Source organism: Diplotaxodon limnothrissa, linkage group LG12 (genome assembly GCF_057381915.1).
Source record: "Diplotaxodon limnothrissa isolate DT_005_m linkage group LG12, D_limnothrissa_male_GT1.1, whole genome shotgun sequence".
Taxonomy (NCBI): Eukaryota; Metazoa; Chordata; class Actinopteri; order Cichliformes; family Cichlidae; genus Diplotaxodon; species Diplotaxodon limnothrissa.
Genome location: NC_140607.1, coordinates 25,988,498 through 26,276,241, shown reverse-complemented (window position 1 = coordinate 26,276,241; position 287,744 = coordinate 25,988,498). Strand labels below are relative to the sequence as shown.

Genomic DNA, 287,744 nt, shown 5'->3' with positions numbered 1-287,744 from the left:
CCCGGGTGCTCAAATAGGGACACAATATTTTGGATGCCGATGAGTCATTGGAATTTTACATGTGACTCTTACATGTGTTTGTCCTCTTTGGAGTTTTATATTTATGTTAAAAAAAATCCCATTTCATTCACAAATCTCCACTGTTTGAAACAACGTTGAGTTGATTGAGTTTCCAGAAAGGAAGTGGACAACGCTATGGAGTAAAAGGGAGTCATGTGACTCCAGAGGTGTTGGGGTTTTTTCTCATAAGTTGTTCATGAAGCAAAGTATTAGTGCAACTTCCACAGCCCAGATACAAATACAGGTTCCCTTTAAGTAAGATCTAGTGAGCTTTGTCTAGACACTTTATGCACTTCTATAAGTTGCTTTAAATTATACTCCAGGCCAGTGAAAAGAAATCAATGGCATTATGGTACATCTCATAAACTTGCAATGCAGTTCAATCACTATTTACGTAATTATTAGTTGAAAACCTTTTTTTCCAAGGCTGGGCATGCTCAGCATGCTCTCTTTTTTTGCAGCACAGTGGTGTGGTGGTTAGCATTACTGCCTCCTGGGTTTGAATCCACAGGTCAGGTAGGGCCTTTTGCATGTTTCATGTGTCTGCATAGGTTTTTGTTTTTTTTTTCCAGGTTTTCAACCTGGTTTTCTCCCAAAGTCACGCAAAGACGCGCACCTTTACTTTAACTGGCGATTCTTACTCTATCCCCCCCGACCCCCAACCAACCATGAATTGGATAAGCTGAAGAAGATGGATGGATGGATGGAAAATATTTCTTACCACAGTTAACTTTTTTCTTTTTTTCTGACCTAGATCTGGAACAGTTTGATAGGTTTTTATTTTTGCCCCACATTCTATTTTTAGGCCTAGTGAAAGATTGAACACGATCAACCGAACAAAGAAACCAACCCAGCAAGTTCTTCACGAGATAATCATATATTTCCCAATCCTGTGATGTAGCATATAAATGGTAATAGTTATGATGCAGATAAAAAGCTACAAATTGCAGCTGGAAAAGAAACAAACATGAAAACGTTATGGCTTTGATTTACTTGGTTCGGTAGGTTTTGGGCACAAAAATAATAATATTTAAGGAAAGATCATCTTATTGTCACAGTTACAATAATAAACTGTGGATAAATGCATATTACAAGGTGCAATCAAACGTTTGTTCAATTCTGCCTATAAAAGTGAACAATATATCTGATTTAAATCTCCCCTTCAAGACTGTCTCCTTGTCAACCTTTGGGCTGCTTACAATCTTTTGAGCGCTTCATGGAAGCAACACTCACATACGCGTTGGATGTTCAATCTGGTAAGAAGGTGTCAGGTGATGAAAAATCGTCACAGGGTGTTCAAAAACATATTGGTTGCTTTTACAATGTGTTAAATTAGTGGCATGATGGGACGAGCCACAGCTTTGACATAAGCATTAGTTTAATCAGGAGAGAAAATTTCATTATTAAGAGTGGCTGCTCCCTTCACCGAATGCAACACCTTCATGGTTGGACTCTCTAAAATCTACAACATTTTAATACTAAATTTGACAATTGCATTCTCTGGAAGGTTGAAGTCTATGGTGAGAACATCAACTTCCAGGATTTTGAGCTCAGAAACAGCAACTTTATCAGGAACAATGTGATAACAGAGCTGATGAACACTGGAACTGTAATTTAGAGTTTGAATGTTTCTATAAAGATAATATTTTTTGTGCTGGTGAACACTGCTTTTTATGAGTGCAGGCATACATTCAACACTCAGACATTAATCATTTAGATTATGTAGATCAAGTAGCAGATAAAATATAAAACATTATTTCAGGATGACTACGGTCATAGTTATCATTAAAAACACAAGCAGTTGCTCATTCTATGAACAGCTGATTTTTTTCCACACATGTTGCAGATGCATTTTTCCCTCCCTTTACACAGTTTTATTTCCACGTCAGAGGATGTCATGAATCTTTTATGGTGTAGCTGCCAATTTCAAATCTTTAGAATTCACGCTGAGCTTATGGATTATTATTGTTACAGCAGAGCAACAGGCCAAAAGGCAAACAACACGTGTGCATCTAAACCCAGTGCATGCAATGCTCTCTCTGTGCTTCTCCCTCTCTTTCTTCCATCTGATATGAGAATAGACACACCAGGGAAGTTGTTACGTGCAACAATGGAACAGCGTTGGCCAGTGCAGATGCCATGTGACAGTTCAGATTTCCTTGCTGTGCTCTTATAAGAGAGCAAGCACAGGCAGGGATTATATGCAGTGTGATGTATCCCCGTGCTTTCACAAAGTTATACAACCCTGAGCATCAGGGAATCAGAACTAGTGCAATTAGTTGATGTCTTTCGCTATTTAAGGTATAAATCTCCACATGACTATTAGCTAGAATCCAACATGGCTTTGCTGTAATGCACATATATCAGGGTTTGCATTGTTCCCATGTGACAATCGAGACCCTGGTATTCTTATGTAAGGGTTAACCTGCTCTTATATATTGTGGAAGGTTTGGTTCAATGACCTTTAGATAAAGTGCCCTGAAAGGTGCACAGCTGTCACACTTGCTCCAGAGCTGTCTTGAGAGTTCATTTCTTCACTGTTGTGCAACCACAGCACTGTGGCTAGGAAAAGTTCTTGGGGTTTCAACTTTTTGAAACATCAAACTTAACCAGACAGCCTTTGAAAGAAGAAAAAAGTACCTTTCCTGGATATTTTCAACTCTACACTTTATCAGTGCAGCATGCCCTATTTAATATTATTTAATAAACCACGCTACATAAAGTGCATACACCACCAACGAGCACTAGGACAAACTGGAAGCAAGAATGTCTCCAGCCTTTTGTCATTTAGGTCACCTAATGATGTTTTTAAAGTTGAATTAATTAGAAATTCAGCAAGCTATTACTCTTTGAATACCTAAGGTGAAAAACTGTTTCACTGATGCATACAGTTGCCTCTTATCGATACTACTGGGATGCACTTTCAGCACTCTCTAAATATATAAAGTGGTGTGACTGATGTGACAGGTAGTAAAACGTTTGCCATTATGCATATGTTTACACTTTATGTCATCCGCAGGAGGGCTGATAAACAGTGAGTCACACAGAAAACACATTCCATTATGATGACTTTGTTTCACATTTGAGTAATCCTGTCATACTCAAAAGAATTTCCCTACAGATGATTATGATCTCCGTGTGCTCATTTCCATTCTGTACACAAGGCGATGTGTGTAAACCATGTTTCAGCAATATAAATGCTGCAGACGCTATCCTGGAGACAAGCATTTGTTTTCCCCTTGGAGATATGCAAACCTTAGATAAAGAGCATAGTATCCTATTCAGACGTGAAAGTATGACATCATCTTCTGCTGGCAGTATCTATAATCTTCCTAACAAACACGTTAAGAGGAGATACAGAGTGTACAGGTCTTGCTGAGGAGATAGGTAGTACAGTACAGCAGTCACATCTGACATCTGACTTCTACTTGCATAAACCCTCACAGCTTGTCATGTCCTCATATGAATCAGCCATTATCTCACAACCACCACAGTATTCTTAGACAAGAGCCTATTCACCATGCATCTTAGAGCTGCCTTGTTGTTAAGAAAAGGCCAGGCACCCACAGTCTGTACGCACTCTCAGCCTGTCTTGTACAGGAGAGGAGATTAAGTTGTCTATGTGTATTGTGCTCATATCAGATGAAAATTGCTGGTGTGCATATATCAGCAGGGCAGCTCACCTTGACCATAGCATTTATATGCCATATATTTTGCGTGGGTGCTTTATGTCTCAGCAGTTCAATGTAAAAACAAGACTTCTGAGTAACTGGGGGTAAAGATATGAAATTAAATGCATTAAAGATAGGATAATGTAGGCATTGCTCTATGGTCATTTTTTTTTTTAAGTGGCATATATCTTTCTCTCTGCAACGTATGTTGTTGAGTTCAGAGAGCTAAGACAATGCTCCTCCTGTCTCTGGCAGTCAAACTGCCCTTTACTCACTGGTAGGGCTCAGGAGGAGGTTAATGATTCCTGTGTTTTGCTCTGCATCCATCACCAACTGTACAAAAACCACCAGAAACCAGATCCTTTTTCAGGCAGCTGTCGCGTGCAGCTGGTAACCCGAGACTGAGTTATCCAAGAGGCTTTTTATTCCACACATGTGGCACTACCTGTCCATTTGGAGATGGATTTGAAGATTTTATGTGTATGGGGCAGCTGCTGTGGCTTGAAAGCCTGATAAGAAGGAAAAAGGAGCAGGCAGAAACTGTAAAAGTATCCCCGCTTAGATCTCAAACTCATATCTCCATTCATATAGTATATCTATTTATCCTTCTGGTGATTTGCCGCATGTGTCTGGACATGTCAGGAAAAGAAAGAATGCCTTAAGTGTAAATCTGTCACCCCATATGTGTCTGTGTTTATGAAACTTTACCACTGACTGCTGCTCCTGCTCCACAGTAGGCCCTCAAGAGACACTACACATCGGGCTGAGTGAGCTGACGGATGGTCGGAGAGGGGGGTCAATTAAGATAGCTGCACGGTGTTCAAAATTAGCAGGAATTGGTTAGTTTGACTACTTGATTATGTGGAATTATAATGCCATATAAAAACTTCATGTTTATGTGACTCACGTAAGGCCTTCTGCTCCTTCACCTCTCTGAGGTGCCAGACTCGCTGCAGAGGTATTTTTTGCACATGTATGATTCAGAAGCGTCTCTCAGGTTTCCTGGAAAGAGCTTCTCATCTCAGCAAGACAGAAGATTCTGTGTTGAACGCCGTGGATTCTGTTATAGAAGCTTGTTACATGTCGCTAACATGAAGCATCTTTCCTCTATTAGAGAGCAGCATCTACAGAAAAATAACTTGGAAGAATTTCATTTGACAGCAACACGTTGTGTGTTTTGTTAATTCGCCAGAAGAGCAAGACGCAAAGTACTCAGAAAGTAAGAGCCACTTCTTAGAGAGAATGTAACCATATCCTCTGTGAGCCAGTGCTGGGCAGCCAGTTTGTTTCAGTTTACAGGAACGAACGCTGCTGCTTTAGGGGGTTTTGCTGTTGCTTTCTTTTTCCTGGAGGAACTTTAACATTGCATTTACCATCTCTATTTACTCAAAGTAAATGTCCAGTGTGGGAGAGCATGCTCATTAGGTTAGATAACCCGCATTAGCTGAGGGGAGTATAAACACATATAAGGCAATATGATTGGCTGCAGGACAGCTGTGTGAATTTGTGAATTTACGCAATAACAATGTGGTTTTGACTTCCCTTCTCTTTTTCTCTGTCAAATACTCAATCTGCAGCTGGTTGTATGTATCTTTATGTACTCAGCTGGACTTGGCTTCCTTTCTTCCTCAGTCCATTTTACAGGCTGGGTCTCCAGCAGCCACTTCAAACAAGCAGCATACCAGTGAGGAGGGAAATCCATGGGACTGAGAAAAAAAAAAACAACTTTTGTGATTACAAAAGTGAGATTTTGTATATTTATCTGTTAAATCATTTTTGCCACCCAGTCGGTCACTTGCCTGTCTCATTAGTTAAATCACTCTTAGACTATTTTTTTACTCATTCAACTAATTTAACCCCCCTTAAACCTGAGCGTTTGCTTAGGATGCAACAGAATGAAGAATTAAATCTAATATGTAGAAAAGCCAAAAGTAATGTTGCCATAAGGGGAAGCATCACATCAGAGACAATATTTGAGTCATTCATGAATCGGTTTGCCCATTTGTGGATAATAAGTGTGGCTTTTGGACCAATTTACACACTTTAGACAAACTTCTTTTTTGATCCTTCTTTTAAGAAGGATCAAAAAACTGCTGGAAATACTGCACCCCAACAGATGCACATTGACGCTCAGTCAACCCATTTATTCTGTGTTTGGCTGTTGCAAGCACATTTGCCGTCTTTTCACAAAGCTGCCCAGTGAAGGAGCGCTGGATGTAGGTAAGTTCTGCTCTGCTGAGAAAGGGGATGTCTGGCTCACATTAGATGGTGCTTGGGTTCACATCAAAGTGGCGTTGCATTAGCCAGAGTAATAAAAATCCCACTTCAGTGAGTTGTCTGGTTTTAATGTGTTTGTATTAGGAAGTTATGTTTTTTGGCTAAAACTGAGGGAAGTTTAAAAATAACAGCTAATATGCTGCGTCTTAAAGTCTTTCCTGTTCAAAGGAGGACCTTAATGTATGATGATGTTCTATCAACAGTGACCAAAGGTGTTTAGGGTGTTATAGCTGCACTTTTGGTGTGATTAATGTATCATTTGATAAATGATAACTTTTAGTCTTTTGTTGTCTTTACGTTCAGTGAAGACCAAAAGCATGCACTAATCTGATGCAATAGCGATTCAATGACAACGTTCAGACAAAAACCTTGTATGCTACCCGTGTGGACATGACACCAGATCACTAAAGTTATTTCAACTCACTCATCTCTGCAACAAAAGCTAAAACTCGCTGACACATGATCAAAGAACTTGTTCTTCTTAGGAGCCTTTTTTGTCTTCCAGACTTCAAAGCCCTCGAACATCTTACACTTTTCTGCTTTACAAAGAAAAAAATACAGAAAGAAGAAGAAAAAAGCACTTGCTGTGTGACTCCTCCCTAGAACAGACACAAGGGTGAAACCTGGCAAACAGAACAGTTGCTAATAATACCTCAGACTATGCACTTAAAACAGCTTTCTTTCTTTCTTTCTTTCTTTTTTTCTTTCTTTCATTCCCTCTCTCCTGTGCATTTTGAGCAGGTGAAAGTTTAGTGAGTCAGCTTGGACTTTCCAGCCTCTCCTCTGAACTCTCTAGAAGTCACCTCACGGTGCCTTTCCTGTTATCTTCTAAAAAAAACCACTCACATGCACAATCTACAAGGGAACCGCTATTTCACATCTCACCTTCTCCTTTCTCATCACTGCTCAATTTTTACCCTGAAAACCCATCTAAAGGTTAAAAGAAAACTGGAATACCCCCTTGGCTGAGGATTAGGGTGCCTCTCGGGCAGCTTCATGTCTCAGAGGAGTGCGAGGCTGATCTTTCACCTTTTCTCTTCACTCTCCCAGTTTTGGCTGTGGGGCTAAGGAGTTAGGGTGGACAAGTTAAGTGTACTGTTACTTGGGTGTGACAGTGTGCCAATGTGGAATCTAGTTTCACAGCCTAACCTGAACCCTATCTGAGAAATACTGAGTCTTTCTTAGATATGGCAGAGTAAACAAAACACTCTGTGCCCGGTCATTCCATCTCTTGGGGTTAAGTGCATGGAGGTCAGTTCTTGGAACTTTTGTGTACCTTTGGACACACAGAGAACCAAAGCAGATTCAAGAAGCATTACACTACACACCTGCTCAATGGTTATCAAAAATTTAAAGCAAATATATTTGACAATGTTTAGCATTTTGGTCAGATGTAAACTTATGCTCTTGCACTTCATACTGTGGCTGCAGGGTGTGGTCTCTGGGCTCAGTCGCAGGATGGAGAGGTGAAGCGGTGTTTTTTTTAGAGAGGAGTGCCGGATGAGGGAAGGTGGCACTCCTGTCAGACATGACTAATTAACTAATTAACCTCTCCAGTAGGTGTGAGGTCAAACACAAGTGGAACAAGAAGCCCAGCAGTGAGCTTAGCACAGAGCTCTCCACAGCTGGACATAAAGAAGTGGAGCACAAGAGTGGCACTTGCTGTGTGACTCCTCTCTGTGGCAAATAAAAATAGGAGGACTCACAGTGGCAGAGGCAACTGCTACCAATACAAATACATTTTGTTGTATATATTCCTAATTCTAATTGTGCAGAACTGTTAACCAAAATGTAACCGTTGCTTTTTACATTCAAGTGACTGCTGTGGTTTATCACCAAGTTTGTGTCCAAGTGCTTGGCAAAGCAAAATGCCTTTTTGTATGTTTTGCAAATTCTTCTTAGATTATATTCCTGCTACATTTCTTAAGACTAATGTTGACTCAAGGCACTGTTAAATGTACTGACTCATGAACTTTGTGGTCATGCATCAGTGTTTTCTTGTTTGACTGAACCACAGCACTCTATGAAGTTTGCCTACTCCATCTCATTTTCTGATGCCAACTACAACTTAATGCTATCCGAAAAGAGGTAAGACTTTGAGGATTCAGTGTGATTTAGGGATTTTGCCCACAAACAAAACGTGAAGACATGCAATAACAAGCGAACATAAGGAACACAGATTTTAATAGACATTTCTAAATACTTTGATCTATACATATTAACAAATCACGTCTGTTTATTTCTTTAGAGTCACATAATCAAGTAGTCTTTAAGTGCTTAGAACAAGCATTGCTCAAACATACATCATGTGATGGGTTTTTATGTATATAACCAAGTAAATATGAGCTCATAGCATTTTGGAAAGTGGCTTTCCTGTGACTCATGAAAAACACGGATGTTAGACGGCTTAATCACCCCGATTTTATCCAACTGTCAGCCTAAACTATGGGCGCAATAATGGAAGTCGGAAGGCTCTAAAGACAAGTTGTCGCTCCAAGTGTGGATACTCATTCTCTTGGTGCAAATATATATAGGCCCCTAATTAAGTTGTTAGGTTAAAAAATGGTTTTAGGAGGTGCAGACAGATAGTCTGAAGACTGGTCGACAGCAAACAACAGGACTCGACAGGTAGATACAGGTACAATGTCAGATAGCAAGCCAGACAGATTGTTATCAGCCATGCAGTAGTGTGCATTGTTGCAAGTGCAAACAGATGAGAGAGAAGAGCAACACAACACGCATGCATCCATTCTGCATCCAGATGTGTCTGCATAGACAACAGCAGGAGTGTGCAGTTTATTTGTTGTGAACAAGTGAGTGCATGTGTGTGTATTTCTGCAGTACTTTTCCAGTCTAGTTTTCAGACTTTTTGGGGGGTAAAGGTGCATCACTGATGGCCTCAGCAGATGGTGTAGTGTAAAGTATAAGATAGCAAAAGCTTGTCATTGCTTAAACTCTAAGCAATGACAAGTTTATGAGCAAGCGTATGCACCATTAGGTTATGCTCCAATATATATATATATCTATATATTTAGTTTTGTTTAAAAAAAAAAAAAGGGGGTAAAAAGAAAAATCACATTTTAATACATGCATGGAAACATCAACAAATGTAAACCAACAATGTGGTCAGCACCCAGCTACTTATTTAATCTTTTTTTTTTTTTTAGCACTGATGAGGATTTCTTTGAGTTTTAAAATGATCTTGAACAAGTTCTTCAGACTTTCTGAACATCTTTCAAAGTTTTTCTTTGAACATTGGCTGCCTTTTCACTCATTTTCAGTCCAGTCCTTGTACCTGACCATTTCAGGTGTGTGAGCGTTTTTTGTCTCTTAAGTAACTTAACACCGACCTTTGAATCATTCAAGCATAAAAAAGGCATGTAAGTCATTGATGAACCAGTAATTTATGTCTACAGAAAAAAAATTAAAATGTACCTGCAGGCATTTTGTTACTAGTAGCCCCATTTCTTTGCACGAAACTATGGAAAATGCCAAAGATAACACAATTTGACAGGCAAACAAAAGCCCCCCAAGAGCTACTAGCTGAAAACTTGGGATATCTTGACATGTTGTGCAGATGAACAGTATCTGAAATTGAAATCCTTAATATATAGGTGGAAAATGCAGCTCACACAAGACTTGAGAAATGTTCAGAGAACAGGCTTCTAGTATGCCGAAGCCTCATCAGAGATGGTCTCAGAGCAAGGGTTTCATAAGAAGCCATTCTTAAGGAAGAAAAGACTGAGGTACACCAAATTGCACAAGAACTGGACTGAAAATCAGTGGACACAGGGTCATATGATAAATCTATATATGAAACTTTTGATTTAAATTGTTGTCAGTATGTATGAAGGTGGTCAGGAGACAGCTCCAGCAAGCCATCTGTAAAACATGGCAGAGGCTCTGTCATGGTTTGGAGATGCATGTGAGCCAGTGGTGTTTGGGATCTTGCCAAAACTGTATTATTACTAAATTATGAACACAGAAAAGTACCGCCAGATTTTGAGCCATATATCATCCAATACCATCTGATAAGCATCTGATTGGCAATGCATTAATTTTTAAGAATGACACGGATCCCAAACCCACTACCAATGGAGTAAAAGAATACTTGAAAAAACACACAGGTGAACACCATCAATCAGAAGATTCAATAACCAGGTCCTCTGAAGCTCAGACATCAAAGTTACTGAAGTAGTGTGGGATCATCTTGACAGAGAACAGAACATGTCCTTCAAGAAGTCTGGAGAACGAGTCCCGAAGACTGTAAAATTACAATTTCCTTTGGGGTCAACCTTCAGGATCAATAAAGTTTTTTTGAATTTAATTTAATTTAATTTAATTTAATTTAATTTAATTTAATTTAATTTAATTTAATTTAATTTAATTTAATTTAATAAAACATGCACCCTTGAGTTCAGGTTGTGTTAAAGATGGTGTTCACACCATATATATTGAGTTCCAAGCTCTATAGATAATTGTACAAACTCTGCTTTGCACCAATGTCCCATTATCTTGCAATATCAAAGAAGGTTTCTTGGACTTTTACACAACACTATAGCTCTAGTTCTGTGAAGTTGCTATATTTAATTTGTCTTTTTTAAAATATTGGACTTCCTTGCTTCAGCTAAGTGCATCAAGCTGCTAACTTTAATACATGCTGTGTCCTGTTTACTTAGTAATTACTTACTGAATAGGTTCTGATAATATCTGCCAAATATGCAGAAGGTCCCATGAAGCTTCCTAAAAGCAGAGGATGAGATTAATCTCTGCTTGCTAATGTGCTTTCTGAGAATTACCAGCATCAGATACAACCAGTAACAAAATAATGGGTCATTGCAAATTTTGCTTTCCGCAAGATCTGAACTTTTTCAAAGTGCAATCCATGGTACAGTGCATCTGTTGTCAAACAGTTTTCAATGAGGTCTTCTTAAGACTGCAGCGTAGCACAAAGTATGCGTATTACATGACATGGTGGTAACAACGTGTATTTGTCATTCAGTTCTGGTGTCTATCAAGCTAATATCAGTTAAACTGTACCTCTCACTACAACTGCAGTCTGACCTATGACCTCAGTGATATCTTACTCTAACTTCCTTTTAGTTATTTCCTTGTTGTTTTCTACACCCCTGACAAGAAAACACCTTCAAAGAACACATTCAGTGCTATTCTTTAAATTAGATTCTCAAGCCAGCATTGCCCTGATCTCTTTACACACAGCCATGTGGGGTCAAACATTTTGAAATTTCATAAAAAGACACATTGTCGTATGTTTGCCTTTCTTGTCAAAATTACGCTTTGAGACAAACGACTTTTTCACTGCAGCGAATAACAATGTGCGTAATAAACAAAGACCAGACAAAGGCTTCGTAATTGAATCAACCGTCACTCTCTTTTCTGGAGCATCCCTCGGCCTAATTAAGGATTGCTCACTGGTTGTCATGGGAGACAATGACAACCTGAATAGAGCTGTCACTCTGGATCAGACTGGCATGTTGCCTTGGCAACGAGGGTCAGAGGGTTTGCAGTTCATGTGGAGGATGTAAGATCGGAGGAGGAGGAGGAGAGGAGGAGCAGGAGGAGGACAGAAGTGTAGAGGCTGTAAAGAGAATCTATAGCCAAGAATCTGCTGGGGGTCAGTCTTGCATTAGTATTTCACAAAAGCAGTTTTAAAAAGCACTGAAACAGACTCTCTGAAGGTCAGTGTTGCATTAGGGATGTTTCAAAATGCTATTTGCTAAGTGTTATATACTATGTGTCTGATGGGACTTCATGTCATTTAACCTTTATCTGTGATTTATCTCCATTACAGGGATTTTGCAAACATATGACTCAATGCTCTTTAAGGCTTTTAACCATCTGATCTGTGTACTTTTCACAATGTCTCATGCTTAAGACTGGATCACGCCAGAATGATTTGCATGTGTCTCCATAAGCCGAGTTACTGTGTAAATATCATGTTGTTGTGAAGCTCTGAATGACTCCTCTGTGTCAACAAACTGTGGCTCTGTCCTGGAGATGCCATTGTGTTTTAATAAATCAACATGGATGAAAACATGTCTATAAATGGCTCTTTAGGGGGTGAAAGTCTGTCTCCCTCCCCTCCTTCGTATCAGTCCACTCAGAATGCTCTTTTTATTTGCTGAGACATTCGGGTGAAGCGTGCCACTCTTTATGTCTTGGCAAGAATCCACACCCATCAATTTCAAAAGCTCTTTATTTTTCCTACCACACACACACACACACACACACACACACACACACACACACACACACACACACACACACACACACACACACACACACGACAGAAAAGTGGCCCCTCCATTCTTCATAGCAGCCCTGTATTTTTGAAAAGGCCTGGCTCAGATATCCTATAGGCATGAGTAACAGCTGTCCCCATAGCTGGCCCCCACTCAGCACCAAGTGGGGACCCAAAACGCTCTGTGTCTTTCAGTGTCTCCATCCCACTGTCTAGCCCTTCGCCTGGCTGACACTGGCTACTTTCACTGTCTCTCTTTTAGATCCTGTTCATCTCTCTCTGTTTACTTTTCTCTCTCTTTCTGCTCCATCTTTCCCTCTAATTATATTGCATTCTAATTTTTCATTTAGGAAAAAAAAAGTGCTTCCTTTTGCTTTTGGAGGGAGACGCCACGAAAAAGAAAATGATACAGGAGATGGGACAAAGAAGAGGGCTGGCCCATTCATTGAATGTAAGGCCGCAGACTGGACCACACGTCCCCTTGACACACTCATGCACACAAACACACACTTCACCCCACCCCAGTCAGCCTCTAATCTGCCCTGTTCCACCCTGAGGGCCCGAGGCTGGGGCAGCTGCTACTGATGGAGCCAGAGAGCCAGCTGTCCTCACACACACACACACTTCTCCAACTCATTCATTTGGGACAAAGGAGCCAGGATAGGGGTGAGTGTGTATGTGTGTGGGGGGCTCATGATATTGGAGTGTGCCATGGTCATGAGGAGGGGGGCCCTTCACAGTCAGTAAAGTGGTTTTTATGTTCACTTTGTGTCTCAGCAACAGTTGGCAGCACGTGTGTCAATGACACGCCTCTCTCCTTTATTGTCCATGAAGTCAGAGGGTTTGGGGTGACCTGGGCCAAACACAGTGGCACACTTATACAGAGATCTATGTGCTCAAATAGAGGACAGTAAGGAAGTCAGGTAACCTTTCAAAAACACAACCAGTCAAGAGCAGAAAAAACAAAAACAGATATACTGTTTGCACTGCCTATTTCTGGAATTTCATCATCTTGCAACATCTGCAGGAGACTTTTTTCTTCTATATAATTGGATTTGCACGTGTTTTAATAGAGAGTTAGCACTGCTGAGAAGGGGCATTAAGTTCTTGTATGTTTTGGTTATAAAGGAAAAGTTCTTAGCAGAAATTCAAAAACATCACATCAATGGATTCAACCTTTAGGCTCTGATTGGTTTATCTCTATCTCCAACTGCTTCACTTTCTGGCTCCTGCTGGTATTGGTTATCCTCACTCTTTGTTCCTGATTGGCTCAGCTGCAGACTGCACTCAGGCTAAGCTACATGATTGGTGGAGTATCAGCCAAGCAATTGCTGTGATTTGCCCTTGGTTATGTGTTCACCAGTGTTTTCTAGATTCTGCAGCTGCTTTGGAGACACGGTGAAAGCCAGCGTGTTTGTTCGAGTGGGTGCATGAGGTGGGTTAGGTGTGTAGTTAGTCACTAAGGGCCATATGGCCGATGACACATATATACACGCGCTTGCTCTTGTGCACACACACCTGACGGCTGCCTCACACCTGCTGCACTGTCTAAGGTTGAGTAAGACCTGGATCAAAGGAAACAAGCCCTTGGGGGCTTTATGCGTGCGTGCATTTATGTGTGTTTGCATGCGTCTGTTTGAAGAGACATTCACTGCTTCTGAATCCATGCCAACAAAGAGGACTCTATTTGAATGAGAGACTCATGTCTGGCTTTGCAAAGAAAGAGAGATTGAAGACAAAAAAACCCACACTTGGCATATGGAGTTTGACAGGAACAAGAGAAAGATGAGGGATGAGGTAGAAGGAGAGAGTGAAATTTCCCTATAAGAAAATTCATTGTAGGATGCGTGGGTGTATCGATTGTTATCATCTTAAATCCAGCAATGAAATTTATTGTTACGCCTTTATTAACAAGGCTGGGGATACCCTTTCCTTTGGTCTTGGAAATAAAGTTCCATTGCTCTCATATATACACCCACCTACACACAAACGCACACTTACGCAGTCAAAGGGGGATGCTGAAAGGCTAGGTTCTTTCGGTTCACCCACAAAGGCAACAAAGTCCGTCTTTGTCAGTTTCCGAGTCAGACGTCAGTAAGCTGCCTTGCGCTGAGGCTGTGGATAAATATGCCTACACGTAGTCCCCTCGTCTACAAGTGCGACAGTAGCTACCCGCACCCACACTGCAGACAGTACTAGATACTGTACAAGATAATGTTTCTGATATATACCGACATCATATGCAGGACTTCCTAATTCCACCTCCTTGCATGTATGCAGGCATGCATGCATGCAAAGGGGCTTTGATACATAATATCTACAATGACAGCAACAAGATCCTCTTTTGGCTCCAAAGCTAAGCGAGATCTTTTCACTGTGGCCTTGAGTCTGTGTGTCTGTGAGCACACATGCATGTCTGTGTTTGTTTGCGACAGAAACACACCGGCTAAGTATCAGAATGTAATAGTTGCTGGGTAGAGTTGAGGAGTCTGCTGAGGTTGCTGTGGTTGGCTATCCACTTTCTTTGTTTCATAAACTGTGTCTGGCACTCCACTGTTAGACCAGGACAAAGCAGCTATTTTAAATGTATACTGTACTCAAGAAAGCATCCACTGTAACTCCAAGCAGAAATATGCCTACAATTTTATGCTTTTTTGATTTGTATTTCAAGGTTTTATTCCTCTGTTTTTTACACTTTCTCCGCGTTCAGTCCATTCTCATTATTTGGTTTGTTACATCAATTTTTTTTCAGAAAATTTAGTGTGATTTATATTAAATGCAGAGTGTTATTTGGATCCCTTTTTAAACAGATTAAGTTAACATACTTAAATCTCCTTTTATTGGGATTTTGCTGTAAATCCGCCGTTTTCATTGTGAAGTAATTCACGCTTCAAAAATAGCCTTATGCAAGACACTGAAGCCCCAGAAGGCTGATCTCAAACTTATTTCACCTCCCAGCGGGGGGATGAATCAAGCATTACTTTGGTCTGTCCATATTGCAGCTTTAGATGAACCGTCACTCACTTACTACATCCCTGTTTTGCAGTGATTAGGCAAACATGATTGCACTTGCATGCTTTGCGGGTGGTTGGTGCAAAGAAAAAAGAAACAGTAGGTTACTGATTAGATTACCTTCCTTATGCCTTAAGGTTACATCCAGGGTACACATAAGGAAAAGAGGATAGACAGAAATGACAAAGAAGCTCTGTTTTAAGGAACACACTGTGAAGAAGCTATTGTTCACTTGCTGCAGCTGCATCCTGTGTGGTAGGTAACACATGGGTTACTCTGTAACAGTTCTCACTCTCACACACATGCACCAGAATTACTCTTTGTTTTCCCTACACCTTTGCAAATACATGAAAATATCCACAGATAAAGGGTAGTCCCTTCTACAGCTAAACAAATTAAGATCTAAATAACAAAATGCATTTTACATATAAATACACACCCGAATCAATCACAAATATTAAAGCTTTTCCCCACTATTGTTTATTGTGTGCACTGCTTGGATGCTCGCTTTAGTCCTTCTGCAGACTAGACCACTGGAACATTGTTATTTACACAGCTATTCTTAGTTTGCGCCCATCTTACTTAAAGACCTACATCTGTCAAAAAATGTGGGCTGTTATTTTATTTTGCTCCCAAGACATATTCCTCCTATGTTTTCCTAAAGCCTGAAATGAACTGGGGGAAAAGGGGAATTTAATTATGCCACTCTCTCCCCTCGGAATCAGCAGCAAAATCAGCTACATCTTGGCGAGCTCATCTCACTTAATGAATTTAGAGTAATTTTGACTGAAGGTAATAAGATCTACTACCATTGTTACCCCGGAAGTGACAGTGATACTGGTTTATTTTCACGTTGCAGGGTTTTATTTCTTTTCCATTTTTTTTCTCCGATTCGCATTTTACAGCATGCATTTGTGTATATTTGCACTCATATTCAGGTAACTTTATTAATCCCAAAAAGTTCATTTTGTTTGCAGCTTACCCAAACAAGCTAATCACACGGTCAAACTCACTCAACCTACAGTCTTTGAACATCAGTCACGATGTGTGCATGTTTTTATGCAACCGCAAGAGAATAAGCTGTAAGAGATGTTAAATATTAAAAGGGATTGGAGTTTTTATCAAAGTGCACATGGCACGAGTTTATGTTTACATACTAGTGTGTGAGTTAATCATATTTTATAACACAGTAGATAGCAAAGCTTCTGTTATTGTGTGTTATTATGGTCCACACTGATAAACTCAGTGCGAACAGGAAGACCGAAACATCCTTATGGTAAAGGACCCTAAACAGGTGCCAGCACAAGCAATTAATCACTCATAACAATAACAGCTGTATAAAATACACATGACCACACGTGCATGTACACATGTCCACAAACAGGGAAAAAAACATGTACTGGGCATGCCACAGTGGCTGTGACAGCTGCTCATTCACAAATATATTCAGCAAGAAATGAAAGTGCAGAAAACTTTGCCTCATACACAAATAGTCTTACGGATACACGGGCAGATACACACACTCCTCATAATTCTCCACTTGCAAATTAAACTGTTGATCTTTAATTGGATTAGTCGCGTGTCTGCTTGAGCCTGGCATTATTGCCCTGTGTTTATTCTTTCTTGAAAGACCTGATTAAAAAAAATCTTCCCCTGTCAACACGTTGCCTGATTGATAGCGCTGTTTGATTAATTCACACACACACACACACACACACACACACACACACACACACACACACACACACACACACACACACACACACACACACACACACACACAAGTCATAATCCCTCCCCTCCTATTGGCTGCTGTTGGATCTCTGTTTCCAAAGCAACACTGGAATACTGCTTGTGTGTGTGAGTGTGGCGCCACCCCTTTCAGGAAGGAAGCGCATGTAAACAAAGGTGACATGTGCAGCGCTCTGAGCTCGTCCTCACTCTGTTGTAAACAGCGTGTGACTGTGTGCACACAGTGCAGCTGACCTCTGGGATTACATGTTATTTTCTTGACTTTGAGCACTTTAAGTATTTGAAGGCTCGTACATGGTGTCACGATGCCGGGTTATGAAAATTCACAAAACACGCTGAAAAACAAGTTATGAGAGTTTGGATTAAATTATTTGTCCATATGTATGAGGTCTGGTCCATGTAAACAACTGTCTTACGTCAGTGTGGCAAAGCAGGTGCAGGTGCATCATGCACTAGGACACCATTTCAAATTCCATTATGCTGATGTTGAATATTTCAGGACTTACAGTGTCATGTGTGACATTCTCATGCATGGAGATTGTTTAAGTCGAGTGCACGGGAAGACATAGTCCACTGAGCATTAATTGTTTAGTTATATCACAGTTCTGTGGAAGCATTAAAAAAAGGAAAATGAAATGACAGACATGCTGCTATTTTGAGTGTGTTCATGTTGTTTTAGTGCAGGCATACTGGGGAATGGGTTAAAGCACAGAGCACAGAGTAAACAGTGTGACAGACTGCCCCTCTACCCTCCACAACCTGGTGTCACATGTTCCCCTCCCCTTGTGGTGTTTTACGGGATGTCCAGCCTTGCTGTGTGTGTTTACTTCTGCAGTCTAGATAGCATAAAAATGTGTGTCTCTGTGTGTGTGTGTCTGTTTTTTTCTTCAGGCCTGCAAGTAAAGGTAGCCAAAGTTCATCAGATTAGCCCTGATACGTAACACGTCAGATGAAAAAACTCCTCCTTGGTAAGTGAAAACAGAAGGGGGAATAATAACAAGGTTATTTAAGAGCATAACAGCAGATAAACACATTCATAACAGTGATCAAAATACCCCAACACTGAAACACCTATCCCATTGTGCAAGAGCCCTCAACAGCCAATCAGATTTCTGTTACCAACAGCAACAACTCATGTTTATGCCTACCTCCAGCTAATCCTGCTCTCCTATTGGCTTCTTCTTGGGCCCGGGAGCACATCCCCTTCCCCCTTCCCCTTTTCTCCTGTTCTCCCTCTGCCTGCCCATACATCCCCACAGATTAAGTGACACCGGCAAAAACAAAAAGCTTATTTTTGTTTTTCATCAGTAACAGTGCACCCACATAAACACCGGACTTGTTTAGATCTAAAAGTATAGTTTTGACAACTGCTGAAAATAATGTACAGTAGACAGGAGGGTATGGGTGAGGAGGAGGGATAAATTGAACCACTGTTGCCATGCGCCCTCACTGTGTTACCAGGTTAAGTATGATATGTTGCTATGAAAAAAAGCCCTAGTGTAAGGAAGAGGGGCAATTGCATCACTCCCTTGAAAAGTCCTTGAAAAACACATCTTTCTCCTTTTGTGCTCTGTGCAAAATTCTAATTGGACTTTCAAGTCATCCTCTGGGAGGAATTCCAAATTGAAATGCAGCACATGAAGCTACAGCATGCAAACTTTTAAATGCTCTTCATGCATGAAGGAGACTCCAACTTTAACTTCTCTGAGTGCTTTTGCTCATTGGTGTTTAAAAAAAAAAAAAGCACTGGTCATTTCTCTTTTTTCCACTTATTTGTTGAGACAAAGCGCATGAACATCCAAGCAGCTACTGTTTATTTTAATCTGGCAGTGAGTGTTCTGAGGCTGTTGGTAAAGCATTTGATAAGATATGTTGCCAAGAACATTGTCGGTCAGGGCAGATCTAATGCTATTATGCAATAGCTCAGTGGTTCAAGGAGCATTTTTTTAACTCCTAAAACAACATCGGAGCCCCACATGCATGTAGGAAATCTGAAAACATGTTGTGGTCAAATTTAATGTTTAACCGTGTGCTTTTCTTGTTATGCATTCCTATGTGTGTACTTCGTTGAAAGAGAGACACTCTTTCAAAGAAAGTCTACTTGTTTGTGCACAAGGAGGAAGGTATCGCGATAGTGAGCGGCTGCATCATCACTCTCCTAATAACCCTGAACCGTAATCGAGTGACGGCACAGCCAAAGCAAACAAGGCTGCCATTAGGGATTCTCCTTTGCCCTTTCCTTTGCTTCTTGGTCTTCTGTCTGTGTCCTCTGTCTTCTGCCATCTTTTCTATTCTTCCCCTTGCAGTCTTGTTCTCTCTGTGTCAGGGCAGGCAGTGTGGCTGGCTCGGCCTCTCTTTTAAGTCCTTTAATTAGCACGTGTGCTAAAAGTAGAGGGGCAGTCTGTCACACTGTTTACTCTGTGCTCTGTGCTTTAACCCATTCCCCAGTATGCCTGCACTAAAACAACATGAACACACTCAAAATAGCAGCATGTCTGTCATTTCATTTTCCTTTTTTTAATGCTTCCACAGAACTGTGATATAACTAAACAATTAATGCTCAGTGGACTATGTCTTCCCGTGCACTCGACTTAAACAATCTCCATGCATGAGAATGTCACACATGACACTGTAAGTCCTGAAATATTCAACATCAGCATAATGGAATTTGAAATCTGTCTATGCTATGTATCCATCTAATTGTTTTTATGCACATTTTTTTATTTATCCTTGAGTCAACCTGATCACCCTGTCTGCCCTTTCTGCATGCCAGGACGGAGCAGAAATTCTATCATGGGATGAGCAAATAGCTTGCAACTTCCCCACATTTTATTTGTGTGTCTGAATGTCTGCCTGTATTTTTGCAGACAGCAGTGTTAGCCCATTTCTCCTCCTCCTGGCTGCACTTCTATGGCCGTGCCTTCCGGCCCGCTGCTCTACTTGAGGATTGTGGGCTCTGAGAGGGGATTCCTGGCATGGCTCGGAGTACATGTGTTACTGGAACGATAAGCTCAGCAATGTCAGTAATGTGTCAGCCCCGGTGAGGTTACAGTCTTCTCCCCATATTTAGAAAATTACTTAGCATTGCCCCACCTTAGCCAGACTGGCAGCTAGAGTAAACCAGAAAATATGAAAGGAATTTAGAGGCAGAGCAGGGATAAGAGGAAAAAGTTTGAGTGATAAAGAAGATACATTCTTGCATTCATTAAATTCTATTTTCTTGAATGAATAATTAACCTAGAGTCCTTGTTTAATGGCATTTTGTGCTATATTTGTCTCCTTTTGCTTGCTTTCATTTTCTATTCTTCTCTTTTCCTCTTATGTCCCCTGCTTTGTCTGATGAAACCAGATGAGACTATAAGACCGTAAGCTGTTTCAGTTGTCCTGAGATTGCCTTTGTCACTTGTACTTATTGTAGTTTATATAAAGAGGCAAGCCAAAACCCGCAGTCTCATCTGATCAATGGATTTGGCATCATAACGCTTGTTGTATGTTTGGATCTCCTGTATTTGTGTATTTGGAGCTTACATACACTCACCTTAAAGTATTTTCACAAATGTCAAATATTAGTTGTGGAAAAAAAAATCACTTCAGGCACGATCACATTAGAAATTTGGCACTTGGATCATGTGATCTAAATTTAATTGCATGAGGTCACTGGTGTCATGAGTTATATAATATATTTTTTAGGAACCCTGGGAAAACAGCAAAACAAGCAATGAGAGCTAATGTTATAGATATTTCACTCAGAAGTTACAGATTTCATCCAGTCAATCCATTCAGTTGCTACTGAACAAACACCCTGATGCAATCCCAAGGCAATTGCAGACATACCAATTTGAAAACAAACATCCAAACGACTGCATCCTGTGCAAATGGTGGGTAGTGGATGGATTCACTTCTAAATTAAAAAAATAATTATCTCTGCTCAGCTGATATATTAAAAAAGAGAGAGAAAGGTCTCCTTGGCTTTCACCAGAGACTTAAGTGTGGTATTTGATATTAACAGTAGTTAAGTTCGTATCATGAGCTCATCTGCAATGACCTGCTGTATGTGTGTGTGTGTCACTCTACCCCCCAAAGGGACACAGTGGATCTTTAAAGTGTAGGGCAGGTGTGTGTTTGTGTGGGTGTGCTTCTAACCTGGTCACCCTCCCCTTTGCTTACACACAGCTGTTTTGCCCAGTGTGATTATAGGCTCTGCTGAAAGATAAGTGCGATCATTACCGCTCAACTGAGAGGTTTATGTCATGTGATCTCATCCCTGTCGCTGTGGTGCGGTCATCCCACCGGCTCAGGTGTGAGCATGTGAGCGCTTCGACATTTACAGCTACCCCAGCCTGACTGAAACCTCAAAACCACCAGAGTGATATCATACTAACAGACTGATAGTGACTCTTCACAAACAGGAGCCAAAGTGTGTTTACATATTGTTGTTATGGAATCACCTTGGCCACCACAGCAATGTGAAATTCCCTGCGCTGTCAATCTAAGGCCTTCTGAAAGTTGCATGTTGTGCCGGTTCATCACATAACTTCTGTGGAATGAGCTCATGGTGAGAAACAGTGAACTGCAGAAGTAGATAGGGTGCAGCTCATCTCTCCAGTGAGTGACACACACACCCCGTACTTAGATTAGAGACACCCAACACCAGCAGTCAGCCTAGCTATCTCTCTCCGCAGCCTGCCAGGGCCAGCTGGGCCGTGATCTCATGGTACCATATCTGGCCAAGCGCGAGCAAGAGAGCTGGAGATGGGTAGGGTGGGGTGAGAGGGGATGCTGCCTGCCGGCTCGCTGCGTAATCTCATCTTGCTGCGGTTACTGTAAGTGGACTGAAGCAGGAATATGAGAGTTAGCCGTTAAAGTAATGACTCTGAGAAGGGCAGAATATTTACAGTTGAACCATAAGCCTGCAAATGTTTGGGGTATCCCAGGATGGCAAAACATTTCCCCAGGCAAAAAAGCAGCATTTAGATATTTTGACATCACAGCACAACACACTGTTCTTCTTTTAGCCAGGTGAAAGCAAGGCCCTGTTAGCATCATCACATTTTCACATTTTCAGCTGAACAGTCATGCAGTGGTTATAACTGTTGCTTTAAAACTAAAAGGTTCTGGGGTCAAATCCACCAGCCAGCTTGGGGCCTTTCCGTGTGGAGTTACTTTCTGGGTAATTCAACCTCCCCCAGCCAAAAAACTTGCACATTAAATTAACTGTTGATTCTGAATTAGCCTCAGTTGTGAGTGTGAATGGTATTTTGTCTCTATGTGTGATAGATTGGTGACCTGACCGGGATTTACCCAGCCTCTGGCCCCGTGGCAGCTGGGATAGGCTCCAGCCCCACTGTGACCCTGAATTGGATAAGCAGAAGAAAATGGATGGATGAACAAAAGGTTATCACGTTACCAACTGCCAGTCTTGTTCAAGTGGGTCAGTGTCAAATAAAGGAGATTCATCAGCAGTGTTGGTCAAGTTACTTGAAAATAAGTAATCAGTAAAGTAACGGGATTACTTCCCCCCAAAAGTAATCCCATTACTTTACTGATTACTTATTTTCAAAAGTAATTAATTACTTAGTTACTTAGTTACTTTTTAAAAACACGATTTACAACCTGAATAGGTGATAAAGTGATAGATCTTTCAGCCCAATTCTACTTTTTCTGTATAATCCATCATACAAAATGTAATCAAATGGAAAAGTCCCTTTTTAAAACTTGTTTTATTAGTTTGAATCTTTTAACGTTATGCATCAAGCAAAAATTTAATTATATGCAACATTCTCTGATTGGAAGAAATTTGTTTAATATTTAAAGCTATTTTCTGCACATTCCAGCACATAAAATATTTTTTTGTGTGTGTTTACACTCACTTTTTCAAATAGATGCAAGTAAAACACAGCAGAAAATAAATAAAGTCAAAGACTCAGCGGTCCTTTTGCTCTCTTTTCACCTGTAAAGCAGGAGTAGGGTAGGCGGAGGTTTACCCTGGTGCAGGTGTGCCGCAGCGGTCAGTGGAAGAATCCGCGAGTTTCTCTGTGAATTTCCCATTATGTCATAGTGCACTCGGTGCTTGCTCGGAAGTTTAGGGGTTTTTTTCACTGTAAAAATAAGTTTTCTTCCCACGCACAACGGACACTAATGTTTTTGTCACTTTTTACGGAATCAAACTCAAAGTAAGGTCAGTACTTCCACGCTTTAATAAACGCTGCATGCTCATACTCTCTCCCGCACTCGATATATTATCCATTGTTGATCTGCACACAGCTGTTTTCACAAACGTCGCACTTGCTTACGTCACTGTCATGAGACATTCTCGCAAAAAAAATCACGGCTTTAGTAACGCAGTAACGCGGCGTTCCTACGGGAAAGTAACGGTAGTCTAATTACCGTTTTTGCAATAGTAATCCCTTACTTTACTCGTTACTTGAAAAAAGTAATCGGATTACAGTAACGTGTTACAAGTAACGCGTTACTGCCCATCTCTGTTCATCAGTTTAGGAATTGTTTCTAAATTGGAAAGATTATCTCGAAATAATTCTGCTTTCAAATACAGCTCACATTCAAAAACAGTAGCTTTCCATTTTAGCTAGTGCACTGTTTTGCTGAGAGCTGGTTATAAAATCATAGAACTGTTTTATACCTCAATTCAATCTGAAGCTTTACGCTTCATAAAATGCATCTAGAGTTTTGCCATTGTGGGGAATGACCCAGAAAAAGTCCTGTGCATAGCTTTTTGGACAGATTAAACACACATGTGACATTTTTATTCTACTTACAGTGCAAGGTGGAATTTGTAACATTTGGAAAAAGCATTAAAAGTTTCAGGTAGAGAAAATGTCTTTCCTGGCTAAGTGTTGTGCCCTCGTGTAGAATAAGTCCAGTGAATAGTCTCACTGGAGTTAAAATAATTTAAAAAGCAAACTACTACTCAAACTACTCTGTTTACCATTTTCTGTGTCACAGCTGAAAACACTAATATTCCCGAGTTAGACTACATCTGTCTGGTCTCATTGCCTCACTTTCAGTCTATCGTGGCTCTAGATCTCTGGCTCAGACTCTGTGCAGACAGTCGGCTGCCTCAGCAGTCTGGACTGTTGCTCCAGGCTTTTGGCACCCCAGCCAACACAGGGAGAAGATGTTTGTTACTATCGTGCAAATAGCAGCAGGAGAGACAAGAAGTCCTTTCCAGCAGCTAGTTTTTTTGTTCTCTTGTAGCACATATTATACCTGTACCCAAAAGGAATGCAGAATAAATACAAGCATGTCGCTGTTTTCTAGTCTTGCATAGTGCTTGTATGAGTTGAAGGAATTAGGCCTATATTATGCATAATATAGGCATGTTTATTGCTGTATATAGGCCTGAGATAGGCATACTTGCATGTTTTAGAGAGCACAAAGAAAAATCAGATCTATACCAACTTCTATCTAAACTAGGTCAAGGATTTAGTCAACAATGCTCCAAGTGCTTAATTGTGACTGCTATACGAACACAACACTTTGTTTACTCAGGCCAACATTTATATTCTTGATAAAATAGGTCTTATCTGGGGCATTAAATATTGCTTTTTGCAAAAACAGGTCAAGATTAGACACAACTGTGTCTGCTGTTGCTACGGCTTTTTTTTTTTTTTTTCATTGCAGAAAACAAAGAGGGCTCCACAAAGAACACTGACCTGTTTGGACAAAAAGCCTCAAATCTTTTGGAGGCTTTTGGAAAGGTGTGCAAAATAAAGAAAAAAATGGAATTATTTTTTCAGGGCTCTGTCATTATTTTCTAAATGTTTTACATGTTTCCTCGTCTGACCTGTGACTTGGCTGGGACTTTTATAGGTAGGGACAATCATTTCTCACTCAGATATGATTAGGTTTCATGTTTAATCACAGAATCCAATGCACACCAACCACAGACAACAAGTGATCACCAACCACATTAGTCTTCATATTGTTGTCCCACAAGCCTGTTAAGTCCCAATCTACAGTTTTGACAGCACATGCAATAAAATGACTAGTTTTTATCATTTAGCATTTATGGTAATTTCTCCCATGTCTCCCATATGCCTACTAGTGCAGATATTAAAGCCCATGGAAAGTCCCCCAGATACAAGCCTGCATTCTTTTTTCTTCTTTAATTCTGACTGAGTGAACCTTCCTCTGTTCTGAGAACACTGAGCAATCACCTGACATCTGTCTAACACAGCATCCTTTGGTTGTGTGTGCATGTGTGCTATGCATGATCTTGAGCACAACTTTGTGCAAGATTGTGCACATGCAGTAGCCTGTTTTGCTTCATGCTTTGTGTGCACCTGTGTGCTCATGCGAGTACACATGCAGAGAATGACCAGCGGTTGGCTGGCGACTGAGTTGCTGCCAAGAAAATCGAAATGAGTTCCTCTGAAGTCTGGTTTCTCTTTGATGTGGGCTACCTTTTACTGTCAGCTTGAGCTCTGAGCTGACCGCAGCACTCACACACTTCCCCATACCTGCCGTTGCTGATCTGCTGACCCTCATTCAGCTGCAGCTCTCATCTCGGTATAATTTTCAATGTGCACGTGGCTGTGTGTGCACGTGGCTGCAGGAATAGGAAGACCTTCCCTAGATTTGTTACCGTGTATTATGCATAAGTTCTACGTTGTTGAAAATTGACTTTTTTAAAATCAAAATCAAGCATGAGAAGAGTGATGTTAAATTAATTCGTAACAAATTTGTTTGAATGTACAAAACTACAACTAACTCCACTGTCTACTGACCTATTAGTTAGCCACACACGCACACACAGGCTTCAGTTCCAGCCTAAGTAATTGTGCACTGTGCTATAAGGCAGCTAGTGTATCAGCAGTAAAAGGTCAGTGCCTGCAAAAAACCCACATCTCAATCATCATTACATTATAACTTTTAGCTTCCCTTTTCTTCATTTACTCTCTCCCTCTCAGCCACCTAATCATTTGATCTTTACTTTCCTTCCACCCACATTGTGCGATTAGCTTCTTGTGAAGCAGAGTTGTAACCAGTAGCACCACACTTTCCTGATACCTCTGCATCACTGCAGTCTGCCATGACGCCCCACATTATGTGGCACCCTAGGTGTTAGTTAATGTCTGTGTAGCTAAATGTAAAGGAGAAAATGAGATTTCTGAGAAGATGAGTTTGATTCCAAATGTTTATTCACAAAGCATTTCAAGTCAGTACAACACAAATCAATACTGCATTGCTCTGTCTGCATATGTGAAAGAAAACTGAATAGTCCATTAAAAAAGTGTCAGCTTTACATCAGGATTTGCAAGCAGTTTCTGCTTATTCCAAGAACTTCCTGACAGCTGCACTCATAAAGAAAAGTCCTTTGTTTAGACACTTTCAGACACCTTCTTCTGAATCTGCACCTGACTTGTTCCCCTCTGACGAGTCCAGTCCACTTTCTTAAGTCCATCTCTTGCACAGTATCGCTCTCTGTGACCTTCTCTGCTTAGTCCCGCCAGTCTGTTAAAAGGCAGTCACTGGGTTACCATTTGCCATCTTTAAGGTACTATGCAGTACAGTCCAGCTCCATTCTCAGTGTCCATCAGGCGTTCTGTCCACTCCACATACACCTGAACAAGTTCACACATGAGGTCTGAACCCTTGCACAGGGTAATCCAGAACCAACGGGCTCACCCAGGATGCACTGGAAGAGTGTGCTCTTGCAGAAGGGGGGAGTTACAGCCACAGCCTCTTAATCCAGACATGTGAGGCAGAAAGGCATGAGGCCCCCAGCTGAAGCTCAGCTCCTTGACTTTCTTTTCATCATCATCATAATCATGTGAAGCAACTTCAGGGGGGTGTCACTTCAGCGCTCTGGGAGTGTGATAGTGGGCACCCAGTCATACACACTGCGCCTTTCCTCACAGAATACACTCAGCTTGTCCAGAGCAGGGTCTTTCCATGGGTTTGCACTAGGGCTCTGTAATTGTAAAAGAGGGAGATATTTAGAGTCACAAAAGTGGCAACACCTACAAGACATGCAAAGAAAGTCAGACACGGTAGTGATGCATGTATGATTCACTGGCTACCAGCTCCTAACTGAGTGGGAACGTACCGTGACAAGAATGCAGTGTGCGTCTTTGGGCTCGCCGGTTTCATCGGCACCCACGAGGTCGGCCAGGCGGTCGATATCATTGACACGCACCACGTTGATGTCGTTGTCAAAGCAGAAAGCCTGGATGAGAGTGAAGTGGATCTGAAGAGCAATGTCACACTCGTATTCCTCATCGGTGGCGAGAATGCAGAACGCCACGCTGTCTGGGTCACTGTAGGAAAGACAAGAAAGGTGATTAGCGCATATCCTGCTGTGCGTGTGCTCGACTTTTTTTTTTCTTTTCTGTTTTTTAAAGGGCAAATGTAACTGAAAGTGGCACGAAATGCAATACTTACACATTCATGACTTTGGCAGATTCGTAAACTCCAACTGTCAGGTAGTCCTGCTTCTTAGCAGCGATCAGCAGCTCCTCCAGGGCTGCGCCTGCACTTTGCACCCTTAACAAAGAAAAATACATCATCAGCACACTGATCACATTACCCTCCCCAAAAATAACAGCTACAACGCTTTAATCCAGGAGCTTAAATAGCGTTGTATCGATGAGTAAAATATTCACCTATCAGCGTTTTCCATTGTGTTCTCTTGTCCGTGAATCTCTTCCAGAGTCATAGTTATAATCCAAGCGCGATCGGGATGTTGCAGTGTTAAGAAAAGGCTGTGTAGTTGTCTGTGTAGTCTCTTGCGTTATTCTGAGCTCGGAACAGTCTGTGGGTGGCTTTATACCGCACTTGGCGTCGTTTCTCGGCAAGGGGCGGTCTTTCCGATCCTGTCTCCTACCATTGGCTCAGAGAAGCTTTGGTGAGGAAAGCAAAAAAAAAGTCCCCGAGCAGTCGAACTGAGCTTGTTGACAACCCCACGTGGGGCAAGATTACAACCTTTCAAGAAATCCCCCCCACCCACTCCCGATTTCTCCTTTTCTTGTCAACATCCAGCATCACCACTAAGGGCAAAAACTACAAGTGATGTTTACGATGAACTTTCACAGTCATTGCAAACAACATTGTTTTGTTTTGAACCACTGTGGCTTCAGTTTGCCCCTGGACACGATGACATGTTTATGATGTTTAGAAAACATATAAGTCACACATACACAGTCAGACATTCTAAGAGATTCTCTTTTATTTATTATTATTATCATAGTTTGCAGAGGCGTTATTTACCATTTCGTAGCAACATCCCCGGTTTTTGGAATTATGTAACTATTACGCCTCGTGTTTTTCCACAGTGGGCATAGAAGAATTCAGACTATCCTACAGGTGACAACAGAACTGAGTGTGCGGATTAGCCGAGGGAAAATTGGCAGATCTTTTTTCTGTGGGTGAGCCGCATTAAAACTGTAGCGACGATTAATTTGATGTGTGATAAACTCTGGAACAATCCTTTATCGGAGTAGCGGATTTCCCCAGTCTGGAGAGTCACTGGGGAAATATTTATATATATCATCTATCCGAACTTTCCTTGTGCAGCTTTCCATTGCTCTTAATAAACAGCCGGTTCCTGGTGCACCTGCTTGGCGCGTCATACCCTACTAACCTGTTACTCAACGTGCTCATGTGTTTACAGTCTGCCCAGCAGTTACCGAAATGTCCCCGGAAGGAAAATCTGCAAGCCTGTCCTGACCCGAATAGGACCAGAATTCTTGGTGGCGATGTGTTTTGTGGGACTGACCAACCAGCTTATGGCCACACGCCAGTTTTTGTTCGCCTATTGAAAAAGCAAAGGCTTAAACAGTTTGTCTGGGGCGCGTGGCATTTCTGCACAGAGGTAAAGTGCAGCTCCGCCACACAACATCACTACATCCCTCCACCTGTCTCCGGACTTTCCATGGCGCTGGGGGATGTGGATCAGTATGTGTGTGCGTCCTGCGTGTTTTATTACCCAGATCTATTCAGTGCCCTGCGCCAGATGCCCGACAGATGCGCACGGGCCCTTCCCAAAAAAAGCGCCACGCGTCGCAGCCGCGCCTTTTCTGGTCAGTTTATCTTATCGGTGGGATAAGCACGTGTTTACATTCATCATCAGTCCCTTTTTTCCGACAGATGTTGCGACCACAGCGAGGCCGTGCATGTAACTGGGTTGTTGTCTGAACTTGTCCACGTGTGAGCAGTTAATGAGCACTGAATGTGAATGAATTACCAAAAACCTCACAACTTCACAACTTCTCCTATCTATCTATGAGGTCTAATATCTTCTTAACAAGTGAGACGTGCCCACAAATGGGCCTAATTACAGGAATAACGCGCTCTGTTAAAGGTTGTTTTCATGATCTGTTTCATGTTAAATGGTGAGTCAAATAATAAGCCAAGCTGACAAAAAAAAATGCCTACATGATAACGGAATGACCTTTAACCTAATCTAGCCTACACAGTCAACTGATGAAAACAAACTTGGCCCGCAGCAAACAGAGGGCTTTGTGTCACAAATCTGGATTTACACCTCCACCTGCTGGCGTGTCCTTTAAACAACTTGTCTCAACATGTTGAATAAGCCACATGACTCATGATTCCAGCCTTACAATGGTGAGTCACCAACCAGTCTCTGTGCTGTTACCCTCCACACAGCTGAGGTCAGACAAATACTGTTTTCCAGTCATGGAGCAGGAATAGCAAGGGGATACAAAAACAAGAGATTTGCAAGTGGAAAAAAAAAGAAGTAATTAATAAAAGGTACATTTACATAATATAAAGTTAGAACAGGATTACCCATGCATAAATTCACATTTTACTCACATATAAATCAATAAAGTGGTCTGTTAAGACAAACAATAAACAGGTCAGACGATTTGGATAAGGTTATACAATAGGGGGAATTCCAGAGTGCCTGTGAAAACCCCACTGGAGAATACATTAGAAATATCTCTCATGTGATCTCGAGGAAAACACCTGACTATGTTAAAAGGTGTGGCAAACAATTCCAGTGAGAGTTTATAACTGTGAGATTGTAAGTCCTCATTTCTCTGCCAATGTGGCTGCAAAATTGCACAGCACACCTGCAGAAAAGTTGGATAGAGTGAGTGGAGAATATTAAATAAATCCATCTCCTGTAAGTGGGTTGACTAGAATTGGTAGCAGGCTTTTTTTCACAACCCTTGTTTACGTCTTAGTCTTACTATCAGGACGTTAAAAAAATAGTCTGGTGCTTACCAGTTTCTAAAAATATTTAAATCCTTCCTCAGACGAACAACACGTCTTATTACGCTGTTTAACTGTGTGTGTGTGTGTGTGTGTGTGTGTGTGTGTGTGTGTGTCCAAAATCTACATACACCGTATGATTCAGTATTTTTAGTTGCAATGACTTTACATAACTGTTTTCTGTATCAGCCTCTGACATCAATGTGGTCGAATTTAAGCCCAATCTTCTTCACAAACATTGCTTCAGTTTGTTGAGATTTGCAGGCATTTTTTGCGCTTTAGGTTCCCACCACGTCATTGTAGTTGGATCTGGACTGCAACACCTTTATCCTTTTTTCTTTTTCAGCCATTCTTTTGTAGATTTGCTGTTGTGCTTGGGACCATTATTCCTTTGCATGACCCAGTTTCATCCAAGCTATAGCTGTCAGTCAGGTGGCCTCAGATTTGTCTCTAGAGTACTTCAGTATACAAAAGAGTTCACGGCCAACTCAGTGACTTAAAGGTGACTGGTTCTGTGGTTATATCCAAATCATTACCCCTGGCTGTCCTGCCATGTTGTTTCTTATGGCCTGGTAAATGGCCTGTATTTATATAGCGCTTTACTAGTCCCTAAGGACCCCAAAGCGCTTTACATATCCAGTCATCCACCCATTCACGCACACATTCACACACTGGTGATGGCAAGCTACATTGTAGCCACAGCCACCCTGGGGCGCACTGACAGAGGCGAGGCTGCCGGACACTGGCGCCACCAGGCCCTCTGACCACCATCAGTAGGCAACGGGTGAAGTGTCTTGCCCAAGGACACAACGACCGAGACTATCCAAGCCGGGGCTCGAACCGGCAACCTTCCGATTACAAGGCGAACTCCCAACTCTTGAGCCACGATCACCCCGATCGTTTCTTAGAGAAGAGGCTTTCAGCAGAGGCAGCAGAAGTTGCTCTTTTAAGATCATTGCTTTTGGTTTTCTTCTTTGATATTGTGTTAAAACACACCTGGATGACCTCAAGTGGTCAAACTTGCTCGTGATCAGTCAATCAACTGCATGCAATTAGCAGCACTTGGCTGCTACCTACCCTCTTATTTCCCATGATTACCTTTCCATCCATTTTCTGCATTTTTGATGTCCCGAGACATAAATCCTTAGACTTCAGAAAGTATACTTTCTTTTTCACATCTGCATCTCTGCATCAACGACATGGATGATGATTTACTCTGACATATAAAAAGTTTATTATAGTTGTTCAGACATGTCTTATACATAAAGTGTTGAAATGTACATAAAGAGCTACAATCACTTTTTTTAATATTTACATGTCATTCTTGGACTACACCAAATGCCAGTGCTTTTTGTTCAAAGTGATTAACATTTAAAATCTCATTGCCTGTCAAGTATAACAAAAAGTAGCCTCGATACCATTTACAATACCAACAGTAACAAAGAAAAAATACACAAAAATAAAAAATGCATCACTGATAAAACAGGTCATAACATTTTGGAGCAATATTTACTGCAAGTTTACTGAGCAAATAAGTCAAACCCCTCATTCTGCTCATCGTGTGCTAAGATATTCCAGACAAGTTTACGAAGGTAAGAATTGTGCAGCGAAGTTATAAAAGAGAAGATCGCAGGGGCAGAGTTGGTTAGCCAACAACGGTTAAGTCCAGGATTCAGGTTCTTTTATCACATTTTGCGCCGCTTTACTGTACAACATAAAAACAAAGCATTCACAAATTAAAAGGAGAATGGATACCCTTGTTACAAGGGAGATAATGACAAACTTTACAAGTCTTTAAAATGGCCAAATGTCCTGCAATGGCTTAAGCATTACTGTGGTCAAACAACCACGGTGATCAAGCTTTATGAGAATCAAGCACTCTATCTTCTACTACTTCATAAACGTTGCTGACTAGTTTGCAGCACAAACGACTAGACTACTTTTCATAATAATTTACTATGGCTATGATAAGTATGATTTTTGGGAAGTCACTGATAAGCAGCATTTGTTAGCACTGAGATCTGCTGGACATTTTCAGATAAACTCACTCAAGATTTAGTGACAGTCGGGCCATCAATTCATGTCTGTCTTTAAGTAATCTACTGCCCATTCACTTCAATTATTCCTGTGCTGGTGAATAAATGCACAAATTTAGGCAAAGCTCAACATGTTGTACGATAATTTGACAGCTCTCAGTGCTAACTCAGTAGCATGTGCCCTCTAGTAATGCAGGCATTTGTTTAATCTCTGCAATGTCCTTTTGAAATATGAAAATATCTCCCCAGTTTCTTTTGACCGCTGGAGAAGGGAAACAAGAACAAAGTGCAAATAAAGTAACTAGTAGAAGACTTTCAGAAGGGAAAAGCATGGACGAAAAGATGGATCTTATATCTGGAAGAATAACTGCATTATTCCCTTCTCCCTTTTTTTAATATTAATGTTCCCTCTGGCACCCAAATCATTAGGAATACAGCTCCCTCTGCTGGTTATACTGAACAACATGTCCTTACTACATCTCATCAGAGCGGTGCTGCTGTAATATGACAGACGGAGGATTCCGGTCTATCCAGGCGTCCTTGGAAGCTTTTGCATTATATGCGACAGCAGACGCCACTACACCATTGATGGATCCTTCCTGTAATGCCCCGGCTGGCCCCTGCTTCATCTCTGCTGCCTGAGCAGGACTCGGGAAGTCTGCCGAAGAGTTGCTGTTGACGCCTGTTTCTGAATCAGGTTGTTCCACCCTCTCGTAGTCAGGAGTGTGATTCTTCTGACCGCCCGCAAAGATGGCTTTAACATTATCCACCTCTACTTGGTGAACTAACAAACCTTCTTTGGCCTCAGAGGAGGATACGGCATCTGTGCTTTCAGCTGGCAGTGATCGCAGGCTCCTGGAGACGACTGTTAGTCATGATTGAAAAGATCGTTTACAAAGGTTAGGCGACACTGCCGGAAATTTCATTTATGAAATCAGCTATCTTATTAACTAAAGCATGCATATCTTAAGGTACAGCAAGGATAGCTGAAATATAATAAAAGACAGACTTGATATTTATATACAACTCACTTGAGGAGGGCGTGTAGAGCTCCTTTGTTTGGGTGTTTCCACCAAACGGATTGACTGATGGGAAGATGATCAGACAGAAGGAGAGCAGGAAAACCTGAAAGTCCAATGAAAAAGTGAGAAAAATAGCAGAGCATGACAAAGACCTTCACACTGAGAAAAAAAAAAAAAGCCAATTTACCATAACACAAGTGCTGGTTGTGCTGGCCTTCATGGTTGACATCTTCACTATAGCCTGAAGTTTTCTCAGTTGTTCAATCAACGACCTGTTTATTTACAAAAACCAAACAAAAACAAGAGGACGTGTTCAATGTAACTGATTCAGAAGCTTGACCCGACTATGTAAAAACCCAGAAGCAAAGAAATGGCTTCTTACATGTTCTGTTTCTGAAGCATTTGGACTTTCTTCTGTAGTTCCAGGTTGTGTGCAGTGCAGATGGCCACCCTGTGACAGAAATCAATTCATCATTTAGCATTTATCAAGAATCAGACACACAAGTGTTTGCTCTATATTAAAAATCTTTTCTTCTCTTCTAATTTGATTTTAGTCAATTAGAGAATTTATTGACCATGATTTTATCTGGCCAAGAACAACAACAACACAAACAAGTCCTTGTCTACCATTATCAATAATACCATCCTGTCCTGCCATAAACGAATCAATATATTGATAAAAATCTTGAAGTTTAAAACAAGAGAGCTTAAAATGAAATACAGTGGAACCTCCACTTACGAAATGAATTTGTTCCCGAGGGTTTTTCGTAAGTCGAAGTACCCATCGCGCCTTTTGAGTGAACAATAGGCTATAGGCTAATTGCTAACTGCAACAACAATACGTCGTTCAAGTGGAACAGCGAAGCACAAGTACGAAAGCCGAGGGATTGTCACATGATTCGGAAGGCATTCTGGGCATTCTGGGCTCAGCCAATCAGAGCCAGCAGATTTTGTTACGTGGGCATTTTGCCGTAACACGGGCAGAAATATTGCCGTTAAGTGCCTTCGTAACTGGGGTATTCGTAAGTCGGGGTTCCACTGTAGTCAGTCAAAATATTTAGATAATTAAGATATTCTGAAACTGATTACAAAACAATGTAGCCACATCCTTGGAGTCAGTGACTATATAATAATAATAATAATATATATTAAAGATTATATTAAAGATTTTGATTTATCATTTGTATCTCACCTGTTTTCCAGTCCATCAACATACACCTTCTTCTTCTTGCGGCTCTCCTGAGCAGACTGCTTGTTGCGGATCTTCCTTCTGATCCTCTTCAAAGTCCTCTCCTCAGCCTGTTACGCAGAGCAGAGCAGGCTTTCAATCACCACGCTCACAAGACAGATGACGATGTGTATAAAACAGCTTTGAGCAGCTGTGCCACAGAAAGACCAATTTAATATGCACCCAACAAAGTAAGTATGTAACTAAAGAGATATCAAAAACACCTGAAGTGAAAATTACCTTAGTGAGGGGCATGTGTTGGGGAATGGTTACTCCTTCTTTTGCCAAAAGCCGCTTCTCCTCCTCAGTGAGCACAATCTCTTTAAACTGGAACTAAAGAAGGGAAATACAAAGTTTTTCTTTTAGAAATTTTCTGTGTTCTTATCTCGTTAACAACATGTGTCAAACATCACTGAAAACATCAAATACAGTCTCTTTGGTCTTCTGGTCTGGCATAAGAATAGCAAAAGAAACTGACCTGGTCTTCTTTGATGGACTCTGTTGTATCTTGTACCGAGTCCTCTATGGCCAAAGTGCAAGGCAGCTCACTGCTGACATCCTCCTCCATCGCCTCAGTCACAAGGTCATCTGTGAGAGGAAGACTAGTCATTTAAATCTTCCATCCCCCACAAATTCCACACAGACCACATCTCATGTTCCTTTTAAGAGATTTGAAATTCTAAGATAAAATAAAATGTTAAAGTTTCAGTAGTTCTTCAATAAATGATAAATACCCAGATCAATGAAGACATCTGTATCTGGCTTCTCTGCCCTCACACTCTGCAGCACGTCCATATCCCTCCCTCCGCTCTGCAGCAGAGAGTAGCTGTGATCTGCTTGGACTGTTAAGGCCTCAAAGCTTTCTGTTTGTGCCTCTGAATAAGTCACGGCAAGGTCGGAGTGCACCGGGCTCGGTTGGGAGTAGCTGGGACTGGGCACAACATCACTATCACTGCTATGAGGACTGGGGCATCCAACATGGTTGTTATTTCCAGCCCCGGAGCTGCTGTCGTCTGAAATGCCACTGTCGCTGCCCAGTGGAGAATGGGAGGGAGAGATGGTCTCCGTGTTGTCCTCTCCATCTAACAAGCTGGATAGAAAATCTTCAGTATCCATGTCTGGCAGCATCTGGGAGACAAAGGTGTGTTAAATTCTAAAGCAAACACACACACATACATATAAGACTGTTAGGCTTTAAGAAGCTGTATTACCATGTAGTACATCTGGTATTAAGACTCAAAGATGTTTATATTACTGCTTCCAAAGCATGACTCATTTTAGCACCTAGTTACTTCAGATAATGCATTAAACCGCCATCTAACCAATTTCACTAACAACATTAACTTCCTCTTACATCTTGTTCAGACAGCCATGACTCAATGAGCCCATTCCCATCAGGAAAGAAGGGCTCAGTGGATCCATTCTCTCCATCATGGAACAGCAGTCCAAACAGGTCTGCTCCATCCATGTCCGGAAGATCTTCTGCTATTGACATCTGCAGATAAACAACAAAATACAGAGGATAGCATATTTAATATCTGGTAATAATAACATTTTAATGTATATAGAAGTTATGCTGCTAAAACAGAAGTATAACATCACTGTCTGGAATATTGAGAACAGCAAAGTTCATAGTGTATTACAGTTCAGTTGTGCGATCACCTAGTTAGGAGTTTGGGTTAGGTTAACTGGTTCTAAATAGGCCACAGGTGTGAATGGTTATGTGTTAGCCCTGTGGCAGATTGGCAGCCTGTCAAGTGTGTACCCTGACCTCACCACTGAACTGGATAAGCAGAAGAAGGGAGTATGGATGGTTGGCTTTAATAGGATAAAATTCTATAGGATTTTATAAGTCTACTGGAATTTCTTTTATGATCCTAAAATGATTTTAAATTGAGGCTCAATTAATTCTACAATTGAATCATTATGTTTTCTAATGGATCAAACCGTTTTTAAATGACCCATGAATCTCTCTGTTATTGGGGGTTTGTAGCCACGTGACTTAGCTTGCTTATTAAAGTTCATGTCATTACTTCCCTTCCCTGATTGCTGTGTAAAAGTGCTGATACCCAACAAAATACTACGATTTTTATAACAGGTCAAAGTGCGCCTGATACATCAGCGTTGGTACATTGCACCGTGACGGTCCAGTAACCATCCACTGGATGCTGCTCTGTACTTTGCCTTAGCCTCCACGCGGAGACTGCAGGTGCATAGCTGTATTGAATGCATGTCAGCCGTGTAAGTATATGAAAAGCAGATGTAGTTCCCTGACAAGGGGCCGGTAACACGTATAGTAGCCTCTTATTGCATCAGCGCCACGGTTTTATCATGACCTCATCCTATAGTAAGCCCCGCCCCCCATGCCTTTGTCACGGGGTCTGAATGCAATATCAAGTGTCAAAATAAATAAGCTGCATAATTTTTAGTTTATCCAATATCGTGAAACGACTGTTTGAACGCTGCAGTTTGCCGAGGTTTTGAAAATGGCTGTGCGCCGAATGCAGGGTGCTGGTATTCAATAATATAAATAATACTACTAATAATTTTTTGATATTTATATTAGCCATTTTATACATGAACGAAATGACTTAGTTAAGCTAGAAGTTTGCGTAGGTGATTTTTTTTTTTGCTTATGAATTTAAGAAGCTCAAAAGTGTAATCATCGTCAAAAGGCAGGAAACGTCTTCTTAGGCCAACATCGAGGAATCAGCAGCATTCCGGTCTAGCATTAACATTAGCCTTATAATACTGTTATAATCTTTTTCTGCTGAGGGCGTGGTCCCCTGTATCATTAAAAACACAGGGAAACATCAACAACTGGTAAGATTGGCATTAATTTCCTTACCGTTTGATGGCAAGAGACGAAATACCATTCGAGTGAGTGCGTCCGAGTGTCTTTTGGTTACTCTACTCGTGTTTTTTCAGCTGCCGCTGTATACCGTCAGACCGCTTCCTACTGAAACCACCTTCCAACGAGGCAAAAATTGCGTCATCACGTAAAGGCGGAAATGAGTACGTGGTCTTCTTTGGTGTTTCTGGGAAATAGAGTTAGTTTTGTATCTCCGGTACGTGATAATTGCACTGCTTTCTTTAAGCTAATGTATGGATCATGTTATAAATAGACCAGGAATTATTATATAGAAAAATAAATAAATCTGGTAAATGTAAAATTCGGTGTTAAAAATAAATACAAATACATAACAAATAAATAACAATAAATAATAAATAGGTGCCAAAAGGTAAAAATATATAATTATAAATTAAATAAAAATTAATTAGCCAACAATGCATGTTAGCAACTTATTTTATAATGATATGAATTCACTGCGTATAATGTCTGTTTGGATTTACAGCTATAAAACACACACACACACACACACACTAAATAATTTTAACATCAAGAAGACGAAGCAGCATTTTTAGTTTTAAATTTATTTCATTCAGCACATTTGCATGGACACGGAATCATAAAAAGACAAATAGATTCAAACTCTTACCAGAATCGTTTCATTCAAAACTGAAATTTTATTTTGCCATGTGAACTACTAACTGTTAGTTGGTCTTCATAGCTTAATGTCATCTAGTGGATTTTTTCAGGCCACAGGGAAAATACCGAGGTCAGCCAGTCTAAGAACAGGGACATCTCATAGAGACGTATTATATAAGATGTAAAATCTCTACTTACTATCTCATCACAAGCATTAAGGAGTACAATGAAACCAGGCTGTCTGATTTCATAAACAGATGAAAAAAAAAAACTAAGGCATCGAGGAGAAGTGCAATTAAACATTTAAGACATAAACACATTTTGTGTAGATACTGCATGTTTCGCCACTTTTTCAACAAAATATTGTGGATTTATGTCTCTTCATAAAAAATAAGCTACAGTGATTCTCATAGGGCTTGTTGTTACAACACAACTAAGCGTAGGCCAAGTGTGAATTAGAAATATATGGCCTGCATGACCCAAATAATAAGTTCTGCATGCCATCTAATCATTGCTATGCTGACTTGGATAAATGAGATTTCAGAACATTTCAAATTTCTTGAGATTTCCTGTCCCTGCAAGAAAAAAAACAGACGAGGACAGCAGCAACATAGCTACAGAGACATAAGAAAAGACCAATTTTAGGACTTGAGTGGGGTTATATACCATAATTTCAATTTATACTACTGGACTGAAAATATTCTTGTTTTAATTTTTTATTTGTAATAAATCCATGCATCCAAGTCCATAACTTAATTAAATTTCCAGAGCAAAGAATTTTGTCACAGAATTGCACAGAGTTTAGATGTCTGCCGTAAACTGCGGTACACTTTTAGCCGTTCTTTTTTACTTGTTGCTGTGGGTCTGACTGCCTGTTTTACCACAGGAATGCTTTCGACAACCCGTCTCTTGTGAAAACGGTGTAGCAGAATCCGATAGACACCAGTGATGGAGCTCCTGCAGTCTTTGCCCTGGTTGTTCAGGATGTGCTCCGAGGTGATTCCCAGTGCCTCCAGCGAAGACTTTATCTCCATCTCTTCCTCAGTGAGATCTGATGGATCGCTCTCTGCGAGGTAGGATGGATCCAGTTTAAAGGGTTCCATGGCGTGCGGGAGGTCCACGGGGAGCAACCACTCGCAGCCCATCATCTGCTCCACTGTACAGCGGTCAGTTGGTATGGGTTGGAGGATTCCCCTGGTTAGCTTCTGGCATGCATCTGGCACCCAAGAGGGAATGATGTAGGCCCCATCCATGATGCATCGCTTTAGTTTGGCCACAGTGTCCGCCCTGAATGGCATTGTGCCTGTCACCATAAAAAACAACATCACCCCTAGGGCCCAGATGTCTACATAGATGCCAACATAATGCTCATCCCTAAAGAGTTCAGGTGCAGCGTATGGCGGAGAGCCACAGAATGTGTTGAGTGTCTCATCGCGGCGGCTCAGTGTGCTGAATCCGAAGTCCCCCACCTTCACGCAAGAGCCGTTGGTGTAGAAGACATTTTCTGCCTTCAGGTCACGGTGAATGATGTTATTTTCATGCTGTGGGAGAACAAAAAGAAGATCATATTATATGAGAATCAAAAATCTAACTATAGAGGAAGGACTGAGTGTTTGTCGTTATCTGTACTTCTACTTAAGTAAAGAAAGTCTGTACTTTTGCCACCTCTGTTCATGTAACCTGACACAGTGAAAACAGCAGCAGAAGCATCGCGTCTATCTCGAATTAAAAAAACATGTTTTGCTCCTTGTTACTTCTTGGATATTTCATCCTGATATCAAGAACAGATCTTTATTAATTATTTTGTCTAGTAGGAATTAGTTATGGCAGCTGCAACTATAGTTCCGTCGATCTGTGTCAGCATGTGAACTGCTCTTCCACATATTAAATATTCTAGTGAAATATTACAATGCAATATTTTTTTCTCATCTATTTTTATTCTTTGACAACCTGCAGATGGAGAGAGAATGAATGACTAAAATCTAAATGCGGTGCACATGAAAAGAGTGAAAGTGCTGGTTACAAGTAATGAATCATTACACAGCTATTGTGCAAACATTCAGCCCTGACAGAAATTGTCATATGAGATTTAATAGGTTAGAGGATTAGATGAACACACTGGCTTATTCAGGTCACCGTAGCAGCAGAGAACAGGCAGCACTATAGATGTCAAAGTTATACGACTATCAAGATTTTATATTATCAGACAATTTTAATATAAACGTAAATTCACTGACCATGTGTTTAACAGCAGAAAGAATCTGAGCAAAGACAAACTTGCTGTCAGTGTCAGAAAGCTTTCCTTCTGTAGTAATCTTGGTGTAGAGCTCCCCTCCGCCTGCGTACTCCATCACTAGGTGCAAACGTGACAAAGTCTCCACCACCTAAACACATACAGTGCAACTACATATGTTAGAATACATAAGCAGAAAAGTACTTGATGTCGGATAGATTTAATGATCAAAAAAAGCACAATGGCATTAGAAAGACACTTGAAAGTCCAAAATACCTCATAGAGGCGTATGATGTTGGGATGGTGTAGTTTTTCCATGCTAGAGATCTCCCTGGACAGCAGCCGCTGGGTCTTCTGATCCATCTTGGTCTTATCTAAGATCTTTATGGCCACTTTGTCTAGTGATGCAAAAGGAGACATTTGGTCACTGATTGCTGTACACATAATACATCTCGACACAGGGGGAAAAAAAAAAAAAAAGGTTGAGTTTTTAATCACTTTTCTAATAAATTTTAAATTAGTTGTTACATAAATCTTTTGTAGACTGATGATAGACACTGTAAGCCTGGTTCCACTTAGCAGTTCAAACAACACTCTGGTCTGGATAACTGAGATGAAAGTTTTGCTGATCCTGAACTAAATTTTCATGATTATATTCTTCCAGGGGGTCATATGATTTATTTTCTTAGACAGTCATAAATTACTCCAAGTCTCAGTAGATATGTAGGCTCACACCGAGGATGGCAAAGGGTTAAAAAAAATAAAAAATAAAAAAAGACTGGAATAGAGTGCTACATTAGCTGCGCTGTTAAAAATCAAAATTCAAATTTAAAAATGAATAAATAAATGCAGTTTTACAATGATCAAATGCACTCTGAATTTTGAAAAACTGATATCTTGGCTGTGTTCCGTTAAATGATTCATAGAGATGCATAAAGTAGACCTCAGGTAACTGAATACAGAAAAGTTCTTAAGTGGCAAAATGGTGTTGAGATATCTAATTGTTCTACAGTATGCATTATTAAGGCTGGCATTAGACTCTCTTTCAGCTGTGACATAGCTTTCAATAGGAGCATTTAAAATGCACTGCAGCTCATTTTGTGTTTTGACTAAATGACACCACTGACCTAAACATTGCGCACACACACAGAGAACCAGAGCCAGCCACAGAGTAAAAACGCACAAACCTTAAATGGTAAAAAAAAAAAAAAAAAAAATCCATGCATGAACACGCACACAAACACACACACGCAGACAGACAAACAAAGCTACACTAATTTTCCTCTGTCGTTGTAGCCTTTGATGAGGCATGCAGCAATTTTACCCGTCGCTAAGGAAACTGGAGATCTCTAATCAATCCATCTGTTCAAGGGCAGCAGACAGTCTGTCTCTTTGTGGCTGAATCAGCCCCCTGGCCAGGCACAAATCGCCATGTTAGTAAATTGCTATAAGCACACATTTGGTAGTGTTGCAGCCCATTAATGGAAACAGGTTATCACCCAACTTATTAAGTCTAATAAGAAGCCACCGTAATAAAAGGAAGCTTGTGCGTCGTGTTTTTTTTTTTTTATTCCAATGTGTTTAGGCGATGTTTTTATGCGACGCTGTGCAAATGTCTGTAAATATTGCCATTCGTTTCACAGTGGGGTTTACCTTTGGTGAGAGCATGAATTCCCAGCTTAACATGGGAGAAATTTCCACACCCGAGCTCTCCATGAATTTTGTAGAAGCCGATTCTTCTGCCCACTGTTAGCTCACGGACCAACCTGCCAGCAGTTTAGATAATAAAGCATTTAACACCAATTTTCACAATTTGGCAAGTAAAAAAAAGAAAAAGAAAAAAAAACCCACAATGAAAAATATAACAAGTAACTTACAATCACCATACCTTTCATCCTGGCACATATCCAGGTTCAGCCTTTCCAGGGGAGTGAGGCGGCGGACGGTGGCTCCTTCATCATCTGTGTTTATGTCAGAGCTGTCCTGCCGGCTCCAGCGGGCGTTCCTTTGGCTGCTACTAGTAGAGGCCACCGTGCTTCCAATGGAACCTCGGATCGAGTCTCCATGAGAATCCGCGCTCTTGACCCCAGTTACTGAGCTGGTCCCAGTGGTTCCTCCTGCTCCTGACCCCTTAGAGCCTGCTGTCTGAGTCCCAGCTTCAGCTCCGTCCGGGCTACTCTCAGAGGGGTAGACTGCAGTCATCCTGCAGGTGACACACAAGGCAGTCTGGGCTTAGTTCATAGCAGGAATTGATACAAGACTGGATACAGAATATGAAAGGAAAAAAAAAGTCGTTTTTAAAAAATAAATTTTTCTCAATACATTTTGAATACCCCGTTTTTCTTAACAGAATCACCTTCAAAGTAATTTTTTAAATGCCGATTAAACTCTTATGATAACTATAATGTTTGTGTCTCCAGTCCTAAAACTGTAAAATACATGTAATATATCATAAATGTGATGCCCACTTCAATATGTGCTCTATTTTTATTAGCAGATTAACAATAAATTTTAACTTTGCTGTGAGACTGTTTTGTTCCACACTTTTACAATATGTTCACAACAGCAATAATATTATTGCAGACATAATCTGCGTGACGTGAAATGAGAACGCGAAACGTATGCACGATAGTATCAATTTTGAATTTATGCTTATAGCCTACTATCCTGGTTCTGCTGTACTATGATGGATTCGATATGAAAACCGATAAAGCAAATTTGCATGCGACAGAAGCCTTGACTTACCTTTGAATGTGTGATCCTTTTCCATTTAGAAAGTAAGTCCTTTAGTGTTCTTGTCGAAATCTACCAAAGTCACATAGACAAGTGAGCCAATAAGCATGGTTTAACTTGGAAGACTGCTTTTCTACTAAATGAGTAAAAAAATCAGTGGGTCCAAGGCTCATGCTTCATCCAGAATTTCCAAAAATCTGCTGTAGCTTAAACTGTCCTTGCAGCTTGTAATCTGAAGGCTAAAGCACTTGTTGATATTTTAGTTTTCCTCACTTACGGATGTTCAGGAAAAGGTGACGATCACGTAGATAAGATAAAGGGGGAATTTAGGCTTACTGGAGTCTTTTTCTGAACAGGTCCGTGGGCTTTAATAGACTGCTTCGAGTCTCCAGGGTATAAATAGGCCACGGGGTGAGGAGGAGGGGAGAGGAGCTGGATAAGAGGGGGCAGGCTGGGGCAGAGGGGATGAACAGATGATAGTGTCAGGGTGCAGCCATGGAGTGGTTACCTGTAATGAAGGAAAAGACAGACATAAAAGTAAGCGTCTTCTATGTTATGTTTTCTGTCTATATCAAAGCTCATGACAGCCTCTTTTACTTTGGTGCCTTTTTTTGCTTAATGTTGGTTTACCTACCTAAGAACATGCATGCAGTATTCTACTCTCTATATGGATCAAGCGTCTCCAGAAAAAACACATTTGTTCTAGATTCCATCTTAAGTTTGTTTTTAAAAGGATAACACAAATGTACCTGTGCAGTATCTTCTTGAGAGCTTGTTAATGTGCGCAGAAGCTCCTACTTCGTCTGCTGTTTGACTCATGCTCCAAATGTGCTGCAGGCTGGGGTTGCTAGGAGAGCCAGAATAAACAAATCTGAGATACTCATTACTCTCTGCGATGAAGAAGACACTCACAACCTGAAATACCTGCATGACTAACCTTGATCATTTCATTGCAGTATGTCACACCTCCTGCTGTTTGTGTTTGATGTGGGGTGTGGGAGTGCAAAAGAGTGTAATTAGGTGATAACTGTGTACTGCTCTGGGAACACACGTCTAACAATGTCCCGTGAGATGGAAAAGAAAAGGCGAATCCGATTGGCAAGGCGCAAGTTAAATAAAATGTCTGTTTTACAGTGATTAATCTGGCAGATAAAATAACTTAATGACAGAATTTGGTGAATAGTAATTGGAGTAAATCTGGAGTTGTTTCAGAACTGCGCTATAAATAAACCTTGATTTCACCAAACTGAGTCCAAAAAATGGTTTTGTTTTAGATACTATATGTTATATCTAACCATGTATTATTTCAAAGCAAACTCAGGTGCATAATTTAGCAGCCCATCCATCCATACATACATACATAGAGTGCAGAATTATTAGGCAAATGAGTATTTTGTCCACATCATCCTCTTCATGCATGTTGTCTTACTCCAAGCTGTATAGGCTCGAAAGCCTACTACCAATTAAGCATATTAGGTGATGTGCATCCCTGTAATGAGAAGGGGTGTGGTCTAATGACATCAACACCCTATATCAGGTGTGCATAATTATTAGGCAACGTCCTTTCCTTTGGCAAAATGGGTCAAAAGAAGGACTTGACAGGCTCAGAAAAGTCAAAAATAGTGAGATATCTTGCAGAGGGATGCAGCAGTCTCAAAATTGCAAAGCTTCTGAAGCGTGATCATCGAACAATCAAGCGTTTCATTCAAAATAGTCAACAGGGTCGCAAGAAGCGTGTGGAAAAACCAAGGCGCAAAATAACTGCCCATGAACTGAGAAAAGTCAAGCGTGCAGCTGCCAAGATGCCACTTGCCACCAGTTTGGCCATATTTCAGAGCTGCAACATCACTGGAGTGCCCAAAAGCACAAGGTGTGCAATACTCAGACACATGGCCAAGGTAAGAAAGGCTGAAAGACGACCACCACTGAACAAGACACACAAGCTGAAACGTCAAGACTGGGCCAAGAAATATCTCAAGACTGGTTTTTCTAAGGTTTTATGGACTGATGAAATGAGAGTGAGTCTTGATGGGCCAGATGGACGGGCCCGTGGCTGGATTGGTAAAGGGCAGAGAGCTCCAGTCCGACTCAGACGCCAGCAAGGTGGAGGTGGAGTACTGGTTTGGGCTGGTATCATCAAAGATGAGCTTGTGGGGCCTTTTCGGGTTGAGGATGGAGTCAAGCTCAACTCCCAGTCCTACTGCCAGTTTCTGGAAGACACCTTCTTCAAGCAGTGGTACAGGAAGAAGTCTGCATCCTTCAAGAAAAACATGATTTTCATGCAGGACAATGCTCCATCACACGCGTCCAAGTACTCCACAGCGTGGCTGGCAAGAAAGGGTATAAAAGAAGAAAAACTAATGACATGGCCTCCTTGTTCACCTGATCTGAACCCCATTGAGAACCTGTGGTCCATCATCAAATGTGAGATTTACAAGGAGGGAAAACAGTGCACCTCTCTGAACAGTGTCTGGGAGGCTGTGGTTGCTGCTGCACGCAATGTTGATGGTAAACAGATCAAAACACTGACAGAATCCATGGATGGCAGGCTTTTGAGTGTCCTTGCAAAGAAAGGTGGCTATATTGGTCGCTGATTTGTTTTTGTTTTGTTTTTGAATGTCAGAAATGTATATTTGTGAATGTGGAGATGTTATATTGGTGTCACTGGTAAAAATAAATAATTGAAATGGGTATATATTTGTTTTTTGTTAAGTTGCCTAATAATTATACACAGTAATAGTCACCTGCACACACATATATCCCCCTAAAATAGCTAAAACTAAAAACAAACTAAAAACTACTTCCAAAAACATTCAGCTTTGATATTAATGAGTTTTTTGGGTTCATTGAGAACATGGTTGTTGTTCAGTAATAAAATTATTCCTCAAAAATACAACTTGCCTAATAATTCTGCACTCCCTGTATATATCTGAGAGAGACTCCAAACAATCAATTAACCAACAATAATTGATGAGGTTTCTTCCACTGTTAGCCAAAACAATAAATATATATATATATATATGAATGAGCCACAAATTCAAATTGGGTGTTAAATTTCTTTTGTTACAGCAACCATGGGCATAATACTTAGATTCAGTCTCACACACACCGGACTGGTCTCATACACTCACCAAGACTCCAATTATCCAGGTAAATCCACAATTTACACCTGTTTGACTGCTTTGTTTTGTTTTTAACAAAATCCCTGTATATCAACACTACGGCCCGATGGGCTTGGTGCATCTGAACAAACTAATAAACAATAAACTAATTAAACTGTGCCCAAAGAAAACATTTGTGCTGGCATAACAAATAGTAATAAGTCGTACGTAAAGGAAAGAACAGAAACGGTTAGTGTATCATGGAGCTTTCAAAGGCTCTCCATCAACTGTCCATATATTAAAATGAATGAATCTGTGTTGAAGGCTCGCCAGAGAATCAAAGCGGTTCTCTTTTGTGAGGCCTAGAGTCTTCCAGCTTTCAAACACCTTCCTGCCATGGAACCATGAATATCTGCGTATTGATCTAGGGCAGCCTAAAAGGACTTGCTAAGGGAGGAGAGACGCGCTTTATAGCACAAAGCAACATGTGCCGAATACATGCCTTTTATGTGAGTAAATAAAAACACTAAAGGACAGCCATGCATGAGATAAACTGGTTAACAATGAAGGAGAGCATGGAAAGTTTTGGTACCCCAATCACCATTATTACCAGTTTTTTGTCCAGACATTTTCTTTAAGGATATTCCTGAATGAACAGGATTGATTAATATGTCTGAATATATGCAAATACAGACATGTTTCCATTTCTTAACATTACAAACACTATAATAGTCTCAAACGTGATGTAATAATCAGGGAAACATTTGCCATATTGAGTAAAACAACTGGTAAACTACACTGGCTCTACTGATAGCAACTGAGTTTAGAGTATCTTCAGAAAAGGTCCATAAATGGGTATTTACTGAGAATGCTTTGTCCTCGGCTTCCACTGTATAACACATCTAGCAGGTTGCTTAGTGATGAACACTGACCAAACGTGTTTGTGTAGGGTTGAGGATTAGGCATTAACTGGATCTCCTCAAGGAAGAGAGTACACAGTGTCATATTTACAGTTGCACTGAGCCTGCGAGTACCCGTGCTAATCGTGTATATGAGCAGACTGAAAGACATAAACACACCAACACGTGCACAACAGCGGATTCATGAACCGTTCACGGTGGTGAATGCACTGGGATTCCACTCAGATTGCACTGAGGTACTGTTGCTGCAAAAAGTTGTTGAAAAATGAAATATTGCAATAAAAAAAATTATATTTTTGTCCATGTAACAAAGAAAGTTACTGATAATAAGAAAAACTAACAGACCTAAGGTGTTATGAGTTATTTTCATGTTATTTTCCTCATTGAGTTATTTGAGGAAGTAATGCTAAATATTTTAAATTCTAAATTAGTTGCATTCCCCATACAGTTAATGCTATGACTTAATATTGAATGCAATCTTCACTTGTTTGAAGCACCAAATGTAAAAAACAAATAATAGAAACGTATGAAAGTGTATAAGACTGCAAACAGCTGGGCGTTCATAAGCAAACACAATCAGCTCTGCCAAGTGTGAGTCCTTCTTTACTCACCAGACAGCCAGTCACTTGTCTCAAGATCCCTAAAGGGAAGAAGTAGGGTCTGCCGGCTGCTGATCACTCTGCTAGCATCAGCAGCCTCTTCAGACGCTCCAACAACAGAAAACACAAGAGCCCATCCACAGCAGCTGTGGATCAAGATTTACTTGCTCTTTCCATCTGTTATGGTTCCTATTGCAAAAATGCCTGTTTGTGTCTTTACTTAAGAAGGGTACAAAGCTGCTGTATGAAAAAGAGTTCCTCCTCTCTGAAAAACCCCTCACTTTGCTTTCCATTCATTCAGTTCACCCGCGCTTGTATCTCATTTTCTCTCATTGAGTGCACATGCACATTAACAGACTCTTTCCTCGGACAGGCACATGCACGTGAAAGCATACACATGTGCAGACAGCGAGCTCACCCCACACAAAGCTCCCCAGTGTGTTAACAGAGGCGCACAGCTGACAAGAGTGAAAAGCTCAACAGTGAAAGAGTTTCAACAATGGGGACCATGGGCCCTAGGAACAGAGAAGCAGGCCTCTCTGGAATCTATGGGGCAAATATTTCACAATTCAAAAAAAAAAAAAAAGAAAGAAAGGAAAAGAAAACCAGAGTGACCTCTAAATCCCTTTCCTCTGACGCACATTTACACACACAGTCCAAAGCACAGTGGCAGAGGCTTCAAAGGATACACAGCAACTTATTACAAGGAAATAACTTTGACAAAGTTGCTTTGCAAAGACGCTGCTTAATTGGTTTCCGCATATACTTTTCTGCTCCTGTGATTAAATGCTAAAAATGTTTTTCTTTTTTCTTGTTATGCAGCATGACTCACCTGAGCTACTATTCCCTAAGCCTGGCAATACACAGCACTGTGCAGATTCAAGTACATCTTGGTGAGCAACAGAGCCTTAACCAAAGTCAACATGACATCATTAGAGGGGAACACAATAACAGGACAATGCTGCGGACAACATATCCTGCATCTGGTGCTTCAAATCTAAATTCTATTCGGTCGTTAATGTTTCTGGCTTTAAAGAGCCGTCTGAGTTTGCATGTTATTCACTGTCAGCACATCAAAGAGGCGTGCATCAAAGAAAGACACATGAAGCACAATGTTTCATGTTCACTGACTGAATGATCATGAAAAGAAATATAATTTTAGAACTTTTTTTGCTTCAAGTGGAGATAAAATTAACTCAAGAAGGCTATTTTCCTCCTTTTGCCTTTATAAGATAGAAAAATGTTTAAGTGTGCAAAACACAGCATAATGCAGTGTAGATTACTTTCTTAACTTTTCACATCTTCCATGTATTTGCTCCTTGGGGCAAACCAAAAAGTCAAAAAGTATTACTTATTAATTTCATATCATTTCCTTATGACATGACAGGAGGGAAGATTTTAAATTATTAATGCAGGAAAACCAGTAGAGCAGGCTATAAGGAAGCAAAGCAGTGCTCCCAAGCCTTTACCACAGAGGGAGATGATGATGTAAAAGGTGAATTTGGGGGAAATGACTGGCATTCGTCATAACATACTGGTAAAAACCAACAGGTGTTAGAGCCAGACTTTATTCATTCCGAGCCCGATGTAATCGAGCCCGGTCAAAAGCGGTATGAGAAGTTGAACAGAGTTTAGGTGGATCTCCAGTTAAGTGTTGCATTTTGTAGGTTTCATGCATAAATGTGCAACCCCCAACAAGCGGGGTTGGTGGCTTTAACTTTGAATGCATGTGCATACGTGACAGAATTAAAAAAAACAAAACAACAACAACAAAAAAAACAAGTAAAACGAAAAGATTAAAGTCCAGTGCAGTAAAATCTGGGTCCACTGTAGGGGCTCTAGCCAACCACCCTCAGAGAAAACGAGATAAAGCTCTGCTGGGTCGCCAGAACTGAGGTTTCTTTTTTTTTTTAAATGCATCTTTGTTGGCAACGTTTTCAAACAACACCCACTTATCGAGGAAACATTTTAAACAGCATTAGCTAATGACTGAGTATTTACGTTCAATGATAGCGATATCTACAAGCAGCAGGCCAGTTCTCATTTACCCAAGGCTTATGATCATAAGAATAGCGTAACAAAAACCCAAAAGAACGGATATGCTGCATGTGAGAATCGGTCTTACTTGGGTGAGCATCTTCATGGGCCCGTGGCGACAATGTATACCGACCTTGCTCCCAAATCCATCCTCTCCCGTACCCGGTGACATTGAGCTCACCGGCTCTGCTGCAGCTTTCTCTCTGTTGTGAAGGAAATCCGCTGAACGAGCGGGTGAACCGACGAATCAACTGCGTCTCTAGGAGTCCGCCGTCTATCTCGTAACCAATAAGAGCCGAGAATTAGGACCACTTCACTCAGTACTTCAGGAGCTGTCCCGGGCATGCGGCGATACACAACAGGTAACCTAACCTGCGCGTCACGCCCCGTGCTAGCTGTACAGGCTATTAACGCTGCAGGGGTTCAAGTCAGGGTCAGGAGACCTACGTGGGCTGTCCAGATTAATGAACACGCAAACAGAAATTTAAAAATGTAGATTTAAATGAAAACAAAAATAGAAAATTCTTTAGTTTGTGCAGGAGACAATTAAAATTTCCAATTTCATTGTTTTCCAATTTCATTGTACTACTGTACTATGTATGACTGTGCAATGACAATAAAGAGTTATCTTATCTTATCTTAAAACGTTTTTCATGTCCACAGATACCTACAAACACACACATATATATATATATATATATATTTGCCTTCGGGACACACTAGTTGTCGTTCATTTAAAAACGAATGCTTAATTAAAATAAACTAAACATTTGACGTTTTAGAGTCTTCACTTCAGAAGGCCAAAAACTACAATGAAACTGCAGTAACTTTCTTTGCTTAAAACAAATACTTACCAACATCTTTATTGTGCTCTGTGGATAACCTGTGCAAAAGGTACAAGTTAAAAAAAACAAAACAATATATATGGTACAGGTATGTATCCATGATACAAAATAAATAAAAGGATAAATTGGTAAATGGCCTGGCCTGTATTTATATAGCGCTTTACTAGTCCCTAAGGACCCCAAAGCGCTTTACATATCCAGTCATCCACCCATTCACACACATTCACACACTGGTGATGGTAAGCTACATTGTAGCCACAGCTGCCCTGGGGCGCACTGACAGAGGCGAGGCTGCCGGACACTGGCACCACCAGGCCCTCTGACCACCACCAGTAGGCAACGGGTGAAGTGTCTTGCCCAAGGACACAACAACCGAGACTGTCCAAGCCGGGGCTCGAGCCGGCAACCTTCCGATTACAAGGCGAACTCCCAACTCTTGAGCCATGAATTTTCTAGCACAATCACATCCAGCAGATATGCAACTCCATTATCCTTTTATTTTAATGTTTATTTATTTATTGGGTTTGTCTTGGTGGATAAATCTGATTGGATAAAGGAGCAGCTGTGTTTACCTGCTAATGGATGTATATAAGGCAATATGCATGTATGCACCATACACCTGGTGTGTATTACTGAACTCTTTGAAATTGCACTAATTGAAATGCTTTTTTAATTTTGTGTTTCCGTTGTTGTTGTTTTTTAAAACAGTGTTAATTTTTTAATCTTCAAGATCTAAGTATAAAGCTGGAGAACTAGCCCACTCTTGAAACCGGTTTTATTTCATAGCTGATTTTCCCCCTACAAACCACCAAAAGTTAATAAAATAAACATCATTATTAACAACAAGAGAAATCTGCAGCATATGAGCTGCAGCAACATCTGGGTCAATTTATCATAGAACGTGACCCAAGTTAAAAAAAAAAAAAAACAAACATTTGAAGAAAAACACAAAAATGAATTGATGGAGGACTGCCGACATCGAGAATATGGCATACGATGGCAAACAGCACCTACAGCAAGACAATGGTAACTCTGTCCATAGCAGTGAAGGCGGTGGGAACTGACATTCAACATAACAGACATCAGGACGTACTGAGGTGGCATGCGGCTTCTCACATGCAGAGATGTGTACCAAAAATAAAATGTCCATTGGAGGAGAATAAAGCTGTTAGGGACTAAGAGTGTCCAGCAGTTCATTAAAGACTCTTTTTCACATTCTCATACAACCGCTGCATGTTCTGCTTCCTCAACATTCACCATCTCTCCCTCCATCTGTACTTCCACCTGAGAGTTCACCACGTGCTGCCCGTCAACTTCAGTTGTGGTCACGTGTACAACCTGGATCTGCACTCCAGCCTGTTTTAATCTTTCCATGTCCTCCTCACACATCTCTGCCACCCCTCCATCCTCCATTACAACCGTGGCAGTCTCTTCCATCTCCATCACATCTACAGGCTCCACTGTGACGTGTTCAACCTGAATGCCGTCTTCCAACAGGACAGTTTCGGCTCCCTCTATGTTCTGTGCTGCTATGGTGAGAGCAGCGGTTGCAGCAGAGTCAGTAATGACCAGTTCGTCGTTTAACTTATCCTCGATGGAATGGACCTCTTTGAGGTGTGCCTTCAGCTCTTTCGGCTGGGTGAACCACATGTCACACATGGTGCAATGGTTGGGCTTGACTCCGGTGTGGCTCACAAGGTGGTCTTTGAACTGGTCCCAGCTGTTGAACACACTACTGCAGACCTGAAGAAGGTGGAGAGCAAAAGAAGAGGTCATGATCATAGCACAGTAATATAGGGAGTAAAGTGATACAACAAATTACAATACAACAATACAACAGTATGTACCGGGACTTTTACTTTGAAAACTGACACGAGTTTCAGTGCTGCCCCATTGAACAACTTTCCGAATCCCTTCAGTGAGAACCTGATGGCCCTGATTGAGGACAAACTGTACCTGGCATTCATAGAGTTTCTTCCGTCCCTTCTTGGCTCCCGCCCCATTCTGACAGGCTGCCATATGGCACTTCAGTGTGCTATTCCGTGCAAATCGCTCATGACAATCTGGACACTCGTAAGGTTTTTCGCCTAAAAATGGGCACAAAAGACAGACATGTGTCTCAATGTCAGAAACACAAAAACAAATCTACTGGACAACTATGATAACTTATGTTTAGTTGCCATACCTTTGTACTTTTCATTATAAACAAAGTGAGTTCAAACAGTGTGAAATTTTCACCTGTGTGCTTTCGCAAGTGCTCCTTAAAGTGTCCGAAGTGGTCAAAGTGCTTCTTGCAGTATTCACAAACATGCACTTTCTTTTGGGGTTTCTGGTTTCGAGACAGTTCCTCGGCATCAAAGTGAAATGTGCTGATGTGCTGCTTCAAGGCACCCTCTCGTGTGTAAGCTTTACCACAGTGGTTACACACGTGGGGCTTCTCCAGCGAGCCCAAGTGTGTTTTCAAGTGCTGTTTAAGATGGTAGTACAGCTTGAAGCTGCGGTCACACTTGTTGCAACGGAACATGTTGTCTGCTTGAGAAATCTGGACCTCGACAATCTCGACATTCTCCAGCACCTTGGAGGCAGTCACCGTTTCCTCATGATACACAACCTCATGCTAAGAAAAAACACAGAAAGAAAAAAAACAAAACAAAACCTCTGAGTTAATTATTTCATGCGTATCAGTTTAACAGTAGAAATCAGAAAAAATGTGCATTTCAGCTTTTATACCTCTTCTATTCCTCCTTTCTTGATCACCTGTATTGTTGGTTGCCCTTGCTGGTATTTGCTAGTTATGTCAGCAAGAAGAGCCAAAGCAGAATCATCTGATGCAGCTTGAGCATTCTTTGCCGCATCAACCACTTCCTCCAGCCCCGACTCCTCCACCTCAATGGGCCCTTCACCTATAACTTCAATCTGCACCTGCAGAACAGGGAAAATATTCAGCCTTAACAACTAAATATAGGACATCAAGCTGACTATAAAAGTGCACTGCAAGCATGCTGACCTGCTCCCCTTCCACTGAGGGTAGGGTTTCTGTAATCACATTCGACGTCTCAGCAATTTTCCTCTTTTTTCCTTTGCTCCTTGCTGTCAATGAAGAGCTTTCATTCATTCTACAAAAGAGGATCATTAAGAGGTCAAATGTTATTCTATTTATTTTTAAGTGAAATCTGGTCAATTCTAAAGCCAAAAGTGATGAGTTCTCACTTATTGTTGAGCGCTTTGATGGCTTCCTGCATCTGTAAATACTCAGCTGCTTTCCAGACATCATATGCCTCTTCTTCACCAGCTACAGCTAGTGTGGCTGTGTATGTGAACTCCATCAGCTGACGAAAGGCAGTGTTGCTCACACCTGTTAAAATATGACAGTAAAAGCAGTGGTGAGTAAAAGCTGATCGTGTGTAACAAAATATCTGTCTATCAGCAGCAAGTCCCAGCTTGGAAGACAGCAATTCTTACAACAAACTTGGAATACTTACATTAAATATAATGCAAAATCTCTTTCTGACACCAATTTAATTTTTGAATGTCTGCATTTTTCATAGTCAGGGATGTACTTTCATATGTTCCTATCACTTAGAAAAATATTCTACATAGCTCTACTACCAAGAGGTGAGAGTGTAATGGTCAAACTATTAAAAAACAAACAAACTGAAAACTGTAAATCAAGCAAGCAAAGTTAAAGCAAGCAATAAGACTGACTGATAAATCAGCTGTCAAACACTAACCAGTATAATCTATATTAAGGATATATTATAGCCAGTATGCAAAGGAGTTCTTAAATAATGTTTCCAAGTGTTTCCACTATAAAGTTTGCCCACCAGAGAGCTAAACCATAAACTGCAATAAACTGTAATGTGTCCTCTCAGAAGGCATCTAAGTCATGAATTAAAAACAAACAAACTAAAACATAAATCTGACATCAAGCTCAATACTATTATACAATTTGTTAAGTTCTCAAACAGCAATCTTCTCATTTTTCTCATAATCCACTATGGCTCAAGCTATGATCAAGAGTACTTATTTGGATTAAGGAAGGGAAGGAGGGAAAAAAGCTTTAGTAAAAGTTGAGTTAAAATCATTCGATTTTGTAAAACCACATTTACTCTAAACTACTGTATTAATAGTGACAGCGAAATTCATCTATAGGTGGAACAGTCTCTCTGGACATATTCTTCCTGTTATGACACAATGTAGTCCCGCAAGTATAACTAACACACTACATACCTTCTATCTCCACCAGTGGCTCTTGGGTATAATCCTGAAAAAACTTGTGGAAAAATTGACTGCATGCTGCCAACACTGCTTTATGGGCTCTGAACTGGTGTCCTGGAAAAGACATGAAAAATGGAAATTAGTGTTGCCTCAGAATTTAACGTTAAACTTATAAAGATTACTTACACCAAATGCCTGTTTACCATCCACTATCAAGGTAATATCTGTAAACTGATCCAGCTGTCGCTGTTCGTTAAGTTTGTCCATCATGACTTTGTAATGTGCTGGGTACTCGCTGCCCACAGTGGCCTCCACTTCCACCTCCACCTCCGCTGCCATTATTGTCTGATCTGTCTTCTGTAGGAAGAGAGGAAGATATATATATATATATATATATATATACACAACATGATCAACCTTGCTCGTTGTTACAATTTTACCACACAAATCTTTCTCGCAGCCTTATTTAAATATTATTAATTACATACTGGCATTTAATGAAGGTTCTTTTAAGTTACTTAATGTTATTAGTAACAGCTGTGTTTCCCTACTATTATATAGAAACGACTGCTCATTGTTTATGCATTACAAGACAAAGAAAATATTTTGGGACCACTGCAGCTGACACTAAATCCAAAGCAAAAAAAAAAAAAAAAAAAGGAAAGGACTTTTGTAGTAAAGCAGGAAGTTCACCAGTTTGTTCAGATTGTTACTGACTGATATTCGCCAATCATCTCATCTGATGTGTCAATATGAAAATGTTTTAGTGCGTTTTTTAGTTTTGTTTTTTTGGCAGAAAACAATACATAGGAAGATGTTTGGCTTATTTTAGAAATTGTGTCAATACACAGTTTGTCCAGCAGGGTGTGCTCCAGCTCAACTGTTTACACTGCTCTCAAAACAGACATTCAGTCAGGTCCAGAAGTATTTGGACAACGATTCAATTTTGCCTCTGCACACAACCAAATAATATTTTAAATGAAACATTCAAGTATAGATTAAAGTGCATTAACTGTTTAGAAGGTCATTTAGGCTTTAAAACAAGTTTGTTTAAAATATAGTTTGCCATGTTCGTGGGCTCAAAAGTAACCACACAACTGAGAAGCAGTTTCATGGCCAGGTGAGGCATGATGCCTTGTGCTTCCATAACAAATTACGCACACAAAAGATTTGGAATCAACTTAGTAGCTTTTCACTGGAACACTCAAGATGAGGTCCACAAAAATACTTATATGAGGGAAGGTGCTGATTAGGCTGAAAATTCAAAACAAACCTATTAGAGAGGTAGAAGAAATTTTAGAATTGGCCAACAATCTGCAAAATTCTTGAAAAGAGCTAGCTCAGCTACAAAAACACCCAAAAAGCACCCACAAAAGAAGAGGACTACAATTTCCTGCTCTAGGGGGAAAAAAAACCTTCCCAACATCTAATAGAATCAGCACTTGAGGTTTGAGGTGTACTATTGTCTACAATCAAGAGCCTTCATAAAAGCAAAAACTGGGTTTACAACAATTTGTCTTTAAGACTATTCCAGGCAAAGTCAAAAACAGGCAAACAGCTCATAAGCTGTAACAGAACACATCTTCACTGGTGATTATTGATCACGCAGAGCAGCAGGATGAATTCTAAAGTGTACAGGGCGGCGTCATTCCTGCAACCACAGTGAAACTTCTCCGGACTCAGCTCAACAGTTCATGCTTTTTAGATACTGACAATTCCGAAAAGAGAGACTCACAAAGAGACGAGCAGGAACTGAAGGCACGCGTAGTTATGGCCTAGCAGAGCATTTAACAGCAGGAAATGATTAGTTGATTAATCCAGTAAACAACAGTGTTATTAAAAGCTTCGTTGACAGGAAGAAAGTTGCTGCCCTTTGTAACGCTGTACAGTAATGGCACTACGTGATATTTCCCACTTTCTCAAGTTAAACAAATTTTTGTTTCTTTGATTTGTAGTCAGCGATTTACACAATTTGATACGTCCTTATTAATGTGGTACAACATAATGTAAACGTCAAAAGTTTTCCCATTAAGGGAGCATGTTTAGAATTACAGGGCGGTGTCTTAAAAGAAGGGAGACCTGAACGATAAATCGTAAACATTTAATTACTACCGGATATTAAATAATACCACTGAAAGGTTTGGTGTGCTTCAAATCCTTTTTTGGCACATGTTAGCTGAGCTCCGTGTTAGCTTAACTAGCCAACACATAACCCTCCCCCCAAACCGAGACACAGAATAAGCCATTTCACACACTCGACGGACGCGTCTTACCGCAACCCCGCTTACCATGAATAGACACATCGCCACAACCCTTTTGGTACTGTAACATGACGGAAATAAACATGGTACAGCTCCACAGTGTTGCAGGTAACGGGCCTCTTAGCACGCTCGCCATTTCGCGTTTGACAATCAACATTACGTCATCAAACCGCGCATTAAAAAACACTTTTCCCTGACAGATATTCTAATTGTAACCATAGAGGGTCGAAATACACATTGCAAGCCATCGGCATACATACCTGAAGTTTGGTTATGCTGCTTTAGAAAGTTATTTAGCGATAATATTTCCTTCGACGCATGTACCGATGTCCTACTCTCGTTGCTCCAAAAAGGGCGGTCGTTCAAGCTTCAGGCCTCGGATTCCCAGAAACCCTTGCGAAGTCAAGGACGCCGGGGAGCGTTGCTTGGTGACAATAGAAAAAGACAAACACTTACCTGGCTGGGGGAAATAACGACTACCAAACAAACAAAAATTTAAAAACTTTATTCTCTTGTCACTGAAGTTCCTTTATTTTAATTTATTCAACATATCCACATTCTACATTTTGGGGAAAAAAAACTTAATTCAACTGAACTCTCACTTTCATCATTTACTTTTTATTAAACGCATGTATTAACTTGAACCAATTTTTTCTTGTGTATGACAAATTAAAATAAAAGTATGAAAACAAAAAAATGGCCAAATGGAAACTTTCACCGGATAGTGGCCTGGAAGATCAAAGTTCGGTTAAGTTCATCCTACTGCATAAGGGGGATTAGTGCGCTTGATGATTAACACGAGTTGAGTTAATTATCTTAAGAAATTCCAGCTGAAACTCGGAAGCTCTGTTAAATTGAGGAGATGGGTGCACCAGGACAACTTTGCTCTAAAATAAAACTTACTACACTTTTAACTTGGTAGTCTCACACCACATGTCACATGTTGGCAGTGTAACTGGCAGTTTGTGGACACAAATGCAGGACTCATGAGATGAGAAATAGTTCAAGTTCAAGTTCAAATTTTATTCGCCACATGCAGTGGCAGGTTGCCCTGCAGTGGAATGAACCCGCCCCCCGACCTTACACACACGACACAGACATCACACGGGGATACAAGTCAGAGAATGGTTGCATTACAGAAAAAACACTGAAATGTACACTACAATGGGAAAGTACAAGAGGAAAAAAAGAGACCTCTACTCATGCTGGGCTATAGGAGGACAGCATGAGAACAGGAAACAAAAAACTCCTCTGCACAGAAAGCACATAAATGTCTACAGTACAACATTATAGAGCACATGACCAGCAACAGGGTTGGGTAGGGGATAAGGAGTAATCCCAGGCAACACAGCAACCATCCTGCCACTGCACCGTCTCTCCAACGTGGGCCCAGACCCGCCTGGTGTTCCCAGGAGGCAACAAGCATCGAAGGCATTGGAAGGGGAAGGGGGATGTGTGAGTGCTTATCAGTGTAAGTGTATGTGTGTGCGTGTCCATAATTCAGCTGAGACAGTGTCCTTCGCCCTACCAGGCTAAGTAAACAATCTACCAGCCAACCCAGGTGGCCTTGCATGGAGTGGGAAGGAACAGACTCAACACAGTCGTAATCAGGGAGTTTTTGTTCGGCTCCAGCCTTGAGCCCACAGCTGGCGCCGAGGGGATATCAGCATTAAATACACTCAAAATCCATCTTTAATTCTGAACCTCACAGGAAGACAACAAGTCCAAAACATTCGCAGGATAGCAGAACACAGGAGACAACAAAAGACAAAAGAATACTGAGACAGTATACACAAGATATTGAAGGGAGATGTAACAGGTGAGGACACAGATGACTCCACTATCAAAGTACTCAGAAGGAAGTTAAATTAAACCATGATGCCCTGGGATGTCCTATCCTGGGTTCAAGTAACGAACGGACTCTCTTTCCAGCGCCCTGGCATAGACTTTATCAGGGAGGCTGAGGAGGAGTGTGATCCCTCAATAGTTGAACACACCTGCTGTCCCCCTTCTTAAAGATGGGAACCACCACAATCCAGAGGTACCACCCCTGATCTCCACGCAACATTACAGAGGTGTGTTGATAAGACAGCCCTACAACATCCAGAGCCTTCAATAACTCAGGGCAAACCTCTCATCCACCCCAGGGGTGCATAACCAAGGAATTATTTAACTGCCTTAGTTACCTCGACAGTTCCCCACCCAAAGGTGCGGGGAACGAACCCTCTTGTCCTACGTACAGGCAGCAAGTCGATGGGATACTAGGATACCCACCCCAGCACGCCACCTCTCACCACGGGCAACTCCAGACTGAGACAGAGTCCAGCCCCTCTCCAGGACACTGGTTCCAGAGCTCAAGCCATGCGTTGAGGTGAGCCCAACTTTATCTAGTCGTGCCAAATTATGTATCTCCGACAGAAATTGTTTCCCCTGCATCGGGACCTTGGCACAACATCGGACGGGATTATTTCAATAAACCAATAACATTTTGACTGATCATTATTTGTATCCTTCAGTGACTATACAGAACTGTACTGAGCTAAAACCTCCAAAATTTCAGAAGCAATAAGTCTTTGGACAAGGGGAACAAATTGTGTCAGGATCACCCTGATATTATTTGTATCCCACTGTAACTTTACTGTATAAAGAGCTAATATCTCTCAAATTTCTGGAGTAGTTAGTCATTATTAGAAGTGTTTATGAACTAAAAATCATGAATGTGGGATACTGTTTGTCCGTGATTTCAAAAGGCCAGTGCATGCTCCCGACGCAGGGGAAACAAATTCTTTCGGGGATACATAATTTGGCAAGACACCTCCACCACGATAAGATAGCATTTCGTGGAGGGGTCATCAGAATAAAACATCAGAATAAAACAGGAAGATCACCATAACTGAATGAGAACACTAAATTAACATGACACAGGAGACACTGAAAGACAAAACACAGTGAGGATTCTAGAACAGAATGAAACACAAAAGGGAATTCATTAAATGCTACTTAACCTAGGCACACATAGACCTCTGGAATATATAAATCGCATCCAGGAAAAATATCAACAATACAACCTGTGTCCAAGACTGACCACGACACTTAGCTCTTTCATATACACTAGTTTGGTGAATAGTTGTTAGTAGGCTCTGTTGAAAATGTTATGCATTATTGTAATTTTATCAGTGTGGCATTAAAATAGGTTACAGTATATACCACAGCCCCAGGCTCTATAAATCAATAACTTGGCAGGTCAGTCACATCATGTTCTATTTTGTCAGCTGATTGCTACAATGAAATTACGACACCACCTCAATGCACCGATCAGGTGATATTCTTTTAAAGACCTTTAGTCAGGAATCAGAATCCATCATAGAACAGAAACAGTACCAATGAAGGTTATCAGTGATCTTCTTATGGCCTCTAACTGTGGACTCATCTCTGTACTTGAACTGCCAGACCTCAGTGTAGCATCTGATACTGTTGATCATTTACTGCAGAAATCAGAACACATCACTGGCATTAAAAGAAATGTGCTGCACTGGGGAAAATTGAGAATCAAATCTATCTGATAGACTCCAATGTGTTCATGTAAATAGGGGGACTTCACACAGCAAAGTTTGTCATGGAGTTCCCCAGGGTTCTTTTCTGAATCAAGTGCTTTTTACATTAAACATGGTTGCCTTATAGGCAATTTTATAAAAAACCAAAGACATTTCTATTGCTATGCAGATGATACCCAGCTTTGTTTATTCATAAAGTCAAATAACACATATCCTACATAATTTCAGACAGGCTGAGATAACGCTGCTCAGCCATAAAAATCTAATGCTCGACAGGGACTAGAAATCAAAATCACACTTCTTCCTTTTTAGCTTCTCTTCACTAGCTGCCCGTTAAATTCAAAATTGAATTTAAAATATTTTCATATACTAAATGCCTAATAAGAGAAACTCCAGCTTATCTTAAAAATTCAAATAAAGCACTTCACTGTCAGACTGCATGCATACTTTTGGTTCCTAGATTTCTAAAAGTAGAATGGGAGGCAAAGCCTTCAGTTATCAGGCCCTTCTCCTGTGGAACCAACTCCCAGGGAGGGCTGGGTGAGGTGACTGTTTACAATCCATTATGCTGCAATAGGTTTAAGCTGCTGGGACAGGTTTGGCACCAGACCATATTGAACTGGACAGGCAACCAACTTTGCTTGACCAGGCAACGAACAAAATAAGATATTATTAATTACAACCGTATATGCATAATACACTGTTAAATCCTCCCAATTCTTTCGATCTTTGGGCTGAAGGAAGGACAATACTCGGTGTATAAATGCCCAATCAACAATTACTTTATTACATACAATACAACACTTTTGAGCATGAACCATCCGGATGGGGAGACATGCATGAAGAGGGACACAGCAAATCTCAAACTAGGTGGAGGGTTACTCAAACTGGCCCCCACCTAGTTGTAAAAACTTAAACATTCACATTCTTTCTAACTCCTAGCGAGCCTAACTTATGGCCTTGGCTCCCTATTTTGTCTGCCTTCAACAACGGTGGGGGTGAAGCTCCCGTGGAATGTGCTCTGTCTCCTCTACTGTCAGAAAAAGCAAAGTCCTGACTATCTGAAAACAGTATTTCTTATAACTCAGCAGTATAATGCATCATAAACAATATCATTCATTCACACTGAATCAGCAGTCTAATGTAATACAAATCAGTTTAATAACTGTAATAGTTATCACCTTCTAATTCAGGAGAATAATACAAACTAAAACTACAAAATAATTTCACAATCTTTAATTAGGGGCATAACATGGCATAAGATAATATTATAATCCCACAACACTCATAGAGAAATGCAGCTACAGTAATAAATATAGCAGGCATCTCTTAATTGTAGACAACAGTACACCTAAATCATTGGATCAACTGGGTTTTCTTTGTACTAATATAGGGTCTTTACCATACAATATAAAGCACTTTAAACCAATTGTTGTTGTGAATTAGCACTATATATATATGAAGCTAAATTGAATTTAATTCATAGACATTAGTAACCACATTCACTCTATGCACTCCATGTGTGGACTGCAACAGCATAACCTCCTATTAACTCTACAGTATCACTTGTGCTTTTACTTACGTGCTGCAGTGTGCATAACTGCTGGTGTTTTTCCTTACTTCTTATCATTAGCATAATCCTCTGTCATCCCCCGAGGTAAAACTACAACAGATATTGCTACAGTATTTGGCCGTTGTGTTCCTGGCACAGACTCTTTGAATCAGCAGGAAATTTGCTGCTCCATCTGTCATCTGTTTTGTATCAAATATATCAATATGGGAATATGGAAGGATGAACTTGTAGAGACATGAAGGGCGTTGGAACAGTGCAAAAACACAGTCAGTTCCAGATATCACCTTATAGTTACATCACCATGTCTGCTAAGGCTTTTTAATTCCTTGATGAACCCCAAACTCACCGATATTTGCTTACCTGGTTAAAACCAAACTGGACTTTGCGCTTTCTCAATTACATGGCCCACATCTGCAGAAAGATAACACTCTAAGAGTGTTTGTACTTTGAGTCCGTTTACAGCTTTTATATAATCAAACTTTGGATTGCTTGCTTACTTCAATATGGCCCCTAACAAGGTTACCGAATGTACTTTCAAAGTATTTTTTTTCATTAGACTCTTTTGCTGTTATTAGCCTTACTGGTTCTCTGCACTTTAGCATTTTCCCCTTTGTTGTTTGAGTGATTTAAATTCCTCTTTCAGTGGAAGCATATAAGAACTTGAGTATTATTTACTTGATCTCTAAATTTCTGTACTATTCATTACTCATGAAGCTTTGTTTATCTTATCATGCTTATGCATTAAGCTGCAGCATTCCTCAGTTGTGCCAGATATGCATATATGCATGGGCCTTCCCTACATGTTTTTCTGTGACTTTTCAGAAGCATGCTGGACACCCACCAGAGTCCCGCCCTGTGTGTTCTGCAGAAAGTAAGAAAGAGAATTGCACAATCTTCTTCCATATTTTGGCTTCATGATATACCTATATATGATATGTTACATATTAACAAATCAACAGCTTTGATTTACAAGTCAAATGCACACACTATCTCCAGCACTTACATAAGATAGGCAAAACCTTTTGTCCTCACACATTCCTTAAGGTCCCTTTAAGGACAAACTACCCTTTGGAAACTGTACATGTGCCATTATAAACATCTGTGTCCTGTCAGCAAGCGGATTTCATGCACTGTGACTTTTTAACTTGATGATCAGCATACTGCTGTGACTGAACTTTGTCCTCCTTCCTGATAGAAAAACAACAGGGAGGCTATATAAGGAGGGACAGAGGAGGAGGAGGCTTGTTTTTGTTCAGAGAGTTGCAGCCACGCAGAGCTGAACAGAGGGTAGGAAACTTTTTAACCAAAGGGTAAGTAACAACATTTATTATATTCTGTTAACTTACATAAAGTAAAGACCTATAAGTCAATGTTTAACTGCTGCAATAAGTAAACTGTTAAAAAACAAAATCAAAAAAAAACCCATTAGAAACCAGACGTTGGGGTATTTCGCAATATAGAATTTTTTGATGAGTGCGCAGGTTCTCTCTGCATAAACTACAACAAATATTTTGCTTGAACTTTTCTGCTTGTCATATATTGCAGAACATATTTTTTAATATAATATTCAGTCACAAATCCTCTTAAGTTATATTTTTATATTACTTTTTGTATTTACTGCATCACTGGACTAAAATTTGTGTTGCAACACCAGTGAAAACTTAATAAAAGTGCTCTGCTCACTCTTACTAATTGCACAGATTTTGATATATACCCTATATCAAGTCCAGAAAGATTCCTAGTATGATATGAGGAATGTAAAAATTGAACACCTTCTCTGACCTTTTGTACTAATAGGCTGTGTTTTTCTGCTGAGTTTCATGCATTTCTTTCTGTTCCTTTCTGTTTTTTCTACCCTGTTCCTCTCTGAAACTAAAGTTGGGGCAGTAAGGAGGCGCCACAGAAATGTGGGCAGGCCTCAGTCTGCTCCTCACTCTCTGCCTGCTCCATGGGGGTGGGGCAGAGAGTGAGGGGGGAGGGCCCCGCTGTCAGCCACCTTCAGACTGGAGGATAGGAGACGTGGAGCCTATGAAGGGGTCAGTAGGTCGAGTGACGGTAGTGGCCCTTTTACAGGCCAGCTGACTGTTCTGCTTGGTGCAGGCTTCCAGGTATGTGCCCGTCATATGACAATGGTTGTATATCACACTTCTCATTATTTATAACACAAAAAGTGTCATGACAATGGATCAGCCCTGTGGCAAAGCACAAGAGACTGGTAACTGAGATATTATAGGAGATTTTTAAATTTGTTAAAACTGTCAAAGAAATCTTTCTATTCATATTCATAGAAGACATTTTTACTTTGACATATTGCTTTGATACTGATTCCCAATGCTCTTCTTTTGAGCAGACTAGATGGCCTGCAGCAGAAGCTGGAACGTCAGGGTCTTAAGAATGTGGTCTACATGGTCGTTAACCACCAGGGGGAGCAATCACGACATCTGCACCCTTTGCTGGAGGCCAAACTTTCCAAGAACATCATACTCTACAAGCAGGACGGGCAACAGCCTGATGTTTGGCAGACTCTGGCTGGAGAGAAAGATGACTTTTTCATTTATGACAGGTTTGACATGAAGTGGAAAATTCAGTTACATTTTTCTGGAAAAACCAATAGAACATTGTAATTTTGGACAACATATCTCACCTCCACAAGCCTAATCTTACAATGCTTTTCTGTCCCTTTGCAAACAGGTGTGGCCGTCTAACCCACCGCATTTCACTTCCATACTCCATCATTGGACAGGGCCATATTGCGCAGGCAATCAAAGACACCTACTGCAAACGCCTATGTGGCGACTGCACACATGAGGTATAGATCAAATCTAACAGAGAGTTGTTTTTTAAGTGAGGTAATATGATCATCATATTATAATTGTTTAATCAGAGGCAAGATCTTAAACTGAATCTCTGCTTGTAATTTCAGAGTGCTGAGATCCCAGAGGAGTGCAAAGATAATGCAGAGGTCCAGCCTGATGTCCCAGCTGAACAGGACGACACCAGACATGGTCATCACCATGGTCATGGTCATCAGAATGGTCACGGTGATCAGAATGGTCATGGTCATCAGAATGGTCACGGTCACGGCCACCATGGGGATAATCACGATGTTCATCCTCGTGGCTTTGGCCATGGCAGTGATCACAACAATGGCCATCATCATAGAAATCACAATGGTGCCGACCAGACACAGCACGGTGTTAGACCACATGGGCATTTCCATGAAGGTGACATGCCTCAGACCCAGCATCATTTTGATTTAGGCCAGATTCCCCAGGACGTGCACAATCAACAGGTGGCACAGGAGGCTCATGCAGTCATTGAAAGGCCTTGATTATCTAGGAAGAACAGGTGAAAGTTAAAGTACAACTGACAGGGTCTGACGGGCTCTGACAATGAAATTAAGAGCAGCTGATGCTGACACTGACGCAGGCTGTTTGGCGAGGCAGGGAGTGAGCAGCCAGTCGGTCTCTGACACTGTGATGAGGCGTTACCCACCTCCTGACGGTGACACGGGCTGATAGGCGATGCAGTCAATGACGTTAGGGAAACCTGACAGTGACGCTTGCCTCACGCTGCCTGACAGGAGCCTCAGCCAGCCCAGTGAGCCTGACCCCCAGGTGTTGTTAGCTGAGGATGAGAGCAGCTGTAAGCTGGTTCTGATGTCAGCTTCATATTAACACCAGTCAGCAACACCGGGGCCAAATGCTCTTTTTACCAACAAGTATTACCCTGAGAGAGGAGGGTGGGCATTCCTGACAGTAGAGCAATGGGTTAAATTAGAGTCAAGCAGCTATTGTGAGCTTATCATTGAAGTAATTTGAATATCATTTAAAGAATATCGCAATTTTAACTATCTCAATGTATCTGTCAGTGGGTTGCCCTCCTCCTTTCTCAGGAGTGTATGTGATTGTCATGTTTTCAAATTAGCCCCCCCATTATGTTTTTTCCATCCTTTATGAAACCAGATGCAGAAACTATGATCTAGTGGCGTCTGTATGATGTCAGGCTGGAGAAAAAGGAGAGGGTAGTTCAAAACATGATAAACGCTTCAAAGTTTTTAAAGTTCAGAAGTAGAAATGACACAAAAAAACTGCAAATAAAAGTAAAAGTAATTTAGAGGAAATAGTAAACAAGAGCATCACAGTTTATGAATTAGTTAAAAATATGTCTTAAGGTTGTATTTGCTTTTTTATTAGGGAAGTCCAATAGCACTGATCCATTACTGAGGAAACCCCCTAAAAGACATTTAAATATAAATCTAAAAACTATAGACCAATCATTTTTTTGTGGGGCATTCTATCGATTATCATTCTTAAGTACATATATAACAGCAGTAACTAACACATGTTTTGTGCACAAGCTTTAACATATCTGAGGTGTGACCTTTTTCCATAAGAGAAAATCTTCAAATTTTGAGTACTAACAGTACAATTTATTCTTTCACTTTTCTTTTTACCAAATTTGGTATTTAGCCTTCAAAGTTCACACATTGCTACAAGGCTTTTTTCTTTTTTTTGAAGTTCAGGAAGACAGCAAGGAAAAACGAGAGTAAAGCAATGAATGACTGTTTGAATACGCTCTGTTCTTAGTGATGGTTTCAGTGGGAAGACATCAGTCACCCTGAAAACCTGAAGATCGGACATAGAACTGTATTGGAATTGTATGCAAGGTGAAAAATGAGAGTTGAATAAAGATGGCTCAATTACTCTTCTAGTTTTCGAGTATCTTCTTTTTTTCTTTCAGTGTATATATTACATGTGAATGAGGGGGATCATATTAGCTGCAATATAGTATCCTGTCCCATTTAATTCAGTAGTCACAGCTGATACTGTTTACATCAAAACAGTCCTCATACATTAAAAAAAAAACAAAAAAAACATTGATCTTCCTTACACCTTCATGTGGGCAATTTACAACATAAGGAAACTATTCTCTCACTAGAAGAATAATTGTAAGTAATGGACTGCTTACTGAAACATGAATAAAAAAGGAAGTCTGCTAAAATGGTGTGATATCTGGCTTTCCTCATTTCCATAGGAAATGGAAATATTCTCACTGCCTTCCTCTCTCAGCTCAAATATGAGTGGTGCTGCCAGGTAGGTTTAAATGTGAGAGTATTTTTATGATTGTATGGTTGTCTGTGTTAATCCTGTAATGGACAGGAGGCCCATCCAGAGAGTACCCACCTTTACAAAGCTCAAGGGAAAATGGAAAAGTGAAGATACTAGATGTCACATAAAACATTACCTAGTAAAAGTAATTTTATTATGGAAATTATGATACAAATAAACATCGCTTTATAAGAAAATATAGGTAAATAATACTATTAAACACATTAGCCTATTAGCTTAAAACAGTTAAAATTCACTGTTGAAATGATTGGGAAATTCTTAAATGTTATCATTCCACAAACAAGTAATAATAATAATAATAATAATGGATTGGATTTATATAGCGCTTTTCAAGGCACCCAAAGCGCTAGTATGAACATACTCTATTAAAGTTTCTTGTTAATGTAGTAATGATATTTCTGATGCAGTCATGTTTATCCGTTTATCCCCTGTTACCTGTGGTTACCACTACACACACACACACACACACACACACACACACACACACACACACACACACACACACACACACACACACACAAATAGTCTCCGACTAGATGAAAACTGTCATAAAGTTGATAAACTGGCTCAGGACACTGAGGAGTTCCTGATTTAGAGAGTGGGATTTAATGTTTCAGCAACTCAGAAAATTTGTGAGTAGATACTTTTTCCCTTTAGATGATCTGGAGATGATTTCTGTAAAAAGTGTTTTCACTGTTTTCCCAAATATGTATCAGCAGGTGGCGATAAAGATCTAGACAATAAACCACCACTACACCACCATTGAGCCATTGAGCTGATGTGTATACTGTTGAAGCCCTTCCATTCATACAGATTTGATAGAGCCTTTAATTGACAAATTCACTGACAAATCCTCCCAAATTAGCATATTTCATACATTTCATACAATGAAATAAAGGGACTTCTTAGGTTGTTGGGTTACTCTCACATTTTCAAGGATCAAGGTGTCTGTTTCTAGTTTCCTGCAACATATTGACAAATGTGCAGAAGCAAAGCACACATCGCACTTCCAGTTTATGTTATGCAATTATTTATTTGGCTAAAGGAAAACACTTTGCTTGCACATGCTGATGACACGCTTACATTTCTGGTTTATAGTGATTGCACTGATGAGTTCTTGTTGGTTTGGCATTGTATGACTGTTTGCTTGTTATTGAAATAGCTTTAGATGCAACAAACATTAACAGAAGTGTCATCTAGAAGAGGGGCACCTTAAGCTCATCTTTCTATACTAACATTGGTGTAATGATGCCAGTGTCCAGCTCCAAAATCTGTGAAATTATCTCAAAGACTTAAAGCACACCAGCTTCTGTTCAGTGTTATAGCTGAATTGCCTGTTGGACTGTGTGTCTGAAAAGGTCAACAAGCAACCGGAGGTAATAAATGAAGCTGAGGTGGACTGCTTGTGTGGGCGTAATTGGGCTGAAGATCCAATACAGAGGAACAGTGACTTATGGGTAATTACCTGCAATGTCCTGAGACAAAGAGCTGTGAGTGGCTGTCTCTCTGATTCAATCAGCCCCACACAGAGCTGGGCAGTACACAGCCTGTCTTAATTGTCCGATATGCTTTCCCCTCGATGCACGGATGCACAACGTTTCCTGCAGCCGTTTTCTCTCCATTTATACCGGCAGCGACAGAGACTCACACGCTTGTGAACTCATTCGCACAAAGTTCCTCTGTGTTTCTCACAAACAAGCTCACATTCTTCCCACTCCAACTGCCACACATACACAGATGCAATTCCAGTGTTCATCTCTGTCAGACACACACACGGAAATCTGTTTGCATTTAAACTCTAAGACCACATTGGGCAGCAAATTTTCTTCATTAACAGCCTTCTTCTGTCACTCAGTGCTGATCTGAGCTGACCTTTACTGTGCAGTATGCACTTTCAATGCTATTATACTTTTAATGACACAGCTGGCAGTGGTTTTGGGAGGTCTTGTGAATAGCTTGTTGAGCTGCATCTTGAAACGGAATTAGTCATAAACACTGTTGTAAATTATCTATAATAAGTAACATGATCTCGATAACTCGGGGAAATCTAATTTGTCTAGTTTACGTTTGCATTTAAAACGCTAGATTAGTTGAAAATAAAATAACTGGTCCAACACACAGCGTACAAATTGGAGATGGAGTTAAATGCAGCTTAGAAAGGCGCTTCGTAAACAGCATTAGCAGTTAGATTTGCCTTTGAAAACATTTTTATTTTTTCATTCTTGAAGACAACATGACAAAAATAATGACCAAGATGCTGTATATTTATTTTGTAACTTGTCGAGAGCTTATTGATCACATATACAACATCAGAAAGGCTCAATTGGCAAGAGAACAATATCAAATAAACATCACAAACAAGTTCTTAGCCCCGAGTAAAACAGCAGCCAACAGACAAGGACAGCGGCTCCAAGGACGGAGGGGGTGGGTGTGAGGGGTTTGTGTCAAAATATGAAGAAAACAAGCCAATGCAAACCGAAACGTCATACTTGAGACCACAATGGTGATGGGTCTGATTTTGGCATGCAGAACATTTCCAGCTTTATTAATCAAGATGACAACACGGCAGCGAAAATATTACTCATGCAGCACCATTCACAGTTAATTTGGCTAAGGTGGTGGGGCAGACAAATAAATAGCACATGGAAGGAAAGAGAGTGAAACCACTGAAGGTCATTAAAAATCAGGCTGTATACTGCTGTACTCAAGTCAAGAATGAAAGTGTTTCCTCAACAAGCTGAAAAATGTGTGGCTCGGTGCTCTTTGCTTGATAACGAGCAACAACCAGCACAGATTCCAGCAAAACTACTTCCAGACACTGTAGAACGACAAAAGCCACACTTGGACTGACAGGCTGGGGGCTAAAAGGCATCATTATAAAATATTTTACCCCAGTGAAAAAATGCACTTTCAAATAATGAAATGCTGAAATCACATAGCGGGAGGAAAGTCCGAGCACAGAGTTACAATATACCTATTCACTCTGCCTCTTTTTTGATATGACTTCATTAAAAATCTGCATTTATCTATCTATAAATCTTCTAGCAAATATTAAATACTCCATTACAATACATCTTTCTAGTAATCTGTTAAAAGCAATCTGTGTAAAATACGTTCTTTAAACAAAACTGAAGCTTATCGACACTGATACTGTTCCTCACTTTCTGATTACTCTGCTGACTAGAAAATATATAATACTAGTTTATAGCGCTGTTTTTTTTCACTCACTTGATACAAAATATGTCTACATCAGATATATATTGTACGTGTAAAAAGTGCTTCTTCTAAAGTGTCTGTAACATTTATAAGCTTGAAATAACATTTGAAATGTAGTAAACATTTGCACAGCTTGAAGAAAAGAAGCACCTCCCAAATATTTCTATCGTACTGTAACCTTTAAAAAACACTTTAACAGATTAAACTTTTTTTTTCTTCCTTTTTTTCCTTTTTCCACATTTCAGTTTGTACACTTTTAAAAATCACCATGGTACAACTGATACAGGATCAAAACAGTGCTTTTCCCATGATCTGATCTTCCTTCATAAAGTCAGAGAGCCTTCTGGGGGTCTTTGGATGAGTGTAAACACTGTGAAAGATTCTCGGGGCGAAACGGTCACGTTACAATGCTACTGATTACGGACGTCGCCTGCAAAACACTTACGTACATGTTATAATGATCGTTACTGACACCACAGTAAGGCTCAATGCGGGAAATATACATGCACTGAGCAGCAATATATTGTGGCTACTACTAATGACGCAAAATATAAATGCTTGTAATTTTACAGCAACAGTCAATATATTAAGACTTTTCTGCAACAGCAAGGACTCGCTGGGATCATTCGCACCAGGCTGCAACGACATAATGCTGAGATATAAAGGCGAGATAGAGAGAAGTGGCACATATTTATCAGATTCCCATTAAAAAAAATCATTTTATGGCTCTTGCATTGCTATGAGAATGTCGGATTAAAAGGCATATATTATCTGACTCATCTATCCACTTATCTGTATTAACGATGTATTTCTATGCTGGATGTGCTTCCTTTGCTCTGTAGAATACATTTGTGTTATGGTGAGAAAAGCTCATTTGGAGGCTGCCAAATGGAGGCTGTTCAGATTCAGATTGATTTCACCCACATTGTGCGCATGCGCCATTAGCGTGCTGCCTGCTGTAACCCTAATTTCCTTCGGGATTAATAAAGTATTCTGATTCTGATAGTATTACAAAAATCCCCCAATTCCCAGGACAAATTTATTGTAAACATTATAAAGATATCTAACTTATTAAGCAACAATATATAACTGAGCTTTTCTTGGGGAGGAATGCTCGCAGCTACATACATGTCAGTTTGCAAGTGGTCAGTACGAACTTTCATAATCACTTTGGATTTGAAAGGTTTTGTGAGCATGATTAGCAGGATGCTTATTGTGGTTTGCAGCTGATAAACTAGGTGAACGAGGCAAAGACTAAAATATGATTAAGGGAAATAGTTTTACGCATTATTGTCTTGTATGCATGCACGCACGTGCGTGTTGCCGTTGCAGTGCTTGTGCAGATTTTTAAAAGCGATATCTCTGCACAGTTCACCTACACTGTCCACTTCTAGATCTTGCCTGCACAAAGCAATGCATAAATGCACAAGTTGTGATTGCATAAACATAGTACCATAGCACAGAACTGGCAAGCCACTTATAATATTATAGGCACAGGCTGTTAACACTTGGCAGTTAATAGGTAGAAAGATTTAGCTAATTACATTTAAAGTATACTTTCACAGTCTTTCAGCTTGCTTCATTTACACCAGAGGAATACAAACCCCAAGAAGAAAGCTTGAGCTTATGGTTTAAGTTAAAAAAATACGCTGCCCTAGTCTCTCTGAATTGCTAGCTGTGTGCATGTGTCCCTTTCTCTCCGGTAAACTACTTAATCAACGTGCCCTTGAGCAAGGCACTTGGTGGTGCTCTGTAACGTATAGCCCAGTTTTCTCCCAGCTGTGAGTGAAACTGATAGAATTCTTCCTCATAATACAAGTGCTGCACTTCAGTGCAACGTATGAACTTGGCGTCAAAATTAAATGTCAATAAATAACCTCAAAAAAAACAAACAAACCACACAATTAGATATGTATATCAGCGTGTGATATTCAATTAATTATGGGTACTAGTCCATGAAGTGTTTTAATTTCTCTACTGTGTCTACTTATGTGTAAGTTAGTGGTTTCCTTCATTTCCCAGATTTCCTTTAAACACTTTCCACGAAAAGAAAGAGGTATAACTGTGACTGGACTAACTTTAATTTGCTGTTGGTGTTTGTTGCCCTGACTTTGGTATCTCTTGTGTGTGTATACGCGTGCTGGATGTTTTTTTCTATTTGTTTAAAGCATTAAACATTCTATTGAACTAGAGGTTAAGAGGAACATAGCTTGACATTATACGACCTCAATTCCATTACTTACTCTGAAAATATGAACAGCTACCTTTTAGATAAAATGAAGACTGGAATGCAAGCTAAATCTGGATAGGTATTGAACAGTGTATTTGGTTGTTTTTTTTTATAAAAATATATCTCTAGTGAAGTGCTAATATGATATGATGAGATAAGAACGGTCTATTGATAAACTGATAAAGTACCTCGTGGGGTAAACAGCATCACCGTCAGCAATGACCTTTGTTTGGTGTGAAAACTCACACCATCAGTCATGCACTGAAAGCACTCTGTAAAATTAAGACTGTAACAGTGTCATTGCTCTGGACACAATAAGCCAGAGATACAATGCAACACAAGGCAGTTAAGCATTGATATTATGTTTGCTTGGCTCACTGTAATCATGCATGGATGCATGAGATGCTGACGAAACAGAGCAAACTGTGCATTTGGTTTATGATGTTAATATTTGGCTGCCTCAAAAGAAAGAACTGCTTTAGCAGATGCAAAGAAGTTAAGAGAGTATCTTGTAGCCTTTTATATCTGCCTTTCAGCATCCTCTGAAAATAGACACCCGTACACATCTCAGCCGCCCAGTGTGCTGGGAGTTACTTGGTTTCCAACGGGAATCGGGTAGGACGACTGCGGGTAACTTCCTGGTGAATCAGCCTTACATGTAAAGGTCTGATGTCTTTGTCATTTTATTGTGAGAGGTTTCCCAGCAGGTCTGGGGTAATGTACCCCACAGGCATAGGTGCCTTGAGTGGGTGCTGTGGCAGGCAGGAAGGGGGGGTCTGGTGGCTAGGCAGGTTAAGGAGCAGACTGTGATGACTGTCTAACTCCTGAACCACTGTGTAGTCTGCAACAGGAGCAAAAAACTGGGGGGAGTCAGGAAGAATGTAAGGCGACGGATTAACCTCCATTGTGGCTGCAGGTCTGGGCTCCACTGGCTGAGGATGTATGATGTGGTACCCCTCACCGGGCATGGGAGAGCTAGGGGGAGGAGTGCTGATTTGCTGGATACTGCTCTCTGTACTGTAGGCACTTCCTTCTGGATCCACTACTAGCAGCTGAAACTGTGGCTCTTTTTGCTTCCGTTCCTCAGACTCCTCACTGTCTTCACTCTCTTTCCGCTTCTTTTTTGTCTCCTTCTCGGCGGCTGAGATGCTCTCCTGGATTCTGAGTTGCTGTCCAGGAGACAACACCACACCACCAGAGGGCATAACATTGCTAACCTGAGCGTAGAAGTCTGTGTTGACCCAGGTCTGGGGCCCTCTGGTTTGGGTTTGGATGAGCTGTCTTTCACCTGTCTCAGAGGCTGAGGATCTTTCTACAGTATCAAGGGAGGTTTCCTCTTCATCAGGTTGTCCTGGTAGAAGCGTGGCCATCAGCATTAGTGTTTCTTCTTCAGGGAGATCTGTGTTGTAACAGGTGGCCTGGGCGGACTCAGCATCTGGACCACTTGAGGAGAAGCCAAAAAAACAAGAAAGGCAAAGAAATGAGTATTCACGGAGCTATTTGATTAAACAAATAACACCTTTAAATGTAAATCTTTGCCATACCTGATTGAATTAGAGCAACTTATGTTGATGTGTTGACTGACAGGTTGGGACTGACCCAGGAGTTTCTGGGTGTCTGAGCCCCGGTTATCCTCCTTCTCTCCACTATCTACATCCTCTGTCTCATTGACCTCCATGAGCTCCACCCACAGCTCATCTTGGTAGAAATCTGGTGCATAAATGGGCAGGCAATCCATTCCTCCACCACTCAGCATAAAATTCAGCTCATCCAGCTTCCCCTTCTGCAAGTGTACAAACAAGTGTTCTGACATTTAGGCTCCAGAAATTGACAGTTTCCTCTGTAAAACACTCTGACTTTGCAGACTTACGTCTAAAATTTTAAACCCAACAAAAAGTGTATGGCAGCTTGGTCTACTCACAAATTAACAACATAACTTATTTATTAATTTACATCAGGATTTTTTTTTTAATTGTTCAGAGGTGAGATTGTTTTGTATGGCTTTTAAATGCACTCTGTGAATAATACACCCACAACACAATCCTGAATCATGATGCTCTTTCTGTCTAATTCCCTCTGAGTGGTCCTTATGTCCATTTTTTCTTGTTATTTATATTCAGTTTTGTTTCACGTTTAATTGGTGGTTGAGTCAGATGATAAACTGGTAGTGAGTGTGAGAGAGAGACGAGGGAGTGATGTGGTGATTTTGTGACCTAACATATCTCTACAGTATGAGCCGCACAGACAGACAGGAATCTGTTTTCTATCCAAATTACAATTGAAATATAATTTTAAAAATGTGATTACACAATCCCTTATATAATGGTTTTACTTCCAAACATTGCCTTTTTTAAAATCTGATTAAAATACACAACAATTTTGATCCCCCTCTGACAGTCACGCTACTTGACTGCGGGGGTCTAGCATTTGCTTGAAAAATCACAGACCAGAAATACCTTCAATAGCTCTGAATCGATGCCTTTGATTTTGGGTGCAGGAACAGGCGGCAGCAGAAATATCATTAATCTGCAATGACAGAAGAACGAGAGAGAAAGAGAGAGATGTGCACCTGTGATTTAGCAGATGTCTCATTGTTTCACAGATGTTTTGGACACCACAGATGCATGAAAGAGAGGGAGTGCGTGAGTGCTCGTACCGGTTCTGCTGAGAGATGACTATGAGCATGATGAGTATGAGGATACCCACAGTCCCAAATACAAAAACCAGTGTGAGATGGACAGGAAACTCTAAGAAGCAAAATGAAACAGAACTCGTCATAATAATGATGACAACCAGTCCTCTGGCTTCATCAATCATACTGTGTTAAATGCTCAAAGAAAAAAAAAACAGTTTGCAGTTCACCAAAAATGCATTGCATCATTCTAACACATGCGTTACCTGTGCTAGGAATCTCAGTCACTTGAATGAAGATGGATTCACTGAACTCGCCAAATTTAATGAAAACCTGCATCCTGCAGCGGATGTGTACTTCATATTCTTTTCCTAAGTGCAGACCGTAGATTGTCTGATGAGAGTGTGGCTGAATCTCCAACTGAAAATTGCAAAAACAGACAAACCTTTTGTAAATTAAAAAAAGAAATGATGATGATGTGCTTAAAAAGAATGATGCAGCTATCCTGACAGAAATAGTAACAACACCAATGTTAAAGGCTGAGTAAGAAAAGGAGGGTGTCAAGAGGTCCGTTTTTATTTTTGGCACCTGTAACTACACAATTACTGATGCACTTCAGATAGACTGGATAGATGACATGCTATTATAACAGATGGACGTGAGGTCCCCAACCATCAGGCAAGCCAAGCGGTAATGAATACGAGCCTGTACACAGTCCCATGGCCTCTGACCTACAGATCCCTCCCTTCTCTTCCTTCACAGATGCTAAGGCCTTGCTCTGGCTTCCACAGCCTTGCCAGCAAAGCTCCAACTGCATTTTAACTACAAGTGTTCAGGGGGGAGGGAAAGAGAAACATAACACTCTGCTTCGATGACCTACAATCCATTTTTAAGAGCATGAGATTTGCTTTTTTTATTTGTGTTAATGTGCATGTGCAAAATCTGCTTTTGTCAATGTGAGGAACTGTGTGTAAAAAGAAATAATGGGCAAGATTATTAAAAAGTTAGGAATAAAAGACTTACTGCTTCCCAGTTTGTGGTATTTCCCTCTCTGTACTGCAACTCATACTCCAAACGCATCCATCCCAACCTAACATCAGCAGTAGGTGGGGACTCCCAGTTAACCATGACATCATAATTTAGCCTGGAAGGACTTATAGTCAGCAGGGTCCAGTTTAAAGACACTGGCGGGTCAGGACGTACTGTCAGAGAAAAGGCAAAAGTTCATATTCGAACAGAAGGAAAGGACACTTCTAGTTACTGATTTGGTATGCTAATTTAGGATCACATAAAAAAGGTTAACAGAATACTAAAAAAATACTGCTTATGTTCAAAAAGTCAATATCTGTTCAATCCAGACTGTGTCACTCCCTTTACAAAGATTAAAACATTTAATTCCATTTAACAGATTTAAAACTAAATGATCAACACGTTTTGTTTTTCTCTTTTTTCTTCATTAATTTAACACGATTGATGAGGACATAAGGACAAAGCAAAGAAGTGAAAACCTCCACGAAGTCATAATTATTAAAGAAGGAGTCCTCCCATCACATTACATTTGTGTAAAACATTGATATTTTTGAACTGAGACTGGAGCAAATGCAAGCAATATTGATTGAAACTGCACAGGTCTGATTTGATATTATCATGAACACATCACAAATAGATATTTCTTTGGTATAACTGGAAACGTTGGCCATAAAGAAGAGGGGGAGAAGGCATTTTAAACAATGTCAAGAATCATCTGGAGCTGATTCAACAAGTAGTTGCTACGCTCCTTCTATAAACAAAGAGGTTTGGAAGAATAAGCAGCAACTAAAAGCCTGACCCTACTACAGGTCAAGTGTCTAAGACAACATCCACAATTAATTTATACTCATAAAAAGAACAAACAAAGATCTTTCCATGAAGAAGATGTCAGGCAACATATGACGTTGCCATATGATAATATATTGCTTGTCAGCATCTTCTAGACTCAAAGTATTTACCACTTAAGCACTGTTTATCTGACATAAGTCCAAAAACAAGTAGAATTTCCAGGTATCCTTCTGCACGAGTAATTCATTGAGCTAGAAATAACCATTTTGTGCTGTGAAATATGAATATATAATTACATATGAATACATTAAGTAACATCTGTAAAGATCTCCTAATGCTATAAAGAATTTTTACATACAACCTGAAAATGAGAAACAGTAGGATGTCAAATTTTCTGATAAATCAAAACTTTTAAAAAAATCTGTAAATATGCACAAATCTTGGCTACTAACCAATATTCTCCACCCTGAAACAGTCATCTTCATTGAAATAGGTGATGTTGTTTTGAGTGCGAAGCTGCATGCAGTAAGTGATCCATATGGATGTGTGATTTGCATCAAAGAAACATTCCCTATTTGAATGGATATACTCGGGACACTCCTTCCACTGGCTGGTAGGAGACCTGAATGAGTGAAACAATGGCAGAAGAAACATAAGAAGAAGTAAAAAACTAAATTCTTGTCAAGTAAAGGTTATACCATCATTAATGGAGCTCACTGATTCACACAAAACAATGTGCCTACGTGAAGTTTTCTACAAAACAAGCAATTATTAGGATTTCTGAGAGTAAAGCAAGCATTTTGGAGATTACACTTACTCTTTCTTAAGGTAGAAGACTCGGAGTGCTCCAGGGGAGGAGAGGTTGTGGAAGGTGCCAGGACTCCACCAGCAGCGGAACGTCTCCTGGTCCCTTGATATACACTCAGTAAAATGAGGCTCAATGAGAGCTGAAAGACAGAGTTAGAAGAGCAACGATTAGAAAGGAAGTGAGACTGCATTAGGCTAATGAATCACCTTTATTAACATCTATCAGCGTCTGCAGGGGCTTTGCTTTATTCGTCTAACAATACAGAGATACACGGTCTCCTAGGGGCCCACTATCAATTTGAAAATCATTGCTGTGTTTTCAAATCATCAAATGCGCAAGATTTTCAGAAAGCTTACTCTGAACTTGAGGTCAAGCATACTGAGATTCAAAATCATCTGAGATATTTAGTAGATGCACCTTTAGTATCAATTTCATATGGAGCCCTTCAAAGGACATTGGAGAAAAAAGTTTAAGATGTATTTTTGCGAGAGCCTGAGTTACTTGTGCGAGATCCCGCAAAAGTTTTTGATTGAACTCCAAACACTTCCAGGTCAGTAATGAGACCTTGGAAACCACAGTTATGGAGGACACACACCCGTGGGACAGATGAATAGATTTTTAGTTTGAGCTTGGCCTAAACTATGAAATTAGATCAGTGCTTGACAGTAGAGACCGTTTTTATAAGTGAGAGACATCTGAAGAGAGTTCTTAGTGCAAGAGGACACACTCATCCGAAGGAGTACTCTGACCTGGCAGTCTTGGCTGAATTCATTAACAGCCAGCTGCAGTACTCGGGTACTGATAGATGTACGCTAAATGCGCGGAAAAAGTCTTTCTCAGGATCTCGCAAAACTTTTTCGGGACTCTGCAAAAGTAACTTGAATTTTCGCAGAAGTACATCTTCTTTTTTTCCCCCCACCAATATTCCATTCCTTGAAAATCCTACTTCGCCTTGTTCTCTAGTTATAAACTTCACGAGATATTCAGAAACCTTGACCTTGAGGTCACTGAGGTTCTAACTCATCTGAGATTTTTAGTAGATGCACCTATAATATCATTTTGAAGCTCCTATGTCTCCTTGTTCTCGAGTTATAACATTCACAAACTTTGCACCACTTGCCCATCCGCCCTCTTGCCCGGTAGTGTGACACCAATACTGCGTGAGCCTTTTACAGCTCAGTCACCTTTAATTGCACTAATATCATGACTTCTGGTGGTGTCAGACATCACTTTTTCACGGAAAGGCTGAGTAAACTTGCTGAAATCTAATCTTAACCTCAGAATTGCAGAAACTTGCCACAGTTGAAAACAATAAAAACACAACAGATAATAGCACCTTAAGGTTACAATCCACATTTAAAGACTATCAGATGAGCTCTGGGTATTAAGTGTAATCCTGCATTATTTATACTCAAAGAGTTGCTAGACAAATGGAAAATGCTTCCATGGCATGCTTCCACATGATTTCTGAAACAATGCACAAATACAAACTTGCAAATGTGCCAGAAATATTTTATTCCTTTCTTTTAACAACCGCTGCTGCTACCCTGTGAATCCCATGAATATCATTGCGCGCACATACCAGTAGAAAAAAAAAAAGAACTTGCTAAAAAAGTATTATGCTGCTAACGTTTCGATGTGTCCAAACATTTCGTAACAACCTAACCCCTCCTCCCTCCCAGCCCCCCCGCTCCTGTCGGAGATCAGTTTCTCGCCCAGCAGAATATAGAGTCTCAGAGTTTGGTGCAACCATAAATAAGCAGCTGAAAGTACCATTGATTTCTGCTCCACTGGCTCTCCGCCAGCTCTCTCTTCTCACTGCCTGCATTATAAATCACACACAGACCTAGAACATAAACATGCATCAAAACACAGGGGAAAGAAATTACAGACCAACTGGAGCTGATAGTTTCTAAACATAAAACCAAAACATATCTCCACACAGACTCGTTAAAGATTGTTCACTTGTAAAAAAAAAAAAAAAAAGAAGAAGAAGAAGAAGAAAGGCACGTTACTGGCATCTGCATACAGACATACACCTACCAAGCATGCATCCTGATTCAACTTACACACATCTAACTACAACAAGACAAGCTATCAACAAGACCAACTCAGGCAGGGCAGTCAACGCACACACCATTTATTCATGTGGAATATAAACCTACTTCGTTTCCATGCTATTTGGTGCCAGTATAACCTCATAATTCTCTGCATTCCTGTGCAGTTGTGCCTTTCCCACCTCCCTTCCCTTCACCTTTTGCACGCTGTTGTGCTTCCCCGAGGTTTGCTATTTCAGCTCGGCTTCCCTTCCCCATCCAACAAATTCCAGCTGCAACCATCAAAGAGCTTTCTGCAGACGCTGAATGCAAGAAGGCCTTAGAACTACAGAAGAATAGGATACTACAGAAGCAAAACTTCTAAGGTCCTAGGGTTTTTATATGGGCTGTAAATTTGGGGGGATAATAATTTGTATTGATTGGTACTTACACGTCTGAAAATGTTTGGGGTTACTCACAACTCACAAGACTTTTTATGATCATCAATAATTACGTAATAAGACGTGCTTTTTTTTTTACGCGTTTCATCTTCCAGTTGTTATTCTTGTCTGCGAGAGAAGAAGAATCTTGAGGTCAAAGAGCAATGCCGTATTTTTAAAAAGCTATTTGCATTTTTTGAACTTAAAACCATGTCAAAGGTGAAAGGTTGAGCCGCAACACCTGGAGGGTCACACTCTAATTTTGTCATTCTCTCTCATTTCCTCCTTTTCAGTATTTCAAAGGATAAAAACTGGACCGTTCCAGCTGTAACTGACTCACAAGCCAGGGGTAATGTTTTGACAGGAGGATGTTGATTACCTGACTACATAGGCTTGTAATATTTTTTTTAAGGCTGTGCTCACATTATCAGCATGTAGTCATATATAACTACATATATAACTATACTTGAGTTTCAGTAATGGAAAGCTAAATCCTGCCTGCACCTGCCAGGTACTAAATGAGCTGAAAGCCTGTGGCTGGAAGAAGAAAACTAATTTGAACATGTGTGTGCGTATGTGTGTGTACATGTGTGTGTACATGTGTGTGTGTGGGTGTACTGCCTCATCCTGGCTGTCCATATGTATCTGTCTGTCCACGTGGATGTGCAGCTGAGACTGATAAACAGCTCTTAGCTTCACGTCCTCTCTTCATCAGTCTGTGTAGAGGAGCTAGGAAACCATTTATCTACCTCCATGTCAGCTTTAGCCATTAGGGTTTAAATCCACTAAGAAACCTAAATAAAGCACTCGGCCCTAGGCTCTCACATCGGCTGGCAAACAGAACTGAAAAAGGCGAGAGAAAAAGGTGCAACCAGCATTTACCAGTTACCGCACTGCGAAATGCTCGATTGTAATGAGGAGTGGAATGATCACCTTTTCCAGCTCATTTGCAGATTTAAGTTAATGTTGAGGTTAGTCATGCTCCAAAAGGCTGACTAAAGGAACAGCGAGATGTGATGGAAAACGAAGAAGGAAGAGTGACGCCACTAAAAAACAAACATTAGCCGGTACTACAAATGTCACTTGATGAAAAGAGATGTTTTGAAATTAAATCAGAGCAGCATTTTCTTTTAATCGATATTTCTATTAATAAAGGCAAACTAAGTCAGTGTAGGCGACTGTTTATACGCTGCAGATCATTTATAATCTGTCCCAACTGTCACCCCATGTGACGTTCCCCTGGGTTCAGTTTTGGGTCCATTACTCTTTGCACACTCTTCATGTGTGCAAATATTAGTAGTTACTGACTGATGCATAAGGAACATGAAAATGAAATACATATGGTTAGCTACGATACTTTGATCATGTCATAATGACAGAAATGCCTTAGCATTTTTTTAAAAACTACTTTCTGTATCTTTGTGAAAACGTAAAAGTTTATGATTTTGTTTTATCATGAATTAGATTCGCACTAATAGATTTCCATGTAAATGTTCCATTACATTTGTCAACCGTAAAGCTCTTTAGCCCTGTTTACCCCATATTGTGGGCTACATCTATTACTTGGGACTTTTTGTTCGGGCACATGTTTAGGTATTTTTGTCCACTTCTTACTTATGATCACTATAAACAATGCCAAAAAGACATGTAAATGAGAACTTCTTGATGTCTCTTCATTGTGGTTTTAGTTTAAAAATGATTTGGTTGCCCTGTACTTTAAGAGAACACACAGACCTGCCAACTGAACCTGTTGTCCCCAGTCACATTGTTCACATAACTCAAGAGTCTGCTCTCAGTTGACCACAGAAAAACCCCATAAAATGACATGACACTAAAAGCAGCCTTGTTTCTGGAAGTATTCATTTAAACCATAAATATAAATGATAACATTTATAGGAGTAAAACTATAACTTAAACAGCACAATTTTAAAATAATTTAGCATAAACCCCCATGCTAAAAATGTTGTGACAATGTGAGATATGTAAGTAAAAACAGAATTTAATGATTTGCAAACTGCATAAACCAATATTTATTAACCAAAAAACGAAAAGATATTAAATATCTAAACTGAGAAAATTTGAAAAAAAAAAAAGGAGGGGGGGATTCTGGCAACAAGTTTCTAAAAAAGTTGGGACAGGAGCAAGTAGAGGCTGGAAAACTAAACGGTATTACAAAGAAACAGCTGGAATAGCATTTTGCAACTAATTAAGTTCACTGGCAACAGTTTATTAACACAACTGGATACAAAAAGAACATCTTAGAAAGACGGAGATTCTCTGGAGTAGAGAAAGCAAGAAATTCACCAGTCTGCAACAAACTGTGTCTACAATGTGAAACTATTTCAGAATAAGGTTTCTCAATGTAAAATTGCAAAGACAGTACATAATGTCATCAAAACAGACAGAGAATCTGGAGAAATCTCTGTGAGCAACAGACATGGATAAAAATCAATAACGGATACCCGGGCTCTCAGGCAGCACTGCACTAAAAGCAGGAATGATCCTGTCATAGAAGTCACTGACTGAGCTCAGGAACACTTCCACAGAAGACCATCTTTGAACACAGTTCGCAGACAGTGATTTCTGTGTTCTATGTGAATAAAACATGTTTATGAGATTTGTAAATCATTTAATTCTTTTTTTATTTACATTTTGCACAGTGTTGCAACAGTTTTGGAATTGGGGTTGTGTTTGAAGGTGCTAGTTTTCCAGTCATTTCACATATGCCTTATTCTACGCTCCCCATGTCTATTACACATCTATTCTTGGCAGGTGTCGAGCCGTAGTACCTGCCTAGCAAACTTGAGACCTTTCTGGCTGTTCAGCACCAACTTCTGCCATATGATCGTTTTTTTCCAACGCCATCATTCTGTTTGTGTTTGTGTGTATTTCTGTTATCCAGATGGAGAAGTTGGCAGCACATGCTGACACTGTGCTAAGAGTAAAAGTGCCTGTCAGTCTGCACATGCCAAGTCCTACATTATATCCCTGCACCAGAGCCCAAAGACACACGCACACATGCACAGGCGCACACACGGTAGAAGTATAACTGTGTGCAGCACACAACGTAAATTTTTTTCCATGGGAACATGTCTTGGATGACGAGGAAAAGAAAGAATCAGAGAGAAAAATTTGAGGACAAAGTCTAGAAGAAATTTATTTCATATTCATAATACTCTCATACATCTTCGTCATCTTCAAATAAAACAGGCAATGAAAATTACAAGCTCCAAACTGGGCTTAATGGTGAAGGTTACATAGTGACTTAGGACATGGTGCAACTCTTGACAGAGCCAGTAAGAGCGAGAAGCAGGCCAGAAGAGAGCGGGAGAAAGGTGAGCGATTGCAACAGGATACAAACAACGGAATGTAAATAGGTGATATAAATAACTCCCAGCTTGCACATGCAGTTCCATACTCAAGTGCATGGACACACACAAATGCATATGCACTAAACTTACACCTTGAAAACAATAAGCGACAAAAAATATGCCATTGTTCTGTTCCTTGAATACATCCTGCCTCTCTGCTCAGTAACACAACAGAACATGCAATGGGGCTTCTTCTCGTTTGAAGCTTGACTGGATGTCAAGTTCTAGATTCATCTGAGCCTCATGACAATGTTCATAGCTTTGAAGTCCCTGTGTTTAGCCGCGTAGTGACCCAGTCAGCTTATTGTAGTCACAGTGACTAATGATGTTAATCTTCTCTAATGCCATTACAGCTCACAGATTTAGCTTAGTTATGTCATATTATGTCCACGTTCAAGTAAAGAACAAGTGTTGTTCTTGCTCCTAATTTTGTTCTTTGGACTTTGTACTGGAGGGTGTCAGAGATCCTCATATGGGACAAATCAAATCTCTATTACAGTGTGATACATCAACACTGTAGGGAGGTGAAATAAAGACATAATTTCTAGGTTAGCTGGTATTCAATTAGCCTATAGGTTTTTATTTATGTTTTCTGCTATATTCACGATTGTTAGCAAACTTTCTTTAAGGCTTTTCTTACAGTTCTTTGTATCTGGGACTAGGGCTGTGCGATATGACCAAAATCTCATATCCCGATATAAGAATTCTATCGTCCTGATAAGATATAAATCACAAAAATGTAACATTATCTGTTAATTCTGTGAATCTCGGGCAGCTCGACTTGCGGGAAGTGTTTCCAGCTGCGCGTCATGTAGCTGGAGTCGAGTGTTTTAGCCACAGCTGCCCTGGGGCAGACTGGCAGAAGCCAGGCTGCCATATCGCGCCATCGGCCCCTCTGGCCAACACCAGTAGGCGGTAGGGTAAATTTATTATATCATATTACATTATATCCTCTTTCACATTAGAGCCACGACAGGACCCACTAGAACATGGGAACAAGTAAAAGTGAAATATAAGAATATTCTACAGAATGGTAATATTTATCACTTATATTGCTTTTAGTCTCTTGCAAAGAGAGCCTGAAATAATCTGTTTGTTTGTTTATAACAGCAACCAAGAAAAGGACAGAGCAAAAAAAGACAGGTGGTGGTCCTGCACCCCCTCGTCAACAAGTTGGTTAAGTAAATAATACCCTCACGGGAATATCAATATCTCTCTATGAGCACACTGTCGCGCTGAGCTAAAGGATCCTGTCTATCCCGCAATATACGCTGAATTCTGAGAACTCTCCTTGTCAATCTTGCACCTTCCGCAATGGGTGGCTCGCGTATACGGACAGGACATGGCTGCGACAGACTTCCCAAATCCACCTTCGCTTTTATAGCCGTGGTCTCTCATCTTGATTACACGACGTAATTTACAATTACTACTCTGAAATATGAATTACATCTGAAATAATCAAATACATGAAATAGAATGATTAATAGTACATTTCCCTTTTTTTAGGAAATGACCTGTATGTATCTGTATGAAATCAATAAAAGGATCAAGTGCTGCATTATCTTTAGTTACATTGATGTTATTTATTTATGGTGAAACAGTGGTGGAATATCGCTGTTGCTTTCGTATAAATGAAGCGGACATACCTGAGTGGCCGCGATCTAATCTTGTTTACATAAAGTAAACCTGCTCCCGAGCAGGTTTACGCTTACGGATCTGTTGCTATGACAGCAAGTCCCGGATGAGCTTCGGAGAACCGAAGGATCCAGGATCGCGCGAAATCGTCAACAATCAAATCCAGCTAACTTACTTAGCGCGGTACGAAGAACGGGCCCCTGGTAACAGTTTCACTCCTACTGTGTGATGAATATTTGTGGTTTTCCAAAAAAAAATCCATCTACTGTATTTGTATGTGAGTAATGCAAAGTGAAACTTGGCTTTGCATTTGGTGTGAACACACCATAGCTGTCATTTTTCTTCTTAATTATTATCTCCCCTGAAAAAACACTTTATTTTCATTTAGTTTTTTTCTTTAATTGGAAGCTTTCTGTCTTAAAGCAACCTTCCCACTTTCACAACTCTCAGTCCTTTATTTGCAGTATGAAGACTCCATATAATGAGCACAATTTCAAAACAACTCTTCTGATTCTTGTGAATCAACAATTTGTCGTGTAAACGTATTTAGTGCGCAAAGTAAGACCATTTCCAATCACATTAGAGAACGAGGCACAGCGACTGCAGTTATCTCTGCGAGTGTAGCGGGAGATACACCGCATGAGATGCATTCTCGCCACTGGCAGCACTCCGGTGTAGGAAAGCGTGCTTGCCTGGGTAGTGAGTGCAAAGAGTCGGGTCAGATGGCAACTGCTCATTTGCTGCGCATGCATCGGATTTACCTGCTCTAGTGTCACATGCGCTTAATCAGACCACATGGACCTTGAACTCTGGACATGGCAGAGAAAAGACATTTTAATGTCCAAGCTGTCAGAGTCAGGTATTTGAATTCTTGTCTCTCTGCCAGGAAATGCAGACAACAGTCCAGGACTGTTGCTGATGTGTGAAAATGTTTTTTAATCTATCCTCTGGTATTCCTCCATCCATCCTGCAGCTTATGACACTTTCCTATTCAATGTACAGATATGAAAATCAGGGCAAATTTTCCTGCATGCAAAATGTTAAATTAGTCTTCTTTGCAGCATTGCTTCCATCACACAGCACTTTCCCAACCATGAATTCCCCTCAGCTTCTGCTATCTACAATATGCATGTCTCTCTTCTGCTCTTCCAACTTTGTGTTTAACTTCAGGCACCATTACCCACACAAGGCCCCAACTTTGAAGCTCACACCCACCGCTTGTCGTTGAAGCAGATGTAACTGTGGATTGTGTGTACAAGCCAGATGGACCAAACCTCTGCACGGTTACCACTAGCTACCACCTCTGTGGTAAGGAACACAGCCCTGTTGAACAGAATCAATCTATGCGCTTAAGGAGTGAGGTCCTTTTGAGCCACACAGACAATCAAGGAAGGAAGGTTGTGGAAGAAAATAAAAGAAAAAGGAAAGTGTGTGTGAGTGTATATGTGAGCAAGGATAGATAGAATGAAATGACTAACACAGCCTATAATCACTATGGTAAGCCTTTAACTACATAGGAGCATCTCCAAATGTCTACTCTTGGCTTGTTCTGTGGCTCGCCTAACAACAGACATAAATATGCTGCAGACACAGAATTCCAGGAAGACTCTTTTAAGTCCATAAGCAGAGCAACAAAATGATTTTAAACAACTCCAAAAGCATAATGCTGAGGGTGGCTCACATACTGCACAAGACTGCATTCTTACTGTAAGCGTTATTTTTTAGGTATATAAAAAAGCCCATGCAAAGCATTTTCCATTTAAGCCGTAGTGAGAAGAGCAGCTGTCCAGATTGGAAGTTGTGCAGTGGTGAGCTTGGGAAAGGCACAGGCTGCATGTGTTTGCTCATGCTATCACAGGCTGCTTTGTGTTTACAGATGTTTTAACGGTTGTTGAGGAAGACCAGGACTGAACTACCACAGTGGTCACTGGGAACCATTTCAACATTTGAGGTGAACCAAACAGAATGTTCAATGGTTTTGACATCACCTGGTTATCAGCAGTTTTTCCTGAGAGCTTATCAGAATGGTACTGTAAAAGTGACAGAGATAAAGATATTTGATCCACTTTGTTAACAACGTCAAAAGGCCCAAGGGCAAAGACACAGAGCTCAAAATGTATCCTCAGACATTAGTCTCAGCTACACCAAATTTATTACCTGAACTACGTACCTTTCCCTGCTTCCTCGCCTCCTCCTGCCACATCAGAAAATATATGAAAACAATCACGGGAAGGCATAGAAATTATAACCCGTAACATGAACCTCAACTATAAATAACAATTCAGGCCCGAGGCAAAGAAGATGGACTGATTTACAACAAAAATCTGAGAAAGAACGGTTTCTTTTGCACCAGTACTGGCATCGGGAAGAGAAATAACAATATGTTCAGCACTTGAACTTTCAAACTTGATTCCACTTATTCCTGCTATAAAAATCTACCTAGAGAGCCTGTGTACCATCCTGAACATGTATGACTGAATTGCAACTTGCCATAATTAAATATAAAGTAGTTTTAGAGCAGTGAACAGACCGTTGGAGGGGGCCTGACCCCCGCACACTAAAGAAGTCAAAGGTGGAAAGTTACTTCTAAGACATTTTAAAGTAGGAATCAATTATTTTTATAGGAAAAAAAACTTTAAATGAGGAAAAGAGAAGAACTTTAGCTAGATAAAAGATGGTGAAACGTTAATTTATTGTCACTGTGTTTCAGATTGCTGCAGATTGCATAACAGCAAATGGAAAAAAAAAATAGAAAAGACGCACTAGTGTGGACTTGATCTTAATTTGACCGGAGAAAACACGATGAGTTGGCATTCTTCGGTGGATTCCAGTGGTATTTTTCCATCTGTTTCTCATTAAACCCATACAAAGGAAGATGAAATGTCTTAGTAAATTGGCAAGCTATTTCCCTGTTTAAGAATACCGAAGATATGGCAAAATTACAAAACTAAAACTACTGCTTGATTCCATTTATTGGTTACGCAATCAATAAAACTGTGTACTGATAAATAAGTCAATCAAGCTGTGTTTTCTTGAACATAATGATCTGCAGGCTCTTTGTACTCTCTGCTTACAGCAATCTGAGTTTGCATTCTAAAAGCAGGAAAACACTGCACACTATTAAATGTCACCTACATCAAAAGCACTGTAAAAACAAGAGGGAAATAAATTGTCCAATGCTGTCAACTGCACTATTAATAACTTAAAATAGCATATAAGGCATGCCATACCTTCCATAACCATGCAGACATGATGTGCTGCGATGCTTAGGTGCTCTTTTTCAAAGGCAATCCAAGTATAGAGAGAGATTTTACTAATGCAAATCTAAGGTAATGATAAATAGTTTGCATGTAATACGTGCACGTGCAAGTGCAGGGCCAAAATCAAACAGTTTAAATTCCACTAATGTTTCTCCAGGTAATATGCATGCTTAACATTCTGGCAACAGGTGCTGCAGCAGCCAGCAGGCTGCCCAGAGATGGCCTGGAGATCTCAGGTCACTGACTCATGCTGTCTGGCTCACCTTTTAATGGCAATGAACAGATGCACCTAAGAATATACTCAGAGCACACTACCTTGCCAAAATATAACTGGTTTGCACGCTTTAAGCGTCATTAAATGTATGCAAATGTATTGAGCATCTGATTTCAATTATAGGCCTTTCTCTGGATCAAACAAAAACATTCAATCAACAGATTAAGACAGAATTAAGCTGCCTGCTGATGGTTAAGCTGCTAACTCAATCTTTTTGGACTACAATCCTTACCATAATAAACTACAGCCAATTAATTTGGATGGAAATAAAGTCTTTTCATCCAAATGTGCACAACTATAATCCCAATAGATGCCTTAAATCCACAATGTACTGATTCATTGCTTGAACAAGAGTCAATTCTGTTTTATCCAAGCTGAACCAGGTCCATCTGCAATAAAAAACTTTGGTCAGAAAATGCCTTCTTATCCGTCTTCCAGAAGTAATCCTCATAAAATACGTCCAGGAATGCAGACACTGCTGCACAAGAGATTTTCCTCTTGACCACCTTCGACTGATCACTTTTTGGGGGTTGCTAGGAATTTCTCAAACCTGTTTGTTGCAGAATAAGCACCATTTTTATTTTCCAGGTTTGACACTTTTACCTTAGTTGTAATTGTTTCTATCATTGGGCTAAAATGTCAATTCATTATTTCACACTTATTTTGTGGTTGTTTGCAAGTTTTTGGTTTTAAAAGGTAAATTATGGCAACATCAACTCATTCCCTCATCTGCAGTATTCTTTCACCTAATTATTTCAGATAGATCAGTGGCACCTGGGTTAGCTGGCTGAACATCCTGCATCATCCTGTCCCTGGACTTTGACAGAGCAGCCCCAGTCATATATTTACCCCGAGTCTATTGATCACTATCCTGCCTGACAAGCCAGATCAGGAAAATGCAGCGTTTGCTCAACAGTGAACCTTTCCACATGAATCTGAACAAACAGCACTCTGCAACTGATGTCTGACAAAAGACGTGATAACAAGTGTCAACAACATGCTGCACGCAAAACACACTTGTTAATATTTGATGAGGTGAACATAGAAAGAGAGAAGAATTATTTTTTTTCTCACATGTTATTTCTCACTCTAACTGGTTGTGACACAAAGCTGTAAGAACACCAGTAACTTACCTGATGATGTCGTGTGGTCCCAGTCTGTGAGAAATGTAGATCCTGGAGAGGGCAGCCAATCCAGGGAGGAAAGAATGAGAAGAATCAGGAGATTAGAGGCGAGTGAGAGAGCCATGATGCTGTGGAGAGACAGAGGATAGAATAAGAGAGGACAGAGACACTGTGATTATAATTATCAGCTGAACTCCATGGTGACACTCCCATGTGAACTAGCCTCCTTCCCCCACTAACGCCATCTTTTTCTCTCTGGCCTGTGAGCACAATTTGTGACCGCTATTTATTTCAGTTGGTGTACATGAAACCAAACACTGGACAGGATGTAAGGAATTATCACGGGAGTTTGCAGCTACGGCATTTCAAAGCTGAAAATATGAATGGTGGGGTTTACGTGTGTTGTTTCGCTTTGTGTGAACTCTAAAAGAAAACATTTTTTATCATTTCAGAAAAGATCTCAGTAACATTTCTATTAGTTACAGCTACTTGAAATAACTTTTCCATGACGTACACGCTACCTTCTGACTGTTTAGATGGTTAAATCCATTCGTTTCACAGTCGATTACATCATTAGACAGATATATGCTCCTGAAAGCCTGTTATTAGCGCTAGGGCAAGTTTTTAAAACATTACTTAGCTCCATGTTTCTTTGGTTTATTAACGATAAATGTGTCAGTATTGGAAAACTGATGCACTATTACATTTAAAGTTATTAGTGGAAACAGATGTGAGTTAAAACTTCCAACAAATAAAAAGAAAAATTAGCATTTGTTTGGAATAGCTGTCACCATTTGAGTGAATAAAATCATGTTCCGATCCATGCTTAATCATCCAGGTAAGGAAATTCCGGAAACTTGATTCTGTGATTTGCAGTGGGAGAATGTCACATCCGCTTGAACAGAACCAACTTTCTGGGAAAATCATGTTCCTTTTGTATCAGCTGGGAATTATAGATCTTTGCTAAATTAGAGTTATTAGCATTTTCTGTAGGGTCGGTTTCTGGTGGGTAAGCAAAAAGTAGTTATCTAAATCCACAATGATGCCAAGAATGTCAAACCCAACAAACTGGCTTTTCAAGACCAAAATATTTTAGATAGAAACCAACAAGTAGTTTGACTTTGGCACTTTGGATCTAATTATGAAATCCTGTATGGCAATTAATGGCAATTTTAATGTATGACACAAAAAGGGTAAAATATCCTTAAAAGAAAAAGCTGTGGAGGCTTAACTTGTAGAAACTGTATTTCCCAACAAAAGTTCTAACACAAACTCTCCTGCCATCTTTGTAAAACATATATTTTAGTAGTTTATTTATTTGAAAATATGATGGCAGCTAATTCACAAAACGCTCAATAAGTCAGTGTTAGAGACAAACTCTAAATATAGGCCAAATTTTCAGTCCGCACCCTTGGCTATTTACAGCTGTGGCTCCACGACTTTACTGGACAGCAAACAACCCCATCCCCACAGGATACATTTGCCTAAATTACGTGGTCCAAGTATCTTAAGATTCCTGAATCCAAGCTTATCTCATTTTATCTTATCTTCCACATTATCTTATGTAATCTTGTCTTATCTTATCTTGCAGATCCCACAGGTTACAGGAACTGCTCAAGACTGGAAAAGTCTGGTATCTTAAAAAACCCTAGCGACAAGAAAATGTCTGGATCCAGCTCACTAGCCCATATTTACCACACTAGTCATCCATTTACTTGATTTGGCTTAGATTTATTACACATTAAAACAAAGAGTCTAGATTTAAGGGAAAACAACATCTCAGTTTGACAAAAGAAAAGGTTTTCATTTCAGGCTTTTAGTCCAAGGATAGACTTAATCCATGTCAGTAAATCTGAAACATGAAGCACAACTAAAGCAAGAACAAACGGAAAAAAACAACAAAAAACTAAACATTGCAACATGGACAAAAAAAACAAGAATCAACATAATTTTGCAACTCTGGTTCGTCACATGTAGCAAATTTTTTAATGAATGTGGCAACAGACAGGTCCACTGTAAGCAGTCAGTCATATTTGTGCTGATGACTTCCAAGGGTCCAGAGGTCATATAAAGCCAAGTTACACAGTGCAAGAATTTATGGCAGAGAACTGTCAAGAGGCAAGCTCATGCAGACTTACTTAAATGTTTCTCAAATGAATTTCATATTTTTGGCTTCCGTTCTGTTGAACAATTATTAACCCGTCCGATAAACACTTTCAGATAAGAAATTTTATTTTTTTTTTGCTTGTTTGTTTGTTTTTTCCCCCTTGGAAAAGTTAAGTTCATTGCACTTCTTTTTAGCATAATTTTTTTTACTTCTTTAACATTCTTCCAGTAAAAGTACTAAATTGGAGCAAAGGTGGCCCCTTTACCCCAAAATATGTCCTGATGTTAATCCGTACTTTAGTCTCACCCTTTCACATCTGGAAGCATCTGTGGACATCCTGGCAAGGCTGGTGCTTCTTCTCCATCTTGTGCAAGCCTGTCCCCCGTTTTTCTTCCTCTCTCACCCAATTACAAACTCACAGGCTGACAGGAAGAGTTGTCTAAGCCAATCAGAAGAGAGGGAGGCTAAACCCAGGCCTCTTGGGGTCCCTTGGTAAACATTTAAGGCCTGCGTCCTCAACCCTCCTCCCACTACCTCTGCCCTAAAGCATACACACACACACACACACACACACACACACACACACACACACACACACACACACGTGCATACAACATGAACACATCACACATACTAAGGCACACAGATGCAGACCTTGACTTGGCACCCCTCTGCCAGCACCATGCCTCTCCTATGTTTCCTTAAATCTACTATAATCATCTATGTTTGTTCTAAAGAAGCTGACAGGGGAGGCAGAAGCCAAAGAAAAAAAGGTTAGTGGGTGAAAGGACACATCGTTTCTGTTAGTCCCTTCTATAACTGAAGAAGGACAACATGTACACAAACACTCGCAGAGCAATGTTGCAAGCTAGAGTTTAGTTTGAGCTTCCTTTAGCGAGAAAGCAAAAAACAGAAAGACTGTGTAGTTGGCGCTCTGACATTTTGTAGTCAATAAATATTTTCTATGGACACTAATTTCATACTCTAAATTTACTTATGTGCACTGTTGTGTTTTTGAATTGTGTCTTAGGGCAGGGGAGTAAAAGCAAGTCATTCCAAAATACATTTTTTCTTTTATCTTCAGTGTCCACAATAACTTGTTTTTGTATTAAAATGGAAAAAGAACCATACTTTCTTTTTAAGGACTCTACATCCAAACCATAGACTGTATATAGAATATGGGCAACGTAATAGTAATGACATTGTTTTTTGGACTACTGTGCCCTAACGTTTTGTCTTTATCATACTGGCACTCCTCAAGCTCCTTTGCAGACATAAATGTCCAAATTTATTTGGGTAAGAGGATAGAAGAGTGTTAATTTATCGGACAAAACCAGCACCCTGGAAAACTAAAAGCTCAATAACCCCAAGAGGCCCGCTTAGTTTGGTTTCATGTTAATGACATTCGCAATACAACACAGAAGTCAGCAAAACAGTCTGTGCTCATGTCCACATATAATACAACAGGAAATTTGAAATGAGATTTAGCATTTGGTCATTACAAGAAAGAAATTCTGCCGTAAGGTCTTCAAGGCCATCATGAAACACTGATTCGGATTACGAAGAAAAGAAGGAAGATTATTTTATTCACTAACAGATGGGGGGGGGAGGCTTTGGGCAATTTGACCTGCATTTTTCATTTTCCCCACTTCAGTGTTTTATTATTTCGTGGGGCATTAAAGAAAAACGAATGTTTATAAGCTCTAAATGGCCTGAGGTGATTCAACTTTGACAGAATGCAAATGACTTAACATTTTCACATTTCCACAACAAAAGTGGAATTTTGAAATCATAGCTACTCTGCTAAATGCTACAAAATATTTATAACAATTGCGTGAGACATTAAAAAGTTTTTGAGCACTGTGATTTAAAGAGTGGATCTGTGTGTATCCTGCCCCAGGATGCACACACATGCAGTAAATTATGCATAATTTTATTTTTGCAATTGGATTTCTGATGTCCCCTGAGCAGAAAAATACAATCAATCTTAAAAATCTGTGATGTAAACAATGGAATTTTTGTGGAAGAAAAACGTCTACAGGGCATCTTTAACTGCATACAGTTTTAATCATGAAATAATGATAGCATGTCAGTAAAAATCATCACCCTGGGAAGCTTTAAAACAAATATAATTTAGATGCCAGATGCCAGACAACTACATCGTCTTCAAAACAAGACAAAGTAAACATAAACAACCAAGAAAAATGTGGAATATAATGTTATGGAGCCGTGATTTTTTTCTCACCAGCAACCCAACAGGCTTATTATTTATGGTTTCATAGAGCGTGTCACTGTGTCTCAACATGGTTTAGCTATACTTTGTGACTGAAGGACAATAAATAAACATAATTTGGAAAATGTTGTGGCAGAAATTATAGTCATTTTAACGAAATCTATTCAAACAATGACTGTGTTGTGCGTTTGCCCACTACTGGTTCCTGTAATACGTATCAGCAGGAGTGTACTTCTCCAAAATCATACGTCAGTTTCTGTGCCAAAGCTACGGGGTTTTCTTTAGAGGGGTGGAACAACACAAAATGATTATGGTGGAAAAAATTATTTTTACCACAGGCCTGATCGCTTGACAATCATCATCATGAAAACAAAAAATAAAAGAAAACTAAACTATGCTGTTTTGAGATATTTCCAGTTCACTTAGGCCCTGAAAAATCTTTAAACATTACAGCTTTCACCAAACTAGCATAATTTAACCAGGTATGCTCCACAGGAGCATCACGGTGTAGGAAAAATGGAACCACAATGCATTATTGTGGATGATTGCAGTGCAATTTCAGTCTCGGGTTCAGAATTGTTATATCTCTAGATAGCATGCAAACATTTTTCCTTAACTTCAACCCCAGCCTCAACATTTTAGTAAATGTAACACTTCCACATGAGTCTGCACATTACACCAGGTAGTGAGTGAGAGTCTACCTCGGCAGAGCCAATCAGACAAGAGTAAGGACCTGAAAACAGCAGCAACCAGCTCCTCTAAATAAGCCTTGTGCTGCTGGATGTATTTACATACATTTGTCTGGAAATCAGTATATTTGTGAAGAAGCTAGGTACATATAAATATATATGTAATTTTTAACCTATGCACATATATGTTTGTGTGTCCACTTCCCTATATAAATATGGCTACTGGATGGTTCTAACGTCCCCTGCTCTTATTTCATAAGAGAGTGCGGAAAACTCAGAGTCAGTACATTGGCATGAGAAAAGTCTCTGCTGGAAGCAGATCAGGTCACACATCTGCAAACCCCGCTCATGTCTATGTGTGTGGGAGACCAGCAAGGGAAAGAGTGGGTGTCTGTGTGTATATGCATGCATATGTGTATAAATAAAATAAAGCATGCGTGTCAGAGAGAGAATGACAAAAGTAATGAGCACAAGCACGAGTCCAGCAGTCAAATTGCTTTACAAAATTTCCAGTTGTGTTTGTGCGCACGCGGGCATACAGCGGTTTGTCTAAAGCTATCGACTATTAAATGTTTTATGTTTTAAAATCAGGTTTTTCATCTTTTACAGGTGCCTGACGGTGGTAAAGCTGCTACTAGTCAAATTTGGCCATTTCAGAGACAGTTTTTAAAAAAATTAATCAGAACTGGAAAATTAACTGTGCCATTAGGCTTTAATGATTTATTGTGATTTACTGAATAGTTCAAATTTAGTGGTTGAGGTTTTGGAGTTCAATCTAATTTGAAGGAATCAAGTCTCTATCCAGTCTAACCCCTTCCAGCTCTGTTATTTGGACTAATTATATCTGTGCAACATGTACCTTTCCCTTTTGGTCTAAATCTGCTGTTTCTCTCTGTATGTCAGACACACACAAGCACATTCTGAAAACCATGACTGAAGCCCAGGTGTACATGGATGTGTGCAAAATGTAATGGTTTCCAGAGTGCTGTTGAGCTGTCAGAGGTTTTGGAACATAACAGCTGTACTTAATGTTGTGTGTGACGACAGCGAGACACAAACCGATGGCTGTAATGTCTCTTAAAACTACTCGCCTCATGTTTTGAAATTTCTTTTCAGCTGCACAGTAGGGGCTGGTGTGTAATTGCTGTAGTTACACAGCTTCTCACCACATGTCTCATCGTTGCTTTTCTCTGCATTAATGCAGAAGTGATCAAATAAAGCATCCAACTGAAGATGCTTTAGCTACATTAGGATGAATATTAGCAAGTTATGCATCTATAAAAATTGATGTGATGTTTAAGACACACTGCCGACGATTTTTTTATATCTGTATTTATACAGAGAATCGATTATGGGTAAAACTTTAAAGTAAAATACTGTTTTCAAGCAACTGCACAAATGGATTTATGAGATTCTGAAGTGAAAGTAAATATGGTTCTTCTAGAAAATAAAAGGCACAAAACACACCAAAAACACACAACCTGGACTGCTCAAAGTGCAGATGGGGGTGATGAATAAGAAGAAGCAGAGCTGGAACTCTGCCTTCTGTGTATCTCATCAGAGTGCAGTGTGCGTCCTAATCAAAACTGCAAAATGAGAAACATTGTTCTCCTGTGGTTCGTAAAACGGTCAAGCGTTCACTGATGAAGAGCAAACAAACTGAGATTAGAAGCTTGCGAAACTGGTAAATGCATGTGCTGTTAATAAAAACGCAATAAGGAGGAAAAACAAAGTCCCAGACTACTCTTTTGGCAGGTGTTTGGATGGTGGTCATTTTTCTGGAATGATATAAACTCGGTTAACCTATTAGTGCAAGGCTAAATCAATTACCATTTCTTAATATATTGTAAACAGTGAAGTCATTTAGTCAGTAAGAAGCTTGATTACATGAATGTTTGCAGTTCCTCTTAATATTATTGTACTGGTTTCATATGATATTGAGTGTCTTTGGATGGTGTTGAATCCAACTGAGCAGTTTAGGTAAATCACAGCTCAATATTGGTGGGATAAAAGAGAAAATATTTAAAAAGAAAACTGCCAATTTCTAGAGAAAATCATAATATTTGTACTCGACATGCAGTACTTCTCAAACTTTAGAAGCCAAAGAAAGCTCACACTCCACAATCATTATCAATAAAAAAGATCCCAGCTTAATTTCAGATGAACTAAAAAGTTAAGAATCGCAGCATCAGCTCTTCCTTTTGTTTATTCCCCCTTTAAGTCATATAATTCACTCCACGTTTTCCCCCAGGTGTGCCACCCCCACCACCCACATGCCCACCAATGAAGCCTGTGCAGAACCACTGTCCTAATGTCTTGCGTCTACAATAACAGATATAACTGTACAGATATCATAATCACTCAATTCTGAATTTGATGCATGCAAAGACACCAAAGAAAACAAGCACCTTCTGAGCATTTTAGAATAGCTTGATCACTTTTTAAAGAAACAGCGCTTCTGTCTCATTCCAGATGTTTGTATTTCTCCACTGAGGTTTCGGTATTTGTCAGCATGCTGTTTAACACAGCGGGACTGTACTGTACAAACACCCCGGAGCTGTAATTAACGGGACTTAACGGGTAACAATAGAAAAGTATACATCCGTCACATCCAGCTATGGCTGGCATCCCATCCCAAGCTCTCCAAATTTCTCTTGCAACGCCAATTTGCAGCACAGGAAAAAAAAAATCCCATTCGTTGTTGATTCTGCTGTAAGCTCTTAAAAGTGCGCACCAGAAGAACAAATGAGTTTGTGATGGGTTGGAAAGATTTTCTTTTTCTTTTTTTTCTTTTTTTGCGTAAAAAAAAGAAGTGCTGCATTTAAGCTAAGCCTCGAGACGTGCATAACATGCTTAAAATGTGGAGCTTTATGGGCACAAACAACGCATTTCACTCTTTAAAAACATAAACTAACTTACTTCATCCGAAGCGTGGAGCTGAAAACTGCAAGCACGGCGCAGATTTACTTTTCAGAAGTTGCTCATCTGATGGCCAGCGCAAGCACTAACGGGTTACAAGTCCTGCTTCTTCTTCACTGCAGACTGCTCGGCCCGACTCAGTCCTCACCGGGACGACTTTTACATATCACTCAATCTCAGGATCGGACGCGTGCTTTCCTGGTGCGGTTTTTGCCTTATTTGCTGCTCATCGTCTAGACCACTTGGAGGGGTAGAGACACGCTACGTCGCTTAAACAGAGAAAGTGGGCAGTGTGTCTCGCGTAGCGATCAAGCGCCCTCATCCGCCAGCAATCCACTCTGCTCTGTTGACCACCACCACAGAGGGGGCAGCTAGGGAGAATGACTGCCGGGCCAAACTTCCAAAATAAAACCCCTTTAATACGCTGCCATGCTTTCTGGTGAGAGCAAAAGTGAAGAGAAAGTAGCGACCTGCACGAACAGCTTATTAGAGCAGACGAACTGTACTGTAGTTGAATGGGTGTGTTTAGAATAGTTGTTTATGTTAATTGTTAATGTTTTAGATATTTAGGAATGCGGTGAAATGTAGTTTTCTTTATTATTTAGATGATAAAGTCTTAGAAGAAAAAACGTTTTGCTTTTCTTTTTCACGTGAAATGTATATTCTCCCCCCAAAGGTTATATAACCATCAGAATAAGCCACAATGTATCCTGTCCTTGTGTGCGAAAGAGACATCGTTTAACTACAGGACACTTCCATGGTGGGGGGACTCTGTCCTAAACTGTAGCCTGTGGAGTGTCCACCAGAGACGTCACGCCAAGAGAGGCTCGGCCAGGATTTCAGCTGTCAATGGGCCTAAACCCCCACACCCATAAGCAACCAGTTAGTAAGGACGACCCGCCCCGACACGTGAATAACGTTTCATGCGCCAGCTGTTGCTGCTGGTTTGCTTTCCCCCCTGAGCACTGCATCCATATACGCTGTCTCATTATCGCCACAGAGCTTTTCATTTTTTCCAACGTGTTCATGATTTCACTTCCAATCGATGATTACTCAAATGCGATCAATGCAAAAAAAGTTCAACTGTCTCATTAAAACTACCCAAGCCTAATTTTGGAGAGCTGCAGCCTGCAACACACGAGTGTCCACATACCCATTATGAAAGTACGGATCACAGGCTGTGTAATGTATAAAGCTGAGCTAACCCTTGCTCTCTAAAACGGCAAGGAGCTTCAAACTCCAATTACCAATATCATGATTGGAGTTTTATTAACAAAAACTGAATAACCTAGGCAAGAGGGGCATTGAGACAAAGAAAAAGACACGGAGGAGGGCACAGAGGAGAACGAGTGCTTGTATTTCCTTGGTCCCAGTGCTTTTTATCTTTCTGCCAATGCACTGATGCAGTGTTGACATAATTTGTGATGTGATGAGAAAGATATGGAATTGGCCTGTCTTTACAGAGCGGAGCTGGCCTTTTATTTTTATATCCTGTCCTCTTCTTGTTTATGAGGTCCACAACTTATAGCTATGGCTTTTCCATGTCGTTCAACTGCAGTGCGCATAAAAACACTCAGTGAGAGACCAGGGCTGCTCCCATGCAACATAAATACTGTGAATTATAAACTAGCAGAGGAAAAAAGCTCGAACTGAAATAACTTTAATGAGGTTTGCAAGTGTTGTGCGCCATTATTCACTGCTGATCTTTCACTCGACACGTTGTGACATTAATTAAAGAAACAGAAAGAAGAAGAAAAAAACTGGCACTGAGCATGTACTGTATTGGTGAGTTACAGTATATGACAAAGAGCTGTGATTGGAGGAGATCGGGGGTGTTCAGTGAATTACTTGCTTTGTTGCTGAATCATGTGGAGTTACGCTGTAGTGAATGTGACAGGATAACAATGCATCTGTCCCACAGACTGATGCCACTGCAAGGGCACCGGAGGGGGGTAACAGGGCTGGAATTAAGTTCCCACCATGCAACCACCTAAGCTCTGCAGGGTGTTTAGTGAGCAGTTTAGTTTTAGTCATTACAGCAGCAATCGAAGAGATGTTACTCTTTAACAATATATATCATTTGCCACTGGTTGTTAGAATAACACTGTTGAGTTTTGTTTTATTTTAGGTTTGTACTTTACACCCAAATTGCTTTAGCTTTCCTAAAACAGTTAGATACTGAGCTCTATACCAAATTGCATTCAAACTCTGATGAGTCTGTTTCCGTAGCGCACTAATGTCAGTGGCTGCTTTGACATGTCAATAATATTTATAGTAAAAAAAAAAGTAAACGTAAGAAAACAGTGTGCGGTGCAGAAATCCAATATGTCACTTAGTGGAATGACATGGTTCATTTAGTATGTGGAGATTAATACAGCTACAGTATGTTTTGCTTTCTTTTGGATCTCTTTGAATGCCTTTTCTGGCTATTGCTTTAAAACTGTGTTCGATCTGCGCTGACTGCCTGAAACTACCTTTGTGCAGCATGTCACAGCTGTATTCCTGTGATCGTTTTTCTGCAGTATTGTCTTTCAATAGCCATGTAATGTATGTTTGGCTGTCTGTTTTTATTTTCCCAATAATGGAAGTGTGCCCTTTGTGTCATCCCCTTCAAGTCAACCGTAATGCATTTATAGTTTCACAGCCAACTGTGGCTATATACAACTATGCCAGCTCCTTGTCACCTATTGGATTAGGATAAAAGAGAGGAGATGGCTACAGGGGGAAAACACACACACACACACACACACACGCGCACGCACGCACGTACTAAAAACAACAGAAAATATACAGAAGGATCACACTGTTCCTGGTGCTTTATCTTCTTTGGTACAGAGTGAATGATGATTTGAACAAGCTCAAAATGATTCACAAATAATTCACTATTAATACTTCTACTAACCTGCCATGCATATGACAGCGGGAGGTAGGTGGGATGGACAGTGAAGTAGGAAGGAAATTGAAGTGAATTGGTGAGATTGCATGGGTTTAGTAAAACCCACAGAGTATCAGCATGAGAACCTCACCATGTGCAAAACAACACAATTAAGAGGGACGCTTAGCTTAATCAGTGAATGCATCATGCAAATGATGTTTTTTCTTTTTTCTAAACCTACTTTAATCTTGGCTGTTATCATAGAATACAAATCAGGGACTTAATTCTAATGAAAGGAGAAGAGAGTGAAGAAGAGGGATGATAGAACACAGAGTTGCTGCTATAAAAGAGAAGTTGGAAAAATACAGCGTGTTTAGCCCGGTGATTTGCAGTTTGAGTCAAATTAATAGTAATAATAGATACTTTGTACATTAGTCTGTATGTTTGCACTGGCATGTTTACTTATATTGTTACCTATTGTGCTTATATTAAAATGCATTATTGGTGCTTGTTTTTAAGTTTGATTAAGAAAATACGACAAAAAACCATCTAACATGCAATTCAATAATTACTTGTGCACCACTATATACAGACTGGAAAGTAAATATACAGAAAAGCAAAATATGCAACATTATGATTAATACAATATGTCAGATGTTTATTTTAAAGGTGTTGCTTTTTGTGGGTCCATAGAACCGGTTTATACAACAAATTTTTTCAATTCATAATGAACACCAAATTTTGAAATACTTATTAGCAATCTTGCAGCTCCACCATGTTCTAAACAGGTTTCTCAAACTTCAGTGATTGACTAATGTGTGTGCTATTTCTATCAAATTAAATAATGAAGTTTTCCCCTTTTCTGGTTTTGTTTTTATCTTTGTCAAATTTAGTTTCTGACCATCAAAGAACTTTAAAAATGGACAAAGATGACCCAGTTAAATACAAAATGCAAAATCCAAGCAAGTTTCGACAGTAGATCCAACACATCCTGGCAGCAAAAGCACACCAAACTAAAGTAATGGTTTACTTTCGCCTGCATTCACAGAAAAGTTGTTCATCACCAGAAAGAAGCTTCCCCCCCCCACCCCCACCCCCCCTTTGTTCATTCAGATTGCAGTGGCAAACTGAGTTATGAACACTGATAGATCTCTCCATAAGGCAACACCAGGATTACTAACAAAGGATTCTGGAAAGTTTTTTCCTGCATACCTGCCCTCAAAACAGATCCCCATGGTGTATGCACGATTTAGATTTAAATTGATGACTTCATTTATTAGAGAAAAAGTTATCGCCCCCTTGTTAAATTGCAAATTAATTGTGATTAACCGCATTTCTTGGAAAGATGAGTTCAATTTCATCAGCCACACCCAGGCTTGATTGCTGCCAGACCTGCTGAATCAAGAAATCACTAAAACAGAATTGTGAAAAAGCAACACATCATGCCATGATCCAAAGAAACACAAGATCAGATGAAAAACAAAGTCACTGACATATATCAATCTTGGAAGGGTTACAGAGTCATTTCTAAAGCTTTGGGAATCCAGCAAACCGCAGTGTTTTGGTGCTTCGGGACCTGGATGGCTTGCTGTAATTGATGGAACAGTGAATTCTGCACTCTACCAGAAAATCCTGAAGGAGAATATCCTGCCAGCATCTCATGTCCTAAAGCTCAACAACACTTGCAATATGCAGTAGCACAAAGATCTGAAACACACCAGCAAGTCCACTACTGAATAGCTTAAAAAATAAAAATAAAAAGGAAGGTTTTGGAGTGGTCTAGTCAAAGTCTGGACTTGAATCTGTTTGAGATGCTTTGGGCTGACATTAAACAGACTATACATGCTCAAAACCCTCAAATGTGGTTGAATGAAAACAATTCTGCAAAGAAAAGTGGTCCACAATTCTGCCACAGTTAACACAGAACACTAAATTGCACTAGGTTACATAAGCTAATTGTCAATTCATGAAATTAAATTACTTCCAACCATTTTTCCTTTTTAAGACTATGATATAATAAAACACTATAAAACTGACACACACTAAGACACACTTCTCTACTTGGCATTTGACCAAGCTTAAATCCCAACTGTGACTCCATTTCTACATGCATGACTTTTCCCCTTTCTCTGTGCACAGTATTTTCAAAACATTCAGCATCTATCTCTCTTCACATCTTACTCTTCACACGTGTAGTATGTCTCAACTGCCCTAGTAGTGTTGCAGAGTCTGTCTTGCATCTGTAAACTGTTTTGGGTCAGTCAATAGAGGCTTCTTCTTCATGACATGGAATCCCCGAGGCCACATGTGCTTGTAGAAGACAAGAGGCAGCTGGAGGTCTGGTACTCATTCACTCTTCCAAAACACTCCCCCACCAACCAACTATTATGCAGAGATGTGTACTAATGGTTCACAGTCTGCAGCTTGAGTAAACAAACCTTGAAAATATCCTTTCCAAGCAAGTTTCGACAGTAGATCCAACACATCTTGGCAGCAAAAGCACAGCAAACTAAAGCAATCGTTTACTTTCGCCTGCATTCACAGAAAAGTTGTTCATCACCAGAAAAAAGCTTCTTCGCCTCTTCGTTCATTCAGATTGCAACGGCAAACTGAGTCATGAACACTGATAGAGCCAGTCTGTGGTAGAGCTCTCCATAAGGCAACACAAGGATCACAGAGCAATAACAAAGGATTGTGGAAAGTTTTTCCCTGCATACCTGCCCTCAGAACAGATCCCCAGGGTTTATGCACTGTCCCCCCCCCCCCCCCTTGTGCAGACTGTGCAAGCATGAGCACACATATACACAGAGAAGTACATAGACAGAGATGTAGGTAAATAAGTGTGGCATGAAGACCAGAACAGCAGAACAAGAGGTATATAAAGATAACATGTCAGGGGTCCGTCTATTACCACCAGAAACAGATGAATTACACGTTTATACAGTGGCTGACTCTTCCATCATCTCCCTAAAAATAGATATCAAAAGAAAAAGAAAAAATAAATAAATCTGCACTTCAACTGCGTTCAGCACGGGTTAATGCACCCAAATTGCACCAATCATAGCCTTATTCTAACACTGCAAGCCTATGAAAATGACTACTGAGACTTTTGACGGAAGGCCTGCAGAAAAGGGTAGGGGGGTGCACTTTTGTCCATGACTTAACTAGAACAAAAGAGCATCAGTGAAGCACATTATCTTGTCAGGCCTTACCTGACAGAAAAATGATCCTATTGTTGCCAGCAGAAGGTGTGAACGTCATCACCAGGTAGACGGAATATGACAGTAATGGTAATTTTCAGAGAAAATACACACACGCGCGCACAACTTAAGCACATTAATGGAGAGACGTGATGATTTAAGTGCTGCAATTCTAAAGGAATTCAGTTTTAGAAATTTCTGCTTAAACCTCAACGTTGTCAATGCAGATTCTATTATATATGCATTTCATGTGTACCAGACACAAAATAAGCAAAATAAGCAATATGTGTGCTGCCATCGACATTGTAGGAGATGCCCATCTAAACTATTTGTCTGTAATAATACAAACTATCTCTGGGATTGAAAACTTTATGGTAAGAGAAAAAATTTGTCTTGTGTTCTGTATGTCACTAAAAACTGGATCCATTATTAGTTTGTCAGAAATCTTAAAAGTGGCATGATAGCAGGTAAAAGTCAAGATATTTAAAATTCTAACAAAATGAAAATCAAAAGTAGTAAGAAATGCTACAGTAGCACCTCCTAGCTTCCAAAGGGTATTCTGTCATGATTCAATTCAAGAAAGAAATTCAATTTTGCCATCACTTACATAATATTTAAGGACAAAATGTGACCTAGAGATTAATAAGAATTGTCCCAAAAAAGTTTATTTATCATTTGAAAAAGAAGGATTTTCATCACAACACCGGCAATTCTTATATGTAAAAGAAAAGCAAAATGTGCAATAATAACAAAAAAAGATGTAAACAATTAAAATAATAAATACAGCTTTTATGAAAAAAATATATTGCTGCATTGACAGAAATATTCTTATGAAGTAAGGCTATTGTTAGTGCTCCATTATTCACAAGGAGTCACTTCAAGTGATCTTTCACTAGTTAAGCGAATGTGTAAGCCATTACATTATGGAGAATTAACAAAATTTGAGTCTGAGTAGTAACAAAATAAATGGTATGCCAATATTTGCTGATGTAAATTGGGTGGCTAGAAACCTTTGATCAGTAGGCAAAATATTTTGTATGAAAGTTGCATAAGCAGATTTTCTATAGGACAATTCTATAGGAAGTTAACAGAAATTACCTTTACACCAAAGTCATTTTACTCCATTAAGATCACAAAAAAGCCTTAAAAATACCATTTATCAAATGTTAAAGCATTCAGCCACATGACTAAGTGGTAACTCACTATGCCACTCATGATATGCCTAAATTAAAGCAGCATTTATGGTTTTAAATGATTAAGTGGTAATTAATTTGATTTGAATGTTTTTCCCAATTTTGCAAATAAAGTCTGTCTGCCTGTACATTCCTGTTGCTTTGTTCCTTCATCCACCACAAAACCATTAATGCAACTTCATTTATGCATCGCTCTTAAAATAGTGTTAAATGAAAGTAGTTTGTCGAGTTAGTGCACAGCTCCTTCATATTGATCTTTCTGCAAATAATACCAAAGTGTCTTTTAGGTGTCCAAGATCACTATTTACCCAATATTTTCTTTTGCTTCTAGTCCATATAATTAAACTGCATTGGCAAACCTTCAGTCCTGAACCTGAAGGACTCAGGAAATGTCCTAGTGTGTATTGGTGTCAAAAAAAAGAAAAAAAGACCGATGTCTGCAGTTCTGATCCATCGTGCAACAGCAGGTGTTAGTAGAGTTTGACTCCAGAACATCTCAGCAGCCAGGAAATGCCATCCAAAAGCCCAGACAGGGATTCTGCCACTGTATCCTGTACCTGTTTATGAAAGAGAGAAACAGGCTGAAAAGCTCCACAAGCTGAACTCTGGATGGAAAAGCTTTCACCTGATCAAATATCAAGCAATTACCATCCAGGGGTTAGGCAGGTGGGGTAGGCCAAGTCTCTTTGCCATGTCAACACAGGGAGTTCGACACATGGATCTGGTGCTGGGAGTCCGAACTGTTTCTGGTTCCTCTCTTGAGATGCATGAGAGCACCAGCAGAGGTTTGGATGTGGAACCCCTACTGCAGTTTAGCACAGCTCGAATCTGGACTCCTTCAGACTTCTCACCACCTATTCACAACATGAACCATGAACCTACTGCAGATGTTCTGCATTGATCAGTCATTGAGTATGATGTGTCATTGTACTACACTACAAAAAAAGATGTGTTATTTTACCTCTCTCAAGCTCTGCATTGGCAACATAGATGAACCCATCCACCACTTGGCACACCTGCTGAACCTGAGGAGCAGGAACGCACACTGGGTCCCCTGAGTCGTCATTTCCTTCAAAGGTAAAGAGTTTATTGCTGATGCTCTCCTGTTGCACTCTGGCTCTTTCTCGCTCTGCCCTACAGACACAAAAACACAAAGATTAATAACTGCAAAAAGGATGAGAAACAACTGTGACTCATTCAGCAACAAACAAAGTGCTCACCTGTTGGTTGAATACAGAGTGAGGATGTTAAATTTGTGTTGGTTATTGAACATGTAACTTATCCCCGAGCCAATACCTGAAATAAACAAAGGTTTACGTATGTTTGTTTGTATTCTTTGGGTAGATAAGCTGTGTGTATGTAGTGATCTAGTGCCATCTAGTGGTAGACAATACACATAGCAAGTAAACTTATCTGTTGATTAATTCTGTGATTAAAATGCACTGATGTAATTTCTGTAACACATCATTATTACACGTTACCTTTAAAATAATCACATTTTATCTAATTTTATCTTTTATCTAAAGGACAAACTATGATTTACAATTGATTAAAAGGGAAAATCAGCCACTATATTATGCATTATGATGAGAAAAATACCATGAGAAGCTTATCCTTAGATCAGTGTTATCTTACCATTTATCTGTCTGTGCGGAGTGCCTGACACAGGAAGTATATCTGGAGCATGCATAAGCCTTGTGACTAAAGAGACATCCAGCTGCTCCATGCCAGGACCAAACATGGCGTAACGCGGTTCAGACGAGGGTACCAGGGACTGAAAAAATGAGGTCACCACCTCATATGCTGGTCGTGTAGGAAGCCACTGCTGTCTGGAGGATGGGCAACCTTTCAGGTATCTGTTGATACACAAGGTTTGCTCAGAAATTTTTCCAGGAAACTGACGGTAATGCAGGATAACAGGGGGATACTCACTCTGACATGTAGTCAAATTTTAGTTTTATTCCTTCATTTCCCTCTTCTCTATCATCCAGGCTCTCGTCTTCACTTATTAGCGGTGCATCCAGCAAGTCTGGATGGGGTATGGTCACATGATCAATGGAGGGCCAGTATGGCATATCCCGCAATAGGAAGTATCTCCACAGTAATGGATCTCTAACCATGGCCCTCCAGTAACGACTTGTGGCTCCAAGGTGGCAGAGATCCGCAGGAGACAGAAAGGTCATGATCAGAAACTGTACATCCACCTTCGGGAGGAATGGCGGAGCACAATTATTTTGATTTTCCTAGATCAACAATAAATATTTCTAGATTAACCTCCTAGACCAAAATACTCAATTGTGCTCTACAAGGGCCTGATATCCACTTAGGAGGACATTATACTGCTACTGTTCTATCAAAATTTTAAACAAATATCCTCATGTGGCTCTTATTTTTCTTAAAAACAAAAATAAGGTAAAAAGAAAAAAAAAATCTGGTAATTCTTTGTTTTTACATTCATCGGGCCCCAATATCTGCCCAATATATGTCCAAATATCAAAGTGAAATTGCAAATGCATGCCGTGGAAGAGTTCGGGTCTTAGGAGGTTAAAATTCCTAGTTAAACCAATTATGTGTATTTGGTTAAGAAGTAGGAAAAATACAGATTGGAAGGGGATAATGGACAATCACTAATACAAGCAATTCTATAATCAGCTGATATACTTCAAAGATAAGTCAAAGGAACTCAAAGTATGGCAGTGTTCCTGCTCAGAATAGTGCAGTCGAGGCATGCCAAATCGGGGACGGGAGGCAATTACGACTACTTTGGAAGCCTACAAGTTGAACGCGACACTTAGACTGAGCATCTATCATTTTTTCTATAAACAGCTTTCAGACTGTGTGTGTAGAACCTGAAGAGAGCAACACTATCCTTTTAGGCTTGTCCTGTCTGAATGAGTGACATATAGGCTACATAGGTAGACGTACACAGAATTCTCCTATGAATGATTCGACTTACCGGTAAGGTATCCAAAGATCCATACTGTTGTTCTTCTTTTCCCGAGTCTCCAACTGTCAAATCGGCTTCAACAACTTTATCAGGGAAATAGCGGTCTCTAAACCGCCTGAGGCTGCGGATCACCAAAGACTCCAGCTGCTGGATCTTTTCAGCCATGTCTTAATTTGTGTCATATGCGAATATTTACTGTGTACAACTAAACACTATGAACCAAGGAAATGCCAACACCGATGTTTTCCTGTCACTTCCTCATAGCAGTGGAGCATTGTGGGTATTGTAGTGCAGTATCATCAAACAAAACAGGAATACGTAGTAAAAGAAAATCTGGAAGGCAAACTAGGAAATTTTTCTTAAAACAAAGCACGTTTATTGTCAACAAGGACATTAAAAAACAAAATGATAGATTTTTTTGCCCAAACAACACAGTTTCTCTATTAATAGTTACACTATCAATGTTATTCAAGTTGCAGAAAAATGGAAGTTGCAATAGATGAAAATACAAGTGGTGCATTACAAAGCTGGTATGAACAAACCTGAACATACTTTGAATTGGTCATTAATACGTCACTGACAAACAGTTCGAACACCTTTCTTTGCCTTCTGTGTGTATACTTTATACACAAATTCAAATAATGCATATGCTATTTTAATATATATTAAAAGCATAACAAAATGGCAACAAAACAATAAATAAATGTTAATGTGCAATGTCTCATTTCCAGCTGTATTATCTTTAAACTTGTTACAATCTTAAAATGAAAAGTCAATTTTTCTTTTTTATTATTCATAACCTCTTTAGTAATATTAATGCTATTGTGACACATTCTTAGAGCAAAACAAATGCCCCAATCAACAGTCTGGAATCAGAGTGGCCACTGCTTTTTCAGCAGGCCAGGGGCAAATAATTATTCAACAGCCTCTTGTGCAGCCCTTCTATTACAATGCTTGTCTTATACTCTAACTTCTCATTCATCTGCTTTGGCCTGGGCTGTTTGGCATAGGATTAGGTTGCCTGTAGACACTGTTCCAGCATCTCCTTTCTTCACATTCACTCTCTCCCTGTGCCTCCCCATAAACTTTCACAAGACTGCACCCCATCCGATGGGCTCCATTTTTATTTGGGATTGACACATTTGAATATTGAACTTTGATCTGTTCCTGAGGGCAATTGTAACAGAGAAGCTATATTTTTCACTGTAAAATACTGAGGATTTCCTTGGCATTCTCTGTGTTCCAGCCCTGCCCTTGGAGAGGGCCCTCACAGGCAAGCACATATTTGTTGAGGATCTGTGTGCCAATGTCCCGAAACTGGAGGCGATCTTCTTTGTGCTCCGTAGTGTCAGCGCTGCAGTCCTCGTACTTGACTGCCCAGAAACACATTTCGCCAATGTACATCATTGTCAACAGGTGTGTGTCTGAGAAAATGCCTGACCCAAAAGATAAACCGGTAGTTAGTAAGACCAGTTGGCGACAAAAGAACAGATTGTTAAAAAAATTTCTGTGTCAGTTTTCAGTTATCCAGGTCATTGTAGTATTAGAAGAAGAAAAACAAAAAGTGATGGATTTCTTTAACTCTGTTGAAGACTTTTCACCTCTCATCCCAGAGGCTTCTTCAGTTTGGCTTCTGTATGTAGAGCCCCAGGTATTTAAACCCTAGTGGGGGTTGTCCCTTAGGAGGTGGTTGCTGACCACTATTAATCATGTGAATCATCAAACAAGCCAAGGTGAGCCATATCCAGTTTTTGGGGCAAGTTTTTTCCGAAGTGTCACCTGAAACTTCTGGTGGTAATGGTCCACGCCTTTTTTCACATCAATACACCTAATTCTGTACCTGTACCCATTATTACGTATGGGACTCTCCACCTTTTGGTTTTAGAATTGAAAAGCCTCTGGGATGAGAGAAAAAGCAGCTGACCTTCAATGAAGGTCAGCTGCTTTTTTTTTAAAAATTCTCCTAAGATTTTCAAAGATGGGTAACAAATTAGAAGTAAAAAACTCCTTTACTAAGGAGTTCAGCCCCCAAACCACATTTAATGATCCCTGCCAATGATTACTCTGGGATGTAATTCTCAGTAACTATATTTATTTGCCAAAACTCTTGTCTCCAAGGACAGAAGAGATTCCAGCGAAGCTGTCAGGTTTCTCCCTACCACAATATAACACAAACATCCGATCACATAACTGTGGAGGTTGTGGGTTCAAGTGTATTCCTTCATTTATCACGTCTATAATAAATAACACATTTACCTTCAGATAAGATGTTTGCTGTAGCAGTGTCATGTAGCACCACACCATCATTGAGCTTTACAGAGTTTCTCACCTGCAGCATCCGCATCAGGTATCGCACACCTTCCTGAATACACTGGGTCAAAAATGTTTTTAATGTTAAAAAAGAAACATAAAAAAGTGGTAAACTATTGGTTTTAATCAAAGTAAAGTTGTACAGCTAACAATGAATGAAACTCCTTAGATCTCTGCATTGTTTGTTACCTTAAGGAATGTTTCCTTGTTTTTCTTGATCCACTGCTTTCGCTGATGAAGGGTATGACAGTACATATACAGCAGAGCTCCACGTCTCCAGTAGAGACATTCTAACAGCTCTAAACCCAACACAGACTGCACCTAACATAAACCAAAAGACACGAATATCAATATCAGACACTCCATGATGCCTCATCCATATTTATTTCATAAGCACTTTAAAAGCATGTGTCCAAGTGTGAGTAGCGAAACCACAAATCAAAGGGAAAATTAAAGTTGAACTGACGTCCAACTGAAAGTAGGATAATTACTGGATAGTTAACCAGACCAAGAAAGAAACACATGGACACAAAAAAAAAAAAAAAGAGTGTCTGCTCCTCTTTTATATCCTTTGGGTTGTGGGTTTGTGTCCTAGTAACCTCTATAGTCTTATATTGTAATAACCAGACTACATGACAGTTTGTGATTTGATACAAAGTACACTATTCATAAAATGGAGTAGAAGACAACACCAAAATCGGTTTGAGACAAACACAAACCTCTTGTGCTGGTGCAAGCCGTGCGGCCAAAACTTCAGGTTCAGTCAGATCTTGAAGAAGCTGCTGAATTTTAAATGGTGAACAGTCCTCAGGGAACTCCTGGTCCACCAGTTTATTCTCTTCATAAAAAGTGATGTCTAGAATCACCTAAATGATGAAAAATAAAATAATTTACAAAAAAAAGTAAAACTGAATGTGTTAAAATTGTCTTAAACATTTTGCCTGCACCATGTATAACTTTGCAAAATAGGATAAAGGCCTATAATAAACCTGCCAGCTGTTGCTCCTTCTTTAAACCAATTAAGAAAACTATTTAGGGGGGGGGACGACAACAACAACGGTTAGAGATATCTGTATCTAATCTGGAGCTGTAATACAACATAAGCACGCACAACATAAATGAAACTGAATTGAATTTAGATCACGTAAAGCAATTTCCAATAATGCAGTCACTGATTTTACTGTCCCATCAGATCAGCTGCCTACTCAAAAATATTTTTTCTGTCTTTCAAAAAGCTTTAGTATGATGGTTCTTGAACCTCCTCAGAGATACATTTAGGGGAAAATATAGGCTAAAGGCTGAAGGATAGAGTGATGAGAATGGCAGGAAGTACAGTACGCAGAATGGAAAGCACCCCAAAATCACATTGATACAACTGTAACAAATGTAAAACAAAACCACCATCTTCAACATTTCTTCTTCCCTAACTGAACCATCTCTTGTGGGTTGGTATGGAGTTAGAGGTTTTGTTTTACAGTTTATGGCAAACATTTTACTCCTAAATTTTTAAAGCAATACGCTTCAGAATATCTTTAGTAAAGTTAATCTAGACCAGTTTGCATTAGACATTATTACAATGTCACACAGAGGCTGTAAATCGTTAAAGGAACAGAACTAAAACACTCATAATTAGAGGGTTTTCATTTCAGACAAAGTTTCCATGTTTTCCTGATATGAGCTCTGTAATTATGTCAAAATTTAGATAAGAGCTAAACAGAAGACAGCAGCAACTGCAAAGACGGCCCTTTCAATGAACTCATTATAGAAGACACTATGTTAGCAACATTAGTTGCTAAATAACAATTATTTTGATAGCAGACTAATGTGCCTCATTTTTCTTTGATTAGTCAACGATTATTTCAGTAACTCTTATCTACACTTCCTGTAGGCAAACCTCTTATTCTAGGCTCCAGTACCTTACCTGCTCAAGTCTGCCCACCTATGAATACCCTGTTGTCTTGTCCCACAGCAAAAATAATGACATATGAATTTGAAAATAATCAAATGGTTCTTTTAACATTACTCAATAGAACCATCAGAATAAAAATGAAATAAATCAAAATATTAGGTAATATAAATTAATTTGCTAGTAGCATTTAAACAAAGAAAAAATGTGCAAGTAGGAAACTAAAAATAGTTTCTATCCATAAGTTCAAATAAAGCTTTGAGATCTTTGAGATGATGTTCCCAGCTGTTAATAACCATGCTGAAGATGTTCTCTGTCCTGACTTTAGCCATTTGACAGGTGCATGAGCCTCTTTATTGGACAAAGTCACCCGTATGCCTGTGCTCAACAGTTAAGAAAATACAATTCTGCGTCAACAAATTTTTATAGTCGATGGCAATGATTATGGTGATGAATTGTTGCAGCCCTAAAATTCACAGGAAATTATTTTCAGAGAGTATAGAAAATTTCTTAGCGTTTATTACTGAATAGACGGTGAATTTTGTGATTATGTCTGTGACACAACATTTATGTTACACTACTTTACAAACTTAGCTACAATTCTTGACATGTAACTAGCCTTTGCCTGCTCTATGTTCACTTACTCAAGCCAGAGTCAATATAGATGTGCAGACAGATTTACTTTTTTTTATATAAACTCCCTTATAGTACAGCTGCATTTTATAACTTGCTTCTAGCTATACATGACAATTTAGTCTGTTACACAGACACTAAACCAACAAATATGGGTATTCAATCCCCTGGACATGTGTGTACAATGCTAAACTTAAACTGTAAAAGTAAAGAGACTGGAATGTGTTCAGTTTTTACTTTGTAGAGATGATCGTTTTTTAGTGGCTGCATAGTGTAGTGGTTTACACATCCATCTAACAAATAAAAGATCCCTGGTTTGATTTTGGGAGGAGACACAAATCCCCTTGGGGTTGCAAAAAAGTAAAAACTATATGTGTGAGCAACCAACTGTGGTGACCCCTTGTGAAAATGGGAACAACTGAAAGCATCTTTAAGATATGCAGGGTTTTTATTAAAATGTAGATACAACAGTAACCTACTGCAAACCTGTCACTTTCTGCTTCCACCTTCTAAGATGATTTAGACATTTTATATTTGCGTTTAATACTGCTAAGCAGTGTAAGTAAGAAAAATTTCCTTGTGTTCAGAGCACCTTAGTTGGGTATTTTATCCTGTTTTCTGTGGTTTTGGGGACAAAAATCACTAGTAGTTTAAAAAAAAAACCCTCATGTTACTGACTACTTAATAAAATAACTTACTGAAACGCAAGAGAGTAAATACAATTTGATGGAAGGAAGTACCTGTGTGTAATCCTGCAGCAGCTTGGATAGGTTGCTACTCTCTCCTCCTTGTCTGTAAAAGCTTTTCAACTTGTCTAGTATGGCAGATGCATTCTGTAAATAGTCATCATCTACGGAAGAACCATATGTTAACATATTACCCAAGTACAAATCTAAACTCATGAAAAATCCCGAGTTATCGCGATTGTTGATCGGGACTTTATAATCATCCACAATTCGACTCATGACAGGAAAAAAAATATTTTAGCATAAAACATAAGCTGACTAGCCCATGCGAGCATTCACAGATAAACATAAGGCCAAAAATGCGCACTAACACGGTGGCGTTTGAGGTTCAGATACAAGTTAAAGTAAAAAAGTTAACGACACCATTTAACATGCAATAAGGACAAGGTAGATGCTTCGTTGCTTTATTGATGACAGTCGTTTAGCTAGCATTACCAGCCATCATGTGTCATACCTTCACATATGTCAACAATACTGCATTTTAGCTAACGTTAGCAGTTAACTCAAAAACCCTAGTGAAATACAAACATAACTCCGCGAGTTATGTACATTCTCCTGCAACGTTGCTAACCACTAATTATAATTAACTAACTGCATATGCACTGATGTGTTCAGAAAGGTTGTTTTGTTTTGTTTTTTGCCAAAATGCAATATTTCATTAGACAGCAGCTGTTGTCATGGTTGCAAGCTAACGTACGCTGGAAGTTAGCTTGATTGCTTGCTTGCTAGTCGATTCCTTAACCAAGACTGTTTGCCACGTACTAAATGAATTGCCGAAAGGCAAACAAATAAACAGTGTAATCGGTACCTTGCTTTTCAGCTCTGAGACTCGAACACTTGATGTCTAACTCAAATATTCTTCTCTCCAACTCGAAACCTTGTCGTCTGTAGTCGTCGGCCATGACTAAAAGTACCAGTCACGGGAGCCACGGATTTTACTCACGTGTTCAAAGAATTTTCAATTTCCGTTTCTGTGCATGCACGCGCACGGCCATAGGATTATATCAGTAAGTCGTCCCTGCGTTTGCAAAAACGTTAACTTTAACCTGTAAACATACGTGTACTTTTAGATAGTGTGGTGGTGCTGACAGCTGAAGGGAGCGTGCGTGCTATAAAGTTAGACGTCAGCTGAGGCGACTTTGGAAAATAATAACTCAGACAGTAGGAAACAAACTGTTGGTAGCCGGTTAGAATAAAAAAAAAAAAAAAAGGGGGGGGGGGGGGTTAGTGAGTTTTTAGTTATTTAGTCCAGTGCAATGAGTCCTATGCCAGAAACCGTTTCTACACAAAGTGGAAAGATAAATTTCAAAGGACGGATGAAAAAAATGATCTGTGGGTTTTTGCTTGAAATGTCAGGGATGAATGCAGAGGAAAGATATGAGAAATGTAGGGATGAGCTACAGATTTCTGTTTGTTGGAGGGGGCATATTGCTGGAACCTGTGGATACAAATTAAATGAGGAAAATAGAAGGGGAAATTCTGTGCAACATGAGGCAGACTGGGAAAAATTCAGGTATTGCAAGAAGTGTGTTGCAAACTGGTGTAGGACATCTGCCTTGTGCCTCCTCAACATTGTGTTTTCATGGGGCAGAAGGGGAAATAACTAATAACTAAATTCTTTTTTGAGCTGGGTCACCACAGTGGATCTTCATCATCCATTTCAATCCCTATCTCCAATTCTCTGCTGTCACACCAACCCACTGCATGTCCTCTTTCACTACATCCATAAACCTTGTCTGTGGTCTTTCTCTTTTCTTCCTGTTTGACAGCTCCATAGTCAGAATCCTTTAGCCAGTATATCCACTATCCCTCCGCATGTGTCGAGACCATCTCATCTCACCTTTCCTCTCTAACTTTGTCTACAATTGGCTCCATCTCTTGTATATGCTTTTCTCTCATTCACACACGTATTCAGTCTTGCATCTACTGACTTTCATTACTCTTTCCTCTAGCACGCACCTCCACCTCTCCAGACTCCCCTTTACCTGATCATACAGATTTGATATTGATATTTGGTAGCAAATGATCAATAGGGTTGTTGAAAGCTTCAGAAAAAAAATTCTCCTGGTGGAAATGTAGGTAGCTGCAATTAGGTTGCTTTGTGCAAATTAAACACTAAAGTTTTATCAAATTAAAAGGCCTAGCCTTTTTGGCAGTTGAGTTCTGGAAGTTTCTAAAGAGTCGATATAGGCTTTCCAAATTCAGAAGAATTGGGTTTTAATGCATCATGATTTTTTTTTCTATGTCAAAATTCTAATGAAAAAAAAAAAGAGAATGCCTTCTCAACACCACTGTGCATTTAATTATGAGCTATTGTTAATCTCCGTCTCTCTTCCACAGCATGTCTTTTGTCTTGTCTCCTTCCCCTCACCCCCAACCCTGATGGCTGCCCCTCCCTGAGCCTGATTCTGCTGGAGGTTTCTTCCTGTTAAAAGGGAGTTTTTCCTTCCCAATGTCGCCAAAGTACTTGCTCATAGCACGTCGTCTTTTGTGAGTTGTTGGGGTTGTTCTGCATTATTGTAGGGTTTTTACCTTTCAATATTAAACACCAGGAGGCAATTCCTGTTTTGAAATATGGTTTCGATATAAATAAAATAAATTTAATCAAATGTGAAACTGTCTTTGTGTGCTAGCAGATGTTGGGATTGAAAGCACTGATGGCGTGGATAAGATTAGGTAGAAAATGTAGATTTGCATGTGCCATTTGGCAGGATGCTGTGCCACTGCATCCTTAGTGAGAGGCTGAATCATCAATGTGATAATGGGATGCAGTGGGGAAACAGAGATTGGAAATTGCTCTCATGCATTGCAAGCTGTGTCAGGGAAATTAATGTTTTCTTCGTGGACCTTTGAATACAGTATAGCCCTACTAAAAAAGAACAAGAGAACAAGGGTAGTATTGGGCTTTCTCAAACGCTATGACGCTACAACACCAACAGTAGGCGGCAATGCACTAAAACATGCCTAGCTTACCAGGTGGGGGAAAGATAACGAAGAAGAGCTTCTCCTTTCATCCTCTTTGAAAACAGCCAATAGCGTCGTGTCGCCGAGCTGGGCTTACGTGTAGCCATATTTTGTGACCCTCAGCTAGCTCGGTTAAAGATCCAGTCAGCGCTCACCCTGCATCTCCGCCCACCCCAAGTTTGTAGCTCCAAATCATGGCGGCCCTCAAAGCTTTGTGCAGAGCGGAAAATATACTCTTGAAAACCCACCACAGAACCAAAATAAACTTCGCCATCCACCAATTGAGCAAGGTCAGTATAACAACAGCGACGTTACACCTGTTGTAGGAGTGTTGAGATGATGTTGCTGCAAAAAAAGAGACGACAGTAGTAAAATATAATAATTCAACTGTCATTAAAGTATTGGTTACATTTGGAATGAAACTATGAACCAAGCTTCGCGTCGTTTATACTGTTTCAGTTTGCGTTTATGTGTTATTGTGGGCTGACCTCAGCCTGCAGGGCGCACAACCTTGCGGATACGCGCAATACAACACATTTGCCAATCCTTTCAAAAACTGCTGCTAAGATCTAGAAATGCATGAATAAAGCGAATCAGGTTATTTGATCTGACTAAGGTATGTGTAGTTGGATGATCACAAGTGCGCGTAACTCAACACCAAGTAATCATAGATTTAGGTCTAAACACCTGCCACACGTTTTATTCAGTGCGGAAAACTTTCAAAAACATGTTCCAATATTATAGAGTCGTTAAATGTGAAGCTCGTTTTGTTAACTAATAAAAAAGATTATTTGTAACAATGTATTTGTGTGTAATGACAAGAACATTGTGAACTTAAGCTTTCTCTTGAATGCTAGTTAATTATCACCCACACAGTGTGATTGCAGCAATCTGCGTGATAGCTTAGATTTTAACTGCCCTTCATGGTTGAACTTGCGTTTAACTACTGTCTGAGATATGAGAATTTACAAAAGACAGCAGCTCGCATTGGCCTGACACAGGGTTTTAAACACATGATTTTAAACCTGAATCCTCTGCTGACTGTTGGTTTTTGGCTCTTGGCTGTGCGCTATCATAATCTCGCCTGCATTTGTTGCAGGATTTGTTCAGCAGTTAGGTTTACTTTTCCTTTTTTCTACAGAATAAATTGGATTTGAACTGTGCAAGCAGGTCATTAGGTTTTAAGCCTTTATTTTTTTGTGCTTCTATTTAGAATTTACATGTTTGTTTGTTTTGGTGTTGCGGAAACAGCATTTTTTATGAATGCAAATTTGCTGTATTTCATGCTCTTGTGCTTTCTACAGACCTGTGGCTCTTACTTTTCCACATCAAGTCAGAAAAATTCAAAGTTCTACTCGGATCCTGTAGAAGCAGTTAAAGATATCCATAATGGAGCTACCATTCTTGTGGGAGGTAATGTATAGTACTTTCACAAACATGTTGTAACAATGTCAGATAGGACTTCTTGGTTTATGATGATTTTGTTCACCTAACAGTATGTTATGCTTTATATTTACATACACTCACTGGATGCTATGAGGTACACCTTGGTATTACTGTTTCTTATAGCTTCATTTTTCTTCATGGCATAGACTCATCAAGGTGCTGGAAACAAAAACATGCTCCACATCCGTGATGCAAATCTCTCATTCCATCACATCCCAAAAGTGCTCTACTAACTGTGGAGGCTATTTGGTTACAGTGATGAGTACTCATTGTCATGTTCAAGAACGCAGTTATAGGTCATTTGAACTTTGTGACATTGTTTGTTCTCATGCTGGAAGCAGCTATCAGAAGACCTGTGGTCGTAAAGGGGTGGACACAGTCAACAACAATAATATTCCTGTATCTTGTGGCATTTAAATGGTGCACTGTTGGTATACCAAGGGCCCTAAAATGTGACAAGATAATATTTTCCACAATATTATACCACCACCAGCCTGAGCTGTTAATACACAGGATAGATCCATGGTTATCTTTTTTTCTGACTCTACCATCCAATTGTTAGGAGACTCATCAGACTAGAGAATGTTTTTTCAGTCTTCTGTTATCCAGCTTTTGTTGAACCACTGGGCAACCAATGGATATTTTCTTTAAACCCTAGAGATGGTTGTGTGGAACAATACTGGTAGATGGTAGATCAGCCGTTTCTAAATTACTCAGATCAACCTGTCTGGCACCAACAACCATGCATTCAAAATCACTTAAATCACCGTTCTTACCCAGGCTGATTCTTGGTTTGAACTTCAGTGTGTCATCTTAAATGCACTTAGCAGCTGACATTTGATTGGCTGATTAGATATTTGTGTTAATGAGCGGTTGAACGCATGCACGTAAGAAAGTGGCAGGTGAATTCATTAGAATAAATGTAATGTCTAATTTGCAATGAAGTGATTCCAAACTGTCTGTAGAATGCTGGTTGAGTATCATCCACACACTGAGTGCAATCCACTGATCTTATTTATAGTCCTGTTCACAGTGACATTGTTAAATGTTTTCCATTGTGACGCACTTCTGTCTAAGAGAAAAGCAGATGAACCTTCCCTCAGTGCAATATAAGAATATTTCTAAACAAGTCTAGAAATACCTGGACTTGATCCAAGCTGATTGCACTTTGGTTTTTCTGTGTGGTTTGACATAGTTAACAAGATCATTGTTTTTGTATTAGTTTACTGTCCAAATCTGGCATGTCCCTAATCCTTAGATATAAATGTGTATTTAAGACATTTTAAGGTCCTTATATGATCTTAAAATGTCTTAAATATATGTTTGCGAATAAAATTCCTTCACACCATGTAGCTCAACTGTGTCATCAAAGGCCGGGGTATCTTTGGACTTTGATCCAAAGTCCATGAGGAGAGCACTGAATCACAGTTCAAATCACAACCTAATTCTCACATTGCTATGAACGAATTGGCCTAAAATATCTGGTTAACACTTAACCACTTAAGCATACAGCACTTAATTGTAATTTTGTAACTGGTCTTAATCAATTGTTCTCCAGGCTTTCTGAAGGTCTTTTAAAGTTTTCTTTGGACATCGGCTGCTTTTTCATTCGTTTTCATTTCTCTGAGCATTTTCAGAGAAATGTTTTTTATGCTTTAAGCCAATTAACTGGATTAGACATTTCTTATTGTTTCCTAGCAAAATATAAAGAAATTAGCGATGGCAGTAAATGCACAGACATCAGCTGAACAAGTGAAGATAAAACACAAAGTCATAACATTTACTTACAACGTAAATACACTGATACATACTTTTGGCAGTTTTATTTAAAGTAGTGTTTAAATGTGTATCGTTTTTCTTTTCTCACAGTGATTCTTGTTTGCAACGCTTACTTTTTTGTATTCCACCTCAGGCTTTGGATTATGCGGAATTCCGGAGAATCTCATCAACAGTTTACTGAAGACTGGCGTTAAGAGCATCACTGCAGTCAGTAACAATGCAGGGTATGTGTGGAAGTGTACATGATTTGTACAGTGGGGCAAAAAAGTATTTAGTCAGCCACCGATTGTGCAAGTTCCCCCACTTAAAATGATGACAGAGGTCAGTAATTTGCACCAGAGGTACACTTCAACTGAGAGAGACAGAATGTGAAAAAAAAATCCATGAATCCACATGGTAGGATTTGTAAAGAATTTATTCGTAAATTAGGGTGGAAAATAAGTATTTGGTCACCTCAAACAAGGAAAATCTCTGGCTCTCACAGACCTGTAACGTCTTCTGTAAGAAGCTTTTCTGTCCCCCACTCGTTACCTGTATGAATGGCACCTGTTTGAACTCATCATCTGTATAAAAGACACCTGTCCACAGCCTCAAACAGTCAGACTCCAAACTCCGCCATGGCCAAGACCAAAGAGCTTTCGAAGGACACCAGGAAAAGTATTGTAGACCTGCACCAGACTGGGAAGAGTGAATCTACAATAGGCAAGCAGCTTGGTGTGAAAAAATCAACTGTGGGAGCAATCATCAGAAAATGGAAGACATACAAGACCACTGATAATCTCCCTCGATCTGGGGCTCCACGCAAGATCTCATCCCGTGGGGTCAAAATGATCATGAGAACGGTGAGCAAAGATCCCAGAACCACACGGGGGGACCTGGTGAATGACCTGCAGAGAGCTGGGACCAAAGTAACAAAGGTCACCATCAGTAACACACTACAACGGCAGGGAATCAAATCCCGCAGTGCCAGACGTGTTCCGCTGCTGAAGCCAGTGCATGTCCAGGCCCGTCTGAAGTTTGCCAGAGAGCACATGGATGATACAGCAGAGGATTGGGAGAATGTCATGTGGTCAGATGAAACCAAAGTAGAACTTTTTGGTATAAACTCAACTCGTCGTGTTTGGAGGAAGAAGAATACTGAGTTGCATCCCAAGAACACCATACCTACTGTGAAGCATGGGGGTGGAAACATCATGCTATGGGGCTGTTTTTCTGCCAAGGGGACAGGACGACTGATCCGTGTTGAGGACAGAATGAATGGGGCCATGTATCGTGAGATTTTGAGCCAAAACCTCCTTCCATCAGTGAGAACTTTGAAGATGAAACGAGGCTGGGTCTTCCAACATGACAATGATCCAAAACACACCGCCCGGGCAACAAAGGAGTGGCTCCGTAAGAAGCATTTGAAAGTCCTGGAGTGGCCTAGCCAGTCTCCAGACCTCAACCCCATAGAAAATCTGTGGCGGGAGTTGAAAGTCCGTGTTGCTCGGCGACAGCCCCAAAACATCACTGCTCTCGAGAAGATCTGCATGGAGGAATGGGCCAAAATACCAGCTACTGTGTGTGCAAACCTGGTAAAGACCTATAGTAAACGTTTGACCTCTGTTATTGCCAACAAAGGTTATGTTACAAAGTATTGAGTTGTATTTTTGTTATTGACCAAATACTTATTTTCCACCCTGATTTATGAATAAATTCTTTACAAATCCTACCATGTGGATTCATGGATTTTTTTTTCACATTCTGTCTCTCACAGTTGAAGTGTACCTCTGGTGCAAATTACTGACCTCTGTCATCATTTTAGGTGGGGGAACTTGCACAATCGGTGGCTGACTAAATACTTTTTTGCCCCACTGTACGTGCTGTTTTAGAATAGTACCATTCATTGTTGTTGGGTTGTTTTGGTAGAATTAAATAAAAACAAAAACATTAGAATTATTACTTTGGTTTAAATCTTTTAACCAAACCACATCCTTGCATATGAACTTGAACGTTTTGCTTATTGTCTTGAATAGTAGTGTTTCTTTGTCTTGATTTGAGCCTGTGATGGTGTCTAATTGCAGCATTGGCAACCTTATGACTGTAACGCCAGACAGGCAGTGTTGTGCTAGCGAGATGCCCAGAGGCTAGTAGATAAGTCATTGGATAAGGTACAAGGAAGAGGTGTGTGTGGTCAGGTGATCTTGTGTGTGATGTTTGTATTTGGTCTCAGTGCAGATTCAGTGTACACATAACAGTCAGCTGATGACCTTAATTACCTTTATTATACGTTTTGTCCTTTTGTACATTTTGTACAGTAGCAAGAACTAACTGAAGGTTGCGTTCAGTCTTTTAACTCAAATAAAATTCTAATACTGTTGATAGAAAAAAGGAAAAAGAAAATTGCAGCTTTCTTTTGTAATCAAAACCTGGCGTGTCACAATCCAGTAAACATTTAATTGTAGTGCTTATGCAGAAATAGTGAAACTTGAGTAATTCTTACCCTTTTGTGTCTTTGTATTTATGCCACATACAAAACTATTAAAGGGTAAGAATTACATGTGTATGTTTTTGTATGATCATTTTATAATAAAGCCTTCTTGGTGATCATATATCCCAGTCATGGGTGGGAAATCAATTTTCCCAAGGGGCCACATGAGAAACTGGATCTGGGCTGCACCAGGAAGCATATCAAGAGATAAAGTTAATATTGAACAGAATTGAGTTCAGCTTTTATGGTTCGGCCCTGCACAACAGTCCCAGTTTCTCATATTACCCCTTGGGAAAATTAATTATATCAGTGGCAGGCAATCAAGTACTGTAATAAAGACTCCTTTTTTTTTAAAATGACAGTACTGCATAAGTGTGTTTGCTTGTAAAGCAGTGTGAACAAACTATTTTTTGAATGAAAACTAGATTTACTATTTGACAACTAGGCATTGCTAACCTTATTTTGGCAGCAGTGGAAAGAAAGTGTAAGAAGTTAACATGCAGAAATATTGGTTGTGTTGTGTCACTTTATTCTTTAAAGTGATCCCTAATCAAGGATAAATCTTTAATCTTTTGACTTTTGTAGCAATATAGAACACATAAGTGTTTTGTCTCACTGCTTTTGGGTGAGAGGAACGAGACCCTCATATTTCACTTCTCATGAAACTGACACAGCTGGCCCTTTATGCCCTCGATGAGTTGAGAAGGATTCAGCTGTACAAAAGGAGATTATTGGGCTGTTACAGAACCGCCTTCCCTTGCAGCTTTATACGTACTGTGTAATCAGCTGCTTCAGAATTTGACACAAACCAAATAGATTCTGTATAAAAGGCAGTGACACTTGTGCTCAAGATCACTGCTGGAATCTGCTCTCATGAATGAGCACTGAGTATTTGCCTGAAGAGCTTATAGTCCTCAAACATCATTCCATACACACCAGCTTCACACACAAAACATTAACACGAGTTAATAGTGCCAAAACCTTTCTTTAGTGTTTCCATTGTGTGTTGCATCACCAGTGGTTTGTGTGCATGTGAAAGTGCACTTTGCAGTTATCTGTTTTTGCATTCTGATAAGGCATGGCCTTTATATACTTTAAGATAACCCGAGATTAGAGTTACAATTAGAGAACAAAGCAGTGGTAGTTAGAGATTAGAGCAGTGTAAGTGAGTTTTTAGTTGCCTGTGCATTAACATGAAGCACATGTTTAAAGTGTTTTGTGTTGCAAAAATACAGTTTGGACAGATTGAAACTAACTTGATTCGATTGCCATCTGTTTTTCTTGTTTGGTATGAAAGAGCTTTAAAGCCACAAAAAGCCAGTCCTCTCATAGCTGATCAAACAGTTGCTTGAGGGACTCGGCAATTTATGTTTGTCAAAGAAGGCTAGAAAAATGTATTCACAACTGTTGAGTCATGAGGATTTGTCCAGGTATGGTGGTCTAAATACGTGACACCCTATGTGCAGCAGGTGTAAGACACACTTCGGACCAGTGTGAGCTTCACAGCTTCTTTCAAGCACAATTATTCCGTGCGGTTTTGACAGACAATAAACAAAGACATGCTCAGAAAAATCTGACTCAGTGGCAACCCCAGGCTCAGCAGCTGTGTTTGGTCAAATGTACTGTGATTATGGCTGTGAATAGGCCACAGCTGGACTGTGACTGTCTTTGCTTTGTCTTAAGATCAGAAAAGGGAGCCATATCCGTTTCAGCTTGACTGAGTTACAACCTTGAATAACCTCTCTAAGCGTTTACGTTAACAATAAGAAATGGTGGAAATTGCAGGAAGATAGGACGTTGATAGTTTCTTATGAGGAAAAAGAAGCATAGTTGCTAGAAATAAATGAGTATTGACAGAAAAGTGCTTTAATGTCAAATAAAAAATGAAAATGTATTCATTTGAAATATAATAACATGAAATGTAAAATAAAACACAACAAGACACTTGTGTGTACCCTTTAAATCAGCTTATATTTATAAAAAACTGCTTAAGTTAATTTAATAAACAAAACAAAGCTTAGTAAGTTAGTGCTGTGTGTGTTTTCCTTAGAGTGGATAACTTTGGCCTGGGCCTGCTGCTCCAGACTAAGCAGATCAAGAGGATGATCTCCTCATATGTTGGAGAGAATGCAGAATTTGAGCGACAGTATCTGTCAGGGGAGCTGGAAGTGGAACTAACGCCTCAGGTTGGTTTAAAAAAAAAAAAAAAGTCAAGTGACAAGGCTTATACAGTTTTTAACAAACATGCTGTGGACATGTATCTGGATTTCTCTTGTACGCCTCTCATAATCTGTCACTTTTTCCCCCCACAGGGTACTCTTGCAGAGAGAATCAGGGCAGGGGGAGCTGGGGTTCCAGCCTTCTTCACTGCTACTGGCTATGGTACTCTTATCCAAGAGGGTGGCTCTCCTATCAAGTACAACAAAGATGGTAGCATTGCCATTGCCAGTGAAAAGAGAGAGGTGAGAGTGCTGTAATCCCTGTTGTAGTTTTGGAATTAAGTGCTGTAGCTGAACTTCGCGGGTTACATGATAGTAGCCTTGAATTGTCCTCATAATGCACAGATTCCCAAGAGCTCTGGTCTAATCTGTTGTAGTGCACAGCAGCACTGAAATCCAGTTTCTTTATACAGTAAATTACACAGTGAGTTGAATAAATCTCCATTAGGTACTGGCATGCGACACATGTCTTGTGACTGAGGAAAAGAGCCTCGTCAAAATTGATATTTTAAGTGTAAAAAATATTTTGGAGATTTCACACAGGTGGTGTAATGTGTAACCCTGAATAGTAGCCATTGCAGATTTATTTAAATGCCACAGAATCTATAGCATGACAAAGTTTAGACAACTACAAAGACCAAGTCTAAAATTAAAAACAGAACTTTAAAACAGCTCACTGTTTAGTTCATCCTGTAAGTAACTTCTCACCTGGTTGTACACAGGTGAGGGAGTTTGGTGGCAGGCACTACGTCATGGAGAAAGCCATCACTGGAGATTTTGCACTGATCAAAGCTTGGAAAGCTGACAAGGCCGGGAACATTGTTTTCAGGTAATTAATGACATGGATTGTTGTGTTAAAGTTGTGTTAAGTTTGAGATATTTGAACATATGAAACCATAGTGCATTTTAAGCCTTTATTAACTTTGTCAGCTCTTGTTTGCTCTCAGCCTGCAGATCTACTTTGGCGCATACGTCGTCTTTAATTATTCAGACAGAATATTTTTGAACTGCACTGGGATTATCATTCATTACTACTAATATAGCTCTGTTCAATTATATGCATTGATGCTGCAAAAGTTAGAAAAATCTAAATAATGCTCTCAATTTACTCTTGTGTTTAGATATTGTTTTTAGTTATAGCAAAGTTTAGGTTATGCATCGGTCCCTACATGAGTAACATTGAACCAATCCAGTGCATGTCCAAATTGAATGTAGTAAAATTCTTCACCACAAGAGAGCAGTGTCCTCTGGTACTCTGAGTCTAAACAGGATATAACATAATGGACACCACATTGAGAGATTTTGAAATCACTTTCTGGTTTATATATTATATTTGCTGCCACTACATTTTATTCAATATGTATGTCTTGGTTTGTGTTAGGAAAACAGCTAGGAACTTCAACCAGCCCATGTGCAAGGCAGCCAAAACCACAATAGTTGAGGTATGTAACTGCAACATCACAGTCACATGCTTTTTAAAGCATGTGCAAACTTCCTCTTCAAACATTTCCACTAGTGGATTGGATGTGAGTGGAATATACACATAAGTTTTACTTTATTGTTTTACTGCATCCATTGTTTAAGTTTTCATTTTCTAGGCCCACTAGCTGAAAAAGGTAAACTTGTAAATAAGTTGTACAAATCAACCATCAAACACAGTGATGAGTAAACACTGTCCAAATTAAGACTTTCAAACCCTTTTGGGCTATTCACAAATCAACAATAACAAATAAAATAAAATAAAAATAGATAAACAAAAACAACATTTAGAAAAGGAAAAAATTTGATATGGCATAAAATATTTCTGGTTCTCCCTTTCTCACTGTCCCTCTCGCTCACTGTCTTTCTCTGTGTGTGCTGTCAGTGTCAGAGGCACAATTCTTCAACGTGCTATTAATAGTATGCATGTCAGGAGCCTGGTCAGTAAAAACCAGAACTATAAGTTAATGGCAGTATTAACTCTTCACTAGAATCAACTTAGCAGGTTATTAGAAAATAGTTTGAAACTAGCCAAGTGCTCTTGAGGTACAAACGGGGCCGGGAAGAGTTAACCAGTAAGATGAGGGGAGGAGAGTGGGGAGGATAACAGCCAATATGAGCGAGAAGCCAGTTTAGATCAGATGTATTTAATTAAATTCTAAATCAGTTTAAGTGTTATGTAATCACAGTGTTATTAGTTTACAGTATATTGGTTATTTAAAATCTAGTGCTTAGGTCAATAATTTATTTAAAATCTAATGTTGCTGAAGACCACTGAAATAAGTTTCGCCAGCAGAAAATGCTTCATGTTGTGTTGGGTAGAAACAAAACAACTAAAAATGTATAATAGAGGTAAAAGGTTATGTGTGTATGTTTGTGAACTGAAATTGTCCACTTGAACAGGGGATATTCTTAGAGTCCTGGCATTAAAAATAAATGCAGTTTTTAGAGCTATGTGACGAGCATCAGAGTGTGTCCACCTATTTCTGGGTTGTCTGTGACATACGTAGTTTCCCTGTATAATATGGTACGGTCTTCAAGGTGCCCTGAGATGAATTTTGCTGTGAATAAAACTGAAGTGAAATTGAATTCTGTCTGGTTACCCACCTGTCTAGCATTTAACTGTTTAGAAAAATGTTATTGCGTATCTCTTCCCTCCATGTGTATGTGCGTTTGTCTCTTTCTCCGCCTATCTAACACACAGCTTCACACCTCGCATATAGACATGGCTTGCTTCAGAGAGCAGCAGGGAGAAAAACTGTGTGAAAAACCATGAAAAAACTGGCACTTTCTGAAAATAAATTGCTAGAAAAGGGTCTCTCATAAATCTGAGTGCATTTTCAATTATTCCATTGTTGCTGGACCGGAGATTTAATCTGCTGTTGATTAGAAATGTCTGAAAACATAGGGGTACATTTTTATCACTATGGAGCTGTTATGTGTTCTATTTACCATTGCAGACCAAATTTCAGTGACCAGCCAAACCTTTGAGTATTGATAATAAAGAACCCATTTCATTTGAACCATTTACTATCCATTTATGAGTAATGCTGTTCAGAAACACTCTGGCCGTTAAGCTTTCCTGCAACATCTGATGAAAAGCAGCCAACTACCTGCTCCAGGTTGGGAAGGAGTTGGGGAGTGAGGCTAGAGTGGAGCAGGAGATTGACAAGCGGGTTGTGTCTGCAGTAGTGTAGATGTTGTAATGGTTTGTTAAAGTAAAGAGAGAGCTGAGGGCGCAGGCACAGCTGACGTTTTACAGGTTTTACAGGTTTATCTCTGTTTCTGCTGTCACCTGTGGGCATGTGCTGCATGTAGTGACTGAAAGAATAGAATCACAAATATGAAAGGTAGAAATCCAGTGGTAGAGTTAAGATTGTTCATGCATCTCAAGATGTCATGCTTTAGGCATGTTCAATCCAATGCAGAGCCTGGCTTTGGGTGCCCTATTATTCACCCAGAAGAGTAGATGCGGTGACCAAAATCTGGATATATGATGGTAAATGAACTGATGGAATAATGACCTAATATTGTGTAAATATCAGTTAATTCTTGACAATTGGTATAATGCAGTAATTACCGATGTTCAGTTCAACTCAATTCAATTTTATTTATATAAAATTCCGAGCTGAAGCCCCCTGTTGGGCAACAGAAGTACTGCAGATGGGCCGCAGTAATAACAGATATTTAGTTTGAAATTACAAGTATGGTCTTTTCTTATTTATATACATTTTTTTAGTTATATAAAAAGTAGTTGGGTCAAACATTGGCCTTAACACTTTGGATATTACTGGGTAATATTAGCAATGTATAGCAAACAACTTTTATTGTTTGTTTTGGAAAGAAAAATCACTTTCTCTTGTATTTTGATTAGAGTGAAGAGTTTAGATTGAGTGTGACCCATGGGGATTTTCTGGTTTTTAAAGGGTCGCACTCTTGACTTACGGATTGACTGGTATGACTAGTTTACTTATTGAAACATGTTTGTGATGGCCTATTACCACTAAGAAATTTACTACAGCTATTGGATTTAATAATAATTTAAATAATAATAATCACAATGCTAAGATCCAAGTATAATTGGTTGAACCGAATATTGCGACTATCATTTTGAGCCTAGAATCACCCGAGTCATGTATGAAGCTGCTGTTGTTGGCAATTATAGGTCCAGGCTACAATAGAAGTGTTTTCCATAAGATACATTTGTGACATTTTTACCAACCTTTTTGCTTACCTATAGTGATGAGTAGCAGGCATTGGATGAAAGACAGGTTGATCAACGTGAAAAATTGAATGTGGGATTTGGATCACAACATAAGCTTGCAGGATGTACTTCACATTGCAAGATCTGAAAACAGTTATGAACATGAATGGCATCTGCTAATTGTCATGAATTGAGAAATTTAAAAAAAAAGTTTACTCTTAATGTTTAGAATGGGATTATTCTAAATTATTAATATTTTACTCTTCAGCAGAGTACTTGACATATATGGGTAAGCTAAAGAAATGTCATTTGACGTGTTCTATTTAGGTAAAGAACTGATGTCAGTCAATTAACCTCTCCTAAAGTGCTTTCTCCAATCTGACACAAATAATTTTACTTTAGGACAGAAAACTGCGCATCTGCATCTGAACTTAATTAATCTTTTTTTTAAATGGAATTTGACATTGCCTGCCAGTAGTACAACTAGACTGTGTCAAACAACTGCCAGTTTCAGACTAGTCTTTGAAGTTTTTTCTACTTTACTCCTTTTTCATATTGTGCTCTAATTACAAAACGAGTCATCCACATATCAACTTTTTTTTTTTAATCTAAGAGGCATTCATTGTAATTTGTGATGTGGTCTGATAAATGATATCAAATAGAATTTACATGTTTTGAATCTGAGTCTAGTCCTGCTTTGTTTAACCATTTGATTCACTTGATTTTCTTTCTTTTTTAAATTTTTTATAATATAATAATGACACTGACCTAAAGTGAGTCCCCTTCCTCATTTCTGCTCACCCACTTTAAAATGAGTGTGCAGAGTGATAAATAATAACAGGTTCCTTATGTTAAATAAATGTCTAACTTAAAATCCCATTATGGTTCTCTGACTGCTTCGTTCTATCACAGTGATTTGTCAGATGGCCAGTTTTATGGTCCATTTTTTATGGCAGTGGAGGTAACATATTAACATTATGACAATTTATTGAGGACTATAAAGTGATTGGCCCTATTAAGAGCCTTTTTGTCTTGCATAGTGCATATTGGCATAGAGACTAATTACTTGTCTTATGCCAATACATTTCTCCTCAGGATTCAGGACATATTTGATCATAAATCTGGTGATTTTTGGAATCAATATTGACCCTGTTGTCTTGGTGTAAGGAGCAGACAGAGTGAGGCGTTTCTCAAGCCATTCATTTAACTTGGTCAGCTTTTTAGCTCACGCCATTTCACCAAGCTTGTGTTGCACATCAACTACTGTATTTTTCCACTGAGCTACCTAATAATAAAACTACCCACCTAATACTGTGAAGGGCCTTGCCCCCATAGCTCTAAGCTCTGGTGCATGGACACAGGGGATCTAGGGGTGTATGACAGTGAAACTATGGGTTACGAGGTGGGACTTTTTGGGATTAGGCTTATTCTAGAAATTGCCACAGATGTTTGATCAGATATGTGCGTATGGAGGCTGTGTCAAAACTCTGAGCTCTCTGTAGTCTTCTTTCTGTATTTCCCAAGCAGTTTCTGTGGTGCATGGGAGTGTCTTGTCTGTATGGGGCCTCCTGCTGGCGCAGGGGGAGTGGGATTGTCATCATATTACACTGGTTATCAGTGTTATTTCTGTCATCTGTCAGTTGTTTTAATGTTGTGGCTTATTGGTGTATAGAAAGACCAAACTGTTAAGCAATTACTGATGAAAAAGGGCAAAAATGCAGTCAAGAGCTTGGCAAAACCCGGGGAACTTCAGGGAAATAATTTCCACACTCTGGCAGTTGTAGCTATACCTAAACAACTAGATTGTTTTATTAAATGAAAGCTAGATTATATTAGTTTAAGTCTTGAAAATACTTAATCATCTGTGAAATTAAGTCCAGTAATCATAGCCAGACTAAAACCCAAATCTTATTAATGTGATTCTGGTCATTGGCTTTAATTAGTTACTAGAACATCCACACAGTTAAGTGTTTCAAAATGAGTTTCATAAGCATAGGCGACTTTCTTCTTCAGCAAAAAGCTTATGTCCATTAAATTGTTGAATAAAGTTTTGTTTAGCTAACCCGTTCTTCTTTAATTTTCTTTCCTGTGCTTGAAAGGGATTGAACGGCGTTTAACTCGCAGACTAAAAGAAGAAACCTGAAGTATCTGGAATATCTATACTTAATATGCACATAAAATTATAGCTTTCATTAAAAGCATCTCTTTGAACTATTTACATACTGTCAGGAATCAAAGTCATCAAAGTCAAATTTACTGAGGCTCAATTTTTTTTATTTTTTAGAAATTAACGGCAGTTATGGAAAGCAAGTTCAAATGATCTCCTGGTATATATCAATAATCCCGCGGTGGTACCCGGCTGAGTTCATTTCACGCATCTTGGAGATAAATTGATTAACATCTTGTTATATTCTTTAATGGTTCACATTATTGTAACTCCGTCTCACACATAGCTAACATTAGTGCTCCACGCTGATCGTTGACCGACGATTGTAGTTTATGTGCCAGTTTATGCCGTCTACTTTTTTTAACGGAATTTATAATCCTGGAGATTGGAAGGGTGCCAGTAAACAAGATAACACAAAAGCAAATTACACACACAAAAAAGAAAAATTACCATTATCATCACTGGCTCCTTCCATGGTTGCTAGGCAACCAAATTCTGTGTTCCAGGGTGTCCAGCTGGTCCGGTTATTCCCTTATCACAGGTACAGTGAAAGGCCCCAGTGCATTGTGGGATTCAGTGCACCAGAGACTGAATCAAGCAGTGGTTTCTGCAGTTGTTCGATCATCAGTCACAGTAAATGACTCAGATGTTCTCTTGTAGCAGCGCAGTGTAGTTGTGTGGGTGTTATTATGCACGCACAGCAATCCAATCATGCATGAATTAAATTAAGGTATTTGGAAGTGTGTTTTGTTTTTTTGTTTTTTAGCCAGGCAAGAGGTCTAATTGGTAATAAATAACCCCCATGCTCAGATTTCCAGGTCAGCCTCCCACTGGATGTTTGCTGAAACAAAAATTGCAATAACTAAGGGTTTAAACATTGTTTGTGTATATTGTTTTACTCTTTGAAATTTACCTTTTAATTAAAAAAGGAATTTAGTTTCAATCATAGTTTGGGAACATGTTTTGTATTGGCTGGATAATTAGATTTTTTGTGATTATCCTTCCCTTTTTTTGTAAACACTATATCTGTTAAATTACTTGGCACAAATATTCCCTTGGAATGAAGATGAATTGGCGGTTAAAGGTCAGAGATTAAGGTCACTGTGACCTCATGTCTGGCTGTTGTTGTGAATACAATTAATTCAGGAAATCGTTCACTTGGATTCGAGGGTGATTGGTATAGAATTCGTTGGTTAAAGGTAAAAGTCACTGATTATAAAATGTCTTTGGCCATAACTCAAAAATACGCCTCATATTTGTGATATGATCAATATATCTTTTATAATTAAATGATAAAGTGATTTGTTTTATTTACTGGAGGCTCTAGACAAACATGGTTGTAAACTGCAGCTTTACTGTTTTTGGAGAGTTACAAAGCTGCAAGGTGTCAGTTTTAGTTTACTACTGTGTTTTTCCTTGAAATGATAGGGATTATTGCAATAGACTGGGGACTTGCTGGTGTAACCTGCCTTTTTGCCTAAATGACAACTAGGATAGGCTCCAGGTCCCCCTCTCTCACAACACTGAATTGGATAAGTGGAAAAAGATTGATCGATGGATGCATGATGGGTATTATCTTAAGCCGCTGCTGTGGTCTTCTGTAGATCAGAATGCCTTCTGTCTCCTTTAGTAACTGTTGAAATTTCGATTACTTGATACAGGCAACATTCCTTTTAGCTATTTTGCATAACTTCTAATGCCTTGTTGAGTTTTCTAGTCTTGTTCTTGACTTGTGCCCTCCACTGACATCATTACTCAAGCTACTGTTCTCTAGTAATTAGAAACCACTTGTTTTCTCCATCATTTCCTGCCTAAGGAGGTTCATGAATTGAATTTTATGTGCAAAGATGTGCAGTTTATTCTTTATATTCCCATTTTGCACAGCTTATGGGGATTTAGAATATACATTTGCCACAAGGTGAAATGTGTTATTTGAATGCTAATTGACTAAAAATCTTTAATGTAGATTGTTGTAGTCATACTTGTTTTGAACTGATATCTCAAAACATATTGCACACAGCTCAATAGCAGCTGGCCAGCAGTGTCTTTTGTTTAGTTTTTTGTTATTGTTCCAATTTTGAAGTTTTCTCCTGAACATAAGAGAATACATCATGCCTCATTTTAAAGGCTGGCATTGACATTTCTAGGAGTAGGTCTGCTTGACATAAACATTACTTCAAGAACATTGCTGACATTTTTCATGGCTTATATAAATGCATCAGAAAATGTCACTGACAGTCTATAATATACTTTACTGATTGACAGTCAATAGGGTCTGATGAACTGGTTGAATGTAAAAGCAGAGGGAGACACTGTGAAAGTGTGATAGAAGACAGATTTGCTGAACATATGCAGAAACCGAATGTCTGACTGTAAGTTTAAAGTTTCCTCGCAACTGCCCGTCATCTGAATCTGAAGCACATTGCAAGAAGGCTTATGTGTTAGTTGAAATGTAAACATTGCCATTTGAGCTGTGAGTGCAGAAATCCATTCCAAATGATACAAGGTGCTTTGGTGAGCAATGTGTGGCATCTGAAAAATGTATTTTTAGTTCTGTAATGTTGTCAAGGTTTACATTGGCTGGCTATCTGCCATTTCCTGGATAGCATAAAATCTGTCACAGGCAAGGCAAGCTTCCACGGAGGAGAAACAGATTGCTCGTGATGTCAGTGCACTAGGTCAGGGGATATAGCCGGAGCTTTGCCCTGAAAGTGGAAACCATGCGTGGCCAAGTGCACAATAGGAGGAAGATTGAGAGGCTATAAATAAACACAGTAATGAGAGTGTGGTGTCACTGTCATCATCATGCCCTGTTGCCGGTTGCCTGTAGCCACACCTTCTTTCCCTTGACCTTTTGACTGTCACGTTTCAGTTCTTGCATCCCTAAATAAAATAAAGAGATGTAACGAAATAAAAAAATTTAATGCCAAATTTGTTTTTAGTTGTTTTGATAAGCCATTTGATTGGGGAAGTTAGTTAGGTATACAGTAGCCTGTATGCTAACTAGTTAACAAACACATGCTACACCGAAATCTCTGATCTGTCTTTTTCTTAAAATAACATTAGACATTCAATTTTAGAATCTTCTCCCTCAAGGTCTCGCAGTGCATGAGAGCACTGTGGGTCACAGAGGGGTGCAGCTGCTCCCTGGTGCAGAAGGAGCATATACTGCAGAATTTTCTCCAGCTGCCACAAATCCCATGTTTAGAAAGTCTTGGTGACTCCTTTGAGTGTAATATTTAGAACTCTGGCTGAAATGACACTGATAATTCCAGTTTACTGTGTAACTATAGTGATTTATCTATAGTTTTGCTACATATATTAGCAAGTTCTGCCACAAAAAACTCCCCAAAACATAATAACACATTAAATCGAGTCATTATCTTTAAAATGGAAGTCAAGTTGAGGTTTAAGAAAGGATAACCATGCAATCAAAATTCACCTTTGGAACCAGTCTTAAGCTAGAGTCACACTGGAAGACCATAAAAAGTGAATGATATTCAGTGACTGCAGGGTGAATAACCACTGGCTAAGCAAAGTGGGTGTTACCCACCCAGATGAATTTCCCTCAACTTCCAGGTGACAACGCAGGATACTGTTGATTGATGTACGACCCGATAATAAAAACATTTAAGTGTTACCTAGGCAACAGGAGCCTGGAATGTCTGCAAGCGATCAGCCATCAGTACGAGCATTGCTTCCAGTTTGGACGCAGCTTTAAGACAATATTCACAAGGTGTGTTCAGTTGGCAAAAATACTGACTCCAAATGTAAGTTTTCGCTATGTGGGGAACAACTAAACAACAGTATATCACTACACAGCGGAATTACTGTCTCTGCTGTAGATGTCTGTAGATGCTGTTGTTGTAACTCGTATATAAGAATTTGTATTTGCATAACAATTTCTATAAAAATGGCACAATATAAGGAATTTCCATTTATTTACAAGTTATTTCAGTAGTATAGGATATACGATAGTATCTGTTGTTTGTTTTTATTTATTTAATGATTTTTATTTCAGTAGTATAAAATTTCCACGATAGCAGCAACAGGTATCTGATGTGTTAAGTACAGAAGGGAGTGTTGTCTGCACTCTTATGGTATTCTAAATGGAGAAATTGGACCGTGCTGTGTGTGTACACTGAGGAGTGGTAATGCAGCTGTACTTGTGCACTCATCACTTAGGCTATTAAAAAGAGGCAATTACCAGTGCTCTTTGTTTATTCCACTCAGTGCCTTTGTAATCAAGGGTGTGATGAACATTGTAGCGTCTCGGACCTATTATTGTGTAACCTTTTTTTTAATACTGTGCACATATTTTCACTTGCTGCAACTATTGTAACCACTAAAACGATATAACGTAAAATCATTTCTGTTATATTTAGTTTATCTTGCAGTACTTTTTGTTCAATCAACTTAAAAATGTGATCCATCTATTTTATTTTTGTTATTCTTTTTAAATGTTTATCATATTTCATTAGCTTGGCATAGTATTTCAAGTGTCGTTTAGTGAATGAAGAGCGAGGGGTGTGCACCACATCACCGTTTATGGTTTATTCTAGGAATTTGATAGCACTGCACACTGATCAGTGTGAGATTAACGAGATTTGACAAAGCTCACAGCCTAAAAAAGCACAAACTCATGAAAAAACGCTTGCCACGTCCCCAGAGGGCACTTTGATTCCCTCTATCCTCCTGCCAGCTCACTTCATGCCTCGCTCCGCTCTCATTGATGTGAAAATCGTTCTACAGATACGGGAATATCAATGTCTGTCCATGTGTGCCTGCTTGCTAGTGTTACGCACCTGCTCATTGTGTGTGTGTTTGTGTCTGTGTGTGTGTGTGTATTATTTTATTTTAGTGCTTTATCCTTTCACATCCGTTGAACCTTCTGTCTGAACTACATCTGAGCAGTGGTGTAGCCGGGACACATCACATAGATGAAAAGAAGAGAGGCTTTTTTTTTTTATGTACACAGCACATTTAAATTGTATGAGCTTGTTATTGTGCTTTGACTTAGCTTTGGGAGGGTAATTGAAAATGGAGCTGAATACATGGTTTGTTTGCATGTGTGAGACCAATGAAACAATATGAGGAAAGCCAGCCTCTTGGGTGTGAATTCTGTGTTTGTTTGTTTTTCGTTTTTTGTTTTTCAGGGTCTTACAATTGTATATACTTTTCTAATTAAGGGATTGATGTTGTTTTCATATGCATCTTAAAATTCTTAGAAATTTACACCCCAGATATTTGTTGTAATCCTCCTCCCCCAGGTTTCCCTTGTCATAAGACTAAAACATTTTTTTTTAATAACATGACAAGCACAATCTTGCTTAATGAAGATGTCTAAGAAAATCATGCTTCTCACCAAGACAGATCAAGCCCCCAGAGAAAGATGTGGGTGAGTGTGTGGGACTGCTGCATCAGTCTCATCTTGCATGGCCTCGTTTCCACTCTGGAGCATCAGAGATTTACCATAAACCAGAGTAGAACCAGCAAAAGAGTCTAAAATCACTTTATGGTCCTGAGTGGCCCTAGCTCATGAGAGACCAAAGCCTGTGTATCCATGACAACGCTAAGATGGGATCCACTCTCAGCCATTGACTCCTCTCAGTCAGGGCTGAGTGCTGAGGGAGGAAATAGAGATAAGGAAAGATTCAATTCAATTTGCTCTGAACGGCTGCTTGCCTCTCATGTAAATAGAATGAGCAGGTTACACTCTGAACTACACAGGAGTAAAGCACTGAAAAGTAGAAATGAGGGCGAGAATTATGTTGTCACGGCTGAGTCGTCTTTGGTTCCCAGAGGTGTGGGAACACTTTTATTTTTTTCCATTTTTCATTTTAATTTTATTATTTCAACCACTTGAAGAATCTCCTGGAAGAAAGAAACAGCACATCCGTCCCATTGAAGTCTCATCTATTTGATAAAGGAAAATTGGTTCTCAAAAAAAGGCTTTTTGTCAGTCCCAGCTTTGTTTGAGTCCTTTATTTGAAATCTCTAGGACTGTAGTGTTTAATGCTACAGCCTACTGTAAATATGGATACTGCAAAAAGACCTAGAGAAGACCTGCATGGGCAGCAAGGCTTAATGGATCCCACACATGCCGTACAAGTCTCCCTGAACACCTGTGTAACTGCAGGCTCAGTTTATAGCAAGGAGGAGGAAGCAGGTTTGTTGTTAGGTTCCTATCCTAGTCATGATGACCCAACTCTTTTGAAATCAGTAGCCATTTCCATCACTGTCTTGTTAGTCAGACAGAAAGAATCCCAGATGTATACTCCTCTTCTGCTGCTGTACACTTTCTAAATAAAGGTGGTGCACTTTCTGTCACAGTCAGCAATATACTGCCTGCTACATGTACACGATTTTTATATTGCTGTCATGTTAAGTACGACAATGATCGAGATGGTTTATTCCATATTATCAGAATAAACTGATCTGAAATTTAACCCTTGGAAAAAAGTTTTTGGAACTAACCATTGTTTTCCACGTAATGGTGAAAAGGTTCCTTTTGACCTCTATTTTTAGTTTGGCCAGCATACCCACAGCATGAATACAATCTCCTCCATACACCCCTACTCTCGCTGCTTTTGATCTTAGGATCAAGCTGCATCCCCTGGGCTTGGTGTGTCAGACGATTCCTATTTTCTGTTAGCCAAGCTGACTTTGGGTACACAGACAGCTTTCACTGGGCTCAGTGGAGTTGCTAGAAGAATAAATGCAACTTTTCCACAAATATTTACTGTCTCTTCCCTGTGAAAGACATGATAGTAGAATAATTTCAAAACCTCTGAGGCCATATTAGGACAAATGTTTTCTTCAGCATTAACGCCACTGATGTTTGAAGCTCAATTATGAATTATATTAGTAACAAACTTAAATTGTCTCATTTGTTTTTACATTTATTTACAGTACTTGCATTTTTAAAGCCTTAAGAAATTGTATAGTAACCCAAAAATCAAGAAGAAATCTTCAGATTTGCCTGCAGAGTGCGAAAATATCTACTGGATTTTTATCATTTCACCTTTTGAATTTCATAGCTTGGTAGGCAAAGGTTATTTTCTGGTGGTGTAATTCCATCTGTGCATGGTTTCTTTATCCGAACTTTAATCTCAAGGATCATGGGACACCTTGCAAGTGAAGTCAGAGCTCATCACTCTGTGTCTCTGTGTAGGTGGAAGAGGTGGTGGATGTCGGGGCTTTTGCTGCAGAGGATATCCACATACCCAGCATCTATGTCCACAGGGTTGTCCAGGGCGCCAGTTGTGAAAAAAGGATTGAGGTACAAAATGATACATTAAAGAGTTCAGAGAAGTAGACACATTACATTTGGAAGGCATGCAAAGCATTCTGGATTATGAAATTGTAATGGAAAAAGAAAAAAAGATCAATCCTGCAGTGATAGAACTGTAGAGATGAACCTTTCCCAAGCCTTTTCGCATTTCTTTCACTGTTCAGAAATAGCCTTTGTTGTTTTATTCATGTGTCGTGTTACTCAACCAGAATGAACTTTTCAAGATTATATTATATTTCCATATGTTTCCAGAAACGCACAGTAAGGAAAAGCCAAGAAGAGAAGCCCAAGCCAAAGAAGGAATCTGACATTGTTCGAGAGAGGATCATTCGCAGGGCTGCTCTGGAATTTGAGGATGGCATGTATGGTATCCTTTGATGGAAATGCAAGCAGTGAGAGGATAAAAAAATCATATACATTTGTGAAGCAGTGGCCTACTTTTAACGCCCACCAGGAAAACCAAACCAAAAAGTATCCAGCTGCCACAGAAGAATGCTTTACCTTGGCTTCCTTTATCATCAAGTTGCATAATAAATGATGCACATAATGTGCTATGCTTTTTTTTTTTTTTTTCTCCCTGTGGTCTTTAGTTACATTTTATCGTGACAGCTTCTGCCCTTCCTTGTGAAATCATCTTTAGTTTTTGATCGACTGATCTGTGATTAACCATTCAGTGTTTTTTGGACTTAACATGACTGTTTAGTGACTGTTTAAACAATGCATGCATTTGTTAATCTTAACACCTTTTTCCCCTGTCAGAAATACAAATATCGAAGCTACTGTCTTTAACAAAGAATAATACAAGCTAACCTTGGTATTGGTATCCCCATGCTGGCCAGCAACTTTATAAAACCAGACATCACTGTACACCTCCAGAGTGAAAATGGGATTCTGGGGCTGGTAAGACACCTACGTTTTAGTTTTTTTTGCCTTCCCTCAGGTTTCAGCGCTTTGAATCTTGACTAAACAAGCTAACGAGCTACATATTTCTTCATTCTTTGCAGAGACGTTTTTTTTGAAGTGGCAGTAAGCATGTTTCAAACTGAATAGCCATTTATTTAACCAGCATCATTCCTAGTTGGGGCCCTCATTTGAAATGTGTTTCGATTGTTACGTAAGAGATTGTAGCAATTTGACGCTTTTTTTCGTCCATTTTTCTTTCTCATTATTTGCCGGCTGAGCCTTTTAACAAAGGCTGCCGCTGCCGCTGCTATATAGTGGCTCTCCAATCAGTTGTGTTGACAGAATGTAGGCGCCTATGGTAATTTCTTATTTGTCAATGTTATATTTATGACTGCCAGTTTCAAAAAGGTACCGATCTCTCCACCTCCTCAGTCTCAAAAGATTGCTCTCTTTGTTGAAAGCAGAGAAAATCGATGCCTCATCTAATCGGAGAAATGTGATTGTGCCTCTTTCTTCAAAGACCATGGCCAGTCAGGCTGAGTGACATGTGTCCTGCCTGCATGTGTGCATTTTTTTCTTTTTACCTTTTATTTCTTTTTTTATAGGGTCCCTACCCCACTGAGGATGCAGTAGACGCAGACCTGATTAATGCTGGTAAGGGTTATCCTAATGAACATCTAATTTCCCACGTCCTCTGATAAAATTAGGTAATTTATTTAAGAGAGTTAAGTATGAAAACTGGTCTGGTAAAATATTAGGGAAAATAAGAGCATTTTATTTTACCATTTTTTCCCTGCCTGCTTCATGCTTGGCACAAACTTACTCAGATAATACTTGTTTGTTGACATTTGACAAGTGTCCAGTTATCCAGCATCGTTTTTCCCTCTCGAATTCAGCCTTCCATTAATTTTTTTTAATGCCATTGTTGTATGTTTTTCTTTGTTATTTACTGTCTTCATGTTCATCTCTAAAGTGCGTTGCTTTTTGATGTGTTGAGTGTTAAATTCACTGCTATGATAAATGAATTGCAATGCTTTGTGTTGCTTTTCTGCAGGGAAGGAGACTGTCACTGTGCTCCCTGGGGCAGCGTATTTTTCTAGTGATGACTCATTTGCTATGATCCGAGGGTAAGTCCATAACACACAAGCTTTTCAAAACTTATTTGTTGAATTCAAGTAAGATATGCCTAACAGTGGTGGACTTAAACGTAAGTCCCTTAAAAATTATTGAGTCACTTATAGCTTGGAGGTATACATAAAGTGAGACCTTTAAAAACATCATTTCTAATCTATTATTTACTGAATTTTAGAGTCGTCATAATTTCATATTTGCTTATCACCTGCACCAAACACCTGTAACTAGAGGCCAAAACCATGACTCACAATGCTGGACAACACTGTCATCAGTACAACTACACAGCAGCCTTCCAAATATTCCCAAGGTCTTCGGTTCTTATTGATTTGCCAGCTCACTGTGATTGCCCACCCAGACTCCCTGCAGTATCAATTCTTTTTGTCCTCCCAGCAAGAATTCAATATTGCTCATAAATAATACTGTCCTGTCACACTGGCAGGTACCGAATGGAACAACGCTAAATTTGTCCATGTGTGAGTGTGTCTGCTATTGTGCAGATATGCTGGGAAAGAATTACTCAACATATGGTGTGCTGTGAGCCACATTACCTCAGACACCACACTTATTATGTTACACTTGGGCATTTAGACTTTATCACTTCTTAGTCTGTATGTGTTTGTGTGTGGCCAACACCCACCATGAGCTGCTACATTCTTTTGCAGAAACAAAAAGGATTAAAGTGCTTTATGATTATACAGTAGGCAGCAGCACTAATCCGTGCAGCTGTAGACATCCTAGTGATACCCCTAACTGCCTGTTGCAGGACTTTACTTTGGACTTTAAACTCCTTATTCTGAAGCAGAGATTGCTTCTAGTGAAGAAAGTATCACACATAAAGAGACAAGTAAAACTTAATTTGCTAATATAGTGGATTATAGTGGTACCTCTAGCACAGGGGTCGGCAACCTTTCTGATGATGAGTGCCATCTAAAATTTCCTCAGAAGTCAGTGTGCCATATAATTGCATTAGCAATAAATTTAATAACGCTCTATACTAACAGTTACACACTATATAGACCAACTTTATAGAATTATATTTGTTCGCAGATGTTGGCAGCTATCAGCAAATAGTTATCAGCTATTTTGAAACAAAAAAAAGACACTTTTTATCCATAACAAGAACTCCATAACAGCAAATGAACTGTACAACAGAAAATGCAAATGCTATTTATGGTCTCCTCACAACAATGATAAGAAAAATAAACTGGGCCAATATGGCATGTTTGTTAATACAGAGATACACATGTTAATGTGATCTCTGGTCTCCCACTCAGAGACACAGGTCTCCGAGTGTCCAGCGTTCAGACGGCTACCTGAGGACACTCTTCGTGTGAGAGAAAATCTGCTCACACAGACATGTAGAGCCAAACACTGTCAATAAGGCCTCTGCAATGTCCTGAAGAAAGTTAAACTTGTCAGGTAGTGATGTCCAGCAGGTGAAAATGCAAGCTCAGTGAACACGCACAGCTATGGATTCCAGCTGCATTCGTCGTTCTGCAAACTTTGATCCCCACAGAGTGTGAGTCTACGGATGTATCATTGTATTTCCGTGGTGCTGATGCTGCGCTGGGCAAACAGCTCCTGAAGAATTTAAAGTGTCGGAATGTAAAAATTTCAACGTTGCTTGAAAAAACTACCAGCTAACAGTGTCCCTCTCACCGGTAAGCTAAGTTATTTTTAGCCAATTACAAGTTGAATCTGATAGTTGGGGTTGTTAGCTAAGATACCGTCATTAAGAAGCAGCACAACTAATGTGTGTATGAAAGTTAATTTGCGATGTGCACCGCTGGCCCAGCCATTAATTTTTTTAATGCACCTTCTCAGATTAATTCACTGCGTGTCGTGCCCAGGGCTGGACTGGGACAAAAAATCAGCCCGGGCATTTTGACTAGAGACCGGCCCACCAGGTATTAAAGCCATAAAGCCTTTGAATGAAACCAAACACTGTTGTGACAGTTATGTACACTGTCTTGTTGGTATATGTATGATTTCTATACATTTTACGTCAGATAAAAACTTTGGTTCTAAGATTCAGATAATAATTTTTTAAAAGCTAGACATTTTAAATGAGAATAAGAAAGTATTTCTTTGTGCCCCCCTTTCCTTGCTAATGCCCTACCTGGCCCCCTGGCAAAACTTTGCTAGATCCGCCCCTGCACAGTTACCAGCTGTCAGCTGCTTGGAAAAGGATCCTGGTGTTATTTGTCTCTCAGAAACAGTTCATAACTTCCCTTCAACTCATTCATGTCACCTAAAGGTAAACCTGTTTCTCCATCACCTGTTCAGCTCTGATGATTCAGTAAGGACATCTCCTGGTTTCATCTTCATGTTTCCCTCTCACCACATATCCAAGCCGATATCATGACCAGCAGCTTTTACAGCTGTGGCTCTAGCAAACATCAGCTGATACTAGAAATTAATATTAAATAAATTCTAACAACAGCTGATCAAGCTTAAACGTGCTGCTGTTGTTTAACACAAATAACTAAAGCTTTGTGTCTTTTTTTTCATTCTAGCTGAAGTACGGGACAAATGCGAAGTACGAAACCCGTAATATTTTCTCTGAATACGAGATGATTCCGCTTTTTACGGGACAGTTGGCAACTCTACTAACTAACCTTATGAATGAAATAAAGTTCACTATCAGTAACATCATAGCACCCACCCAGCCATTGGCTATATAGAAACTCGGTCATGCTAGTTAGTACGAGTTAATGTAACTAACTGTAAAAAGTCAGTATAACGAAAATAAACTCCACCTAAACTTGGCTTATATCTGACTCAGATAGACTGCAGGTCATAACTTCTTACCTGAAGTTCAGTTCACCTGACACTCGGACCGGCAGCCGCCTCGGATCTCTCCTCCTCCTGTCTCCCCTTTCCCTCATCCACCTGCTGGCTTCTGTAAAAGCTCCGCCACAGTCACCACCAAACAACTGAGTTATTTCTACACATCAACCAGCATCCGGCCAGTCCACCGCCTTTCATTGTTTATACCGTTACAAAAACAACAACAAAAACAAAAACATCGGCCAATGAAAACAAAAAGTCACCATCACCGGTATGCCCGATGGCCAGTCCAGCTATGGTCGTGCCATCAGTTAACCCTTTGCGTGCCAGCTGTGGCACGCGTGTCCAGGTTTGCCGACCCCTGCTATAGCAGATAAGTGTTTGTTTAAAAAGATGTGAATAAAACATTGGAACAGACCTTTTATCTATGACAAGTACTGCTATCAAAAAAAGGCTGAGATGGGAAGATTATTATTGTGAAGGCATTTAATGTGAGAATCAGTCTGATACGCTTGTATGGTGTCTTGTCACAAAAATGGAGTCACTCTAGCAGTACTGTTGTGTTTTATTTTATATCTGATGGGCGGATTTGTGAGTTCATAAGTGGAAGTGATTCTGGAGTTGACAGCTGTCTTCTTCTGTTGTGTCATTCTCATCAGGGGTCACATCAACCTGACAATGCTGGGCGCCATGCAGGTGTCAAAACATGGAGATCTAGCCAACTGGATGATCCCAGTAAGTTTGCTTTTGATTGCCCACAGCTGTTAACTTTTTTCCACATTTGTTGTTTCTTCAGCACCTGCTGTGGTTCAGCACAGCAGTATAATGAGCGTGCTCCAAATGTTTAATTTGTTGAGGGTTTGCTGATAGGGTTTACTGATATTTTTGTAATTTTATTTAATTATTTTTATTTATTGAGTTTGTGTCAGGTGGGTGTTTGATAATGTAAAAGTTGTGGTACGGTTTTATTGTTACATTATTCTAACTGTATACATACATCCTTCTGTCAGTATAGTACATATTCATACTCATTCTTTGTCTTTATCTGGCTTTCAAGATCTAAAACACTGAATAATCCATCACTATATAAATAATTACTTGTTGTAATATTAGTTCAAACATGTAACTACTACGAATTCTCTTTCAGAATACTTGCAACGATACTTGTATCAATATTGAACCGTTCGATATAGTGGTTTCAGTTCGGTACGCATATGTATCGAACAATACAAAATTTTTAATTTACTTTATCAACTGTTCTTCTGACGATGCTGTCTGTGTTGAGAGCTCAGTGGATATGTGTTCGACTACTCCGCCTAGACTGCACTGTCGAGGAAATGCCTTTCACTCTCTTGTTTGTGAGTGCTGCAGCATAATGGGTGTACAACATTATTATTAGATATTACATCAGGTCAGTTGGTACTAAGACCACAGTGGCCTCAGACCTTGGGAATGATTACTAAGGTCAAGAACCCATTAAAAGCCTCTTTGCCATGTGGGAGTCCTCAACCAGAATGCCCCCTGGCCACAGAGTTTTTTTTTGTTTTGTTTTGTCTTTTTGCACTGAAGTGCTGACGTGTACGTGCAGAGTTGTTTCAGCATGTACATCATTTTATAGACACATCTCCTCTAAGCGACAAACTAGAAACGGGCACAGTCTTGGAGACATGCAATTTTACCATGCAATTTCTTGTGTTATTTCCTTTTTTAGTTTTTCCTCTTTAGTCTAGCCCTCAAAGGGTTGATGGCTTTGGTTTCCACTAACCATTGTTACATCATTTCAAACTAAAACAACGTATATCAGTAAAGATTTTGAGTTTCAATATTTCATTCATCAACAGCCGATGTCCATTTGAGTATTCCTTTAATTGTTTTGAACAGTGTAAATGACTGCATAACAGCTTGGTGAATAGAATACTGTTGTTGATGGTGATTTGTAAATTTTGCAACTTAATTTAATTTTGACCACTTCACTCATACTTGTTTGTCCATGGTAATTGCTAATTAACCAGTGCTTGATTAAGTATGCTATGCAGATTTTGAAGCCCTGCAGTGGAGCTGCTCATAGACAAAGAATTTATTTATTTTGTTCTCTTGTGTAATTCTGGACATTTTGAAAAGCGAAACAATGCGGAACATTGGCACACATACTTCTGTCCTCACCTACGCTTCAATCTTCATTATCCCCTCTTTAGAAAGGATGGATGACGAGAATTACATTTGCAACCCTTTGTAATAATGAAAATTATTCACTATCTAAAGATGGGTGCATAGCGTGAAATTGGAAATGTTTTACGTAGGAGTTGGGGATGCAGTACTCTCAGTGAGATTATGTTGATTTCAAATGCTTTTAATATGCAAAATGCAGATGAACATTTTCCAGTTGAGGGCTTTGAAACGCTTTTACATCTCCACTCAGGCTGAAACATCTGGATTACAGGATTCGGACTTGTTGTGCTATTTTATCTTTGGCTGCGAGAGCTTTATCAAGTTGTCCTACATGGAGAGGTCTTTCACAGGAGATACACAAAATACTTCTTGTTATATGCACATCCTTCCAGGTTTCAAAATGAGAATCAAGTTCAAGTTCAAATTTTATTCGCCACATGCAGTGGCAGGTTGCCCTGCAGTGGAATGAACCCGCCCCCCAACCTTACACACACGACACACACATCACACGGGGCTACAAGTCAGAGAACGGTTGCATTACAGAAAAAACACTGAAATGTACACTACAATGGGAAAGTACAAGTGGAAAAAAAGAGACCTCTACTCATGCTGGGCTATAGGAGGACAGCATGAGAACAGGAAACAAAAAAACTCCTCTGCACAGAAAGCACATAAATGTCCACAGTACAACATTATAGAGCACGTGACCAGCAACAGGGTTGGGTAGGGGATAAGGAGTAATCCCAGGCAACACAGCAGCCATCCTGCCACTGCGCCGACTCTCCAGCGCGGGCCCAGACCCGCCTCGTGTTCCCAGGAGGCAACAAGCATCGAAGGCATTGGAAGGGGAGGGGGGATGAGTGAGTGCTTATCAGTGTAAGTGTATGTGTGTGCGTGTCCATAGTTCAGCTGAGACAGTGTCCTTCGCCCTATCAGGCTAAGTAAAGTCTACCAGCCAACCCAGGTGGCCTTGCATAGAGTGGGAAGAACAGTCAAACACAGTCGTTATCAGGGAGTTTTCGTTCGGCTCCAGCCTTGAGCCCATAGCTGGCGCCGAGGGGATATCAGCATTATGATGTTGATGTTGTTGATTTTTCTTTTATGCGAGCAGCTCATGAGAATTTCAAAGCTGTTCTTTAACACTCCGACACTGGTCTCGCAATCTCCTGTTGGAGAACCGCGAGCTTCTCCATGATGTTATCAAACTTGCGCTCCGTGGTCTTATCATTCTTGTGCTCAGAGAGCCGATTCTGAGAACTCACGACTGCAGTGAGCTGTTCCACGATGTAATCCAGCTTTCGCGCAGAGGTGTTGCTCTGAGCAGACCTCTCCTTGATGTAACCCAATATACGCTCAGAGGTGTTATTCTGAGTATTCACGGCAGCTGTAAGCTTCTCCAAGGTCTTAACCATGCTGCACTCAGTGAGCCCATTCTGAGAATCATGTCTCTCTTTTATTTACTTATTTTTTCCAATGTTATTTTGACCAAACTCTGTCGTTAGTTTTACTCGTTCCTTTAAAACTGAAATGAATAAACAAGCACTTCAAGGCAATCGTATAAAGGTTAACGAAAGCATAAACATTTATCTGGTCAACAAAAACATTTTAAAGTTAAATCACTCACAAAAAAGCTGTTAGTATTTGCAGAAAGTTTTTTTCTGGGTTTTACTGCAGTGTGAAGATTAATTGGATTTTTTTAAATTAAATAGTTTAATTGATATAGCTTTTAATTGATAAGGCAAGAGAAACAATTTTTTTTATTAGATTTTTTTTTATTATGCACAACTTTGGCTGTTATTATTATTATTATAAGTATAGAGTTGAAGAAGAATTCTCACTCAAAGTGATAAATTGTATCTCTCTGAGTATGTGAATAAGTTCAAGAAAGAGTAATAAGGTTTAGAGTAAGTTACAGTTTCATGTTTATTGTGATGCTACATATGTTTATTTTACTAAAAACGTGCCCACTCAAGTGATGGTAGGTTATGTTGCGTCTTCATATTGAAAATAGGTGCTTTGGTAGAATGATAAATGTGTAATTTTGTTATTGTGATTTTGTCTGGAACACTACGATCTTGTTACAGTAACTAAGATGGTTGTTTGACAGAGATGTTTTTAAACTCTTTTTTTAATTTAAGGAACCAATGGCAGCGTAGGAAAAGAACCTTGTGTCAGAAGTGAAGTTTTAATTGTATTTATCTATTTTTTTTTAAATATTCATTTTATTTGTTACTAACTATGAGTCTATTAAAAGCCTATGATTATGATTTATCCTTTCCTTTGTTTGTTCATTGAAGTTTGTATTTTACAGAACAGAATTAGAATTGATCATTGTTGAGCTTAAATGGAGAAAACAGCCGCTGCCTCAGACATATATTCCAAAACCCCAGAGGCTCAGTATAAGTGCAGCTAAGTGCAGCAATATTACAAACTACTTACTATTAAAATGCAGTTACTCTCCTAAGTGCTCATAAGATCTGGTGGCAGCTTTAATGAAGCTGCTTAAGAAGATTTTTCTTTTTTATATATTTATAACAACAATTTAACTTAGACATATAAATGGCCTGCATTTGTATAGCGCTTTTTAGACATGACTGAAGGCTTATAAGTTAAAAATGTCCTAATGGATATTTGTAATCTCTCTGTGTCTTCTTGTGTATATATTTTTTAAGTTTTACTTTACTTGGGCTTCTCTGCTTAAAATTTCAGCTTTACAGTGAAATAAATTGCATTACTTATAGTGGATTGGAGCATATTTACCAATTATACACTGTAAACAGTTGTGTTTTTCGGTTGCTTTGAACACGCTGTGCATTGTCTTGCTGTCAGTTCCATCTCTCTGATTCTTGTCATTAGTTGTCTGGGTAACGAAGGCTTGTGGCAGTCTGTTGCTATGTTATTAAATAGAGAGCCGTTTGTATCAGACAGTGGAGATTGTCAGAGAACTGGAAGGGAGAGAAAGGAAGCCAGTTGGTAAGTGGGAACTCTTGGATTGTGAAGGGGGTCATTTTCTGTGGTGTTTCTGCCACTGACTAGAAAGCGAACACTCGCACAACAAATGAGAAAATTGTATGCTGTAGCCATGGCAACACAAAAAAATGCAAGCGTGCCTTAACCCTTAGATGATCCTGGGGTTTTTGTGTCATTGCGTTTTTTATTTTCATGCTATTTTGGCTTTGCTGAATTAGTATGGCTCATATTTGCCAGAGGATATTCATTTAAAAAAAATGTTATTATAAAATTGTCATCCCAGTTCCTTAAATTAGCTGAAAAATCCTAAGCGATGCAAAAACCTCCACATTTTATCCTAAGGCCAAAAAATGCCCCATTGAAAATCTTTGAAAATGCATTTTTTTTATCACACATTTATCATGACATCAACTAATTCATTCTTTTAAGATAACCTAACCCTCAGTTTTTAGTTTTTATATTTGTCTCCCAGGTGGCGCTTCTTTTTGTTATCCAAGGCATGTACCAAAATTTTACATTTTTCTGTTTTCTGCTAAAATGATAAATGCGCGAAGCTATTGATGTTGGATAATTGTGTGAGTGTGTGTGTGCATGTGTGTGATGTTCACCTTCAAGTCTTTTCCCTTAGAAGGCCACACTCTGTGTTATAAAGTAATTCAGTAATAATAAATGATGAGTAACCTTTCAGATCTTCAAAGATATCTCAGCAGCAAATAAAATAAAACAATAATTGGAATTTAATGTGGTTCTTCCTCAGGTAGACTATGCAGTTGCACTGCATTGTTAGAAGTACAGGCGTTTTGGAGATGCAAGACTTTACAGCACACAGGAGGCGATTTATGAGTGTAAAGATGGCGCCTCATCCTCCTCTGGGGACTCACCTGAAAGTGAGAGAAGAGAGGAGATGGTTGAAGTCACAGGGTGAACTTCTCTATAGACTTGTAGTCAAGACCGCCTAATCCGAGACCAAGACGAGACCAAGACCGAGACAAAAAAGTCTTTAAACTGCAGCCAGATGCTGCTTCGTTTACGGGTGTCAGGTATATTTATGTGTCTTTGCTTTCGCACAGCCCTCCTCACTGCTGTCTACTGTCTCACTCACTTACTGAGAGGACAGACGCATGCTCCACTTGACTGTCGCGTTTCTCACCCTCTCGGTTTTTCACATAATGATATTATCCTATATCCTCGCATGTGATTGGCCACAATATGGAGGGATTGTAGCATAGCTGAGCCACTGTGTGACAGCTGAGCAGCGAAAGGAAATTAAGTGAGGGTAGAAATGACTGAAAGATTATTAGGCTCTGTTTTGAGTTTTGTTCAAAAAAGAATGACTTCATATAGAAAAAAATATATATATCACATATGCAGGACACCTTAAACTACTTTTTTAATTAAGCAGCAAGGCAGAACAAAGTCAGGGCTGTATCAAGACACAGGGACTAAACCCCAATTCAACCAGACCAAGAACTGATCTGGAATTAAAACAGGACTACAACAGTTCAAAATCAGGAGTATTTGGGACTTAACCAAGACAGACTATAAAAACTAGATGATAGTAGCACTAAAAATCATCATAGACCTGCACTACGCTTATTTTTTAATTCTACCAAAGTCCACTATTTAGATTCAGAAAAGTTTATGTAATTATTTAGCCTTGTTGTGCAAACAAGCCTGCATAACTTAATAAATATAGAATTTGAAAAGTAACAAATGGTATCTAAAAAGTTACATTAGGCACTAGATACATGTTCTGATGAGTTTTGATCCTGGGACACACACACCCTGCCACTAGCTATGCACTGCTGCTGATGGATGAAATCTTGCAGCAAATTGTGGCCATCACAAACCTGCATGGGAAACACTTAGTGGCTTATGGACACAGAGGAACTGCAGGCTTATGTAGGGATGCTTGTCACAAACCGGATCACACAGCCATGGCAAAAACCCGGATTGTCCAAAATCTATTTATTTTAAATAAATAAAACCAAAAAAAGAAACCTTATACAAACCATGGCGTGTGTAGTCAGTACAATCAGTGGTGTAGATGAGTGCATGGTTGGAAGGATTGTGTATGCAAAGTTTGTTTGTTTGCAAAACCAAACCAAATGCAAGCAAAATCCAGAGGGATGTCTCAGGGGAAAACGCCACCCAGCAACTGAGCTCTGAAAGCTTTTATAGAGCACTGGCACACCGGGCCCAGGTGTTGCCAGTGTCATTAATTGGGAATGAACCACTCCATCCCTCCAATGCCTGCAAACGAGACATGCCACACAAAGAGGCCAAAAGGACGGCAGGGTGGAGTGGGTCATCACAGTGCTCATTTTGGACAGTTTTTGCAGGTCAAAAAATTAATTAATTAATTCAAATCTGTAGGGTGGTGCTATGATGAGCCCCTCTCATCAGCAAATGTAAGGGCAGTGATTTTTGCACGGACAAAAAAAGAAGAGCTGGCAGCACCATGTGGGAAGCTTAGATTCAAAGACCTCAGTCTGTACATTTGCAAACTGTGCTCTAGCTCAGCTGGAGTCCCTCTTCTTTATACAGCTATAATCCAAAGGCTATAATTAATATTTTATATTTATATTTCAAGCTGAAGCAGTTTTAAAAGACTGTCATTTAAAGTATTACTATGCAGTACTTTTACAGCCGTTGGTGTTGGGTTGAGTTTTTGTAAATATCGGACACTGTAGAAAAAAATAAGAATGCATTCAAATCAGTGTTGCTGCCAATCGTTGATGCCGGGCCTAATAAAAAGAATAAAATAATAGTCAAACACTCCTTGAAATAAAGTTTTTAGACATTATTTGTTGTTGTTTTTTTCTATAAAAAAACAGTGGAGATATCTAAACATAATGGCATTTAAAGAGTGAAAAAATAAGGAGTTAAAATAAAAAGAATTAAAATTAATTTTCAATTCATCATTCAAAGTTGAAAAATAATATTACTATGTAATATTTTTACACCTGTTTTGGGAAGAATCTAATGTCATCACAGGACAGATGACATTAAGTACTAGGTTGTCCCATGCCCTGCTGTCCCATGTTCCTGGAGAGATGGACCAACAGTTTTGAATGTACAGCAAATCACAGTGTAAAAATGTTATAGAATACAATAGCCCTTTGTTGTCATTCTACATGTACAATTAAATTATATTTCGTTTTGTTTTTTATTTAGTTTTTTTTAGAATAGAATATATAGCCATTTCAAACTGTTCCATACTTGGTCTAAACAGCAATAGTCTTAGTCCTCTGGCACCTGGGGCTCACTTTGAACGGTGGTTTAGTGAGATAGACTGTCATTGTCTATGCTTTTACATATTGTGATAGGTGTCATCTTAGCAAAGCTTCAACTTAAGAGGTCTTATCAGGTTTCTGCACCAGTTATACTGCTCCCGGCAGCCCCACACCCTCCACCCCACCATTAATCACTCATTGTTATAGTTGTGAGATGGTTTTCGTGAGTCTGTGTGCTATCTCGTGTTAGAATATTTTTACCAGGTCTTTTGTTAAGTAAATTATTAAATGAATGAATGAATTAGCCCACCTACTCCCGTAAAGCCTGTTCCCACTGCACTGGGAAGAACAAGATAAATAACCTGCCATCTGTTGTTGGATTGAAGTTCTCAAACTTTTCATGCTGAATGTAACTTGAGAAACGCACAACAAACCTTTTGAGGGATGAAACAAATCAATATGTCGGGTTCAGCTACACTATACAGTAAATACTGCATGTGTGCTTACTGGTAGATTTGTAACTTACTTGCAAGTGAGTTGTCAGTTTGTTCATATAGGGCAAACAGTATTATGCAGCAATGGAAATGAATGGCAGGTTTTCTCCATGTTTCCTGTCTATTTTATTTTCTTACACATTTAGATTCAAACCAGTCTCTGGTTATCACCCTACATGTGACATTAGTTGTCAGTTTTGATTGGCTGTTTAATTTTTTATCAACCTCAATGACTGTACACATCCAATCAGGAAGATTCATGTTATTTAACATTCTGATCTTGTGTGTTATTTGGAACCAGGCTGACTGGCTGCTGTAGCTTTTATTTTGCCTGGATTTTATATGATGAATAACATCTACAGTTGAACTAGGCCATTAATGTAGAACTACTAAAAATCTCAAACCTAACACAGTCTGTTCCTTATGTTCATTTATGTAGAATTTGTTGTTCTCTTCTATATACAGTTGTACAGCTGTAGGGTTTTTGGGAGCTGAACATTGTTTAGAAGAGAGATGTTTCGTGTTTTTGTGTGTTTCTGCTACTGAATTGTTTCCTGACATACTTTTAAGTGTCCTAGTGGCCCTGTGGTGCTACGATTATAGCAGACAAATGGACACAGTAAGAGTGGTGAGGAAATTTAAAAGGAACCAGCCTCAGTCAGACCAACAAGGTTAATATCATTAAAGCTTTGTTAATTAAATGACTAAATTACTCTGCTCTTGTTGGCTGCTTAAAAAGAGGATATTTCCATGGGTGTTGTTCTGAAAGTATGCTTTACAGCATCTGCTGGTCAGAGGCTCAATGCTGTGTGTAGCTTTGTCATCTTCATAGCGTTGATTTTGCAAAACACAAGTCTTTAAGACGTCTAACATTGAGAGGCAAGTTATTGTGAGAGTTCAACATTCGAGTGCCACTCAAAGGTTAGGCAGTTTACCGGAACATAAGTCAACCTAACGCATATATATTAATGTAATGTCGAACTTCAGAGGCAAGTTTTAACTGAATTCTAAGGAAAACCTGTTCCAGACAAGGTTGGGCTGACCCCTGTTAACATGGTGAATGTGCTAAGTAAGTAAAAGAGCCAGCCTCATGACACAAGGTTCAACATGCCTTGATAATACAGCCTTCTGGGTGGAATAGATTTGCTTTTCCCATCATAACTCTCCATTAATTAGATTTTTTTTTTTACACTCTTACAGATCATGTTAATTTTGAGTTTTGCTGCATGCAGCAGTTTAGATCAAAGTAGGCTCAGATAACCTCGTGCAAAGCTGTGAATGAGAGGGAAGTAAATGCCAATCCTCCTAGCAACATAGGTCACTGACAAACAGAGCATCAACCTTTCTTTAATTTTCCACATCAAATCTTATTTTCTTGCACAATTTATATACAACAAGGTCACATTTTGCTATTTATCGTACTGTTTATTTTAATCTTTGTGTACAACGCTTTGCGACTACCTGTCTATGAAAAGCGCTTAATAAATAAACTTTACTTACTTACAATCATTTGTGACACATTTGACTACTTCCACAGAAAGCTGTTGATCCTCTGCTACATTTTTGGTTACAAGAAAATACATCAAATCATTTTCGCAGTTAGGGATAAATGTACTGCCCCATAGCAAAATAAAAAATTGATTTTTCCATTTTATAATTTCCTCCGGAGTCATTGTCTTGATTTTTACTAATCAAAACCATACTAGAATGTTAATACTTGTGTGGTTATGATCTCAAAAGACACACCCTTTCGATTAACAGCCTATGTTGTTAAATGGAGTACATTAGCAGATGTCTAGTTCTGGATGGTAGCTGTAAATCACAACTTGCATTTAGCAGGTCAGACAGTCTTATCCCCTTAGGCCTGTGTACCCATCACCTAAGCCCACTGGCTGTCATAAAGTGCATTAACATTGATTATATGAAAAACAACACTGTTTAATCTCAAGTGTCTGTGTAATAAATAAAAACGCTGAAGGAAAAAAGCTGGTGAGACAGTTTGGAGATTAAAAGTCAAAATGGATACAGTTGTATTAAACCTGATATTGGTAGTTTATTTGGGGGTATTGATATGCTGTTACAGCAGGCACTTTCAATTGGACGACAAACAAGTAAATGAAATTAAATGCTGCCTCTTCAATATCCAATATTCTAACCCACCTCCTGTCTCCCAAACCTCCTTTCTGTTCTCAGTTAATATCTTCTCTCCCCAGCTGGCCTTTCCCACAGGCAAACAGTATCCTTACAATGTGTCACCCTTGGCATACATACCCTCCGGTTATTGAGCAAAAAGCAAACCACGCTCTACACATGATTGATGAGGAAATGGGATTCTAATTCAGTTATTGAGCCGTCACCCTGCGGCCATATGTGCACATCAACCTTCCTTATTCGGAAACCTTCCTTATTGTGGCCAATGTTTAACTTGAAGACAGTTTTTTTTTTCCCCGGCTGGCGGATCTCAGATTCCTTTTTTTAGCATTTTTCTTTCCCACCTTTTAAAAAAAAAAAAAGAAAGAAAAGAAAACGGTTTTGGTTTTATTTGTTATTGAAGAAAATATCCATTGTGACATGACAAAGCTTCAGTACACTGGATTCCTGCACAGAATCATTCAGTTATGTTTAGTGCAGTTCTAATGCAGAATGCTTTTTCTTCCTGCTCTCTGCATTGCTTACATTCCTTGCAGTTGTCATTGTGTTTTTCTGTTGAAAATAACAGACCGGTCATGAGCAGTTATGGCTGAATTATTTTAACAGCACAAGTCTTTACCTGTACTACTAATGAGACATTCTGTCTTGAGAGAATCCTCCATTCACTGCACCAGAATAATTCTTATGCTGGTTCTGACTTCAGAACATTGTAATCCTGTTGTTGCTCTGTCTTTCAGTACATTACTACAGCACGACTAGCCCCTATATATCTTCAAAGGGTCACACTGGAATCCTTTATCTTGTGCAAAATCCTAAAATACTTAATCCCTTCTCTGCCCCTTAGTTCTCTGCACGTGTCAGACCTCCAACTCTAAACCCAGGTATGGAATTTGCAGTCCTCAGGCAGAGGTTTGTTAGGTAACCTGCACACCAGCCTGTGACTAGAGGTTTCAGACCTTAGATTTTGGCGTGGTTCCCCAGCAGAGATCTGCACTGCATTATACCAAGAACTCATTGCGTCAGTAAATGGCAATGTGTGAATGAAACTGTTAGAAACATTAACATAAATGTGACCCGTGTCTGAATTTTAAAATGCTGTCACTTCAACAGATTGATACTGCTTTCAACGTTACTTATGCCGTGACTGAAAAGGCTTAAGAAATGGTCAGTGTTTTCTTGTGGCACTTGTTTGGGTTTTCTCAATAAATGTGAAGCATCATTATTAAAGGTAGAATTATTTTTACTTTGTGATTCAGTCTATACAAAATGGAGTTCTGGGGACACACATGCCGTAGGTGGGACTATCAGAAAAGGTGGCTTGGAGTACTCTACTGGTGTTTCTTTTTCTTTTGTTTCTTTTTCTCTAATGCTGCATTACTTTTACGTTGGAAGTCAGGTATGCGTTCCAATAGTAGTAGTCAAGAACGCAAGAAAAGACAGGCTTTGTTTTGCGCCCTTGGAAGGTAGAGCCATTTATCCATCACTAGCAATATACTATAATGTTAGGGTTTTCGCACTTACAAACACCAATGCAGCACATTTATAGATGGAGCGTGTTAGTACTTTGTTTATGACTTATTTACAGAGTCACAAATACACAACAGTAGTAGTACAGATTGCAGGTTTTACTTCTCAGTTTCTGCCATCTTGAATTGCAAAGTCAGGGTTTGCGGGGCTTTTTTGAATTTGAAACTTCAAACTCAGAATCAAGGGTTTCTGGCTTCCCACTTCAAATGGAATGCAGCATAAAACACATTGGTGCCACTAACTGGTGTGATCCTATAGATAAATGTAGCTAAATGGTCTTTCTCTCTCTCCCTTTTTTTCTTTTTTTTTCAACGTATGTGTAGCTGTTTTATGGTCTATTGTCAATTAAGCTTAAATGTAAAATGTTTTGGTAATCCTAACTAGGGATTAGACCGACTATAATTTTGTACTATACTCTCTAGCTAATGTTGTGAAAAATCAGTCAAGTGAAAATATCATTCTGTCCAAGATTAGATGGAATAACTAAAGTCTGTTTGTTTCTCTTCTATTCTCAGGGTAAGATGGTGAAAGGAATGGGAGGAGCCATGGATTTGGTGGCAAGCGCTGGAACTAAGGTGGTGGTCACCATGGAGCATTCAGCTAAGGTGTGTAAACATGTAGTTGGGCCAATATGCTCGCTGTGTCACGCAGTGATTTTTAAGTCAAATCGCGTGTCGTGTGACACAATCTTTGTGGTTTGTCAGCCGCCTGTGCACCTCTAGATTTGTGTAACTTGGCGTGTTGCGTTTTGGCAGTAGGAGCTGGATTGAAGACACGAGTGTATGATCGTGACACTTTTTACCGCCAATTTAAGCTCAGCGATATACAGATATACAGAGGGAGAACAGTTTAACAGTTTAAAAACTTGCAACCCCCCCTTGACTTCTGGTTTTGACTTATTTTCCTCCTATATCAGCGCTTATGTGGCGATATTGTCCGAGTGGCGACACCTATCATTCAGGAGAATACTGCAGTGGCTTAAAGTGACTGTGAGACGAGGTTGCGGAGGTGATAGAAGCGACCATTGAGGCCTTAAGGGTGTGTTAGCATGAACTCTTATTGTGGTTTTTCTAGCTAACATTGCCTTTACGAGTCACTCAAGAGACTTGTTTCCTTTCTGTGAGTGAAATTAAATTAACAGCGTCCTTTTCCCGTGTTTATATCTTCACCAGCGTTACTTGTATCTGCTTCCTACAGTAATGAATGTGAGTGCTAGGGCTGATTAAGGATAATTCTGCTAATGGATTGCTTAATATCCTTTTACTAGAGAGGGCTGGCTCATTCTAGTGAGGCACACAATCCACCTCCTGTTTGCTCATCTTCAGTTAATTTAAATACAAGTCTAGAATTGGGCTTAGTGTTTTGAGACGAGCTGATAGTTAGACCGGGACTGCAGCAAGAGATGACTAATCCCACAGGGGTTCTGACACTTGCAGTACGCAATCCAGCTGAATTGGTTTACTTTTAGAAAGTCCAAACCAATGTGATGCAAGGGCAATGTAACATTCTGCATTTACAAAAGCATGCTGTTTTTTGCTAATGGGACTCTGTCTGGTGCCCAGCTAAAGTCCAGATGGTGCAGCAGGTGAGCATAAATTTACTGCCCTGAAGGCTGCTTTCATTCATGATGGGGAAGGGGAGTGGGAGAGTGAGAGAGGGTGTGTGATGTATGCCTCTTAGACATCGTTGGAGGCTTCTCTCTCTCTTTCTCTCCCTCTCTCCTTCTTTCTTTCTCTCTCCCTCCTTTTCCTTGAAGATGTCTGATGGAGAAACTGAGGCACACACTGTATTTGTGCTGGATGTCCTTTAGGATCAATATACATACCCAGCTGAAACACTGAATATACACATATATGTACAACATAAAAGATCCCTTCCAAAAACATCCAGATACTAAATGAAGGCAATGATGTTGTCCTGTTCTTTTTAGGGAGGAAAACACAAGATACTGGACAAGTGCAGCCTGCCTTTGACAGGGAAACAATGTGTGGATCGGATCATCACAGAAAAGGTGCACTTTTATCTTTTTGTTTCTATATGTACATAATAGATGCAGATGTGCCTCCATGGATGCAAATGTGAATAGTGGATGGATAGATGAATGGATGATTGAGCTGTTCGTCATAAACTTCGACTGCTTACTAAGGTTTGCTACATAGACGGTGCAAGTGAGTAAGCTATGACTGAACAGGACTCCTGGCCTAGAAAGGATTTACATGGGGGACATGAGAGTGTTTTGTAGAACTAGTTTTTTAGTATATCTTCTAAAAATTGGGGTTTTGGAATATACTGCATTATATGAATTAGATACCTGTGATTTGAATTTATTTTAATGTTAATAGAATAATGTAAAATTCATTTTTTAATGCCACAGAATGGTCAACCCACAAAAATCCATCTAAATCCCCTGCTCGACTGCAGCTGAACACAGATTTATTTCAGAATCTATTTGTTAGATGATGTCATGAGGTACAACTGTAAACGCCACGCTTGTTACTCAGAGTAAAAAGAAGGTCCACCTCTACTGATGTCAAATACAATGTCTGACTGAACAGAAATGTACTATGTGTAAATAGTGTTGCAGACACAGGTTGGAATCACATTTTGTGTCATTAGCAATAATGAAAAAAATAATAATGCACAAAAGTCCACAAAGCACACGTAAACTAGAAGATCTTCTCCCAGGAGAAGCTGAGTGTTGATGAAATTTAACTATTCACCATTGATAAGTGATTATCATTTTGGCAGGCAGTGATTTCAATTCCTTTTCTACCACAGCTAATTAGTATTAGTAACAACGAGGGGTACACAGAAGTCCTTAACGAATAAAACACAAGTGCCTACACTGTGCATTACATCACACTAACACACACACACTAACTAACTAATACCAAAGGACTAAAGCTGTGCCGCAAAGCACAAGCTATATGCGTTGCATGATCTTGGAAAATGTGCTTAACATAAAAACAAGAAAACACAAATGTTACCCAAAACCTATTTTTAAAAAAAATTAAATTATACTATTATATATTAGGCCTATAAGAAACTGAATCCACATTTTATACCCAAAATTGAGCTGGCACACTAGACTCCAGTGAGAAGTCAAAAATGAATCAAGCATAACATTAACCGCTAAAACTTTTTTTTTCTTTTCAGTAAATTGTTGTAATTTGGCATATCAATCAAAAAAAGCTAGGAAGATTATGATGGACCTCTCCCATCCCAACAATGGACTCTTCTCACTGTTGAGGTCTGGGAAGCGCTTCCGCTCCCTTAAGGCCAAAACAGAGAGAATGAGGAGGAGCTTCTTCCCCCAGGCTATTCGGGCCCTGAACCAGGTGTAGGACTGGACTCTCCCAAACACGTCACTATAAGACTGGACTCTCACACACGTCACCACACGCACCACCACACATTTCCTATAATCCTATAATTCCTATAATTTATAATCCTTATCTTTATAATCTCATCTGCTATTTGCACATTCTTTACTGTAAATTCCTAAGTTAATTTGTAAATTTTTGTAGTAAATTGTAAATATTGTAAAACTTTTCTTCTGTCATTTAATGGTCGGGCATTGTACAGCTACAAGCATTTCACCCCCATGTCATACTGTGTATGGTTGTGTGTGTGTGACAAATAAAATTTGAATTTGAATTTGAATTTGAATTTGAATTTGAACATGTGATCTTGGTGTGACTTTCAGATAAAGGAAACCTCTTGAATCAAATGCATTAATTTTGTCCATGTTGTGTGGTCAAGTTTGAGCAATATAACATTTGCGTACTCTGGGAATTATCTAGTATTCTGTGCCTGTCAACTGATGTTGGTGTCCTTCCTTAGCTACAAGTTAGAAGATGCTTGTGAAGGCTTCAGCATGGTACTGCATTAGGCAGAGCCTAGTTGTTAGCTGTGTTGGGAGCAGTTTAAAAAAATATTTGAAACATCCAGGAATGTAGACCTAATTTATATTTGTGCTGTTGTTGGTTCTTTTGCTTTTCCCATGTATCTGGGATAAAAACTTTTAGCATTGCACATGGTTGATGTATCACCATCCACCTGCCCTAACACATACTGTGTGCCGTAGAGAGAACTACATAGATGCAACAGTTCTATCTCTTATCTTCGGGAATATTGGTGAAGGGAGCGAAGATACACAACAGGGATTTTATTTATTTTACTTCCAGCAATAGAACTTTTTTATTTGCATCAGCACTAGTTTTCTCCTCTGCTCTCTGTTTTAGTCTAAGTGTGTGAGTTTATGTGCATCTATTTATGCACCTGTTTTACTCCACCACACACAGAGCAGAGAAGATCAACCAGACCAGTTATGCTATCATGCCTGGTAGTCTTCCAGACCAGTTTCTTCTTCCTGGTGTAATTTTCAGCATAATCAAACTTGCTTTTTCACAAGTTATAATTTCACCAGCAATAGTTGTAAAAGTAGGTCAATAGTCTGCTCTGCTGCCATTGTTCTCCATAATAATAACAATGGTTAAAAACAGCAAACACCAATTGTATATGTAGTTCCTCATGTTTAGAGACTCAAAGATATTTCAAAAAATTAATATAATTATAAATATAAGGATTGTTTTTAATATAGTACTTGTATAAAAACTTTCACAGCTGACGACTTCCTGAAGTCTAGAACTTGTCAACTTCAACAAATTCTAGACCTTTACTGCCGCCTCTTTCTGTTGCTACTTGTTTGTGGGTCTCTCTATCCTCTTTTAGGTTCGGGTCATATTGCATTTACCCTGTGAACAGTGTTGGGAAGGTTACTTTTAAAATGTATTCCATTACAGATTACAGAATACATGCCCCAAAATGTATTCTGTAACGTATTCCGTTACGTTACTCAGTGAGTGTAACGTATTCTGAATACTTTGGATTACCTAATATATTATCATGCTTTTTACAACTACATATTTGTACTATTGTTGTGTGATTTATTACTATTACTGAAGGTCCACGGCTCCGAACCGTAGTAAAGGAACCTCTGACTAATACGGCGGGGTCCCTGTCGGCTCGTAGCCGAAAAATAGCTTTACTTTGTTGTCTGGGTCAGCTTTGCTTGCGAGAGGCAAAGAGAGGCGTTGAAAGGCTGCTCCAACGGAACTTATTGTTTCGGAGATAAACACGAACACAGCATACAGTCGAGTCTTAATAGCTTACTTACAACTGGGCTCGTCAGGCACTCTTCTTGGCTGCAGTGGTTATTATTATATTTACATGCTTCCAGCTCCCGTTTCTGCTCGGTGACAGCTCCGACTTTTCCACTCGCCTTTTTCTCCCTCCTCGCGCTCACAGAAACATATAGAGTGTGGCAGTCCATTCTCCCTGCAGCACGGACTACACTGCCCATGAGGCTACATTCTTTAGAGCTATACCTGTAGCATTCTGCCTGTTAGCTTAGCACAACAACAACAACAACAACAAAAAGCTCTCTCTCACCCAGGAAACACAGAGAGAGAGAGAGCGTCACCCTGTAACCATGGCAACCGTAACGCTGCCGCCTGGAACAACAGAACGTAGCTGTCAAACAAAACCAAACAGTCCTGACCCGCCACAATATGAAACAGGAAAGTACCGCAGTGTAATCCATTTACAGTGGGGCAAAAAAGTATTTAGTCAGCCACCGATTGTGCAAGTTCCCCCACCTAAAATGATGACAGAGGTCAGTAATTTGCACCAGAGGTACACTTCAACTGTGAGAGACAGAATGTGAAAAAAAAATCCATGAATTCACATGGTAGGATTTGTCAAGAATTTATTCGTAAATCAGGGTGGAAAATAAGTATTTGGTCAATAACAAAAATACAACTCAATACTTTGTAACATAACCTTTGTTGGCAATAACAGAGGTCAAACGTTTACTATAGGTCTTTACCAGGTTTGCACACACAGTAGCTGGTATTTTGGCCCATTCCTAGCATGATGTTTCCACCCCCATGCTTCACAGTAGGTATGGTGTTCTTGGGATGCAACTCAGTATTCTTCTTCCTCCAAACACGACGAGTTGAGTTTATACCAAAAAGTTCTACTTTGGTTTCATCTGACCACATGACATTCTCCCAATCCTCTGCTGTATCATCCATGTGCTCTCTGGCAAACTTCAGACGGGCCTGGACATGCACTGGCTTCAGCAGCGGAACACGTCTGGCACTGTGGGATTTGATTCCCTGCCGTTGTAGTGTGTTACTGATGGTGACCTTTGTTACTTTGGTCGCAGCTCTCTGCAGGTCATTCACCAGGTCCCCCCGTGTGGTTCTGGGATCTTTGCTCACCGTTCTCATGATCATTTTGACCCCACGGGATGAGATCTTGCGTGGAGCCCCAGATCGAGGGAGATTATCAGTGGTCTTGTATGTCTTCCATTTTCTGATGATTGCTCCCACAGTTGATTTTTTTCACACCAAGCTGCTTGCCTATTGTAGATTCACTCTTCCCAGTCTGGTGCAGGTCTACAATACTTTTCCTGGTGTCCTTCGAAAGCTCTTTGGTCTTGGCCATGGCGGAGTTTGGAGTCTGACTGTTTGAGGCTGTGGACAGGTGTCTTTTATACAGATGAGTTCAAACAGGTGCCATTCATACAGGTAACGAGTGGGGGACAGAAAAGCTTCTTACAGAAGACGTTACAGGTCTGTGAGAGCCAGAGATTTTCCTTGTTTGAGGTGACCAAATACTTATTTTCCACCCTAATTTACGAATAAATTCTTTACAAATCCTACCATGTGAATTCATGGATTTTTTTTTCACATTCTGTCTCTCACAGTTGAAGTGTACCTCTGGTGCAAATTACTGACCTCTGTCATCATTTTAAGTGGGGGAACTTGCACAATCGGTGGCTGACTAAATACTTTTTTGCCCCACTGTATTTCAACAAAGTAACTGTATTCTAAATACCACCTTTTAAAACGGTAACTGTAACGGAATACAGTTACTCATATTTTGTATTTTAAATACGTAACGGCGGTACCTGTATTCCGTTACTCCCCAACACTGCCTGTGAATCACCAGGGCTATGGGTTATGGAGCATTTGGCTGAATGTGAGCAGAGAATATAGCCCTGTGCACTTCAGAATTCATCCCGCTACTTCTGTCAGCATTCACCTCACCAACTAACGCTTCCACTGGCAGCCATACATGCTCATGCCATAACATTGCCTCCACTATAATTGACAGATAATGTTTGACAGCTTCAGATCATGAGCTGTTCCTAACCCTCTGAATACTTTTCTCTTCCTACCAGAATGGTGTGAGATAATCTAAATTTAATCTCTTCAAAGATTTATTTGTTTTTTCAGAACTGTGCAGACTCTCTTCGATATTTATTGGTAAAGTCTAATCTGGCCTTCCTGCTTGTGATTGTGCAACTTGTCATAAATCTTCTCTATTCATATTTATGGAAGCATTGCTTGAGAGAAAATGCATTAGAGTTTGCATTAGAGAAAATGATGCACCTACATCCTCAAGAGTGTTTATCTAAGGAGAGAACTGGCCATGAAACTGATTGTCACTCCAATGTCTGGAGGACTATTCCTAAATAGTTCATAAAATATTTTTTAAACCCTGTGAAGTAAATTCTGCAGTTTACTCAGAATTTGCAAAATTATATATTATATCACTGTCCAAATACTTACAGACCTGAATGTAAGCTGTAACCATTGGTTGGGTAAATTAAATACCGCATCCAACCAGTAAAAAGGTGGACTTTCTTTCTTTTCTTTTCTTTTTTTTTTTAGCCCAGAAGATTTTATAATCCTGTTTGTGGACTGTAAGAAAATCTGACGATCACAAGAGGCGATAGAAGATATGGACATAAGTAATGCATAGTATCTTTAATAAAGCCGATAATGCTCATCTGTACTTTATTGTCCATTGATTTCTTTTCATGCATGATTCTGCTCCAAATTGTTTTTAAAATAAGAGCAGAAACTAAAACCTTTAAAACCAAATACACTCCGCGCACAGACACATGCTGACCTAGCACATATATTCACACAAACACAGCATCCTCCTTGGCTCAACATGTCCAGGAGGGATAGCAATTCAAGTGTTGTCCTAAATAGTGATGTTATGATTTAAAGCTAAGTGTGGTAGGAAATCGATTGCCTCAAGCTGTGTCTCTGCTGCTGGAATCATTTTTGTACCCCATGTTGCCACTTCTTCACTCTTTACTACTTTGCTTCATTTAACAGTTAGTTGACTTACAGGAGTTTATTGCAATGATTTTGTGTGAGTAATTCTTATCACCTCTGTTCCCACTGTTGCTTTACATGCTGCCATGACAAAGGTCTCCACACTAGCTTTGAGTATTTTTCTCATCTTATCAGTTAAATCCTTCTTTAAAAATGAGGAAGTAAAAAAACAATAATTGCCCATTCATTTACCAATGAAACACAATGACTCCTGAATTATTCAATCATTTAATGGGAGCATAAAATCATTACCTTTGGCATTACCTAATGACAGCAATACCAGTGATGGCAATTATTTTTCAGCAACCAAATTGAAATTCTTTTATGGTCCTCCTGTGAGCTTTTGTCTGAAAACATCTCAAAAGCTACTTCTTGTAATTGCTGCAGTATATTGACAGGATGCTGGATAAGCTGTTGTTTATTTGTTGGAAGGTCAGGTGCTAATTTCTCCTCCTTTTCTCTTGTATTTGTCTAAAACGTTAAGCTGACCGAGAGAGTGTGCCTTAGTGTTGTTGCATGACATTCAGCCCACGTCTCGCCAGACAGCACATGGGGAAGACTACCGGCTTCTTAATGACTAACTTGCATCAATCTGGTTAATGATGGTGCTGGCTTTGAAGACTGTGAAGAAAGGTGACTCAACATTTTTATAACAAAAGGCTGCTTTGCAAATGGAGGCACGGTTGGTTATTCATTAGTATAGTGTGGCTATTATAAATGAAATCAGCTCCTAGTTCATTTTAAAATGTGCTTACCCAAGCCATTATGTGGCAAGCTTTTTTGCATTGTAAAGCAAACAGGGAGTTTCACATTGACATAGCACAGCACCTATCATACGAGTACATTAGTGCTGCATCTTATATTATACCCTTTGGCACATTTTGACAATTTTTTAATTTGCCCTAATCACTAGCGACATGTGTCACAATTAGAGATACATGTCAGTGTCTGTGTTATCCATAGACCCCTGTTCCTTGTGACATTCCATCTGTCTTGCTAATACTGGAGTGAGATATCTTCCTCCTGCCCTGTTACTGTGTGTATAGTTCTAATGAGCTGAGAGTCCTGACAGGCTTAGCCTGAATGTGAATATGACTTAGTCTGTCAGGCCCTGCTTAGGGAAGTAACAGGGCCAGCCTCGAAGAGTGTGCGTGTCTATATAAAGTATTTTTGCGTTGTTTGCATAAATAGTGGCATAGGATAATGGCATTTTGCCCTGCATCAGTTTTTAATAGCTATCATATAAACGGTACAGTACGAACCCCTACTTAAGCTGTCATCTTAGACATGTGTTGAGAAGTTGCAGTCTGCTAACTGACGATAATGTCACATTCAATTTGAAAAGACAAATTTGACACATTTTATAAAATAGCTTGTAGTACACACAAAAGAATGCACAAGTATATGAAGTTAGCCTAAAAGCTTAAGAATAGAATAGCAAGAACAGTAATATGTTTTTGTTAGGTTGTTTAATTTAAAAAAATTTACTCATTAATATACATTGTTTAGTGTGTAATTATATCTTCCAACAAACCAATGCCTTCTCATAAACGAATAAATTAATCTATTAAAAATACACAGGAGTGGGCGCCAGATTGTGGAAGCCACCATGTTGCCTCACCATCTTAAAAACATGTAGATGGGCTACATACGGCCACATATGTGGTAGACCTTATAAATAGCTCTTTTTAACTGTACCATTTAGCATTTGTACATCTCTTTCTCTCTATTTATGTCTTTCTTCTCTTCTTAATTTGCCTCCTCCACCATTCTTTTCTCTCCGACCTCATTTCCACCTGTTCCTCCCAAACTCAAACCTCATGTCCAGAAACGAAGTCAGGTCTTTAACACAAACATAAATATGCTGATTTATTCCTGATTGTCATACTTTTGGTCAGCAGATTAGACATTCGACTTTTCCATCTCCAGATATCTGACAATGAACCTGCTAAGTAAAATTACTACCTGGTTAGAAGCTATTATTATGTAGGCTTGAGGGTCCTTAAAATCACACTTCACCTCTAGTAACCAGTTTGAATACATCCAAATATAGAATGAGAGTTTATGCACAAAGTGTCCAAGTCCAACTATGTTAGATCCACTTTCAATAACAACAAAAAAGTTCAGGATATCCTCAACAACTCACCTGAGTATCGCTCTTATAGGATATAAGTGATTTTTATTGACTCATAGACTTCTATCAGACTACTTTGACAAAGTTTAACATGTGTTTTAGACATGGACACATATTTGTCTGACAGATGAACAGGAGGGGTAAGAAAACAGAATTCACTTGACTACAATCTATTGATACCTAGTGGTGAGATCTTACACATCACAGTAATCCGACATCATCCAGACTTGTGCTTGCTGGAAGGTTAAAGACTGGCTAATGTCCACTCTCATTAGCTTTGTGGCATGCACCTGTTATGAGCAGTGTCTGGAAACTTGGCTACAGTGCATGTGTGAAAAGGGTTTTGGCTTATAAAAGAAGGAAAGCTATTAATGGGTCTTCTTTTGGCTACTTTTCGGTAGACAGAACATTAGTCAAATTTTCTTTAAATATTCACATTTACTGTATTTTTCCCTTCGGCATGTAAGTTTGATGGGATTTAACATGGTTATTTTCGGTTCTGTTTTGCAGGGCCAATGCCTTTGGCTGTTACTGTATTTCATTACAATCAGATATTGACATCTCCAAGGGCCTCATTTATGAGTGCACTGTGTGCGCAAATTGTGTTGGCTTGTTTCGAAGCCTGGAGTCTGTTTATCAATTTTTATGTGTCTATTCACAAATTCTCAAAGTGCACATTCACAAATTCCTAAATGTAGACAAGTGTGCATAAGTACAATGTAAAATCATCACAGCAACCACTATTTTGAACGTTATAGCAAAATTCATATTTTAATCAATAACACAGTAATCTGTTAAAAATGATGCACCAATTAAAATAAAACTGCTTACTGCTTTGTAGTAGTCCAGCTTCAGATAGCTGAGGACCGCTCTCTGAGGCCTTTCCTAGATGTGTCACCAATAATTGCAGCTATTTTGTCATCTGTTGAATGGATGACACTAAAGTGGTACTCTGGCCCTCTGCCTGTGGCACTGATGTGTTTTTCTGGAGGTTGTCTCTTCTGGGTCCTTTTTGATAAATGAGGACCCCACATCCTTGACTGTGACCCAGTGACCGGACGCCATAAGGCTCAAACCTGTCTATCACAGAAGTGCTCATTCTGCCTGTTTTGTGTTTGTCTCATCACCCTCTCTCATCTCTCTCCCTCTAAATGTCCCATCTTTTTCCCTTACCCCCCTTATTCCTCTCGCTCATTTCTATCCTCTTTCTCTCGTTTTTTTTGCCAGGCTGTGTTTGATGTCGATAAGACAAAAGGTCTGACCCTGGTAGAAATATGGGAGGGACTTACTCCCGAAGATATCAAGGGATGCACTGGCACAGATTTTGAGGTGAGTAATGTAACAGTTAGGCTACTAGCACTATGAAGTGTTTTTGGACTTGGGTTTATTAAACATGAAACTTCTACTTGTCCTCTGTCTAATTTTTTCTAGGTGTCTCCCAACCTGAAGCCTATGCAGCAAATTTAGAGGAGCTTCCACTGGCCTCAGAGATGTGTTTTTGGTTTGTCACTTCATTTCTCTGTGATAAACATCAGGTTATTTAACAGCCTGAAATGGGTCAAATAAGCTTTTAAAAAACATACCTGGTTCAGCCAATGTTTTCTTGGCAATCAGCATGCAGCTGTCAAATATTTACCTCTGTATTATTAACTAAATTTGATTAACAGAAGTCCCTTTACACTGTTATTTTCGTGCTCTTAGAAGGAATGAAGAAAATTGCATTGTTACCTATTACACATTTAAGTTATTAATTTTTTTTTTTTTACTTACGCGAGTCTTTTACGCAATCATCAGTTTGAAAATTGCTTTAAAAATATTGATATTATTTTGTTTTTTCCAACTTTACTATTATTTTTAAAAGAAATGATGCAAAAACTCTTTTGAATCAGATTTTCTGGGAAATAAATAAGAAAGGTCAAATATTTGAACCGTGAGACAATTTCCAGTGTTTTGGCTCTCGACACTATAACAGTAGATGTTAAAAGTAGCAATCGGTGTGCAGTTAAGTGGAAACAAGCAGTAATTCAAGAATCACAATATATAATATGAAACATTGCAACTTTTTATATCAGCTCCAGACCTCTCCCGCCTGCTTCATTGGTGAAGGAACAACAGTGGAATATGCGACACCATTTATTATTTGGTTGAACGACTACATATTATCCAACTGTAACTTGAATATGATTGATAAGCTGAAAGGCATGCCTGTGTCTCACTGAAATGTAATGAATGAAAACCAATGTCCTATAGGTCAAGTGAGTATTCATTTATCGTAGAACAAATATGTATGGAGTTGTTTTAAATTGTGCTGTGACATGAAACGGAAAAAAAAGTTCGTAGATGAGGCTTCCAGTGTTGAATATGTTTTGTCTTTTTTTTTTTTTAATAATGAAGATGATGAGCCATTATTTTACTATCAACCTCTGCCGTAATGTAGACTTGTCTATTTTTCTCAACTTCAGGTGTTTTGAAGCAGGTGGGCTTGTCAGATATTTCAACCAGAAAACATGAAGCTTTAATAATTTTTACAGAGACATTTGCTGTTCAGATGCAATTGTGTGTAAAATAAAATACAAGCTGGCGTGCAGAGTGAAGCAAACTACGTTTTTCTTTCTTTTTGAATAAGAATCTTGAAACCAGCAGATGTGTTTTCAAGTGATTTAGCTCATCGAGAGTTTTTGACGCACTACAGGTTAAAGCTTTGTGTGTATGGATGGTGGGCTTAATGTTTACATTCTCGATTTGATTTTTCCACTCGGGCAGAGAGGTGCTGGCATAACCAGAGGCCCGTTACATAACCTGCGAATTCAGCCAGTAGGCTTTTGGGTTCAAGGAGATCAACTGGGTTGGATCATCAAGCAGAAAAATGGAAGAAAGTGACAGGGGCTCCAGCCACCGGCTGTTGATGTTAATCCAGCACACTCCTTCATGAGTCAGACCAAAGCAATACTCCATAAGCCTACATTTTGTAACCTAGTTCTCATACTTGTACTTGAATTCACTGAAGAGGGAATTTGAAGAACGCAGCGGGTTTTAGTAGGAACATGTTTCTGAAAAATACAAATGGATGACCTTGCTTTTGAGGTTTTCAAAAGGGGATATTAAAATGGGTTTTCAAGATTTAGTTAAAGATAAGATAAGATAACCTTTATTAGTCCCACACGTGGGAAATTTGTTTTGTCACAGCAGGAAGTGGACAGTGCAAAAGTTATGAGGCAAAAATTAGAATACAATAAGAATAAATACAGTACACAACTGTACAGAATAGAATAAAATAAAATACTATATACAGTAGAATAAAATAAAATAAATATACAATAAGATAAAAATAGAATACAAATACAAATACTATATACAACTGAGTAAAAATACAACGATGACAGAAAGGATTATTGCACTTAGTATTATTGCATATGTATGGATGTGTGTGCTTGATCAGTTAAAGTCTTTATTATGGAGTCTGACAGCAGTGGGGAGGAAAGACCTGCGAAATCTCTCCGTCCCACACCGTGGGTGCCGCAGTCTCCCACTGAAGGAGCTGCTCAGTGCTGTCACAGTCTGCTGCATGGGGTGGGAGATGTTGTCCATCAGGGATGACAGCTTAGCCGCCGTTCTCCTGTCACTCACCACCTCCACTGGGTCCAGAGGGCATCCTAGAACAGAGCTGGCCCTTCGGATCACCCTGTTCAGTCTCTTCCTGTCCCCAGCAGAGATGCTGCCGCCCCAGCAGACCACGCCATAAAAGATAGCAGAAGCCACAACAGAGTCATAGAATTTCTTCAGGAGTGGGCCCTCCACTCCAAACGACCTGAGTCTCCGCAGCAGGTACAGCCTGCTCTGCCCTTTCCTGTAGAGGGCGTCTGAGTTATGAGTCCAGTCCAGTCTATTGTTCAGATGAACACCAAGGTACCTGTAGCTGTCCACAGCCTCAATGTCCATACCTTGGATGTTCAGTGGTTGCAGTGGAGAATGCTTGTGCCTGCGGAAGTCTACCACCAGTTCCTTGGTTTTACTGGCGTTGATCTGGAGGTAGTTCAGCTGGCACCAGTCCACAAAGTCTTGGGTCAGACCTCTGTACTCCTTGTCGTCCCCATCAGTGATGAGGCCGACTATTGCAGAGTCATCAGAGAACTTCTGCAGGAAGCACTGGGTGGAATTGTGGGAGAAGTCTGCAGTGTAGATGGTGAAGAGGAACGGAGCCAGAACAGTTCCCTGTGGGGCCCCCGTACTGCAGACGACCCTGTCCGACACACAGCCCTGAGTCCTCACATACTGTGGTCGGTCGGTGAGGTAGTCCAGGATCCAGGTAGTGAGGTGATGGTCCACTCCAGAGTTCACCAGCTTGTCCTTTAGAACCGAGGGAAGAATGGTGTTGAAGGCACTGGAGAAATCAAAGAACATGAGGTGAGCGAGGGAACGATGTAGGAGGTGAATGACGGCATTATCATTAAAGGGACAGAAGTCCTTTTTTAAGGTTCAGGTTTGTGGCAACCAACCCGGTTTGTGGCAACCAACCCGAAATATTGTTGAAAGCTGACTCTGACATTAACAGCTGTCATGAATTAGACATTTTATTTTATATGATGGCAATTCAGATCCCTTTTTTTCTTTTTAAATATGTATATTGTTCATTTGAACACTGGGTTTAAGGTCAACCAAGGCAAAGCCTATTATTTGAGAGACCTATGTTTATATTGGGAGACATGGCAGTGATTAGTGATTATGCACAGTATTTATGACAATATTGATCTTTTTTCTGTGCTTTTGCTGGCAATGGTTTGATAAACCGTTCCTCTCGTGACACTCCTCCAAACACATAATTGTAGAAAACACAACCAGATGGGAAAACGACAACAACAAAAAAACCTGATTTTGGCAGAGAAGTCAGTCATCTACTTTGCTGTCATTTAGGTAATAAATTCCGTGGAGTGTCTGGACATGATACAGACCATGAAAGAAAAGGTTTTGTATATTCTCCATCTTTATACCATTACAACCTATTTTCTGAATGACTCGTGTTAAGCTGGCCAGCCAGCTGATTGTAATCACACTGATTATGCAGAATGGGTCATTTTCATATAGCTTTCAGTGATTCAAGTGCATGACCTTAGCTCAGACATAGGTTAACTAGGAATTAGAATTTAATCTGTGACCATCTTATGTTAAAACCCTACACTAACTGAACCTTTTTGGATAATGCACATATCCAGTCCTCTAAAAAGATGGCTTTAAATGTCCAAAATGTTCTAACCTCAGTAAAAGCATGTCTTGAATTATGGAATCAGCTTGGCAGACCTTTTTACATAGGCTATTCATATCCAACTATGTGGTTCCAAAATATTTAACATGCTGCCCTCATGTGGGGGTGTTCTGGCAACCTTATGGGTTTGTGTAGTCTAGCATTCATGCTCTGTGCATTAATGCTAAAAACATGAGATGATTATATGTTGCCTTTTATTTTGTAAGTGACTAGTACTGAAACATACCCATTGCGGCGTTTAGGCTATGTTACTATTGGGCGACTAACCACCGAATGTTGCCATATTTAGATCCATCCAACCGCATTTTCATAAATGTGCAACACGCCTATGTGTGCTGCTGGGGGGGCTGACTTCTCGGTCGCGCAGTTGTGTCTGTGTGTGTGCGTGAGATAGGGATGCTGAGAGAAAGTGAGGCAGGGCGCGAGTGTGTCTGTGTGTAGAGAGAAAGAGAGAGCGCGCGCTCCAGGTTGGCGCAGGCACCGGTCAGGGAGAACGGAGCGTTGTGCAAGGTGGAAGCATGGCTTCGTCTCACGGGAGAAGCGACCTGCGGTTCGCAGACTGGATGGCAAGTTTACCGCAGAGCATGCACACTATCCCGCTCACCAACCTGGCTATTCCCGGTAAGTGTTTTTTTTTTTTTTTTTTAAGACCTTGTCCAAGTGTAATCGGATGAGGAGGATGCCCGTGTCTTTTTAACCTCGCGCATTGCGTACAGCTTTTCTAGTAGATTAGAAATGCACAAATTGACAGTTTCAGATTTGTGTTTTACCGCTTCCTAAACTTGAATTGTGCATTTAATACAACCGTCACTTTCGTTGCACCTCGTTGGAACAAAGGGTAAGACCTGTTGCGCAACCAAAGAAGTACTATGTATTTATAATAGTTCAGTTGCTTGTGTTGCGATCACCTGTCTAACGGTTATCAAAATACCCAGCTGTCGTGTTCGTTCTCCGGCCGAGTAAGTATGCACTTAGAAAATAATGATAATAAAGAAAAGGGTCATCTAGAACCACTCTATAGGTTCAGAATAGATGAGCCACGCTGCTCTGTTTGTGCTTTTATGCTGGGGTGGTGGCCACAGGGAGACGGAGTGGGATGGGTGCCGTCTGCACACTCAGATGATCACAGCGCATCCCATTGAAAATGTGCTGTCGGACCTTTATCCAATCAGTGTGCCGGTCTTTTTAACTCCATTCAAATGGGAAATGCTGGTTGTATAGCCCACCACTGACTGATAGAATGTCTTATTAGCAGCCAGTTAAATCCATATTCACTGCCTAGCGATTATCACACCTCCACACAAAGCGATTCGATTCTTCATTCTTGTGAATTTCTAATCCTTTGTGCTTCATTCCCTTTCCCCCTCCTTTCTGTCTCACTTTCACTCTTCCGCTCTCTGTCTTTTTCTTGCTGAACTCCCAATACCTGAGGTGTTTATTGGTTGGCATGTGCAACATTGCATTTCACATGCAGATGGATTAGTGGTTGATGTCCAGGGCACAGCATATGACCAAATATGATCACAGCTTTTAAGGATGCCAAGACACATGCAGTCAAATTAGATGTAATGGAATACAAATAAGGACTGGAACAACATAGTATGCATAATCTATGCTTGTAATTTTGCTGAATCATGTGCTGTGCGGAATCACAGTTCATCCATGCCAAGACAGCATGGGAACATGCTCTGTCCCTTTTAATTAGGCATTAATATCTCTCATTGGTTCTGTGGCCTGCAGCTCAGCTGAGGATAGCTCAGTTTATCCTTCATTTGGATACAGATTCTGTAAACATCCACCAAATCTTTGCACTTTCTTGTGTTTGCCTGCACATATTTGCCAAGAAACTCCAGAACACACAGGATTTCTATCCAAGCTCATTATAGCAACAACCATGTGTTCCTATTGGAGTGTACGTCCGAGTTCTTTCAAAAGTGTGTGTTGTGATATTTTGATACCACGGTAGCATTTACAGGATATTGCTTTGTAGTGAAAACTGTTACTCAATAAGGCCCATTTACTAGTTGTTTTTCTCTTTCTCTCTGACCCAAGAATTGATGTGTAAGACTCACAGGCTGGTACCCCAAGGTCGAAAACACCACAGAGACGAGACCACTTCCTTAACTGTTGTGATATTTTGATACCACGGTAGCATTTACAGGATATTGCTTTGTAGTGAAAACTGTTACTCAATAAGGCCCATTTACTAGTTGTTTTTCTCTTTCTCTCTGACCCAAGAATTGATGTGTAAGACTCACAGGCTGGTACCCCAAGGTCGAAAACACCACAGAGACGAGACCACTTCCTTACTCCCATCCTCCCTTCTTTATCTCTTAGAAAAAGGCTCGTTAAAGGCCAGGTGGTTTGTTTCAGAATTCACTAATGAAAGAACTCTGTATTCTATGTCTAGGAGTGTATTTTGCTGGGATGATCATAAATTGTAGCTGAACTGATAAACTACACACAGGATACTTCTTTGCTCACAAGGCAGGAAGACGTTTCCTTATTTGGTCTGTACCGGTTTGAACTGAGAACTTGCTGACACACGAACCTTTTTTTCTCTATATAAGCTGTTATGTACTAAATAAACCTTTGAGTCGATTGGGAAGGCAACCTAAAGCAGTCTCTGTTTTCTTGTTCTCCCAAGCTGCTCCCGAGCTCGTACTAACACGCTGAATGGCATACCTGAGTGTTACTTTAAATAATTAGGAATCTTAGAAGGAAAGGACAGAACTCTGCTTATCGCTCGTGCCTTGGAGGGAAAACCGGGATGGACATTTTTTTCCTTCAGTGTGCATCTCATATCACATTCTTTTGTCTCATCATTGAACGCAGCATTAAGCCTTTGTTCAAGCAGGAATAAAACTGGGACAGACAAGAAACAAAAAGGATGGGCGATTCATTTCCTCAAACAAGTCTCATAGCTCCACTTAATTGGAAGAATATTATTTCCAGGATGTTACTGGAAAATGCTGCTGTACAAAACTTATTATACAACCGCTGCTGCCTGTTTCTTAGTTTATTTTTCTGTGCTCACTTTTTCAAAATAGCAATTCACCTACCGCAGAGCTTGAAATATCCAGGGAAAAGTAGTACTTTACAGTGTAGGATAATGTGATGGCTGCTACTCCGCTGTTGCCAGAAAACTTCACAGTCTAGCTGTTAGCACACACAACCATCTGAATGATTGACAGTTTATTTTAGGGTACTGAGGTGGCAGATTCATTACTGTCGGATTTTTTTAATATATATATAATGTTTTAACAGCATTTGCTGTGCTTCAAGTAACTGGTTAATGAGCTAATGCTGCCAAATTATTTGTGCATATAGCACATTAAAGATACTCAAAGTAGCAGGTGTTTGATGGCTACAACAGCTGTATAACAGATGTGTAACAGATTGCATGTGCTTACCTGTTACATTTGAGTGGTTCAACCTGCAAAATCTTGTTATGAAAGCAGTTTATATGCTACAGTACATATGATGCTGACTGTGGTTGTTCACTCATTTTAAATTCCTGCTATTTCTTGTTACTTTGTGTGATTGATGGACAATTCAAAAAATTACAATGAGACTGATCCAGTGACGGTAAACTTAGCAATGTCACCTACCTCTGTCAAGTGAACTTAAATACAGGTTATTTACAGTATTTAAATATGAGAGATATTAACAGATAAAAATCTGTTTTCATTTAGAGACACTTAATGAGATTGCACAGCTAGATCCATAAAGTTTTGGACACAGACACAATTTTTGTTCTGTCCATCTGCACTGTAAAGTGTCATCCAATGAATTTTGCTGTGCAACGTATTCCCATGCATAAGGAGCCTCCAACATATTTAATAAACGATGTTGTATTCTATGAATCTTGGACAAAATATCAGGTGTATGTTCTCAGAGCAGCCAGAGTAAGAAATGAGGGTTGAAAAAAACACAGCATTTTTTTATCCTGAGAGATGGTTGCAAAGGAAAGTATTCCTTAACGTTTTGCTCTTCCAGGTAAGGGGCAAAACACTGCAAAGTCTGATCCTGAATGCCAACAACATGGTCGAGACAATCTGAAATAGAGGAATGATCAATTTTGTCAAACTTAGCAGGCCCAGCTGAATTGAAATTGCATGATTTACCGAGTTCAAAAACACATGTGAATCATTTGACACTTAAAGGAGAGCTGACTCAGTGTGGTTGTGAAACCTGGAGAAGATTTGTCCAGAAAAAAGAAATGAGCTGTGCACAGAGCTTTTTCTTTCATTCTAGAATTACAGTATATAACAATAGTACTGAGGAAGGGTGTTATCTGAGGGAGTCAGATTTAGATGTTTTTAACTGGATGACACTGGGACAGCTCTTGTCCAGTTTATTTGGAATAACTGCACATTTCTAATTTGTTTGTTTGTTTGTTTGTTTTATGCTATGACTCATGACTGAGCACAGTTGCGTTGTGGCTGTTTGATTAATTATGTGAGAATAATACATGCTCTCATTTTCTTAATCCTGCTAATCCACTGCAGACTACGTTGTTTGAGACCTAAGAACATGGTAGCACTTAGGCATGACTCAGCTTTCTGCATTGTCCCTACATGCCACTTTGGCCTCCGGCTGTGCCGACATATCGCATCTATAAAAGTCAAATGGCTTGTGCCTATACTAATTGGAACTAGGTTGAAGGGCTGTGCAGGAGAGGAAAGAAAGACGTAGTAGAATATTAAATATTTGGGTCATTGAAGGGAGAGATGGTGAGGGAGAGGGAGCAGCTACCTTTCTTGTTTTACCCAGGCTGATTAGTGTTTGACTCTTTTCCTGTGGCTACTGTTAAATCTGCCAGGTGAGGGCTGCAGACTGGCTGGCATTCCTCTCAGCAAGACGGTCAGCAGAAAGGTGTGCCACCAGAGATACTGTGAATTTCTTTCTCTGTCACCATGAAACGAGCTTAAGAGGGGGAAGGGAAGATCTGTCACGTTTTTACTACCATAGTAATTAAATGGATTTTCAGTACTTTGTGTGGTGGTAGGTGTATAATTTGAACTATGTGCTCACTGGCATGTACAATATCTGTGTCGTGCAGGTGTGCATGACAACTAAATGAATCAGCACTATAGTGGCAACACAGTATTAGTCACTTATTATGAAATGCTTTTTATGGGTTTATTTAAGCACCTAAAATATTCAAATGTATTGTCTTAATAAATTGAACTGGTGAGTGAAACCATATCGTTCTGGATCGTTAAAGCTACATTAATTAATATTCAGCGATTATGAATCAGAAGAACTGCAAAATAGACTGCTAGCATGCAATTTATATACATTATACATTTATTATTTATATTATTTTTGCCTTAAACAAAGACTTTAGAACTAGCAGCTGTAACCCGTTTACATAGACTTTCTCAGTTACTTTAGAAAGCGATGCAATCTCAACTTTTAGGTTTTTTTTACTGTTTATTTCTTATTTCAGAGTACAATGATTAAATGGTGCATCATTCTATTGTGATAATTTGGTCAACACACTTTTTAAGTACTTTATTTACTTCACACCCATGGCCGGTTTCAAATCACCAATTAACCTAACGTCTTTGGACTGTGGGAGGCAGCCTGGAGAAAACCCACTCAAACACAGGGAGGACATGCAATCTTGTCCTCCCTGTGTCCTCCCTTGCTGTGAGGCAAAAGTACTAAGCACTATAACACCGTGCCGTCCCATTCCATTCCATGCAGATAATATTGATTATTTTAATACTGGGGAAGAAGGCTGATTTACACTTCTCTATACTACATTTTCAGGCTCAGGGGAGCCATTCTTCACCTCCTGAGTAACAGCTCAAGGCTTTAGGTAAGCAATGAATAGCATGAATTACCAAGGGGGATGGGTGAAGGCAGTGGTATTAGGTTAAGATAGTCTTGCGAGAAATAACAACTAATCCACTGTAAGAAGAGGCATCTTGAGTTTCAGTGGTTCCCTCTGGATAGAGAAAAAGGCTTGCCCTGGACTTTTAGCTGTAAAAGGCCATTAGTCCCCTGATTAGATCACTTTGACGCCACTTAAACCCCTATAGAGCAAGATGGATGAATGGTATTAGATGCCAAGATAAACACTGGTAGTGCGGATGTTTGAAGAGGGGGAGTCAGTCAACTCAAAGCCACTGAAAAACAGGATATAATGTGCAATACAAAAGCAAAAGGGGGGTCTTTGTTAGAGAGAGAGAGAGAGAGAGAGAGAGAATGCCCATCTTAGAGCTATTTCCTGCTATGGCTCTTTATCTGTGAATCAAGACCCTCCTTAATCTGAGTGAAATTTTGTTTTGCCAAAGATATTGTGTGCATCTTGCTTGTTTGGAGCTCATGAGGATTTTACAGTTAGCAGTTTTGCAAAAAATTCCCTCGTTTGCAGTATTGTATTATGCTGATGCATGATACTCATAATTAGCCACTCATTAGCCAACATCATATATTTGTGGAGTTTTCACTTTTATAAGTTGCTTAAAGAAAATTAAAAAAAATATTGTAGAATCCAAAAGAAATGGTTCAGTGTGGAATTCTCCACTGGCTCGTTTTCCCACCATTTGCAGTTAATTGCATTTCCAGCAGAGACACTTATCTTAATAGTCACATAGTCTCAAAGTCAAATAATTCAGCCTCATCAGAAATACAGTGTGCACACTAATGCTCAAACAAGATGGAGAAAATAAAGTGTTAAGACAGGAGAAAAGGAACTGGAGAGTTTGAAAAATAGATGCAAAGAGTAACACTTGCAGAATTACTGTAAAAAAAAAAAAGAAGTGTAAATGACAAAATTATGTAGAGTCAGAAGCCTATATCTATCTTGTAGTAACATTTAGCTCATCTCCATCCTGTCAGTTTTCATTCTCTTCTCATTTTTTTTCTTCTCTTCTCCTCTTTCCTCTACTCAGCATCCTAAAATAGATCTAAAAAGGGTGGAGAGTGGTAATGTTTTGTAATGAAAAAGGGCACAAACCACCAGTGGTTCTCTCTGAATGCTCTGCTCTCATTCAGTCAGAATGACTCAGTTAACAAAGGTCAATTCTCTAAGGTAACAGTAGCAGCACCCAGCACCACTGTCATCAACATTGTCATCATCATCACTCTGTTTCACCTTGTTTAAGTCTTTTTTGTTGTCTCTGTGGCACTCTTGTTCATCTTCTCTCTTTGCAGTTTGAGACTCTTCTTCTTGTGTGCGGCTGATATTTACATGTCGGAGAAAAGAGTTCCCTAAGTTTGCTTTCCAATGAAAGTGCTACACAAGTGACATCTACTTGTATTATTCTGGGATATGTTTTTTTTCAGGGTGCTTTAGTTTTTTCTGTGTACACATCTTCAATTTTATCAAAGTTAAAGTGATCAAACAGCTTGACAGTAGTTTGTTTGGATATTGTTTGCGGTAGGTAATTCATATCAAACACTGGACTCTATTCCCCATTAATGCCTTTCCCAGTAATTGCATATTTTAAATACAGAGAGGAATGTTCATTCTCATGGCAGTAGCATGAAGATTTTGCGCATTTGTATATTATTGTAATTTACTGTCTGCATTTGGTGACAAAGATTATCCGGTCAGTGGTCTTTTTATTGATTTACCTGCTGCTTTTTTTTCATTCATCATGACACTCGATAGAAGTATCACAGTCACCGCACATTTGCACTCTGGTAAAAGCTAAGAAACAGCTGTACTTCTTAAGCAAACTTAAGTGGGCTGAATTCCTGTGTCAAGTTCTTGATAACATTTACAGAGGATCAGTGTAAAGCCTGGTAACTGGAAAAATCAGGAACTGGCACGAAATGTGCACATCCCAAGACCTGGAAACTGCAGGTGATTAATACTGCTCCAAATGTCACCAGTACCAATCTATGGAACATAAATGATAAACTATATAAGACAATCCACCCCAGTCACAACCTGTTATGTTGTATTTGCTTCTAAAGCTAAAATGAGAAGTATAAGAAGTTTAAAATCTTACACTTTGAAAGGAGAAGTTTTTTTGTCTCTGTAGACAAGTTTGAAATGACTCAGTTCTGAGCTGCTGTTGTTTGTTTTTGTGAGAATGAAAACTAATTGTGTGGATTGTATGTTTCAAAAACTGAAATGCTTCCACACATTTCCAAATGAATGTTTTTCCCTTGAGAAATGGCAGACCATCAAGGTGGAGCATAAACAATAATTAATCACATTCAGGGCTCAGGCATCATAATAGTATTGGAGTGAAGTTCTCACATTTCTGCAAATTCTCACAGATGTTCTGCACATTTGGCAAAAGATTTGGCCCTCCAGGGTTGATACTGTCTCAGCTTTTCCTGTGAGATTGTTTCTCTCTGCAACATGGCATCAACCATGGGCTTTTTGTCATACATATTTATAGAAGTATTTGTTAGCAATGCAAAACAAACCTCATTAGTTTCCCTCAGGTGCTAGGCTTTCATTAAAAACTAATAAAATATAGTTTGTTGCTAGATCCTTGGGGACTGTTAGATTTAATTTATATCTTATAACTGTTCTTCTTTCCCCAAACAGAACAACGCGTATCTCAAGGAGAGTGGCCTATGCAGCTTGATGGGTGTGTAGCTATTAGAAGTGTGTGTTGCAAAACTGAAACAATTATTCAGGTTATTGGTTAAAGGGCAGCAGCCACTTCAAGTGTAAATTAATTGTTTCAGTGATTTTTTTTCTTTTTAATTAAAGAAGGCCAAACTTACCTTTTCAAACATCTCATATGTGAAGATTTGCTTACTTATTTTTACTTGTATACATTGTGAAGAGGTATTTGCCCCCTTTCCTAAATGTCTTCTTCTTCTGTTATTCATATTTATCAAACAGATGTTAATTAGACAAAATTAAGTTGTAATAGTTGTAAACTTTCCCAAGACTGGCCAGCCTAAATTACTCCAAGAGGTCATCAACAACTCATCCAGTGGTCACAAAGAACCCAGAACAGCATGTAAAGACTCAGTTATGGTCAGTGTTTATGCTCCTTGCCAGAAAAATCCAGAAGGAGAATGTCCAGCTTGGTTGTGGAGCAGGACAATTTATTATCGTTTTGTTTATTCGTATTGTTGCCCTTGCTGCTTAACTAATTTCTCCTTGCGGGACCATAAAGTATTGCATTGAATTGAACTGATCTGAAACACACCAGCAAGTCCACCTCTCAGGGCAGGGATAGCTCAGTAGGTAGAGTGGTTGCCCCATGATCGGAAGGTCGGGGGTTCGATTCCCCTTAACAGCTACCCTGAGGTACCCCTGAGCAAGGTACCGTCCCTACACACTGCTCCCCGGGCGCCCAATGGCTGCCCACTGCTTCACTGAGTGAATGGGTTAAATGCAGAGAGCAATTTCCCCACGGGGCTCAATAAAGTACAATAATGTACACACTTCTTTCAAAGGCTCAAAAACCAACTTTGGCCTAGTCAAAATCTGGATTTAAATCTAACTGATACATACATACACCATACAGTCATGTGAAAGAGTCATTGTCTATTATCACAAGTGGCTGATCAAATTTCTTGCTACCAAGGGTGGCATCGCCAGTTATTACGTTTAGGGGGCAATTACTTTTTTCACATGGGGCCATGTAGGTAGGGGTTGCTTCTACCCCGTGATAGATGAAATCATTATTTAAAGACAGCTTATTGTATTAACTCAGGTTATTGTTGTGTAATATTACAATTATTTAATGATCTGAAACATGTAAGCATGACAAATATGCCAAAAAAAAGATGTCAAGATGGGGGCTTAAATAAATTACTTAAATTGTTTGACTTTTTCACCACACTGCAAGGGTCATTTCAGTAACAAGCGCCCTAAAGGCATCAGCAGTAGCGTAGTTTTCAACATTGACTGAATGACTGGATAATGAAAATAATTTTGCGATGATTATGATTTGTTGTTGCGCAACTTTGAGCCCTAAAAAGCAAAGATTTTCTGCAGAGGCAGCTGTTGGAGTCGGTTAAGGTCATGCTCTGCTACGCTGTGACCCTGGTGGTGCGGCTTAGCCAGTAGTGATGCGACTGCTGCCCTGCCCCAGGATTCAGCTGTCTACTCAGCTTATGGTCATTCGCTGTGCTGACTGTGAAGACCTAGCACCGCTATATAGATAGCTGAAGGTCAGTTCAGGCTCTGTGTCAGAGGGGTGGTGGTGGTAGAAGGTGAGGATGTGAAATGTAAAGGGGATAATGAAGAAGTCTCAGTGATTATGAGAGGAGCAGGAGATGTTAACTGCTCAAGCAGAACACACAACCTTCAGGTCTATTTTACAGCTGATCCTGAGTTTGTCTCAAGGAAATAGTTAAATGTCACAAAGGAATCACCATTCAGTGTACAGACTGGCTTACACAAATGTATTTTTTTCACCATTTCAATTTTAATACAACTAAGAAAACATCAACTGTATCACTGTTAATAACAAAATAAATATGCTTTTAGAGGTTTTTCACAGATTCCACTGCCTGTATTCATGTGACTTGTTTTATTTCCTGAGGCTTGTAGATGTCTGTATCTAAGATTTTTGCTGCCACTCCAAAATGATTGTGATCCCCAAGGCTCCAAAGATGACATTTGGAAAATTTCACAGCATGTATCTTTTCAGATACGGTTCCAGAGCTTGTCGGGAAAACTCTGACAGAAGACATAGACCTTTAAATTTTGATCATTCAGAGATATTGGTGAGAAGCGTAGTTGTGTGGAAGCAATTTAATGGCAGGTTCACTTGTTAAGCAAGTGTGTCTGAATTTAAGCAGGAATCCAAAACCAGGCATTTCACAGTTAGAGGTCTATCCTAGTTTAAAGCTTAGTTTAAAGTCTTCATATCCAGAGTGGATAAAATAGTTGTCATCCAGGTTGTAAATTTGTTAAGTCAAAGGCTGTAATTTTTCTTGATTCTTTATTTTGCCTTTAATTTACACCAAAACTCAGTTTTATCGGAAAAGGATAATATGTAAACGATAAAACTTTATTAGAGAATGACCATCAGGATATATTTTCTTCTTCAAGCTGTCCGAGTTCATGATTTGCAACCTTGGATGCTGTTTTTCGTGTAGTTAGTTTTGTTACCTTGGTTTTGGGCTATTTCTCAGTAATGACCTCAACTTTCAGTCGTCTCCCACCAGAAACGACACCTGCAGTAGTCAGTATGCAGACTCATGTTTGTGTTTCCCCCAGGATCCCACGATTCCTTCAGTTTTTACATCGATGAGGCGTCTCCAGTGGGTCCCGAGCAGCCAGAGACGGTGCAGAACTTCGTTTCTGTTTTTGGCACGGTGGCCAAGAAGCTAATGAGGAAGTGGTTGGCTACACAGACTATGAACTTCACGAGCCAACTGGAGGCTGGGATCCGGTTCTTTGACCTGCGCATCTCCACCAAGCCCCGTGACCCTGAAAATGAGCTGTACTTCGCCCACGGGCTCTTCAGTGCCACGGTTAGAAAAGAGTAGAGTTTTGATGGTTTTTGATGTGATGACTGTTTAGCAATGCTTGTGGTTGCTAAGTGATATCTAACCATCTCTGTGTGTGTGGCAACATATTTATATTTGAGTGTAGACTGAGAGCCTAATTATACAAGGTCCTTCAGAGATTTGAAGTACACAGTTCACAGTCTGTATGTCTACATTTAATATCATCACTAAAGATTTTAATAATGTGCATATTTTGTTTTTTTTGTTGTTGTTTTTTTTAGGTCAGAGAAGGCCTAGAGCAGATCAGCAGTTTTCTGTCAGCTCATGCCAGAGAGGTGGTCTTCCTGGATTTCAACCACTTCTACGGCATGCAGAACCTGCACCATGAAAAACTGGTGACCATGCTAAAGGAGGTGTTTGGAGAGAAGCTCTGCCCTGTTGTTTTTGCTCAGGAGGTATAAATACACTTAACTTTTAACAGGGAGGAGGAGGGGTACGTGAAGTAGGAGCAGCTGAACATTTTTCTGATGCTTCTTTCGTCTTACCAAGGACATCTTATTTAGCTGAGTTCAAAAGACCTCAAGCAATTATTGTTTTCTCAGCACCGCACAACAGTGATTTTGTTTTGATCAGTACCGATGTAGAATTATGGTTATTACATCTCTAATCATAGTTCATTTTTTCACTCAGAATAATAATAATAATAATAATAATAATGGATTGGATTTATACAGCGCTTTTCAAGGCACCCAAAGCGCTTTACAATGCCACTATTCATTCACTCTCGCATTCACACACTGGTGGAGGCATGCTACGGTTGTAGCCACAGCTGCCCTGGGGCAGACTGACAGAAGCGAGGCTGCCATATCGCGCCATGCCCATTTGCTTAGGAGACAAGTAGAAAAGTCTCCCTAAGATGAGACTTTGCTCTTTGAAGGTTTTTCAGGGGTTTTTTTTGTCTTTTTTCCCATCCAATTGTGGCCCATCTTCATCTCCCACCCTCCCCTGTAACTGAATAACCTAAAATAAGCAGTACCAGTTAGCCCTACAATTCATGAACTACCACAATCGCTGACACCACTCTAAGATGAGCACCTTCCTGTCAGGTGCAGCAGCTGAGTGAAAGAAAAAGAGGGCAAAAAGGCCAAGAGTGACTAGTAGGTTCTGAGAAAACAATGAGCTTCTCCTCAGTGTTTAATTTTGTAGACGGAGACCTGAGACTGTAAGTTTATCTGCCATTCCCTTGTCATCTCTATAGCCCACATTTGCTTTGCTATTCAAAGTTAATCCACTTCAGCACTGTTTTCCAGCACTTGTTTGGTCTATTTTAAGAACTAATATTCAGCTGCAAGCCCATTTTTCAAAAAAATAAATCAGCTCAAATAATCAGCTGGAAAAGAAGATGTGAAGTGTATGCGTCTTGGGATTCTGATGAAAAGGTGTATTTTTGCTGTAATTGACACTCCCTGAGGATCATCTAGCTCATTGCTGTTACCGGTTGCTTACGATTAATTAATATTGCTATCCAGCATTTCTTTCATCGGATGTAGCCAACAAAATGTGCTGCTGATGTCCAGCTATACACATAAGCATGTATTTGTAAGAATGCAACTTGTGGGAGACAGTCTCACTGTTTTTACGTCTGCAAAAATGCTTTCAGAAATGTATCATCACGTTAGAGTCAATGCAATTCACTTAAAATAGATTTTATATGTAGTTTGGTTCACTTACAGCTCTCTGTTGGTGTTTTATTGAGCCACTGACTTCAAAAATAACACATCTGACACCTTCTGTGATAAGTCAGTACTAAATATTGAAGATGCATCACTCTGAGAGAAATTCATTCATTCAGAATTAATTCAGAACTAAGCTGTCAATAAATCAGCTACCTGTTCAGGTTGTTTTATGTTCCTCAGTTTATAACCTCTTGCTACTATGAACACCTCCCTCCCTCACTCAGGTGAGTCTTCAGTATCTATGGGAGAAGGAGTACCAGGTGCTTGTCTTCTACCACCATCCCATGGCCCTGGAGGTGCCCTTCCTGTGGCCAGGCCAGATGATGCCTTCTCCCTGGGCCAACACCACTGACCCGGAGAAGCTGATTCAGTTTCTGCAGGCATCTATCACTGACCGCAGGTACATTTCATATTCATGAATCCAGTGTCTGCTACACAGAGGAAGAAATCAGATAAAATCTGTTGTGTTCCCCACATAATTTTTTTTAATCACTTTAATTAATGATCCATGTTTCATTAACTTGGTTTTATGTTTTGTAACTTTGCAAATGAGCCATAAGGATTAAACACAATGGATCTTTTTTATCATGATGTAGATATATTGCAGTGCTTAGAGGTCTGTACAAATAATTTGACTTGCTTTTGGCTCCTTTGCTTAACTTACTGATTTCATCAGCATGCTGCTACAAGTAAGCAGGCTTTAAAAAGATTAATTGCAGTTAATGCAAAGTAATTAATTCAAAGGTAAAGCAGTGAATTATATAAGAAGTAGCACTTCTGTAAAGCAAATATATTATGGTGACTATTAAAAAGGAAGAAAGTTACAGCAAAGATAACATGTAAACCCTCAACGTTTCTCTTGCAGGAGGAAGGGGACATTCTTTGTCTCCCAGGTGGTTCTGACACCAAAAGCCAGCACTGTGATGAAGGGTGTGGCTAGTGGACTGAGAGAGACAATTACAGAAAGGTGTGCATGCTCATTTATGTGCATGTTTTTGTGCTCATGATCGCTATTATGCTAGGCCTAGCAAAAAATGCATTGTTACCACCAGTGGTGGCACACAGTCTTCTTCCACACATACACAGACGCTCAGTTTTGTGACCAGAGTTATGGAAACACCTCAGGCACCAGAGCCCACAGAAGTGATTTAGCCATAACAGCTCGCAACAAAAAAATCACAAGCGTGTGTACCCTGACAGATACACACTTTAGGAGTCAAATGTGAGTCATTGTGGCATTTTGTAACTACAACCAAAGGCATGGTGGTTTCTACAGGTATCCCCAGGCATTTGACACTGGCCTAATTCGAGTTATTGTTTTTCTTTCATCTTTTTTTTGTCTGGAACAACTGCCATAAACCAGAGGCAATTTTTCCTCACGTTATGTCTCCTCTTTTCAGTTATGGTACACAACTTTTTTTTTAAATTATATTAATTTACCCTTAGCTTTGTCTGTGTTTCATTCCCTCTTAATGTCCCCAGTTTGTTAAAAGCATCAACAGCAAAAGCATCAATTTTCCTGGCATGAATTATTCATTTGATAATTCCACTATCAGCCTCTCTCACCAGGCATTTAGTTACTTTGATGTAGGCATCCTTCAGAATCCCATCCAAGCGTTTTGCACATAGACTGCCAGCGTTGGACTCAGCATAACAAGAAAGCAAACAACGAGGAGACAACGCGTAGATTTTATTTTTAATTTTTATGCAGAAAGCTGCTCTTCTTTGTTGCTCAGCTCACGTGAACATGTCCGGCATGTTCAGAGTGTCCTTCACGCAGCTGGTGTCTGGCTCGCAGACATCACATGCAGCATCACAGGGATCTTTTATCTCAGCACGCCCCTCTCTGTGTTTAACCAACTGTGAATCATCCCTTCCTCTCTTCCTTTTTTTGACATCATTTTTTTCCCCTTGCACTCTTTCCACTAACATGCTTTTTCTTTTCATTTCTCCCAGGGCTTTACCAGGTATGATGCAGTGGATCAGATCTCAAAGACCCGGGGAGAGCGGCATTAACATCATCACAGCTGATTTCGTGGAGCTTGGAGAATTCATCAGCGCCGTCATCACCCTCAATTATCACCTGGATGACGAAGACGACGATGCGACCTGAGAACCCGCAGCAGGCGTCAAGGAGTGCAGTCACCACCACTGATACTAGTGGTTGCGTCTGTGCTCTCACTCTTTTCTCTTTGGCATTTATTTCAGGAGGGGGAGCTAAACGGCTCCTTTCACTTTATTTAGGGCTATAGTGAGATGAGCGGTCAAATGGAAAAAGGAGATTGAGGAATTTCAAGTTGAGACTGGTAGACATAACGCTGATGTTCGGTTGGAGCACTTTGAGAGTGAGGTTTTGTTTTGTTTGTGTCCAGTTTTAGGGGATCCAAAAGATTTTTGATTATTTTGTTTGTTTGTTTTTTCAGGTAAAATGTTTATTTTCTTTACTCCCTGTGCTGTAAAAATCCCTGCTTTGTCCACTGATCAAATGCACTGTTTTCAGGCTTACCACTTCATCACGGGTAGGTTCCTCAGAGCATATCAACCGTCTGCTAAATGTATTGGTACATCAATCGTGGTATTCTAGTGACAGTGACAGTTTTTTCAGAGGCTGTTTATAATAAGTCTGTGTATCTCAAACTTTAGGCCGGTGTAAGTAGCTAGCAGTTGTATGTCTTGTTTGGCAAATCTGTCTAAGTGAATTCTCTCTCTTTTGTTTTTAACAATATGCATCTTTGGTCAGATCACTGCGGGTGTTTTTGAAAACGCCTCCAGCAGCTTGAATGCAGAGTGTGATTAAAAAGTGTTGTTCCAATGTGTTTATTCAATACATAGACAAAAACGAATCATTCCCATTTCTTTTTGAAACTGTATTCCCTCGTGGGATTTTCACCCAGTAAGTCTCCACTGAAGCCAGCTTGCAGCAATGGCGTTTATTAGACACCTGTGTACTCTAAAACTATTTATCGATAGATTAAAATGATTCATGCAGTAATTCAAAACCATATTGCAAGAGAGAGTGAGAGTGCAGCTTGGCTGGCCGACAAGTGTTCTAATCATGTAAGATGGATACACAGCGGTCTCTTGTGCATGAGCACTAAAACAGTAATTTTCACATTATCTGTTTGATTCATATTGCAAGACAAGCATCAGTTCTCACTGTTGGAAATGAAGTTGATGAAGCAAGACATTTCTAATGAGAAGGCATTCAGTGTGACTTTTTTTTTTTTGCATTCTGTCGTGGGTGTTGAGTCGTGATAGCCAAGTATAAAAATACAGTATATCTGGGTGCCACCGTCTGCATTTCCTTTGCTCATTGCTTGCCCCCAGTCTGCATGTATCTGCAGATATATGTCTGCATATATATATATATATATATATATATATATATATATATATATATATATATATATATATATATATATATATATAGATCTTTTGTTGCAAGGTTTTATGCATGGAAAACACACACACACACACACACACACACACACACACACACTAGTCAAATATCCACACACCTCATGGTCTGTGTGGTATTTTCTGTAGAGAATGTATTCTGCCAGGACAGTGTTAAGAAGTTCAGTAATGTAAAGCCAAAAACAGAAAACTTTACTCTTTGGATTGGTGAATGTATGTGTCTCGTGCGTATCTGTGCCATTTCTAAAAGTTTCATGTGAGTGACTGAGTTTCAGCTAGAAAGTCATGTTTGTATTATTATGCTTCAATGTGAAAATGAGTTCAAGTTTTAGAGTTTAAAGATGTGGTTTCATGTTAAAATGTTTTATATCGTGGAGAGTTTCTACATACTGTAACTGCAAATAGTATACTGCCGATAAATTGTAAGATATTTAGATTATTATATCGTCACTAACAACATTTTCTTCGTTTTAGTGAACTACCACACCGCCCGCGTTTGTCATATTTATTTTACACTTTACTTTTTTTTGCATGAACTGAAATCTTCTACATACTATACTGTTTTCTGTACACCTAGAGGGTCCATGAGGTTTGTGCATAAATTTGATTATTTTCTGCATATTGTTGTTAGGAGCATGCGTGCATCTCAGCTGGAAATGTTCCTTGCCTTTAAGACAAATGTCTAAATTAATTTATTTTTTAAAGGTTGCACTCTTACTAGCCCATGCAGATCATGAATGAACCCACACAAATGAGCAGACTTTAAAATGCTTGCAAACCGTGTTGTAAGGACATTTGTGTCTCTCCTGGTCCAAACTGTTGTCACTGCCTTTATGTTCTGATGTGAAGAGTCCTTTGCTGTTGTAAAACTCGGAAACCTTTGTTCAAAGTGACTCTGTTCTAAGTGGAAAATGGCAGATCAAATAAAGCTTCTATGCCTATTAAGTGAAGTATCATTTCCTCAGGAGTGTCTGGCTTGTTGAGTGGTTAGTGGTTGCTTGGTTGCTTAATTGCTTGACTGAAAAACAAAATCATTATTATGGCCATTATAATAAAATTCTAATCTAATTCAATCACTAAATGGCGGTACTCTAGATCTAATGTAGATTTTCAGCTTTTAAGCCAGCATAGCTGCATTTTTTTACTCGATTTGTGCAGAGGAGCATCTTAAAATCATCCTGTTTCCAGGGTGATGTGGATGGAGGTGGGTGGGCAGCGGCACCCAGGGTGACCTTACTGAGACTGTGTTTTGTAATTCAGCATCTGCCATTCTGCAGTAAGGCGTTGCTCATGAAGAGGAAATAAAGATAACTCAGGTGGAGAGTAGCCCCCTGCATCTGTGCACCTTCGAGAGTATCTAATATGATGACTAATATGATGCACTTATTAGTTATTACAATCTTTTTTTGTTAGGTTAATGTTTTTAAGCATGTAGTTATTCGCTTAAAAAAGGTTAGTTTTGATGCAGTTCTCATGTTAATGCTGTTTTACTCTTATTAACAGAGGTTAATTGACTGAGTGCACTCACTGCTGTGAGCAGTCATCAACCTTCTTTGGAAGCTGCGGTGTGCAATAGCAGAGTGGTTTTGATAGCCACAGACTAGCTCAATGAATGGATATTAAGTGCTTTGATTGCACATTACAGTAGTTTTGGGAAGGAATGGCACAGCTACTTCCCTTTCTCTGTTTATATTCCTTTCTATGTGATATGAGGATTCTTTAAATGTTCTTGTAGTGTGCTTTTTATTTGTTTTCTAAACCATGTTAATGGACTGATGGATGACATGCCAAGAAAAAAAAATGAACGGAAATAGTCTTGGATGTTATTGCTGCAGTCATTTTCCCCCGAAGAAATGATAAAAATGCCAATGTGTTGTTGTGCTTAAAAATGTGTGCATGTTTGGGTCTGTCTGTCTTTTTTTTTTCTGTCACGCACGCACAAGCAAATAGACAGATGAAGAGGAGGTAGAGGTGTAGGAGGTAGAGATGATGGCATTCAGACAGTTTAAAGAGGGGCAGCAGTGAAATGCACAGTTTCAGAAAAGTTTGAAATGTGTGGAGGAGGAAGAATAATTTTACCAGCCACTCTTGTTTCTAGTTCTGAAGTCCTGATTGCTGTTTCTCTGAGGCATATGTATGTATGTATGTGTATATATATATATATATATATATATATATATATATATATATATATATATATATATATATATATGGTAATGTATAGTAAATCCTTTGAATGGAAACTGTTCTCTCAGGCATGAAGAGGAAATAAAGAATGAAGAAAAGTAATTGGAATGCTACAAACAAACTAAACACAATTTTTCCTTGTCCTAAAAACGCAAGGAATTAGGAATTGGAAGATATATTTCTAGCCTCAGAGATAAAAGCAGACATGTATCCTAACTCGGTTTTCACAGCTGAAAAAAGGAAACAGAATATGTGGTCAATCGTTTATGGGTGAGGCTGAGATGCACTTCACCCTACAGTGTAAAACATGCAACGGAGTAAAGAACAAGTTCAACACTGGGGCAATGGCGGGACGGTAATTAGTACTGTTGCCTCACAGCAAGGAGGCCCTGGGTTTGAATCCACTGGCCAGCCGGGGCCTGCTCCCTCTCACAGCCCAAAGGCAGGTATGTTAGGTTAACTGGTGGTTCTAAATTAGCTGTGCTGTAGATGAGAATGTAAGTCTGAATGACTGTGTGTCTCTTGGTGTTAGCCCTCTGATAGATGGTGACCTGTGGAGGGTGTGACCAAACTCTTCCCCAGACAGATGGTTGGATGGACAGATGAATAAATGTTCAACACAAATTTTCAGGTTTCAGAGAACTTAATGACCTTTGAAATGAGACAGAGGAAGCAAAGCTTTCTTAAAAGTCTTGTGACAACCAAGAGAGGGGGCATGAGAAAGAGAGAGAGAGTTGGTCCGTGGCCACTGGTGGTTTATGACCTTTTTAGTCACAACTCATTTTTAAACAGTCTGCATATAAATATGCCACATCAGCAGACAACCCATATACTATAGGGTGTTTGCCTTTTTCCTCCATCTTTATTTGTATTTAACAATTCTGGTTAACATTAGATGGATGGATGGATGGATGAATGGATGATGGATGGATGATGGATGGATGGATGGTGTTCAGTTTCTTATTACCGCACATGTCCTTGGATTTATCTGATGACCCCTTTAGTCACTAAAGCACCAGGCTAGGAAGCTCCAGCACATGTATAGTGGGCCTAATTCTTTTAAATAGAAATAATTATGGATGATTTGGGGTTTTTTGACCATTCAAAATCTTGTAGTATACTTAAATATGTTTGTAACACAATTTGGACATTCATCTGGAGATGAGTATGGATAAAAGCTGCATATTCATTGACTGATACACCCTGTGTGTGCAGCTTACTAACGTCTCTGGCAAGCCAAACTTCCAGGGCAGATGGCGGTCAAAGATGGCTCTCTGAACATCATGAAAACCACACAAGCAGAACTAATGAAGGAGGGCATGGTCTGGTGGCATATTGGCTGAGCCAAATGTTATTCTAGCCTGAGGTGCTGGGATTTGGCTTGCTGCTGTACAGTAGCTGAGTCATTTAGCATTAGGTGGTCATTTCAGAAATACTGGAAATTACTTTTACATCCATTATTGAAGTCCAGGGGAAAGATATGCATGACTTCAGTGTGATTGCCTTGAGTTTATATCATAAACTGAGGTGACACGCTCAGACTAAAGTATTCTCCTAATTATATATTTCCTTTAATGGTTATTACTACATAATTACCCAATATAATTTCACCTTCTTGTGCGTGAAAAATAAAAATCTTGGGTGGTCAGTTTAAATCCAGCCCACATCTGCAGTAACCTTCTATGCATAGAGTTGGCAAAATTCAGATAGTGAGGCTATAGCAGCATTTGTAATGGATGTTTCACCTTTGCTAGCCACAACCATCACCTTCATCTTAAAACTACATCCTAAGAATGACAAAAGCATGGACTAGTTTTTCAACATTACTCTTAGACTGGATGTTTCTTTTTTTCAATACCGATCAGATGAAATAAGGTAGTCCTATAGACTTGTTTCATAAATAAATATAAATTTCAAATGACAGGGAAAATATATAATAAAGATCAGTTCATCACATGTAATTAATAAAGCATTAATTGAGGGTAAGACATTTTGCATAGTTCTGTAGGTATGGTATTTGCATAGACATGCAGATTAAAAAAAACATTATTAGATTTTTAAATGAAATAATTACCAAGGTTGTATGAGGGTGTTTGTTTTTTTTAAAACTGATGTAAACTCCTCCATAGCAACCAGTTTTAGGATCTAGAGGAAAAGTTCAAATATGTAGAGGAATACTTGTGACTTCTTGACTGACAAACACAAACAAAAACACACACTAGCTTCTTTGGATACTGACCAGGTGCAATCATAGAGACAAAATCTTAAATATCTCGGATACATTTGCAGAATGGATACTGGTGAGCTGCTGGAACAAATTGCTTTTGACATCAGACCGACATCACAAGTGATGTGGAAGAGGTTTGCGAATCTGCTGGGACCAGGTGTCAAACGGATCAGAAGAAATTTGATGTCTAAAGCAGAATTAGAACTGCTGCGGTATAAGATAATGTCCAGACAGTAGTACAACAAGAAACAAGTGGCTGAAATGAAACTGATGATGAAAGAGCAGATCACTCTGATCAAATAACAGTAAAATTGTGTTTCCCTGCCTGAACAGAGAATCGAGACTTATTCCAAAAAGGAAACTTAGTTTAAGTATCCCTTTACACACAAAGATCCCACAGTGTGTTTTAAATGACAACATTTCATCTGTAACAGTACCTAATGATCGGGCATTATTACACATGGCTAATAATCTGTAATGCTATTGCAGATAAAGTAATACAAGGCTCCGTAAAACATATCATCTGTGTCACCGCTGCCTGCTCTGCTTTGTCCTGTTGCTGCTGCTCTCCCTGCCTGTGGCTTTGCAGTATGCACGTGGAAATGCAGGGAGGCCTCACAACAGAGAAACAGCAATCAGGACTTAGTGGTCCTGACTTCAGTAGGTAAATATCACACAATTTCTACTTTGTTCTAAAATTGCTGCACCTGGAAAATGACTTCTAAATAAGGAGGTTACCTTGGGGGAGCTTTTGAGTGGATAAAGGGCTGAGATTTTGGGCACTAAGTGTTTGCTCAAGCTTTTTTTTTCTGCTTTATTCCTCTGCTATTGCTATATTCTCATCTCCAACATGTCTTTCCCTTTCCTGTCATTTTACCTCAGTTTCAATCACACTATGCGTTCATTTGACAACCTTAAATTGTAATGTGGGTTGGTTATTGCTAGAATTGATAGGCAGCAGGAATCAATGCACAGCAACACAACCTCGCCTGCCCCGCGACTGCTAAAAAGCATTTCGATGCAGCACTCAGTTTTTGCTATTGAGCTGCCACTATGTGATGAATATGAAGCCGTGATTGCCTGAGACAGCAAATATATATTCATCATTAGTGAGAACCTTGACACATATAGGAACAGCTTTTCATAAACAGCAGAAAATCTCAAGTTTGGCCGTGAGATATGTCTCCTTGAAACTGCAGAGCTGACTGTGATGGACATCACCCAACCTCTCTCTGTCTCCCTTACCATGCATATATGCCAGGAATATTAAGATATGAAGATATAAGATATAATCGAGCTCAAGCAGAATGGCTGTGTTGCAGTTTTCCTCAAAGGTGATAAATACTGTGGAGATCAGAAACAGTCACAAATTTGCTTGAATCAAATTTAACCCAAGAGGAAACAGTTCTTAAATCTCTGTTGCCCTCCAGTGTTTGGTTGGATAAATCACATCTCAGTATGCATCACTACTGTATGTCTGTTTTTACTGTTTCAGAGCTGTAGATGCAAAAAAATCACTCATCTGAATAAGTTAAAAATGATAGTAGTCATTTAGATAACAGTTTACAAGGAGAAACACTGAAGCGTGGTTAGTAACTAAGGAACAGTTGATAAATAAATCAATAAGTCATTAATCAATGCTGCTGTAAATCGTAATACAACACAAAAGGGTGATGCTATATTATTGGGTGACTGGTCAATCAGTGTTTCATAAATATCAACGAATAAATCTAAATTCTCAGGCATTAATTAAACGATTAATGACTAAATAATTCTGAATGGCACAAAACTGTAATTCATCATTGTTTCATTAATTAATATGTGTTGCCTTAAGTAATGAAGCATTTTCTTAAAGGAAGACTAAGCAATGGTTAATTAATCTTGTGGTAATGTGGAACTATTATGTAACTTGGTGGTTTTCTGAAGACGGTTTGTATTAAACCCTTGTTTTTCCTCCACTGATGAGTAAAAGCATCTGTTGTGAGAAAGGTCATTCTTAGTAGAGGAAGCTTTGTTCAGTTTCAAAATGACTTCTCTGGAAGAACTTTTTGGCATGAACTTCCAACATATTATTTTCTTGCCTCTTTCACAATATGGACAGGAAGACATTCCTCTCTCTCTCTCTCAAACACACACATGCTCATAAATTTTCCCTTGAAACCTGATAAGCTCCATGTGTTGTATTTACAACAGCTGGACTCCCTAGGAAGAACGAAACATAGAAATCTTGCTCATTATCCATCTGTTGCTGTGCTTCTCTCAACATGAAGGCAAGTAGATTTTGCATGGATACATTTTTCAGTTTTCTGTAAAATATGTCACTGATGTGATTTCAGTAAGAGTAATTTTGTATTGTCATTGCTGTGATATTTCCGTGGGTGACTGCTATTACCAAAGCTTTTCTTTTGTTTTGCTTTCTTTAACTTTCTTTTCTTTGCTGTGCTTTTTTGTGTTTTCATTTTCCTCCTCAGAAAGTTGCACAACTCTGTGCAAGAGTCTTACCATGGCTCCTCTTCCTGTTCACTGCCAAGGGGTAAATCTGGTTTTCGTTTTGTGCTTTAAAGCATAAATATATTGTGCTTGTTGAACTTTATACGTTGTCATTTATATCGTGTTATGTTGATTTAAACGTCATTTTCAAGAATGTGCAACCAGGAAGTTCATTGCCAGTGGGGTCCTTTTGGCAGTTGGTCAGAATGTGATAGCTGCACCAAATTACAGGTCAGGGAGATTCATTGGTAACTAATTTCTTACCCATACAAATTTGCATGCATTTTCACGTACTGTATACAGTACAGTACAAGAAAGTGTATTCATAATAAAGATTTTTCACCATCAGAAATACTCAAGATTATGTTATTTTTAAAACTTGTGAAGATATTTTGCCATTAATTAAATTATTATTACTTTATATAAATATTTCTTTGTCATCCTGTGGATGCTACAGACAAGAACCCGATCCATGGTTGTCTACGCTCAGTTCGGTGGAAACCGTTGCTATGGAGAGCGAAGCGAGACGAGGCCCTGTGAAACCACACAAGGCTGCCCTATAGAGGACGGATGTGGAAACAGGTTTCGCTGTCGATCGGGTAGGAATCGAAACTGCCCTCACTTCCTTAATCCTACTGAAGTGGTTAAACAATAACTATCTATCTGTCTTTTGACTTGCAGGGAAGTGTGTTAGCCAGTCTCTGGTGTGTAACGGAGATCAGGACTGTGAGGAAGATGGACTTGATGAGAGTAACTGCGACATTTCAGAATACATTGTTTGTTCAAACTCAGTTCCTCCGCCGAACATTGAGATCCTAGGACTCGGGTAAGAGAAAAGTCTTGATCTAGATGTTTATTTTTTATGATTCATTGAGACATTAATCTATGTTTCTGTAGGGTTGACGCTGTGTCAGGAAAGAGCAGAGAAAGTGTCATCAATACTAAGAGCTTTGGTGGCCAGTGCCGCACCATCTTCAGCGGCGTTCACAATTCTGTTTATCGACTGCCCCTTAGTACTCTTCAGTACAGCTTTTTGGTTGGTACCTGTGGAAGAACTTGAACTGTAGTTCATACTGATACTTCTTTGGTCACAATTTCTTTTAAAGTACCCCTTGGATTTGTATTCTAGAGTTAAGGAGTGAATATAGCAATATTTTCTACCTATTCTACTTTTTTAATCTATTCAATCACACATTATTACCATTGGCTTGCTGCCTTTTGCTCTTTTTTTTGTTGCATTAGGCATTTGGCCATTGACTCACATTTGGTGCCCTCAACTTGACATACATTCACATCATCTGCAACATCTCATCATCTTCTCTTTATAAAGTTAATCAGCTCGTTAGAGTTTGTCTTGCTGCTGATGGTGTTTTCTGATTTGTGGATTGAAAAGAGATGTCCAAAGTCCTCTCTGGAAAAACAAACTAACAAAGTGTAAATATATATGTCAACACATTGAAACAATAATTTTAAACCTGTTTTTATTCAAAGTTCAGATTTATGCTCATTTTTAGACATACAGTGACTCATTTGTATGACTCATTTTAACATAAGATTTCTGTAAACACAAAAAATTCACCTGTTTCATCTTATTCACCTGTAGGGTCTTCCCCTAAATCTAGTTAAGTTGTCCAGGTGAGCATTTCATATCTCTAAACTAGAGGAAACCAGACATTGTAACCCCTGTCCCGATTCCAGGTTAAAGTCCAGAATGACTTCAGTGATGAGATGTACACCAGCAAATGGCACTATGCAAAGGATATTGTCAAGAGGCAGACAGTAACCGGGACTACCACGGGATATCGCAACTATGATTTTCATGAACAACACGACAAGACTCAAGTGAGTAGAAACCTAACACTTTAAATAAAAAATGCCTTTGACAAGTCATCTCATGTTGAAACGGAACCTTTTTTTCCTCTTCTTACAGACCAAAAAGCTTTTAGTTTTAAAGAATGACATCGAGGTAGCTCAGTTCCAGACTAACGCTCCTCGGTACATCCCGATATCCGAGGCGTTTTGGAAGGCACTGGTCAAACTGCCATCTGTCTATGACTACTCGGCCTACAGGAAGATTTTGGAAAGGTTTGGAACGCACTACCTGTCTGCTGGAAGCTTAGGAGGCTCCTTCAAAGTTATTGCCACAATTGATGAAGAAACTGAAAACAATATGGGTAAGGATTCATAAAACACTAGTGTAATGGAAGAATTTAAAAATATGGTCTTAGTGGTTAATTCTACCCAGTGTTTTAAGGTGCTAAACAACAAGCCACTGCATGTGTCTATTGCTTGTAATAGTTGTAATATACATTTTTTAAAAATGCATTTGACTAAAAATGCTCAAAAATTTCTAAAATGTGTTTTTAAATGTAATCAGTTTGTAATGTAATTAAATTATTTATATATATATATATATATATATATATATATATATATATATATATATATATATAATTTACATATATATATATGTATATATATATATATATATATAATTTACATATATATATATATGTATATATAATTTACATATATATATATATATATATATATATATATATATATATATATATATATATATATATATATATATATATATATATATATATGTATGTATTAATATGTATTTTCCTTATAACATAAGGTGGTCCGATATTATTTTAAAAAAAATCCAAGTTGTAATTGCAGCTGGATTTAACTATATCACACAGCTGTAGTGGTAGTATTTTTCCAATGCCAAGTAAAACATCTGGCTGATAAAAATGCTGCCATAAAGCCCTGCTTTAGTCCTGCCTCACTTTTCTGACACTGACTTTACGTTTTCCTTTGTTTTCAAGTCAGCGAAAGTGAGCAGTATGACGAATGTTCAAGGACTAAACGCTGGATTCTCATATTCCCCATCACCACAGTGAAGTGTAAGCGAGGCCAGAGCACTCACTCATCAGGCACAGGTACAATTTGGATGATAATTTTACAGATACCAGTACCTATAAAAGCACTTTACCTCTATAAGTTTTTCTGCCATCCACTATCTCTTCAAACCTTTAAAAATAGGAACCAGGAGGAGCAATAATCTGAAAAAAGTGGATGTGGAGGGAGGAGGTGTCTCACATATTGCAGCGCTGAATATGATGAACCTAGATAATCCAGAGAGAAACTGGGAAATGTACTCAAACTGGGCAGAGTCTGTTAGGTCGTTTCCAAAGGTCATAAAACAAAAGGTAAAGAGAACGTAAAATAAGCTATTTGTATGTTAAAAAGCAAGATCATAATGTTTAATGAATCTTATATGGATTTCATCTTATCACTTAATGCAACCTTGCATCGCTTTTATTTTACTATTGTTTCTCCAGCTGCGGCCGCTGTCAGAGCTGGTGAAGGAGGTTCAGTGTCCTGGTTTGAAGAAGCTCTACCTTCGCAGGGCCATAGATCAGTACCTTGCTGAAAGTGCCCCCTGCCACTGCCGGCCATGCAGGAACAATGGAATGGTTGTCATGGATGGAGATGAATGTAAGTGCATCTGCAAGCCTAACACGTCAGGACCAGCCTGTGAGCAAGGAACTGAAGCAGAAGGGCAGCAGGGTGTGTATTGTCTTTCATACAGGATCTTTATTACTGTAGTTTTTTAAGCTCACCAATGTTACTTTTAAAGTCTAAAAGGGGCACATTGCAGTGAAAACCCCCTTTAAAAAACAAGTGTTCTTTTTCCTTTTAGCTTTTAGCTTTTGTGTTGTGATTATGCTTAGAAATGCCAAAATAGCCCTGTGGGGCTGGCAGATGTGAGATTGGTGTCAGGCTTACTTTCAGGATGAAAACAAGGAAATTAACAAACTGTTAAATTGGGTTAAGTCACTATCATGGGTGGGGGTAGGATTTAATCGAGGCTAATATCAGACAGACTTTATTATTGTCCTTAATTTCTTTCTATTTCTTATTTTCCATTTCTGGTCATTAAGGAGTGATCCATGGTAGCTGGACCTGTTGGTCTGCCTGGTCATCGTGCTCTGGGGGCCGAAGGTCTCGTAGTCGTTCCTGCTCTAACCCCTACCCTCAGAATGGGGGACAGCACTGTATCGGAGAACCAGCTGAGACGTCCGACTGCGAAGATGAAGAGCTGCAATACTTAAGGTGAGAGCTTAAGTTTGTTTTGTGGGTTTTATGAGTTTTTTGTTTGTTAGTATTTAGTATTTATTTATTTATTGTCATTGTCAAGAACAATGAAATTGCGTTTGGGGCTTCCATACAACCCAAAAAAAAGAAGAAAATAATAAATACCCCTTAAAACCCAAGTGTACATATTTAACCCAGTGTGACTCCAATGCAATAAGACAATCCTTAGCAATAATGTTCGTAGAAATTCAGACAAAGACCTGAGAAACATGACAAAATACAACAATGCAACCCATTCAATATTATTGTACTGTGAGATATGATATCAGATATGATAGTTATCTATTTAAGAAAGAGGGGGGGGGGGGGGGGGGCAGGAGGGGGAAGAGAATAAAGATATGATGCACCAATGCAGACCAGTTCATTGCTATTAAGAAGTTGGATATGGTTATTGTCCGTGAGAGGGGGGCAGAGAGTTCAGGAGCCTCACAGCCTGTGGATACAGGCTGTTGGCCAGTCTGGATGTTCTGGCCTGTATAGACCTGTACCTTCTCCCTGAGGGCAGCAGATGGAAAAGGTGGCGCGCAGGGTGATGTTGGTCCCGCAGGATACTGTGCACCCTCCTCAGACAGCGAGTGGGGAAGATATTACTGATCTCTGGCAGACTTGTTCCAATAATTCTGCCAGCTTCTTTCACCACCCGCTGGAGTGCTTGCTGATCGGCCTTGGTGCAGCTGGGGAACCACACTAGAAATCCATACGTCAGAACGCTGCTGATGGCACAGTTGTAGAAGTTCAACATCAGAGATCTGGGAATGTGTGCGCTCCGCAGTCTCCTCAGGTAGTAGAGGCGCTGTTGGGCCTTCCGTACAACTGAGGTGATATGGTTGCCCCAGGACAGGTCCTCGGTCACAGTTACCCCCAAGAATTTAAAACTGCTCACCCTCTCCACCGCCTCACTGCCAATGAAGAGAGGCAGATGGTTGTTATGGCCCCTCTTCCGGAAATCTACAATGATCTCCTTGGTCTTTTTGGTGTTTAAGACCAAGTTATTGTCGTGGCACCATGACTCTAGTTGTTGCACCTCTGTCCTATAGTTTGTCTCATCATTGTTGGATATAAGTCCGAGCACTGTAGTGTCATCTGCAAACTTAACAATGAGATTGGACGCGCAGGAGGAAATACAGTCATGGGTGAAGAGAGTGTATAGCAGAGGGCTCAGAACACACCCCTGAGGGGCACCGGTGTTGACCACAAGGGTGGAAGAGGTGTTCTTACCCACTCTGACACTCTGTCTACGGTTAGTGAGGAAGTGTTTGTTTGTGCTGCGTGAATTTAGTGACATATTTGTAACAAGCACTGTGTTCATTGCATTGAGTTTCCAGTAAGAGAAAGTGTCAAACTGATTTTCATCAATATGTAGTTATGCAACACATACTTTTTCTACAGAACTATGGAGCCTCAGTGCTTCGACTATACTCTCCCAGCAAGTCAGAAGTGTGGAACCCCACCTGCTCTGATCAATGGCTACATTCTGGTAAAAATAGAAATTTTCACCATGGTGTGGAACAAATGATTACAAACATTTAGTATTTATTAACCAGACTAACTGCTACTTTTGTAGTGCTTGAACAGTGTTTTGCACAAAGTCACAGTACAGTGTTAGAAAAAGAGTTACAGGAAGAGACTTGAAACTGAAGCTCTAGTATCTCCTATCTAAGTGAAAGAGAGTCTGCCTCAATGTTACTGAGTTTATTAGTTATCTTTAAATATTTTGCTGAATTTTATATCTTCTCTTCCCCATAATAGAGATGTGTTTTGTCCTTGTGCCTCTATGTTCTCCTCTGTGCTCATCCTCCAACCATTTTTGGCAAATGGCTGCTCTTCCTGCTGCCACTTGTTCCTCATAGGGGAACTACAAGTGGTACTGTCTTATAAAGTGCCTTGAGGCAACCCTTGTTGTGAACATAAATAAAACTGAACCGAGCTGAGTTACATACCCACATCAAAGCTAAGAAGTTGAACTTGATGATCTTATCTTTATTACATGTGTCACAGGATCCAAAGGACATTTATCTTGTGGGTAGTAAAGTTGAATACACCTGCACTGAAGGTTTTTATCTTGTTGGTCACAGCACCATAGAGTGCACTGCTGATCAAACCTGGTCTGCCCGGCCTGGATTGTGCACAGGTGAGTAAATAAAGTTTAACATTTAGTGTATCATAATAATGAATTGCTGTGTCACATTGTAAAATTACACATTTTCTTCAAGTTACAAGTTGCCAGATTGGACTCCTTGCAGATGGTGTCATAGCCTCTCCTTTAAAGGAGACCTATGGCATAGGAGAGTTAGTAACATTCTCCTGCCCAGCGGGTAAACGGCTAACAGGCGAAGCCACGGCTATTTGCAATCCCAGTCTGGATTTTTCACCAAACCCAGCAGACGTCAGGTGCATCCAAGGTAAATTTTACATCAAGCTTTATAATGCTTTAGCTCTCTGCTAAAGGACTGTCCTGGACTGCTATGTAACAAAATGAAATATGATGAGCTCTATATTTAGTCATTCAGTGTAGAGAATCAGTAGACAATGTGGAACAGTGATTTCTGTGTATTCCACAGACAGCGCACCAGAACCAAGCATTGCTCCTGGAGTGCAGTGTAAACTGTGGGAGAAGCCTTCCAGAGGAAAATGTGTTTGCAAAATGCCTATTGAGTGTGGGTATGTTTATTCTGCTAATAAATAATTTGGTCATGTCAGTTTTGGCAAACTGGCTAATGATACTGATTTACTGTGTTTTTTGTGCTTTGTGCCCACCGGCCAGTTCATCTTTGAAGTTGTGTGCCACAGCTGCTGTAGGTAGAAAATCGGTCCTTCTGGATGTGTGCAAAATGAATGCATTGCAATGTATGGGGAAGAAATATATGACAGCAGAGGACAGCACCTGCATTTGGCCACAGCGTGATACAACAGGTTGCACCGGCTGCCACATGTGGGAGAACTGCGATGGTATGAACATGTGAAGTGACAAATGATCTATTATAATGTACAGCAGTTTGTAGTAATTCATGCTGTTTGTCTTCACACGATTTTCTCAGATCAAGCCAATGACTGTCGCTGTAAGGACTCTGCAGATTGTGCGAACCCTGGGTATAACGTGTGTGTCCGTGTTGGAGAGGATGAGACTGCGGCCACACAGACCATGAGTGAATGTGAAGCAGGACTTCGGCGATGTAAGGGAGAAAAAGTGTTTGTTGTCAGTATCCAGCCCTGCACCTCCTGAGCATTCAGGGCAGGAGCTGATTGACTGACCTCTCTTATTGGTCTTCTTTTATTATCCCACTTTGAAATATTCCACAAATCTTTTTGTGTAGCCAATGTTTTTTGTTTTTTTTATGCTAAGATTTAGCACACTTTAAAGGCACATTTTTTGCATGCGTAAAAATAGAACAATACTGTATTAACAATAAATAAAAAGCACATCAGTCATGTTTGATCTTTCTTCTTTTGTATTACTAATATTGAGACCAAGAGATATGTAATATTCTCACAGACAAACATAGCATAATGGACTGTTGGTTGGGTTTGAGAGGTAATGTTTGGAAATCTGTTTTTCAGGCTCGAGAAAGTGTAGGGCTTCTCACAAAAGATGTCTTGTGCTTACTAAACCCGACAAAGCTCATCCTGCGAAGCAAACCCCTGCTGACAGTCTATTCCTGCCTCTGGCTTGCAGCCCTCGCACAGTGTGAATGCACGTCTGCATGTGTGTCTGAACCTGTCCGTGAATAGCTGTGAAGACACCAACTACTTAATGTTTTATCATCAATTCAAGAAATACTTATGGTCAGCAGAATGATTTTCTAGGTTTGAGATGTTGATCACAAAGACTGATAGTTGGGGGAAAGGTGTTAAAAGTGCATCTGAGCTGCCATTCTTGAAGGGATAATGCATACAAATTGATGGTTTTTGGGTGAGATGTGGTAAAAAAAAAAAATTCCTATCTATCTATCTATCTATCTATCTATCTATCTATCTATCTATCTATCTATCTATGAAAGAAGGACAGAGAGAAAAAAAAGCACAAATAATGGCATACATGTTTGTTCTTTGAATGCAAACCACCTAATTTGCATTTAACACAGTCAATTTATCTAATTAATTCAGTGTAATTTTACTGTTTGAGCTTTACCAGAACGTGCTAGACAAGTTTGTCTCTGTTGATTGTTTGTCTCCACCCGGTGGACATTTCAGTTCATGCAAGACAATGACAAACACTGGTGGATGAGTTTCAATAACAAAAGTTTTATTAACAATGTAAAATGACCTATATCAGCTTTGACTACTGTACCTTCAGCTTGCCATAAACAGTGATCACTATATTTAATAAGCTGCGCTCTGTCTGCTTGACTGCCCAAGAGAGAGAGATGCTCTCTGCTTATACCAACAGCTTCTTTACTAACCACCTGCAACCTTGAAAATAATTCAGAGAGCATTGCGTAAAGAGTATGTGTATATACAAGTCTAATGTCTCGATTTATAGATAGATATTGTGTGCAAAGAAGTTTTCTTTTGACTATTGTATCTTCTATTCCATTTTGAAGCTGGAAAGTTTAAGTTGGGTACAGGTTCTTGTTTTATGGAAGACTAAATTAAGTACATTGAGAAGAAAAACAGCAAGGAACAGAAAACGGAGACTGTAATACACAAACGTATTCTTCACAAACCTGTCATTTCAGCTTAGACAAACGACAGTAAAACTTTGTCATTGCAAGAGCCGTCCTCAGATGTGTGAATGGCATCTGTTCATAAGTTATCACATTATTTCTGACAAAATGGACATTTAGATTCCCTTTTTAAAAAAAAATAAAAACATAAATCCACATCATTCACTCAGGCTTGTGGAAGTAACAGAACATTGATATTATCATTTCAGACAAACTCTCATTCCCTTTTACATCAGACAAGCAGATATCGCACTTCGTTTACCAAAAAAGGGGAAAATCTGTTGCAAAATATCTTAAAATATATGTTCATGACTTTTGTTTTCATTACACTGCAGTTACAATTCTTCTTCGTATTACAAAATAAAATTATAAAATGGGCAGCCGTTAAAAAAAAGAGAAAGAGACAATTTATTTGAAAATGGCAGTAATAGATTGGTGGGAGACACAAGTGGTGAAGGACAGTGGGTAATGGTGTCTTTGTTGCCGCCTCCTACCCACAAAGGCGGGGCCCTTAGCTGGTTACCAGGCAACAGAGCCCAAAGAACCGCCTCTTCCTCTGTCGGACTAGTGGGTAGGGAGTCAGGTTCAGCAAACTGCTGTCATCTGGGCGAAAGAACACACAGACACCACAGCCAAGTCATGCATTTTTCCTCATTTGAGCTACGATGCAGTCCACTTAAACCAGTACCTCTGCTTCACAATGAATAATTCTGAAAGTGTTACTGCTTTTTGCATTTTCTTTCTCACCTTGGTTCTTCAGTGGTAAAGGCATTGTCTCCCTGAGTTTACTGAGAAGGTTCTTCATCTCCCTCATATCCCTGCAGTAAGGCAAATGGCTTTTTATGTTGTGTACATAAAGTATCCATAATATATGCAGTACATACTCGCATTCAGAAAAGCACAAAATCAGGTTTCCATTATTGGATTTTCTGGAGACTTTCCTCCCTAACTCGAACTCTTAACTTAATGTTAACCTAGGGACTGTATTTCAATTTATTTCATAATGTATTTCATAGCAGGAGTCGTAAACACACACGGTGTCTAGAAAAATAAGTAGTAGTAGTAAAATAAGTGTGTATACTTTTTGTTTTGAAATGTTGAAGCTTTGACACAAATATCTGATTATTTTTGGTATACTTCTATTGTTTTGTAAACTCAAATCTTAAATCCAACTGTGAGGTAAAACTATAGACCCACACAAACTACATAAATGTAATTTCAAGAAAGCCTTAGCTGATAAAAAAATATAAACATCCCAATGAATCTTATAATACAACATGTATTCCCAGTGTATTAAAATGCAATTTAATGTGATACGATACTTTGCATTATGTTCTTATAGGAAATGTAACAGATTACCCACCAAAATATATGTGAAATATTTGTTAAATCATAATAAAAACGCAAGTGCAGACACAGCACCTACGTACATCCCGAAGGACACAACAGAACACACTTTGTTTACCTACTTTTCTATGTTTTCTATGTCAGTGGCCACCAGCCAGCAGAGCTGAGGACAGTCAGTGGGGGAGGAAGAGGTGTCCTCCAGAATGGGGATGTCTGAGCTTTCCTCCGTTTTACCATCTAAGCCGGGAGGGCCACACGAGTCGTTACCTAAAGCACACAGAGAAATGCCTTAATCGTGTTTCCTCACTAGATACTGACCTAAATTATTTATGTCATTTGTACACAGTTATTTGAGTTTACTGATCGGTTTAGTGATGGCATTACTGGAATGACGGTGACGTTAGAGATACAAAATCCCATTTGTCCACATGTTTCTTTAAAAAAATTAAAAACAAAACAAAGCATACTATCTATAAACTATCCATGAGGCTTGTCTGTGTATTAACCTTTCCTGTGGAGCTGCAGCGATCCCAGCAAGCACACAGATTTGAGCATCTCTGTGATGTACATCTCCAGACAGCACTGCAGCTGGATGAAGAGCCTACAGATCTCAGGGTGGATTTCCCCGTCCTCTGGCCTGAAATGGCACATGAAGAGAACAAAGCTTACCAGCCAGGTGGAACTTGGTAGACAAAATAGTCTCTGCAAGTCTCTATGAGCATTACAGTAGTTGTTAATTCATCCGTGTATGTGCTAATCTTGAGTCTGAAACCAGCAGCAGCTTAAATAAATATTAGTACTAAACCAAAAAGTTAAAACAAAGAAAAATATATTCCACTCTAAGGATGTGTTACTGACATGTCTAATTTGTTTGACTCATTTAAACTGTAAATGCAATATCTGTTGAAGAAATATGATCACCTACATTGGTAACTTATGCACTGCCTGTTCTTGTAATTTGAGGGTGCACATCTGTGTCACATCTGTGACAAATGCGAGTCACATGCTTTTACTTGGAAATATCTTTACTTAAGTGAATAAATGAGGGCTGGACCTGGTGATACTCGTGGTATTTTCTGTGCGTGATTACAGAAAATCTGTAACCTGAAGAATAACAGCAAATTCTTAATACCAGGTTTTAAGGCCAGAGAGGTTTATGAACTCAAATATGCATTAAAATGTTTGAGCAGAGTGTTTCCTAATCAAAGCTTAAAGTAAGCCTATAGAGTCTGCAATGATAATAAACATACTGTGCTTCTTATCCATGTTTTTTACAGCAAAGTTCAAATTGCTGCTGTCTCTGTGATTGTGCAAGCGTCTATATGTAGTGCTTACTTAACTCCCTGAGAATATATAAATAAAATGCACTGAAGAGATTCAAGCAACACAAAAGCCCGTCACAATATTTTTCATTCAACCGGAGCTGATCATTAGCTTTTGAGACATCGCAGTAGCTTCACAACTATATTAATCGGGTTTTCAAAGGGAAACAGCAGGTGATATCCAGTGGGTGTAATATCACATGGGAAAGTGACAGCGATAAAAGGCGTGAAACTTGGTACAAATCTTTCTCACACAAATCATGCTCTAGAATTCACCTCTTCCAACAGCAAGCTTCTCCTTGCCATCACCGTTTTGTCACAGTGCCGCTTTACTGTTGCTCAAGCACAGCTGTCACCAGTGCTATCCCTCTAATCAGCTTTCCCCCTGCACATCGGAGGGACCTCGCATCATTCAAACCATTCTGACACACTGGGTTTATTTTATTAAAGGGGAATGAACTGGTTTAATTCAAGCTCTGTCTCTAGTAGCGGAGACAGACACTTAGATGGCCGAGAGAGCTTTTAGGGAAGGAGTTTTTAGAATATGTGCTGGTGATAATAATGGCAATGATGCAGATGCTGTTATCAGTGAGAATTTAAGAGTTCTCTCTAAAGCTACTGCACCATCTCCATTTAGCAGCAGAAGCTGGAACATTTAAGAGCACAGTTTCAATGGCTAATAGTCTTTTTTCTGCAGATACAGGTATAACTGTATTTAGGTGTATAATTATGAGCCATGCAGTTGAAAAACAACAGTGAAATGGTTCATTTTCCACCACTGCCCTGCTGCATTAAGGTATATTATTATTTAAAGCAACTAAATGCTCCTATTCAAATAAAGTTACATTCATGATTCATGCATGTGCACGATGGGAGATGTGCACTGAACATATTCAGTGTCACGCATCAAACATGTAGTTTTAAAACCCCACTAGAGTGAATTAAAATAGAAAAGAATTCAGCTTAACACTTTTTAAAACTGGACCTTGTAAAAAATATGGTGACAAATAATTTCTAATAGAAAAGGATCTCTCGTGGTTTAAATATACAGTATGTCCAGTGGTAGGAATTTGCCCCTTCTGCAAGATAAATCATGATGCTGTTATTGTTCCAGCAGCACCCAGGCTTTGGCAAGCAGCTGGCACTGCAGACGTCCTCCAAATCTCTCTCACCACTGGCTTCAGTCTGTCCGATTGTTATTTAAGTAAGTTTGAGTGTGCCAAGTTGGCTGGCATCTTAGCCTCACTGAGGATGTTAAAATCCCAAGCCTCCCTTTGCCCTTCTTCTACTGGCGCTATTGTAGAGGAGATATTGTGGGCCAAAACAGCAGTCCTTTCAGGCTCCTAAAACAGCTGTTTTCCTGTATCTTGAATCAAAGCTTTCATCACAAACAAACCACTTGAAATCTAATTTAACATGAAAATCTACTCAGAATCACTAAACAGTGAACAAACTTTGGATCCAACCACTTTAATTTACTGTTTCATTGTGATATCATTTGTTTTTGATGAGCAAAAGAAAAAAAAACTCCCAAGGATTCCGATTCTTAAAAAAAATCTGTACTGAAGAAGCCACTCTCTCAATAAATTACAAGAAAAAGAAGAAAAAAAAAAACGTCATTGGCTCCACATTATTGATACTATTATCTCAGATATTAGTCCCGGGAAGCATTCCACTTTCCCTCCACTTTGTGCATTAACGTTTTAGGTCAGCTAATGGGAAGTGATCAGTTACAGTATGTTGTTGTGATTGCTTCCTGGTAAAGCTCTCCTTCTAACAAATTAGAAATGTCATGATTTTTAAAAGCTGATCTCATGTTCTGTTTTCCCACATACTTTGCCCACCACGAAAAAAAAAAAATCAGTCCTTTAATGGGACAAGCATTAGATGGCCTATCGAAAGAACATTCTTATAAAAACACACACAAAAAAAATATTCAGCAGCTCAAATGTTGATACTTGTGCAGGTTTACTTTGGTAAAATTAGCTACTTTTTTTAACTTCCGGCGCTGCAGTGTTGCAGAGCGTTCAGCCACTGATGGCTCTTCATTTTCAGGACCACGGACAGCGTCTGTGCCAACTCACCCCGATATCAAGGAGAGACTATGGTGTGCCGCTCGCGCCATTTCGCAGCCTTTGGTTCGGGTCCTCAGCATTTCGGCCCGTAACGAAGGACAGTCGACAGTGATCTCGCCAATTGAGATGACCAGCTCACGGTACAGAGCCACAAGTGTATTGAATTCTTGGACGATCTGCATTACAGTGAGATAATAAGTCACACAGACACAAAAAGTTATTACCTAACGAACCAGACAAGTAAGCATCACACAAATAAATTGCAGGATAGTCTTTATCCTCAGTCCGACCTGTCAACATGAAAACGCGTCAGCCAAGAAGGAAATGCTGAGCAGCATTTTACAGCCCCCCCCCCCCCCCCCCCCCCAAAAAAAGACTAATGGGGACAAATAATGCTCCATGTGCAGTTAGACTGTCATGTGCTTCATTTCGAAAATTGCAGCCTTGCACATGTGCAGTCACCGATCCTTGCGAAAAACGCGGAAAGTGAAGCACAGCCCGCAAAGTAAGACTGCACGATAAACCAGCTGATTGTTGAATTGGTTGGTTTTCCATCATGCTAAATTTGGTTGTCTGCACAACCACGAAATTTGAGCTTGGGGCACAAGTATTCTGCTCTTTTTGTGCACCTCCTGCATAGCATCCTGCTGTAGTCCTGTAAACGAACAGCGAGGCTCCATGACGATCACTGATGTATGAAAGGGTGAAGTAGGCTTTATCATTCCTGTCAGCTTCTGTCAAAGCACATATGTGCCAAGATCATGCACTCCACCATGGGTAATCTTGTCATTCGGGCAATGCTGAAATCATTCCAAATCACCAGCAGCTTTCCACACTTTAAATGCAAATCACACAGTCAATCTGCACGCCGAGGTGTTCTGTTTGGCTTCACTGCCGACAAAGCAATGCAAATGCTTAAAGCTATTTTTAGGCTGCTAGACCGGGTTAGAATCTTTTTTTTTTCTTTTTTTTTTTTTGCAGCTATTAAGAGCTGTCGCCTGTGCGGCGTGCATGCACGGGGTATTGGAACATCCTTAAACAAAGAAAGGTTGCGATAATAGCACAGCACTCCTTATCAGAGGCACCATGCAGGCACTAACGTGCCGCAAACCTACCATTCTGCAGTCGGCCACGGCGCGCTGGGCTTTGCGGGTACTTTCGGTGCTCTCCCTCCTTTGTGAGTCTCGATAAGGAGGCTTGCCGATCTGGAAGATGTTCCCGGCGGATCTGGGGCGATTTTTGCGCCCATTCGATGCAGAACTCATGCATACACATCCACTATTAAAACAGCCCTAAGACAGAACGATTTGGTCTTATCCCCCCAAACTCCACCACTTTCTCTCTTCCTGCCTTACCACCCTGCACCTTACTGTTCACCTTATTCTCTCCTCGATTTACGCTCAGCTCACCTTCGCCAGCTATTGGCTGTGTTGAAACTCGAACGCTATTATTGCTCTATGTCTTACGTTCTTTCCCCCTAATGTGGGAAAGGTAGCAATTTTTTCCCAAGAAGAGCCCTAGAGCGCAGGTAAAGTACCGGATGAGAGCCCGTGACTCCTCTCCGCATTGCCTTGACTGCGACGGGGCGCAAGTCACCTTCACTCCAGCAGCACACGGTGCACAGTGAAGACTTCACACCCAACCCGGACTCCAGCTAGCTGAGGTGTCTTTTCTGACGCACCGATGTCAAGAGGGAACGATCGCATTCACGGATATTCTCCAAATGCAACCATTTTTTATGATTGCGCGTTTCCATTAAGCACCAATAAGACGGACGGTAACAGTCTTTTCTTAGCTATACAACCTCCTATTAAGACGAAATAACACGGCCAGTGTCCACGGCGACAATTTCACAGCGTACAACTGTGCCGGACGTCGAAAAACTTAATTCCTGCTCTCGCGGTCTCAAGTCGGCTCCCAGTCTGTTTCCTTGAGTGTTTCCAGCTATTAGGAAGGGCCTATATCTAACCTTGGAGAGGCAGTAGAAGAACAGTTGCTACAGGCCTGACGTGGCTGGCAACACTGCGCACCCAAAGGACGCGAATACTAATAGGGCCCATCAACTCAACCCCCCTCCTCCCCCATGCTGACATATCAACTCCTGTACGTATGAAATTGAGGTCACTGGCCACTTTACCTCCACCACAAGTACCGAGTGGAGACAAAAAAGAATGAATTGAACACTTCCGTTAAAAATGAGCCTAAAGTGATTCTCTTTAGTTTTTAATATCACAAATTATTACTGCGTTTATACTCACATGCAGGTTAACTTAACAAGTGCTTAAGTTTCTGTTGTTACATGTGTGTCCGTCTACCTTTACAAGAATATAATTAACATAAAGAATGAAAAGGGTGGGCTATAGCTATATTATCGTTACTTAACTGGAAAAAAGTGCACGTTCAGCTTGTAGATAGTGTATCGTTTATTTTACATTTTGGATAGTTCAAGATTTAGCTTCGTTTCGACTAATAAAAATGCAGTTTTATCATCAGACCCTAAAACACAGTTGGGGTTGAGATATACATTAAAGTTAAAAATGCACAAAGACAAACTATTTTTTTACTATATATATTATGAGTATATAGATGTGTAACTGATCAATAAACGTTTTGTGTGTGTGTGTGTCTGATTACACCACAAAAGATCATCCAGGAAATACGTTATTTCAGCATGGGCACCGCTTTACTATAAGAGTGCCAGAATCAATTACTGGCTGTTGATGAGTGCTTTTCTCTCCTTGCTTTTCACAACCACAAATAGGAAAGTTTGCAGCAGATATTGTGAATAAATCAGTGAATGTGTATGGAGTGCTCTTCCTGACATGCATTACCATGAACACAAAGGAAGACTTGCGTGTGGAGTTGAAGACGCAATCACATATATTAGTGGCACAAAAAAGGCAAGGCAGAGAATTAGTTTGTGATATTTACTGTATAGTGACAATTAGTTTAAAGTAAGTTTTTGTGATCAATGTTTTCGGACAAACAAAAACCCATAAACATATCAGTAGTATGAACAACTACAGTAAAAGTTCAGCAAAAAACAAACAACCAAAGAGAACCATAACAGCCACACACAAAAAATGTAAAAAAAAAAAAAAAAAAAAAAAAAACTTGTCCAAAAGGAGGCAAGACAAAAAATGGGAGATGAACGGCTAGAGAGCAGAGACCAATGAAGCAATCAGTTCAGTAAAGATTTAAGATTCTCCACAGCTTGGGCCCAAAGTTTAACTACACCTTCTTTAGCTCCACAGATTTAGGCTATGGAGAGTTTAAGATAAGCACATCCATGAAAGTGAGCAGCCATTGCTGCCAAATGAGCATTTGAAGTTTCCATCTTGTGGCAATCAACTTCTTAGCAGCTCTGAAACCAGCTAAAAAACACTTGTCTCTGAGCCTTATGCAATGTAAGTTGATCTAAATAATTTAAAATTGAAATGTATGGGGAAAGTGGACCAGAAGTATGTAATAAACACAGATTTTCTTAAACCATCATTTACAGCAAGCTAAGCGGCACTGACTAATGTCTAGTTTTAGAGCTGTGAGCAATGCATCCACACTGAGATTAAAAGCCTGGTGCATACTTTATATGAAGCTGCTATAGAAATAATGGAAACTTGTAGAAAAAGTTCAAATAAAGGAGTTTTTTATATCCCAAACTAAAAGTTTGAAATGTGTAAGATGTGTGAGATGTGTGAATTCTTTGGCAAAAAATAGAAATGACCTAAAATGTCTTAAATAAAAATTTGTTGCATCTACAAACCTGTATGAAGTTTAAATGTTATTTCATATAAATTGTAATAAGTTAAACTAAACATGCATGTAGCCAATATAGACTCACCAGTAACCTAACATCCAAATCTGTGGAAGGAAAACCAGAGAGAAGGGAGGGAGCATGAAGGGAAACAGGAAGAACATGCAAACTAAACAGAAAGTCCTCACCTGACCAGACCATTTAAAACCAGAACCAGCAGTACTGAGCACTGCACCACCATCATGGTGCCCCCATCAGGTATAAGCATTATTAGCATTAGTAATATGTTGGGGAAAGCATTCATGAAACCACAAATGAATGTTCCCATACCTTAAAGCACATTTTTTTGTGTGTTTTTCTAACGTTTCGTTTCGTTTTTCTTATTGCGATATCCAACCTCTACAGTCTTATTAGACCCTCATCAGTCTGTTTTCTTTTAACTAAGATCTGCTCATTATTTTGGTTAATTCCACTTACAGGAATACAACAAGGATGCAATTTAAACTTATTTTGCATTGAGTGTTTGCTGCATTACAATATGTTTAATCAACAGTAACACATCTTAAAAATGAAGTGTCTGCAGTGGATGGAAGTTGGTAATTAAAAATTTCACATTGAAATTAATATGTCCTTGGACATTAGAAAAGTAATCACACTGGGAACAGTTCAAGTGGCTGTGCTGTTAAAAGTTTAGGCATTGAAAAGTGTAATGGGATCATGTTGAAACACTGCAGCCTAACATGTTATATTAACATGCTGTTCATGTTGTTGAGACACAAAACTGAGAACACTGGATTTTCCTTATTTCAGTGATTTATTAGAGATGTGAAGCTAGCACACTGATGGTTTTCCTCTACTACACCTCCTCACCTGCTTGAAATTCACTCACTGCGTTTTCATTAAACCTTACAGCTTAAGTTGACCCCCCTTTGCATGCTCGCTGCATCATGTTTATGTTATGTCCTCACTCCCCTTTACCCCCACCCACCCCAAATTTATCTTCAGCCTTACCTTATTTCTATGTTACCCCAAAATTGCTGCCAGGGCATCAAAAAGAGGGGAAGAAGAAATAGCAAAGAAAGCAGAATATGAAGAACCCAATAACCCAGTTCACTGAGTAGATGTAGATGATGACCATGTCCATGTCAAATCGCCAGCCACGAGTGTCATCCTCGAAATCCATGGTGTCCAGAGGGTAGCCTTCTCCGTGGGGGAACTGGCGTCTAGCAATAGGACTCGACTGCCTCTGGAAGCCTGGTTTAAATGAGAAATAAGTCATTTTGTGTAGTTAAAAAAGCAACAATTTCCTCTGGGGTAATTAACACACATAACCTCAGTGTTTTGATAAATGTTAGACGACAGATTTTGATACAACTAGAGCTGCTATTGAAGACATTTACAAATTCATACAAATGAAAAGTGCACAGGATTATTTTTAGTCTTCTGTGAGGCCTTGAGGTACAATTACGATAAATAGGTAGCACAGCATACACGCGTCATATTGTCAAAAGTCACAAAACAACAGCGCTCTTTAAGTGCAGCTTCATAAAATACTAGCTATGCTTTATCTTTATATAGTTTTGCTGTTGTTGCAGATGACGTTGCTTAAATATGACCCCACTTTAGAGGGAATTAAAAACTTGCCTCCAAAGATGCGGAAGAGTTTTCTGCAGCTCGGGAGAGGCCACTTTGCACAGCTTGCTTTCTGAAAGTTCTGTTTCCGGGAAAGGTATTCCTTTGGAAAGAATGTTCTTGCTGTTTGGTTTAGCTCTATATAAATACATATTTTAAAAAAGACACAAAGTTAATGCAATAAAAAAACCCCAACCATTTTAATCACTTCTTCATAGCTTGGCTAGATATGTTTGATTTACTCAACACATTCACTAACAGCACATATAGCGTCACTTGCTTCTCTGATTATCTCCTTGTTCTGTGACCTTGGCTCTGGTAATCAACACGACAGTCTAATCTTGTCATCTAATCATTAACAAGAGCCCTCAGTGTTTCTACAGTCCTCCTCACCATCTAATCCATGCTACTATATACATCTAGAAATAGGCTGGGATGAATAATAAAAGTTTTTCAGTGATTCATAAATTTGACCAAAATCAAACCAAAATTGTATCTAATAAATTATCCCAAGGTGACAAAATACATTTGTTAGCACACACCACAGAAATATACACAATACATATATTATTACAGTAATAACTACTATTATACTGCTTAACATTGTGGTGAAAAGGTTTCCCTACAGCTTTAGGGTTCCACTTTTTACTGGTTTAAAGAAACCCTAAAACATCTGCTCCTATTATTACAGTTCATTTCCACCCACGGGGAATACTACTTCTTATTTCCATTAGAAAGCACGGAATCAAAGTGCTCAGACTGTGTTTGATTTTGTCTTCTCAGTCTAAGTGACTCATCTGGTCAAAGCTGAACTTAGGTCTACTCTGCTCCCTGTGGGACATCTGCAGCTGGGCCCTCTGAACAATCTGCAGCTTAGATGTTGTGTAGCAGCCAACACAGGAATAAAAATATAGCTGAAATCGTTTGTCCTTAATGTCAGATTTTTACATGAAGTTGTTTTTTGCTTTATTCAGTCTTTAGTGCTGAGGAAGTTTGATTAAGTGATTATACAGTAAGTGGTCCTTGCTCATCATCTCACCTTTTTGGAAGAAAACATGTGTGATGATTGTTCTGCACAGGGGGCAGGGGGTATTAGTGGGGCTGTTCTTAGCCAGCGTCCTAAGACAGGGCTCACAGAAGATGTGATTGCACGGGTGGCACATGTAAGGACTGAAGTACACATCCAAGCAGACAGCGCAGATGTAGCCCTCTCTGTCCCCGGTAGTCAGGGCCTCATCGTCCTCACTGCTGCTGCTGGATGGGTTTCCTGTTGAACTCTGGGAAAAAACAGAAGTAGAAAAGAACATTTTAATTGTTAAAAATATCTTTTCTTGTGTGACCACAAACCTGCTTATGTTTGCATGTGTGCATATTTAAAGCTCCAATATTAGAATGATAAAACCCATTTTTGCACAGTTTTGGCTATATGGACTAACCTCTGAGACAGTTATATTAGTATCTTGCCTAGGATTGGATAACAGCAATAAGAGAGAGCAATCCAGAGATTTGACCCTTCACGTATGAGATGTTAAGTATAAATTATCACTACAAGATGCTACCAGTTAGCATTAAATATAAGTGAAAATGTCCTCTTTCACAGTTCTCTTCTATTTGAATTTCTTTTCTCTTTTGATGAATGTAACCCTCTTTGACACCCATCCAAACAGCATAATAATATGTGTGAGGACATGAGGGTGTCAGGTGTGAGTTCAGTCAAGTGAAATGTCTGCCTACCTACATTTTCACACATCTTACTGTAAAGCATAAACATTGTTTGTTAGAGAGAGCATTCTGACCCATCATAGGCATTAGTTCAAACTCCTATTACTTCATGGAAAACCAATAGAGGTGCATCTTAGGATGTGTCACTTTATATCTGTTGCAGTTTGTCAGTTAAGCCCTACTATGAGCCCTCTTAACCTCTATTGGATAAAAACAGAAGGTGGGTTTTGGATCTGGTTAGTATTCTCTTTCATCATGCAGAGCATCTGCTACACTCTTTCCTTACTTCCTCTTTTCTCCTCAACAGTTAATTTATCCTCATCACTCACTTTTTATGGTTCCAAATTCCAGCTATAACTCCATGATGTAACAAAAGCTCTTTTTTTAAAATAGTAGCTAGGGCTTTCCAAGTCACCCACCGCCTCCTCAAACACGTGTTGTGTTGGCAGACCCCTGAGAATTGAAGCTTCACTGTTTAAAAAGAATCCTGGGGGTGTTTCCAAAGTAATTACTATTTTCTCACCCTGGGGGAGCTCCAGGGACTTCCCAGTCACATCAGCCCATCCTCCCAAGGTGTGTCATTAAAGAGAGGAGAGAACACAGAGCACAGGGTGTCTAAGTAAGCATAGATGCTGAGGCTCTCCTGGCAACATGTATGGTGACATGCCAGTTTTGTCTAGGTTACAATCATATACTGGTATATAAATGAATAAGAGTGTGCTCTATGACATACAGAACCAAAGTTTAGACTAAAAAAAACTGCTAATTTATAGATAAACCTATAACTGAGTGAAGCTCTATTTGATAGCGCTGCTGCACCACAAACAATTTGCATTTCCTTCACAAAATGTGTTTCTGCAGAACAGCAGCTAAAACCACATTTTAGCTTTTTTCCAGCAGCTGGAAACAAGCCAACACTAAACGTCTCTGCATTACTCAGGATGAAATCACATCCTGTGGTTTGTTTTTATACAACAGCATCTCCTCTAGCTTTGTCCTACGACACTTTTCTCACAAACAAATTCAAACAAGCCAGCACAAACCAAGAAGGCAGCCACATGAATGCAGTAAGTTAAGACAGTTTAAAAAGGGGATTAAAAAATGTAAAACATTCTGTATTGTACAAAATATTGATAAAACTTATTGTGAAAATCCAAAATCTAAACCAGGGTATTTGACCAGTGTGCCCAATAGCAGCGTGTGTTCTAGCGTGAAATTCAATTTTCACAGAGCTGATAAATGGAAATAAAGATTCAACATGATAAATGAGCAAGAAATGGGTACTGGGTAACAAAAGTAATTGTTTAAAAACATATTGAATATATGTTGGGTTTTCAATGTCTTTATCAGTCTAAGGAAAAAATGCCTTTTTCCTGAAAGTTAGCTGAGAACATCAATATATAAGGGTGTGCTAGGTGTGGAGCAGGAGCAAGGTGATGATTGGCTTAGCTTAGGATAAATGGAAGCAGAAGGAAGAAGCTAGCTGGCTTCATCCAGTGTACACCAAAATGCACCCGCCTTCAAACCTATTTGAAAATCCGTTATTTTTTTTTATTATTAGGACATAATAAAAAAAAAAGAAGAAATCATTTGGTTTTTGCTAGAGTCTATCAGCTTCAGATGAACGACAACACATTATATGCTACAGTATCGTTATCTATTTATCAAGCCTATACAGCAATGGAGACACAGCGTATGAAAAACCAAGCATACCCTATCATTCAGTAGTTTGCAGAACTATTATTAGCGGCAGTAAGTTTAAATAATGGCTTTCTGTATGATTTTATCAGTCTCTCAGATCATTGTGGGGGAAATCTGAGCCATTCTTTTTTACAGCGTTGCTACAGTTCACTCAGATTTGCAGGCATTTGTTCATGCACAGGTCCCACGACAGCATTTTATTTGGGAGTAGGTCTGGACTTTCTTCCTTTCTTTTTCAGCCATGCTAGCAGATTTGCTGGTGTGCTAAGGTCCTGTTGCATGACCCAGTTTATTTACACACCAAGTCCAATGAATAACAGATAGGAATATCTTAACTAAAAACAGCACAGTCTGTAGGAGGACAAAGGATTAGGAAATCGATCATACGAAAGTGTCGAAGAAACTAATTTGACTTTTGGTAACAGAGCAGTCAGAGTAATTTCAGTCTGCCAACGTGACTGCAGCTCTGCAGCAGCCAATCAAAATGGAATCTGCTCTTTTGTCTGGTCGGTTTTGAAGGGCTCTCTGCCCAAGCCTCATCATGCAACTAATTCAGATGTAACCCCACTTTAAACCACGCACACAATGGCTATTGAAATGAGCTGGTTGCTGATATAGCTTTCGAGAGCCAGAGTCTAGATGAAACAAACAGACACACACACACGAGTATGCTGTAATATAAAGTACCATGAGTAAAAACAGTGAAAAATAGATGCAGTGCAAAAAAAACAAACAAACAAAGCCCCAACAACAACAAAACAGAAACAGGCCTAATGTTTGTACCTGTTGTTTTGTACCACGTGATTATGTGCATGCAGCCTCTGTTTCTTTCTTTCTTTACTACATATACCTGCCATGTTGTGCTATAAATACTTCTTTAGTAAGAGTAAGTCCTGAGTATAAATCTCAGGACTTACTCAGTTAAAAACATTTGTTATTTGGTGTGTCTTTAATCCTTAAAGTCCATAAAGACTACATATTAAAAAAAATAAATTATCCTGGGTATTAATTACTGGATCTAGTAATTACTAAATCATTTAGTGATCTAATAACTGCCTCTGTGACTCATCTCGTGGTGATACTTAAACCTCTGTGATGTCAGTGTGCAGTGCCAGTCACCTGTCTGCTCTCTTGCTGTTGATTTTGTCTCCATTTCTCCCTTCTTCGCTGTCTCCTCCTCAGACTTTTAATCCTGTTCCTCTCCCTTTTACTCATCCTCCTCTCACAAGGAACACAAGGTTGTGCCACTGCTGAGGTCACGCTTTGACTCATCACCCTTACCACCCCGCTGCCTCCTTCATCACCATCCTCCACGTTCTCTTCATCACCCTCATCCTCTCCCTCCCCTCTTAGCTCATAGAAGGTCAAAGATCGCCCAGGTGCTGACCCTGGTCTCACCTCCACCCAGAATGGATCTGGCTCCCTGAATGAACTTAGTGAGTAGAGGTGCAAGTCTCCTGCTGCTGGTCTGGATAAAGGTCTCTGAGGTGACCGGGGTATGGACCTGGTATGAGCAGCAGGCCGACGGGACAGTGCGTTTGAACTGGAAGTGAAGGTCCAGTTGCAGCCAGTGCTCTGGAGTCGAGAGCAGGTGTGTCCTCTCTGCAAGTTGCTCGATCCTTCTCCAAGTTCCAAAATGTTGTTTAACTGATGATCAGAATTATTACTTGACAAACTTCCAATGCTTTCTCTTCTCTGTCTATACTGTGCTTCATCTCCATGTGTTTCATCTCTTTCCGCCATTCTTCTTTCCATACTTTTCCCTCTTTCTCTGCCTTCCAAATCTCCAGCAGTTATTGTCTCCTCGCCCCTGTCTTGGTTTTGCTCTCTCCAGCTTCCTTTGTTGTCCTCACTGCAGGTCTTTTTGCGTGCTTTTCCACCTGACAGCGCAGGTCTCACCAGCACATTGCTTGACCTTCCCTCGCCTGCTGGATTTACACTCCTTTGCCTAGATCTCTCCACTTTTGGTGTGTGAGTCTCATTAGTACTGGTTTCCTCACCAGCATCCTCAGCTTCGCTACATCCAACTCTGTTCGAGACATTTACACTAGAAGCTCCCACATGGGAGCTCATCATGGCTCATTCGAAGCACCTCGCCCACCAGTGGAAGACATCTGAAGCAACTTCACCCAGTTAGCCTGGTTTTTCCCCTGTCATCCTTTTCCTGCTCTTCTTTCCCACTTCTTCTGGATGTATAGATTGAAGCTCTTTTTAAGAGCTACAGGGACTGTTCGAGTGCAGAGGCGGTGAGCAGTGGTGCTCTCTATCCTGCCCCTGTTAGCCCACTGGGGCATTCCACTCTGTTAACAAAGACAAAGTCCCCATAGTGTGCCCCACTGCAATAGGTGCACTGTTAACAGCCTTGCTATTGTCCTTCATGACCTATAGAAAGCACACCACTATGGAACCAGCAGACTCACAAAAACCAAGTGAAATAGCCAGAGCCACCTTTTTTCCCCTCATGCCCACAACCGTGGTGTCAGCTTTTTTCACTTACTGGTTGATAAGCACAGCACAGTGTGTGTGTGTGTGTGTGTGTGTGTGTGTGTGTGTGTGTGTGTGTGTGTGTGTGTGTGTGTGTGTGTGTGTGTTGCTGCTGCTGCTTCCTTGTTAAAGCATTTCAGTGGTCTACCATAGCAGAATTTATTTTTCCTGAATTCAAAAAAGATCTGCATGAAAAACATTCAATTAAATGCATTTTTATTTATATAGGCAAAAATCACAACAACAGTTGCCTGAAGGTGCTTTATACTGTAGGGTAAAGATGTGACAATAATACAGAGGAAAATCCAACAATCAGACAAAATCCCAACAATTTATCAGTTCTTGGTTACTGGAATTTAAAGAGCCTGCTTTATAACTGAGGTTCTATTAAAAAGGTTATTACATGAAGTTTTATATTAGTATTTATCAAAATAATCATCCTTTCCACCCTTTCCCATTGTGAAGGTGGCTCTTCACACCTCCCTCACCTGTTTTCTATTCCTTCATTCTCATTGTATTCTTGACATTTCCTCTCATCTTTTGCCAAGTTGTTTTGTCAGTTTGTTGCGTCAGTCTAGTGTCTTTTTAATGTATTTATCATTTCCTGGCAATCTGATCTTTTATCCATCACTTATAGAGCAGTTAAATGAAAGCACTAAATTTATCCTCGTTTTTTTTCAGCACTTAGCTTTTATTACATGCTTTTATCATTTTTGCAGTGACTGTCATGTCTAATTGTTTCAAAGACAAATGACAAGAAAGGGTGATTTGTATCCCTTTAAAGGTGTCTGTCTGTGATAAAATTGTCATTTTAATAAGTACTTCTGTTACTTAGATTTTGGTTTCGCTGACATTCTGAGAAAATTGAGTGGCTCCCTCAATGCCAAGCAGTCAATCTGGAATTACATCAAGAGACAAATAAAAGTCAGATGTTATACAAAAGAACAGCGGCAAGCACTCAAAGATGCTTTGTACAACCTACCTGCCAAGTACCTTGAAAAAGGAAGAGAACAAGTGCCATTTATGGCACAGTGACAACCCCAAATTTTAGTTTGATTTACTTTTTTGTTCTTTCTGATTCACCACTCTTTGGTTGAAAGTGGTAATATGTTTTAAAACATCCTTGCATACCCTCCCCCTTCAAATTTAACACAAGGCTATATTTACCTGTGTCGTGTCAGCTGATTTCCACACACACTGGAAGTACTATACAGAAAGAGCACGAGACTTTCTAATCTAATCATTGTACTGGTATTTCAGAAGCTTCAGAGGGATGGGAAAACAATACATCCATTTTGATTTTAAACTCCAGTATAACCAACACAGCAGATTCTCGCAGTTAAAGTCAAAGTTAAGTGTCTAAAAACTGAAACCATCCAACAAAAAGAATGCAGAACAAGGTTTTTTTTAAAACAGAACTTTGGAGTTTTTTCAAACATGTTGAGTATTATCTTTGGTGGGGAGGAGGGGGGCACCTGGAGGCACAGGCTGGGATGTTGGATGAGTCTTATCCCAAATTAGGATTGTAATTGTAATTTGTAGGAAAAAACGTATTTCAACAAATAGAGAAAATATAAATTGCCCACTATGTGCTCTGTTTGTACACATTTTGTTGTCCATTTAAGCTTTTGTCATTTCTAGCTTTTGCAATTTTCACTTCATGGCCCTTTTCCTAAATTGACATTTTGCATCTAAATATCTTTTCTTTTTCAATTTTTAATTATCACCTGGCCTTAGGGCCTCTGTGTGGAATTCCAATGAGAACTTTTAAGATTTTTTTAAATACGTTTTTTAGACTCACTCATCTTTCATACAATCACCTCATAACAGACACTCACCCACAGCCTCCATCCCTCCCCTTTGAGAAGTTCCTCACTAACTGCGTTTATTCAGACTCCACTCTGACTCATAGCTGACATTATTTGTTGGCTCGAATACACTTGAACACAAGGCAACGGCTACAGCTGTTTTCAAGGGAACCCCCTCCTTCCTGTAATGTACTCACACAACCTACCCTGAACTCATATGCGCTGATGGAGCAACGTCCACCATTTGGTGCAATATCATTCGCGTACAGCAGAGGGCAGCAGCATTCCTTTCAGGACTGCAGAGGAGCTGTTCCTGGTCCTCAAACTATTTTCTCTCAGCGCTCTGGACATTTGAACTTTTCTCCCTTTCACATCAAAATTGCAAAGCTCCACTCGTAAACACGCTGTACGAATTACTCGGTTCTAGTCCAAACTGTTTTAAAATATTTTTTAAAGATCCGTTTCAAACGAAGTTGCTTTACACAAAAACTTCATGGGAACCGACGATAGATACTCTTTTTTAAAATGTATCCGTCTTAGGTAGCCCAACGACAAATTTGCTTCATTTGATAGTTAATTTTCTGATATCTCGTTATATTAAAAAAAGAAAGGAAAAATTCCTGGTTACTGGTTCTGGCTGATACCAACCCTTTCCGATGAAGGCTAAAACTAAACTTTAAAAAAATGAATAAATAAACAAAATACTTTTTTCAGTGAGTCCAAAGAGTAAAATAAAGGAGATACAAAAAGGACAGTAGCTCTCTGCACCCTCGGCGGCGGTCTGTGATGAAAAACTGAGCAACAGGGAGAGTAAAGGCACAAACCTCCAGGACGACCTCCTCCCGGTCTGACGTACCTAAAGCTGTTGGTATAAATGAATTCACGGCGTCACCAAGCTCAGATGATTCGCAGTACCAGTGTGCGCACCCGGCTGTCAACACTCATGGGCTACAACATACACAGCCCCCTCACACGCACTCACAAGCACGTCTGCGTCATGCGTCCTGAGAGCGACAGCACGAGCCCGGTAACTCCGATGGACCCGGTAAAACGCACAGCGGCAGCAGCAGTCTGAGGGGGCTGACTGACTCCTGCTTATTCTTCCACTACTCCCCACTACTTTGGGAAAAGTTTCGCTCTGAGTGTGGTTGCATTATGGATTTTATAACCACAAGCAACAACGACAGCAACGCGACCAGTGTTTACCCCGGTGGGGGGGACGTGGTTGCCGACTGGAACGGGGGTGAGAATGGCACGGGGTCCGGGTCTCTTCCAGATCTGGTGCTAAGTTACCAGATTATTACCTCAATGCTCCTGGGGGCCCTCATCCTCTGCTCCATATTTGGCAATGCGTGCGTCGTGGCAGCCATCGCCCTGGAGAGATCTCTCCAGAATGTGGCCAACTATCTGATCGGATCCCTGGCCGTGACAGACCTCATGGTATCTGTGCTGGTCCTGCCAATGGCGGCCCTGTATCAGGTTTTAAACAAGTGGACTCTGGGGCAGGAGATCTGTGATTTATTCATCTCTCTGGATGTACTGTGTTGTACATCATCCATCCTGCATCTGTGCGCAATTGCTTTGGACAGGTACTGGGCCATAACGGACCCTATTGACTATGTAAATAAACGGACACCAAGGAGAGCTGCGTTCTTGATTAGCGTCACTTGGCTAATTGGTTTCTCCATTTCTATTCCGCCTATGTTAGGCTGGAGAAGCGCCGAAGACAGGGCAAACCCCGACGCCTGCATGATCAGCCAGGACCCGGGCTACACCATCTATTCTACGTTTGGAGCTTTTTACATCCCTCTTATCCTCATGTTAGTTCTATACGGACGAATATTCAGAGCTGCTCGGTTTCGGATTCGAAAGACAGTGAAGAAAGCAGAGAAAGCAAAAGTGTCAGAAAAGTGCTTGAGTGTGTCTCCGGCCATCTTTCACAAGAAAACCAACGGAGAAACCGGCGGCAAAGGCTGGAAGCGCGGGGATGAGTCTAAATCCAGCTCTCCGTGCGTAAATGGCGCGGTGAAGCATGGAGACGAGGGCGAATCATTGGAGATCATAGAAGTTATCAGCAACTCAAAGACGCACTTGCCTCTGCCCAACACTCCTCAGTCCTCCTCGCACGGCTATGAAAACATGAATGAAAAGAACTCGGGGGCGAAGAGAAAGATCGCGCTGGCCAGGGAACGTAAAACGGTGAAAACACTCGGCATCATTATGGGAACTTTCATCTTCTGCTGGCTGCCCTTTTTCATCGTTGCACTGGTACTACCTTTCTGTGCAGAGAGCTGCTACATGCCCGAGTGGCTGGGCGCAGTCATAAACTGGCTGGGCTATTCAAACTCTCTCCTCAACCCCATCATATATGCCTACTTCAACAAAGACTTCCAAAACGCTTTCAAGAAGATTATAAAATGCAAATTCCACAGACCATGACCAGAGTAAAAAAAAAAGAAAAAAGAAAAACGTTTACGTTTATTTAAATGCGGATACGTTAATCAGAGAGCGGGGATGTTCAGTGACTGTATAGAAACAGCAAAAAGACAAAAACAACAACAACAATACACAGACTTTCATTCAGGGACAGTCCCTTTTAGTCGTGTCTTAAGGATGGTGTAAAAAATAATCCACCGGTGAAACAAATCAATATAGAAACTTTCGCTGTTAATGTACAAGCTCATGTTTATTCAGTGTTGTAGCTACAGTATATAGCTTATATGCGACGGCAGCCATCGTTGTATTGCCATGCAAGACGTGTCCTGTGCTGTTTCCATGCATTTTATCATGAGGCACGCGGGGTTTCCGTCCCATGTCATGAGCTGTGTAGCACTGAAACAATAAAAGCAATCAAAGTTTGTCACGAAGAAATATGAGTGAATGTTTGTTTAGAAGCAAAAACGAGAAAAGAAGAGAGCAGAGGCCCATTATGAAAAATCACACTTTCACTTATAGGACATGGCTCGTCATATATCTTCATATAGATAATAAGGAATGAGTGATTTTCCTATGTTCTTGAGCACTCGAAGCAGTGGGCAACTTATCAGTTTGCTTTGACAGGTCAACACACTGATGATGATGAGTGATGCTCAGGTTATCAGTGCATGGTGTATTTAAGGTCTTAAAACAAATGGGTATCAAATGAAGCCCAGTGTCTAGCCATCAAATCCACCTCAGAGTTGAAAGCAAAAGAAGATGGGCATTTTTCTTCTAAAATGGGAACTGGTATTGCATTTATGATACGATGCATTCTCAATCTCCCTGTGGCTCTTCTCATTTTGGCCTCCTCTCTTCTCTATTTCTGTCCCTTGAGTGTTAGAGAAAGACAGGAAAAACAACAGACTGACAGTGAAAGTAAAATTACTCAGAGAAAAACCAAGAGAGGGAGTCTAACTCGTTTCTCTTGTATAGGATTGTTGTGCAGTTCTCCATCGAGGCTTATTGAGAACTACATAGACAGCTTGTTACATCATCAACCTCAAGAAAATCTGTGCTAAATTTAGTCCACACACACGCACACACGCACACACGTACACACACACACATACACATGTGTGCACACTCATAATAGCACATAGTTTAGAGGGTTACTCAGAAAAATAGGCCACATAATAAAAAGGGTTGCAGGAAACCTCCTCACTGTATAACTGCTATCATCTATCAAGCAAATCTCAGACACAAATCCACTTACAGTTGATAGAGAGATAAATGCTGTCAGGCATTAAAAGAGGAAGGAGGAAAACAACTTTCAGGAAGAAGCCCCAATCAGGCCCGCTTCCTTCACAAGATGGGTGGCTATCTGAAGCATTGCCATGGCAACACATCAAGCCCAAGGCATTAAGGTTGGTCAGATATGAAGGCAGGCTGGCTAGGGACAGACAGGAATGTGAGACATACAGTAGCATGACAGTTTACAGGTGACACCTGTGGCATGACAAGTTAGCTCATACTCTGCTGGGTGATCGTATGTGAGATAAAATTACAGTGTATCTAATTTTTATCACTGCAAGGAGCCTTTTCACCAAGGATTGCTTTTTAAGTTGGGATTTTCACTTTAAAATATCTTGAATAATTCCAGTGAAAATTAGAACTTTCTTTCCTCTACCTTCTCTTACATTCTTCTCACAAACTTGCCTCTCTTTGAGACTATGTTAGTGATTCAAAAAAGTTTTATTAATGTTTTAATACCAATGCAAAGAATGCTGGTGTATCAACAGCTAATGAATGAAATATAATCCATTAAAACAGCTGCAGTCCCACTTGATCACATGCATGGAAAGAAGCAGCACATTGTTTTGTAAACCCCCATTTTTACACACGTAAAAGTAATAAAGGTCTAACGTATGGGCCAATTGTTGAATTTAATTTAAGGCTTGCAATTACATCTCACGACCTTCATTAATTAATGTACATTGCAGTGGTAGTACTATGGTACTAGTACAAGAAAGCAGTAGTCAAATAAATGAAGACTCTATCAAATAATAATGATTATAAGCAATTAATAAATATATTTTCTAGATATAATAAATATCTTGCAAAGAATTAATAAAAACAAAACAAAAATGCACTTTATTTTTCATTTTATTTGAGGAATGTTTTATATGAGGAAGCGCATATCAATACCGCACACCTACTGCTGCACTGTAAAGTAACAGTTACCAGGCTTGTTTATGAGTAAGAGAAAACACACTCATAGTGTGGAGAACGCTGCTTTTGCTTGTATGTGTAAAATCTGGTGGTTTTTAAAAGGGAACTGACAACACAGGCCAATAAAATTTATTTCACATAAGTGATCAAGTATTAAATCAAAATTGTGAAACAGAAATGTATTCTCAGTCTCTTGCCTGTCTCTGTGATGCATTGATTACTGTTCTGATAACTGATATTATGTCATCATAAATGATGATGGATGATTAAGGCTTGTATGCCAAAAACACAGGGGAGGGCTTTGTTTTAGGTTAAAGATGAGAATAAAGCCATTTAAGATATTATTAGAAAAGAGAGTTCCTTGGATTCTTTGACAATTTCATTTCCAAAGAGCACCTGAAACAATAAACTAATAGGACAGGAGGATGTCATACAACCCCTCTGTCTCTCCATGCCCGGGTTTCTCCATCTGATCACTTTGCTCTGTGGCCGGTTAGAGTACCATGAATGCACTTAAAATGCTTTTGGGAAAATTAATCCTCTACCTATGACCTCTAGGCTCATAACAGGCTCAGAGAAACACATACAGATTGTGGTGTGAGCCAATGAGCAGAAATGAGTATATTTCACAACTATGAGTCACACTGTGTGTAAGACTATTACTGTATAATCATTACATTTTGCTCCTGCTGTATGGGATTACGAAGTAGATGACCTTCTTTGAACTATGCTGTAATATCAAAGGAATCGGTTGTGGAAGTGCATTAATCCCAATCACTCTGGGAATCTTAAATGTAATATAGGTATGTGGGTGCACTGTGATGACGCAGGAGCTTTCCTTCAACCCAGCAGGAGAGGAGAGGAGAGGATGCTTATATAAAATGCTAGCCTATCGGTAACAGGGGGGTTAGCCTTTACTGCTTTAGCTGCCCTCAAGACTAAAACTGTGAAATTTAGCTGATTCTGGTTTATTTTGTAGTTTGATGCTGGTTCTATAGAAGCATTTCAGTATACTGTAGGTTAGAGAGTAGCCAAAATCAGTTGTTTCAGCTCTTCTTAAACACAGAGAAGTACTATGACCCATGTCCTCTAACAGCACATGCTATATCCAACATTTATAGAGTTTATATGGAGCGTTAAGCAAAAAAAAAAAAAAAAAAAGGAAAGATAGATAGATCAAGACAGGTAGATCAAACATCTGGCACTTAAAATTGAACATACATTTATTTAAACAAGTTCTTTGAAGGTGGTACAGTAATTTGGAAAGTGTAAACAAAGAAGTAGACCTGCTGTTAATTATTAATTACTACCTCTTTTTTCTTCTTTTTCCCCCTGATATTTAAGTTGTTTATTTTGAGGCAAAGCAGCAAAAACACTGGACATTTAAAAGGCTAAACAGGGGTTTGGTCATGAGAAAAGAGGTGACCACATGACTGAAAACAGCAGTCCCTTTCAATCACCCAGTGGGAAAGTCTAAGCCTGGACTGTGTACTGAGAAAAGAAACATTTTAAACACACAATTTGCACTAATAAATATGGACCATTATCTAAGGTCAGTTTATTAGCTTGTGAGGGATTTCAAAATGGAAAACGGAAAATAAACCAACGTGTTTAGGTTGCATTCAAAGGAAACCCAGCAGTGAATGACATGAATTAAGCGGAAATAATTTTACCACTTCAGGTAAAGACAGCAGTTCGGTGTTTGATCTGTTTATGATCATTCTCTCAATAAATTCATAAAGTACATGAACATCATTTGATGTATAAACACACATGAAGGTCAGCGTTATTATATAAAGCCAATCAAGCCGTCAGAGCATTCTCCTTCTGATTGACCTCATTAACATGAGGATAACACCTCTCCTTCCTGGAAGGACGCAGAAACACCTCTGGAGTTGAGTCAGGAAGGGCATCCGGTGTAAAAAAAAATAAAAATAAATCTGCCAAATCAAACATGTAGAGCTACCCACTGTGGTAACCTCTTGTGAACGAGGGACAAGCTCAAAGTGGCATTATATTAGAGTATAACACAAGGTGGAAAAATGTATAGGCTCTACTGCATGTTAGTTCTGGTGGTGTGTTTGCTTCTGTAGGAACAGAGCGAAACAGTGTCTAAGTGGATTGAAAGGCAAATTATAGAAAGAAAAGCATGCTGAGTTGTAGAAACGAGTGGATGAGCAGAAACTAAAATAGAAAAAGAAGACTTACATAATACAAAATCTAATATAAGCCCAAAGATATAGAAGACTGGGTGAAGGCTTAAAAGGGAATGGTAACAGGAAAAGACAAGGAGAAAGTAAGAGAGACATGGATATGACTGAGCACTCAGCACAACACGTTTCTGCTTCGCCCCCTCCTACTTCAGGGTCTTTTTGATCTGTCATAGTTTTTTCAAGGATCTCACATCCCACAGCCCATCACACACCGGAGGCTCTGAGAAATAACGCCACAAAACCCCCTCTGACGTGGAGAAATGAGGATTTGGGTCTGTTAAGGTATGGGTTTTCTTTTCTTTTCTTTTTAGAACAGAGGTTAGTTAAAAACAGAACATTCCTGTTTCATAGGGTAGTCCAAATGTTGATGGATGAGACTGTCTCTTGCTCACGCTAGCACACTCACAATAACTCATCACAGTGATGGAGGACATGTGTTCAAGGACAGCAAACACAAAAGAATGTAAAAGCAAACAATATCTAATCCATTCTGCCACTTTCTGCTTTAAAAAAAAACAAAAGACCCAAAAGTATAAGAGAGATGAAGAGTCGGACCCCATTGTTAGTATTACACACTTCACCTCAGCGTTTGAAATTTGAAAGAACTCTTCTGTCTCTCCTTCAGCAAGCGCCAAACATTTTCTGCCGCCGCTTCATTTGTTCTCCTTTCTGTTTGCTCCTCTTCTCCCAGAGGATCGCGCACTCCTTTTCAATAAGTGATGTTCGGCTAAAACTCTGATAAAAAACAGTGGACAGACTCTGCACCAAACATGCCTCAGTGACACAAACAGTGACTGCGTGACACAGTCTCTGAAGAAGGCCACTCTAAACAGAACAAGCCCCTCTTAGTTTGCCTGGAGGCAGTTATGACTTTGCACTTGTTTGTGTGTATGTGTGTGCGTGCACACGTCTACTGTAGCAGGAGGAATCACAAAGGCAGTTTTGACTTTAGCAGCTGTATCTGTCTGTCTGTTTGGAGGTGGATGTGTGTCACAGACACAGTCAGTCTCAGGTACAAACATTGACAGGTGTCTACCAAATGCATGAGTTTAAAGAGGGATTTGGTTTGAGGAAAGCGTGGCAGTAAAGAGGTAGGAAAGTCCTGGGGTCTATAGCCTCTGAGTGTTGTTGCTGACCATGACCATTCTTTTTATGACCAGAGTACAGATCGTTTGATGTGCAGGGTAACGTGCCATGAACATGACTTCAATGTATTCAAATGGCCTCTGCTATCACCATATCTCAGTCCCACAGAACACATTTGGGATGTTGTGGAACTGGAGATTTCCATCATGGATACTATCATGTCAGTATGGACCTAAATCTCTGAGAAATGTTTCCAACACTTTGTGGCAAACGGGGGTTCAGCCCAGTATTAGCAAGCTGTAACTAATGAAGTGGTCTGCAAGCATACTCACAAAATAAATAAAATAAACAAAACAAGTGTAAAAGCGGGGACTGATTTCTATCTATCTATCTATATATATATATATATATATTTTTTTTTTTTAACCCAATAGATATGCCTGTCAAGTCAATGTCTTGTTAAAATAATGTGATTTGAGCCACTAATAATCCAAATACTAATATTTGAATTTTGAGAGACAGTTGAAGGGTCTTTAACTCACTTCCACAAAACAGGAGTTTTTGGACCGCACACTACAGGAGATGAACTCAGCGTCAAGGCACTTGACACCCACCATTCACCAAACACAGGCGTAGCTGCCATTATCCACCAACAAAATGTTATTTATCATTTGAAGAGTTTTTAAAGGTAGAAATCATTCAAAAAAATTGTCTGTCTTTTTGACTGATGAAAATAAATGCTCACTTCCTTATTTATGCCACAAAGAAAGCACCTTTTCTCTCTACAAACAGTTTGCCAACAAACTTCACTTCCTTAAATCAGAGGGCAGGAAGACAAGCACAGAAATTATTAATTGTCCAGTAAGTTCTATTGTGTTAACCATCCTCTCCTCAAGAGAATTACAGCTGTATTTCATCAACCCTTTTAATAACAATCTCTAAAGGTTTTTTTTCTACTAATAGCTACAGCTGTCAAAGCAAAAAATATTTCCCTATTTTTACTTAAAACGGCACTTCAGCTGCCCGACAGCTCATGGTCTGCTTTGTCTGGAGTGAAAGGGGGTCATACTCTTTTCACCATGGAGGATGCTGTTGGAATTCATTCAGATAAATGCTTGGCATTGTCTTGCTGAAATCAGTAATGCCTGACTTGAAAAAAAAAGAGTTCATATCAGGCATTTCTCACTATTAATATTATGCATTTTTAGGAATGCCTGCTAAGGTGTCCCCATTGCAACTGTTAATCTATTAGCGGGACAGCTGTGGCTCAGTAGGTAGTAACGGTCTTCTACCACTCAGATAGTTCCCCATTGGCTACCCGGTTCCTCCAGTCTGCATGGCGAAGTATGCCTGGGAAAGTACAGAATTCCCGATGCATCCATCGGATTGTGAGTGTGTGTGTGTGTGTGAATGTTCGGCAAGACGAGGGAATAGAACCAAGCTCTTGTATGAATGTTGGTGTGACTGGCTCATTGAGACTTGTAGTAAAAAGAACTTTGAGTGCTGGGTAATAGTAGAAAAGCACTAAGCAAATCCATTTTATCATTTTCCTTCACACATGCTGGATTTTCGCTGGGTGCATCCTAAAAGAGGTGGGGGTCAGCGAAAGCATTGTTTGGAGATTTAAAACCCCAACAATCAGAAAATCACCTTGAGGTGACTGTTGCTGTAAACTGGGAGTAAAAAAATTAACTGACCTGACTTGAATTGACTCACAATTAGCAGAATCAGACCTGTTTGTAATAGAGGGCCCTTTGAGGGCAGAAGTTCATGGACGTTCAGTATCGGTTTTTAGCCTTGTCCCTTGTGTACAGAGATTTCTCTGGATTTACTAAATCGCCTAATTATATAATGTAGATGATGAAATCCCCAAAGTCTTTGCAATTTAACGCTGAGAAACATTCTTAAATTGTTGACCTTCACTTGCAGTCTTTTTATTTTTTTTATTTATTTTTGTTGAGCTTGGATTTAAACATCAATACTCGGTTAATTATCTCAGAGTTCTTCATGAAAAATACCACATAGATGCTGTGAGAGTATTTCTCCCAGCGGCTGGATGCAGCAGTAATTCCCACAGAAGATCACGTTAATATACAGTAGGTGTTAATTTGGACCATGCTGCCTGTGGCACCTTGTTAATGGCAACTGAAAACAGAGCAAGAAACAGAGAGTGATAGACTGAGTGAGCGAGAGCTCTTGGAGAGGAAAGATTACTTGGCTTATTGCATCATATCCAGCGCCTGTCAGCAGGCAAAACATGTTGCCAAGAGCAAGATCTATTGCCTTAAAATGAACCCTTTCACACAAAAAACCCCCAGCGCCCACCGTCTTCGTTTCATCTGCTGCCAACTCTTGCGACGCATTTTCACAGCGTCTCTCCGTGTGCCCTGTAAATATGCTCACAGTCCAAGTAAAAATAACTTAACATGTCAGCTTTTTTGCTTCAGGGACAACATTTAACCTGAAAGACAACACTGCTTTTTGGGGCTTAAGTGTCTCTGCTTTGAGCAACAGTGGCTCCACGGCTGCTTCACAGATCTTTAATAATATCATCTCCGTGCTCGCTGCTCTGGGTCCTCTGAGACAGCATCTTTGCTTTCAGTCATGTTGTTTTAATTGCCAACATGATACTGACACTGGCAGAAGATGTGCACATTAATTGGGCACTTACAAACACACATGCACACACACACACGCCAGGCAAAAACACACAGTAATTCATTTAAGCTCCACTGATAGTTCAGATCCCATCTAATTAGGTGTCTTTAGAGCAACCTTTACCTCTTATTGGTCACAACTTAGCAAACTGCTGAGCGATTAACAGAGCGGAGCGAGCTACTGTCGCTGATAACTGCAAGAAATATTACTTGGACTACTTGTGTGTGTTTTGTGAGTTTGTTTCTCTTTACTTGTATCAGCCTGCCAGATGAAAACTAGCCTTCAGGCTAAATCTGACGGTGCTGATATATATGTTATAAATAAATTAAGAAAGTAATGCAGTCTAGATGAAGCAGCCTCAAAGCCTGATTTGGGTTTGATTGATTTTATGATGGTCAAAAAGATAAATAAATAAATGAAAAGTAAAAAAAAAACCATTGAAATGATTCAGTGTCAAAAATAATCACAGATGAGATAAAGCTTCATGCATAGAGAGATACATATAATCGCTAAAGTATTTGTGTTTATAGTTTTTTCTTCTGTTTTTGTTTCCACTAAGCTCCAATCGAATCACATCTTTTTATTACACAGTTGTTTACAGGTTTATTGTTTAGATTGTTTAGTGTGTGTGCTTGCTGAGCAAAGAAGTTTAATGATTTTTGAAGGAGAGATGGCTGGCTGGCCGCCTGAATAATCTATAGTGAGAGCTACATTTCCAATAACCACTATTAGAGTCAGGTAATGTATTCTCTTTATTTACTCAGTGCTTTAAGGTAGTTATTCCAATAAAGTACACACTGAGGGTGGCGAACAAGGAGTCATATATGCCTACATACTGGCAAAAAAAAGAAAAGGTGGGTGGAGGGACTGAGAGAGAAACAGAAATAAAAAGACATGATTTTTTATTTTTTATGTGTGTTTTTTCCCCCTGTTCACTTCTTCATCAGCATCGATCATGTGGATTATCTGAGTCTGGACTCGTAGCTAAGCTAAAAGCTGCAGATGAGGAAGCTGCTGCAGTGTAAAAGTGCGTATGTGAAGTTATTTCTTATCAAGCTGTATTGAAGTGTGTGTGCTTGGTAATCTACGCATGAGCAAGCATCCTCGAGGTGTTTATATACCCATATGGGGTTGCTGTGTGTAGTATATTTGTGCTCTCTGTAGAGGTTTGCATCGTGTTTAGATTTTTATGTATGTGACTGTCACTGTGTGTGATGTGAGTGCATTCATGCATGTTGTGCGCTGTACTCTAAGGTTAGTGGACAGCAGCAGAAGTACCTGTAACAGAGTCCATCCATTTGTCTCTGCCACGGCCCGACTGCAGTTTATGTATCTAAAGGAGCGCTCAGTGACACTTCATCATTCACAAACAGGGCCTTTAACTGAGGCCATTTAGATACATGCAGTAACAGCAGACACCGGGTTTATCTTATGAACAGCATATGAGAGTATATCCCCAGACATCCCCAGTCAAGTATGGTTGTTTGTACAAGCAGCACCAGGTGTGTATTTGCAACTGTGCAACAGTGTTAGATGAGAGACATGTGGAAGACCCAGATATGAGGAAAAATAAACATTGACAATGACAGTGATACTAGTCTGTGTTCAATACTCAACCATGATGTCAATAATTCTGGGATCTGACCCTGAGATGTTCCCAAATAGTATGTGTATACCTCCAGAGTGTGCTGGGTCTGCCCAAAGGTTTCTTCCCAGTAGGCAGAGGTCCAGGAAAACCTCCACAGGGAAGCATCTTAGAGGCATCCTGATCAATACCTGCTTTTCAGTAGAAAAACATCGAATTCCTATCCCAAATCGCCTGAGTCCCGATCCACAGAGAGTTTCTGTTAGATTGATTTAACAGTTTTTTTTCTTTGTTCATTTGTAATTTGCTGCTCATTTACTTCCATGACATAATAATGTGATGAAGTCTTTTAGTCGTCTACATCCCAGCCTAACCCTCGTGTTTTTCTCATCCTTTCCCCTCTTCTCCTTCCCCTTTGTTGTTCTCTTTTTTCTGTGCACTTCAGTTTTCACCTTTTCACTCCTCTCTCACTATTCAGTAACTATCCTCTCCTCTTAGCTTTTCACTGTCTGTTCATTTTCCCAGTCTTTCCACTTAACATCAAGAAGAAGAAAAAGCAGGTCAGAGAAGAGACCCTTTAAATGTTATTGGGAGAAACAGAGATCAAGATAGACAGAAGGTGAAAGATGTCATGAAGGGAGGTATGGTTATTTTGTACGAAATTATCTACTCTTGATGATCATTCTAACACCTTCATAGTGCTGTCTTTGAGTATTTTACAGTAATGTGCAAAAGTCTTGAGCCACCCATTATTTCTTGGTATTTGCTGTGAAAATGGGAATTAGTGGCAATGATTTTTTGAAACACAAATATGCAAAGAGAAATGACAATACAGGATATAAGGATATATAACATATCAAGACTGAAAGTCAGTATTTGGTATGACCACCTTTATTCTTCAGTACAGACTAAACTCTTGTTTTCAGGAATAGTTCTCCAGGTTTCTTGGATGGCTTAAGTAAACATCCAAAGCTCTTTTTTTTTTAATGCTAGCTGCTTTACTTGCATTCTCTGTCAAGATGATCCCACTCTGCATTGGCGGTGTGTTTGTAGACACTTCACATTTACATGCTGTTCATCCGCTCTAGATCTAAATCATCTTTTTGTCATCCACTTTTCCAGTTTCCTCAGATTTTTTAAGAACTCACTGCACACTACGCCAGTTTTTTGCTAATACTGATTAAGCAGGTACATTTTGTAAGCTTGAATTTTTCATATGTCAGTGTTAAGTGGCTTAACAAAAAAAAATCCTGTTACAATGTTCAGGTATAAGGACTTGACTGATAATGAGAGAAAAAGCAGCTAAAGTCCAAAGAAAAAAATATGAAAGGCATTTTAGAAAACCTGGAGAACTATTACTCAAGATTTTATTTTTAAAGTACTAGAAAGTCTCGCTCTGGGGAAGCAAAATATAAAGAAATGAGGGGTAGCTCAAGATCTTTGTGCATTAGTGTTAATGTGTTTCGGTTCAGCTGAAACACCAATACTAGAGAAAATGAAAACATCGCTTGTTGGAGATTTAACAATCAAATCCATTTTTTTTCCAATTTAAAGTGTAATTTTTCTGCAGCTTTTTATAAATCAGTGTAAATTGGGCAAAAATTTAATTGCAGGTCGAAAATTAGAGTGTTTCAATGAAAAAACGATGACATGTAATATGTACTAAACTATGTTTATCCAAACATCATAGCAATTTATGATTATCATCAAAAGTTGTCATCACTGAGAGTTATCTAAAATATTGGTGTTAAAAGTTTTTTTTTAAAAAAGGAGAATATTATGATAATTTAGTCAGAGTTAATAACAACACACGAGAGATAATGTGTGGTTCAGAAATACGCGGAATAATGATTGTGATCAAACTCCATCAGCTTTTTTTCTGTTCATTTATTTACTGCAAATGTTGTTTCTATGGGAGACATGAAAGCCTTAGTTGATCTGCAGTCAAAAACACAGTGAACTATTTTTGTAATGCTCATTATCAAAGCCAGTTTAAATTTCAACGAAATTTGATTCTTCGTTTCAGTCAACAGAGTTTTCTGCAGAGCTGTTTGGGTGAAATGTTGTATTAAAATGTTTCAAACTTGCCTACTGAACAAAAAAAAAGTTGAAATTACTGTCATTGTGAGTTGCTTGTCTTTTTCTGAGTACTGTTCATTTGATTAAATCCTTTTTTTCTGTGCATGCACAGATAACCTTTTTTATTATTATTAGTAAAAAGGCAACAATGTTTTTTCAGATAAAGCTTTGTTTTGAAAATTGAGCTATGATTAAGCCATCAAAGGCTGAAATTATTAATTTTCCAAATGGGAAGAATGAGTTAAGATGAGCAAATTTGATTGAAGTGGAGAGAAAGATTCCCGCTGGGAAAATGCTACATAAAAATGGGAAAGGATAGGGTTTATACAGTATAGTGATAATATATGCCTGTCTCAACTGTTATTGATTGCGCAGACCCAGGAGAAATATACTATCAACATTTGCAGAGTCAGTACAAATTCTGCCTTACCAGTAGAGTGATCCTTACTCTTAAAGCATCCCGAAATATTTTCAAATCTTACCCCTCAGTGGAGATTCACAGCTAAAATCGCTGAAACAGCACTTTGTTTGTGAATCTATAATTATAAGAATCCATATGTGCATACTAATAATGAAATCATATTAAAAATGTCCAGTGACTTTGAAACTTTCATTGATTTAGATTTCACGCAGTCAGTTTGTCAGACAGCTGGTATGTTAATGCTTATGTTACTGCTTTTCTCTCCAGGGTATTGTGATAAAGTGAGCAGGCAGACGGTATATAATTTGGCGAAAGAGGTCCTGTGATCAGCTTCCAGTATGAACTTCAACATGTTGCCAGAGATTTAGCTCTCATCAGCACACAGGCAGCATTCAGAGGCACTGGATTACATAAGAGGAAGAGCTCAATTACCGAAGACTGTAAAATATGGTGCTGCATTTTTGATGCAAAAGGCCTCGGGAAAAAAACAGCAGTGGATAACAAGAAAATGCAGACAAACAGCGAAACCGCCAGTTACCGCGAGGAGGTGATGAAAGCAGCATGGAAAAAAGGGTCATGACCACATTTAATGAGAAATGGCAAAAGTGTCACAAGAAAACAAAAAAAAAAAATTGCTTTTGGAAAGACTGCTGAATTTGAACTGCAGAAAAGTCAAAAACATTTTACTGCTTCTGTTCAGACAAAAACACACCGGAGGGTTTAAGTTCACACAATCTTCTGAAGGTTGAGCCGCTTTGTAATAGAAAGCATTTTAACTGAAATCATCACAAACTGGTATGTGATGCACTAGCCCAGCATCCAAAAGGCTTTGCGGTGGGTGATTAAAACTCCCAAATACATCACCAACACTTCGACGGAGCATCAGGATGTCGATGAGGTGAGTGTCTGTGCAGACCCCAAGGATACTAAAGACAATACCTGCGCCGGCCACACTGTGTTTACTCTGCATATAGAGGCAGAGCAGTTTCTTCCCCTAGAACCTGAGACTATATCACCAAACTCGTCCTCCACACATAAACAGAAACATTACTGTTATTTATTACCAATATATATTTATTATGACTAAATTAATTATTTATTTTGTTTTGAAGTGCCGAAAGCATCTACATCTGAAATTTATAAGTGTAGTTTATAAATGAGTGAATCATAATTAATGTTTTTTTATTTAAAAAGTGAATAAATAATTGGCATTTATGCCTGAGGTGATGCTTAAATATTGTTCAAACAATATTTAATGTCTGGAGTATTACTTTGACCAACGGGTTATAAATATTATGGGTTTGTCATTGTGGGTCTTAGTTTTAGTCACTTAGTCAATCACTTAATAAGTTTGCTAAATATATTTTGACTCATGAGGAGTTATGTTTAGCTCTCTACAGTCAATAAGTGGGACAACTTACAGTTCTGTTGCTTACCTACGATAAAATTAGTTATGGTTATTATAAAAATAAAAAATCTGGCGACCGCCAGTGCTACTGCTCATCCTCTCCATCTATGGTATCAATTTCAAAATCCTACGTCGACTTGTTCTCAAGTTATCACATTTACAAGACTTGCAGAAGACGTAAACTCCGACCATTTTTTTCTATACTTTGCGTTTTTCTTAGTGACCTTGTCACTGCAGACAGCATGTGACAGCACCTGCAGCCCGTTAAGGTTACAAAGGTAGACCAGCAGATGTTGCACACAGCACAACATTTGCAGCAACTGAATGACAATATTTTATTCTTCCTAACTGACTTCATACTGTGATAATTAAATGTTTTATTTATTTGTTTGCCTGTTTTGTTTTTCTTTTTGTATTGGGCAAAAGGTATTATTTTTATCTGCACATCTGTTTGTAGCTTCATTTGAACAAAGGGCATGGGTTCCCTCTTTTATTCTGCTATATTTGAATGAACTGAGATTAGTGCACTACATAACATTGCATGGGGAACACGAGTATGTTTTATATTCTTTCATACTGTAATGTCATTCCAGTTGTTTTCCCTTGCCTTACTATGTGCCTAAAATGATTGGATTCACCAAAATTGCATTTTAAAGCCTTCAAATCCCTAGAAGTGAGAATCAAATAAACAGATATATTCAACTACATTTCAGTAAATCTGGACAGAGACATATACATGTTTGGAGATCATCTATGTCCCTCAGCAGAGAGGAGAATTTTAATTCCCGGCACACAGACACTGTTAAAGTCTTTTTTGCATATACAGTGGATACAATATTCAATCTGACAAAATATGAATTATGCAGAGTGGTTTCCTGACTGGTAATTTATTACAATTAGTAATACTATACATCTTCTTTGATTGGCTTCCCTTCATGTAAGCCTGGATTCATATTCCCTTACATATAAAACAACAAACGCTAACATTTCTCATGTCATCATATAACAGATTTTATGTTATGCTAAAGAAAAATTGCAATACATCAGGTGGGATTAAAGTGACGGCGACAAGTTAATGGAAAAAATGTACAGACAGTGGAACAATATCTGATTCTCCTCCTGCAAAACCAGGACATTCTCTCTCCCCCTGAACAACACTGAGTATCAATAAAGTTGAGCCTCAAGACCCTAGAGGACTCGCCTGCTCTAATCCACCAGGACTAGGCTAGGATTAACAGAGATGTGTGAACAATACACTGCACTGATTGCAAAACTCAGCCTTGCAAAATGACAAGAATTCCCTGAGTGAAACTCCATGGGGAGTGAGACTTCTGTAAACTGGAAAGCAGCTATGTTAGGTTTTTAGACTACTTGCTGGCTGTGTTAGTGCACATTATCCATGGATTCATATGGTGTCTTGGAAAACACACTCAGATGTATGGGCCCACATAACACTGAGGCTTTTTTCTGGTTTCTCTAAAATTCCTTCTTCTGTTTTTTTTTACTGGCCTGCTTTCATGTGCACTTGCTCCATTTACCCTCCAATCATTATCATTTACTGTTTCTCCCTGCCTGTAATTCTCTTTCAGGCTGCGGTCAGTTTGCAGTGCTTCATTTTTTCCCCTCTCTATCACTTACTCTGTCCTATTTTTCTCCCCTCTTTGCATCTCAAATCAAGTCAATTTATGCAGCCCAAAATCACAACTCTGCCTCAAAGGGCTTTACAAAGTCTACAGCATACAACACTCTCTAAACAATGTTTGATGACGCACACATCCATTCTTGTCTATCTGCAAAAAATTTTTTGGCAGTTAAACAATGTCAACTGACTGCAGATGCTTTTCTTGGGGGTACAAACAAAAGGCAAAGGTAGAAAGATCCAAAAATGAAAGAATGAAAGAAGAAATTATGATTTAGAGATATAAAGTTAATATATAATACACATTTATATGTAAATGTAAATGTGGATTTGGATCAAATTCCAGGGAGACAAAACCGGTACAATATGGAACACATAATTTCCTCCCAACCATAAAGACTGGGAGGGCAGAGTACACAAAAATGCAATACACAAAACAAAAGGACGTGGATCTGAAATCCAAAATGTTCTGAACAAGCACTGAGAGCCACTATGATTACTTCCATTAGTTGAGTTGTTAGAATTTTTTATTTACTCCTTCTCTGGATAATTTCCTTTCCTCTCCTCCACATCCTGCTTTAAACCTAGTCTTTTCTCTTTAGTGTCATTAACATGCAATGCAGGGAAAGAAATGCTGGACAAGCCTCCAGAGATATATTCAAGGGTCCATGTATAACCAAGAACAAAAATGTCTGCAGAAAGGGAGCAATTTCACACAATATGGCTTCATGCTCATTTACTCAAAACGTGTAATAAATCCTCTTTCTACAGAGTGTGCATTCCTGATAAGTTCTTATATATTTTGTCAACAAATCCCTCACCATTTTACTCGGCGTTAAAAGTGAACCCTACTGTGAACAACACTAAACATTCTCTTTGTATGAGCAGTCTCATAGTCCCAGTTATGTGCTCATCTGTTTTACCGGAAGCTGTTCTTCCTGTATCATTTCAGAACATTAATATGCCTGACTCTCATCACCTTGTAGATATACAATAAAGTTAATTCGGCAGCAAGTCAAAGTCAAACCTTCGCTGGAAGGCCTGCATTCTCTGCCATAATTGCATTTGGCAATATCCACTGGTAATAACTGCAAAACGTGGCCTGGCCAATTTCATTTTTGCATTGGAGTGTGAAGAAGATTGTAATTCAAAGTGCTTTGACGTATAGTGGAGTTTAGCTTGGTCATCAAGTCTAATATAGGAATAGAGGAGGGGGACTGCTGAGCTGATGGATCCAGCAGAATCACAGGCCCTGAAATAATTCACATTGTTGTTCTATGAATTTATTACTGATAAAAAAAATTGTGAAATTGTATATAAAGCGTGATTGCAATATATGAAAAATGATAGAAAACTGGCAGATTTGAACAGAAACTGTTAAAATGTTCATTTTATGAAACTTTTGGCTGCACTATCTGCCATCTACAGGGATTGTCTTTCTATCCATGTAGCCAGTGTGGGCATTTATATCTCTCCTGCATGGTTAGGATCAGTGCTAGCACATAAAAACCTTTTGTGAACACAGGAAACAAAAACCCACTGATTTGTTTTTTTGTTTTTTTCCCTACATAAGCCCCCACCTCGCTTTCTTTTCAGTCCCTGAACAGTTGGAATCCATTTAAATACCTGTCTCACTCTCTCTATGTCACTAACTCGCACATAAAAAAATATGATCCTTCTAGTTTGCCTCTCATCTTACTTTCCAATCTCCCTCACCATGTCTTTCTTTCCTTCTATTTCTGTCTGTCTCTCTCTGCCTCCCTTTTCCCTCAGCACCAGATGTGCAGTATCTCCACTCAAAAGCGTTTTCCTCATCCAGGGTACAATAAACAGTTGTTTGCAGTGTGGAATAACAAAGATTGTCGCCATGGATACTCCTCCATCCCGTGACTGCTGAGTGGCCCTTTCCGAGTTCTAAAAGGAGCAATTATCTGATGACATCAAAGACAGGTGACGACATAAAAAAGCAAAGCGAGGGAATTGGTTCCAGGCCATTTATCAGACAGGTGGAGTGGAGAAGGGGTCTAGTTCACCTCATTCAGTTGGGACAGCTGATATAAGGCAACAAGCCTTCACCTCAAGAGGCCCAAGACAGTTATGTAAACACAGCCATTCTGCTTGAAATGACCTGAATTTCATGAAATTCAATAAGAAGGACCCACAGCTCCAGTGTATTCTATAAATGCAGGCTAGGAGGGGGAGGATTACTGCTTTATCTGCATATTGCACCAAAGCTTTGACAGGATCACACTGCAACAGCTTTATATTATTGCAGTACACATAACTACAAACAACAATAGCTCGAGCACTGTGCAAACTTCTCATGTTCAGTAGATGAGCTCAGCCCATCCAAACAGAGAACTCTTTGATTTCAATACAAAAGACATGATCTAGTTTATTTTTAGATAAATGCATTTTTGTTAAAGCTCCGTTAATCAAATGATCTAATGATGTGTAATGTGGAAGGAACAAAACCAAAGACAATTTGTACTGTGTCATGCAGCTTGGAAAACAGTTTTCAGCTCATACACAATTCCCAACTTCAAGTTTTGGGAATAACTTTATATCTCCAAAGCATATGGCTTCAAGTCATTTTTATTAGTTTAAATTCTGCCACTTTTCAGTCCAAGATCAAAAACAATGTTACCATTTGCTGAACATAAAGGAGGATTTAGTGGCAAAACAGAACAAGATTCCCTTTAAGAGTTGGTGAAGAATCAAAATCAGAACTAAAGGACGTTGAATAATGGAGCTGCAATACTACATTATCATTTTAATGCAGTGTGGCCGGCATTAAATCGGACACCAACACATGTGTGCAGTGTGTCATTAAAAAATTTGAGGAAACTGCGTAAGTGAAGAGTAAGTGAAAAGGCAACAGGTCTCATATACTGGTTTCAAATTTCTGGTGCAAACTGGCAGTTTTTGGTTACCCCCTCCATGAATTGCCACCTAACCATGGTGGAGGTGTCTGTGCGTCCCACATTGAAGGCTTTTGCTTTTGCCTCTTGGCAGTGACTCCCAAGGAAAACTAGTCCTGGGTGAGGTGAAAGACAAAGAGCAAGTCAGTCAAAGACTATGAGAGGAGGCACTGTAGGGGCGACCGTGGCTCAGGGGGTTGGGAAGCGTATCTGTAACCGGAAGGTCGCCGGTTCGATCCCCGGGCTCTCTGTCCTGGTCGTTGTGTCCTTGGGCAAGACACTTTACCCTACTGCCTACTGGTGTTGGCCAGAGGGGCCGATGGCGCGATATGGCAGCCTCGCTTCTGTCAGTCTGCCCCAGGGCAGCTGTGGCTACAACCGTAGCTTGCCTCCACCAGTGTGTGAATGCGAGAGTGAATGAATAGTGGCATTGTAAAGCGCTTTGGGTGCCTTGAAAAGCGCTATATAAATCCAATCCATTATGTAGGGGTGGAGAGAAATGCTGAGAGAAATACTGACTTTCAAGCACGTTAGAATTGTACAAACTGTTTTTGCTTGATATGTTGTGTTTACGTGTCCACACATGTTTCATATTTCCAGTAAACCACTGCACCTAAGAGCTCAAAGCTCAATGCTTTTGCACAGTCGCATACATGTGACTTCACATGAAGTCAATATTGTCATTATCGATTATTATTAATCATTGCAGTACGCTTTTTCTCTATGTATATTTTAAGTTATAGAAACTGTAAATATTTTAAAAATTAAAGACTATCTAAATTAAATGAAGAATGAGTTAATTGCATTGGCAACCACCATGATATTAAGCATAAATTATTTAACATTTTAATAATTATATATATACTGTGTTTGAGGTAATGATAAATAATCCAGTCATTAACAGATTACATTAGATTTTGAGGGGATTAAAGGAAGATGAGATCATTTTCAAGACTGAAGTGAATCAAGTGATTCCAGTGTTCATCGCAAACATTGTCAAATGTGTTTGTGAATAAGGTGTTATCATCGAATGCATACATTTACCAATGCATATTGATTTATATGTATTTCATTCACATTTATGTGCTCATCACCCCTGCAAGACACAGAGGAAGAAATATTGGACAAAAATTGTAGGTGCACTCTGATGTGTGTTAGTATTTGACTTGGACTTCCTACCAAAATGAGGTTTTTGAGAATACAAAATGCCACATCAGTTCATACATGTATCTTGGTTCATCACCTTTCTATTATCCTGTTGTGTAAAGGCAGAGCTTGCGGAGGATCAGGGCTGATGTTTTTGGTTTAAAAATGACTCCTTGAAAGCAGTTCAGACAGCACTGTTATATAGAGATTTCTTACAGTATATACACTTAATGATGAGCTCCAGCTAAACACCAAAGGCCTCAGGGCAAATCAACATTGAATGTTCTTGACATTTTCACTTAGCATTAGGAAATTGATTGCAATGTTGCTCCCTTAAGAGCCAGACTGGCATTTTCATATCATGGGAGCTGAAAACTCTCAGAAAAAATTTATAGTCCATGGAGATGCAATCTCATTATAACCAAGAGATGTTGATCTTCTGCAAAGTTCAACATGAAATATTAATTGCATTTGGGTCCCTGAAGAGTTTTTCAGAATCAGAATCACTTTTACATGTGTGACAGAAATAGTTGGAAAGCGACTTAATGGCACACTATGCAGAGAATTATTAAAAACCAAAATGATCAGCGGTGTAAGGACATATTAAACTAGAGAAAGGAGGACAGCTCGAGTAGCATTGTGTGGCACATTGCAGAAATGAGGAGGATATTAGAATTTGGATGGTGGAGTCACCTAATAGAATGACAGCCTACAACTGAAAAAAGTACAGAGGATTTCCCACTGGAATGTGAAGAGCACAGATGAAATGACACTGTGATTACCATAAAAAGGATCAGTAGTTGCTTTGGTATGTACACATGTGTACATACTAATGTCAATATTTCTCTAACAAGCCACTTTTTGTAGTGGTTAGAAACAAGGCAATTTCATTTGGAGGTCAGGATGCTCGGTAATAGAAATTGTTGATATTTGAAACACTTCTTTCAGTTACCTCGAAATTACAAGAGGTTTCCGTCCAGAAGCTTCTTGAATCAGAGTAATTTACACAACAAATTGGTCAAAACAATTGAGGTATGGGAGGCATCAGGGATCGACCTTCTGTCTCTGGTCCTCCTCTTTTATTCTTCATATTACATTGGTCTTCTTTGTATGTGTGTACAGAAGTCCAACACCATAAAAGTCATGAAGCAGAGACTAGAAGGCTACCATTTTTCCCCTTTTTACTCTCCCTATGATTGTTGCCTTCTTTCAAATGTGTTGGCAATTTTGACATCAACACTTCAGAAGCATTTGAATGATACATTGTACAAACAAGTTTGCTTGGAGTATACTGTGACAGAGAATCTTAACCACACAGTACATGAGAAATGTGTAAAAATGCAGATATATAGATTGTCAGCGGTCTATATCCTTTCAGTGCTGCTGTTTTGATATGTAATGGCAAAGAAAACTGTTCTTGAAGTGAAAGTGTGAATCCAGGCATCCATCCATTCTCTACTCGATGTAAAAAAGGAAAAAAAAACTGCTTGTAAAGGAATCATTAAACAGGAAAATTACATGACATCATCCAAACAGTCTAAAATACTTTAATCTTTGGTCGTCCACCTAAATGTTTGTGTGGCAGGGTCGGTATTTTATATTTCAAGCTGTAAAGTGTAATATATTGTGCCATGGTCCAGTGCACCGTGGAGATACTTCACAGAGTGGAATGAGGCTTGAGGAATAACGATGAGGGATGGGTACCTCATATTTTTGTAGCTGTAGAGAGTCATATAGTGCAAGGTCTGGAATTAACAGGGTTGTGCAGACGCTGTGGATTTCAAAGTATGAGCAATATCCACCACACTCATGACAAATAGCATGGTAATAAATGGTGACTGTAGTAATGTCTATAACAAGGAGTTTAGAGATTGTAGACGGCTGTGGGGTTTGAGTCACAGGAAAAGTGTGATAGGATCAAGACAGCGTCTGCATAATTCTTAGCTATGGACTTCTAATGTACAAGACTAGGCCACGAATCCCACCATCAAATGCAAAGAAAGTTATATATTAAAAAAGAAAGGAAAGAAATTATGTTGTTCAGTTTCTTTAACTATGGGTAAATAAACGCTTTACTAAGTATTTCAAAAAAGTCTTTACTACATGCAGTTAGTGCATAAAGCATTTCCTAAAAACCAGGAAATTACAAGTCTGTGTATGTTGAAATCATTAAGTGCAAATAGTGGTATTTTTATTTGTGCAATCTAAACTAAATATCATTTAAGAAAAGATTACGTTTCTGTTTTTCATCTTTATAGTTCAAATGAAGCAAAATGAAGCATTTGTAATTCATTTATTTTTTAATCAAAGGGTTTCTGTGTTTCACATTCATGCAAACCATCCTATTTAGTGCTGTTGAGAAATGATTCTTATTTCATTTAATTTGTTTATCTTTGAGTGTTTCATCTTGCATAAGTATTTCAAAAAGTTGTAAAAATAATACAATTCCTTTGAAATACAGGATAGAGACCCAGAGCGTCAAATGCAAGTGGTTATGTTGCAACACAAGGGCCAAAAACAATGCATAGAAAGATGTGCTTTTAGTACAGTTGTTCTTAAATACAAGACTGAAAAACTTGAATTCTTGAGCCTGAGAGCTGAGACCACATGCTGCTGGTAATGATGCCCATGCTGACAGAGTTCACTGTGTGGTTTCTTTCATTGAAGATGGTGCAGTAGTTCTCACATTTTATACTTGCAGCACAAAGGCCCTTACTACCCAGTGGATTTGAACCCAGGATCCACTGGATCCATCGGCTGCTCAATCTCAGCAGCCAATCAGTGTGTAAATGTGGGTGTGTTTGTTATAACTCTGGTTGTGTGTTTCAGATTAGGGGCCTAGCTGCCTCTCCCACTTTTCTTGCTGACACACCTGGAAGCAGTTTGGTATTGACCACCTGTCAGCGACTCAGTGATTACTTACATGTTACTATTTACTTTTTTAAAAAATGTTTTTGATTTTGATCTTTTCGATCATATACTTAAGCCCCTGTCCTTGATACTCAAGTGAACAAATTGAAGTACTTGCAGAACTAATAGCCACAGAAGAATAGGCAAAGGATGTTAAAATGATGCAAGCTCAGAAAGCCAAACTACATACACTTAAATATGAAATAAAGCCAGACAGAAATGCATCTGAAGCGCCATGAAGATAATACAGTTACAAAAGTTACAACTGGACAGTGACATAATAAATAGCAGCATCTGGAGTACAAACATATAGTAGTAGGTGATGATGGCATGATGGTGAAAATAATCGTGAAACAAAATCAGGCTCTTGAAATAACAATGCAACATGTATTAAATCCATGTGCTGTGCTATTTCAAATTCAACAGCCAATCTCTATGGCCTCTTTAAGTCAAGAGATGATCAGCCTAATTCAAGCAATTACAAACTCACCAAGCTTAAATTGCCTACTTGTTCCAGAACCCACTACATTTACTGGTGATCCTCAACAATTTGTGGAATGAAAAATCTCATTGATGGTTCTTATAGGTCATAAACCTCTCCCAGCGAATGAGACAATGCTTTATCTAAAGCATTATCTTGCAGGAGAGGCACATAAGGATGTAGAGGGATTCTCTTACACAAAGACAGAGAGCACCTATCAGAGTGTTTTTGCAATTCAAGAAGGGAGGTATGAAAGTCCATTTGTCATATGAAAGGCTTTCAAAATCAAGTTGCTTAAATGGCCCAAGATAGCTCCAAATGATCTGTTAGCACTTTGCAGATTTTTTCTAAGGTTCTTCTAAGGTTGCGCTGAAGCTATACCTCATGTCAAAGGTCTTACCATCCTTGATTACTGTGAAGAAAATCACAAGTTACTTAGGAAGCAACCAGAACGTGTTTTGTACAAATGAAGCCCAGTAGTTGTGGAGGAAATAGAGAAATTTGTAAAGTCATTTGTAATCCAGTAGCACCTTCATTCTTAATGAATACCAAAACCCAGAGGAGAGATTGCCTAAGAGAGCTAGAGCACTAAATACAAACATTCGATCACCTGCAGTTATGAAAGTCATGGTATTGCTAAGTGTTCAACCTTTGCAGCAAAGAACACTGATGATAAGAAAGCTTTGATTTATGAGAATCACTTGTGCTTTGGATGTTTGAGGAAAGGGCATATCATCCAAAGCAGTACAAGGTGACATGGATGTGGTATAAGTAGTAGGATGTCATCTACCTGGATTGCATGAGGAAAGAGACAGATAGCTTGTGGAAATTCTCACCTACAGTATTTGATATTCAACACACAAGTGGTTCGACATGATTTATTGGCAAACCTTAATGTTGAGGCGCAATTCGTCAAGCTCAAACGAAGCCCAGTGACATCTGTACAGAAGAATTCATAACCGTCGATCATATGTCCCAGCTAAGAAGACATCAGTTCAGTGGCATCACCTCAGATATCTCAAAACTATCAGTGCTATTTAGAGCTGGGCGATATGAGATTTTTTCATATCACGATATGTTTTTTTCATTTCAGGCGATAACGATATCTATCACGATATAAGCCAAATAACTATATTTGTAAGATTTAAATGTGCCGTTGCTCACAAGTAAAATGTGAAATAATCAGCAGCTTGTTTTTATTTAAATATTTATTTCCCATAATAAGTTCAACAGGGTAGATGTACTTAAGGAACATGAGACTTTTTCAGATAAATAAAGGCAAATATTGCAAACTACACAAAAGGCAGCCGCTAAAGCGTTTAAGTTTCAAAATAGAACAAACGAAACAGACTAAATTGTCAATTCCACTTAGAAACAAAATATTAATTCTAAAAATAAATCTTAGTTTGTTTTACAGAAGATCAGACAAAACTGACTAACTTTTGTCAATATCAAATAAACTGAGAACTAAAAGGAAATTCTCAATCTCTCCTTGTTGTATAGCTTAGCTTTTCAAACACTTTTAACAGTTACTTTAGTCTGACAAAAGCCGAATGACGAATTAGCGCTTCCAGTCAGAGACTGAGGCTACGTCCACACGTACACGGGTATTTTTGAAAACGGAGATTTTCCGTTTTCGTTTTAAAAAATAATCCCGTCCACACATAAAGGCAGAAATGAAGGAAAACGCTGCTATGAACATGCCAAAGCAGCAGGTGGCGCTAGATTCCTAACCGTGCAGAAATGTTGGCCAATCAGAAGTCTAGAAGCCTCGGTGGGAAAAAGTAAACAAAGCTGGGGCATAGAAGCAGAACCGAGTCGTATGTGTGGAGGGACAGTAACTGTGTGTATATGTAAGCATTTAAACACTGCAGAGAGTAGAATTAACAGTAACAGTATTGTAGAAGTTAATTTCACCGAAACAATAACGTGGCGCACAGTGTGACGCATGCACCAGTTTATTGTATTTCCAGACTTGCTTTCGGCACAATTTACAGTGCACGCTACTCTGTTTTTTGTCAGACTTGAAATAGCCGAAATACCTTCACACTACGGAACTTCTATGGCTCTTCCGTTCGACAATCTCTCCGGCATTGGAACCATCATCTGTTTTCTCTTCGGTCACGCTCGGTTGATTTTTCTAGTCGGCACACTCATTTCCTCCATTACGCGCTGGCTCCATTACCCGCTGGCTGCTTCCCAAACAAACACACGTGCGGCTTGGCACTTGTGCTGTACGTAACAAGTCACGCGACGTGACGCTGCGGCTGTGATTGGTTCGGCTCTGCGCTACTTAATTTGGATTGGCTGACCTTTTTTTTTTTTTTTTTTTTTTTTGAGGACAAGAGCGGCGAGGTCTATCGCGATAGCTTAATTTCTCTATCGAGTAAAAGTTATATCGCGATACATATCGTTATCGTTCTATCGCCCAGCTCTAGTGCTATTATATTAGAGTGGATCTTCACTCGACAGTGCAGCCTAGGCGAAGTAGTCGAACGCAGATCCACTGAGCTCTCAACACAGACAGCATCGTCAGAAGAAAAGTTGATAAAGTAAATTAAAAATTTTGTATTGTTCGATACATATGCGTACCGAACCAAAAGCACTGTATCAAACGGTTCAATATCGATACGAGTATCGTTGCACCCCTACTAGGAAGGCCCATAAAGAAACTCGTTGTTCTTCTACAAGCTGAATGGTTAGCAACCTACCTTGGACGTTTAAATACACATGATGCATTTCAGTTATTGCTCTACTCTACCAACTACAACTACAGTATATTGTAAATATACTAATGCTAATTTGAAAGTTTTTTAATATGTTCATTTCTTATTCTAAATGCCTTCCTGCAAAAACGGATGTCTTATTTCACCTCTGTATCAAAAAAATCTACAGTAAGCATGTGTTGTTCATCTTTTTAGAGAACAGGATTATTGTCCTTTCTTAAGCTGTGTGACTTAGTTTCATTGTATGCATTTAAGCGTTCATTTATTTTGTTTACAGTTTTCACAGTGTGTCCATGGTACTCCATGGTGCGCAGCTTGCTTAAATGATGTTGCAGTCCAGAAATAAAGAGGTTACAGCTGTGGAGACTCTACTGTTAATAGTTATTCCAAGGCCTGCTAAAATAACTTTTGATGCACTTCTCTGCATCACATTTTTAGGCTCTTGCATAAGTCTTTATAGTCATCGACTATTGTTGTTCTTTCTCTTCTTCTCCTGCTTAATGAAACATAAAAACATTTTTTTTTTTTTTTTAAATCATATTTGATGGGGATGGGTTAGATAACGTCTTGGACTAGTTAACTTTTACCCACAGGGCTTTCTTCTTTTCCTGCTTATTTCTCATGATGCAATTTCTCATTCTTGTAACCGTCTTTCTCTTCTCCTTCTGCTTAATTAATCTACTGTGATTTCAGTTTAAAACTCAAAATATAAAAATATTCAGGAGGAAATGAATATTAGGCTCCACACCTTGGGAAGGAAGGAAACTTTCAACCAAACATACTGACAATATAAAGTTTGAGTTGTTAAAGGTGTGTATTTTGAAGAGAAAGAAACCCCCTTTTTTTTTAAATAAATAAATAAAAATAGGATTTTCCATAAATAAATAGCAACTGCACTGATTTGCAAATCATTTAAATTCTATGTTTAATTGAAAATAGACAAGAAAAAAAGCTGATATAAATATTTTCCCATTTAACCAAAAGTAAAATGAGCACATAATGAACCACACAAACCTGAGTTACTATGGTTTGTGGCAGGCAATTTACTGCGAACTGGGTTAAATTTAACATCTAAAAGCATGCCTTAGGGATGGGGATTGATAAGAACTTAGTGATTCCATTGTTGATATCACTTATTGATTCTCATTGACTCTGCTTTGAGAACCACCACCACCACTAAGCAGCTCATCAAAGATATTACATTCATGCAAATTAATTGCATGATGTGTGGTCAAATGTTTGTGCATGTTGGAGGTATTTCTCCCCTTTCTTGTTAGCAGTGTTGCGGAGGTACACAAAAAAAGAAATGAACAAAACACTCTTCTTAAAAGTAATGCAGTACGTTACTTATTTCTTCAGAGGTGGAATTTCTCACCATAAAATGACCTTAAGAACCAGTTATCGATTTCCATCCCTTGTTATGTGTTTTGATGTGTGTGTGATAGTTGCCACTGTCACATCTGGATGGCTCAAAGCTCATGGCTCATCACCATCTTGAAGCACCACAGTCAGTTTGAAGGCTGCAGCTGACTGCAACAGGTCTCAGACTTAGTCCCGTCCTAAAAAAAAAAGACTAATTCAAAGGCAGGGAGATTGCAAGTTCATCACACAATAATTTTGATCTCAGAGTATCATTTTCCATAGTGTGACTGTAGCCGTACCTGTATAACAGTAACTAAAACTATGAGTTACTTGACTGAGGGGAAGCATGATTGTTGAAAATAATAGGGAGCCAAAAATAGTCTTGTGTTCCACATCACACTTAAGAGGACATTCTTCTGCAAAACCTGGATACTGTTCAACATTAATGGGGCCTTCACCAAAGTGAAAGCATGCAGTAAGGCCTAATTCACCCTCATATTATCATGGATGCAAGCTTTTGAACTGTGTGCTGATAACAAGCGGGATGGTCCTTTTAATCTTTTCCCCGCAGCAGTCCACCTCCATGACTGAAATAGAATTTCAGATTTTGTTGGACAAGACCACAGGGCAGTTTAAAAAAAAATAATAATAATTTAAATTTTGCCTGAATCCATCTTAAATCTGCCTGGGAAAAAAGACAACAGCAGGATTTCTATTTATATAGGTTTTTCTTTCTTTGTATGGTAGGTTTTAACATGTATTTCTGGATGTTGGAATGGACTGTGTTACTGACAGTGACTTTCAAAAAGGGTTTCTGAGAAAATGCAGCGATTTCCTCGACAGAATCGTGTTCATGTTCAATGCAGTGCAGCCCGAGGTTCTTAGCACCATGGCCAATCAGTGACAGCTTATCTCATATACAAGAAAATCTCTGCACTCTTGGAATATTTCTTTGACTTACTTTAGATCAAATCTCCAAATTCTTTGTAATTTTATGTTACACGCTTTTATATATATAAACCAATATGTATTTATACATATATTGTATATAGAGTCTTTCCTCCAACATTTTTAAATTTATGTATTTATAAATGTAGAAGCTTCATTCAGCCCAGCTTTAGAATTTAGAAACCCGGAACCATGTATACAGCCACTGCTGTGACTGTGTTATAACTGTGTAATCCTGCAGCTCTTCATGTTTAATCCATGGCTTATTCATGTCTTTGCAACACACATGAAACAAGCAAACAGCTATCTGCTGCAAGTTCTTATGGACCCCTACTATGCATGATGCCTCATGCTAATTAATTTTCCAACCACCTCCATGTTTCTACATCTTCGAGTAAACACAAAATTGTAAATAATTCAGAGGCTAAGCATGGTCTCTAGAGAGGTGCTCTGATTATCCTGTAATTTACATGTGGTATTTTTTATTATTATTATTATTATTATTTTACCTATACTCAAATCTAACTCTAATATTAAGGTCTGTATAAACAGAAATAAACAAAATGAAAAACATTTGACAGTGTCTCTCCGTATCCTCAGATTTATTCTGGTGAAGAAACACAAGAAATACTCACTGTGGGAATTCTAAACACGTCATAGTCACAAAAAAGTAGACCTGTAGATCTTTGTGTATTTAGAAACAGCTTTATAAATAGCTGTGAAAGGAAATGATCCATATTGAGGTCTTGCTTAAACCTCAGCCTTTCTTTAATAAGAAACTGTACACTAGCAAGCTGGAAGCTCAGACCTCCAGAGAGCCCTCAGGGAATTTTTGCAAAGTGTTCTATACGTTTGAAGTGCATACAGTTGTTCTCTAGATAGCATCTCTTCACTTTTATGCAAGCTATTGCATTCATAATTCATACATTGTAGATGTGGCTTTAGGAAAAGGGGGTGAATAAAACACATAATTCTGCTCCATTTTCACACTCTTCACACTTTAGTGCCTTTTAAGTATTATTCAGAAAACATTCCCCATCCTGGTCCTTCAGTTTATGAATATACAGAACTGTGTCATCTTTATGACTGTCTTTACATACATGCCTATTTTTAAGCGCTTTAACTTAAAAGTAAAGTGTTATGTGAAGATTCAGCAATACACAAAATATAGCCTGACATATAGCCTCGCATGCATTCACACAACACACATTAGCTCTTCAGGCTCCTTTGCCAGAGGACTTAATTCACCGTTCCATCCTCTCGCCTCTCAATTAAAACCTATCCATAATCGCTCTTCCTATTACTCTTCCTGACTAATCCCTTTGAGAATACTTCTTTAACAATCCTTTCATCTTATCCATGAGTTAGTCATGTTTTCCTTTATCTCCTGTCTGTAATCTTGGCTCCGGTTGCACACCGTATTGTATCCTCGCATCTCACTCTCGGCAGCTCAAAGAAAGACAGAAAAAATACACAGAAATCACAAATTCAGGTTACTTTTCTCTGACAAACATCCTTCTAAAGCAAATGCAGATGGAAAAAGTGGAGACACAGTTAGCTCCCAAGTACTATTCCTCTTAGAGAATGTGTTTAATCAATACATTCATCTAAAAGCATCAACCAAATGAAAAGTAATCTCTGAATGCCCTTGGGCACTAACTACCCAGCAAAGTATAATGAATCAGGTTTTTGAGTTCATTTTACTACAATATCAATGCCGCTGCACTGAGGATAGTGCTTTAAATGATTTTGCACAGCAGATACAGTTATATGCATGTGTCAGTCTCACCTGTTATCGAGTTAAAAACTAATTTACCCCGAATGAAATTATTTTCTAATTGATCACGTATTTGAGGCTCCCTTTTAACGTCTTCTGCAGTGTGCTTTTCAGATAGAACAGTTTTCTGGTCTGTAACATAAGCAGGCTGTACTGTCCTCCCTCTTCACAGCAGTGTTAAAATGATTTACTGCCTGACTTGGTATAGCCCAATTTCAAGGCTGGCTCACAGGCCCAGCTCATCTGATTATTCAGATTATCAAAGTCCTGCCAAAAATCAAAGGGGACTGTGTGGAAGAAAGTAAGTGGAGACAGGTTTGAAAAAAAAAAAGCAAAAGAGAAATGAAGTATTTTTAAACCACCTCCCTAGATAGAGTCAAGAGGTTGACAAGTTTGAGGAAAAATTGATGTTTAATCAAAAAATACATTCTTTGGTCTAAAATTGTAGGGTTTTTTTAAGCTGTTTGCTTATAGAATAATAATGACTTCAATTAGTTTTGAATGCCGCCTTTTTAACTTCTTATCTCTCACGGTTACGGCAGTGATTGATTCTCAAGTGGTTCTGTGAAACTCAGGATACCATTGCTTGTCCTCTTCACCATCTATTTTTAAAGGCAAAGATATTAAAAACATAAGAAGACCGGCAGGAAAGTATGTGTATTCTGTTGTTTTGGGAATGTTATTTATGTTGAACAAACACAGTAAATTATTGAAGAGATCTGGTTCATGTAGCTGTAAATCTATTACAAAAATATCTCTGAACAAAACATTTAGCATTTAACCCTTTTAAGCCTTTGAAGAATTTCAAGTTGCTATGGATCAATACAACCTTTATATCCCAAATTTTAATAATATGCATGTATTAAGTCCATATAACTACATAAATTGCTACCAAAAAAGGGTGCAATAAACAACAAAGAAAAACTTTTTTTTTTAAACATATTTTCCTAGTTACAGAAATGTCAAAGGTATATCCCTCCAAACTGTAAATCCAAAAGAGTTGCACAAAATAGTTCCCAATCACAGGAAATTTATTTTGAGGGTCTTCATAATTTCATTTTGGGATACGCTAATATTTATAAACTGCATCAAAAAAACAAAAATAGATATTATTGCGTACTATTTGGAAAAAAAACAAAACAAAACAAAGCAGCATTGCACTGTTGGAACTATTTCCAACAGTGCACTCAAAGTTCTAAGTGTCCCAGGAACTATACAAAAGTCAAACATGACTATAGATTGCCGAATCTACGAGGTGCACCTAAAGGCAACATGAACCGTGATCGGATATTGAACCGTACACAATGCTGTAGTTGCACAAATTTCTTTCAAGCATGGATGGCACGATTGCAGCCTTTTAGGGGTTAACCCCAATGAAAGTCAACAAGTAGCTTGTTGGTCAATAAAGTGGTTTTTATGGTTAAATGGCATTTTCTACGTTAACTAATTGTGAGGGGAGCATTTACAAGGTCGTAGTTTACAGACATATTTAAGGTCATCTTAATGCCAACAGATATATTCAGTATACTGTATATTTTAAGCACAAGCTGATGTAATACATGCAACGTATCTATACCTGTCAAACTACAACTTGGCTTGTTTACATTTGTTTTCTCTTGTACTTTGCTGTCATCCCTCATTATTCAACTAATAACTTCATATTATGTCAGCACTCTATATCAATATCTATTATTTCTTAAGATCCAGAAAATGCATTGCAGCAGCAGCCTTGAAGGAAAGTGTTTTACTTTAAAATCCAATTACTTCTCCTAGTTATCATTTTGTGTGCGCGTATTGGAGTTCTTCGTCAGGAGGGTGAACCAATTTGAAAATGGAATGGGACCTTGATGGAATTGTTGATGTGTGTATGAATGCATAGATAATTTAGTGCTGATTTTGCATGTGTATGTGGGTGTGTTTATGCAGCAGTCTTTACAGTCTTTATCTGAGGCTCCCAGTCAGATGCATGTCCTGCTGTAGTGGTGACTCTCCAACTGCCTGGATGGTTGGCTTGATTCTGATCAGTAACCGGTCGATGGCCGTGGTGTCACAGCGGATTTTTCTGGAGTGTGGAAAAGGTGGTTGGGCTTGGGGATTTGGAGGTGAACAGACCTGTTAAGATCATTCTGCTGTGACAGACCCTTTGCGCTCATCCTCTCTACTCTCAAGTAGTCAACTCATTGCGCTCTCATTTCACACTTCAGGGCAAATGGAAAGGGGGGAAGGAAAACCAAGAGTGAGGGAAAGTAAGGATGAGGGGAAGAGGAGACACTTTTGTACAGTGAGGCAGAATGATGGGATCGAGAAGGAGGTCCAAAATGGGGCCATGGACTTGTATGTGTGTGTGTGTGTGTGTGTGTGTGTGGACAAGTTTTATACTAAGCATTACCCACAAATCATATCACTCTGCAGAACAGAGAAGAAAAAAAACCCCAATATGACAGGATGCAAACGTTATTGTCATTCTCATAGCTGCAAGTTAGGAACCTGCTCACAACAGCCTGGTCACGTTTTCAAGAAAGAGGTATTAATGCTGAGTTTTCCAAATGCATTTTTTGGCTCTCTGAGTACTACAAGGCAAGTGCCCTCTGGCTTCATTATATACATTTCTACAGCCAATGTCTCAAAAATTGGAAAGGCCAGAGGAACAATATATTAACTTGATTTACGGGTAACCTGTCAACTTAAAACGAGACATTTGCTTTTAATCAGTGGTATGCAATGACTTTGACAGAAAGTCAATGCACGCCACTTCCTCCAATGTTTAACAAGACAAATTGGCCCAGATTAAAACTCCGATTTTGCGCTGCCTGCCTTATGTATTTTGCACTCTTCCTTGATGTCTTCACCTTTCTGCACTCCTCCCTGGTTGAAGAATTGTCAATTATTCTTACATCAACTCTTCTACTCTGCTGCTGTTCACTGATAACAATAGAAACACGTACTGTTAGAAGGAGGGGATTTGCTGCAACACAGCTGAATAAAATTAGTAGGTCATTAGCAAGAATCTATAGAACTGGACTGCATGCTGAGGTGGCAACCTGTAACCCTACTGAAGTAAATTAAAGTGAAGTAAAGTCTTTGGAAAAATGTACTTCTACAAGTACTTTTTTTTTTGCACCATGTTCATTCACTCATGAGCTGCTGTACCATGAATCAAATGGCTGACTTGCCACCTCAGCATGCAGTCAAGTTCTGTTGAGTCTTCCTAATGGCCTATTTATGTTATTCAGGTGTGTTGCAGCAGGGATACATGGAAAAGTTTCAGGACACTGGCCCTCGAGGACTGGAGTTTGACACTTGTGCTCTATAGTCTAAGAAAAAAATATTGTCCTTCACTTGGTATGAATTGCATCAATTTGGCCCACTTCCATTTGGCTTGTTTAAAGCCCCAGTCACCTTCCAATGTGTCATGGACTGGGTACTAGGTACACATGCTACATGCCCTGCTGCCTACCTGGGTGATGTTATTATCCGGTGTGACACCTGGGTGCAGCATATGTGGGGAAAGGTCCTAGAGTCCTGGCTCGCCAGTCCTTTAAGTTCAAGGTGAGCCATAGGTCGGGGCACAGATGATTGTGGTGACTTCCTCTCTCAGTCGTCAGGGAAGGGATAGTAGGCTAGGCCGAACAACTCCCCGGCCTAAGTCAGGCAAAGGGGTATTTGGTACGGTGTAGTTTGTGGCATTGGAGGGATCGAGCAAAGGTTTCACGTGGGCAGTGACAGGGGAGGCTGGTCACAGGTGGTTTTCATCTTCTAATCATGCCTCCCATATTTCAGTAGGATGCCAGGAACGAGAAGAGCGGAGAAAAGAGGGGGAGCCTCTGTGGAGAGAGCAAGGACATGAATAAGAAAGTGCATAAACTCTGTAAATAAAGCATTCGCTCATTGGCTTCATCTCTTGGATGCGGAAAAATTATTTGGCATTCTTGTTTTAGAGTCAGTGGTCAGAGGCCAGAGGTTTAACTAAAATGCACATGCGCAAACGACCAGAACAAATTGCTTGTTATCAGGATACAGACACATCAATGAAATTTGCAGACTCCAGTACTGTAGTCAAGCAGAGTTAATCCTGCCTCCAGAGCAACCAGAGCCACACATAGGCAGTTATTTAAGTGTGGGTGCAAACAGCTAAGAAACTGTCTGACAGAATGCAGTTTGATATTAAAGAAGAAAGTTCCTTTTGATGCATTTTAATTAATTAATATCTATTTTTAAATTTCACTAGACCAGCACTGGTTGCCTTGTTTGCCCTGTCAGAATGCCAATGCTTTTAATTGAGCAATTTCAGGCCTTTGCTCAATTAACTGAATCTTTCACCACAGTGTCTCTAACACTCAAGCACGGTCTTCTTTTGTTTACCACTTGAGAGCTTGGGGTTTCTGAAAATCAAACTTCAGATCAACAGCCCTCTAGCAACATGCCCATTTTTAACCTTTTGACTTGAGTCTGTCTGCATGAATAACTTTGCTTTGCTTTGCTATGCTAGATATCTTCAGAAGGTGAAAAGGGGCTGTATTTTCTTTGGCACACAAAACAAAAAGGGAAACCGTGTTCTCTCTCCAGGGCCTTAATTAAGCATCTGACCAAATACTTTTCTTTTCTCATTAGATTTGCAAACTGGACTGTATGAAAAGAAAATTGCAATCTAAGCACGTTCAGAAAAAGAGCTGTTCATTTCAAAGGCAATGCACTGCACATTTCATATTCTGAAATTAAGATAAGCAAAAGAATAATCACAGTAATTATGTCATTCATAATTGTTTTTCACCAATGACCTGTTTTAATTTCTTCACTTGAAACCGCCTGCCTAATAAGATAATATCTGTGGGCTGCAATAGAGATACTCATACATTTTTATTCTATTAAATGAATAGTTTACAACAAAAGCTACAGTTGAAAAGCAGCAAATCAATTATTATTATGAATAGTCTTTACATCAATATCAGCATCTGAATGAATCATTTCTTTCTAGAAAGACCACTTGTCTGTAAATACGGAATATTTACAGCAGACATTTCTCAATAGACATGGCAGCTCAATGTTTTCACAAGCTCATCAGTTTCTGTTGAAACACATCACAAGCCATGCTTTGCATGATTATATAAAGGTATTTGTTATTGAAAAGAAAATGGAAAATGTATGCTTTAATCCATTATTTACTGTAAAATGAAATTTTAAAGAGCTTACAACTTGTATTCTTTAAAACACGAATGGGGTAACCCACTTACATTTTGAAGCAATAATTCAGTTTCTTTAAAAAAAAATAAAAATACAAGCAGGATTATACATTTTTTATGCTCAGACAGGAACAATTTAAAGTCACAATAATTGTTTACTCACACACTTTGAATGCATTTTTAATCACAAATAGTTTAAAATTTCGCCTTGATACCCACACTATGAAATTCATTTGTCCTGCTTTAATTGGTGATGCCCCCATAAAAAATAATAAATTTAAATTAAATACCATTTAATACCAGTTACAGTATAAATAAAAAAGACTTTACACCATAGACTCACATCTGGGGTGTAATTTAATTTTGAACATTATTTTAACAATCATGCCCCTTGGAAATTCTCCGCTATCAACAAATTTGAGCCAGTGTGGCTCCTAAAATAGGCGCATTTCTGCAGTCATTATTTAATCTTAATCTCTTCTAAAAGACACATTTTTTGAAACAGTGCCATTTCCCATAAGTAACATACTGACTTAGACTATGAGCTGTATACTGCCTTCTGCTGCAAAGTGGGTTAGACGGCATGTATTTCAGATGGATTCTTTGTGTCTTGACAGTGGCAGTTATCCATTTTATTTACCCAACTGAAATCATTTTAGCTATCTTTCATCCCAGAATAGAAGGGTAAGGCATGTCAAAGCTGCTTTTGTGTTTGGACGTGGTGACACATGGAAAGGACAAGGCTGCTGTCTCATCTTAAGCTGCTTCCTTTTATTTTGTAGAACAGACAAAGTGTATTTTGGCAAAGTGGAAACCATCAAGATTTTTTTTCCCTCGTGAAGCTCTTTTTTATAATGAACTTATGTATCTATGGAGAAAGTCAAAGATGAGACCAAGAAAAAGAAGCAGAAGGAGTAAAGGAGAGAGATAAGTGTGTGTGTGTGTGTGTGTGTGTGTGTGTGTGTGTGTGTGTGTGTGTGTGTGTGTGTGTGTGTGTGTGTGTGTGTGTGTGTGTGTGTGTGTGTCTGTCTACAATTTTTCCATAAAGAAAAAAAATATAGAAGAGGGACTGTTCCAAGCTTCAAACGACAGGGTCTGCTCTTTGTTCTGTGCCATAGTGTTTGCACTTTTTATGAAAAGTCTCTCTATGACTCAAGAGCTCCCAGTCTGCTCTCTGCCTCCATCCACTTCGATTTATTTCAGGGTAGACTGACAGCACTCCACTCGATCAAAGGGATTAACACCGAAACAGAGCAAATCATAGAAATTAAAAAAAAAAAAAAATCAGCTATTTTTGAGCAATATTAACTTGTAGCTATGTCATCTACTAATGCCACTTTACTTCTTGCACACCTCCGGGTGGAAGTGTGAGATATGAAAGCTGCATCTTTGTAGTTGAGAGATACAGACACAGACATTTAGACGGAGATACAGAGAGGGACGGAGATGCGGAGGGGGCTGCTGCTTCCCTCAACCAATGCTTTTAGTGAGAGTGTGCTATAATTTCCTAAAACAGGGAGAGTGACTGCATCAAGCTTCAAACAGCAGGACCTGCTCTTTCATCCATATCTTTTTATGAAAATACTTCTCTGTTCTTTAAGAGTTTTCAATCTGCCTTCTGCCTTTATTTAGAGAATTTAAACAAATAGACCAAAAGTGCAAAATGCCTGAGATACAGCATTATAAAGCACACAATTACATTTTACGCTGTGCAATTAGAAGTGCACTCATTTGCATGTTTACTAGAGGCGCAAAAACTAAGAGCAACTGAGTTTGTCATCTGCAAAACAGGAAGATGCGAGTGATAAGAATGGACACAAAGGGATAGCTGAGGTTGGAGTGAAACTCACCGCTTTAGTCTCATAAAATTCAAGGACTAGGGAGTAGCACAGACTGTGAAATTGTCAGTGATTGCCTTTTGCAGAAAAACATTGTTGCATGTCAGTCAAGTTCCCCTCACTGTGATTAGTGAACAAACTAGGGCTCATCTGCATATTACACAAAATGTGAGAGAGTTCTGTGGCAAGATGCAGTGTCCCAGCAAGTCGCAGTGAACTATTCAATAAAAACAAAAAATATATGCTTCCAGATATACTAAGAGGCTCTGGGCATTTTGGCAACAGATGCAACCAGTGACATCAGACACAATCCATTTATTAGCTGTAGAGAGGGTAACTGGGGTAGCTTTCTTCTGAAATAACAACTATACTTTTATTTGTAGGCAAAGCATGTTATCAATGCTCCTCTCCCACCCACACACAAACAGCCTATAAATAGCTTTATCAGTATTAATACAATATTATCTTCTATCTAATGTAGTATAAACCTATTCATTTACTTTTATGTATTCAGTGCATATATAGCAGTAATAAATGTTGCTTTCTAAGCTATAAACTAAAGTTTTGTAATTTTGTGTTGTTTTTTTATTTTGCCTACATATAAAACAACATGCATTCCACAAATGCAGCTATGAATTGTTTCAGTGATTTTGCACAGGGCAGCATGTATCCACACAGATCTATACAGCCTATATAGGCTTTACTCTTAATGTGTGATTTATGAGAGGTATTAAAGTGAGGATGATGGGAAATCAGCTATGTAATTTACTTTGTAATATAGCTGATTGATTATAGGATCACGGTCAGGGGCGTGGGATTAATAAACAGCCTTAATCACTCTGAATTACACTCAAGAGACAGGTTGTAAATCTGAGAGTAGAACAAAGGGGGTGAAAATCATGTAATACTGTGGTACAGTTACATTTGTCAGTTGCTGATGGACTGTAATTTAGAGGCAGTCAAGCAACAGAACACATTAGTAATGGCACTATGTCAGCACTCAGGCATATGTGGCTGAAATCAAGATTTAAGGGATGGCCAAGGGATCCCATGTGGAAAAGATATATATAAATCTTATAAATTTTGCATCTGTCTTGTGTGAAACTTGTATGAAAAGCATACAAGAGTGAAAACAGATATAAGATTATATAAATGACACTTGTATGTTTTGGATACTTACTAAAACAATATATGAAAGTAATGAGAAAGTGGCCACTTTCATGAGTAAATCATATAAGTTTTTAATATTTCTTTTCCATATGGGATGTGTCAAAATAGAAAGAAGTGAGATAAATTGTCACTTTGGCTAAATGTCATTTGTGCTAACAGTGTAATTATTTTGACAAAAAGATTGCATCGGTAGCTTTTCTTTTTTTTTCCTTTTTCCTTATGTAAATATAATTTTTTACAAGAAAAAGGAAGATATTCCATCCTTCAAGGGGCTTAGATGACACTAAAGACATGTCAAGAGTAACAGAAGAATATTTCTTAATATATGGAAATAGAAACGATGTTGCATGCTTACAGAGTGAGCATTTTGAAGTGTCAGCGGCATCCATCAGCCACAGACAGCTGATTATCCATCAGTGTCCAGCATTTGCTGATGAAGTTGGAAGAGAAATAGTGGTGGCCAAAGACAATTTTCATCCTAATTATTCTGTCTGTCAATCTGTCAGGCAAGGCTTCCAGGTTTAACGCTGCAACTGCACTGAGGCACTACTTTCACCCAGCTCAGTGCACATACAAAAGAAGTGCACCGGTGGAGCACAAGCATGCACAGACTTATATACACACAGGAATGAGGACACACAAGCTCCTGACAGATATGCCATCCTCAGTGTGTAAAAGTACAGACAAGCAAAGGATAAGCGAAACAGAAGGTAAGCAGTGAAATGACTGACAGATTTGGCTCTCTTACTGACCCACACACCAAATCGTTTTACGCGTAACTCACATCCCCACAGGGCTTTTATCCAAATCATATCCACCCTACCACAGACTCATCATAAGAACTCAAACATTAAATCTGTCTGGAAAAGACGGTCTTACAGTACAAGGCGTCTAGGTAAAAATCAATAGGGATCAATTGCAGTGTGGACACAGTGTGTGTTTCACAGTACCTGAGGCAAATTATGGAAGAATGTGTTCTCTTTCCAGAATACAAATGAAATGCCTAGGACAAGATTTAATAATATGTGTCCCGTTGGCCGTCTGCCTGACACAGGAGCTGCCACCATTAGATCATAAGTCTATATCTCAGTAGTTCTGGCTCAAAGCTGGCCAACAGCCTGTATCCACAGGCTGTGAGGCTCCTGAACTCTCTGCCCCCCTCTCACGGACAATAACCATATCCAACTTCTTAATAGCAATGAACTGGTCTGCATTGGTGCATCATATCTTTATTCTCTTCCCCCTCCTGCCCCCCCCCCCCCTTTCTTAAATAGATAACTATCATATCTGATATCATATCTCACAGTACAATAATATTGAATGGGTTGCATTGTTGTATTTTGTCATGTTTCTCAGGTCTTTGTCTGAATTTCTACGAACATTATTGCTAAGGATTGTCTTATTGCATTGGAGTCACACTGGGTTAAATATGTACACTTGGGTTTTAAGGGGTATTTATTATTTTCTTCTTTTTTTTTTGGGTTGTATGGAAGCCCCAAACGCAATTTCATTGTTCTTGACAATGACAATAAATAAATAAATACTAAAATACTAAAGCTTTAATTATGATTTGGTGGGGCAAAGGTGAAACTTTGAAAAAGTTCAAAAGAAGTTGGTTTTCGATTTTTCGTGGAGCTTTATTCAATAATGAAAAGGTCCTCAGAAGTCAAACCCTAACAGCAAAGTCCTGGTCATTGTAATTAGATTTTTTAGCGATGCTTCACCTCATGACTAAAAATGGATTCATGCCTAGAGGTGGACCTTTGTGCACTTACATTTGTAGGGGGGATAAATCATACATATTTATGTTTTTGTTCTGCTCTGCTTCATGTTAACACGGAAATTTTCCAAACAGACCAGACAAATAAATATGCTAAACAAACTTACACCGACTGCACACTTTTGGTAACTCTCATCCTGTATTAGCAGCTAATTTTTTCAAGACTCACCTAGAAAATCAGCTGACACAGTTTATGCAACACTTTAGTGCAAACACAACATAACTCTGTGTTATTATATATAACTGGATTATGTGTACAGTTTAAGTATAGCATATCTATAGATTTAGGCTTTGACTTAATTGTTTCTTCTACTCGTGTAATTCCAAAGTGACACAACAACACTCACCTCAGGTATGGTCCATCAACACCAGAGTCTGCCTCACAGATAAAAAGCCAGTAAAGGAACTTAGAATTGACTCAGTTGGGTAAATGTAAGGGAAAAAATCATGAATTTCATCTATTGCCTAGAACAAGCCCCAGGGTTTGAATACCTTTAAGAAGTTCTGTGACAATGATCCGTTAAAATTCTGAAATGACCACTGTGGCCATAGGGGACTTCAAAAGGATTGTCAGGAGACCGCTCAACCGCTGGGTCGATTTTTGGTCTTATAAAAAACAGACTAATTTAATTTGACGGTGATCACATTAGTTAATCTGCTCTAAAAGTAGACATTCCATTTTCTACAGCTGTGCTCTAGTCAGATACGCTTTATTTTATATTCAAAGTGAAATGATTAATTAATAGATTAGAGATGCTGAATCAATAGCTGCTCAGACAGTCTGACTGTTGTATAATGTATCTGCTATGGACATCTTACTTTTCAGTATTATTTAATGCAGAGTAACCTGATAATGAGATAAGACAAAAGGAAAAAACGGACAGACACGCAGCGACCAATAAAAACTGTACCCCTGAGCCACAGGCAGATGATAGTGATACTGAGGAGATAGGATACTAATAACTGAAATTCATTTATCTAATTGCTATGAAAAAAGTAGACTGGTTTAAACATGACTATTGGCTTGAAAACTATCTCTAGTGTTGCAGTGAGCCAACATTTTACAGCTTCTATGTTTTTATCCTCAGCACAGGAATAAAAATGTACTTTTCTTCTATAGTATTCTAAATAAAGTGAGTAATCTTAAATATGAAAGGACCTAAAACTGATCCGTGTGGGATCCCACAAAACAGAAAACAGTATGGAGCAAATGGGGCAAATTCAGTCAAATCAAATTCCTCATTTAACTGGATTAAATATATTAATTTTAAACTTGCCTAGTGATATATAATCAGCACTGAAAATGCAAATAAGCAGAGAAAAATTAATATGTATTCCAATTTTGCCAACCTCAGTTTAAAAAAAAAAAGCAGCAGTTCATTAGGCTACACTCTGGCATCTAGCAAGTGTCATGATATTGCCTAGCAGGCTGCTGTTTGTAAACTGCAGTGGGTTTAGCACCGCTACAGTCCTAAACCCTTTGATCTCCCGATTTCAAAACTGAAGTCAAAATGAGAGACTAGGAAATAAAAACCTAGAAATATTTATAACTTCAAAATTGTGTTAGATGACAGTGGGAGCAGTTTACAAAGAGTGTGTCTAAAAAACAAAAGCTGGCATAAAAACAAAATCCAATTTAAGATTTAGTTCAGCAAATTACAGCAAACGCTGTATTCAATATTTTCTGCAATATTGCATTTGACATATTATCTGTAGGGACAAACTCCTGTATTTTTTATGGCAAACTAAATTATATGGTGTTCTTACTGAAACACACCCAATATGCTGAATTAGTTGAGAAATAAAACCCAGCTCATTAGTTTCATGTGAATATTGCTCCAGAGGTCTTGTGGTTTGTTCAGAAGCTGTACTTCCATGTTCTGTTTAGAGAGAAGAGGCATTTCCCTGGCAACCTCCTCTTCAGTTCCCAAACTCAAGCAAACAATGTGGCATCACCGAGAGTTAAAAACTGTCTTTAATAAAATGATCAACATAGCTGCTCAACCAGGTGTAACATTAAAGATAAACATCCAGGCATCCATGAAAAACAGGATTTATAAAGTTTAACAGAGGTAGAAGTTTGGTGTCTGGCAAACCGTGAGCCAATGGGCGGCAGTTACATGGTAAGGTTTTAAAAACGTAGCTTTAAAACGTGCTGCGGATGAATAGTGCTAATAAAAATCCAGAGAGGCCAACAGTGATCACTGACTATTTTTAGGGGTTTGTTTTTAAATAGAACACGATACAAAGCATTTAAACACGTTAAAAAGACAACAGCCTTGATGAACGCAGTGTAGTTTGGACACGGAAGCATGATCATACATCATTATCTTTTTCAAATTGTACTGTAATGAACATGAACATTAAACATGATGAATTTGCTGGAATGTCCCAGCTCTCTGGGAAGAATCTCTGGGAGGATTGCCAATTTGTGAATAATCTTCCTCAGTGTAGAATGATGGACTTGAAATTATTTGGAAATGCCTTTCCAAGACTCATAGGGAGCAACAATTTCTTCTCTAAGATCCTTGCTGAAGATTTTCCTCCACAGTACCAGAAAAGCAGACTCCCAAAACCTCCCAAAAGGTGCTCGCATTTGCTGGTCTTCAGCTAACCAAGACACCAAACAAATGCTTTACTAATTCACATTATAGATCCATTTACCCAAGAAAAATGAAGTACACAACAATATCCTGTCAGTGAAGCTGTTGTGAATCTATACTGTGTGTGCATGTATTGGTGAAACAACATGATGGATTCATGCGTTTCAATTTAGATGTTGATTGGCTCTTTGGTGAAATAGTTAGGAAAAAGGCCCATTTTAGCGTTTCCAAATAATCCATTATTTTTCTGTTTCTGTTTCAATTTCCTTTTAGGACTCCTGATTCCTGCAATCTCGATCACTTCAAGAAGCTTTTGGAAATATTGAATAATAACCATCTCAAACAAAAATTGACAAAAACCAAAACAGCCTACTTTTTGTTTTCATCTGAAGCTACAAAATTGCAGCTGCTAAAGAGCAATTTCAAAGGCAAAAAAAAAAAACCAGATTTCAGTAAGACGTCTTATCTTGATAAACACATCCCCAGGTGTGCGACTTCCCTCAGCTTAGCACAAGAGGGTCTGGTTTGCACAAGAAAATTACCAAACAGACACAAGCACACATAAGTGGCACTGCAAGCATATTAAAGTTAATGTTGGCATTGCAGCCTGTATCTTAAAATGAAAGGTCATCGCTCGCTCGCTCGCTCGCACGCGCACACACACACACACACACACACACCCAACTATATTAAGTGCAATCACATTAGAGGAAACAAATTCTGTTTGAACCTGAATATGAGATGAGGATCTTTCTACATCTATTAGGAGTCTTATTAGGTTGAAAGGTTGCAGGTGAAAACACTAACCATTAATGCAGTGGTTCTAATGTTATGAGGCAGGTTCCAGGTAGGTTGCTGATGATAAATGCTAATCCTTATTTTAGTAAAATTCAACTCAATTTCTTTCTTTCTTTTTTAATTGTTAATGAATGATTTAAAAAAAAATATGGGACGTGAGGCGTGTGAACATGGGTGCCTTTGTGAGTCTGAGCAAGTGTGTGTATGTTTGTCATGAAGGACTGCTAGAACCCACAAGTATGAAAACACCCGTTTCTTCTACACATTTAGACAGTTTAGGTTTGAAGAGTGCATCAGATGGGTATCATGCATCACAGATAATAAACAGCAGCAGGTTCCCTGCATCAGCAGATAGATGGGCATTGTTAGCATGTTTATCTAGAAAGTTCCTGAAGCTGTCTATTACCATTTAGCCACTAAATTCAGGAAAACGTGGAGCGTGCAAACTGGGGAAACTGCCTTCATTGTCATCATGTTTGCCATCAGTGCTGCAGTCATTCACAAACATCATTTGTTTGCCATAATCTTTTGACCAGAATAGCTTGCTATCTGACAGAAGGAAGTGACACAACACTTCATAATTCTAGGAGTAGCACGGAGCCATACAAGCATAACTAATATAAAAAAAAGAAAAAAGAAAGCATTTGGTTGGTAGGTGATGGAGCATTTCCTGTGATTTACAGCGGTTTGCCACCATCTATCAATCAGCAGTTACAGTGTGGACTGCAATTGCATCTAGCCGGAGTGATTGTGAACAAACTCTTCGATCATTTCAGGAAGGAAGGATATTTTATGCTCTCAGCGAAGGTCAGCTTGAGGTGTGTGGCTTTTTAGTTCAATAAAACTACACGATTCTCCTTTGATGTCAACACCATCCTCTCAGAGGAGGTTTAGCTCGAGATGTGTGTGTGCTTGGGAAACCCAGAGACACACATACCTGAGCTGCAGTTTATGTTAATATTATAAAGACTGTGACAGGGCCAGAGTCTCCATTTACCATCATTGTGTGCTGTGAATGTGAAGATGATTAGACAAACATGTGTGCCTTCAGACTGGACAGGTGTAAACACAGGGTAACTCGTCATCTTCTCTCAGTCTTTAAGTCTTAATGCAATGTACACCTAATGTTGCTGAAGGCTACATACATTTCCCAGAGGAACCCACCCGAGGGATTAATAAAGTTCTATCTTATCTTATCTATTATAACTATTTTACTAAGGCAATATGTTGATCTTGCCTTAGTAAAAGAAAACAGTAAACAAGAGACACCGAGCCATGTTCATGTAGGAAACATTTTTCAGCTGTTGAAATTCAAAGGCCCTTCATGCAAATCGCTACCTTACTGTGCTGGAGTGGTTTGTGGACTATGTTGTAGTAGGCTTTTGCCCTTGTGAGGATCTTCCAAAGCAAAATGGTTTTGGGTGAGGGGCCATACAAAGAGCAATTCAAAAAAACCCTTATAAGGAAAGGATACCAGGCACACACCCTGGAGGCAGGCCTGGGGAGGAAGCTCAAGGGAGACCCCCTGATATCTGGGGCTCAGCCCATAGGGCCCAGCTGGGCACAGCACAATGAGGAGATTGGAGTCCGCCCTTTTGTGGTTTCAGCACCTGCAGGTGGCACCACAGGGGTCAGCTGCAATCAGCAGTCAAGGTTCATGGCAGTCCCGTTCTGTTGAAACTAGATCTTGAAATGTCACCTCTGTAGTAGGTATTGTTCAGCCAACCTGTACATTAGGAGTTTCCCCAGTAAATGAGGAGGTTGATTCCCTGTGGCTGGATGTTTGTTTGCACTAATGTGTGAAATGACAGATCCATACCCAACCTTCTTGGAGTTGCAGGTTGTAGAAGAAGATACTGGACATTCCTGACAGCCCCAAACAGTGGGGGTGTGATGGGAATGTCTGGGAGAGGCCCCAGTTTGTGAAATCTTTAATTTGCACCTTCAAGAGAACTTTAACAACATTTTGAGGGATGTTGAGGGCATTGACTCTAAAATGACTGTGTTCCATACTGAGGTGGCTGCATGGAGCTGATATGCCTCTGCAACACTGAACGGAGATCGTCTTCTGAAAATTTCTGTTACTTCTGAGCAGAAGTAACCCTAAACCTCCGAGCATATGCTGGAATATGCAGAAAATAGTTTTAAATGTTAAACAAATTTCTTTAGTGCAACATCAGAGAATGTTGCATATAATTTAATGTTTGCTTGATGCATAAAGTTAAAAGATTAAAACTAATAAAACTAGTTTCAAAAAGAGACTTTTTCATTTGATTACATTTTATATGATGGGTTATGCAGAAAAATTAGAACTGGGCTGAAAGATCTATTGCTTTATTACCTAATCAGGTTGTAAATCATTTTTTTTAAGTAACTAAGTAACTAATTACTTTTGAAAATAAGAAATCAGTAAAGTAATGGGATTACTTTTGGGGGAAGCAATCAGTAATTAGTTACTGATTACTTTTTTTCAAGTAACTTCTTCAACTGCTTCTGAACTGACTGGAGTGTGTTCTCCAATTATAGGGCGATCACACTACATATGCCAGCCTGAGTGGGATCCCAGTAACTTTGGTCCAGGCAGGGTGAACTGGTCCCTTTATTGCTTCTTACCTGTACAGTGATGCGAATGTTGCACTGGTCCTTTTATCTGGTTACCTACGTACCTATCCTCAGCTATGGTCACAAACTTTGGGTACTGGCCGAAAGAATGAGTTCATGGATACAGATGACAGAAATATGCTTCTTCCAAAGGATAGCTGGGCTCCTCTTTAGTGATAGAACGAGGAAATCAGTCATTCAGGAGGGACTCAGATTCGAGCCAGTACTCCTCCATCAAATGAAGCCAGTTGAGGTCGTTTGGGCATCTAAAAAGATTCCCTATGGGGGTCTTTTGGGTGAGATGTTCCTGGCACGTCCTATCAAAAGAAGACCCTGAGCTACCCACTCAGGAGAGATTAAAGATTACAGAGACATATTTCTCAGCTGGCCTGGGAACACCTTAGTGCTCCCCTTGATGAGCTAGAGAAGGTGGGTGGAGATATGGAGAGGAGGTGGGTGGGGATACGGAGAGGAGGTGGGTGGGGATATGGAATCTGTGGGAATCTCTGCTTATGCCTTTGCCCCCCATAGCCCAACCCTGGATAAGCAGTAGAAGATGGATGGAAATATAAAGCTGTGTCAAACACAAACAGCAAGAGCTCACAGGAAACAGTGAGATTTTCATTATTCTGGTAAAACATCCATTGCCTAAGGTTAAACTTAATTTGTAAAATCAGTGAGGAGTATAGTTTAGAGGAACCATTAACCTCCAGTTATAAACACTTTAAAAAGTTTAAAATCTGCTTTGAAATAACTTTTGGAAATAGGCTTTTGTGGATGTCTTTATAAATTAACCTATTTTGCTTTGTCACAAGGTCAGATGGACCTTTAAGACCATGTCATTGCAGATCAGATCACATGAGATGACCTGACATATGAGTGTCTGTGGATAGTCTGAAACAGTCATTCTAGTAATTTTGTCTGTATCCTCAAATAGAATAAAGGATTACTGTCACAGGAAAATCCCAGGGGAGAAATAATGCATCTAGAGGACAGCAGACAATACCAATCCAACTAATATTAACCAGTGATTCATCTCAAATCCCTTGATAATGTGTGTATAATTTTTCTCCCAGTCCTCTGCTTATGTAAACTGATTATTGTTGCTATTGCTATTTTGTGCACTATGAAATAAAGTCAGTATATACCCTACCCATCTAAACACTGGAGCACACACAGAGACTATATACTGAAATCTACTCCATCTACCACATGCATGTAAAAGTACACAATAAGCCTCTATGTGTTATCAAAGGAACAAATTACTTGAGACACAAATCTCAAGTAAATGGGGGGGGGGGGGAGAGAGAATACATGATTCAGAAATAAATAATAAACCTTTAATCTGTGGCTGAGTGTTAGCTTGACATGAACCAAACGTGTCAAGCTAACATGAGAACAAAACAAATTCATGTAATCTCAAACCTTGGCAATGAAAATGTGTTGGATTCATAATATTTTGTGTATTTTAAGAGCAACAGGGCCCGTCATTGTACCCCTGCCTGCCTGATCTTTGTGTCATTTCTTTCGGGGAGAGCTAAGGGTGATCTTGAGCTGACAGTGTGATTCACATTTGGTGTGTACAGTGGCCTACGGCGCTCAATGTCAAATCGATTGTTCCCGTATGACATCGACCTACTAATCACAGTACAGCTTTCTGCTCCATCCTGCATGCTGTGCCAGTTTGACCATTGTATCACCACATCAGAAATTCCAGGTGTAGGATTTGAGTGTATTTGTGTCCTCTGGGTGCGTGTGTGTGCATGTGTGTGTAGGTATAGGATTCTGTATAGGTGTACCTAATATAAAGTATGATGGTGAGAAATGGGTGATGATAGAAAACTTGGCCTATCCTTGATACCTGCTACCTTAAAAGGGTTCGTTTACTGTCAGTGTCAATCCTTACAGCAAGCTTAGTCTGACTACACACAATAAAAAGCATCAGTGACCACTCTGCTCTAAACAGATTTAATGGGCTGAAAACTCAATCATGACACTTCCAGCTCCACACAAAAAGAGTCAAGGAATGATTGGAAAGCACTTCATGCATGTCTGTGGACTGAAGTGTTGTTTTCCCTCAAAGGCTTAGTTTCTGATTGTTCCTTAAATCCCCTAAAGCTGATTTGACCTCATGCTGCCCAAGAAAGACCAACTGCTGTTAACCTTCCACTGTGCATGAGTGTTTATGTAAGTATCAAAGGAGAACATTGATGCAGGGGATTACGTGTGCCTGAGCAAACAGACTAGAAGACAAGAAGGAGGAGGGGGGGGTGAATGGAGGTCGTTTTGTGTCCGTGACTTAGTTCGCGTATTTAGCAGTTCAGAATACGGCCGCATATTTTCACAGCGTCTTCTTGCATCACTGAGAGATCATCGACAGTCCCGTGAACATAGAGCCTCTATTCTGATTAGCCTGCATTCAAATCCTGGCAGTTCAACAAAAAGCATTTTTGTTACTAGTAAAATGTGTTCAGTTCACTCAAAATTGCAGCAGATGGTCAACTACAAATCTCCAAAATTATGGGAATCACTCAGCGGGAATGCATGCTTTTGTCACTCAAAAAAGAGGATGCTTCACATAAACCAACTCTAACATAAAATAACACCATTAGCAGTCACCTTGCTTTTGTATATGAATCTGTTATGATAAGCAGAACAAAGAGCTGCAGCTGCAGAGCTGTTCATTGTTATGTATTTCATAGCTTCTGACAACTTTCATCAGCGTACTTCAGCTTTTAATGTATTCACTTCTGAGATTGCTTTTCCTCTTATCTCAGCCCTCCTTCTCCTTCCTCCGCTCGCATCTTTCCACAGAATCACAGATGACTGTCAATGAACTTCCTACTTACAATTTTCTTTGCCTTCTAACCTCACTAGGCAGAGCGCAGTTAAATCATTTTAGTTTAGTTTTTTTTTCCTACCCCCTACTTGTCATTAGTAGAAGAGGAGATGGAGGAACAGAGTTTAAGGTGTGATGATGAATTCTTTTACAGAGAATGTAATCAGAGAAAGGACTTATTGCTTCTAATTGAGCAGCACATAAGCTCAGAGGTCATTTGGTTTTAGTCTCTGCCACAGTTCCTTGCAACAAACTCAACTGCAGTAATTCCCCAGACGTGTCACACAGTTTTTTAGCAGGTGGGTGGCCAGCAAATATGCACTCAGTTAACAGTTCTGCTAACAAAAGGCTTCAAAATAAAAGGCAGTTGCACAGAGGGATAGGAAGAAAGACAATGAAAAGAAGGGCAAATGAATGCCAGAGAGAAGTGGGAAGAACAGAAGAACCACAATATCAGTATTCAACACGTAGAAAAGCATGAATGCACATAAAGACTGTGAAACAGAAGCAAGCAGAAGTGGATTTAGTGTTGACAGAGGACTGTGCAAGAACATGTTTCTTAGATCATTTACAATTTGGCAGAAAATTGAAAATTACTGTTAGTTGCAACTGTGAGCTCCCCTGACCCCTTTATATCTTGATAAAACAACTCTCTTTCATTTTACAAGCACTTGAAAAGCACAAGTTTAAGAGGATAAGGTCATGACAGCCTACATCATAAATCTGAGACATATTTCCAGAAAGAAATTCTCTCCAGGATGATAAAATGAACAGAGCAGCTGAGTATATTCTATGACTTGACACTCTCAACACTTAAAGAATATTAAACCCACAATTTTCAGGCAGACAGATCTATGTGTGTCTAGAAAGATGACAGGCTTCGCAAATATTGCACTCTCAAATTATTGTTTTCATTGCTATTTTTTTATGTATAAGTCAGTGTTTTAGATTTGACTGGTTTCCTCTGGACGTTTATCTATTGACTGTAATCATCCGCACTGAAATTGAACTGCAATGTTATGTCAACCATTTTAAATACAACATAAAAATGAAGCCTACATACATTGTCCATGATAAAATAATACATTTTTTATAATAATCTATAATGGAGGGATGGTGGTTGCCTTTGATAAATGAAGCAATATATACGGACAATACACCAGGTTTATGGACTTGTCATGGTTATGTATTATTCATACAAAACACATACTTTTAACAACGAGTTCTTTCATTAGTGCATCACTTGAGTTATTATTTTTCTGATTGAAAGTAAAATACAATATCATAAAAAAAGTACTATTTTGTGAAATATTTATTTATCCTCACTGGTCACTTTGTTAGGTACACCTGTTTAACCTTCGTGATTATAGACAATCATGTGGCAGCAAATGAATGGATTTAGGTATATGGACACGGTCCAGAAAGATAAATGGCAAAGAAAGGTGATTTTGATTTAAGGACTTTCAGCGTGGTATGGTTGTTGGTGCCAAACCGAGTGGTCTGAGTATTTCAGAAACTGTTGCTCTCCTGGGATTTTTCCACAAATCTGTCTCTAGGGTTTACACAGGAATGGTGTAAAAAACAGTTCTATGGGTGACGAGGCCTTGTTGACATCAGAGAAGAATGACCAGACTGCTTTGAGCTGATAGGAAGGCGACAGTAACTCAAGTAGCCACTTGCTACCAGGAGAGCATCTTCTACTCCAAGTATAGCCTTGAAGCAGATGGTCTACAACAGCAGGAGATCACACCAGGTGTCACTCCTATTAGCTAAGAAAAGGAAACTAAGGCTACAATTTTCACAGGCTCACCAAAATTGAACAATAGAAGATTGGAAAACATTGTTTGGTTTGAAGAGTCTTGATTCCTGCTGCAGCATAGTGCACAATGGTAGGGTTTAGAATTTGGCATAAATCGCATTAAAGCATGGATCCATCCTGCTGTCCAACATGTCCAACATGCTGGAGGCATTGTGGACATGCAACAGCAAATCATTTTCACATTTTTTGGGAATGTCCCTGTGTGGTTCCATTTTGGAAGGAAATACATAAGGTCATGGAAACAATCTTCCAAAAGAAAATACAATTTCATTTTACATTATTGTACCTAGGCAACCTAGAGAGTCTTAATCTATGCAAACCGGATAAATATTTTTTCAGTGTGCTGTCGGTAGCTTGCAAAAAGGCCATAACTCGCCTTTGGATTAAAGAGGATATTCCTACCATAGATGAATGGATTGATGTGATATATAATATTTTTGTTATGGAAAGAATAACTTTTAGGCTAAAGTGCTAGGCGGACTCATTTGAAGAATATTGGTTGAAATGGTTGAAATATGTACAAAATGGGAGGCCCGATTTTGTATAATGTCATTGTATTTCTTGGTTTGTTTGTTCTTGTGTTTTGTTTGGTCTTGTTTTGGTCCATTTGTCTCTTCTGTTGTTGTTCGGTTTGGTTTTGCTTTCCCCCTCACGGTGATTAAATTGAATTTGTTGTATATGTTGTATAAATAAGAAAACTAATAAAACATAAATTTAAAAAAAAAAAAAAAAAAAAAAGCATGGATCCATCCTGTCTTGTATCAATTCAGTCTGATTTGATGGTGTGGGGATATATTCTTGGCACATTTTGGGCCCCTGATTACTCCATGATGCCGCAGCTTAGCCAAGTATTACGGTATCATTAAAAATAATTCTGGACAACAAAGTTATCCACAATACTTTATCGATAATGGCAATATTATGGAAAACACTGCTGATAAGGTCAACAGCTTTAATCATTATTTTGTAAATATTGGACCAAAACTGGCAGAACAAATTCCTGAGTCACTGCCATCAGTAGAATGTAGTGAAAACCTGATTGATAGGAACCCTAACTCAATGTTCCTCACATCAGTGGAGGAAAAAGAAATAATTGACATTGTACACATGTGTAAATATAAAACATCCACTGATTGTAATGATATTGACATGAAAATCGTCAAGAAGGTCATTGAAGGAATTGTAGGACCTCTAACATATATTTGCAACTTATCATTTCAGACGGGAAAAGTGCCAAACAAAATGAAAATAGCTAAAGTTGTGCCGCTGTATAAAACCGGGGATAGACGCCACTTCACAAATTACAGGCCTGTTTCTTTACTACCACAATTCTCCAAAATCCTAGAAAACCTGTTTAATAAACGATTAGACAAATTCTTAGATAAATATAAATTACTCTCTGACAGTCAATATGGATTCAGATCAAAAAGATCAACATCTCTGGCATTAATCGAATCAATTGAGGAGATTACGAATGCTATAGATCAGAAACAGTATGCAGCTGGAGTATTTCTGGATCTCAAGAAAGCATTCGACACAATCAATCATGACATATTAATTAATAAACTGGAACGGTATGGGATTAGGGGGGTTGTACTGCAATGGGTGAAAAATTATTTAAGTGACCGGAAACAATTTGTGAAGCTGGGTGTCCATTCCTCATCATGCTTGGACATTGCTTGTGGTGTTCCACAAGGCTCTGTACTGGGTCCAAAATTATTTATTATTTATATAAATGATATTTGTAAGGCATCTGATATATTAAAATTAGTATTATTTGCAGATGACACAAATATTTTTTGTTCTGGGGGGAATCTAAAGGAGCTGCTGGATACAATTACTTCAGAAATGTGCAAAATTAAAAAATGGTTTAACAGGAACAAACTATCGCTAAATCTAAGTAAAACTAAAATTATCTTATTTGGGAATTCCCTTAGAAATGCACAAGTGCAGATTCATGTAGATGGTGTGGAAATTGAAAGAGTACTTGAACATAAGTTTCTTGGTGTGATTATAGATGATAAATTAAACTGGAAGTCTCATATAAATCATATACATAACAAAATTTCAAGAAGTGTCTCAATCTTGAGTAAAGTAAAACACATTCTGGACCACAAATCACTCCACATTCTCTATTGTTCCCTGATTGCACCGTATTTGAATTACTGTGCAGAGGTTTGGGGCAATACTTACAAATGTTCGCTATCATCAATCTTTATATTACAAAAAAGGGCCATAAGGATAATCCATAAAACTGGTTACAGAGATCATACAAATCCACTATTCTTAAAATCAAAAATTCTAAAATTCACAGATCTGGTTCATTTTCTCACAGCACAAATTATATATAAAGCAATAAATAACCTGCTTCCTGACAATATTCTAAAAATGTTTTCTAAAAGGGAACGGGGATACAATTTGAGGGGGGAATTAAATTTAAAACATCCTCATATCCGTACAACATTAAAAAGTTTTTGCATCTCTGTGTGTGGAGTGAAGCTGTGGAACAGACTAAGTAAAGATATGAAGCAATGTCCAAGCATGGCGCAGTTTAAAAAGCGGTTTAAGGATATGGTTTTTACAGGGTACAGGGAAAAGGTAGAGATTTGATAGGGTGTTCTTGTCTAATATTTTCATGTGTGTGCGCATGCACGGGTTTGTTGGTATGGGTATATATGTATGTGTATATGTATGTATGTATGTATATATGTGTATGTGTATGTATATATATGTATATATGTATATGTATATATATATGTGTATGTGTGTGTATGTATGTGTGTATATATATATATATATATATATATATTAAATATATATAAAATTGTAGGTTGTGTATCCTTCAGGTGTTAATGGGGTTATTGAAAATGTGTATATGTGCGTATGTGTGTATATACGTAGGTATGGATAGAAACATATATGTGTATATATTAAAAAAAAAAAAAAAAAAAAAAAAATTACACATAACATATAATGTAATTACAAGGAGGTATTTCTGTAGTCTATTGATACTAGATAGTGGAAAAGGGGTGGGATTAAATAAGCTTATGCTTCTTCCTGCTCCTTTTTGAACATGGACGTTATTTGGAGTTGTGGTTGCTCGTTTTCCTTTTGTTTGCTTTGTTCATTTGTCTCTTTTAATTCTATTTTTTTTTTTTTATATACTTTTTCAACATGTTCAAAATAAAGATTCAATCAATCAATCAATCAATCAAGTATTGTAGCTGACCATGACCACAGTGTGGACCTCTTCTAAAGGGCTGCTTCCAACAAGACAACACATCATGTGACAAAGCTCAAATAATCCCCAACTCATTTCTTGAACATGACACCGATGCCAGATCTCAATTAGTGGAACGGCAGATTTGCATGGCTGTGCAGTTGACGAATCTGAAGCAACTGTGTGATGCTATATGCCAGTGATGTGAACCAAAATATCTGAGAAGTGTATCCAGTATTGTATTGGTAGCTCTGACAGCAAACATGTGCACACTGTACCAAGAAAACCTTAGTGAACGCCCTGACACCAAATTTAGGCATCATAGATCTAATACTTACCAGGTAACACTTTAACATAAAGCCCATGTGTCTGGGGAAAGAGCTAAAAGTAGAAAACAATATGTCATTTACACATGATGCACCATCATGTAGGAAACACAAAGAGTTCATACTGGTACAATAATTTGCTAGAAATTATAAAAAAGCTAAACCTATTCATGTATAATGACACCTCTACTGTGTGACACACACATCAGCCAGACAGCACACCGAGCCATAATATCATAAGCAAATGCTTTCACAGATCAAATCCTTTCCTGAACTTGTAAATCTCCTATAATGCGAAATTGAAACCACAGGCAATCAGGTAATCCAACAAGGCGTCTGGACCTCCAGGGCACCCATAAATCTCTTGTTGAGATTCCTCCCTGTTGTGGGCGCACTACAACTGACGTGTGAAAGCCAGAGGCAGCCAACAGTTTTTAGAGTGATGTTCACTATACTGAGGAGAAAGCTGGAACATTTCCATGTTGTGATATTAAAAAGGTGACAATGTGAGGTGCTACACCACCGTGAGCACGTTCTCTTTTGATGCTGCTGCAATTACAGAGGAGTTCTACCACACTATTAACATCGTTTTGATCCTGGATTGTGTACCTTTACAGAGAAATGCCTGCATAATATTCATATATGCAACCTTGTAATCTCTTTCCCTGGTAGGAAACATAATGACAGATTTGCCATCCAATATTAATCAGCCACCAGTAGAGAGAGACAGAGAATGAGTAAGAATAGAAGGGTCGAAGGGAGACTGGGATAAGAACAGGAGGACGCGGTGAGCGTGTGTTTGTGCCTGTGTGATGGTGATTGCACACCCCACTTTCACTCTCTGATCACGCACTCCACTTACAGGTACTTCGGTGAACCTGAAACCACTCTGTCAAACATCTGTCAAGAGGCTGTCAGCGTGATTATGGGGAGCCACATCAAACAAAAGCTCGCAGTCATTGCAGCTGCCGTGTCACAGTTAAACTTGCAGCCCATCAGATGTGAAATTAGCCAATGACAATTTTAACTCCTGCTTGAAGAGATGTCATTTAGCTAATTACCACCAATGTATCCCTTCTACGGTGGAGATTAAAGTCTCATTTTGACTATAAACACTACTCCTGATACGATACATGAGCAGCTGCAGTGACAGAAGAAAACTATCCTCTGAGTTTCTCCACAGGGTGGTCACTATAATAAGAACACCTAATGGTAATTAATCAGTCCAGTACAAAAGCACTGCAGAAAATATTTTGGCAATGCTTACAAAGTCAAATTTGTGTTTGTGATTTTGACTGGGGTATCACTTCACCTCTAATTTATCACGCTGTGTAACATGTTTCAGAAACTGTGAGCTTCAAAGACCTGCAACATCACCACATTCTCCAGGGGGATTTCCTCGTTGTTGTGAACATGGACAGGGGATTCCACTGCCGATGTCTATATCAAACAAAAAACTGTACAAACACAGCTTTTGCTGTTACAGTAAGGCTCTTTGCTTTTCTTTCCCACTAACTGCATTTGTGACAATTCACAGACACGTCTCTTGGACTGTGAATCTATTTTGTTCATGTGGACAGTACTGCCACAATACCTGAAAGATCACAGCACACGCAAGTGGCTTGCCGCTGCGCTCGGCTCCACTTCTGTCGTGCACAGCTGGAGCTGAACAGGCTCAACACGAGAGAGGGGGGTCATTAATCCCATGGCAACAGCTTCCTCACGTTTACTCACAGGAATGTGATTCTCAGTCATTTTTCTGTGATTATGCGCTTCTAATGTAAGTGCTTTTTTCTTAATTTATCTTGTTTTACTAATAGTCACTTAGTCCATGAATACCCTCCAATGAAAATGCTTAATAGACTGTGTATATATACACACTCAAGTAATCCTTCTGTTCCCAAGAACGATATTACTCTGACTTCTGTGCCTTTTTAAATTTTTTTTTTTTTACTTTATTCACCTTGCTCTGAGTGCCATTAAACAGCGAATAACCGATAAGAGGACATTTTAGTTTATAATACCACTGATAAGGGCCTGTCTTTTCAGATACAGGCCTTATCTACTTTCCTTTATGGCTACCACTTATCAATGATTCCTTTCCAGACATTTCAGGGGATTACTTTAGAATTATTTCACTTCCAGAATTCCATTCGTTTACACTATCTTTTCATGGATAATACAATGACATTGACAGCCTGAAACATCCATTTATGGGGAAAATGAACTTAAATAAATTTCTTCTTTAGGAAAGCACTGGTCCATTTGGTTTTTTCATGTTTAGAAAAAAGGGGTAATGCTCTAGAGTAGTTAGGGATAGTCAAAGTGTCTAGTTTTGAGTTTCAGCTGTGGTCTCAGTTCTTTTTAACTTAATGCATACAAACAACCTAAAAAGCCTGATGCTTTTTAGGTTGTTTGTATGCATAACATGCATTTTGATTGCATCTAATCATCTCTTCCTATTGAGTTTCAACACCCTAATTTTAAGCCTTTGTGAACAAGCACATTTGCCAACTGTCTTAAAGTCAAGACTGTTTTTTTGCTTTGCTCCACACATGGCACAAATCTGCTGTGGGAAAATCATTGTTCTTCTTGTCGTTATTACTCTTGCTGTATGTTTGCGCTGACGTTGGAAAATGATCCCGCCTGATGTTGTGCGGTGGGTAAAATTCCAAACATTCAATGCTGAAGCACTTCCACAGTACTACATATGCGTTTTACATTAAATAGGTCATAATGTGTTGCTTTTCAATGACTTCTCTAAATGAAACGACTCTTTAATACAGTGAGGAAAAAGGTAGTTTGTTATCACTGTGCCCTGGGCGCTGGACTCAAACTAAAATGTTGCTTGACATCAACATTAATGTGCAGCTATTGGGAGTCTTTTTGTTCACAGCTGAAAATGGATTACTTCCCTCCAGAAACCTTGACTAAAAACATTTTCATATCATCGCCTTTCCTAATTTTCTCACTAGCGTAAGGCGAGAAACACTCTTTTGTTTTACCTTTAATGTCAGCCGATGCCATGATGGCTTGCGGAGACGGATTAGTTTGTCAATACCTAAGTCAGGAGAAAAGAAGATCAAAACAACAACACATAAATTAAGCGACTCAATTAGAAAGAAAATAGCCTACTAATGCTGTACAGGTCACAAGAACCCCCTGGCTTTACAGATGATCGATACAGTGGTCAGTTCCAGTGGTCGAATTTCCCAGAGGAACCCACCCGAGGGATTAATAAAGTTCTATCTTATCTTATCTTATATATCACTTATCTTCAGTTGAAAGAAAACCTTAACATAATGGATCTAAATCCATTTCAGGCCACAGGATTGTAAATTGAATGAATAATAATTGAATAATAAATAAACCATTAGCAGCCCAAATGCAGGTTTTCCAAATAGATTCACCTGAATAAAGACTAGTATACAATAACATTTCCTAATTTAGATAATAAATAATATACGAAATATACGATGAGCAAAAAACAAAAACTGCTTTAATATACGAGTTGTTTCTGGCACTTGCTAAGGAAATATTTTACTCTCATAAGGTACTGAGGGTTGATAACCAGCCAAAGGCAAAAAGTCTTGAGTCATATCCTGAGATAACTGACAATGTGTTGATAAGAGAGAGAAAGTGTGGCAGTAATATGACTGCAGTATAACTACTACTCTATTCTATATGAGCAAGAGGGAGGCAAAAGATGAAAACAAGACTGCATTATTACTGGAGTCCCCACCTGTGGGTTTCACGTTGGCTTCACTTCTTACAGCCTGCAGCGTAAAATGTACTGTGATACTCTGAGGCGTGAAGTAGAACAGTAGAACTCCATTTCCTGCGTTCCCGTCTCTGGTCTTTGACAGAATTCCTGTGACATTTTGTCTTGTAGTTTCAGCTCTCATTAAATATTTATTTGCATTATGCTGCCGTACTGCTGATGAGTAGCAGGTTGTGAAAGCCTATTTTTACTTGTAATGATGATCTAAGAAGGCATGTACTCGTTTGCACAAGTGTCAAATAGTGGCACAATCCTGCAAGATTTCAGTTAGCGTAAATGAAAAACAAAGACAGAAACATTGTGTTAAACGAAATAAAACACACACACGGCTTTAGGAGGAAAAATGAGCTAAAAGTACTGAATAAAGAAAATGTGTTAAGAGTTCATCTCTGTCAGTTTGGTCAGGTTTGTCCTTACAACAAGGATGATGAGGTTTTGGTGCATGTTTGTTAAAACTGGGATGTCTACATAACTGAGTGAGTTGCCTTCGTGAAGCGTTATGTTTGTATAGGAATACATATTTTGAACCTCTTAAATCCCGCCCCAGATCAGGGGATGAAGGGAGCTTTAATTATCCACAACAGCATTTTTGGAGCCTTTAATTGAGTAATTACAACTGATAGGCAGGTTAACGCATATTACTGTCAAATTAGTTCATTTTTTTCATGCTCTGCAATCTGGTGTCCCTTTCTTGGACAGTATGGAGATATGAGTTATAGAAAATAAGTACATCCCACAGCTGCTTACACTTCAGAACATATAGTTCTCCTTGTCTTTGCTGTAATCCGTTCATGGCGCAGATGTAAATAAAGCTCTGGTAACATTTAGCTAGAGCTCCAGAACAAGACTGAGCATGAAATGCAAATTTTCAAACAGCTCTACAAATATCACCAAACACAAAAACTACCTCTGGGCAGTTTGTCACAAAAGGTGTCTGCTAGCTAATGTGTATTGCTAGCAGACAACTGCTGAATTTGCCAGTGAGAGAAAAAAACATGTTGTGTGAAACAGAGGTAAAGAAAGATGCAAGACAGAGAAGACAGGAGAGGAAGAAGAGAGATTTTTTTTTTTTTAAAAGTCAAGTTATAAGTTTTTAAATTAGATATTGGATCTATACATAACATGCTGCTGAATTATAGCTTCTTTTTTTTAAATGATGCACATTTTTGGACTGGAGCAGAGCAACCTATAGTAATTGTGGTGAATGTCTGGTCACATTACAGGTGAGGACATCAACTTCTAGTTAAGGTGATGATGCTGATTACATTCACTCAATGAATACTATCTTTTCTGCTAGCTTTATAGCGTCTAGGTGTTTGCCATCATCCATACAGCTTATTAAAGATTCGTTTATATCTTGTCGACCTCAACTGGGTAAATTCACAGAGTAGTGAAAGTTAAAAAACAAATCAAAATTGATAAAAACTAAACCAGAAATAAAGTTTTATAAACAATAAAATAAACATAATTAATATGAGCAAAATAAAATTCCCAAATTGGTAATTAAAATGACTTGATATGACAAACTACAAATCAACAATTATAAAAATACAAAAATACTTCAAACTGTGGAGCTTTAATTGCATCGAAGTAGGCCTTCATTAATTATTCTGTTTTGCTTTAAAAATCTAAAGCGGTATTATTAAATTCATTCTTCAGTTCAACCATCACTTCAAAGATAGTCACTCTGTTATTCAAAATGATTTTTGCCCATTAACTTAATATATTAATTATTAATTTACCAAAATAATAATTTGGTCAGGATGCTAAATGGCATTATCATTGCTGTGACTAATGTGACAGAGTCATGTCCACTTTACACACACTCCCCCCACCTGGCGCTATTTCTACACGAGGTAATCGATCTCATGTCAGTGCTCTCTGAATAGGGAGCACTGACTGGTTGGTTGGTTGATTGGTAGGTTCCATACAACTGTCACACTTGCCTAAAAATCTCATTAATCAGTGGACCAAAGTGACACTTCAATCAGCAAACTTTTCATATTCCTGTAACAGAAGCGAGATTTCGAACACACACAGATGCGCACACAGGAGCACACGAGGACACTGAGTCATCAATACGATGAGTGCACATACACCTACTTGAAAGACATGCAGTATGGCCACATAATGATGGCACATGCCAAGAACTTCAGGTTTTAATTACAGGCTTCCACTGGCAGACAAGAACCGCCACTTCTAATCAGAATCAATGCATAGACAAATGGGCGCTCACCCACATGCTGTCACTGATACTTTTCTTCTACATAACCCGCACACAATCAAAATGACACAATCAGGTAGCTGTTGAAGCATGGCAAAGGAAGGACATATTTAAAGTAAATATATTTTGCACATAGTCAACGTCCACTAAATCCAATAGGTGTTCTATTAGAGTTATAAATTATAAAACTATAAACTATAAAAGTGTGATATTGACAGATAGGACTACCGTTAACTTTTCAAGGCCACATTCAACAAAGTGCTATTCTTCAGAGATTTTGGTCCACAGTGATGACAGCCTCGCACAGATGAATCTCTTGTTCCACCACATCTCTAAGGGGCTCTAATGGATTGAGATCTGATGACTGTGGAGGCCATTTGAGTGAACTTTTATAATACCAGTTTGAGATGATCAATGTGAGCTGGCATGTTATTCTGCTGGAATCAGCAATCAGAATACGGGTACCCTGTGGTCAGTGCATGCATCTTTAGAGTTTTAGGCTCTAAAGTGGAACATGGCTTTGAGGGATGTCGAGTGTGTGAGCAGACTTGTCACGAATATCCAAGTTATAGACAAAAACAGGTATGTGTAAAGAAATAAACATGATTCTGCAATGCATTTCAGCAGTTTGACAAAAATGTATCAAATAGTTATATTTTATTTATTTTTAAGCTAATACAATCAAAGTGTAAAAATTGTACCCTTAGGACTGTGCCAGGGCTGCCCCTTCAGTCATTAAGATCAGGTAAATGTTTGCTGGCTGTGGCTTCATACTTACTATGATTAATGAGACTGGATATCATTTCCAGAACCAACTTGGAGCAAGGAAAAAAGGTAAAAAAAACAAAAACAAAAAAACATTAAAGATATTTAAACTTCGCTTGCTATCTTTGAAAAAGCCTTCAACAGCATTTTTGTAAGTTAATTGCTACCAAATGTGCAATGCAAGTATTAAAACAGTCTACACTGTAGTTTTTGTCTCTGAAGAGAATTTTTTTTTTTTTTAAAAAGGTACCAAAACAGTGAAAATAAATAAAGTGAAGCAGAAAACTTCACTGCACCGATTAAACATGGCTTCTAAATTTATTTTGCTTTTTGATATTTTACCTCTTTTTCCTCATTCAGAAAAAATGAATATCTAAAGGATCCCGGGTAATGAAATGATAAATGTACATAAATTAGAAGACTTAAATGAGAAAATTAGCAATTACCAAAGTTTTAGAGTTAACATGCTGCTGTGTAATGATAATCTTTGAAGTGGGAAGCTAATCCAATGAAGAATGCAAATTATTGATTAGAGCTAATCCTCCCTGGTCTCCTGTCATGCATACCACAGGATAATTAACAAAATGCTTTGCGGATAAGTCTACCTGTGGTTCTTATCCGTTTCTACAGAACTAACTAGTAGCAATAGGATGAAAGAGAGTGGGAGAAGAAAGATGAATGGCCGAGTCCCTTGGATTAATAGTGCTGGCAAGGAAGAAAGGCAGGGTGGGAAGTGAAGATGGGTGCAGAATCCTTAATCACCCCTTCTGCACTCTATAAGCCACTCAAGTGACCAGTAGCCAGAAGTACATTTATTCTCTACCAATTAAGACAAATGGGCCAATTCCTGCCACTGCTGCCTTTTAGCATTAAAAAATGCATATTAAAAAAAAAAAGCAAAAAGCTGTAGTGCTGTTTTAAATGCAACTGAAAATAGAGTACATCAATTCTCAAATAATTTAAACCCTATATATAGATAGAAGAGTACAAAGTGGGCGTATAAAAATGTTAAATTTCTTGGCATGTACAGATGAAAACAGAATTAATGGCACAAGTATTTTCAAAGTGCTGTTAAATAGAGCAAAGACTTTTTAACACCACTTTTTCAAGCATCCTAGTTTTTTTTTTTTGGACGTCCTGCTTCTACTGATGATCAGTCAGATGTGATGCATTTAGTTCGCTAGACATGATTGGAAAAGGCATGTCTGTCTATATGAGGTCCCATATTTGACATTGCATGTCGGGGCACAAACCAAGCCATGACATCCAAGGAATTGTGTGTAGACCTCTGAGACAGGATTGTATCGAGGCAAAGATCTGGGGAAGTGTACAGAAACATTTCTGCAGCATTCTGAAGGTCCAAAGAGTGGCCTTCATATATAAATGAAAAGAAGTTTGGAAACATTAGGACTCTTCCAGGAGCTGACCACCTGCCACTCTGAGCAATCTGAGTAGAAGCGCCATAGTCATGGAGATGACCAAGAACCCGTCGATGACAGAGCTCCAGCATTGCTCAGTGGAGAGAAGAGAACCTTCCAGAAGGACACCCATTTCCCAGTAATCCACCATTCAGGCAAAATTCTCATGTCGGGTAAAAACGAAAAGTCTTTGACCTTAATGTCACACGTAATGTCTGGAGGTAACCAGACGCCACTTATCACCTGCCAATACCATCCCTACAATGAAGAATGGTGGTGGCAGCATCGAGCTGTGGGGAAAGATGAATGCAGCAATGTACAGAGACATCCTGGATGATAACTTGTTCCAGAGCGCTGTGGACCTCACACTGGGGCCAAGGTTTGTCAACAAATTTTTGTCTTTATTTTTTAATTTTAAATATTTTTAAATACATTTGCAACAATTTCAACCAAAGTTTGTTCACTTTGTTATTATGGGGTACTGCATGTAGAATTCGAGGTGAAAAATGAATTGAATCCATTTTGGAATGAGGCTGTAACATGACAAAATGTGGAAAAGGTGAAGTGCTGGGAACATTTTCCAGATGCACTGTAATCGTTCTCCAGGTTGTGCTTTGCATACAACAGTTTGGCTTGAACGTGTCAATGTGTGCAGGATTCTAGTGATTGTCTTCTTAGAGACTTCAATTCCCAATAGGCTAAGTCATTTACTAGTGTCTCGGAAGTTGTTTTGGGGTCTTTAGACACACTTCACTCCTCTTTTCATTACAATCTTTCAGAATCTTTGACTTCCTACCTGCCAGGCTCATTGTTATGGCTGAATAATATTGAATTCCTGATTATACTTGTCACTCCAGCTCTTTGTATATCCACCTGTTTTGTGAGCGTCAACAATTTCCACCCCAAAGTTTTTCTGAAGTTGTTCTTTTGCTTTTGATGCTTTTTCAAGTGACAGCTCAAACACTTATTGATGTTTTATACTGTGTCAAATAGAATCCTCAGTTTTTGGTTGATTTTACAAGCTTTAAGCATTTCAAAGTTAAAGTGTAGCCATTCCACAGCAGTGGTTTGTGCTATAGGTCAATAATGATAATGTGCGCAAACATTTTAAAATAGTATGTTGAAAAAGTGTAATCAAATGCTTTAAACCCATCGTTGGGGTCACCACTTTTGAAAGCTTGTTCGAATTTAGTCAGCTAATTTTACCAGTTACCTGAGATTTTCAACCTGGTGTTTGTTTTTAAGTATTACAGTTTTGTCTCACACAGATCCATACAGTATGCACACCAGTCAAAAGGCATATCGTGGATGACTTTCTAATAATTTTGGTGAGGGTGAACAAATTTTGTACAAAAATTTATTCAATTTATTCCCCAGAATGAATTGTAATAATCTCAGTCATCACTTGAACTCTCTCATAAAACTATCATAAAGTCATATTTATTCTGTGCATTGGCATCACTGCCCCTCCCTGAGCCTGCTTCTGCCAGAAGTTTCTTCCTGTTAAAAGGGAGTTTTTCCTTCCCACTGTTGCCAAAGTGCTTGGTCATAGGGTGTCATATAATTGTTGGGTTTTTCTTTGTATGTATTATTGTAGGGTCTACCTTACAATATAAAGTGCCTTGAGGGGACTGTTGTTGTGATTTGGCGCTATATAAATAAAACTGAACTGAATTGAACTTTTTCTATTGCTCAAACCAAAGAGCCACAAGCATGGCTGTAGGATCTAGTTCTATTTCCCACTAATTGCCAGTTCATTTCCTTGTACTTTCTCAGTAGTTATTGCCCCATTTTTCTAACTGACAGCTTCCTTTAAAAAAATGAAAAAGAAAAAAAAGAGCGTCTACCAAACTGACTTGAGTTTGCACATCAGTCATGCTGTACTCTCAAGAGAGGATGCATCTAAACCTTATGCTTACCATCATATTTCAGT

The 287,744-nt window shown here is 39.3% G+C and overlaps 14 protein-coding genes across 17 annotated transcripts; 5 read left to right on the top strand and 9 right to left on the bottom strand.

The window, feature by feature from the left end:
• Positions 1-26,160: 26,160 nt before the first annotated feature.
• gadd45ga (growth arrest and DNA-damage-inducible, gamma a) lies at positions 26,161-27,791 on the bottom strand. Its single transcript, XM_085368441.1, has 4 exons — positions 27,660-27,791; positions 27,439-27,540; positions 27,104-27,314; positions 26,161-26,968 (listed from the first exon to the last, which is right to left on the bottom strand). The coding sequence occupies exons 1-4, from the start codon at positions 27,710-27,712 to the stop codon at positions 26,855-26,857; spliced, it is 480 nt and encodes a 159-aa protein (XP_085224567.1). The 5' UTR covers positions 27,713-27,791; the 3' UTR covers positions 26,161-26,854.
• Positions 27,792-31,580: 3,789 nt separating this feature from the next.
• Positions 31,581-37,473, bottom strand: creb3l3l (cAMP responsive element binding protein 3-like 3 like). Its single transcript, XM_085368440.1, has 10 exons — positions 37,369-37,473; positions 35,875-36,015; positions 35,255-35,648; positions 34,999-35,108; positions 34,761-34,853; positions 34,485-34,591; positions 33,675-33,743; positions 33,480-33,564; positions 33,302-33,395; positions 31,581-33,135 (listed from the first exon to the last, which is right to left on the bottom strand). Exons 2-10 carry the CDS (start codon positions 36,013-36,015, stop codon positions 32,744-32,746), a joined length of 1,485 nt encoding a protein of 494 aa, XP_085224566.1. The 5' UTR covers positions 37,369-37,473; the 3' UTR covers positions 31,581-32,743.
• Positions 37,474-38,792: 1,319 nt separating this feature from the next.
• nim1ka (NIM1 serine/threonine protein kinase a) lies at positions 38,793-42,445 on the bottom strand. Its single transcript, XM_085368439.1, has 5 exons — positions 42,132-42,445; positions 41,897-42,009; positions 40,520-40,641; positions 40,248-40,394; positions 38,793-39,551 (listed from the first exon to the last, which is right to left on the bottom strand). Exons 1-5 carry the CDS (start codon positions 42,443-42,445, stop codon positions 38,793-38,795), a joined length of 1,455 nt encoding a protein of 484 aa, XP_085224565.1.
• A 9,002-nt stretch (positions 42,446-51,447) lies between these two features.
• Positions 51,448-55,035, bottom strand: zbtb35 (zinc finger and BTB domain containing 35). The gene is made up of 8 exons (XM_085368438.1): positions 54,900-55,035; positions 54,709-54,810; positions 53,689-53,833; positions 53,486-53,594; positions 53,209-53,400; positions 52,717-53,095; positions 52,435-52,565; positions 51,448-52,221 (listed from the first exon to the last, which is right to left on the bottom strand). Exons 1-8 carry the CDS (start codon positions 55,033-55,035, stop codon positions 51,697-51,699), a joined length of 1,719 nt encoding a protein of 572 aa, XP_085224564.1. The 3' UTR covers positions 51,448-51,696.
• Positions 55,036-63,330: 8,295 nt separating this feature from the next.
• selenop (selenoprotein P) lies at positions 63,331-66,861 on the top strand. Its single transcript, XM_085367385.1, has 5 exons — positions 63,331-63,394; positions 63,963-64,192; positions 64,435-64,647; positions 64,776-64,893; positions 65,008-66,861. Exons 2-5 carry the CDS (start codon positions 63,990-63,992, stop codon positions 65,713-65,715), a joined length of 1,242 nt encoding a protein of 413 aa, XP_085223511.1. The 5' UTR covers positions 63,331-63,394; positions 63,963-63,989; the 3' UTR covers positions 65,716-66,861.
• A 2,468-nt stretch (positions 66,862-69,329) lies between these two features.
• On the bottom strand, positions 69,330-98,371 carry ghra (growth hormone receptor a). 3 transcript variants are annotated; one of them, XM_085367381.1, is made up of 10 exons: positions 92,463-93,320; positions 90,070-90,188; positions 77,930-78,059; positions 77,565-77,734; positions 76,318-76,496; positions 75,561-75,714; positions 75,319-75,409; positions 75,119-75,188; positions 74,207-74,445; positions 69,330-74,105 (listed from the first exon to the last, which is right to left on the bottom strand). In XM_085367381.1, the coding sequence occupies exons 1-10, from the start codon at positions 92,501-92,503 to the stop codon at positions 73,346-73,348; spliced, it is 1,953 nt and encodes a 650-aa protein (XP_085223507.1). In that variant the 5' UTR covers positions 92,504-93,320; the 3' UTR covers positions 69,330-73,345. The 3 variants fall into 3 exon arrangements, with proteins under 3 accessions (XP_085223507.1, XP_085223508.1, XP_085223509.1); XM_085367382.1 differs by having other exon boundaries at positions 92,474-93,319; XM_085367383.1 differs by lacking the exon at positions 92,463-93,320 and adding an exon at positions 98,009-98,371 and having other exon boundaries at positions 69,331-74,105.
• Positions 98,372-105,746: 7,375 nt separating this feature from the next.
• On the bottom strand, positions 105,747-108,388 carry fbxo4 (F-box protein 4). The gene is made up of 7 exons (XM_085368437.1): positions 108,233-108,388; positions 107,209-107,480; positions 106,912-107,132; positions 106,497-106,572; positions 106,238-106,410; positions 105,925-106,130; positions 105,747-105,833 (listed from the first exon to the last, which is right to left on the bottom strand). Exons 1-7 carry the CDS (start codon positions 108,386-108,388, stop codon positions 105,747-105,749), a joined length of 1,191 nt encoding a protein of 396 aa, XP_085224563.1.
• Positions 108,389-108,905: 517 nt separating this feature from the next.
• On the bottom strand, positions 108,906-114,741 carry rimoc1 (rab7a interacting mon1-ccz1 complex subunit 1). Its single transcript, XM_085368436.1, has 6 exons — positions 114,627-114,741; positions 113,813-113,922; positions 111,253-111,399; positions 110,723-110,854; positions 110,480-110,594; positions 108,906-109,659 (listed from the first exon to the last, which is right to left on the bottom strand). Exons 1-6 carry the CDS (start codon positions 114,718-114,720, stop codon positions 109,424-109,426), a joined length of 834 nt encoding a protein of 277 aa, XP_085224562.1. The 5' UTR covers positions 114,721-114,741; the 3' UTR covers positions 108,906-109,423.
• Positions 114,742-116,871: 2,130 nt separating this feature from the next.
• Positions 116,872-168,639, top strand: oxct1a (3-oxoacid CoA transferase 1a). Its single transcript, XM_085367380.1, has 17 exons — positions 116,872-117,072; positions 118,087-118,195; positions 120,141-120,231; positions 124,528-124,663; positions 124,790-124,939; positions 125,419-125,525; positions 126,078-126,138; positions 138,221-138,328; positions 138,593-138,707; positions 139,146-139,240; positions 139,849-139,897; positions 140,298-140,370; positions 143,827-143,902; positions 156,230-156,319; positions 157,645-157,725; positions 167,277-167,378; positions 167,481-168,639. The coding sequence occupies exons 1-17, from the start codon at positions 116,977-116,979 to the stop codon at positions 167,514-167,516; spliced, it is 1,575 nt and encodes a 524-aa protein (XP_085223506.1). The 5' UTR covers positions 116,872-116,976; the 3' UTR covers positions 167,517-168,639.
• A 3,188-nt stretch (positions 168,640-171,827) lies between these two features.
• plcxd3 (phosphatidylinositol-specific phospholipase C, X domain containing 3) lies at positions 171,828-186,555 on the top strand. The gene is made up of 6 exons (XM_085368434.1): positions 171,828-171,930; positions 182,474-182,730; positions 182,988-183,161; positions 184,667-184,842; positions 185,308-185,409; positions 186,399-186,555. The coding sequence occupies exons 1-6, from the start codon at positions 171,828-171,830 to the stop codon at positions 186,553-186,555; spliced, it is 969 nt and encodes a 322-aa protein (XP_085224560.1).
• An 8,192-nt stretch (positions 186,556-194,747) lies between these two features.
• Positions 194,748-202,344, top strand: c7a (complement component 7a). Its single transcript, XM_085368432.1, has 17 exons — positions 194,748-194,806; positions 194,916-194,994; positions 195,221-195,362; positions 195,445-195,589; positions 195,661-195,799; positions 196,462-196,605; positions 196,694-196,937; positions 197,601-197,714; positions 197,818-197,984; positions 198,117-198,345; positions 198,720-198,891; positions 200,323-200,410; positions 200,932-201,064; positions 201,147-201,335; positions 201,495-201,594; positions 201,698-201,882; positions 201,972-202,344. Exons 2-17 carry the CDS (start codon positions 194,917-194,919, stop codon positions 202,154-202,156), a joined length of 2,454 nt encoding a protein of 817 aa, XP_085224558.1. The 5' UTR covers positions 194,748-194,806; position 194,916; the 3' UTR covers positions 202,157-202,344.
• Positions 202,345-204,108: 1,764 nt separating this feature from the next.
• On the bottom strand, positions 204,109-209,606 carry rgs7bpa (regulator of G protein signaling 7 binding protein a). Its single transcript, XM_085368431.1, has 6 exons — positions 209,457-209,606; positions 208,351-208,517; positions 205,451-205,581; positions 205,067-205,211; positions 204,345-204,415; positions 204,109-204,200 (listed from the first exon to the last, which is right to left on the bottom strand). Exons 1-6 carry the CDS (start codon positions 209,604-209,606, stop codon positions 204,109-204,111), a joined length of 756 nt encoding a protein of 251 aa, XP_085224557.1.
• A 3,537-nt stretch (positions 209,607-213,143) lies between these two features.
• Positions 213,144-219,226, bottom strand: rnf180a (ring finger protein 180a). 2 transcript variants are annotated; one of them, XM_085368429.1, is made up of 4 exons: positions 218,270-219,226; positions 214,767-215,004; positions 213,740-213,865; positions 213,144-213,349 (listed from the first exon to the last, which is right to left on the bottom strand). In XM_085368429.1, exons 1-4 carry the CDS (start codon positions 219,224-219,226, stop codon positions 213,144-213,146), a joined length of 1,527 nt encoding a protein of 508 aa, XP_085224555.1. The 2 variants fall into 2 exon arrangements, with proteins under 2 accessions (XP_085224555.1, XP_085224556.1); XM_085368430.1 differs by having other exon boundaries at positions 213,144-213,352; positions 218,270-219,223.
• Positions 219,227-222,597: 3,371 nt separating this feature from the next.
• Positions 222,598-223,881, top strand: htr1aa (5-hydroxytryptamine (serotonin) receptor 1A a). The gene has a single exon (XM_085368428.1). The coding sequence runs from the start codon at positions 222,598-222,600 to the stop codon at positions 223,879-223,881; it is 1,284 nt and encodes a 427-aa protein (XP_085224554.1).
• Positions 223,882-287,744: the final 63,863 nt, after the last annotated feature.

Coding starts and splice junctions, on each gene's coding strand:
- gadd45ga (XM_085368441.1), bottom strand. CDS start 27,712: ATGACTCTGGAAGAGATTCACGGACAAGAGAACACAATGGAAAACGCT. Junction 27,315..27,438: donor TCTGCCAAAGTCATGAATGT/GTAAGTATTGCA, acceptor TCTTTCCTACAG/TGACCCAGACAGCGTGGCGT. Junction 26,969..27,103: donor CACACTGCATTCTTGTCACG/GTACGTTCCCAC, acceptor TTACAATTACAG/AGCCCTAGTGCAAACCCATG.
- creb3l3l (XM_085368440.1), bottom strand. CDS start 36,015: ATGTCAATAGCAGAAGATCTTCCGGACATGGATGGAGCAGACCTGTTT. Junction 35,649..35,874: donor CATGGCTGTCTGAACAAGAT/GTAAGAGGAAGT, acceptor TTTGTCTCCCAG/ATGCTGCCAGACATGGATAC. Junction 33,136..33,301: donor GCTCTACACGCCCTCCTCAA/GTGAGTTGTATA, acceptor CATGACTAACAG/TCGTCTCCAGGAGCCTGCGA.
- nim1ka (XM_085368439.1), bottom strand. CDS start 42,445: ATGACTGCAGTCTACCCCTCTGAGAGTAGCCCGGACGGAGCTGAAGCT. Junction 40,395..40,519: donor ACATCATACGCCTCTATGAG/GTATTTTGGACT, acceptor GTATGTGTTTAG/GTGGTGGAGACTTTGTCACG. Junction 39,552..40,247: donor TTTCTGCTGTTAAACACATG/GTCAGTGAATTT, acceptor GTTCTCCCACAG/CATGAAAATAACATCATTCA.
- zbtb35 (XM_085368438.1), bottom strand. CDS start 55,035: ATGGCAGCGGAGGTGGAGGTGGAAGTGGAGGCCACTGTGGGCAGCGAG. Junction 53,401..53,485: donor CCTCAGTGGAAGGGGAGCAG/GTCAGCATGCTT, acceptor CCTGTTCTGCAG/GTGCAGATTGAAGTTATAGG. Junction 52,222..52,434: donor AGAAACTCTATGAATGCCAG/GTACAGTTTGTC, acceptor CACCTTCTTCAG/GTCTGCAGTAGTGTGTTCAA.
- ghra (XM_085367381.1), bottom strand. CDS start 92,503: ATGTCCACAGATGCTTCCAGATGTGAAAGGGTGAGACTAAA. Junction 76,497..77,564: donor TTTCAGGGTGGAGAATATTG/GTTAGTAGCCAA, acceptor TTTCTCTGACAG/TACGTCCTGACCCGCCAGTG. Junction 74,446..75,118: donor TCGATTCAGAGCTATTGAAG/GTATTTCTGGTC, acceptor GTACACTTGCAG/AAGGGGAAGCTGGATGAGCT.
- fbxo4 (XM_085368437.1), bottom strand. CDS start 108,388: ATGGCTGAAAAGATCCAGCAGCTGGAGTCTTTGGTGATCCGCAGCCTC. Junction 107,133..107,208: donor AAATTTGACTACATGTCAGA/GTGAGTATCCCC, acceptor GTGTATCAACAG/ATACCTGAAAGGTTGCCCAT. Junction 106,573..106,911: donor TCCGCACAGACAGATAAATG/GTAAGATAACAC, acceptor TGTTTATTTCAG/GTATTGGCTCGGGGATAAGT.
- rimoc1 (XM_085368436.1), bottom strand. CDS start 114,720: ATGGCCGACGACTACAGACGACAAGGTTTCGAGTTGGAGAGAAGAATA. Junction 110,855..111,252: donor GGCTTGCACCAGCACAAGAG/GTTTGTGTTTGT, acceptor GGTTTATGTTAG/GTGCAGTCTGTGTTGGGTTT. Junction 110,595..110,722: donor ACAAGGAAACATTCCTTAAG/GTAACAAACAAT, acceptor TTTTTGACCCAG/TGTATTCAGGAAGGTGTGCG.
- oxct1a (XM_085367380.1), top strand. CDS start 116,977: ATGGCGGCCCTCAAAGCTTTGTGCAGAGCGGAAAATATACTCTTGAAA. Junction 139,898..140,297: donor CGCAGACCTGATTAATGCTG/GTAAGGGTTATC, acceptor GCTTTTCTGCAG/GGAAGGAGACTGTCACTGTG. Junction 140,371..143,826: donor TCATTTGCTATGATCCGAGG/GTAAGTCCATAA, acceptor CATTCTCATCAG/GGGTCACATCAACCTGACAA.
- plcxd3 (XM_085368434.1), top strand. CDS start 171,828: ATGGCTTCGTCTCACGGGAGAAGCGACCTGCGGTTCGCAGACTGGATG. Junction 171,931..182,473: donor CACCAACCTGGCTATTCCCG/GTAAGTGTTTTT, acceptor TGTTTCCCCCAG/GATCCCACGATTCCTTCAGT. Junction 183,162..184,666: donor CTGTTGTTTTTGCTCAGGAG/GTATAAATACAC, acceptor TCCCTCACTCAG/GTGAGTCTTCAGTATCTATG.
- c7a (XM_085368432.1), top strand. CDS start 194,917: ATGTGCAACCAGGAAGTTCATTGCCAGTGGGGTCCTTTTGGCAGTTGG. Junction 195,800..196,461: donor CTCTTCAGTACAGCTTTTTG/GTTGGTACCTGT, acceptor TCCCGATTCCAG/GTTAAAGTCCAGAATGACTT. Junction 197,985..198,116: donor CAAAGGTCATAAAACAAAAG/GTAAAGAGAACG, acceptor TTGTTTCTCCAG/CTGCGGCCGCTGTCAGAGCT.
- rgs7bpa (XM_085368431.1), bottom strand. CDS start 209,606: ATGAGTTCTGCATCGAATGGGCGCAAAAATCGCCCCAGATCCGCCGGG. Junction 208,518..209,456: donor CCGTGGCCGACTGCAGAATG/GTAGGTTTGCGG, acceptor ACTGTAATGCAG/ATCGTCCAAGAATTCAATAC. Junction 204,201..204,344: donor TTTACCACTGAAGAACCAAG/GTGAGAAAGAAA, acceptor TCTTTCGCCCAG/ATGACAGCAGTTTGCTGAAC.
- rnf180a (XM_085368429.1), bottom strand. CDS start 219,226: ATGATGAGCTCCCATGTGGGAGCTTCTAGTGTAAATGTCTCGAACAGA. Junction 215,005..218,269: donor AACAGCAAGAGAGCAGACAG/GTGACTGGCACT, acceptor GTTTTTTCCCAG/AGTTCAACAGGAAACCCATC. Junction 213,350..213,739: donor ACTCTTCCGCATCTTTGGAG/GCAAGTTTTTAA, acceptor CATTTAAACCAG/GCTTCCAGAGGCAGTCGAGT.
- htr1aa (XM_085368428.1), top strand. CDS start 222,598: ATGGATTTTATAACCACAAGCAACAACGACAGCAACGCGACCAGTGTT.